Here is a 288,358-nt window from a genome sequence, read left to right as displayed (position 1 = left end):
TAATCAACAGCTATTAATCGACAATCGCTATGAGAAACTAAGCCGGCCAGGTTGGCCGAGCGCTTCTAGGCGCTTCAGTCTGGAACCGCGCGTCCGCTACGGTCGCTGGTTCGAATCCAGCCTCGGGCATGGACGTGTGTGATGTCCTTAGGTTTGTAAGATTTAAGTAGTTCTAAGTTTTACGTGACTGATGACCTCGGCTGTTAAGTCCCATAGTGGTCAGAGCCATTTTTTGAGAAACTGAATTTGATACGAATCCCTGCTTGTCTCCTATAATAATGACGGCGGCATCCCATCAGAGATCGAATGCCTAAACAAAGGAAATGCTGTACACCTATACGTGTGCATGTTCCCTCAACAGAGATACTTTCACGTCACTACTCTCTCGAACTGTTTTAAATTGTTGCTCTTTGGTTTATTTATTTATTTTTTGATTATTGGCGTAACAACGCATATATGGAAAGAGTTATGTGAAATACTTTTAACAATGCTGTGCTTTGAATTTCTTTATCATCGTTACCTTTTTGCAAAATAAAATGTATCTATGGAAGTCTTATTGTTCTGTATCTGGCCTACAATTTAAAGAACGATTTTTCTTAACTGCAACTCATGCTAAGGATCAATATAACTTCCCTACTTCATAGTTATTAAAAGTTGAAATTACTTTTAATGAACACTGATGTTACAGTTCGTATGATCGTTCAAAAACACAAGTTCGCAGTGGATTTTATTTCTTGGTGAAATACTATTTCATACCACGACTAGCCCAAGAACATGAGACTCTCATAAAAAAAATTATGTTATCACTATAACATTTGCCAGATCAGAACGGAGCACAGCAAGATTACTATCAGATTTTGAAGGTACATTAAATTATTTGCACTGTAAATTATATCCTATCAGCAGCCCGCGTCAACCTGCAACACATCATAAAATCTGCTGATCTTCACTGCCAGCCTGGGAGCTAAAAGAAATAATATTATTTTACTATTATTTTACCGCTTCCTTGCGGTATGCTCGACTATATTGTAAGTCGTTTAAATACGCCGCGGCAGCGGCTCTTCGTTCTCCACGCAGCTCAGCACCACAGATAATATTTATATAACTGAAAAATGTCTCAACAGGATGGGATAATAGGCAAGCAAGCTTTAACAATTAATAATACAAGTTTTCATTTAAACAACTATATTAAAACATTTAAATATCTCATTGATTACAGACCTGTGTGAATTCACACGTAATGGCGTACATTTCACAGTCTCGACAAAAGAATGCTACATTCGCGTTCTCCACGACAACAACAGGAGATCTTACTCTCACAACTTCCAGATTAAGAAGACAAAGAATTTAATTTACATCACGCATTATATACTAGTTCCTTTTGTAATCTCTGTTCAACATTTATCTTCTGTGGCGGTTTTATTACTCGCCGACGCAGACGTTCTCAAAAATAAATAATAAAAAAAATACATAATTTTACACAATGACACAATATGATACATCTAATTTTCTAATTACTACATAATATGTTGTTTTTGTTTCTTACTAGACGTTACAATGCCCCCTGGCAGCAATTGACTAACGTTGAAAATGTTCAGCAATATGCTGCCACTAACGTCTGTTTGGTTATTGTCTGTTACCTTGGTTGGAACATTCACTTTACACTTCTTAGTTCTTTTACACTGTAGGTTTAATTACACTTTTTATACTGTTCTTACACTTTGCGAGGTGACCGTCAACCTAGTCCCAGGGTCATTACATTTATTTGGCTCCCCCATTCGGGCTACGTGCGATCAGAAAACCTGGGAAAACTGCGCCGGAGCCATGGTCATCTCACAAAAAGTTCAGACTCTATTCAATGTTCACATATAACAAAGGCTATTTGTGATAGTATGTTAAACTTTTAGTCTCTTTGTTATCAATATAATATTTGTGTTCTGGATTGTAATGAAAGTCACTTATTACACATTTTTACAATAGTATAATGAATCGTCCTTGCACTTACTCGCGACAGTTGGTTTAAAATGTCTAGCATTCGTGCGAGTATCCTTCATTAACATGACGAAAACATATTAGATCGATACATCACTAACCCATGAATACTTTGAGTTTGTGTTGGATAACTCAAAAAAAAAATGTTTGTCACGTCATTTCGTGTCCACTAAACCCTATTCATGTTAGTGCATTAGACACATAGTTGATAGTTCATTTGAATGACAACAATGTTGTACGGAGCTGGCGGCGCGAAGCAATTGTTGAGTAGCGTCGTCTGGAACGCCGCGTACCGACGGCCGCTGGGTTCGACGACCGGCTCTCAGTAACAGCGACGTCGTGCTGACGTGGCGCCCAAGCAGTCGCGAACCGCGGCGAACCATTCGCCGATGTCGGCGAGTGGCAGTGGTTTACCGCGACCGGCTGGCTGGCGGCACGGCACTCGTCTCTGCTTCTCCGCGTGGCTCCCCGTCGTAGCGCATGAAACAAACATTCCACAACGGTGTACTGTCTTTAAGGACACAGATTACTAGCTGTGGAAGAAGATGCAACTTGTTAAAAGCGTTTATTGTTCAGTAGCCGTCGCTTCACTGGTATGCACTGGTATGTTTTGGCGTGATAACAGGTTTCTTGTGGCATTGTGACACTGGTATTCAGGGTTCGTCACACGCACATTGTACTACACATTTTCACTCACTCCCACGGTTGATACACTGCCAGAGCGTCTTTCAACACGCGAAAATGTTTCGTTACACACATACTAAATGTCTCCGTCGAGCGATGTTTGTTTGAATCGACTTCGAACGGATCAATAACTACTGTTTTTATACACTGTCTATTGTTCGTTGAGCACTGCACTAGGACAGTCTATCACTCAACACTAGACTTATCGACGTATATATTGGTGCAGATACAACAGTCATTTTCTGTCCCTACTACACGCAATATTCCGTCCTTTCCTTAATTGTTTATGCACAGTAATGGCGTACATTTCACAGTCTCGACAAAAGAATGCTACATTCGCGTTCTCCACGACAACAACAGGAGATCTTACTCTCACAACTTCCAGATTAAGAAGACAAAGAATTTAATTTACATCACGCATTATATACTAGTTCCTTTTGTAATCTCTGTTCAACATTTATCTTCTGTGGCGGTTTTATTACTCGCCGACGCAGACGTTCTCAAAAATAAATAATAAAAAAAATACATAATTTTACACAATGACACAATATGATACATCTAATTTTCTAATTACTACATAATATGTTGTTTTTGTTTCTTACTAGACGTTACAATGCCCCCTGGCAGCAATTGACTAACGTTGAAAATGTTCAGCAATATGCTGCCACTAACGTCTGTTTGGTTATTGTCTGTTACCTTGGTTGGAACATTCACTTTACACTTCTTAGTTCTTTTACACTGTAGGTTTAATTACACTTTTTATACTGTTCTTACACTTTGCGAGGTGACCGTCAACCTAGTCCCAGGGTCATTACATTTATTTGGCTCCCCCATTCGGGCTACGTGCGATCAGAAAACCTGGGAAAACTGCGCCGGAGCCATGGTCATCTCACAAAAAGTTCAGACTCTATTCAATGTTCACATATAACAAAGGCTATTTGTGATAGTATGTTAAACTTTTAGTCTCTTTGTTATCAATATAATATTTGTGTTCTGGATTGTAATGAAAGTCACTTATTACACATTTTTACAATAGTATAATGAATCGTCCTTGCACTTACTCGCGACAGTTGGTTTAAAATGTCTAGCATTCGTGCGAGTATCCTTCATTAACATGACGAAAACATATTAGATCGATACATCACTAACCCATGAATACTTTGAGTTTGTGTTGGATAACTCAAAAAAAAAATGTTTGTCACGTCATTTCGTGTCCACTAAACCCTATTCATGTTAGTGCATTAGACACATAGTTGATAGTTCATTTGAATGACAACAATGTTGTACGGAGCTGGCGGCGCGAAGCAATTGTTGAGTAGCGTCGTCTGGAACGCCGCGTACCGACGGCCGCTGGGTTCGACGACCGGCTCTCAGTAACAGCGACGTCGTGCTGACGTGGCGCCCAAGCAGTCGCGAACCGCGGCGAACCATTCGCCGATGTCGGCGAGTGGCAGTGGTTTACCGCGACCGGCTGGCTGGCGGCACGGCACTCGTCTCTGCTTCTCCGCGTGGCTCCCCGTCGTAGCGCATGAAACAAACATTCCACAACGGTGTACTGTCTTTAAGGACACAGATTACTAGCTGTGGAAGAAGATGCAACTTGTTAAAAGCGTTTATTGTTCAGTAGCCGTCGCTTCACTGGTATGCACTGGTATGTTTTGGCGTGATAACAGGTTTCTTGTGGCATTGTGACACTGGTATTCAGGGTTCGTCACACGCACATTGTACTACACATTTTCACTCACTCCCACGGTTGATACACTGCCAGAGCGTCTTTCAACACGCGAAAATGTTTCGTTACACACATACTAAATGTCTCCGTCGAGCGATGTTTGTTTGAATCGACTTCGAACGGATCAATAACTACTGTTTTTATACACTGTCTATTGTTCGTTGAGCACTGCACTAGGACAGTCTATCACTCAACACTAGACTTATCGACGTATATATTGGTGCAGATACAACAGTCATTTTCTGTCCCTACTACACGCAATATTCCGTCCTTTCCTTAATTGTTTATGCACACAGTTTATTTTTTAATACCTTTTAACTGTTCTTCGCATAATTACTCTCATCTACATGGCGTCTATTTGTTTTTACCTTATCACAACACAGTTTTCATATTGTTACTAGGCGTATATAGCCCTTTTGTAAATTTTTTAAAGGTGTGTGATTTTTTTTTTTTTTTGTACATAGTTTTCCTTTCCTCCTTTCAGTGTAGCTTGCCTGGTTATCACCCATCTAGCAAACAGATTTTACCATGTGCATGACAGCTTGACTTGGGCATATTGCTCAATAAATACTTCATTTAGCACTAGCATTATTTTTAATGAATTTTCCTATATGACTCAGTGTAGGTTCCGCATTGGTTGACTTAATTCGCGTATCGCGTAATGAATATTCAAGGGCGTGTACCAAGTACACAGGCTTCAATTGAAGCATTGCTACATACAGAGCGGAGTTTCCACGGAACGGGCTTGTTTTTAATTAGCTTCTGCTCCAGTGTCGTTCTCAAATCACTACTGGCAGCAAACATCACATCACATAATTGTTGCATATTACAAAGTCAATGTTTGGCTAGTAAAGACTCTCTCTCTCAGGGTTCCTTATTCTAATACAATTACAGCAATTACCTTACTATATAAGATTGCATCATTAATTGCACTTATACACTACACATAGAAAATGGTTCAAGAAATTAATCCTTTATAAAATGATTCAAGAAATTAATCCTCACTTTATCAACAAGAAGATCGTTCGTTGCTTAATGAGCATATAATATTTTAATGACTAAGTGTCTGTAAACAAAATCTTTCCTGTGTAAGCTACTGCTCACTTTCTGATTCCACTTCCTCCAAGTTTAATTACACACAAATTTCTTTCTTAATACTAACATACTTATATTCTAAAACACAATTAAAATCTTCTTACAACTATTACTCTTTATATGTGATATGTCACTGAATAAATAACTTCACATCTTTACGTGGATATAATCCTTTGATCTTCCCCGTATGGGGATGTGCTAACAAATAGCTACATTCGTGTGGCACGCTTATTACTTCAAAGGGCCCTGAATATAGCAATTGCCACTTACTATTTTGTTTTAAGGTGGCTGAAGATTTAGGGTGGTTACGAATAAATACTAGGTCTCCTACATTATATTTCTGTTCGTTAGTTACACCTCGATCGTACCTCTTTTTTTCTTTGGCCACTACTTCTCTCCTCGACCAAGGGATGGAGTAAGTTGCGCGACAGTATGTTTTGTGGGGCATCACCTCTATGTGATAGTGGTACCCTTTTACTATTCCTGGTCGGTCGGTAAATACCATAGTATATTCCGATAGCAGCTGCGTCAACTGTTGCTTTTGTGTATCACTTAAACCTTCAGATTCCTGCACTTTGGTTTGAAATGCCTCAACATTTGTTTCAAAATTTCGCTCCTCTAAATTCGGGTAATAGAGGTCTGCTGCATGTGAAAAATCATCGAGGTGTAGTACCCAAGGGTTCCTACCTTTGATATTGATTCGATTTCAACACGGCACAAGTACCTCCTTCGATTTCATCATAGATAACTCAATCCTCCTACCCCTATTAATTATGCTTAATTTCCCCAAGGAGAGGTCGATCAATGCGTCCCTCTCACGGAGAAAATCTACTCCCAGAATGCAGGCCACCTTTAATCCTTTAACAACGAGGAACGAGCTCACTATGGCTTCGCCCTCCTTACAAATCTCCACCTGCACCTGGTACTTAACTGATTGGCTCTGTGCACTAATGGCTCCAGACACCATACAATTATTAACCGGGAAAGTCGGAATGCTATGTCCTTTTCCCAGTGCTTTAAATAACTCCATACTCATTACACTTACTGAGGCACCTGTGTCGATGATTATATTCACTGCAACATCATTGATTTTCGCTTCGATAATAGCTTGCACATTTTCGTTATTATCTTTCTTACATTCGTGCGGTTCGTTCAGTAGATCTTTATCCATACTGACACCGTCGTTGTATCGCAGCATACGTATCCCAGGTATATTATTATCACTCGTGTTGCTCTCACTCCATCCCTCGGCCATCGATGGAGAGCATATCGAGGCCGATTCTAGTTTGTTGGATTGCTTACTTGTGAGGTACTTGGACGGCTATTGTCCGCGACCTCCACTATATGTACATTCTGATTTGTAGGCCGCCACGGCTGCGCAATAGGCGCGTTTTGCGGTGGTGGTCTATTGTTGTCATACCGGTCATTACCCTGTCGCTCTGGGCTTCTTCGCTGATTCTGTTGCCAATTTCGATTACTATCACTATAATTGCTCTGCCACTGACCTCGCGCATTTTTCCAGCGGTTGGTCCCTGACATTCCGGATTCGTACCGGTCGTCAAATCGACGCTTTTTGTTATAAGTTGGTTGTCCATACCCGTTCTGGCTTCTACCATTACTACCATTTTGCTAATGTTCTTGTCGCTTGTTACCACCCCCACCATTTCCATGGTTGTGGTTTTGTGCACTACTATTTCTGTCATGTTTACATCCTGACCCATTATTCCACGAGTGATCGCACGCTGATTTTGCGTCTTCCTGTATCAAGTCTATTGAATCTAGAACAGACAGGAAGTTTTCCATGTCGCTTTCTGGTACGTGTATTAATTTCTCTTTGATATGAATGGGTAAATGTGATTTTAGCAGTCTTATTATGTCTCTTGGTGATATAGGCTCGTCCCAGTAGCGCGTTTTGTTTATATATTTTTCAAAATACCGCCTCAAATTCCCAAGACGGGGTGAGTACGGTTCGGGATTATATACTTCTTTTCTTAGCCGCTCTTGTATACAAGGCGACCAATATTTCGACAGAAATGCCCTTTCGAACTGTTCGTATGTCCTGCAGCTGTCTGCTACTTCTGTAGCCCACAAAGCTGCGTCACCTTGAATGTACGACATTACGTATTGAATTTTCTGTGTTTCGTTCCATACACTGGGCAAGATATTTTTAAAGCTTTTTATGAATACTACTGGGTGTACTGATTTCCGTTCAGTAGTAAACGTTTGAAATTGCCTATTTTTGATTAAACTTTCTTCAACTAATATTTTTGAACTACATGGGTTTGCTCCTGGGACATATGCTGTGTGCTCCGAACCGGAGCTACAGCTCTTCGCATTATCGACTACAGATTCCCCATTGTTGTATCGCGTATAAATTTGTGCGTTGCCACAACCATGGGCTGTTGGCGATATAGGTTCCTGTTCCAGATGTTTTCTGCTTTGTGCTAAACCCTTCTCCAGGTCGGATATCCGTTTGTTCATATTCACTTGCCACTGCGGAATATCCTCACTGAGTATTTGTTTGATGGTTTGCACGTCGTTCTGTACCTGACTATTTACTGCGGTACTGAACGATTCGGAATCTCTATTTGCTATGGCTGCTTGTACTTTAGAATTAATATTTGTGTCAATCTCACTCTCCTTCACTTCTAGCCATGAGTTGAATTCTGTTTCAATTTTAGTTGCTTGTTCGTTCCACTTCTGCTCTACAAGCTGTGTGGAATCTATTTCTAGCTTTTCTACCCGGTTGGCTAATACACCTATTTCGTCTACCATGTTAATGTTTGCTACTTGCAGGTTGTTGACCTGTTCCGTCAACTCCTGCACGGCCTTAGGTATCGACTCATAATTCTGTTTCATATCTGCAATCTCTTTTTTCATATTTTCTAACGATTGCACAAGTTGCTGGTCCCGCTCAGCTTGCCGGCGATCTCGCTCAGCTTGCTGGCGATCTCGCTCGGCTTGTTGGGCAAGTAAATTTTCTTCTAGCCTGCGATCTCGCTCAGCTTGCTGACGATCTCGCTCAGCTTGCTGTGCGAGAAAAATCTCAGTTTTCTCGTCCTTTTCAGCTTGTTGTTGCGCAAATTTTGCCTGGTAATCTAACACACGCTCTAAGATAGCCTGAAGCGAATACCCACCAGGCAGATTACCACTCTCTGGTTCCTGCTTTCCTGGTGGTGGTACAACTTCTTTATCTACATCTCCTTGATCACTAGTGGGCGGTGGCACCACTTCCTGTGCCCCTGCCCCCACATTTTCGCATGTTATATCCTCAAAGAGAGTACTAGTACTACTTGAGGTACCCGGTTCCACATTTCCTACGCTACCTAATTGCTGTTCCTCAGTATCCATATTGCTCGGACGTTGACTACGCAACTTAACCATATTCCTAAATTGCTTACTAAAACACAAACCTGACAGTTTTGTCACTTGCACACAAAATACGTTAATTTATCTACACTACACTGCACACTAAAAATTACTATCTACCATCAACTTTGTCCTGTCCCAAACACTAACGTCAAACTACGCACAATATGCACACCACCAGCGATATGAGATCACTTCACTGGAGCTCAACTTCTACAAACAGGACAACTACACTGTAGTCTTACCTTTAGTTTATCTTATCTCGGGGTTCGGCTGCCCCCGGATTACGTAGTCGTTAGAGCTTCTCAGTACTATCAGGATCGTCTTCTCAGACTCGCTTGCAGTAGTACGTTTTGTCATGAAAGAGTGTTTGCACATTCATTAATACATAGCATTGATCATGATATACATACATACATTTATCACTAAATACATATATATATATATATATATATATATATATATATATATATATATATATATATATACATAACAATCAACCCTGAAAGAAAAATACATAAAATTTTATAATTGTGGCCACTGCAAATTCGGGCCCCGCGTTTTTGGGCGCCAGTTTCACGTCACTACTCTCTCGAACTGTTTTAAATTGTTGCTCTTTGGTTTATTTATTTATTTTTTGATTATTGGCGTAACAACGCATATATGGAAAGAGTTACGTGAAATACTTTTAACAATGCTGTGCTTTGAATTTCTTTATCATCGTTACCTTTTTGCAAAATAAAATGTATCTATGGAAGTCTTATTGTTCTGTATCTGGCCTACAATTTAAAGAACGATTTTTCTTAACTGCAACTCATGCTAAGGATCAATATAACTTCCCTACTTCATAGTTATTAAAAGTTGAAATTACTTTTAATGAACACTGATGTTACAGTTCGTATGATCGTTCAAAAACACAAGTTCGCAGTGGATTTTATTTCTTGGTGAAATACTATTTCATACCACGACTAGCCCAAGAACATGAGACTCTCATAAAAAAAATTATGTTATCACTATAACATTTGCCAGATCAGAACGGAGCACAGCAAGATTACTATCAGATTTTGAAGGTACATTAAATTATTTGCACTGTAAATTATATCCTATCAGCAGCCCGCGTCAACCTGCAACACATCATAAAATCTGCTGATCTTCACTGCCAGCCTGGGAGCTAAAAGAAATAATATTATTTTACTATTATTTTACCGCTTCCTTGCGGTATGCTCGACTATATTGTAAGTCGTTTAAATACGCCGCGGCAGCGGCTCTTCGTTCTCCACGCAGCTCAGCACCACAGATAATATTTATATAACTGAAAAATGTCTCAACAGGATGGGATAATAGGCAAGCAAGCTTTAACAATTAATAATACAAGTTTTCATTTAAACAACTATATTAAAACATTTAAATATCTCATTGATTACAGACCTGTGTGAATTCACACGTAATGGCGTACATTTCACAGTCTCGACAAAAGAATGCTACATTCGCGTTCTCCACGACAACAACAGGAGATCTTACTCTCACAACTTCCAGATTAAGAAGACAAAGAATTTAATTTACATCACGCATTATATACTAGTTCCTTTTGTAATCTCTGTTCAACATTTATCTTCTGTGGCGGTTTTATTACTCGCCGACGCAGACGTTCTCAAAAATAAATAATAAAAAAATACATAATTTTACACAATGACACAATATGATACATCTAATTTTCTAATTACTACATAATATGTTGTTTTTGTTTCTTACTAGACGTTACAATACGAAACTCACAGAGATTACGCGGACAGGCGACGCACACTTGGCGTTCGACAGCACACCAAACGTGCCGAAATGCAATAGATGTCAGGTGGCTTAGAGGACTACTAGGTACCTTCTTGTTGGGGGGATCTTGACTGAGCCATTTCATCAAAACGCGGTAGCAACGATACAGTGTACCGTCTTGCAGAATACACATATCTGCAGCAGTAACGGCGCTGTGGTGATCGTCATTAACACAGCAGTTGTGTTTCCAGAGCACAGTCCTGTTGACAGTATGTATCTACAACAGTAATAACGTCATAGTGCACTTTATTGCTGAACAAACAGATCTAGTGCATTAGTTATCCAGCGAAGCACTGTCGCTTAAATAGCTACGGCTGCTGACAAGTTACAGAAACTGTGTGTTCCAGAATAATGGACTCCTTTCTCAATGAATGCAAGTGAATTTTTATGAAGGTTATTCTTAGTTTTAATAGTGATTCCATTGACATGGCTGCCGGTTTGAAAGAGATATATATTATTGACGAGATCTTTCATTAATGAGTCAATGTATTGGAAATCAGTAACTGGCAACCACAGTTCTCTGTATGACGTTCTTGAGTTCATACTAAGAATAATTCATATAACACGCTTTTGGTTTAGTGGTTTGCCCTTGATGAGATACGGCAAAAAACTGATCCAAGTTGACATTATGGTCTGAAAATAATCAAGTATGCTAGCTTTTTTTTATTTTTGTGTCACCTACGTCAGACAAAATCCACACTCCAAATAAAGATTTATTTAGGCGCTTCTGCAATTCTGTCGCAGGCTGTTCCGAACTGAATTTATTAAAATATTTCACGTATTCTTGTTTTAGACATGTTCTACATTCTTCAGGATCTCCTCACTATGGAATCAAAAGTACACCTAATTTAATCTCTGTCGCTGAAACGACCAGTACAAAGTGTCTGCAGACATTACTGTAATGTTTTAATACAGAATCATTCCGTATATTGAGAATATACGAGGGCGTTGTGAAAAGTAATGGCTCTGCCTTTTTTGTGCGAAAACTCTTTGAGTTTCTTAAGTAAAACAAACCTTATTATCTACATCCTTATGCTTCACATCCGCATATTTATTTCTCAGCATAGCCATCCTGGCGACGAACAAATTTCTCCTATCAATGTAGACTTCGTTGGCGGAGCCACGACCTCACTTCCGTTTGCCCAACTTCATCACTATCAAAGAGAATTTCTCGAAGTTGTTATTGAAGTTTTGGAAACAGATGAAAACGGGATGGGCCAAGTCGGGACTGTGAGGAGGATGATCGATAACAGTGAAGCCAAGGCGTCGGATTGTTGAGGACGTCGCAGCGCTCGTGTATAATCTGACATTGTCATGCTGAACGAGAGGGCGCTTCATGTATGCAGGAACTCTCTGAATCTGGCTTTAGGCGTGAATTCCAGATGCGTCACACTTTGAACATCCCAGAACACTGTGAGCATGACTTTGCCTGCTGTTTGCAGATCTTGAACTCTTTTGGCGTCGGTGATCCTTTTTAGCGGAACTCCATTGATGCCCTCTTCTTTTCGGGGTCAAACAGGTGCCCCCGCTTTCATCACCTGTTGCGATGTTGATAGTGAACCAATCACTCTCATGCTTAAAACACAACGTTTCCTGCGGTTAGACAGTCGATAATAGAAAACATAGTTGCATTACACAGAACCATGTTACACGCTACAATTCGAAGGCTTCTAGTGGCATAGGGTTGCAAATAGCGTCAGCGAAGACGGAAAGACGACCGAGTACTATGCATGATACACAATACCACAACCAATACTGAGAACAGAATAAAAAGTTCGGAGACTTTATTTTTCAGCGCGCCTTCGTGTATCTGTCAGCTATTCACGAGTGTAATAATCGCTTAAAGCGATTTGACTCTCTCTCAGCATCATTTATTATAAATTTAGCGATTCTTGTCGACTGACGACGTTCCGATATTGCTAGGAAATCATGATTAAGATACGACATTAATTTCACAGCTCGCAAATAAACATAAAATATTACGAGTGTTTCAGATTAATCTAAGCACAGTATTATCACAAAACTAGTATTCTATCAAATGAATACGAATCGTATAAAGAGACTCGTAGAATGCACTCAAATTATTGTTGGAAGTTTTCAGTAATGTTGCATTCCACGGTGATTTACAGAGAACAAATTTCCTCGTAAGTAATTGTCTGGAACAGTGTTAAGCGAAGATGTGTGCTAAAGCTATAAACTTATTAGTGATTTTTATTTGACTGTTCTTTACATCGACAAGAAATCGAGTGACACATGTGAGAGGTACAAAACGTTGTTGTGATGAAGAAACGAAGTCTATCGGTAATTTATTGTAATTCACTACTCAGCATCCGTTACGACTGTAGTTTAGTGCAGAAATACATCTTATTGCGCATAGACTGACGATACCAGGCACCTGCAGTGATTAATGAGAAATAGAATATCGAATCAACTAGTTTACAGAAAAGGAGGCGACAAAGGTAGACAGATGAAGAGAAGAGCGAAGGGAGAAAGGGAAGTCAGAGGGGGAGGGACAGTGGGGGCCCTTCTGTTTGTTGGTGATCGCTTCCGTGGTCTTGAATGTCCTTTTATGCGGAAAGTTCCTAAGCTGGAAAAATTCTCTGCCCCTTAGCTGTCAGTAATTGAGCGGAGTTTTGGTTCCTTTAATTACGGGTGTAGTTAACGACATCCACGTTCATTAGGAGTATCGTTTCCTGAAGAGGTGGAAATGCATTTACAAGCTGTGATTAATTATACACAAGCTGTTGATTACGTACGCAAAGTGTCTTTTATTTAGCTGTTAGTATAATATGATATGGCACGATTTATTGAGAAAGTGCAGTGGAATGTGTGCTTAAATCTTTTCTAATTCTGCAATGACGCATACAGCAAAAATACATTAATTTTCTTCTCAAATTCTGGCGCAGTTGGTTCTGGAGCTTTGTGTTTAGAGACTTCATGTTAATCTCTTGACGCCTGAGATAAAAAAAAAAGAGGCAGGAAATTTTTCTTTTCATATTTTCCAGCAAAGTGATAGACGAGTATGACGTAAATGGAAATGAAATATTTTTTTGGTGATTCACTAACGCATAAATGGAGGTTCACGCTTGTGGACCACCAGCGTCACTTACCGTGAGAACATCCTAATCTTGGTTTTGTGTTTTATTTCCCCTTTTTTTAATATAAACATTTTGTTCAGTGATATATAATTTTATTTTGGAATAGTGAACTGTATATGCTAATGCACGCAAAAAAGGATTATAAATATTTATATTTTTTCGAATATATGATGCCCAATACAGGTTTTTGTTGCCACTCTAAAAAACCTTAATAAATGCAAGAAAATAGTAGTTATACAATACTTTCTGGCAAATAATAATTTGCTACGGCCAGTAAATAAATATTTGTGGTACGTTTTATGATAAGCATCAAAACAATTATGTTTCGCAATACATAAATAGATTCCATTTTTCAAGCTCATGTCTTACCTTGGAATTTCAGTCAGGTTTTCCCCTTTTGGGGCATTCCTTGCCTCAACAAATTTTGGTAGTTGGTCAAGATTTTAAAACTTAACTTCTGAAACTGGTTGCAACACAGCTCTTCTAGAATTTTTATTAACTTTTTCTACATCATTCACATCTTCGCTGTCAGAGGAATACACTGTACGGGGACGTTCTCTTCTAGCTACTAGCAAGACACCGTAACGTTCTTACTGTTCACCAACATAATTCACCACCATAATTCCACGTTGCTATCATTCAGAAGAGCTTCTAATAGCTCACTAGTTAATATTTCATCCATTCTGCAGAATGTAAAAATAACTGTTATTTAAGAATTCCATTATCCAACGCCAAATTGAAATTATCAAATACGCATTATGACATGAGGTACACGTGCGAGGACCTTCAGAAAATGGGTAATTTCATAATAACAAACAAAATTTAAGCGAGTCTCAACTAATTCTCAACATATAGAATAGTTAATGAATGTTAGGTAAAAAAAACAGGTTCTCAGTCTAATATTTAGGAATAATAATTATTTACATGCCTCTACGATTCGTAGAAGTAAACATTTTCTGCGTGCAACCAACTGCAAAAGAACGCACCAATCGTTCCTTGCAAGATACTGCGTTCTGGTTTTAAAATTAAGAACTAGAAGGCCCACTCGTATGGATCTTCGGTCTATAAGCGGAAAAATACATCTGCTTACAGAGAAAACAGATGAACGAAGGTCCACATGTGTGGACCAAGGGGATGAAGAGGTTAAGGGGATGATAAACTCTGACTTTCTTACTATTTTCGTCTATGATGGAAAAGGAGGAATGTTAGGTTTTAATTCCCCGCCAACGAAGAGATAATTAGAAACTGAAATGAAGTTCGGATTAGCGTAGTATGGGGAAGAAATGGACCATGCCCATTTCAGTGAAACCAAACCAGAAGTCGCCTCGATCTATGTAGAGGAACACCCAAACATGAATCTGGACGGTTGGAGAGATTTTATCTCACCCATCCAGAATATGAGTCCAGTGTCTTAACCAATGCTCCATTTCACTTGTAAGTAGGCTGTTTATGTTTTCTTATTGGCAACGTTACGTAGCGCTGTGTGTGAGAATCACTGGCTGTGCTGTGTGCGGTCTGTGGCTGGTTTGCATTGTTGTCTGCCATTGTGGTGTTGGGCAGCTGGATGTGAGCGGCGCGTGGCGTTGTGCAGTTGGAGGTGAGCCGCCAGCAGTGGTGGATGTAGGGAGAGAGATGGCGGAGTTTTGAAATTTGTAAGACTGGATGTCATGAACTGCTATATATATTATGACTGTTAGGGTAAATACATTGTTTGTTCTCTATTAAAATCTTTCATTTGCTAACTATGCTTATCAGTAGTTAGTGCCTTCCGTAGTTTGAATCTTTTATTTAGCTGGCAGTAGTGGCGCTCGCTGTTTTGCAGTAGTTCGAGTAACGAAGATTTTTGGTGAGGTAAGTGAATTGTGAAAGGTATAGGTTAATGTTAGTCAGGGCCATTCTTTTGTAGGGATTTTTGAAAGTCAGACTGCGTTGCGCTAAAAATATTGTGTGTCAGTTTAAGCACAGTCATGTATAATTGTTCTAAGGGGACGTTTCATAAGTTGAATGACGAAACAACCGAAGCAATTTGTATATGACTATCACAGAGACAATCAGAGAAACAGACAATATGGGAACCAAAATAAATATTATCAAGGGAGACAGAATAACTTTAGACGCAAGGGACCAGCGCAGTTACGATTCAGGAAGAAATTCTCCACCACATGACCGACAAGAAAGAAATTATGGACTCTACCGACATGACGACAGACGAGATAATCATAACGACAGACCTGAATTTCATCAGAACTGGCGGGATTCAAACAGAGCAGGGCACTTTCGACAACGTGAATTTGTAGAAGTTAGGTGTCCTAATCCCAATAACGATGTGCGCCAACAAAGGGACAGACAATGACCCGCACCACAGGCAGCCACGTGCGCCAGCTGGCTCAGAGAAAAATAACATACAAGTTAACCTCGACAAAAATTTTAGCATTCCTTACCGACGTATACAACACAATAATTGCTTTGAAGTTGAAACTCTGCGTACTAGGAAGAGTAAAGGATTGCACAACATTTCACATGTAAAACAGCTTCTTGAGAGATAATTTGCTTTTTAACTTAGTCTATGCCATAAAATTTTTCACTTCACATTTCTAGTATGCTTTGTCAGACTTAAGAAACTGTTAACATGCAACAATGTTTTGAAGTTAACTATCCAGTCTAGAACCTAGGGAACATTTTTAAACAGAAATTACAAATGCATTGTTATAGTGAACAGACGACACAGTGTTGTTATTTGTACATTCTTGCTTGTTAGTTGCACGATTACGTAACGACTATCAGGCTTACATACATATACTGGTACTGCTAATGAGATTTTAATGCAACATTTTGGTTTACTTGAGAATACATTCTGGATTTAAAGTACTTTCTGTGGGATTAAAGATGACTTAGCAATTGGTTTCTTTGACAACTACACGATTATATCACGACGCTACTAATGTGTGACACAATTTACATTGTTGCTTTTGTGCTGTATCTGCTTTATATCTGCATATTTTTTCTGAATTCTTCTGGAAAGTAAAACATGTTTTAGTAGTAAATTTTGTGGTATAGCTACAATGAGATAGCCTTTTCCGTAGCACAACAATACGTTACATTATAGTACTTTCTTGATCACGGTAAGGTACATAATAACTAAGATATCTATACGCAAAGCATTTCACTTTTGTTTATGATGAGGCAAGTACATTGACTTCTGCAGAACTTAGCTTTCGGAGGACGATAACTATGACACTTCCACAGAGATTATCTTACAACAAGACGCACAGTTTAGCGCTGCAGTACACGTATTTGAGTGATTAATTTTGTACTTAAAACATTTGTTTTTAAAGATATTTGAAGTACAATGATACAAAGTTTTTCCGTGATACATTTCATTCCATTGCAGTAATCTGTAACACCTGAGGGTATAATTACATTAATCCTCAGGGGGGTACACGCTTACTTTGTGTACCATGTGTGTGGCAAGCACAAGGAGCCCTAGCTAATATGGTATTTGCTTATACAACTTTACACATCGGTACCATATTTCTCCAACACAAAATACACAGGTACCTGATTATTTAACAAAGAAACAAACACTTTTTTTTCTACGTCAGTGACAGATGTTTACGCAATTACACAGGTGGATAACTTCACACTTATGAAATTGTATTTTGTCTGTACTGTGTGAACCCTTCATATTTTTCAGAACCATTGTGATACTATGGGGGCTTTGAATGATGTATTTGGTATGAGATCATGATTTTTAAAGTACATTTGAGGTAGATGACACTATTGAAATGAGCAGAGAATTTTTTTTTAGGTTTTGAAATTATTGCAGAAAGCTACGACGTTTTTGAGATTTGGCTGAGGTGTTACGGTGTTATTATTACGATGACGATGTGTATTCTGCTTTTGAGGTATGTTTATGATCAATAAGCTGAAACTATATGAGGAATTTGATTATGCTACGTATTTATTATGATGAAATATTGAAGAAGTGTCTACGAATATGTATATGTGTAATAAAGCAAGGAATAATGAGTAGTAGTTAGGGACTCTGATTTGTGGAAAATGATGTTGGAAACCAAGAATCGTACTTTAAGAATTATGAAATGTGTGTACATGCGTGAATGTATTACAATGTTGTCAAAAATTTTTTGGACACTGTTATATTTATAGGATTTTATTTTCTACACATTTGTAACGCAAATTCTCAACCTGTGAAAATATTTTTATATGAGACTGTCACTGTAGCGGAAACTGATGTAAATATTTCGGTAAGGAAGGTATGCCATTATCCTCGCTATTGACATTCCTTTGTAGAAAGCATCACAAATACGACACGCTCAAACTTGAAAACATATGAGAACACTGTGGAGCTCTTAATTTATGATATTTACTGAAATGCCTAATGAAATGACGAGAAATATTTTTATGTCTATACACCTGATTATGACTACTGTCTTTCTAGTTGAGAGATTTTTTTTTACTACCTTATGAAATGCCATATGGCTAATGAATGATGTTTCATGCCTTCCTTTGTACATATTTGCTCATTTTCTTTAATATCTAGTTTCTAGCTGCACTGCAGCAGTGGTTATTATAAAATTTAATAGATGTACTAATATTACTATTTTCTGTCTACAGACCCAGTAAAGAATACGTTTATGATATACTTTCTTAGAAAAGAGAGCACAAATAGACATTTCCCTTCACATGAATTGCATAAATAATTTTTTTAATGACTTGGTAACTTTCTTGCAGAGTAAGTTTTTGTGATGCATCACTCTAGTGTTAAGATGTGATATAGGTATTAGACATGGCCATTTTTAGTGTAACATTTTTTCTGCTTGAGCTTTGTCATGTTTAGGTATAAGTTATTTCATTTGCTGCTGCTGTTTACCAGGCATAGTGTTACTGAATTTGACTTTGTGTGACTCTGTTAAGCCAGTTTTACTACTGATTTATTTTTCTTGTTTGCTGCTCATTGCCTTATATTAGTTGTAATATTGCTGCTTGCTTTGCCAATTTGGATTTTTTTGTCACTGCTGTTTGTGTTAATTGTTTTGTGCTGCTGCATTGCCTCGTCCCTTAGTTTAGCATCTGAGCTCAGTAGATTTAAGTTAGATTAAGATGGGATAGGCCATATAAGAGAACAAGTTGTGATGAATTGGAAGAAATGCATTGAGAAGCTATAAGAAAATGGTTTGGCCAAAAAAGTATTTTGAAAGAGGATATGAACAAAAAAAGTAGGGTTTAGGGACAACAGGTTTAGGTAGGATTTTCTTGGAAATAAATGATGAGGTAAGATAATGGAAAATAAATAATGAGGTAAGAAATGTGTGAACATATAAATACAGAAAGCATGCTTGGATAGAATATTTCTGGTGGAAACAAATGTTGAAATAAGAGGAAAGATATATGGAATGAAGTTTTGGGGTGGAATGCAGTACCAAATGTCACACTGAAAACAAACCTGTCCTGTATTTTTATGTTATTACACTATGTGAATTTGTGTTTTTCCCGTCTTAATGTGTTTAGTTAATAAGAGTTATGTTGTAGAATTTTTCTGATAATATGTTATTTTCTTTGTAAAGATGTTTAGACATTATTTATTCTGTTCTGATTTAATGCTCATGTGTGAAGTTGATGTTTCGAAAGTTATTTTGATCTTTTATGTATGTACTTATGTCATAATTTTTGTAACACTGATGTGCATGTTTATTTCTATTCTTTTGTAAGCCTGTGTTACTACCAATGTTATCTGTATTGTTATGTTCTTTAATGATGTATTTTGCACATTTGTTATTGTATTCTTATGTGATAAAATTGTAATTGACACCAGTTCATCAAATTAAGTAACTTGTAAGTTACATTTCACTGCACACATTTCTGTTGGTCATAGTATATGGACAATATGTGAGAAGTAGGGACTGTTACTGTTTGCACGTGTGTTGATAATTCAGCAGGGGACTGGATAACAGCATTGCTGGTTCTAAGGACATTCCAAAAAGTATTGTGAGTACACAAGTGGTGGTTTATGGACTTGCTATATTGTCCGCAAGACTCTTCGATGGTGATTGTGCACCTGCACAGTCGCAACAGATGGTTGCTGGCCGTCTCTACAAGGACTACAGTGGGTCTACACCTTTGATGACTCACCAACACCATTATTTCTACAAGGACTGCAGTGGGTCCGCACCTCTGGTGGCCCACCAATACCGTAATCTCTACCAGGACTACAGTGGGTCTACTCCGTGATGACCTGCCTACCAATATTCTTCAAAACTTCGAATGACTCTGCTGTGGGTTTGCTCTGTTGTTACCCATTACTTGTCTGCATGTCAAGAGTCAGCACTGTCTTTCCATTGGAAGGACAACACTACTTCTTCAAGACTGCATGGAAATTCACTACATCCGTGTGCATTTCCTTTTACTGCTCAGACTTTCAGAAAAACACTGCAATTTTACTGTCATGAATGATCAGGACTGTCTTTATGGACTGTGAGAAAATTTTAGCTTTTGACCAACATTGTATCAATAAGTGTGTGCATTTGATATTTTTGTTATTGTAATTATGAAAAATTTTATCAAATCATTATTGGCCACTGCCCAAAACAATTTGTAAAATTTTTAGTGGGGAACATGGGGGCTATGTGAGTAGGCTGTTTATGTTTCTTTATTGGCAACGTTATGTAGCACTCTGTGTGAGAATCACTGGCTGTGCTGTGTGCGGTCTTTGGCTGGTTTGCATTGTTGTCTGACATTGTGGTGTTGGGCAGCTGGATGTGAGCGGCGCGTGGCATTGTGCAGTTGGAGGTGAGCCACCAGCAGTGGTGGATGTGGGGAGAGAGATGGCGGAGTTTTGAAATTTGTAAGACTGGATGTCATGAACTGCTATATATATTATGACTATTAAGGTAAATACATTGTTTGTTCTCTATTAAAATCTTTCATTTGCTAACTATGGTTCGATTCCCGGCGGGGTCAGGGATTTTCTCTGCCTCGTGATGGCTGGGTGTTGTGTGCTGTCCTTACGTTAGTTAGGTTTAAGTAGTTCTAAGTTCTAGGGGACTTATGACCACAGCAGTTGAGTCCCATAGTGCTCAGAGCCATTTTAACCATTTTGCTAACTATGCCTATCAGTAGTTAGTGCCTTCCGTAGTTTGAATCTTTTATTTAGCTGGCAGTAGTGGCGCTCGCTGTTTTGCAGTAGTTTGAGTAACGAATATTTTTGTGAGGTAAGTGATTTGCGAAACGTATAGGTTAATGTTAGTCAGGGCCATTCTTTTGTAGGGATTACTGAAAGTCAGATTGCGTTGCGCCAAAAATATTGCGTGTCCGTTTAAACAAGGTCTTGTACAATTTTTCTAAGGGGACGTTTCACACTGAGTTCCAAAATTTGCTTTCCTGTGAAGTAACCAGTGAAAATATAAATTTGTGTGAACGAATCGAAGATTTTAAACACACTGGATTCATTTAACCAGTTCGATTTCTAAAACTGAAACCAAATGCTGAAAGCTTTTTACTGATACTTAAATCTGTCGCTTTTCTTATCTTTTTTAAGTCGATAATAAAAGTCTGTCACCCCATTCAGTATAGCACAGCTACTGCACAAATCCAGCTGGTGGATTTCCTCAATGTAATGTGATGGATTTGATGGCTGCTGCCCATTCCACGTCTTAGGAACGAAAGTTCAGTTTTGTAGTCACGCCTCATAAGTATTTGCAATGTAGATATTGATACGTCGAAACACGTCTTCATTGTTTAAATTCATTTTGACAAACAGTTATCAGAAGTCGCTCATGACTAATATTGGACTTGACTTTACATTGCTGCCAGTGACATCTGGTTGACATTCACAAAAATTAAAAATATGGCCTAGCACTTCATCAGTTCACTCTCAAGTGACAGTTGGCGCCCACACAAAAGGAATTGAAAGAAACCCTCTCCCCAGAAGTTTTCAGATTGTGATATTACAAAACAAAGCATTTAATTGTATTACTGAGCCGCGAGAAGGCTATTATGTCTATAATCGTAGAAAAACAAAATGAGTGAAATTTTTATGAAATGTAAAACGACAGAGAATTAACGTATAATATGTCCCATCGTAAAGTCATGGATGTCTTAATGTTCTGATTAATATATTATTAATACATGGTCTTTTGTCGTCTACAATCTACTGAATAAAAGTTGCTTCTCAGAATAGTCTTTTAATTGAGTCTGAATATTACACAACATATTCCTTTTTTGTAAGTGATACAATTTTGGGACTAGCCAAATCATTAGGCCCATCCTGAAACCTGTTATCCTATTCTGGTCTTTAGGTGCTCTAGATCCTTAATTCCTGATATTAAAATATGGGATAACGTATTAAAATGGCTACAACATTCGGAATATAATTCCTTACATGAATCCTGACGTACAATGAATTGTGCCTGTTGTTAGTTCTGTTGTTGGTATACATTTTCATTCATCGCTTCAGTCTGCATATATACGCCATGGATGTTGAGACTTGAAAAGTTCTCTTGGACTATATAGTTCATTTGATTTAATACTTTCTGATTAATATAAAGTAGAACTGCACTTTTCCAATTTCAGAATACATTAATGATACTGTATGGATGTAAGAATTAAGAAAAGGTATAGATAACAAAAAGAAATATATACTTACATTGATAGATTTTTTGAAGTCCCGCACCTGTCGGTGTTTTGAGCATTCGACGTCAGCATAAAGCGCAGCACGTTCTTAGTTTTCATTTTTCAACTCACAGCATTGATGACGGCAGGTCTGTGCTTCAGAGGGAAACATAGTGGTTCATATGCTCGTCGTAAATGTACATTTATGTATTTATTGCTGCTAACGGATTGAACTTGCAGTCTCTTTACCTAATGCAGTTTGTATAAAACAAATATTGTACAAATATTAAAGCATACGTTCATACAAGCATTATTTGATGTTAAGTAAATTGGACATAGTTAGACTAAAGTATCTTAAGAACCTATCACCTATCCCCTCAAAACTATGTATTAGTATTGTGTCACTTTGATTAGCTGTGTCATATGCGTATATATGAATTAGGACCTGGTATTCCTGGAGCAAAAAGCCCTCCAGCGCTCAGAATCTACTCTTAAACATTCAAAGAAATTAAATATAACTGCTCTCGATAACTACACATATTACTAGAATCAGAGTACTCCTAAATTATTCTGTTCTTTCTTTTCCTTAGCGTCTATCCTGGATACTGTGGATTTAGCTTCTTCAGGATTTGGCAAATTTTATTTCATTATTTAAGTTTATGGATCAGTTCCCTTCCTGATGCCATATTCTTCAAGTAATCCAAGCGAACGAAGACGTCATCTGTTTGTGAAAGAAGCTAGCCTGGGAAACCGCTTAGAAACCACTCACTCTGGTCGGTATACGCGGCCACAGCCGTAAATCCTCCCTGTCTCACGAGCTAGCACTTTGCACGTTACGCTGAACGACCAGGTGTTAATAAATTATTTTGTACAATGTTAAATTATGGATTCCACTAGATATCTTTCTGACACGAAATTGTTTCTTTCTCTGAGAGTGGAATGGCTGCCGTGTCATCAGGAAAGTTTCCCTGGTGTCACATCGGTGGCTCTATACCCTCACAGTGGGACTATGCCAACATCCATCCCAGTTTACATTTAAGAAATTGATCACATTCAAAAAATACATTCACAGTTGCATGTGTGTGTCCTAATCTTGTTAATTCTACGTAAATACACGGGATATGAGCCATGTCCTTTAAAAATCATGGATGCTTGGGAAAGAACCTGTGCACCCGCCGTGCTGTAGGGGGTTAACACCCTTTTTGGGCGTGATAGTTCGCAGAGAGGGATTTCTGCAAATCCAGGGGTTGTCGATGGGATAAACGACTTTCCACAGGTAGCATGCAGGCATATGGCCCTCCATACGTGGGTGGACAGGTCAGCCAACTCGTCTGCCTAGTGGGTCTGCCCAAACACGCTCGCCTGTGTGTGGGCGATGGGACCTTGGGTCGGGACCGTGGTCCGTGTGCGTCAGTTTAACCGGCGAACCCCCCCCCCTCCCCCCCCCCCCCCCCCCCCGTCACACAGGCAGACAGGGTCGGCCAAGCAGTCGCTGGTGTCCACACGTAGTCCGACAGGTTGGCGAGCGGATCGGTGGGCGGACAGCGGGCCAATCGGGCTGTGAGTGGGCGCATTTGGACTCCACTGAATTGTCAACGCATTCCACTTCCCTACAAGTGCCACTCCACATGATTGTCACAAACTTGTGCAGTACTTTACATGTTCCAGTGACACTGTCATTCGGCAAGCATCCATTCCTGTACTTGGGTACTGGCAGTGATGTACTGGCAGTAATGTCTTGTACTCTTATTAGAAGATAACCCCTGCACATCCAGTGACAAATCATAGATATCGCACTTTAATATCTATGGGACAAATTTGTAAGTAGACGAAGAGTGCTTTGGCAGGTGGTTGTACTAAAACCGCCTGTCAACGTGAGCAATATTCGTCTCTGTATGCGACGCAATTTGTATGCAACACGCTCACTTCGTACTTGCGAGCCCCATACACTAGTGGGGGCGAAGCTAATTATTGCTATCAAAATGGCATCGTAATATACCACGCGGATATTCGTATAGGTCATGCAGGATGAAATGGGCGATGCGCAGTGTCCAGTTTTCGTCCAAAGAGCTTGGCGAGTACATTCGTTTGTTCTGAAGGGGACGTCGACAAGCGTCTGCCACCTTTTGACCGGTCGGCGATGTCAGAATCGACGCGCACGCCCTACAATCTTTCTCAAACAATTTTACAGAAGCTATTAGGTACAAAATTTCATTTTCGCATTATTTGTGTCTTTGCGTGGCAGGTTCATTGTGATGTGCCCATCATTTCGTTAATGGTCATAGTAATCGTGATATTTACAGGAAGTAAGACACAGAGCGAAATTTGAAAAAGTTTGCAATGAAAAATAGGGGTCGCTAAGATTTTGCGTCCGGTTTATATTACATAGTATGTTGCTGCGTATGAAATGTTGCTGCGTATGAAATGTTGAAGGTCTCGTCACCAATCCTGAAAAAACTGATCTGACGTAGCGCACTCATTTGCGATCGTGCCGCGCCAACGATATAGCCAGAGTGAAATATCCACAACATTCCCCATATTTCATAAACTGTTTGAGATAACAAAATGGGATTTTGGCAAATGGTAGCACACAAAGAAGGAAGTATTTTGCCATGTGGTTATCGAGCAAAACTTCATTATCTACTGTTCACTGCACTAACTACAGATTTTTCCGATGAAAGAATGTAATTTTTAAGGGCCATCGACGGTTGGTGAAACGAGAAATGCTATGAGTTTTGGAACAATGTAAATGAAGTCATTGCACGTTTATTTTGTACCGAGGATGTGCTTTTTCATAAAATGCTGACCTTACTTTTTTCAGTTCCTCACTTATTTAACTTAATAAACCACTGTTCCAAAATCCTCTCGCGATTGCGACTGTGTAAAATCCGCTGAGTTTTGGAACAAGAAGCAAATTTTAACATGGCAACAAGAGAAATGTGTAGGTTTTACTCAAAATACCCCACTCGTGACTGAAAGCTACAAATGGTTAACAAACCAGGCGAAAATAAATCGCTGCATTTTCGACGGAATTTTTTTTAGATACTAACCAAAGAAGAGGTGACAGATCTTTTTGAAAGGTCACCATGCAATTGTGGGCGTGGAGGAGCCACGTTTAATATTGACCAAAAATGGGAGTGTAGGCTTCAGTTTAGAACGGCATTTCCCCTATAGCTTCGGAGCGACCTCCCACCACAGGTGCTCTCCCGTGCTTCTCCAGCCAACTGCGCATCTAGCGGCCACGACATTTTGCGCGCACTATAACCGGTGTTCCTCTGTAAATAGAGTCACAATCTTCTGCATAGGTTCCGTAGTTCTCTAATATTGGTAGTATGAAATACTTTAAGAATGACACTCAAATATCTGCATGTTTCACTTCATCGAACGAAGACACCGCCAGTCTTAAAATGGAATTTCTCACCTGTAAATAAATGTGCGATAGAAGGTAAATGTACAGTAAAATAGAAAATGCATCATCGTGTACAGGGTATAAGTGGCCGTTTCGTAGAAGGAATACATATTAAATACGGAGGGAGAATCTGTGATTCACGTTCTTTCAAAATGCAGTGCTTTCCTTCTAAGCGCAAACTTCCCGTAGTCAGGAACACCCCTGGAGGCGTCGAAAGCTCGTATGCTTAACAGACTGTTTTTGGAAGGGGCGCGCCTTGAACAAAAAATATTTTTTTTCTTTTCTTGTTTAGCTCAAGTTTCAGTATCGTCTGTGCCCCTTTATTTTCTATTTGGAAATACCTGTCAGCGCGTTGAAACCATCACCTCGCGGTTGAAGCTTTTGTGTCCGTGTTTGCTTGCAAATAAATTGGGCTAACAGAAGTTTCAAAAAGGAAATAAAAGCCCACCGATCCTGCTGAAACTTCAGCGAAACGTGTCTGGGTTATCGAAAAAAAAAAAACTGTGTTTTGCAAAAAATTGTGTTTTACTCAATATTTATAAAGCTAACACCGACAGAAGAGCTTCAAACGCAACAGTATTCGATAGTTTTCTGTATCATTTATCAACATATTTGCAACAAAGAAGCTTTCTACTGACATGACGGGATTGTTAAAGTGATGACGCGTCTCTCTGCCAATTGTTGCACACGAAACGACTTCTCCTGTCGTGTCGCTATCCATCCTCCTTGCCGCCATATTAGTGGAACAGGAACAGCTGTAAGCAAACGGCAGCGCTACCTCGCGGCTGTTTTACGAACTTGTAGGTAGTCTAAGACAGGAAGGAGGGATTGTTATGTTTTAACGTATCGAGTGTTCAAGTGTGTGTGAAATCTTACGGGACTTAACTGCTAAGGTCATCAGTCCCTAAGCTTACACACTACTTAACCTAAATTATCCTAAGGACAAACACACGCACCCATGCCCGAGGGACGACTCGAACCTCCGCCGGGACCAGCCGCACAGTCCATGACTGCAGCACCCAAGACCGCTCGGCTAATCCCGCGCGGCTTTTAACGTCTCGTCGAGGTTGTTAGAGACCTAGCAGTGTACTGTAGTCTGATAGAACTTTGGTATGTTCATTGTCTAATGGTGCGATTAGCAGGTTCGTACATGATAATTTTATTAATTTTATTGTCATGGAGTGTCTTCTCTTTTCAAAACGAAGCATCGATAAAATGTGCGTCTTCTGCTAAAGGAAAATGACGACCGTTCATAGGCCAGAGGTAAAATCACCCTGCCGCTAATGGAAGCCACTTAATTTTCTCAAGGCTGTGAGTCACTGATTTTTGTGAACGAGGAAAATATCGTGTTTGGAGTGACTCCGCTCCTTATGTAACGTAAGGTCTTGATAATAGCTACTGTCTTCAATATAGCTCTACCACCTCCCTTCGAAATGCTGAGTGCACTAATGCCCGTCATGATAGCATCAAATAAGCTGTGAAGTACCGTACTACGTTTGATACGTCTGTGGGATACAATTGTGTACAGGCAACATAGGAGAGGGGCTCGACCAAAACGGTACAGAAGTCGCCTGATTTATTTCGTTCTACCTGTCCAGGTTCGTTTACAGCGCAGAGAATTCTGTCAACAGTAAAAGAAATTCAGCAGGAGGATGCAGCATTGCGGCTTAAGCCTCTGTTAATGAGTGTAGAAGTATTTTTTCACTGTCACGCAGACGTAAAAAAAAGGAAAAAATGCTTACAGAAAATGTCGGTGATTGCTGTGACTTCGTTGACTGAATACTCACCTGCTTGCAGTTCTGCAGCTCATTACTAACAGATACATCCACAGATACGACTGTGGCCTAGGTACCAAAAGAAAACGATGTCCTTCTCTGGATAAATGTCGTATGTAAAAAAAAAGAAGAAACAATGTCGCAGTATCTTCTTCATAATACGTATTTACTTCCACTCGAGATACTGTAGAGTGAAAGTAGCTTAATATAATTAACTAAGAAGCTTCTAACGTTATTAATTTGCAAAAGACAAGAACGAACCGAACTTCACACTACTACAACAACCACAGAGCTATACACCATGTAATGTATAGATATTTTCTGACAGCGAGTAAACATTTAATATCTGGCGTCAAAAACTTACTTGAACCGAAGACCGAAATTTATGTTTCACACACTACAAACTGCTATTCCTGCTCAATTGTTAATGAACAGAAGACCATCTATACACTACAGATCGACGCAACGCCTCAAGGTTTGATGTGGGTGTTACACATCCAAGAAACTCCATGTTTCGTTTGCACTATTAATTCGTCCATCGCAAAATTTTGAATTCATTCAAGCAGCAGTTCTGTAAATAATTTACAAAAAACATTTCTATTCCTTGTTTATTCTGGTGGTGGTTTTTGGTGACTTCGCCTTTACAGGCGAACGCATTCTGGCACACTACCTCAATGCTGGTATCCACTATCGGCATTCTTAGTGCATGGATTAGGTAATGAACCACTTATCAATTTTAGTTGCTCAAGTTGACATGCACATTTTCTGGAAAAACTTATTTTACTTAACATTTCGACCGATGTGGGCTGTTCCTTTGCCAAATCGTGCTCCACAGTAACTACTCTCCCCATAGTGAACCACCCATAAATAAATATCCCTTAAAGGGGGAAAATAAAATTAATTCCACCCCTTTAAGGAAAAAGCTAGACTGATTCCATTTAGATGGCTCATGGATAAATCTATCAAGGCGCATCTTAATGTCGAAATATGTGCAGAGATACATATACATACAGTTCATTGAGTATAACGAAATGAATGCAACAGACAATGTCTGCCCAAAGTCCTCCTGAAAACAGTGCTGACACACAGTAACAGAAAAGTAATAACAATGAAGACTCGCAAAATCTATGTTAAACATAAATTTAATACTACAGAACAGTCATCTTCTGACGTCAACGCCTGTATTATCACATTCTAGAAGGCTGTTCCTTTTTGTCCACCTTTTAACTTTAACTCACTGTCTCTCCATTATATTCACTTCTCTCTGAAATCATAGTTTTTCAGTTCACACATAGATAAACTGTCGTCTGTGTCATTTGTTTATTCATCGTACCCACGCCATGTTTTAAAAAAAAACTTGGGAAGTACAGTATCCGATCAAGAGTACCCGTAAGCCGCTATGTAATGCGAAATTGACCATTAGATGTCACGAGAGGTGGATACGCCAGTATAAAAATAGGCCGAGAGTACTGCGTTATGAGTGGAGAAGTAGTAACAAGAAATCGGTCGACCAGGAGAGCTCCGGAACTTTAACGTCGACTAGTCGTTGGATGAGACCTGAGTAAAACATTCATCAAGGCCATTTAAACCCTTCTAATAATGCTACCCATTTGACCGTTGGTAACGTGACTGTGAAGTGGAAACACGAAGGAACAACCTCAGATGAACCAAGACCAGGCAGACATCATGTACTGACGTTCAGCGACCGTCGGGTATTGCTGAGTATGGTTACAAAAATCGCGTGAAATTGGCGGAGCAAATCACTCTTAACTTCGAAAATGCGTCCAAAACTCCAGCTAGAACAATGATTATGAGCAGGGACTTAAAAAGAACTGCGTATAATTGTCGAGAAGTTCCTCATAAGCCACTCATTTTTGTAGTCAATGCTAGGCGATGCTCAAGATGGTGTAAAGAGCGACGCCAGTGGACAGACTGGAAGCGAGTCACTTGGAGTGATGAATCGTTCTACATCCAGTGGAACCCGATGAAATGGTTTGAATTTGGTGAATGTCTGAATAAATTTACCTCTTCGAACCATGGGACGAATTAAACTAATGTATACTCTGAACTGTCAAAAACAAGCCGTAGTATAACATTTCCAGGGTAGAGACGAATGTAGATGCACGTTCCGAAAGCCAGTCAATAAATAATGTTGCCGCCTTCAAGTGTAATGCCAACAGTGAAATACGGAGCAGGCGGTGTTAAGATTTCTGGGAGTTCCTCGTGGTTAGGGAGTGGACCCCTTTATTGCGCTTAAGAAATATGAACAAATTTTGTAGTATTGTATACTCCTAGTACACCACTTCATACTATATGATTTGCTAATACAGATTTCAACAAGATGATTTGCTGTTTGACTGGACAAATGTACGTACTGTGGAGCTATTATTGTTGTGGTCTTCTGCCTGAAGACCGGTTTGATGCAGCTCTCCATGCCTCTCTATCCTGTGCGAGCCTCTTCATCCCCAAATAACTACTGCAACCTACATCTTTCTGGATCTACTTACTGTATTCATCTCTTGGTCTCCTTCTACGACTTTTACCCCCCGCACTTTCCTCCAATAGGGGTGAATTGGTGATCCCTTGATGTCTCAGAATGTGTCCTGTCAACCGATCCTCCTTTTGGTCAAGTTGTGTCACAGATTTCTTGTCTCCCCAATTCTATTCAGTACTTGCTCATTAGTTAAGTGATCGGCCCATCTAATCTTTAGCATTCTTCTGTGGTACCACATTTCGAGAGCTTCTATTCTCTTTGTATCTAAACTGTTTGTCGTCCATGTTTCACTTCCATACATGACTACACACCAGACAAATACCTTAAGAAAAGACATCCTAACATTTAAATCTGTATTAAATACTAACATATTTCTCTTCTTCGTAAATGCTTTTATTGCCTTTCTCAGTCCACATTTTGTATCTTCTCTACTTCGACCATCATCAGTTATTTTGCTGCCAAAATAGCAGAACTCATCTACCACTTTAAGTGTCTCATTTCCTAATCTAATTCCCTCAGCATCACCCGATTTAATTCGACTGTATTCCATTATCCTTGTTTCGCTTTGTTGATGTTCATCTTATATCCTCCTTTGAAGACACTGTTCACTACGCTCAGCTGCTCTGTCTCTGACAGAATTTAAATGTCATCAGCAAACCTAAAACCTTTTACTTCTTCACTTCTTCTCCCTGAACTTTAGTTCCTATTCCAAATTTTTCTTTGGTTTCCTTTACAGCTTGTTCAACATGCATACTGAATAACATAGGGGATAGGCAACAACGCTGCCACACTCCCATTTCAACCACTGCCACCCTTTCATGCCACTCGACTGCTCCCTGTATTTTACCCCTGCTACCTTCAAAATTTCAGACTATTCTAGTCAACATTGTCGAAAGCATTCTCTAAGTTTACAAATGCTTTAAATGTAGGTTTGCTTTTCCTTAGCCTGTCTTTTAAGATAAGTCGTACGGTCAGTACTGCCTCGCATGTTCCTACATTTGTCCGTAATCGAAGCTAATCTTCCCCGAGGTCCATTTTCATTCTTCTGTAAAGTACTCGAGTTCGTATTTTGCAACCATGACTTATTAAACTGATAGCTCGGTAATTTTCACACCTGCTAGCAACTTATTTTTTTGGAATTGGAATTACTACATCCTTCTTGAAGTCTGGGGGTATTTCCCCTGTTTCATACTTCCAGCACACCAGATGGAAAAGTGTTGTCATGACTGGCTCTCCCAAAATTGGTTCTGAACATTATGGGACTTAACTTCTAAGGTCATCAGTCCCCTAGAAATTAGAACTACTTAAACCTAACTAATCTAAGGACATCACACACATCCATGCCCGAGGCAGGATTCGAATCTGCGACGTAGCGGTCACTCGGTTCCAGACTGTAGCGCCTACAACCGCTCGGTCACCCCGGCCGGCTTGTCTCTCCCAAGGCTATCAGTACTTCTGACGGAATGTCGTCTACACCAGGGGCCTTATTTCGAATTATATCTTTCAGTGCCTTGTCAAATTCTTCTCACAGTATCAAATCTCTCATCTCATCTTCATCTACGTCCACTTCCCTTTCTATAATATTGTTTTAATCTCCCTTCTATCGGCACTCTATACACTCTTTCCACCGTTCAGCTTTCCGTTCTTTCCTTATGATTAGTTTACCATCTGAGCTATTGATATTCATACATCTGCTTCTGCTTCATCTTTCCACAAAGGCCTCTTTAATTTTCCTGTAGGCGGTGTTTACCTCTCGCCTAGTGAAATATGCTTCTAAATTCTTACATTTGTCCTCTACCCATTCCTGCTTAGCAATTCTGCACCTCCTGACAGACACATTTTTAAACGTTTGTATTCCCTTTCGCCTGCTTCATTTGTAGCATTTTTAAATTTCCTCCTTTCATCAATTAAATTCATCATCTCTTGTGTTATCCAAGGGTTTCCACCCGCAACCCCCTTCATGCATGATGTCTTCCCGTCGGTGATGTCATCTTTCAGCAGTATAACTGTCCGTGTCTTAGAGCCAGACCCGTGTGCTGCAGTGGTTTGAGAAACATTACCGGGTCTTGTCTGTCTACCTATTTGATACTCTGCTGCCTTCACTGTTTCATCTCTTACAGCTAACCATTCGTCTTCTACTGTATTCCTTTCCCCGTTCTAGTCAAGCATTGCCTATCGCTCCCTCTGGAAGTCTCAACAACCTCTGGTTCTTTCAACTTATCCATGTCCCATCTCCTTTTTTCGTTCCTTTTTCCAATTTCTTCAGTTTTAATCTAGAGTTCATAACCAATAAAGTGTGGTCAGAGTCCACATCTGCTTCTGCCTACAATTTAAAATCTGCTTCGTAAATCTCTGTCTAGCCATTATATAATCAATCTGAAACCTTATGATGTCTCCAGATCTCTTCCACGTATACAACCTTCTTTCACACTCTTAAACCAAGTGTTAGCGGCGATAAAATTATGTTCTGTGCAAAATTCTATCAGGCGACTTCCACTTTCATTCCTTTCCTCCCACTCCACATTCATCTACTACTTTTCCTTCTCTTCCTTTTGCTACTATAGAATTCCAGTCCCCCATCACAATTAAATTTCGTCTCCCTTAACTATTTCCATAATTTTTTTTAGCGCATCATCAATCTTGTCATCATCAGCGGTGGTAGTTGGCATGTAAACTTGTACTACTGTGGTGCGTGTGGGGCTTTGTGTTTGTCGTGTTACGATAATGCGTTCACTATGCTGTTCATAGTAGCGTACCTGCATTCCTATTTCGTTATTCATTATCAAAACCTACTCCTGCATTACCCTTATATGACCATGTTCTTATAACCCTGTATTCACTTGACCAGAAGTCTCCCAGCCACTCAACTCCACTAATTCCCATTATATCTAACTTCAACCTATCCATTTCCCCTTTTAAATTTTCTAACGCACTTGTCCGATTAAGGGCTCTAACATCCAACGCCCCGATCCGTGGAATGCCAGTCTTGGCACTATGTCCTTCAGCAGGACAGTCAGCGATTCTATCAATCAATGCCTAGCCGAATAATAGCTTGCATAAGGGCCAGAAGTGGACCAGCGAGTTATCGACTTGTTCAGTTTGTGAAGCTCTTTCTCTTGAATAAACCACCCACTTTTACTGAAATTGTAATCAGCTGTTTATCTATACATGTACATCATATCTATCAATTTCTATCCCATAATGATAATTCCTTCGTGGTGCACCTTTTTTTTCTCTTAGAATGTATTATGAAATCTATATAGTTTTATTTACGAAATTCTACTGGCATATGATGTTATGAGCCCCATTTTTCCTGAATTCAGATTGTTCAGCCTTAGAACTGAAGGAACACATACATAATGTACCTGGAACGCAGGAAAATGCTGAGAAAGTCTTTGCTTTCAAAATGAGACATAACCTATTAGGAAATATACACATGAAAGGTAAACTGCATCTTCGATGTGTCTGCAAAGGAATCTTGCTGGTAAATTTTAAATTAATGGTTACTACTTTGTGTCTGCAGGGTGACACCTTGGAAAATCCCAAACTCCATATTGACCTTAATGTTAGTATGGCACTGTTTCACACTTTCTAAAAGCTCTATAGTCGTCTAGTGAAATCATTCGATGCATAAAAAGCACCAATATATTGCGTACTTTGCCAGTGATTTACGTTTACAAAATTAAGTCTCTAATTTGTCCATAAACATTTCTGATACGAAGAGAGATAAGGCTGAGTTCGTTGTCAGGTCACCTGATTGCTTGTGAAAGTTCCCTTGAACAAAGAAATAATATTAATTGAAGGAACATCCTACTTTATTGTGATCCACTGTCCTTCTGAGTTTATGTTATGTATTTGCAATGGTCTTGGCAAAATATCTATACAATCTTTCACAGGAATGACTGAGAATATGGTGTGCATAACAGAAGAGACTAATTTGGCATTTTTGCAACTTTATAACAAATGTTAACTTGTTTATTAATCTGTTAATTTGTTGATTAAACTTAATTTGTTCTTAACGTATGTTACGTTGGAAGTTCAGTTTTTTCTTCATGATAGTGTTGATCCTACTGGTAGTATTACACGCTGTTGCCTGTACTGCAAATACCACTGGTCGGGTTGGAAATTGCAGTTTGTGACATATGGGTAAGCCATAGAGTAGTGGAGCCTAAGGATTCATCTGTAGAATACTCTTAACATCATATACATAAAATTTATTCGACCACTTATTTTCTACCTGAATAGCTTGATCGTGGTATTTAAGTATTCGATCTCTTTGCAATTTTAGTAGCTGGACTGAATAGAAAAATTGTCCCACTTTCTTTGTATAATCTGCAGCACTCCAGTCCATCCATTTTCTACTTTAGTACTAATCTCGTTACTGCTTACTGTCCTAGTTTTAAGTTTCTTCATGACTAAGAACTTCCTGTTCCTCCTTTATTGCAGAAGTTGTTATAGCTGCACCTGCTTAATTTCCTCTGTACACTGTACTTTTGTAGCTATATCTTTTTCGGTGGTTAGTTATAAATTTACTCTTAGATGGTCTGATACCTGGGAACTCAGTATCATATCTGAAGCTTATTTGTGACCTCTTGGTAGTAACTTCCCTTCTTATAATGAAAGAGTTAATTTCAGTAAGTGCAGAATTATATTTGCAAACTGGAGTGGCATTTTTGGGTTAGAATTCCCTTCTTAACCAACAGTGACTGTTCTGAATTCTTATTTTGGTAGGTAAAGTTAATATGAATGATGTATGAAATAGTCCCCAACTACATGTTGGTCCCTGGAGGAACGGCTAGTATTCAGCAATACTACAGGAGCAAGAATTCAGTGTGTTTCACGGTAGTGCAGATGAACAAGTGCTCATTGTTCTTAAGGTGTGCATTTTAGAACCCATGTATACTAGATATTTTTTGCTTCGAATCATGGTTCCTGTTACATCCCTGAATTTTAACAATTCCTCGTGGGGCACCTTGTATGTTGTCCATTCATATAAATTCAACACAGATGTAGCTTATGGGTAAGCTGCATACGTACGAATTTCATGTGCATACCCACTTTATCATGTATACGACACCGTTTTGAGAGTTGTTCTTTGTACCTTAGACAAAATTACCTACAAATTGTTTACTTATTTTTGATTACGTAAGTTCACGACGAGCTTGATTCGGCATATGCGCCGTTATCAAGTGTTCCTGTTGATATTACATTTATATAGGGTGTCCAGAAATTTCCGTTGCTAACTTCTAGGATTTGTGAAGGGGAGTGAGTACACAATATTTTGAATAGCTACCCGTGTTCGGAAACGTACCGTTCCCGTCCTACAGTCGTTTGAAATCATGTTTGCTAGGTAGCTTTGTAACAGGATAGGCATGGTTGGGGGTACTTACGTCGGATTGACTGATGTCATTCGAAGTCTAACCTATCTCTGTGATGTGGTTTGAGCCTCATTCATGTGTCTGGTAGTGTTAGAGCAACATGGTTGAGTATACGTTCGCAGAATACACCGACATGATCCTCCTGTATGGGGAAGCTCACAGTAATGGAAGAGCTGCTCGTCGCCTTTATCAAAATCGTTATTCACGACGTCCGGCCCCATCGCGTACCGTTTTCGCCACAATTACGCAACGGCTTCGAGAAAGGGGTACCTTCACCGTCAGCAGGCGTGACCGTGGTGCTCCAAAAGACGCAGCACACCCGAACTGGAAGAGGGCGTACCGTAACCTGTTGAAGAGAACCCCTCAAAGAATACACGAGCAGTTACGCGTGCAATGTATGTTGCTCCCAGCACAGTCTGGTATGTTGTGGATGACCAACAACTACGTTCATACGACCTCCAAGATTCCATACCACCTCTAACACTCACAGACACGTGAGTGAGGCTCGATCCAGGTGAGAGAGGTAGTTTTGCAAAACTAAAGACAAACATGTTTTCTAACGACTGTAGCATGGAAACGGAGCATTTCCAGACATGGCTTTCTGTTCAAAATATTATGTACACACTCCCCCCTACAAGTCCTAAAAATCTGTAACGGGAATTTCCGAACAACCTGTATTATCATTTTGTTCCAAGTTAATGTAACAGTGCCAAGAGATTGTTCTCATCTCGGAACGTAAATTCTGTAATGTACTATGATGTTGACATAGGTCACGTATTTACATTCTGTAGAAGAACAGCAGCTGTAAGTAGGCTGTTTAGGTTTTTATGTTGGTAACGCCATGTAGCGCTCTGTATGAAAATCACTGACTGTGCTGTGTGCAGTTTGTGGTTGGTTTGCATTGTTGGAATTTGCTATTGTAGTGTTGGGCAGTTGGCTGTTAACAGCGCGTAGCGTTGCGCAGTTGGAGGTGAGCCGCCAGCAGTGGTGGATGTGGGGAGAGAGATGGCAGAATTTTAAGAGCGGACGATCTGGACGTGTGTCCACCAGAAAGAGTAAATATATATATATATATATATATATATATATATATATATATATATATATCAGTTCATGACATCCAGTCTAAAAAATTTACTCTTTCTGGTGGACACATGTCCAGATCGTCCGCTCTTATATATATATATATATGCCTATCAGTAGTTAGTGCCTTCAGTAGTTAGAATCTTTTATTTAGCTGGCAGTAGTGGCGCTCGCTATATTGCAGTAGTTCGAGTAACGAAGACTAAATTCAAGAGACAAAATAGCCAAAGCATCTCTTGGAACTGTTCAAGAGTGTTCAAGGGTTACTCTTCAATTACTTCGTACCAGTAAATGAATATAAAAAATAAACATTTTAATAAAAAAATTAGGAACTTGCATAATACCTAAGATATATTTTGTGAAGCAATTTTCAAAACTGATCTGCGGAAAATTTGTAGTTCTTCATTAGTTCTGTCAGAATGAAGCTCGCAGATGCGTCAACTTCTGTTGTGCAGAGATAGAACTCAGTGTTTTGAATCTCACTAATGTTTGTGACAGTTACCTGATAGTCTTCTATTGCTGGAACGGGGACATCTAACTGAAGCGTAAGTTGAAGACGGTTATATAGTAGCGAGGCTTAACGTAAGTCCTCAGCAATGAAACGAAAGTGGAGCATCACTGAAAAATAAACGAAGTTAATATTTCAAAATATTTTTTTATAAGAAGATCACAGCGAATGCCAACAGCCTTGCCGCAGTGGTAACACAGCTTCCCGTCAGATTACCGAAGTTAATCGCTGTCGGGCTGGGCTAGCACTTGGATGGGTGACCATCCAGTCTGCCTAGCGCTGTTAGCAAGCGGGGTGCACTCAGCCCTTGTGAGGCAAACTGAGGAGCTACTTGATTGACAAGCAGCGGATGCGGTCTCGTAAACTGACATACGGGCGGGAGAGCGGTGTGCTGACCACATGCCCCTCCATATCCGCATCCTGTGACGCCTGTGGGCTGAGGACGACACGGCGGCTGATCGGTACCGTTGGGCCTCCATGGCCTGTTCGGCCGGAGTTTAGTTTAGTTTTGATCACAGTGAATAGAAAAATACGAATGTTCGTGCTTGCATTTGTATTTTAACAACGTACACCTGGACTAATCAATACGGCACACGACAAGTATATTTGTAACTTGCTTAATGCCATTATCTAAAAGTTTTTTAGCCTACTGGAAGTAAACCCTATGTCCCATACTATTCTGTAGAACAATGGTTATCTGTGGAAAGTTAGCGATAGGTTGCGAAAATGAAGAGTACCTGGTTACAATTTCTTTGAGAATAAAAAGTAATTATGAAGAAAGGAAAGCTACTAATATGTTATTAGTTTCGGTAACGTACGACCGCAGTACCTTTCTCCGATGTCTAATGCTACTGGTTCCCTTCATTTTCCGCTTCAAGTGGCGGGAGTTCAAATAGTTCAAATGGCTCTGAGCACTATGGGACTTAACTTCTAAGGTCATCAGTCCCCTAGAACTTAGAACTACTTAAACCTAACTAACCCAAGGACATCACACACATCCATGCCCGAGGCAGGATTCGAACCTGCGATCGTAGCGGTCGCACAGTTTCAGACGGTAGCGCATAGAACCGCTCGGCCACCCCGGCCGGCGTGGCGGGAGTGATGAGCACAGAAATCACTGTGTCATTGTGAATTTCTTAGAGCGCAGCATGGCTTAAGGGTTTGAGACTGATCGCCAGTTGCCTCCTGCCCCTTTGATGCCCCATTGTTGAGAGAACCAATCCTAAAGTTCAAGACGTGCAAACAACTCGTAAATGCAGGATCGATAGAAAAGATAATTCAAAACTGTGCGCCCTCAGCTTCATATATGGGGATCGCAAAAAAATATTTTCAGAGAAGCTGAGAAAAGGAATTTTCTCGACTGTCACTTAGCCATAAAGTTAATGCACTTTAACGAAATCGGCGCTGGCCAAGCAACTAAGGTTCTCGGCTGAGGGGAAGAAGACCAAGAGTGCGATACTTTCACGCATTGGGCAGAGTTTTCTTTTTCCTAAGTATTTTACACCGCATCGAAATGGTGAGTAAAGAATTAAATCAGGTAAATAAATCAATGTGCAATATAGCAAGGTAAGTAAATAAATTACTTAAACAACATGGGTTAGTTAAGGAATAAAATTTTAATCATTGTTGTATGAAAGCATGTCCAAGAAACATTGCTTGGAATTCGTCACGGGCAACTCACCACGTGACGTTTTGTGTATACCAAAACTTGTGACAGAATGCAAGCAGGTATATTATTTTTCATCTGAAAGTTTTGAATACTGAGGTGCGAAGGTTTCCACTAGAAACAGTATATGTGGCAATCGAAAGGAGTTACCACCACCATTAACCTACTGAGAAACTCGAGTGCGCTACAGTGAATTATTGTCGTATATTCGCAGAATGAAATACTTTTTGTAGAATAATACAGGGATCCTCCGTGAGTAATATACATTGAGGTGATAAAAGTCGTGAGATACCTTCTAAATCGTTTCAGACCTCCTTTTTTCCAGCTTAGTGGAGCAGCTCCATGTGGCATAGATTCGACAAACTGAAAGCCCCGTGGAGAAATATGGAGCCATGCTGCCTCTATAGCCGCCCATAATTGCGAAAGTGTTGCCGGCGCATCATTTTCTGCATGAACTGACCTCTTGATTATCTCCAATAAATTTTCGACAGAATTCATATTCGGCAATATGAGTGGCCAAATCATTCGCTCAAATTGTCCGTAAAGTTCTTCAAACCAATCGCGAACAATTGCATCGCGGTGACACGGCGCAATGTAAACCACAAAAATTCCATCGTTGGATGACCGAAAACGATCTCCAAGTAGCCGAGCATAAACATTTCCAATCAATGATCGGTTCAGTTGTATCAAAAGGCCCAGCCTATTCCACGTAAATACAGTCACACCATCATGGAGCCACCACCAGCTTGCACGGTGCCTTACTGACAACTTAGGTCCATTGCTTAGTGGGGTCTGCGCCCACTCAAACCCTACCATCATCTCTTACCAAGTGAAATCGGGAGTCATCTGACCAGGCCACGGTCTTCCGGTGTTTAGGGTCCAAGCTATACGGTCACGAACACAGGAGAGGCGTTGCAGGCGATGTCGCGCTGTCAGCAAAGGCACCAGCGTCGGCTGTATGCTGACATAGCCCATTAACGCCAAATTACGCCGCGCAGTCCTAAAGGATACGTTCGTCGTACGTCCCACATTGATTTCTGCGGTTATTTCACGCAGTCAACTCTACGCAAATGCCGCTGCTCTCGCTCGTTAAGTGAAGGCCGTTTGATATTCTCGGCACACTCTTGACACTATTGATCTCGGAATAATGAATTCCCTAACAGTTTACGAAAAGGAGTCTACCTCCAACTACCATTCCGCGTCCAAAGTGTGTTAATTTCCACCGTGCGACCATAATCACGTCGGAAACCTTTTCACATGAGTCACCTGAGCACAAATTACTGCCCCCGCCAATGCACTGCCCTTTTACCTTGAAGACGCGATCCTACCGCCCATCTGTATATGTGCATATCGTCATCCCTTGACTTTTTGTCACCTAGCGAATGCCTTGTGCAGTATGCAATCAGTAGTAAGTAATGTTATTTATGATGTAGAGTCAAGCTGTGTTACTATGACACGTTCGCTTGGGCAGCGACGGTTTCGTAGAAAGGCGTTAACCTTATGCATACAAAAGCGGGAGTCATGTAAGTTTCTTTTCTCGATTTCTCAGAAATATGCGTTTGCAGGCCCTATGTATAATGATGAAAAATGCTGATTTCCGTTATCTATCAATCTCGTCAATCTGAAGTCAACTAAGCGCCATGAACTTTAGGAGTGGTTTGCACAGAAAAGGGGGAGGCATAGCGAATCAGAATATCTTACAGTCCTTGATTTTAGGTGGTAGGCCGGCGAACTGCAAAACATGAGACGAATCTGTCGGTCGTGTCCGAGGCCTGTCCCTTATAAGCCGGGAGCCACACAAGTAAACAATTAGATAATTAATAAATAAAATGGCCGTAATTGAAATTAATATGTTAAGAGATTTTTAACCTGCAAACGAGATAAATGCGTGAACAAAAGCCTGCATTAATTCTGTTGCAGAGCTGCGAATGGTAACTTTAAATTTACACTGTTTGCTTATTCTAGATAACAAGCAGAAGATAAAATTCTGAAACGCATGTTGTTTGTATACTTACTTATAGTTTCCCTACTACAACTGTTACAGAACGCGTCAAAAGTTTGTCGGATGTGTTTAGCACAATGATGTGACAGATGAAGGTAATTAATGGTGCATCCGGTGAGAGGCAGGGGAGTCTGTCTGCTTGCCCTGTTTCCCTTCATCCTCAGAAAAACAAAACCATCACAAATTGTTATCTCATCCTGTCTACCAAACAGACAGACGTATCCATTGAGTATCAGTATCAGAAAGCGAGAACATGTGATGGATATGGACCAGTAGCAAGTGTGAGCAGAATAGTGAAATCTCGAAGCCGTTTCGTCATTCACCCCCAGGCTAACATGAGCTGCCAACCCCTTCCCTGCGGTTGAGATCCTGGACACATTTTTAAGGTAATTGCTGCTAACGAAATGCCGATAGTTAGAAACAAGTCCAGAGTGTATTCAGTGTATTTGACTGTCCTGTCCTTTTCTTTCAATTTTGAAGAAAACAGGAGAATGAACAATGAGTGACAACAGCCTTCAGTTTTGGGAATGTTATGAATGGTTTCGATCTGTTCTGCAGGTCATCTGAATACAATGTGTCTGACTCATTAAGATTTAGCAAACTTCCTACATTGCATGATATCGAGCTATGATTCCTCGGAACTAACAGCATCTGAAGGCTAAGGATAACTTCCATTATTTCGAATGTCCTTCAAAAGTAACTCAGTCCTATTCAGCACTAGTGTGTCCTAATGTTTGCTGAAAAAGCAAGTGCAAACTTAATTTCTTTAACCATCTTCGTTGAACCTTTTCCGTGTAGTACTTTATCTAACTCTCCTTCTGTAAACAAAACCTGAAACCGGAGAGGCATGGAGGAATGACCTCAATGGTGGGTGGCGGATCTGGGTCGTCAGCGGTCAGGAAGCCAATAGTTCACCACTCAGGACGGGGTGCGGTGGAGCGTCGGGTGTATGCCTGCTTGTTGACCGATGTAATGACATGAAATGAGCATTATAATCATTTTATTGCACAGCAACTGTATTGGTGCTGTGAGGTACCAACACCCCCATGTCGCAAGCAGTGCCCGTTCGATGAACTGGTGCAGCCATTAGCAAGTAGCCTGTTGTCACTGACAGCTGATGGCATCGCTAGGCCGATGAAATGATAACGATATAGCTATTCGGCAAAGGCGCTATCGCAAGTAGCGGGCAGCAGCTGCTGAGGGCAGCCACACAGAGGCAGCCACGAAGCTTGGAGGAGGAGGAGCCGGGGCGCGCAGAATCACACCGTCAACACAGGGTCAGTGTGGAGGAGCCGGCCCTCACACAAGCGGAAGTGGGCAGCAGCGGAGTCTGCTCACACAGGCATAACAACTGAGCAGCTTGTACGCTCCCTATTCTCGACCGGAAGACCGCCAGGGCAGGAGGATGCTAGCGACTAGAAGTCGCTGGTAGCTCACCGGCTGGAGGTCGCTAGGTCAGCAGCAACAGACTTACTACAGATGGCCGGCCCAGGGCTACAAGAGGCAGAGCCTGATGGGGCAGCTTGTTGACTCGTGTCGACTCTAAGACCAGTGTAAACCTCCCCTCGAAGTCGGTGCCTGTAAAACTGCATCCATCTGCCATAAATGAGGAGTATTTGTACGTGTTTGGCTCATCACTGTTTTGCCAAGGCATCGATTCCTGTTATGTAATTCACAACAGAATCGCAGCTCGGTCGTGTAGCAACCGGATCACCAATGCCTTAGCAACTTTACCTTTCCGTTGTTTACAACAGCAGTCGTCCTGTGGACACTGTGGAGACAGTCTGTTGTATCAGCAGGTCGCTCCTGAAGTAAGATTACGGCCGGCGTGGTCTGACCCCTTTCCGTCAGTCTCTTGCGTTAACCATGGCAGAGTCTTTATTTTATTCAGCCAAATAAAATAGTTGCGACGGAACAAAACTAAGCAAACTCGAACACAGAGACAAACCCCTCGTAGATCATTTTTATGGCACCCTGTAACACATCGAGCCTTCCTCAGGCTTGCCACGTCACGAGACACGCGAGTGGCCAGTTGCACAAAGCCGAACAAAGAAAGTGATACATTCGTATCGATATGTAATGGGCAAGCTGGCGGGCTCTTTGACACGCCGCCAGAGCGCCTGCTGCTATCGATCGGTGGGGGGAAGACAAGCAAGCAAAGCGCGAAAGAGGAGGGCTTGGACAGTATAGAGAGACAAGTCTACCAGCAGCCAGAAATACATGTAGGTGGCCACCGACAGTGGGGAGTGTTGATTTTAGAAGGTGGCTGCTTCTCCTGTTTGGAGGTGGCCATGTCATGGGTAGCCACTTGTAAAGTCGTCGCTCCTTTGTGGGCCATCTCCATGGCTGTTAAGGAACATTCGAATGGAACATTCGATGTGGTGGAGCCAGGTTTCAATTTTCCCGCATAGGTTCTGATGTGTTGGCAGAAGAGCCAACACCGCGTTGCTAGAGGAGGCCGAAATGCACGCGTTTAAGCTCACGCAGACTGGCGTGAGGTCTGGAACAATTAAAGGAGTTGAGTCTAATAAATAAAGTACGAAGCTCTTGGAATACTTAACTTTAATCCATAATTGGAGAACATCGCTGTTGTTGATACATTAATTACAATCTCAATATAAACTGGTAATGGCGCCTTGCTAGGTCGTAGCAAATGACGTAGCTGAAGGCTATGCTAACTATCGTCTCGGCAAATGAGAGCGTATTTGTCAGTGATCCATCTCTGGCAAAGTCTGCTGTACAACTGGGACGAGTGCTAGGACGTCTCTCTAGACCTGCCGTGTGGCGGCGCTCGGTCTGCAATCACTGACAGTGGCGACACGCGGGTCCGACGTATACTACCGGACCGCGGCCGATTTAAAGGCTACCACCTAGCAAGTGTGGTGTCTGGCGGTGACACCACAGGTTCTTCACCGAGGATTACGTATTGCGAGGCTGTATGGGAGTTATCACTTTAATATAACAGAAGATAATGACGAGCTCCCGTCTGTCGTATTTCTCCTTAGTGGCGGAATTAAGTGAATGAAGTTAATGGCGAGATTCAATGTTGACAGTACTCACGGGAGTTCATCTGCATCACCACTGAGTGACCTTGAAACTTCCTGACAGACTGAAACTGTGTGTCGGACTGAGATTCGAACTCGGCACGTTTGCCTTCTGCGGGCAATTGCTCTATCGAATGAACTACCCAAGCGCGACTCACAATTCGTCCTCACAGCTTTACTTACGCCAGTTCCTCGTGTCCTACCTTCAGACTTACAGAACCTCTCCTCCGAAACTTGTAAGATTAGCACTCCTGGATCTGGTAACTTTAACTACTCACTATCTGGATGGAATCCTAAATTAGACTGTATTGTGCTTAATACTCTCTCCTGCTACTCACGTTATTTGATAAATTCATATGCGTTCTTAAATGATAAATGGAAAGGGCGGCGGGAGTGAGCCGAATTGGTACCTATTTTAAATTATATTTATTTATTTAAGATGCTGTGATACCCCTAAAATCTAATTGTATTCTACCCATGTAAATTGGTGGGGACGGCCCCTGGCTCCCAATGCCAAATGTAAATACCGATTTCTGATCAAGTTTTGAGGCCGAGCCTTCGCGTTCTTCATCGGTAAATCCTATCTGTTTTGGGGTCATCGCTACTTACTGACGTCTCTGAACTGTCTTGTATTACTCATGGTTTAAAATAATTATGACAAGTGTTCTAATCTGTTGAATGCGTTTAAATAATTGATTATACTGTTCCTGATTGGCACCTTTGTAATATTTGGGTTTTCCGGGCGTTAGAGCGCAGTAATTGTATTTCTTAATAAAGACGGCCACGTTACCATTGTGTGCTTGACGTTTTATAGTACTGAAGGAAAATTTCTCTTTTTCTTTTGAGTTTGGACCCAGTAATTCTCCACTCCTGGACCTCCGAATCGTACATCGTTTCAGAAAGGGTCGAGCAGGAATTAAAGAGCAATCAAAGTGGTAATAGATTCAGTAACCTTTGGTAACCAACAACCCGTAGATGTATATACGATTTCCTTATTACTTTTACTTCAAGTTACATGAAAATTTAAATGCTATTTAAACCATCAACGAAATTTCCGACAGATAAGAAAACGATAAACAATCTCAACATACTGAGGAATCGAAATCCGGGAACAGATTTCGGCTGCCATCATATCGAGAGGAATGCTGATTCACTCACAGTCTGCATCTAAATAGGAGGGGAAAGAAAATATTATCTGAGCACCTTGCAGAAAGTGTAAGGGCGGCCAAAAGCACACAAGAGAAAATTCCTGTGATTACTGGAATCGAAGGGGTACATTTTTTACGTTAGAGTGAGGTTGCAGACAGAGAGCACTGAAAAAAATTTGAGCAGTACAAGACATAATACATAACACAAGACATAATACATGTAACAGTTTCCAGAAAAATAAAATTAATTTGTTTTATCAGAACATTAGAGGATTGAAAAACAAAGTAGAAGAGCTTATTCTGTTCCTAGAAGAAGTGGAAAATTCTGAAGGGATAGAAGCCGGTAGTCTGTCTGAACACCATGTAACCACAGGGATGGAAAAGTAGCTATTATAGACTTGCATCATTCTCTCGTAGGGTTAACATGGAAAAAGGAGGAGTTGCAACATAAGAAAAAACTGGACAGAATGTCAAAAATATTGAAATAATTAGTTTTTGTGTTGATCAGAAGCTAGAAGCATGTGTTTGTGAGTTGTTAGTGCAGAATAATTCTCTGATCATTGTTAACAGTCTACAAATCCACTCTAGGAAACTTTCAGCTATTTATGAGAAATCTATAGCAGTATTGAATTACTTATCAGATAAGAAGGAACAGTTAGTAGTTTATGGAGATATCAACGTAGATTTCTTAAAAGATACAGAGAGGAAAAATGAACTAGAGTTGTTATTTAGGTGTTGCAATGTGATTTCAATAGTCAGTTTTCCAACTCTTGTGTAGCAAAATAGTAGGAATCTGACTGATAACATTTTTATAGACAGTGCTCAGGCTGAAACAATTAATGTGTACCCAACTGCTAATGGAGTACCTGATCACAATTAATGGAAATAAACATTATGACACCTTACAATCCGGGGGCAGGTTCGTACAGAGAAGTGATGCTTGTTAATGAGAAAGGATACAATGTTTTAAGAATAAGCTAAAAGGGATGGTATGGGATGAGGTATATCTAAAAAGAGCTGCTAATGCCAAATCAAATTTATTCCATAATAAACTGGTGTCAATACCCGAAAGCTGCTTTCGTAAAAAAATTATCCAGAAGATTCATAAAAAAGTAAGCCTTCAATAACTAAGGAAATTAAAATCTCATGCAAGAGGAAGAGGGAAATTTATATAAAGTGTAGAGTAATTCAACATTTCAAAGTAATTCCATACGATAAAAAGAATAGTAGCCATTAAAATGTCCAAAATATGCATGTCCTGACAGAAATAAATATTGTAGATAAGGTTAATATGATATGGACGTTGTTAAACGGGAGACGGGACAGCCAGTCAGTGTGCAAGATTCCATAACAATTATGACAATGTTGTGACTGATAATTCACAAGTTGCAAGTACTTTTAACAATCACTTTCTAAATGTGGAAGAAAATATAGGATTAAATGGTTCAGTTGAAGAAGCAAGAGAGTATATTAAAAATGTCATTCACAAAACTTTAAGCAGCACCGACATCCTTTACTCAAATTAATATCATTATAAAAACTCTAAGAAACAAAAGCTCATGTTGGTTGATGGAACTCCGAACAAAGTTTGAAAAGTTGTTCCAACTTAATAAGTAATGTCCTTAAAGATATATGCAACGCGTCACTGACATAGGGAATTTTTCCAGATAGGTTAAAGTATGCAATTATTGAACCACTTCGTAAGAATGTGACAAGACATACTTCAACAATTATCGTCCAATTTACAAAATATTTGAGAAAGTAGTGTACTAAAGACTAGTCACACACTTCAATCGAAAAAAATTACTTAGAGTATTGCAGTTTGGTTTCTAGAAGGTTGCTCGACCGATAATGCGATTTATACATTCACTCATAAAATAGCACAAGACTTAAATAATAAAATATTGCCTGTTCGTATTTTTTGTGATCTGTGCAAGGTCTTTGATTGTGTAGATGATAAGGCACTCTTAGAAAAACTCAAGTTTTATGGAACTTATGGCTTTACACAGAGCTGGTTTGAAATCATACTTGATAAACAGAATGTAAAAGGTTATGCTGAATAATTCAGACAATGTCGGAAAGGAAAAAAAAATCAGTGACTGGGGTAACAACAAAAAAAATCACAAAGGCAGTCTCACAGAGTTTCATTTAGGGTCCACTCCTATTCCTAATATATTTGAATGACCTTCCACTAGCATTCAACAAGTAAAATTGTCACTTTTTGCAGACGATACTGGTTTTATAACAAATCTCATTACAGAGAAAGCAACAGAAGAGTTAGTAAATGGTATTTTCCAAAAAATTATTAAGTAGTTCTATGAAAATGGAATCTCCTTAAATTTAGAAAAAAAAACGCACTACATTCAGTTCTACACAACAAATAGAGGCATACCGACAATTGATGTAGCACATGAACAGAAATCAATAACTAGGGTAGAACGCTCCAATTTTTGAAAACTTCAATTGAAAGAAGCATACTACTGAGCTTCTCAAACTATGAAGTTCAGACACTTTGGCTCTTCGTATAATTGCTAATCTAGCAAACAGACGTATCAGCTTCCTGACACATTTTCCATATTTCCACTCGATAATGTCTTACGGAACAATTTTCTGGGGTAACTCATCACTTAGAAAGTATTGATTGCACAAAAGCGAGCAGTAAGAATAATATGTGGTATTCTACCGCGGACGTTATGTAGGCACCTCTTCAAGGAGTTAGGCATTTTCACTGCGCCGCCACAATACATATTTTCGCTAATGAACCTCGTCATAAATAATCCTTCGCAATTTGAAAAGAACAGTGATGCCCTACACACAACACCAGAGGGGAAAATGGCCTTTATTACGCATATTTCAAGCTGTCAGTTGCTCAGAGAGGAATTCACTAAGCAGCAATAAAAATTTTTGAGGTAGCGAAGTAAGTTTTAAATCTAATTTAAAACCATTTCTCCCGGACAATTCCTTCTTTTCCGTTGACAAATGTTTACTTAAAAACTGGTAGCCAGTAAAAAAAATCCCAGACTTTTTTTTAAGTGCAGCTACATGAGTGGGGATAAAATTATTACGCAGGCTCTGGTCCTTGGCCTCCTACGCAGTTGGCGAGGGGTCTATTTTTTATTTTTATTTTTCGTATTTTTTGTTTCAGATTTGGAAAACTACGAGAGTGCAGCAGCAGCAAGGCCATAGAAGGCCTGCCCGTAGCAGTTTACATATTCGTTACCATTAACAGACCACACCATTGTCTGTCGAGTTCTCTGGCCGTTTTGTTCAGACGGCGAGTGCAAGCATCTCGCGCTACGGCCGCAAACCAACGGCGCCACACATGTGGTAAGATTCACCAATGATTAATAGGAGAAGCGTAAGTAGTAGCGCGTTTTGTTAAAGTTCAATAGAAAGGTCATTTGGACGGGTAAAACTGTATTATGTATGAAGGTTTATTACGGAGCACGTTCTGTTGTGTTTCTGTTTGCATGAGGTACTCCATACGGACTTGGTGTGGTGACGATAATTGTAGCGCTACACTAGATGTCATCGCAAGTGCGGCAGGCTGCTGCGCCGTACGCGGCTCTAAGGAATACAACGACGAGAACATAATATGTAGCAACAATGTCAATATACCGGGTGATCAAAAATTCAGTATAAATTTGGAAACTTAATAAACCACGGAATAATGTAGATAGAGAGGTAAAAATTGACACACATGCTTGGAATGACATGGGGTTTTATTAGAACCACCCGTGCGTCGTTTGGTGATGATCGTGTGCTTAGCCGCTACTTTCGTCATGCTTGGCCTCCCAGGTCCCCAGATTTCAGTCCATGCGATTATTGGCTTTGGGGTTACCGGAAGTCGCAAGTGTATCGTGATCGACTGACATCTCTAGGGATGCTAAAAGACAACATCCGAAGCCAATGCCTCACCATAACTCCGGACATGCTTTACAGTGCTCTTCACATTATTCCTCGACTACAGCTACTGTTGAGGAATGATGGTGGACATATTGAGCATTTCCTGTAAAGAACATCATCTTTGCTTTGTCTTTCTTTGTTATACTAATTATTGCTATTCTGATCAGATGAAGCGCCACCTGTCGGACATTTTTTGAACTTTTGTATTTTTTTTTGGTTCTAATAAAACCTCATGTCATTCCAAGCATGTGTGTCAATTTGTACCTCTCTATCTACATTATTCCGTGATTTATTCAGTTTTCAAATTTATACTGACTTTTTGATCACCCAGTATATTGAATTTTTTTGTAATAACGTTTTGTTTCATACTGAAGCGCCAAAGAAACTAGTATAGGCATGCATATTCAAATATAGAGAAATGTAAAGACGCACAATTATAGGGACTGATGACCTCAGATGTAAAGTCCAATAGTGCTCAGACCCATATGAGCATTAGTATAACTGTCTGACGCAGTTGTTAGATCGGTTACTGCTGCTACACGGCACGTTATCAAGATTTAAGTGAGTTTGATCGTGGTGTTATAGTCGAAGCACGAGCGATGGGACACAGCGTCTCCGAGGTAGCGCTGAAGTGGGGATTTTCCAGTACGACCATTTCACTAGTGTACCGTGAATATCAGGAATCTGGCGAAACATCAAATCTCCGACATCGCTGAGGCCGGAGAACGGGACCAACGAGGACTGAAGAGAGTTGTTCAGCGTGCCAGAAGTACAACCCTTCCGTACACTGCTGCAGATTTCAGTGCTGGGCCATCAATAGGTGTCGGAAGGCGACCCATTCATCGAAACATCATCGATATGAGCTTTCGGAGCAGAAGACGTACTGTTGTACCCTTGATGATTGTATGACACCTTTACACCTCGCCTGGGCCCTTCAACACCGACACTGGACTATTGATGACTTGAAACATGTTGCCCGGTCGGACTAGTCTTGTTTCAAATTGTATCTAACGGATGAACGTGTACGGGTATGGAGACAGCCATGAATCCTTGGACCCTGTTTGTCAGCAGGGGACTTTTCAAGATGGTGGACGCTCTGTAATGGTGTGTACAGTTGGGATGATATGGGATCCCTGATACATCTAGATACGACTCAGACAGGTTACACGTACGTAAGCATCCTGCCTATCACCTGCATCTACTCATGTTCATTGCGCATTCCGACGGACTTGGGCAATTCCAGCAGGACAATGCGACTCACCACACGTCCAGAATTGCTACAGAGTGGCTCCAGGAACGCTCTTCTGAGTTTAAACACTATCGCTGGCCACCAAACTGCCCAGACATGAACATTATTGAGCATACTTGGGATGCCTTGCAACATGCTGTTCAGAAGACATCTCCATCCCCTTGTACTCTTACAGGTTGATGGACATCCCTGCATGATTCATGGTGTCAGTTCCCTCCAACACTACTTCAGACATTAGCCGAGTCCATGCCAAGTCGTGTTGCGGCACTTCTGCGTGCTCGCGGGCGCCCTACACGATATTAGGCATGTGTACCAGTTTCTTTGGCTCTTCGGCGTAATAGGTTGAATGTTACTTTTTGAACTGGGTGCTAGTCAAACGTAAAGACATATGCTAATCTCTTGTCAGATGGATAGTAAAAGGATAATAAAGTCCGATTGTAGCTCCAACTTGTCGGAATACTGATTTAGCAGACGCTGACGCTGCATCAAGATGTAAGAAGTTTACATCTAGTCTTGAGTTCGACGACTGTTACAGGGCAGACATTTAGTAACATACATATTGACCGAACTCCCGCGCGTTACCATCACCCAACACTATCGGATACTGGGTAGGATATCGATTTAAAATCCCGGAGGCCAGTTAATATGTATGACTGTCGCAGCAAGCCTCCTTTCATTTTCGCCGCCTGGAATTCCAAGAGCTGTGGAAGAGAGCAGGGTGAGTTAGCACAAACCTTTCCTACGATACCGAAGCACGATGCGCTATTGATTTCACTGAACTGAGCCAAATTTGCCTTATGAGGAGATGTTCAAGATCTATTTGATTGCCTAGTCAGCTTGTGATTTTCGGACGGTCATTCGACTTGGATGACTGACTGCTTAGGTTCTAACGGTAAGTTTCTCAGCCGCAATCTGCTCTTAAAAAGTAAAAGTAAACTTTAGGGACGTCGTTCGCTGGGAGACTGTCAAGTGTTGGTTCTGCAGCACAGCCGGAAGGGTTTTCTTCCTTCGCGAAGTGTTAGAGATTTTTCTTATACGTAAGGGCAGATGACTGTAGTCGAGGAGGGATTAGAGTAATGTTGTTTGTCTTGTACAACGATGATAGTGATGATGTTGAAGGAATGGGGGAGGGTGGAATTTGGCGTCAGCGTATAACCTTCTCTTCTCGATTGCCAGCAAAAGGGCCGCCGAACTTTACGATCCAATATGCCAGAATAGCAACCATGAAAGTTTCTTCCATCATCAGCATTCGAATGGGCCACCTCTAAGCCGAGCGCTACCCTGTCGAAACCTCAACTGCAGAGGGTGGGGGGGTTAGTGTAATCTGTTCCTAATAAACGCGAAATTTGGGCGCGACGTGCTAATGAGAACCCAATAGTTATGCCCCTAACTTCCATTTCTGTAGGTTTCAGGAGAATGCTAGTGTATTTTCATTAATATCTAAGGTTTAAAGCCGGCCGGAGTGGCCGTGCGGTTCTAGGCGCTACAGTCTGGAGCCGAGCCACCGCTACGTCGCAGGTTCGAATCCTGCCTCGGGCATGGATGTGTGTGATGTCCTTAGGTTAGTTAGGTTTAATTAGTTCTAAGTTCTAGGCGACTGATGACCTCAGAAGTTAAGTCGCATAGTGCTCAGAGCCATTTTTAAGGGTTAAAGATCCTGCAGACAATTTTTGACGTGTTTCCAGTTGGTATATTGCATATACGATATGGTGATTTGTGATGGTAGCGTCTCGTTACTGCTCCAATAGTTTTATCGCCTCATATGATTCATCTGTAAAAATAAACATGTAGTAGTTCTTATAGCTGCTTAAAATGTAACGTTAGAGGATTTTGGGAATAGTTTCAGTATAAAACTGTATTACCCTTGCTTACCAGGCATACTGCAGCCATAATTATTGCCCAAAGATAGGACATACAATATTTGAACATACGTATTTCATACAAAGTACTGCTATTTACAGATGTTTGCTATATCTAGATCAAAATAACAAAATGATTGACTGTTAGGCACGAAAAGAGGTAATGTTGGCATTTGGTTGCTATCTACGTCCCTAGTGTCGTTGCAGCAGTACAGTACTACATTCTTTCACACGTGTTCTATTAATCAACTTTCTATCATTTTGTCATTTTCATCCACGTATATGAACTTAACATGTAAACATTTTATTTCAGTGCAAATGCTGATAAACTGAAGTTTTAAAACTCATTCTTTTCGGAAAATATTCTGACTTGCAGATCTATAAATCGCACCTCGACAAGAACAGCAACACAGTTAAAAAATTTAGTACTAGACTTACAAAATTAATTATATAAAACTTATATTGAAATAGTATAAGCATTCTCCAAATTTCAGGTAAATATTGTTGGCAGTAAATTCCATTACATTTTTCGCGTACGTTGTGGCACTTCACACACATTTTTCTGTGACGTGAGCTAAAGGTGCCATTTTTCGACTTGTTATTTTTTTTGCTAGTTTGCCACACGATTCCATACCGCCAGAAAATAATAAACGTATTTAACTATAAAAAATTCATAAATCCTGAGCTGTATTAAAATCACAACGGAATAACACATATTTGCACCGCAGCTGCATTAAGTGTTATAAGCCATATCGGTATCTTCTACTATGACTATTAAGGATATTTACTCCTGAAAATAACCTTCTGTTGAAGGGACATGTTTGTTGCTGTTGGAAGTTATCACTCCGTAAGTTGCTGTTGGAAGTTATCACTCCGTAACGAAATACACCAGATATATTCTGTTTAATAAGCGTCGATGCACTTCTTGGAAGGAAAATCAGTATTACTTTTTACTATCACATCCACTCTTTATTTATAACGCAGATTACTTGCATCTGCCACGGCAGCGTACTGCAAGCAGTCTGATAAATATAGATAAAGAAAGCGGTATCGCGGACATAATACTGTTCTTCGTCGTCTGTAACTCGAGCGGCACACGTGTGGGAGTAACAGCCTACTTGTGTGGTGACATAAACCGCCAACAACAAGGATTTGTACTGTCGCTGTGACCGTAGCCGATTCAAGTGTGAGCACGACAGGCATGTCGTTGCGGACGAGCCGCCTTTTCTTGATGTCAAATGCTGAGTGCTGAGTGTCCCGGTGACCCCTACTCTGGTAGCAGCACGTCTTCCGGGAAGCTGCCGAGAACCTGGTTAGCCACGTCTCGGAACAGTTGACTGAAGATGCGCGTCGTGCGAGGCTTCAGCTGGTTGAAGATCTCGTGCGAGTTTTCGTTCAGGAACATGTTCATGGCGGTACCTGTGGGCAGAGCAAGAGCAAGGCAAATTTAGAAACGTAGCTGCGAGCCTGTCCAGCATGGTGGCACAGCAGTGCAAAGGAGCACACGCTTGAAACACTCAAGCGGAGAGAACACATTGCTGGGACAGCGCTGGAATAGTCAACACCTTTGCAGGTCTTACTAAGATTTCCAAGAGTAAAGTAATTTCAGCATACCACACACAATGAAGCAATGTTAACGCACAACTACGCGTTTCGAACCATGCGCGCTCATCATCTGGCTGTCCACGAGTAAATTATCATTCAGAAGTGCTTGAGTATGTAAATTAGCCGCCATAACTTACACAAAAAGCCCTTCTCTTACTTTAAAATGTCTTTCCGTTCATTTCCAACTAAGTGAAGATACTACTTTAGTTCTATGTATCTTTATCCATTTTCTCATGTAAGAGATTACAATAGTACCGGTTTTGTGTTTCTACGTTCTGTGGCTGCTATCTATGGAATTGCTGTTTTTCATTTTCTGCCGTTGTGTTGTTAAACATTTCTACTTGAACAAAATTGTATATTAATTTGAAATCGTAATTAATGCAATATGCTAAATGGAGCCGAGTTTTGGAATGTAATCGATAGGTCACTATGTGTAGTGGCTACAAAGGAATCTGGAGATACGTGCAGAATCTGAATATCGCCATGAGTAAGCACGACGGTCCGTAGCAACAGCTGTAATCTATGTTTACCGTGCATTGCGCGGTCTGTTTTCGATGCAAATCGCGGATTGTAAAGTCAAAATATACGCGTATTGAAGTTGTTCCTGTCGTCGACTATCATATCATAAAGTAACTTTAAAATTATGAAATGCAAACAGTGCAGTAACGTGTTTGCTGAGTGGACTGTCATCTGCAGTCCGCCATTTATTCAACAGATCACGACAAATCAGGAAAGAGTAAGTAGATTTTCATTGGTGAGGCTTTTAGATTGCGTGAAAGCTTTAAATCTGACAAATGCGTGTTGGCTGGCATTTGTTTACATTTCTGAACGTGTTATGTCATTCTAGATCTATTGTGGATGAATTTTGAGAACATTCAAATTTTTATGTTTTTAATTATTCTGAGATAACGTACTAGAGATCTTATACTCAATTCATGAGAAACATATCATTTTCCCCCCAATTAAAAATTTTTTGGTTTTACTTCACTTTGAAACATAATCGATTTTTGTTGTTCAATTTTATATGAACACTGTCATGTTGGGTAGGAGTAATATTAGGGACATTCCTATTTTGTTATAGCTCACTAACGCTCATTCACCAGTGTGTCAGCTCTTCAAAAACGTGTCCAGCCCTGTCCTCTTGTTGTTCCATCGGTTGACTTCCAGTACAATGGCTAGTCCTGAATAATAAGTACACGGTTAACAACTGTTACCTCTCATTCCAAAGATAACATCATTTGGTTGTGCCACCGTCTAACACATATATCTTACACTGCGACCTTACTGTATCGTATTTTTACATTAGATATGTATGAATATTTTTTTGTGTGTTGTGTTCATACTAATATCACCTTGAAGAAAAGAATTATTGATACGTAACCAACACGGATACAGAAAATATCGTTCTTGTGCAACACAGCTAGCTCTTTATTCCCATGAAGTAACGAGTGCTGTCGACAAGGGAGCTCAGATCGATTCCATATTCCTAGATTTCCAGAAGGCTTTTGATACCGTTCCTCACAAGCCACCATTAATCAAATTGCGTGCTTATGGAGTATCGTCTCAGTTGTGTGACTGGATTCGTGATTTCCTCTCAGAGAGGTCACAGTTCGTAGTGATGGACGGTAAATGATCGAGTAGAACAGAAATGATATCTGGCGTTCCGCAAGGTAGTGTCATAGGCCATCTGCTGTTCCTGATTTGCATAAATGATCTAGGTGATAATCTGAGCAGCCCCCTTAGATTTTTTGCAGATGACGCTGTAATTTACCGTCTAGTAAAATCAACAGACGATCAATTCCAACTACAAAATGATCTAGTGAGAATTTCTGTATGGTGCGGAAAGTGGCAATTGGCACTAAACAAAGAAAAGTGGGAGGTCATCCACATGCGTACTAAAAGAAATCCGAAAAATTTTGGGTATACGATAAATCGCACAAAGCTAAGGGCTGTCAATTCGACTAAATACCTAGGAATTACAATTACGAGCAACTTAAATTGGAAACACCACATAGATATTATTGTGGGGAAGGCGAAACAAAGCCTTCGCTTTGTTGGCAGGGCACTTAGAAGATGCGACAAACCCACTAAAGAGAGAGCCTACATTGCACTTGTCCGTCCTCTGGTGGAATATTGCTGCGTGGTATGGGGTCCTTACCATGTAGGATTGACGGAGGACATCAAAAAAGTGCAAAAAAGGGCAGCTCGTTTCGTGTTATCGCCCAACAGGGGTGAGAGTGTCACTGATATGATACTCGAGTTGGGGTGGCAATCACTGAAACAAAGGCGATTTTCTTTGCGGCGAGATCTAATTACGAAATTTCGATCACCAACTTTCTCTTCCGAATGCGAAAATATTTTGTTGACACCCACCTACGTAGGGAGAAATGATCATCATAATAAAATAATACATATCAGAGCTCGAACGAAAAAATTTAGGTGTTCCTTTTTCCCGCGCGCCATTCGAGTGTGGAATGGTAGAGAAGTAGTATGAAAATGGTTCGATGAACCCTCTGTTAGGCACTTAAGTGTGAATTGCGGAGTAACCATGTGAATGGATGTGGATGGATGGAAAGATCCATAAAACCATTAAGGAATTCTTTATACCTCCAGTTTGAATGTTAAAAACATTATCAAATAGCGGGTGTTTCATAATGAATATCGACGTTTTAAGTCTTTGTTACGTTTATTACATTCATCTTATAATTATATATAATACGTCAAATGAAAGAACAATTCAAACAGTTTCTATTACAGGTGTACAATATGAGCACCGTTCCTCAGACGCCACACATGGAGTCGATACGAAAGTTCTTCCCTAACCGCAATCAGTGTGTCTTTAGCAATTGTTGCAACGAGTCTCGTTGCATCTGTAACATCTTGTGGGGATTTGCTAACCCCAAGATATCTACACTGTGTGTTCACATTTCCACTTATCCGAAATGTCTATTAATCACTCAAGACGACGCGATCCAGAAAATATTCGTCAATCTGCAATGTTTCGTTTGCGAAGTTGGCACGTAAACTGCGGTCTGTAGACTTGTAGATTCTGCTAACGGTAAGGACGTCGTCGTAAACGTCTCCTTAAAAGTCTCCATAGAGACGTCACTGGAATTGCTTCCGAACTGATTTCTTGGGGCTATGCGTGAAAGACTCTCTGACGTTCAAGGGAGGAGGTGGAGATTAGAGTTTAGCGTCCCGTCGACAGCGAGGTCATTAGAGACGGCGCAGAAGCTCGGATTACGGAAGGATGGGGAAGGAAATCGGCGATGCCCTTTCAAAGAAACCATTTAGTTAGAGCTATCTAGGGCAATCACGGAAAATCTAAATCTGTATGACATGACGGGGATTTGAACAGTCGTCCTTTCGAATGCGAGAACATTGCGCTAATCACTGAGTCACCTCGCTCAGTTCATGCTTTCAATACGTTCTTCAGTCACCCTTAGTCGTCCCTCACTCTTTCATTTGAAAAGACAGCCGGTGTTAGGTATCCAAACAAAACTGTTTGATTTGTTATTTTATTTGATGGCACATTGCCGCCCTTTGTAAGCTGAATCTAATAAATGATACAAAGCCTTAAAATTTCGATATTCATATTGAAACACCAGCTATGTCCTGGTGAATTCTTATTTCGAGTTCTTCACGTAGGTCAAGATTCTATTTCTTGTTCTCTGTATGCAATACTTTAAACCCTCTTCATTTTAGTACGTGGCCTGCCTGATAAACATGCTGGACTATTACCGCTTTTCCATAAACGCGCAGTCTAAAGACAACATTGTGTTATTTATATATCGTCGAGGATATTTTCTCTGTCTGTCCGATATACTTCGTGTCGCGTGTTTTAAGTTATATTTGACTAAGTTCTTCACTGCGAATGCCTAACTTTACATTGTATGGTTTAAGAGTATTCGTCGATGTCTCTATTATTTTTCTGTAACATCCCCTTCCATCCTTAGCTCGTCCCGCTTTATCTTTCATCCTTTCCGAGTGTATAATCCAATTACTCAAATTTATATAGTAACAGTTGTTCCCTGCTACCTGCTTAGTAATGTTTATCTCGTTCAGTCTCTTTTCTACTACAACTGGTACATTCGCCGCCCTTTGCATTAAACTTCTAATGCGGCTTCTTTACAGGTTCTTGTAGGGCACGATTAGTTTGTAATCACAACAGTTGTTGCAGTAATGTTTCTAAAGAGTTTAAAAACATGTAAATCGCCATGGCTGATTACATCTGGGTCTAAAATTTGAAAACGGCTGTTATTTTAGAGCTCACCAGTGGAGCTAATTTCATCATCGAACCCATTAAATATACTGACAATTTTATCAACGCCATCTTCATTTCCACCACGAGCAACAACCTATCAACATAATGTTTATAATAAATTATTATACTTACCAACGAGCTGTCAGACCTTAAAACTTTCTCTACCAAGTTATTGCGGAAAATACCTATCCTTGTGCCCAGAATGTTACTAAACCATTCTTGTGGATGTAAAATTTATTGTTAAATGAGAGCAAAACTTCGACACCAGCTGCAGCAATACGACAAACACTACCGTTTCCTGGTTCGAGCCATATTTTTCTAATCGAGGAAATTTTTTTAGGTAATGTCAATCGTCTCATCTATCGAAACATTAGCATAGAAGTTCCGAATGGCCACGCTGACCAGTCGGGAGAAGTTCGTAGTTGTTTTATCTTTTATTTACTTGATGAAAGCCTAACTGCAACGAGCAGATGATGAGAGCATGACCCTTGAAACGCGTAGCTGTGCCTTAGGACTGCGTTATAGTGTGCAGCCTGCTGAATAAATGTAACGATATTTAAAAAATTCTTTCTGGAAAAGCTCCAGTTTCATCACCTTAAGAAGTGCAAATCTAATGTAATGGCAGCTGTTTCTATTACTACAGTCATACACAAATTACTCCTAAATAAAGAAATAACACCATATTTTTACAGAGCTAAACCTATTTGTCGTACTGTGAAGCAGTACATTTTCATTTATAATAGTGCGCGTTTTACTGTCTCATGTTGCCTTACGTGAATACGGAAATGGTAGTAACGTATCACTCGAATACATTAATCCTGCCCCCCCCCCCTTCAAAAACAACTGTTTGTGTGTGTGTGTAAATAGAGTGAGGCAGGGTAGTGGGGGGCGGGGGGGGGGGGTGAGAGGCAGGTAAAGTGTAGTAGGACAGATGAAACTGAAGCTCTGTAGCAGTTTTTCGTTTCGTCGATGCAAGATTAGCTGATTGCTGGTGAGAAGGCGAACTCACCTAGTTCATTGTCGCCATCAAGCTGCTCGCCGAATTTGTAGCTCACATCCGAAGGGATGACGTCCAGCCCAAACTCGTCCAAGGCAATGTAGCTCTTGCCGTCCTGCCGCGCTTCTGTGTGGTAGAACAGGATCCACACGGCCGTCACGTCGGCTGCGGACAACAACATTACGTCTCGCCTTCACTCTGCACACACTCTTTTATGATTGATCAGAATATTTGTTATTTTTTTTATTCAGCACTGTGTCTCCATTGGTAGTCTGTTTCTAGAAACTGTAGCGGGTTATGAACAGCTAATTTACAGCAAAAACTTCACCTGTCTTTCTTCACTGCAGTTGTTAAAATTGGAATTAAGATGAACATTTTTGTGTTGTTTCTAAGCTTATTTACTGTTCATACGGTTAATTTTAACCTTACAACTGGTCTATATAAATAAAAATATAAATGTTTATTTATTCAAAAACGTTTATCTCCGAAAGTTCTTGACCAATAGCTTTGAAATTTTGACACAACGTTGAATTCAAATGCGGGCGTGTTATTAGGTACATATTCCTTTAATATATGTATATTTTAATACATATAAAATAAAGAGACATATGTAATATAATAAAGTAGAACATTGTTACGAAAAATCTCGGAATATACTTTTGTGATTTACTTCAAATTTTTACACATTACTGTAATAAACGTTTAAACACGTATAGACTATATACTTTTTAATATATAGATATATGTGTAAAATATACAACAGTGAAACGTTGTTAGCAAACAAGAAAGTTTTATTCGTGGCTTATTGGTTTATGGTTAGGATACTGCTACAGAATCTGAATTTGCAATAACAAAAACTAGGCTCTAGGTGAGAGAGAGATGGGAAGAGGAGATGGACGGAGGTGTGTGAGGAAATGGACACAAAAAACGGAAAGGAGGAGATGGACAGAGTCAGGGGCCAGGAGGAGATTGAGGGAAAGGGGGGAGGAAAAACTGGACAGACAGAGGGGGGAGGAGGTGACGCACAGAGAGGTAGAGAGAGGGGACAGGAGAAGATGGAAAGAGAGAGAGGAGAAGAGAAGATGGACAGAAGGAGGGGAAGGAGTAGGAGATGGATAGGTCGACAGAGACACGCAGAGAAGGAGATTAGGACGTATATTCAGTTTCCATACGTATTAGAAACGCGTGATTTTTATTTCCTTTCCATCAAAGCAGACTTAGTCGCAGCGAAGCGTGGCCGAATACATCTACTACTAAATAAAAACCTACAATAAGATTTAAGCTATTTTCGTCTCCCCTCTTTTGTTCATATGTGAGGTTACGCTACATACTGTTATCTACTGGTACTGATCCTTCGCTGTTTTCCATCTTAAACTAGTACTGTATTAAAACTATATACTCACATCTTATTCGGTTACATGAAAAAAAGTATAACCGGCACTTCTTTCGTCACCGACATTGTTAGTTGTTTGGTTTGATGGTAACTTTGGTTTCCCCACGCCTGGGTAATCTATTTGGGAAACTCTTGCATATGGCACATTTTTGCCTGGTAATTACTCACACTCTTTAATGTATCCCATTAAGTGCTCCATGCTTTTTGATCCCTAGATCAATTAGATATAAGAAACCAAAATGAGAAGTGATCCCACTTGTATACTTCACAAGTTGACGTGAGCCTGAGTTGTATTCCACATTCTACTGTGGTCAAAACTGCAACTGCTCATACCTTCCCTGCTTCTGTATCCAAGAGGTAGTCTGGAACGAGACTAAGGCGAGAATGATCTGATGCATGTTATGCACTTAATACTCCACGAAAAATATGAACGGTGATGCTGCTGCAGTCTCACTCATAATTTTAGTTATCAGTTCATGCACATTGTTCACGAGAGTTCCTCCTCTACGTGCATGACTAATGTGGTGTGTGGATCTGGTATCACCTTAGACCAAATTCGTTTGATGACTGGTAAAAGACGTTATTTAGGATGAAGTCCATCGTGATATTTGATCCTTGAGAAGGGTATCCTTAACGGAGGAAAGTAGTTCAGTGAATGGGGAATATAGAAGGTACAGTGACGACGGACTACATATAGTCCTTGACCCTGATATCATTTATACCTCACTGTTTACATAGGTTAAACACTAAGCTCTTCCGTAGATCGATATATCTTACCTTATTAGTATGCAATGAAAGTTTTACAGGGAAGAGTGGGGTCAAAATGATCTGGAAAATACATTTGAAGGATGTGCAAGAATGTTTACTTTTCAAGGAAAAAGCTTTTCATCATAGCCCTTCACAGATCTATCAGTCTAGACTCTGTATTTCACATTATGAACAGTTCAGGGTTAAGAAAACGTATATTAATTTTGTGAAGTGCTATATTTTTGATTCATTCTGCAGGGAAAAGAATATGAATGTAACTGTTACCTACAAACTGATAGTCAGTAGTTTGCTCCTGAGGAAAACGATGGTGACAGCTGTCGAAACACCGACTACATTACCAGAGCTGACGCTGCTTGAAACTGAGTAAATTTTACTGATATTCAATTTATGGGCATAAAGCCGTGATCCAAGGAATAATTTTCTGCCTTGGACTATGACATTATGCCCATAAATCAAATATAAGCTATTTCGCAAACACCGGCCATGAAAAGTGTACCATGTATGAGTAAGTTTTGTTAGATTACATTAGATTAATACTTGTTCTATAGATCATGAACACGACACTTCCTAATGATGGGGAACGTGTCAGTTTAACAAAAGGTTCCTTTACGGATGACGTAATTCAGTTTTTTTAAATAACTGCAAAATTGCAAATTTGTGTCTAAAAATTCCATTGAGTTGAAGGAGTTTTCATTATGAAATTGTTTTAATTTGTTTTCAAATGCTGGTTGGCTATCTGTCAGACTTTTGAAACTATCTGGTAAGTGACAAAAGACTTCTGTGGCAGCATAATTTACGCATTTCTATGCCAGTTAGATTTAACCTAAGATAGTGAAGATCAGCCTTTCTCCTAGTGCTGTACCTATGCACACTGCCATTGCTTTTGAATTGGAATTGATTATTAATAGTATATTTCATAAGTGAATATATGTATATATATATCGTGAAGCTGCCATGAATATCCCTATTTCTTTAAATAAATGTCTGCAAGATGTTCTTGGGTGGGCTCCAGCTATTATTCTGATTACATGCTTTTGTGCAATAAATACGTTTTTCCTTGTTGATAAACTATCCAAAAATATGATTCCACGCGAAAGCTGTGAACGAAAACAGGAATATAAAACTAATTTACTCATACGCTTAACGCCAAAATTAGCAATAGCCCGAATAGCCTAAGTAGCTGAACTCAAACGTTTCAGCAGATCATCAATGAGTTTCTTCCAATTCAGTCTCTCCTCATTGCACACACCCAAAATCTGGAATATTCTGCCTTAGCTACAGACTTCTGTTCAAAGTCTGTATTTATTAATTGTGTTAAGCCATTTACTGTACAGAACTGTACATACTGTGTTTAAGCCATTTACTTTACAGAACTGTACATACTGCGTTTTTATCAAAATACAGGGTGGCCCAAAAAGGATGGTCACATTTTAAATAACTATAACTCCATCAGTTTTACAAATTAATTTTATTCAATTACGTAACTAAATGCTCCCAGGCACCCAATTACAAGAACTAACCACAAAAAATCATGTACGGAAAATGACTTCCGGAAGATGGTGTCCTTCCTCGGTGATGCATTCCACAAGTCTTTCCTCGAAATTTTCCATCACTTTCACTATTGTTTCTTCTTGAATTGCCATAATTTCCGCACTGATTGCCTCCTTCAGATCAATTAAGTTTCGGGGCTTCTGTACGTAGACTTTTGACTTTAGGTATCCCCAAAGAAAAAAATCACAGGCTGAGAGGTCAGGTGATCTCGCGGGCCAGTGGACATCTCCAAAACGCGAGATGATGTGGTGGGGGAACATCCGCCTTAAAACACACATGGAGTCATTGGCTGTGTGGGCCGTGGCCCCGTCGTGTTGAAACCAAATTCGATCTCGATTTACATGTAACTCTCGCAGTTTCGGCACCAAAAAGCTACGTAGCATGTTAACGTAACGTTTCGAGGTCACTGTGACTGTAGCGTTGTTCTCCTCAAAAAAATAAGGACCAGCAATCCCCAATCTTGAAATTCCACACCAGACTGTTACCTTAGCACTATGAAGAGGCTTTTGGTGCAATTCTCTGGGATTATCTGCTGCCCAGTACCTGCAGTTTTGTTTATTGACATAGCCGTCTAAATGGAAATGGGCTTCATCTGACATAAGAAGCACAACATCATTATTAGAGTACAAGATGTCAAGCATTGATTCACAAAATCGTCTTCGCTGCTCAAAATCACGATCATACAGCTTTTGCGTGATCATAATTTTGTATGGGTGAAACTGTAACTCACGGCTTAAAATACGCTGCAACGAACTACGGCTGAGGCCTAAAGTTTGAGCACGACGCCTAGTGGAACGACGCGGGCTTTGCAGCACTGACGCTCTAACATCATCAATGTTCTGTGGAGTAACTGCCGTACGTGTACGCCCTATAGATTTACCACTTTTGACAGACCCTGTTGTCCGGAATGCAGTCACCCAACGTGATATGGATCTGCGATCTGGAATGGGTCCATCACGCGCTACACCAAAACGTTGTCGAAACAATCGTTGCACAGTAATAAACGATTAATCATTTCTGAAAAACTGTTCCACAGCAAAAACACGATGCTCGACCGTCCACTGCGCCATCTCGTGGCAAACTGGGTGTAATGGCCGACTTGCAGACGGCCGGCAGTGGTCCCCCCTCCTCACCTTTCAATGGTACTACGCAGTTCAAATCCGACCATCCTTTTTGGGCCACCCAGTATAATGAATTCTACTTGCAGACAACTTAATAATTTTCTGAATGACGTTGTTTACAGTTTAATCTGCTAACTCCGGTTTGATGGGTGTTATTACCATAATTTTAGAATAAGCAAAAAGAACTAGCTTTCCAACTGGTTGAATACAGAGTGGCAAGTCATTAGTACATATTAAGAACAGTAAGGGACCCAAGATCGTTTTTAATGACATTCTCGACGGGACGGGGCTTTATTCCTACTCTTTCTTCCTTATTCCTCGAAGTCTCTACGAAATCATATCATCATTTCGAAGGAAGCAGGACAGAATAATAGTAACAGCCTTATTAACGAGTATCATATGGGGGTTAAAGCTGTTTACTATTATATTTAAATACATTTGATCAATAACATAGTTGAAAAGTTTTAGTCTTTATCCTACCTCCTAAAGTATAACCGTATTATTGTATTCCGTTCAACAGGATTCTTACACGATACATTTGTAACAGAAATGGTAGCGAAAATCCCAGGGTGATGTGGACAGAACGACGGTTTGTGAGGTGCCCGGCTTGACTGTGACTGGAGACAGCAGCACGTCGCCTTGAGGTGTGTAACGCGTCATGCTTCAACATCCGCTGTGCCCGACAGCCTAGATTCAATGTAACGTAATGAGATGGTGGTGGTGGTTAGTGTTTAACGTCCCGTCGACAACAAGGTCATTAGAGACGGAGCGCAAGCTCGGGTTAGGGAAGGATTGGGAAGGAAATCGGCCGTGCCCTTTCAAAGGAACCATCCCGGCATTTGCCTGAAACGATTTAGGGAAATCACGGAAAACCTAAATCAGGATGGCTGGAGACGGGATTGAACCGCCGTCCTCCCGAATGCGAGTCCAGTGTGCTAACCACTGCGCCACCTCGCTCGGTACGTAATGAGAAACTGGTGCTGAAGCGACTAGTGTTGTGTCCTGCTTTGTACTCAACAGTGACCTGTTACCACAGGAAATGAAAACTGATCTCACAGAGTCGGAGGTAAAGAAATGTTTGTCTTTGTTTGAATTTAACTTCATAGACCAAATTCTGGAACGAACTGCTGAACAAGACGACAGATTATTCTCTTCACGATTTTTGACGAAGCTATTTGTACGTCTCACATGACCAAACAGTGCATTCTGTGAATGGAATTTCTACACAGTGAACTCCAATACCTCTAAAAAAAAAAAAAAACTGATCAGATATATAAGAATGTGTAGAAAATGTAGTGCCAGCTGGAGAAATCAGATCGTGACTCTCCAATTTCAGGAAGACCTTCGGAGTTTTATGAAAATAGTTTAAATGCATTAATCCACAATGATGCACGCGGTGTACACGAGAACTGGCAAACGTGACGAATTGTAATCATTCCACCACGGTGCAACATTTTCATGCATTGGAGAAGGTTCAGAAACTGGGTGTGTGGATACAGCATGCTCCAAGCCAAAATCACAAAATTCAGCGGGTGGCCAAATGTCCATGTCCGCTTGCCCGTCATCAATTGGCTCATAAACATCATAGACCGTTCGTATCCTATATCGTCATTTGTGACGAGAAATGGTGTCTTTATGTTGACATAAGGAAAATAAAGAAATGGTTGAGACCCCCCCCCCCCAAAAAAAAAGCAACAGCTCCCCGTACACAGTCCAGCAGTCCAGCACAAATTCACAAAAGATAACATTATGCGTCTGGTGGATCAGAGAAGGTGTGGTGTACTACGAAATGCTTCCCCTACGTGTAACCATCACTGATGACATTTATTGCAACAACAGAGATGTCTTGCAGATGTAATCGAAGAACAACCTCCAGGAAGACCGTGGTTCAACAACAAAGTTAGGAAACTACTGCGAAAGCAAAGAGAGCTTCACTGCAAGTTTAAACGCAGCCAAAACCTCTCAAACAGAAGCTAAACGATGTCAAAGTTTGCGTAAGGAGGCCTATGCGTGAAGCGTTCAATGAATTCGAAAGTAAAATTCTATGTACCGACTTGACAGAAAATCCTCGGAAGTTATGGTCTTACGTTAAATCAGTAAGTGGCTCGAAACAGCATATCCAGACACTCTGGGATGATGATGGCATTGAAACAGAGGATGACACGCGTAAAGCTGAAATACTAAACACCTTTTTCCAAAGCTGTTTCACGGAGGAAGACCGCACTGCAGCTCCTTCTCTAAATCCTCGCACGAACGAAAAGATGGCTGACATCGAAATAAATGTCAAAGGAATAGAAAAGCAACTGCAATCACTCAACAGAGGAAAGTCCACTGGACCTGACGGGTGACCAATCCGATTCTACACAGATTACGCGAAAGAACTTGCTGCCCTTCTAACAGACGTGAACCGCAAGTCTCTAGCGGAACGGAAGGTTCCAAATGATTGGAAATGAGCACAGGTAGTCCCAGTCTTTAAGAAGGGTCGTCGAGCAGATGCGCAAAACTATAGACCTATATCTCTGACATCGATCTGTTTTAGAATTTTAGAACATGTTTTTTGCTCGCGTATCATGTCATTTCTCGAAACCCAGAAACTACTCTATAGGAATCAACATGGATTCCGGAAACAGCGATCGTGTGAGACCCAACTCGCTTTATTTGTTCATGAGACCCGGAAACAGGCTCCCAGGTAGATGCCATTTTCCTTGACTTCCGGAAGGCGTTCGATACAGTTCCGCACTGTCGCCTGATAAACAAAGTAAGAGCCTACGGAATACCAGACCAGCTGTGTGGCTGGACTGAAGAGCTTTTAGCAAACAGAATACAGAATGTTGATCTCAATGGAGAGACGTCTACAGACGTTAAAGTAACCTCTGGCTTGACACAGGGGAGTTATGAGACCATTGCTTTTCACAATATATATATAAATGACCTAGTAGATAGTGTCGGAAGTTCCATGCGGCTTTTCGCGGATGATGCTGTAGTATACAGAGAAGTTGAAACATTAGAAAATGGCCGCGAAATGCAGGAAGATCTGCAGCGGATAGGCACTTGGTGCAGGGAGTGGCAACTGACCCTTAACATAGACAAATGTAATGTATTGCGAATACGTAGAAAGAAGGATCCTTTATTGTATGATTATATGATAGCGGAACAACACTGGTATCAGTTACTTCTGTAAAATATCTGGGAGTAAGCGTGCGGAACGATTTGAAGTGGAATGATCATATAAAATTAACTGTTGGTAAGGCGGGTGCCAGGTTGAGATTCATTGGGAGAGTCCTTAGAAAATGTAGTCCATCAACAAAGGAGGTGGCTTACAAAACACTCGTTCGACCTATACTTGAGTGTTGCTCATCAGTGTGGGATCCGTACCAGGTCGGGTTGACAGAGGAGATAGAGAAGATTCAAAGAAGAGCGGCGCGTTTCGTCACAGGGTTATTTGGTAAGCATGATAGCGTTACGGAGATGTTTAGCAAACTCAAATGGCAGCCTCAGCAAGAGAGGCGCTCTGCATCGCGGTGTAGCTTGCTGTCCAGGTTTCTAGAGAGTGCGTTTCTGGATGAGGTATCGAATATATTGCTTCCCCTTACTTATACCTCCCGAGGAGATCACGAATGTAAAATTAGAGATTCGAGAGCTCGGATGCTTTCCGGCAGTCGTTCTTCCCGCGAACCATACGCGACTGGAACAGGAAAGGGAGGTAATGACAGTGGCACGTAAAGTGCACTCCGCCACACACCGTTGGGTGGCTTGCGGAGTATAGATGTAGATGAAGACTGCGTGAAACTTTTAGCATGAGTTATATAAATGTAGATACCTTAGATGTTGCTAAACAACTCAAACTATTTAAGTAAGTCAAGTCTTCCGGTCCAGATGGTATACCAATCAGGTTCCTCTCAGAGTATGAGGACACAATAGCGCCTTTCTTAGCAATCATATACAACCGCTCACTTGACGAAAGGTTTGTTCGTAAAGACTGGAAAGTAGCACAGGTCACACCAATATTCTAGAAGGGGAATAGGAGTAACCCAATGAATTACGGACCCATATCACTGTCCTCAATTTGCAGTAGGATTTTGGAACATATACTGTACTCTAACATTATGAATCACCTTGAAGAAAAGTGACGTATTGATACATAAGCAACACGGATTCACAAAATATCGTTCTTGTGCAACACAGCTAACTCTTTATTCTTGTGAAGTAATGAGTGCTGTCGACAAGGGATCTCAGATCGATTCCATATTCCTAGATTTCCAGAAGGCTTTTGATACCGTTCCTCACAAACCACTATTAATCAAATTGCGTGCATATGGAGTGACGTCTCAGTTGTATGACTGGATTCGTGATTTCCTCTCAGAGAGGTCACAGTTCGTAGTGATAGACGGTAAATGATCGAGTAGAACAGAAGTGATATCTGGCGTTCCGCAAGGTAGTGTCATAGGCCATCTGCTGTTCCTGATTTACATAAATGATCTAGGTGATAATCTGAGCAGCCTCCTTAGATTGTTGCAGATGACGCTGTAATTTACAGCCTAGTAAATTCATCAGACGATCAATTCCAATTAGAAAATGATCTAGAGAGAATTTCTGTATGGTGCGAAAAGTGGCAATTGGCACTAAACAAAGAAAAGTGGGAGGTCATCCACATGGGTACTAAAAGAAATCCAATAAATTTTGGGTATACGGTAAATCGCACAAATCTAAGGGCTGTCAATTCGACTAAATACCTAGGAATTACAATTATGAGCAACTTAAATTGGAAAGACCACATAAATAATATTGTGGGGAAGGCGAAACAAAGACTCCGCTTTGTTGGCAGAACACTTAGAAGATGTGACAAACCCACTAAAGAGACAGCCTACATTACACTTGACCGTCCTCTTCTGGAATGTTGCTGCGTGGTATGGGATCCTTATCATGTAGGATTGGCGGAGGAGATCAAAAAAGTGCAAAGAAGGGCAGCTCGTTTCGTGTTATCGCGCAATAGAGGTGAGAATATCATTGATATGATACACGAGTTGGGGTGGCAGTCACTGAAACAAAGGCGGTTTTCTTTGAGGCGAAATCTGTTTACGAAATTTCAATCATCAACTTTCTCATCCGAATGCGTAAATATTTTGTTGACACCTACGTAGGGAGATGGTTCAAATGGCTCTGAGCACTATGGGACTCAACTGCCGTGGTCATTAGTCCCCTAGAACTTAGAACTAGTTAAACCTAACTAACCTAAGGACAACACAAACATCCATGCCCGAGGCAGGATTCGAACCTGCGACCGTAGCGGTCTTGCGGTTCCAGACTGCAGCGCCTTTAACCGCACGGCCACTTCGGCCGGCTACGTAGGGAGAAATGATCATCATAACAAAATAAGAAATCAGATCTCGAACGAAAAGATTTAGGTGTTCCTTTTTCTTACGCGCCATTCGAGAGTGGAATGGTAGAGAAGTAGTATGAAAATGGTTCGATGACCCGTCTGCCAGGCACTTAAGTGCGAATTGCAGAGTAACCATGTAGATGTAGATGTACATGTGAAGCGGTGGTTCAAATGTGTGTGTAGTCCTAAGGGACCAAGATGCTGTGGTTATCGGTCCCTATACTGACACACTACTTAAAGTAACTTATGCTAAGAACAACACACACACCCAATGCCGAGGGAGGACTCTATCCTCCGGCGGGAGTGGCCGTCCAATCCGTGACATGGCGCCTCAAACCCCACGACCACTCCGCGCGGAAAAACGACGGTACTCCGCGATAACGCCCACCTGCATTATACTAGAATGGCGAAATACATTCATCTTTTCCGCTCTCTATGAAACAACCTTCAAGATACTTCCTTTCTGGATGAAAATGTGCTCGAGACATGGCTCGACGAGTTCTTCGCCTCAAGACCACGTGATTTCTATGCTCGCGTAATCGAGAAGTTACTGCAGCGTTGGCAGACTATTGTAAACAGTGAAGGAGAATATATTATTGATCGCTAAAGTTTCTGTTATGCGTCTGTGTTGTGTTTCTTAGGCTTATGAAAAAACGCTATGAACTTAGGCACCAGCCTAATAAAATGACGTTGAGCAGGAATCGGCAGTGTTCTTTCTTTAAAGCAAGTTTGAATGAAAAATTCATAGTTAACCCGATGTGCTCAGAAAAGCCAAAGACAACCTAAACCAGGATCGTTGTATGGGGATTTGAGTCCTTCTCCACAGAAAGAAGAATAATAGAACAGAAGTCCTGTAGACGTGGACACCACTTTTAGTGATCGTATGACGGGGAATCAGTCGGCCGCGACCTTATGGAATAAACCATTCAGAAACCTGCCTGTTGTGGTTTACGAATACCGTTACAAATCTGGATATCGTAAGCCGGACGGTAAAGAAGTCCGTTCTCCAAGGTAATCGACTTAAGGCTTGCAGCATATGAATGTACTGTTGTTGTCTTCATTTTCCCGGCAATAGGCTTCTTTCTATAAGCTTCGGCGCGGCAGGCGTGGACGTTCAGAGGTGTGGAACAGTGCGGACAGAAAGTGGAAACGAACGTTACTGCCATTTCACTCACAAGGAATTCCTTGAGTGCGAAACCACAAGTTCAGTCTTTAGTAAGGCTCATTTGAAAGTCCGGGAGGTGCAGAGCTTACTCATCTATGGGATGTATGTATCACACTTCACAAAACTGACATAGTCCAAATTGAAAAAACTTTCAAAACAAACCATTAACTTGCACCACATACAATGAATGAAAAACGACGCGCCACAGTGATCACAAAGATTCGCACCATCAAGATCAAAGGCGAACTCCTTGGGTAGTCAGAAACCGTGCAGGACGTTCAGCTAGATATCCACTCTTAAATAATGTATATAGAATGATGTTGGTGTAACGGGGTGATAATTGATGGAATGTGATGACATGCAACCGAATACGAAACAGTCTGTCGTGAAGGATATCGTGAAACTGGTTCCTTCATCAAGTAGCTACAGATAGCACGATAATGTATTTTATACGTACGGATAAAATAAACATCCAGCGGCTGAATTTGTCTAGTGTTTCGAGCTGGTATGAACTGCAGTGTCACACACTTTTCAGATCGAATAATCTAAAGGAGTAAGATTTTTGTACGAAGACCATTAATGAAACAAAAGCAAGTTATTTTGGCCAGCTATTGGCCAAAAACAGTGCTCATACCATAGCCTGTAGTTCTTTTATGCCCATTTTTCCATACTTGCTTGCTGTGACATCAATATTTCCTACTGCCCGTGCAAGATCACCTACGAGAAAAAATCGTAGGAGGCAGAGCACCTCCAGCTTCTTGCAGCACAATAAATGAAGTTCCAGCCAATTTACCATCCAGATTAACAGTTGGCACAAATGTGTACGAATGCATTAAGGCATCGATGTTAGTTGAGCTTGATACGACTCTTTTGGTACTTCTCATATCCAGGGTTCCTTTCATATGCATTTCCTCTTCAAATCCCGATTGGTCGGAGTTGAAAACAAATTCGTTACTGAACGATGGGATAAGTATGTTTATCCCATCTACAAATGTTCGCGCGATTCCGCAGTTCGCTGTGCATCTGAACTTGACGCTTTGTTTGAAATTTCGTTATCTTACGCCTTTCAAGTCTGCAGCACTGTTTGAAGTTATGCTACCATCCACTGCTTCCCTTCAAATTACTATAATTTATGTCAGGCGCAATTTGATGTGCATAAACTAGTAGGTCACATTATACACACCCTCTAAATTGTATCGAAGATCCTTGAAACGCGCAAACACCGTTTTTGTAGCAAGTGCGCCTTGTCTTCCCTTGAATATCCTTTGTTTTTTTCTTTTGCGCTGCAGAATCATACTGCTGCGGACTTACTCGAAATCTGTTCATAATCTTTTTTTTATTACTACACCGCGGACAATCTTTCATGTAATAATTATGTTTAGTACCCGTTCCTTGGACAACGAGTGTCCTTTACAACTCTTCACTGGAGACGGAATTTGCAGCTCCCTGTCCGATAAGGACGGTGAACTACATGGTTCGACTTCTGTTTCAGTACCACTTTCACTTAGTAACCACACATCGTGGCGTGCACATGGGGTTTTTTTAGGCTAGGCAGTAGTGCGAGGTGTCCTGATGAACACTCACCAGTCGACGAGCAGGCAGGGAAATCAGGATGCGCTCAGTGTAAAGACACTTCAGCTATCAAGATATCAGCAGTAAATTTTCAGAGTGTTCGGAATAAAGTTCCTGGATTTACTGCCCTCCAGGAAGCGTGCTGCGCGCAAATTATTCTCGGGACTGACACCTGGCTGAACCCTGAGGTAGGAAGTTCTGAAATATTTAGTGAGGGTTGAAACGTGTATCGGAAAGTCAGGTTAGACACCGTAGGAGGTGGTGTCTTCATTGCAGTTGACAAAAATATTGTGTCTACTGAGGTCGGAGTAGAGTGTGATTGTGAAGTTATCTGGACACGTTTAACAGGGCTAGGGGAAATAAAGTTAATTGTGGGGTGTTATTACCGGCCACCAGGTTCCACCGTGACAGTTCTAGAATCATTCAAAGGAAGTCTACATTCTGTATCGCAGAAGTACCCGGTTCATGCTATATTAGTCGGAGGCGACTTCAACCTACCTAGTATAGACTGGGATGTCTATGGATTCATTACAGGTGGTACAGGCAAGCCGTCGTGTGAATTACTTTTGAACACATTATCCGAAAACTGTCTTGAGCAGCTAAATCGACAGCCAACGCGGAATGGAAATATTTTAGATCTGGTAGCCACGAACAGACCAGACCTCATCGACGTTGTCAGTGTTGAGACAGGGATTAGTGATCATGATGTTGTCATTACGACTATAGTTACGAAAGTTAAAAAGTCGGTCAAGAAGGCTAGGAGAGTATTCTTACTAGAAAGGGCAGATAAGCAGTTGTTAGCATCCCACTTAGTAAATGAATCGACTTCATTTACTTCCGGTACGACGGACGTGGAAGAATTATGGGCAAATTTTAAACACATTGTGAATCACGCATTGGACGAGTATGTGCCAAAAAAGTGGGTTACGGACGGAAAAGACCAACCGTGGTTTAACAGCGCAATTCGGAGAATGCTCAGGAACCAAAAGCAGTTGCACTCGCGGTACAAGAAAGATCGGGAGAATGAGGACAGGCCAACGTTAGGAGAGATTCGTGCTGCTGTAAAAAGAGCGATGCGCGAAGCATTAAACCGCTACAACCGTCATACCTTAGCAAAAGATCTTGCTGAAAACACAAGGAAATTCTGGTCTTACGTAAAATCGGTAAGCGGGTTGAAGGCTTCCATCCAGTCACTCACTGATCAGGCTGGCCTGGCAACGGAAGACAGCAAAACGAAAGCTGAAATTTTAAATTTAGCATTTGAGAAATTTTTCGCGCAGGAGGATCGTATAAACATACCGCCGTTTGAGTCTCGTACAGATTCACGTATGGAGGACATAGTGATAGACATCCCTGGGGTTTTGAAGCAGCTGAATGGGTTGAAAATAAATAAATCGCCAGGTCCTGATGGGATTCCAATTCGGTTTTACAGAGAGTACTGTACTGCATTGGCTCATTACTTAGCTAGCATTTATCGCGAATCTCCTGCCCAACGTAAAGTCCCGAGCGACTGGAAAAAGCGCAGGTCACGCCTGTATATAAGAAGGGTAGAAGGACGACCCCTCAAAATTACAGACCAATATCCTTAACATCGGTTTGTTGCAGGATTCTCGAACATATTCTCAGTTCGAATATAATGAATTTCCTTGAGACAGAGAAGTTGCTGTCCATGCATCAGCACGGCTTTAGAATGCATCGCTCCTGCGAAACGCAACTCGCCCTTTTTTCACATGATATCTTGCGAACCATGGATGAAGGGTATCAGACGGATGACATATTCCTTGACTTCCGGAAAGCGTTTGACTCGGTGCCCCACTGCAGACTCCTAACTACGGTACGATCATATGGGATTGGTTCCCAAGTACGTGAGTGGCTCGAAGACTTCTTAAGTAATAGAACCCAGTACGTTGTCCTCGATGGTGAGTGTTCATCGGAGGTGAGGGTATCATCTGGAGTGGTCCAGGGAAGTGTGGTAGGTCCGCTGTTGTTTTCTATCTACATAAATGATCTTTTGGATAGGGTGGATAGCAATGTGCGGCTGTTTGCTGATGATGCTGTGGTGTACGGGAATGTGTCGTCGTTGAGTGACTGTAGGAGAATACAAGATGACTTGGACAGGATTTGTGATTGGTGTAAAGAATGGCAGCTAACTCTAAATATAGATAAATGTAAATTAATGCAGATGAATAGGAAAAAGAATCCTGTAATGTTTGAATACTCCATTTGTAGTGTAGCGCTTGACACAGTCACGTCGATGAAATATTTGGGCGTAACATTACAGAGCGATATGAAGTGGCACAATCATGTAATGACAGTTGTGGGGAAGGCTGATAGTCGTCTTCGGTTCATTGGTAGAATTTTGGGAAGATGTGGTTCATCTGAAAAGGAGACCGCTTATAAAACACTAATACGACCTATTCTTGAGTACTGCTCGAGCGTTTGGGATCCCTATCAGGTCGGATTGAAGGAGGACATAGAAGCAATTCAGAGGCGGGCTGCTAGATTTGTTACTGGCAGGTTTGATCATCACGCGAGTTTACGGAAATGCTTCAGGAACTCGGGTGGGAATCTCTGGAGGAAAGGAGGCGTTCATTTCGTGTATCGCTACTGAGGAAATTTAGAGAACCAGCATTTGAGGCTGACTGCAGTACAATTTTGCTGCCGCCGACTTACATTTCGCGGAAAGACCAAAAAGATAGGAGAGATCAGGGCTCGTACAGAGGCATATAGGCAGTCATTTTTCCCTCATTCTGTTTGGGAGGCGAACAGGGAGAGAAGATGCTAGTTGTGGTACGAGGTACCCTCCGCCACGCACCGTATGGTGGATTGCGGAGTATGTATGTAGATGTAGATCATTGTATTTCTCATGTACACAGTCGAGTGTATACGACACCACACATTCCCCAGATTCATCTTGCAATAACGCTAATATTTCATTTGCCACTTCTTCACACACTGCGAAATTCCCTGGGTTCCTTTGTGACGAAATTTTTTTGTAGATGTATTGTAATGTTTACTTTGTTTATCGTTGCATTGCTCTGATTTAGATCAACAGCACTAGCACTGTAACACTGTTGTGAGTTACTCGTCGATTAAGCACTTACGCTCCGTAGCGTCATGCTGTGCTCATCATTGGATACCTGCAGTCCCACCCTCTGCTGCCATTAGCAGCCAATATTGCGGTTGCAAGGTAGACAATATGTGGGACATCGAATGCCGTAAAAATCGTTGGCCTTTTGTGACCTCGCACTTAAGGAGTTCCTAGTCAATTACCAATACAAATCCATGCATTAATAGCACGCTACCTCCCTCTGTGACATAAGCATTTTACTGAGAGAGGTGGGTTAGGAATGTACAATGTTGATGAAGATGAGAACAACAAATTTCCTGAGTTGGATGAGTCACTTACTCATGTTGATCCAGAAGAGGCCATTGGCGACTAGCGGAAAGGTGAGAAGGGCTCCACGTCCTTCGAAGGCACCGTGGACGGTGAAGCTCGGTGTCTTGCTGATCACCTCGAACTTGCTGTCCAGCAGATTCGCCCTGCAAGAGACCACACGAAGCAACAATAACTACAACTCGTATAGTAAGGCGACTATTGGAGGTAAAGCACTGTAAAACTGTCGTAGTTCTCGACAGGCTAAAGCCTTGTCTCTATTAGTAACGCATCCACATAACTGGACATTGACCTACATCACCACAAAAAGAAGGGGAAATATGTCAAGTGTTTAAAGTATTCTCCAGCACATGTTACTTGGAAAATTCTGAAAAGTACTTTAAAGTCATTTGGAGAACATCACTGAGCATTATTAACTGACATTTTTGTATGTGGACGTATCTGTTATGTTACGATATTTAATTAATAATAAAAGATCTGCAATCACTAGTTTACGGTATATTGATTTTACGACGTCCGAAGCATTTTGGAGCTACAAGTCCGGTTTTGAAAAACCATTCAGTTTTTGCAGTTGCCTGCCTATTGTGCTTTAGGACTACACGAAAAATCTAAATATGATAGCCGTCCCATCATCTGAACTCCATTCCGCAGGGTAATCGATTTAAGGCTTGCAGTATATGAATAAACTGTTTTCATCTTACTGTTTCCGGTAGTACGCTTCTAAAAGCTTCGGAGCTACAAGTCCGCTTTTGAAGAATTTCACTTAGTTGTTAATTTTGCGACAGTATCGTGCCACATGTTTTTTTGATGTGGAAAAACTGTAAATATTGATTTAAGATCACAATCATCATTCTGACGTTGAATAAATACCCCCTGAATCAGTGTAAAACTTGTGCTTTACACTCCCACTTCACATAAGCTGACTTTTTCTGACTTTTTGCACGTCTCAAAACGCCTCTTTCTTACACGAAGATAATTTGTACTTTCGGAAGCCGTCTGTTAGAAAATGTCTTTTGCATTATTTATCACTACGCGAATTGTAAGCCGCTGACGAGGTGCAAAGACATTCCGTGCACTCTTATCGTCTGCTAGGAAAGTCACGTCTTTGGCTGCACATTAAAAGCGCCTTTGAGGTAAAATAAGGGGAATTGTCATGACGTCACGAACTTGGAGCCGACGTCCGCCATGGTAGTTGACTCAAATAATTTCTGGTGAAAATATTTTGCTCAAAAATGCCCTTTTGTGTCTTTTATGGATGTTCTAATGAATTTGATTGTATTCTAAAGAGTGAAAGGATCACATTTCATTAGTAAATGGACTAATTGAAGCGCTATTTTCTTCCACACGAATGAGTTTTGCTAGTGCGCTTTAAGTTCCATGTAGTGTATTTATTTCTGTTAATTTGACTTTAGATTTCCCACAAATCCGACTCTAAAAGCCCTCTAGGTGAACGCTGTGAGGAGGAAAGATTGGGAACCGAGCAAACATAGCAATATATGTTCTCAGCATTTTTGGGAAGAGGACACAGACCGACCAACAGGTTTTTCCAGCCTGTATTAAAGAAAATGCTGGATTACGAAAGCAGACTTTTCACATCGTTTACTTCTCTATTTGGTTATTCAAAACGTATATGGAAAACAAAGTTACATGAAGGAGCAAAATTCGTCGTATTATTGGATCAGATATGCAACTGAGAGCAGAAAATCGTCTCTCTGATGTTATTTCCGAAAGCACTGTAGCATTTTCTATTTAAAACAACTGTTGCGTGGTCATGACAGAAATTGAGAGCAAGAAGCATCTGCAAACAGTAGTTTGCTAATGTTTTGGGGGATCCAATATGGCAGTCTGTAGCGCCATCTCCCGTTATAACTCGTATACCTCGATGGAGAGGACGTCTGTACAATGAATTTCGAGGTAGTCATTCTGACTGACCAGGTGATTGGGTGGTTAAGATCTGAGTTACTTGGTCATGCGGGCGATCGACGAAGCTCTACTCTTTTTCTACTGACTGCTGGCCCTACTTGCATGCTTCTCTGTGTGGACACGGCCTGCTTCTCTAAAGGTTCTGTTTGTTAAGATCAGACGCCTTTATCTTGTGTTTTACTGTGACGGCAATTTCTGAACTGCAACATACGGGAATTCATGGCGAGACTGTTGCCTGCTAGTTCTGCTCTTTGCCGTATTATTTTATTTACACGACTTTCAGCTCTACAGACGTGCTTTCTTTGTGACCAAGGCTAAATCTGTTGTTTCGTTCGAGGTTTTGTTCCATGTACTAGGATCAACATTGGATTTTCATTAAGTCATCCGTGAATGTAGATTAGGTTCACCTTACATTCCTATTTAGTCAATAATGCTGCGGGGATTAGAACTTATATAGGGCTGCTTCTGTTCTATTTTTGATGATTTACAGTGTTGTATTTTAAGTGGTCCCATGAAGGACTTACGTAATTTAATTACTAAATTTTCGTGTTTATTTACTGAATAATATTGGCTGCCTTCGTAACCGAACGGTAGGCGTGGCTACCTTCGGTGCGCAAGGACCCAGGTTCGATTTCTTGCAACTTCTCTGTTGTTTTTCTGCGGTAGGGAGGTCTGGTAAAGGATCCACTCAGCCCTTGTGAGGACAGATAAGGAGCTACTTGAATAAAGAAACAGCGTCATCGGCAGGATTCATCTGCTGGCAATAACGGCTGGACGGATTGGCGATATACTAATGAAATACCTCATGATCATAGATCGCTCCTCGTACTGCCTGAAGGGCAGCAGTCGGCCAGTCGAACAGGCCTAAGGCCTAATCCGTGAGTGATGTTAATCTATATTTTATGATTAAATGACAATTTGTCAATGCTGACTGCTTCCGTAAGTAATGACGCTGTCTGACAGCATGCCGTACAGTGACATATCAATACAATTGTACCTTCTTCAAAATCACTATAATATTTTCTGCACTCGGTGTGGACTGATACAATGTTCTATCTCTCCGAAACCTTTCGTAGATGTTACTGTGTTCCGTTACACGCCTTGATCAAGAAGTAAAGTGCTTATGCTGATCAATGAGCAAGAAATATATGTTAATGGGTGCATCAAGACCAACTTAAAGCTGGTAATACACAAGTAAAAAATGATAAACTTAAGTCTCTTAAGATGTGCGGTAGATACATGTTTCCACGGGGAAGAGGTAGGGGACAGTAAAAACAATGTTTCAGTGTGTTGGGTTGTTGACAGAGGGGGACCTTTTAGTATAGTAAGAGATGTTCAGACATCATAGCACGGCTGCATCTCGCTACCACGGAGGCCGCTTCAGCAGGGATGTCACGTGGACCTGTCCGTAAATATCGTCCCCCTCCACCACTTTTCCAACAGTTCTTGTTATTCTCTGAAGCCTTCGATATGCGCTAGTGATAGTAGAGTGACTCATCTTGTATTGTTTATTTTCTTCGATTCGGACCACCCACTGGACTGTTTACACACACTTCGACGACTTCTGTGAGGATCTTTTGGGGAAGTAAGAGCTGTGACTACATAACAACGGTGGCAAGTGAATGAGGGTTCTTCCCCTCACCCGACCAAGGCCAAGCCGCCGTGCTTTTAGTGTGCACGAGCGTGTAGGCGAAGCACTGTGCAACAATATAAAGCTAGTGCTTCGCCAGATGTTGCATATTTTGAGTTTCAGCAAGATCTCCTGGTCAGGTCCCACAAAAATCCACTTTTTACGAAATTTCAAAACCGCGAAATGACTAGCTTAGCGCTCTCTGCTTCGCTCTCGTAGAGCATATGGTCAGCAGGGTTTTCTTCTTTTGTTTTTCTTTCATCGAATTTTTATGTTGTTCACAAATTGCAACACCTAAACTTTTCACGCTAATTAAGGCCACAGAAGGATGGACTTTGCGGAAAGTACTTCTGACGAATAAGCGATTTTGATAGCTGAAGCCCATAGTTTTTGTTAATAATGCTTTTTGCTTTCTTGTAGTGATATATCCGTAAATACTTTTTTATCCCTAACATACATTTCTTTATATCCAACAGAAAAGTGAAATACCAGTTTTCATAGATTTAACTGCAAACATTTTTAAAATAACGAAATATGTTGTTTTATTTCTAACCAAGATGACAAATAAAAAATTTTCATAGATTTAGCTTTGAAAATGCTTTCACAATGAAATATTTTCATAAAACTTCTCATTGCCTACTTCACTCCCTTAGGGGGTGAATGTCCAAAACACCGAAATGCTTTTTTTTTTGTTTCTAACAGGGAAGCCTAATTCAAACTTTAATAGATTTAACTTTAAAAATGCTTTCATAATGAAATATTTTCATAAAACATTTGATCCTCTATTTAACCCCCTTATGGATTGAATTTGCAAAAACTCTGAAAGATATGTTTTATTTATTTGCACCGGGATATCAAATATCAATTTTCATAGATATAGCTTTAAAAATACTTTACTAGTACTTTAATAACGACTTATTTAAAAGAGATTTCACTCACTATTTCAGTCTCATAGGGGTTAAATTTCCAAAAATGCTGTAACACATCGTTCCTTTTCTTCTCACCGAGAAACCAAATACTAATTTTTGTAGGTCTAGCTTCATGAACCATGAACCATGAACCATGAACCATGAACCATGAACCATGAACCATGAACCATGGACCTTGCCGTTGGTGGGGAGGCTTGCGTGCCTCAGCGATACAGATAGCCGTACCGTAGGTACAACCACAACGGAGGGGTATCTGTTGAGAGGCCAGACAAACGTGTGGTTCCTGAAGAGGGGCAGCAGCCTTTTCAGTAGTTGCAAGGGCAACAGTCTGGATGATTGACTGATCTGGCCTTGTAACAATAACCAAAACGGCCTTGCTGTGCTGGTACTGCGAACGGCTGAAAGCAAGGGGAAACTACGGCCGTAATTTTTCCCGAGGGCATGCAGCTTTACTGTATGATTAAATGATGATGGCGTCCTCTTGGGTAAAATATTCCGGAGGTAAAATAGTCCCCCATTCGGATCTCCGGGCGGGGACTACCCAAGAGGATGTCGTTATCAGGAGAAAGAAAACTGGCGTTCTACGGATCGGAGCGTGGAATGTCAGGTCCCTTAATCGGGCAGGTAGGTTAGAAAATTTGAAAAGGGAAATGGATAGGTTAAAGTTAGATATAGTGGGAATTAGTGAAGTTCGGTGGAAGGAGGAACAAGACTTCTGGTCAGGTGACTACAGGGTTATAAACACAAAGTCAAATAGGGGTAATGCAGGAGTAGGTTTAATAATGAATAGGAAAATAGGAACGCGGGTAAGCTACTACAAACAGCTTAGTGAACGCATTATTGTGGCCAAGATAGATACGAAGCCCACACCTACTACAGTAGTACAAGTTTATATGCCAACTAGCTCTGCAGATGACGAAGAAATTGAAGAAATGTATGATGAAATAAAAGAAATTATTCAGATAGTGAAGGGAGACGAAAATTTAATAGTCATGGGTGACTGGAATTCGAGTGTAGGGAAAGGGAGAGAAGGAAACATAGTAGGTGAATATGGATTGGGGCTAAGAAATGAAAGAGGAAGCCGCCTGGTAGAATTTTGCACAGAGCACAACTTAATCATAGCTAATACTTGGTTTAAGAATCATGATAGAAGGTTGTATACATGGAAGAACCCTGGAGATACTAAAAGGTATCAGATAGATTATATAATGGTAAGACAGAGATTTAGGAACCAGGTTTTAAATTGCAAGACATTTCCAGGGGCAGATGTGGACTCTGACCACAATCTATTGGTTATGACCTGTAGATTAAAACTGAAGAAACTGCAAAAAGGTGGGAATTTAAGGAGATGGGACCTGGATAAACTGAAAGAACCAGAGGTTGTACAGAGTTTCAGGGAGAGCATAAGGGAACAATTGACGGGAATGGGGGAAAGAAATACAGTAGAAGAAGAATGGGTAGCTTTGAGGGATGAAGTAGTGAAGGCAGCAGAGGATCAAGTAGGTAAAAAGACGAGGGCTAGTAGAAATCCTTGGGTAACAGAAGAAATATTGAATTTAATTGATGAAAGGAGAAAATATAAAAATGCAGTAAATGAAGCAGGCAAAAAGGAATACAAACGTCTCAAAAATGAGATCGACAGGAAGTGCAAAATGGCTAAGCAGGGATGGCTAGAGGACAAATGTAAGGATGTAGAGGCTTATCTCACTAGGGGTAAGATAGATACTGCCTACAGGAAAATTAAAGAGACCTTTGGAGATAAGAGAACCACTTGTATGAACATCAAGAGCTCAGATGGAAACCCAGTTCTAAGCAAAGAAGGGAAAGCAGAAAGGTGGAAGGAGTATATAGAGGGTCTATACAAGGGCGATGTACTTGAGGACAATATTATGGAAATGGAAGAGGATGTAGATGAAGATGAAATGGGAGATACGATACTGCGTGAAGAATTTGACAGAGCACTGAAAGACCTGAGTCGAAACAAGGCCCCCGGAGTAGACAACATTCCATTGGAACTACTGACGGCTTTGGGAGAGCCAGCCCTGACGAAACTCTACCATCTGGTAAGCAAGATGTATGAGACAGGCGAAATACCCTCAGACTTCAAGAAGAATATAATAATTCCAATTCCAAAGAAAGCAGGTGTTGACAGATGTGAGAATTACCGGACAATCAGTTTAATAAGCCACAGCTGCAAAATACTAACACGAATTCTTTACAGACGAATGGAAAAACTAGTAGAAGCCGACCTCGGGGAAGATCAGTTTGGATTCCGTAGAAATACTGGAACACGTGAGGCAATACTGACCTTACGACTTATCTTAGAAGAAAGATTAAGGAAAGGCAAACCTACGTTTCTAGCATTTGTAGACTTAGAGAAAGCTTTTGACAATGTTGACTGGAATACTCTCTTTCAAATTCTAAAGGTGGCAGGTGTAAAATACAGGGAGCGAAAGGCTATTTACAATTTGTACAGAAACCAGATGGCAGTTATAAGAGTCGAGGGGCATGAAAGGGAAGCAGTGGTTGGGAAGGGAGTAAGACAGGGTTGTAGCCTCTCCCCGATGTTATTCAATCTGTATATTGAGCAAGCAGTAAAGGAAACAAAAGAAAAATTCGGAGTAGGTATTAAAATCCATGGAGAAGAAATAAAAACTTTGAGGTTCGCCGATGACATTGTAATTCTATCAGAGACAGCAAAGGACTTGGAAGAGCAGTTGAACGGAATGGACAGTGTCTTGAAAGGAGGGTATAAGATGAACATCAACAAAAGCAAAACGAGGATAATGGAATGTAGTCGAATTAAGTCGGGTGATGTTGAAGGTATTAGATTAGGAAATGAGACACTTAAAGTAGTAAAGGAGTTTTGCTATTTGGGGAGCAAAATAACTGATGATGGTCGAAGTAGAGAGGATATAAAATGTAGACTGGCAATGGCAAGGAAAGCGTTTCTGAATAAGAGAAATTTGTTAACATCGAGTATAGATTTAAGTGTCAGGAAGTCTTTTCTGAAAGTATTTGTATGGAGTGTAGCCATGTATGGAAGTGAAACATGGACGATAAATAGTTTGGACAAGAAGAGAATAGAAGCTTTCGAAATGTGGTGCTACAGAAGAATGCTGAAGATTAGATGGGTAGATCACATAACTAATGAGGAGGTACTGAATAGGATTGGGGAGAAGAGGAGTTTGTGGCACAACTTGACCAGAAGAAGGGATCGGTTGGTAGGACATGTTCTGAGGCATCAAGGGATCACCAATTTAGTATTGGAGGGCAGCGTGGAAGGTAAAAATCGTAGGGGGAGACCAAGAGATGCATATACTAAGCAGATTCAGAAGGATGTAGGTTGCAGTAGGTACTGGGAGATGAAGAAGCTTGCACAGGATAGAGTAGCATGGAGAGCTGCATCAAACCAGTCTCAGGACTGAAGACCACAACAACAACAACAGCTTCAGTATTGCCTTAATAGCGACATTTTTCACAAAGCCTTTCATCCCCTGTTTATCCGAAATGGGGGTGGGATTTCGAAAAATGCCTTCTTAAACGACGCCTACACTATAAGATCAACCCCCTCTCCAATTTTAAAGTTTCAGTCCTGAGCAGTTTGGGCGGTGCGATGGTTATTCAGTCAGAACGCTGCCTTATACATAAGCTGTAATTTTACTTTTCGGTTCCGTTTTGTATAAAGACATAGCGAAGAGGTTTTTGTGAAGTTACTTCTTTTTTTTTATAAGTTATTGAGTAAAAACTGATTTTTGTATTAAATAAGAGAAATCGTGGTAGATTAACTACCGTTTAGAAATAAGTCACAATGGTAAAATTATTAAAAGTAATGATGCAGCTGTACCAAAAGATACTTCTGTAACTTTATGGAGGTACAGATGATAGAATAGAGAAAATTGAGAGGTCGCTGTTTATCCTCGGTTCCGTTAGAAAAATTCTAGATGTCGGAATTTAAGAGTTATCTAACTAATATTTTTAGAATACAGATAAAAATATTGCTCATAGAAAAGTTGGGAAAGCTGTTAATCTTCAACTAAAAACAGTATCTAAGATCTTGTAGCTAGAAAGAGTGCTTTTTGAGATCTGTTGCAGTTACTTAACACACTGCAACTATAGGTGTTCTGTTTGGTGTCCAGTGCGAAGCCTCACCGACAGTATAAAAGAACCACCATGGTGCTATATGGGGACCATTCGATTACAGTCAGTCACACGTGATGTATCTCGCTAGGCTTCAGAAGGTGCCGTACTTCTGTCCACGGCCGCGCACACTAAGCCTCGGACGGCAGTGAAGACGACTGACTTGAGTGTTAGTCGATTGAATTAGCATCGCGCATTTTTGTGCAAATGTGTAGAGGTTAGCTTTTGTGGACTAAAAATTTACGGGAAACCCTGTTCAATATTTTTATTTTGTGTGCCGACCGTTGTGTTGTAGGAAAACGCGTGGCAAATGTCGTAGTTTCCTCACCACTGTTAACGGGAGCAGTGAACCGTACGGTATTTAATTTACAGACGGAGGGATAGTTAACAATATTTTAAACTTCGAGTAGCGGTCCCATCTGAAATGTATCGAGTGCTGCTAACGATAGGAAAACATTAATGAATTCAAAAAATATTAATTTATGCATGTCAATTTTCCTTGATTATAATGACTTGTTAAAACAGTAAACTTTCATTTATCGCCGTAGCTCCCGACTCCTTATGATTGTAAATAGAGAGGTAGAACATTTTACACCAGTCTGGCCAGCTAGAATTGGGACTGGTGGCCAGTAGGGGCAGCAGGTTTCTTGATTACTTTATGGCTGTCCACACAAATACCTTTCAGACTCTTGTAAACGGCAGCGGAATTTGAAATCACACAGACGCATACTGAATGTACCAAAAACTAACAGTATCTCATGAAGTTATAACGAAAGTTTTAACCCACAGCCCTACATATGGTGCAGATCAGTCCGGGATTGGAAAAGATGAGACTTAAATGTCTCGGGGAAAATTAATTGCAAGAGCTAACAGTCCGGGATTATAGAGAGTGAAAGTGACCGGTGTAAAAACTGAACTCGGTAGACAAAAATAAAATACCAAAACGGAACAGTGGCAGGACCTAGTGAAAGAAACAGCGGCTACAGTGCTATGATTTGTTCGTGAGTGTGAAGCCTAGACACGGCAATCTCGTATGTGATGAGAGGGAAGCAGACGACATCGTGTTGTGGCCACCGCCGGCACTGAGTGCAGACGGAGATGGTCCATCATCGCATTGCTGCGTGGGCCTGTAGGCTGCTGTGTGCACTCTCCGATTTCATGGCCCCTCCCTCCCGCCGCTACTGCAGTAAGTGATACCTACCACCACCAGCTGCTCCTGCTGCCTACATTAGACTGCGGCGCGTTCCATCACGACTGCTGGTAGGCTGCGCTCATCGATTTCAAGCAGGTAAGTTAAGAGTTCTTACTGCATTAATTAACTGCTTCTAACTAATTATCAAACATGGAGTCTACTGTAAATGATGAAGTGAAAATTAATATAGAACCAGTCTCTGACGGTTATGGAGTAAAAATGAAACTTGAAGATAAAGATTATTTGAAGTTAGGGATAGAACCAAAGGAAGTGCCAATAGCGACACTGAATTTGACGATTTAAGATTTCAAATGAGTTACATAATGCAAAGTCCAGTAATAATGAATTGCAAAATCAAATGGAATGCAGTAATAGGGAATTTAAAAAAAATGTTTAAAGCGTGACTTGGCATCCAGTAATAAAGAAATAAAGGAGGAAATGATTTTAAAACTAAGTAGTTAAATTATAAAACTGAATCCGGTCGTTGTAATTTGGAAATTAAAAGTAAGACAATAATGATCGAAACTGGAGAAAATTTTCGAAACCGGGATTGGTGAGGATCGTAGTGAATACAAAAAAGAGAATGAAGTTTTAGACACGAGGTTAACAGAAAGAACAGGCAAGGAATCCAAAACCAGCTCTAAACAGGTTGCAGAAATAAATACTACTGTGAACATCTGTAAAACAGAAATAATCGGTAGGAACTGATGGTGACAAAATATGTGAACAACTCGACAAAAATATTTCTGACAAAGTAAAATCAGTGAAATTCCAAGTAGTGGATGTAAACAGTAGCATTGATAACACAGAAAGCAGAGTAAGCTCTTATAGTTTTGGGTAACACTAGTGTGCAACAGGTTGTTTCTGTTGACGCTACTTTCGTCGGATGTTGGAAATTTTTACGTTTTGATTCAGACAAGCAGACACACCCGTTCGAGTTCAGGAATGATTTTGAAGAACGGGTGGTGTATGTGTGATCTGTGCGAGAAAAAATTTCTTTCATTAGAAGTCATTTGTCAGGGGATGCTTTGCGCTGGCTAGCTGATGTCATGCTACGTTGTCCAATGCTTTCCGAATTCAAACCAACTTTCCTTGGTTATTACTGGTCCCATAATAAATAGACTGCTATATTAAGGGAATTTCGGAGCAGTAAAAAGTGTATTCCTAGTGCTGAATCTATCACAGAATTTTGTAGGAAGTAGGTTTCTCGTCTGTCGAATTTGACAGAAAAAAATGATACCGCAAGCGATACTAATGGGATAAGAAGGCAAACTGCCGTGGTACTGATTCTTGAAATTTCCCGGTATAAGGAGTATTTCACGAAATATTTGGGTTCTAGCCGGATGACGTCAAATTCTTGCCGAGATATTTCGGTTGACAACAAATCAGCCATCTTCAGGTCAGTGATTCGCACTGGAGATTGCTAGTTCACATTACTAATTTTATGTCAAAAAGTGGGGCACAGATGCATGCGCAAAGGCAGCCGCTACACGAGCAACCTCTGTCGGGTTTCGTGCTCTCTTCAAATACTGCTCGATCTATGGCGCGCAGGCGCATGCGTAATGGTGATACCACATGCGCGCTCTGTTGAAATGTGGGCTCCCGGAGTTAAGATGCAGATGTCAAATTAATAAAATTTGCTGTCGCTAGCCGTGTCATTGATCAGAAATTGTTTTCTTCGTTAAGATATAATAGAAATCATCAGGTCCCACGCCTTATCAAGCGGAGAGCCACCGTCACGATTAACAATATCTTGCGCCAAACTCGTGATTCTGTAAAACTTAAACAAAAAAAAAAAAAAAAAACATCTTCACGCGATATGTAGATGATACTTTTGTAGTGTTGCCATATGTTGAAGAAGAACTGCCACTCTGAGTTCAAATTTATGACGGAAGTGGAGAAGGGCGGCAGTCTGCTTTTTCTGGACGTCTTGGTCAACCGTAAAGCGGATGGATCATTAGGCTATTCCATTTACCGCAAGGCCACACGTACAGACCTGTATTTGCAGGCGTCTAGCTGCCGCCATCCATCGCAGACTACGACCGTCCTTCGAACATTGGTGCACTGGGCACATGTTGTGTCTGATGAAGTCAGCCTTGCAAAGGAACTGGATTACCTAGAATCTGTGTTCAGAGACAATGGATATTCTCCACATCAGCTTTAGGGAAGAAGAAACGTGACCGCTAACAAGATAAAGAGGTGCAGTTTAAGGCCAGGCGGTCCTCCCATACGTCGGTAATACTTCGTCATCATTAGGCAGAATCTTAAGGAAACATGTTAAAGCAATCTTCCGCCCTCTTACAAAGACTTGTGCCATCCTCGGTTCGGAAAAGGTCGATCTGGTATTGCAGAGGGCTGGAATGTACAGAATACCTTGCCAGTATGGCAAAGCCTACATCGGTCAGACAGCGTGCTCAGTGCGTGACTGGTGAGATGAACATGATCGCCACAGTCGCCGTTCGCAACCAGTAAGTCAGCCGTAACCGAGCGTTGTATCTCCATAGGACATGCAATGGATTATTCTGCCACAGAAAACTTAGCCTTGATGAAATCCTTGCAGAACGCAGTTATTCAAATGGTTGAAATGGCTCTGAGCACTATGGGACTCAACTGCTGAGGTCATTAGTCCCCTAGAACTTAGAACTAGTTAAACCTAACTAACCTAAGGAAATCACACACATCCATGCCCGAGGCAGGATTCGAACCTGCGACCGTAGCGGTCTCGCGGTTCCAGACTGCAGCGCCAGAACCGCGCGGCCACTTCGGCCGGCACGCAGTTATTAAGAGATCGGTGAAAATACGTTTGGCGAAAGTTCTTATTCATCGTGATGGCAGCTTTCAACTGAATATGGCGTGGGACCTGGTGAACTCTGTAACATCTTCAGAAAGAAAACATTTTCTGAGTAATGGCACGTCTAGTGATAGCTACTTTTATTAATTTGACATCTGAATTTTAACTCTGCGAGCTCACATTTCAACAGAGAGCACACAAGTAGTATCACCATTACGCATTTTCCTTGTGAGGTAACGGGCGAGTTGTGGAGCCCTGAAAATATTATAAGTTGGAAGATGGCGTGGCCGCGCGGAGGCCTCTTGGTGGGCAGCGGCTCGTCGGCGTCAGCATGGTGCCGAACGTTAGGCGGGGCAGGAGGGGTATCCCCAGTGCGTGGTCCAGGCCGACCGCGCGGCTGGGAATTCCATGTTGACGCTGTGACGTGGACTGAGCTTTGTGTCGATGAAGGAGATCTGTATACCGGGAGTGCCAAAGATGGCAGTCTTTGTGAAACCATAATGGCAGACATTTCACAGCTCATGTAGAAATTAATAATAGCCAGAAGAATCATTATATCTTAAAAAGAAACATGTACATTACCATTATTTGCATGACTATTCTGATGGTGTAATCAGATTTTCAATATCTTTATTAGTTTAAAGTTTAGTATCTGCCTGTAAATTACAGAAGTAACACCCAGCAACGAATTTCCAAAATCAGGCCATAAGTACTCCACACATGAAAAAATGATAGCAGCATGCTTATGAATATATTTATTCGTATATGTCTTTGTTTATATCCGATATACACTATTCATGAAGAAATTGGTCAAACATTTACTGTGTTTTAGAAAGCACAGAGACATTAGGGTACTGGCCTATTTTTGTTTTAGCCCTTGATATATGTTTATTTAATTTGTTTATATATTTAATAAAGTGTGTTAGAGCGTGTTTATGGTCCAGCCACAGGAATATTTATTTAATTTCAAGTTATTTAAATGTAAATCCAGTATTTTGTATGTGTTTCAATATGTCTGTGAGTGTGCGTTGGCTTGGAGAATGGCGGGAGCGCTGTAGCCAATCATAGTGCTCGTTAATGGGGAAACTGGATGGAAGTGGGAGAGGAGTGCTGAACAGAACAGGGACTGCTGTACGGGAAGGCGCGACGGGCGGTCGCAGGAAAGACGTGGAGCGTGTTGAGCAGTTTGCACGTGGTCGCGGGGAGATAGAAATATTTCGTAGTGCCGACTTGTGCCCTTGTGAGATTTCCGTGGCTTCTGCATTGAAGATGTAGTATGTATTTGGAAGTGATTATTTCGCGAGCTACGCTGTTGTTCATAACTAATTACGTGAAGTAGGAATCTATTGTTTCCCTGTTATTCAACTTATATTTTATTTAATTGCTGGACCATCGTTAACAATAAGTGTTTTGCAGTAATAAACAGCATTCTTAAAGGTACTTCTGCTATCGTACTTGTCATTTAAAGTCGTTAAAAATAGTACCTGAAGGTTTTATTTAATTGAAATCTTTCATTTATAAATTTCTATGCCACATTCAAAATTCGCAATTGCCAAGTGATAGGAACCTTCGACCATTCGATTCATGTGTATATTCATATTGTATTCTGTAGACTCAGCAGTATTTGGCTTTTAATGCGGCAACTACGTATCCCAGCCCCTAGACAACGAAACCAGCCAAAACTTTTAATATTTCAACTCTGAGGGTACGTAGTTGAGGGCCACCACACCACATCATTTTTTTTTTTTTTTTTTTTTTGTGAAAGCCCACATCCTGCACACCATAATGGAGAAGTAGTCGAAGAGGACGTGAAACTCGATATCGTGGCAAGAAGTCGACGTTATCCATCTGTAATTCCGAAACTTCGTGGAATACCTAAGTGTTGGCGGAAAAGAATCATTTCCATACCTTGGGACAACGTGGACTGATTTGTTGAAGATTTGGAATACTGGAATACGAGGTTGAGAGAGTGGCTGCTCATGAAGAACAAATGCATAGTAATAGTAGGCTGTCTGATAGAAATGTAAATTCGAGCTAAGAACTCTACTTATCGTGGCAGAGGTAGCAGAAGAGGAGATCGACAACCACAACGTTTTCAAAAATTTCCAAAAGAAAGACTTGTAGAGAATGCTCTTTTTAGACAGAACGGAAAGCAGAATGCGATGTGATCTGAATCCGTCATTAGCGAGGATAGCAGGCCACATGAGAGAAACTAATTCCCATCCGAGGAAACTGGCGTTCACAAGGTGGAGTCAATAATACGTCCAGTGATTGACAAACAGACCAAAATAGTAAATCACCACACTACAAATATGGGATAAGCTAGCTAAAAAAACATCTAATAAAAGGGAAGAGCCAAATAGCGTACCCGTAGCAGGTTGTAACAAAGATGCAGTAAATACTTACGTCTACGACAGCGATGGCAACCTGCAGGCTATGTAATCCGTCTGGAGGAAACAGGTTCAGTATTGCAAAATTTTGAGGAGGAGGCGTTAATAGACGAAGGGGCAACAAGTATCATAAGGTTGAGGAAACTATGAGCTGTGCTAGCTCGTCAAAGAAAGTAGACGCAGATGGCGATTTTTATACCAATTATTCAAAACAACACTATTGCTCAAAGATAAATAGTAGCTTAGCTGATAAGCATCAAACGAAGACAGAAGGAGTCGTCAAATGCTTTCATGTGAAATTGGTGGCCAGGCTAGAAAAGACAGGTGCACATGTAAATACTGGTAACTGTGTGGATGTAAGTGTAAATATAATTGCAACTGAAAGAGACCATTCTAGCTGGAGACAGATTGCGAAAGATTTGTTTGACAAATTCCAAGGGGCGCCTGTACAAAGTAAGCCAAGGCACACTATCAGATAAATATTTCAGACAAATAGTGCGGTGTATTCTTGATAGTAGCTGTAAGCAAGTGTGTCGTTTGAAGCATTCTTTGATTCTATTCCTAAAAGGAATAAGTTAATTGCAATGCGAGTAACTGCTTTAAGAATAGAAGGCGTTACTGGAAAAATATCTAGATTAGTAAAGCAAAAACTTTTGATACAATGGGTATAGGAGACGTAATTACAGATCATCCTCATTTAAATATACCAGGCTTAAGCGTGGATATGTTAATTACAACGGATTTGTCATCAAAGTACCAAGGAAAGACTGACTTTGATTGGAACCAAGTAGTGTTAACTTAATCAAATTCTAATGTAATTACTGTACCTTTCATTGGAATGTATATTGCTAAAAATAATGAAACACCGGAGCTGCCTATTACAGTGATGAGAAATTGGAGGTACCTGGAGGAAGATACCGAATTCAGTAGATATACTTGGGACGCTGACGAGGAAGAGATCGATAATAGCAGTTATGAGTCTGTAGTGAATCTGCCATACTTTGGTGCACACACAGTTTTGCAGACTGTGAAGTCCCAGCTCAGTGAAACTTATTTCAACTTCCAGGTTTCATTTCTTCTTCTTATCTCTCCAATGAATGGGCCCTTTAAGAATTCTGTCATTTATTGGCAGATGTACAGTTTTGTGTACTGTCCCAGATGAGTGAGGTCTCATTCCTTCTTCTTTTCCATCCATAGTTAATAAGATTTAGATGTCTTCATGTGCGTATATAGGCTGATGCTGTGTAAGATTTTAGTTGTGTAAGAATTATTTACCAATTTAGTCGTATCTGATTTGTCGTATAGCAACGATGAGAGGAGGGTTTACATTAGTGGATTAAAATTTAAAATTTTCATTTAAATTTTGTAACTTCTGGAGAAGCGTAGAAATGACAATAGTAAATATGAGTTGTAAAATATTAAATTAGAATTACTGGGAAAATATGTAAGTACTTTGCTACACACACACACACACACACACACATATATATATATATATATATATATATATATATATATATATATATATATATATATATATATATATATATATATATTGAGAGAAAAATCGCAACCCCGAAAAAAATTAATGTAGAGTAATAAAATTTTGGGAATACCTTTGTCTAGATAATATACTGATATTAACATTGCAAGACCACACGTTAATGTAAGCGTGAGATAAGCCGTTGCAAATGTGACATGCTGGTACATTAATAACTGGTGTAACAGCCAATACGTCGAATGCAAACATGCATGCATTGTGTTGCACAAGTCAGTTTGTGGGATGGAGTTCCATGTCTGTTGCACTTGGTCGGTCAATACGTTACTGAGTACACCATCTTGAGTCAAGATGGTGTACTCATTAATGAAACAAAGAAGTAGGCTCTGCCAGAAAAGTCGACTCTTAAACAATGTGTCTAATAGTGTATTTTAATACGACAGTATGCCATCTTACGCAATTTATAACACTTAAAACACTTGATAATGGCACTTTGAAGCCGAAATCATGATTGTGTAAGTTTACATGTAACACTGTAAATAAACAACAGTCTAATGGCAGTACTGACTTTAAAGAAATATGACTGTGGCCCCGCATTATGAAAAAATTAGAAATATTTAAGTTCAGGAGTCTGACGATAAAATGGAGAAAGGAAAGAATAAGCTATGTGTTAGAAAGAGAAATGGAAAATGGAGCAATATATGGAAATAAAAAGGAGATTATGACAGGAGGTTTATGTTTATATTTATTTCCCTCGCGTCTCAAGAAAGTGCTTTAAAAACGTGCAAACTTACTGTAAGGCAAAATGTCAATTAAGATGTATGAACTGACAAATACGGACAATAATATGGACACATAAAATGGTTTAAGAAATCCAGATTTTTGAGGAATGAAAATACAACAACACAGCTTTTGATAAAGGTTATCGCAATACAAAGTAGCTTTCGTAGTAAACTAATCTGTATTCCAACTGAGCTACGCAAAGATATAAGCTCTCTAGGGTTACCAGCTTTATGAGATAAGAAAACAACTGAGGTAATAATAAAATACAAAAAGAAAAGAAAAGAAAAGATCGTGTGGGATTGATGGCTGGGAGTTCGCACCTGGGGAAGTTCGGCTGCCGAGTTGCAAGTCTTTTCAACTGACCCCCTGTGATTTGCTTGTCGATGACGACGAAACGATGATGGGGGCAACACAACACCCAGTCCCCGAGCGGTGAAAATCTTCCACGTCGTCGGGAATCGCAACCGCACCCGCTGTATAGCAGTCAGGCACGCTGCCCACTCAACTAAGGGGAGGACAATACGCACACTAGCCATTATACGTCCTAGTAAAATACTGGAAAGAACATTTTAGAATAGAAGTACAACTTTTTATTAAGAGCCTAGTTCGTGATTCAGACCCTGTAACAAAATAAGAATTAAGCTGACAATAAACAGAATCGTGCATTTTGTGAAGTGATGTTGTTGTTGTTGTTGTCTTCAGTCCTGAGACTGGTTTGATGCAGCTCTCCATGCTACTCTATCCTGTGCAAGCTTCTTCATCTCCCAGTACCTACTGCAACCTACATCCTTCTGAATCTGCTTAGTGTATTGATCTCTTGGTCTCCCCCTACGATTTTTACCCTCCACGCTGCCCTCCAATGCTAAATTTGTGATCCCTTGATGCCTCAAAACATGTCCTACCAACCGATCCCTTCTTCTAGTCAAGTTGTGCCACAAACTTCTCTTCTCCCCAATCCTATTCAATACCTCCTCATTAGTTACGTGATCTACCCACCTTATCTTCAGCATTCTTCTGTAGCACCACATTTCGAAAGCTTCTATTCTCTTCTTGTCCAAACTGGTTATCGTCCATGTTTCACTTCCATACATGGCTACACTCCATACAAATACTTTCAGAAACGACTTCCTGACACTTAAATCTATACTCGATGTTAACAAATTTCTCTTCTTCAGAAACGATTTCCTTGCCATTGCCAGTCTACATTTTATATCCTCTCTACTTCGACCATCATCAGTTATTTTACTCCCTAAATAGCAAAACTCCTTTACTACTTTAAGTGTCTCATTTCCTAATCTAATTCCCTCAGCATCACCCGATTTAATTTGACTACATTCCATTATCCTCGTTTTGCTTTTGTTGATTTTCATCTTATATCCTCCTTTCAAGACACTGTCCATTCCGTTCAACTGCTCTTCCAAGTCCTTTGCTGTCTCTGATAGAATTACAATGTCATCGGCGAACCTCAAAGTTTTTACTTCTTCTCCATGAATTTTAATACCTACTCCGAATTTTTCTTTTGTTTCCTTTACTGCTTGCTCAATATACAGATTGAATAACATCGGGGAGAGGCTACAACCCTGTCTCACTCCTTTCCCAACCACTGCTTCCCTTTCATGCCCCTCGACTCTTATAACTGCCATCTGGTTTCTGTACAAATTGTAAATAGCCTTTCGCTCCCTGTATTTTACCCCTGCCACCTTCAGAATTTGAAAGAGAGTATTCCAGTTAACGTTGTCAAAAGCTTTCTCTAAGTCTACAAATGCTAGAAACGTAGGTTTGCCTTTTCTTAATCTTTCTTCTAAGATAAGTCGTAAGGTTAGTATTGCCTCACGTGTTCCAACATTTCTACGGAATCCAAACTGATCTTCCCCGAGGTCCGCTTCTACCAGTTTTTCCATTCGTCTGTAAAGAATTCGCGTTAGTATTTTGCAGCTGTGACTTATTAAACTGATAGTTCGGTAATTTTCACATCTGTCAACACCTGCTTTCTTTGGTATTGGAATTATTATATTCTTCTTGAAGTCTGTGGGTATTTCGCCTGTCTCATACATCTTGCTCACCAGATGGTAGAGTTTTGTCATGACTGGCTCTCCCAAAGCCATCAGTAGTTCCAATGGAATGTTGTCTACTCCCGGGGCCTTGTTTCGCCTCAGGTCTTTCAGTGCTCTGTCAAACTCTTCACGCAGTATCTTATCTCCCATTTCATCTTCATCTACATCCTCTTCCATTTCCATAATACTGTCCTCAAGTACATCGCCCTTGTATAAATCCTCTATATACTCCTTCCACCTTTCTGCCTTCCCTTCTTTGCTTAGAACTGGGTTGCCATCTGAGCTCTTGATATTCATACAAGTGGTTCTCTTCTCTCCAAAGGTCTCTTTAATTTTCCTGTAGGCAGTATCTATCTTACCCCTAGTGAGACAAGCCTCTACATCCTTACATTTGTCCTCTAGCCATCCCTGCTTAGCCATTTTGCACTTTCTGTCGATCTCATTTTTGAGACGTTTGTATTCCTTTTTGCCTGCTTCATTTACTGCATTTTTATATTTTCTCCTTTCATCAATTAAATTCAATATTTCTTCTGTTACCCAAGGATTTCTATTAGCCCTCGTCCTTTTACCTACTTGATCCTCTGCTGCCTTCACTACTTCATTCCTCAGAGCTACCCATTCTTCTTCTACTGTGTCCCTTTCCCCCATTCCTGTCAATTGTTCCCTTATGCTCTCCCTGAAACTCTCTACAACCTAGTGAGTACTAGTGATGTACTGTCAATAATAGTCTTGAGAAAAAAGATAGTAATATTTAAACAGAAACGTTCCTGCTACTAACAGTTATGACAATTATGTAAATATAAAGAAAGAGAAAGCAGATTTTTAAGTTTTATGTCCTTCATTAGAATAGTGTGAGAACTGAAGTTGAGGCTGTATTATCTGTTTTTCAGGGGCATTGAGGTATCATGTATCTGGAGATTGCGAGTTGTGTAGAGAATAGTGGCGATAAGGACATCAGCCAAAGTGGCTCCTTCCCTTTCTCCTGTAATATAACAGAGCAACGAGAAGGGCGCTCACCAAAGTGACTTCACCCCCCCTCCTCCCCCCCCACTACACAAAGTGAGTGGCGAGTGAGTGATCGTTAAGACACTCTCCAAAGTGCCTACGTTCGGTAAATAAATGAGTGAGTACCAAAATGTTTACGCGTAAAGTATTTGTTATTTTCTGTCAGGTATATTTTCTGAAATAAAATAAATAAAAAAGAAAGACATTGTAAATAAAGAGTGATTTCATCTGAATGTAAAAAGACTTTTAAATGGAAATCATACTGCCTGAACAGGAAATCAATTTTTTCAAATTTATGTGATATGTGATCAAAAACTAAAGGGAATATTCTAATTTTATGGACTTGATACATTCGATTTTTAAAACTTTTTTATCTTGTTAGTACACATGTTTCTGGTGTATGTTTGTATTCCCAATTGTTTTAAATATTTAGTTTATTGTTGACAATGGAGAAGGTTACAGGGATTTTCGAGTGCTCGGCGACTTATTACTTACGAAAAAGATGAATCAAAGAATTTGCATTAAATTTTTCTTGTCAAATGGAATTAAATGCAGCACTGCATTCGAGATGTTGACTGTGGAGTTTAGCGAATCTACTATGAGTAAGACATGAGTTTACGAGTGGTATCAACGTTTCAAAGAGGGTCAAGAAGACGCTGAAGTCGGTGACAGCCCTGGACGCCGTAGTACATCAATTACTGACGACAGTGTGGAAGAACCAAAGAAAATGGTTCTGGAAAATCGCCAGGTCACCAGCAGACAGTTTGCTGATGATGTCGGAGTAACATTTAGATCGTGCCAAGCAATTTTTTCTGATATTTCGGGCGTGGAACGTGTAGCAGCAAAGTTAATTCCGAAATTGTTGAATTTCGAGGAAAAGCGACTTTACGTAGCTATCGCTCATGAATTCCTGAATGAGGTCGACAGCGACCAGAAAATTTAAAGAAAGTTATAACAGTGACGAAACGTGGGTTTACAGGCATCACATCTAATTAAAGGCTCAATCGTTCTAATGGAAATTGAATGAAGAGCCAAGACTGAAAAGAAATTCGACAAGTTCGATCACATGTTGTGAGTTAACGAGCATTTCTCCCTCATTTAAGTATACGACCGAAAGAGTCAGCCTTCAGGAATTGTGAGACGAATCCTGCCGTCCAGGACCGTGTGCCATAAAGAGCGCAGATTCGCCACGAGATGGGGAAATTCACAGGTGTCTATTGTGCTGAATGAGGCCTAAGTGCTGTAGCGTGCGAGTGAGACAGACGAGAACCTACGTCATAGGGAAATCCCGTAGAAGCAGTTTGTGGCCAGGGAGACGTAGCAGTGTTAAATATGGCGGACCCAAGATTGGCCATGAATGGAAACATTTATGAAAACTATTTAATTCTACATCTACATCTACATCTACATCCATACTCCGCAAGCCACCTGACGGTGTGTGGCGGAGGGTACCCTGAGTACCTCTATCGGTTCTCCCTTCTATTCGAGTCTCGTATTGTTCGTGGAAAGAAGGATTGTCTGTATGCTTCTGTGTGGGCTCTAATCTCTCTGATTTTATCCTCATGGTCTCTTCGCGAGATATACGTAGGAATGAGCAATATACTGCTTGACTCTTCGGTGAAGGTATGTTCTCGAAACTTTAAGAAAATCCCGTACCGAGCTACTGAGCGTCTCTCCTGCAGAGTCTTCCACTGGAGTTTATTTATCATCTCCGTAACGCTTTCACGATTACTAAATGATCCTGTAACGAAGCGCGCTGCTCTCCGTTGGATCTTCTCTATCTCTTCTATCAACCCTATCTGGTACGGATCCCACACCGCTAAGCAGTATTCAAGCAGTGGGCGAACAAGCGTACTGTAACCTACTTCCTTTGTTTTCGGATTGCATTTCCTTGGGATTCTTCCAATGAATCTCAGTCTGGCATCTGCTTTACCGACGATCAACTTTATATGATCATTCCATTTTAAATCACTCCTAATGCCTACTCCCAGATAATTTATGGAATTAACTGCTTCCAGTTGCTGACCTGCTATTTTGTAGCTAAATGATAAGGGATCTATCTTTCTATGTATTCGCAGCACACTACACTTGTCTACATTGAGATTCAATTGCCATTCCCTGCACCATGCGTCAATTCGCTGCAGATCCTCCTGCATTTCAGTACAATTTTCCATTGTTACAACCTCTCGGTACACCACAGCATCATCTGCAAAAAGCCTCAGTGAACTTCCGATGTCATCCACCAGGTCATTTATGTATATTGTGAACAGCAACGGTCCCATGACACTCCCCTGTGGCACACCTGAAATCACTCTTACTTCGGAAGACTTCTTTCCATTGAGAATGACATGCTGCGTTCTGTTATCTAGGAACTCCTCAATCCAATCACACAATTGGTCTGATAGTCCATATGCTCTTACTTTGTTCATTAAACGACTGTGGGGAACTGTATCGAACGCCTTGCGGAAGTCAAGAAACACGGCATCTACCTGGGAACCCGTGTCTGTGGCCCTCTGAGTCTCGTGGACGAATAGCGTGAGCTGGGTTTCACACGATCGTCTTTTTCGAAACCCATGCTGATTCCTACAGAGTAGATTTCTAGTCTCCAGAAAAGTCATTATACTCGAACATAATACGTGTTGCAAAATCCTACAGCTGATCGACGTTAGAGGTATAGGTCTATAGTTCTGCACATCTGTTCGACGTCCCTTCTTGAAAACGGGGATGACCTGTGCCTTTTTCCAATCCTTTGGAACGCTACGCTCTTCTAGAGACCTACGGTAGACCGCTGCAAGAAGGGGGGTAAGTTCCTTCGCGTACTCTGTGTAAAATCGAACTGGTATCCCATCAGGTCCAGCGGCCTTTCCTCTTTTGAGCGATTTTAATTGTTTCTCTATCCCTCTGTCATCCATTTCGATATCTACTATTTTGTCATCTGTGCGACAATCTAGAGAAGGAACTACAGTGCAGTCTTCCTCTGTGAAACAGCTTTGGAGAAAGACATTTAGTATTTCGGCCGTTAGTCTGTCATCCTCTGTTTCAGTACCATTTTGGTCACAGAGTGTCTGGACATTTTGTTTTGATCCACCAACCGCTTTGACATAAGACCAGAATTTCTTAGGATTTTCTGCCAAGTCAGTACATAGAACTTTACTTTCGAATTCATTGAACGCCTCTCGCATAGCCCTCCTCACACTACATTTCGCTTCGCGTAATTTTTGTTTGTCTGCAAGGCTTTGGCTATGTTTATGTTTGCTGTGAAGTTCCCATTGCTTCCGTAGCAGTTTTCTAACTCGGTTGTTGTACCACGGTGGCTCTTTTCCATCTCTTACGATCTTGCTTAGCACATACTCATCTAACGCATATTGTACGATGGTTTTGAACTTTGTCCACTGATCCTCAACACAATCTTTACTTGAGACAAAACTTTTGTGTTGTGCCGTCAGGTACTCTGAAATCTGCTTTTTGTCACTTTTGCTAAACAGAAAAATCTTCCTACCTTTTTTAATATTTCTATTTACGGCTGAAATCATCGATGCCGTAACCGCTTTATGATCGCTGATTCCCTGTTCTGAGTTAACTGTTTCAAATAGTTCGGGTCTGTTTGTCACCAGAAGGTCTAATATGTTATCGGCACGAGTCGGTTCTCTGTTTAACTGCTCAAGGTAGTTTTCAGATAAAGCACTTAAAAAAATTTCACTGGATTCTTTGTCCCTGCCACCCGTTATGAACGTTTGAGTCTCCCAGTCTATATCCGGCAAATTAAAATCTCCACCCCGAACTATAACATGGTGGGGAAATCTACTCGAAATATTTTCCAAATTATCCTTCAGGTGCTCAGCCACAACAGCTGCTGAGCCAGGGGGCCTATAAAGACATCCAATTACCATGCCTGAGCCTGCTTTAACCGTGACCTTCACCCAAATCATTTCACATTTCCGATCTCCGTCAATTTCCTTCGATACTATTGCACTTCTTATCGCTATAAACACGCCTCCCCCTTCACTGTCCAGCCTGTCTCTGCGGTATACATTCCAATCTGAGTTTAGAATTTCATTACTGTTTACGTCTGGTTTCAGCCAACTTCCTGTCCCTAGTACTATATGGGCGTTGTGACCGTTTATTAATGAGAGCAGTTCTGGGACCTTTCTATAGACGCTCCTACAGTTACTATTAGCACATTAATATTGTTATTCCCTGTTGCATTTTGCCTATCCTACCTTGCCGCGTCTCTGTAGTAATTAAGAGAATGAAGCCATAGTAATTTTAATCTACCATCCCTCATAAATTTTCATGGTGATCCCAATAAAACTCGAATATTGATCATATCTATAATAGATTATAATTTACTTTTAAAGTGAAATTAACAAGTTTTGTAACAAAGACCTGAATGCTAAAATCTGAATGCTTTGGTCGACATTTCATATAGAAGCGCATCATTGAACTGACAAATGTTGTAAATATCAACTCTGTAACTATATTTGTTTAAAAGATATAGTAAATTTAAATTATCGGTGTTTTCAGTTAAGCATCAGATCATCATTTCCTCCACACGAAACACAATGAACGATGACAGCATGACACCTTATTGAAACATTAGGTAATAGAATATTTGTTTTAAAGTTTAGTGCTTAATAGTTATTATTGTTCTTTATTTATTCATCAGAAAGCACATTGGTGCAAGGCTATTGGCCGTGGCATTCAGAGCTAAGTAGGAAATTGTATTGGTTTTATGTAAAAGAATTTGAAGTTTATTATGTAATGTATATTGTCATTACTTTATTTAGAATGCGAAAGTGGTCAAACCCTATCCCCACCATGTTAAATTTAGTGACTTGGCTTCCCTGTATTTCAGGAACCACTGTAGCCATTGACATGAAACTTTTACAGGAGATTAAACTACATGTTCTGAGTCTACTGAACTACAATCATTGCATTTCAGCCACTGTTTTCGGAAATACAATTTTTTAATTACACGGTTAAAATTTTGTGTACTTTTTTGTACGTTCTACATCTACATCTATACTCCGCGAGCCACCTTACGGTGTGTGGCGGAGGGTACTTATTGTACCACTATCTGATCCCCCCTTCCCTGTTCCATTCACGAATTGTGCGTGGGAAGAACGACTGCTTGTAAGTCTCCGTATTTGCTCTAATTTCTCGGATCTTTTCGTTGTGATCATTACGCGAGATATATGTGGGCGGTAGTAATATGTTGCCCATCTCTTCCCGGAATGTGCTCTCTCGTAATTTCGATAATAAACCTCTCCGTATTGCGTAACGCAAATAATTATAATTATACATAACACTATGTTCTTCTTTTAGCTCAGTAGACTCAGGATATGTATGATATTAATCCCTGAAAATTTGAATACACTACTCCAAGTGGTTTCTGAGATTTATGGAAAAATGCAATAGAAAATGTAAATTTTCAGGAATGGCTTCTAAAGTTTCAAATGGCTGTAACTCACTTAATGTATGCTCAATTTGTTATTTTTAGTCACTCAGAAGCACCATGCACCATACTGTATGTCACCAACTTAGTCTTTTTCCAAGTTTTTTCTTCTTTTCTTCTTTCTGGACTCATTAGTGGCCAACTGTGCTGCATACTGTGCTTTATCAATGGAACCTTGTCCATCCGTCCAAGTTCTCTGATGCACTTTGCTCCACGTTTAATTCCCATATGCTGTAGCACTTTTCATCATTAAAAGCACTAACAGCATCACTGACCCCCCACTTCAGTGTCTTCATTCAAAACAAATTTTTTGTTTGTTAATTGTGTTATTGAACGACTCCTTGAGATTTTGAGTCTGACCATGCAGACACTTCTTCAGTAATTCTGGATTTGTTTTATGATGTCCATGACTGCTTCTGGGATGGAATGTTTATGGCTGTATGAACTGGTTGAGTACTGGGCATTGCGGTAATTGCATCATGAATCAGGTCCAGGGGGCAAAGGTGGTGTACTGGTTTTTCATCAATTGACAGTCTGTGGAAGAAGGTAGCCCATACTGCCTGCTTCATTTTCAACAAATCCTCAGTATTATTTCTAATGGCCTTCCCATAGTACTACTGTAGATTATCAATTATATTGTCTGTCAGCCTGCCTCTTAGGGTTTTACCATCAGAAAGTTTCTTGTCTCTCAAACTTTGTTTCAACTCCCTCAACCTGGTGCCCATCATCTTCTGGACATGACCTTTACAACACAGCAATCTACAGTCTTCTATATGAAAAATTACCGATTTTATTAGATCTTGAAGTAATGCAGGTAAAAATTTTAACATTTTCAACCGGTGTAGATTATATTTAAAAACAATAAAATAAAATACTTCCCATGTGAGTTTATAAGTGATATATATATATATATATATATATCATTTTATTCGGAAAATTGCAAATTTTATAATGAGATAAAAATCCGAAAATGTGAAATATTTTTTTCCGTTCTAACTTCCCTTAAATATGTTAAAATGTAAAATAATGTAGAATAAGCAATAGCCAATCAAATGGACGGTTTCAGGAAAGGTAACTGTCCTAGTCGGTTGAGCGAGGATATTCAGCGCGCGGGAAACGCGGCTGGGAACAGGCAGAGGGGCACTGCTTGTGGAGACGCGAAAGCGGGTAGTCGGTATTTAGGTAGCTAGGAAGTGAAACGACTTTGAAAATTTCGCATTGTGTGGTATCGCGGGACTTGGTATCTGAGCGGTGAGCAGCCGTGTGCCTGGTGTGAACTCTAACTTTTCGCGTAGTTAACGAGGTGGAGTATTGTACTGGTAATTCGCGATGAGATTGTGAATGATCGAACTGTCTCAAATGGATATGCGCTCGAGCACAATAGTAATTCTTAATACGACCACTTTCACTATTAGTTTTCTTTCTGAATAAACATTATTCTAACCAAATCGCAACTGTGTGGCCTACATCATTTATGGGCCGTTAATTTAGCTCCCGATATTATTATAACTGTTGTTATATGTTATATTAACGTTGTTTGTTTCATACAATTTCACAGACTTTCCATCAGGCAGACAATTTAACCAAAGGGTCACAAGTGTCTAATTTAGGGCGTGTAATGCGACAAATGCGGTTCAACCCCTAGACGAGTTTGAGCTAAGACATTTCGACGAAGGGGAACCGCATGCGAGCCCGAACATCTCTGGAATGTTAGCTCGCAATGTTAAGTGTCTTCTCACTGTTTTCTTCAATTACGTTGGATAGCGAATCGCCGGCCGGAGTGGCCGAGCGGTTCTAGGCGCTACAGTCTGGAACCGCGCGACCGCTACGGTCGCAGGTTCGAATCCTGGTTCGGGCATGGATGTGTGTGGTGTCCTTAGGTTAGTTAGGTTTAAGTAGTTCTAAGTTCTAGGGGACTGATGACCATAGATGTTAAGTCCCATAGTGCTCAGAGCCATTTGAACCATTTTTTGGGTAGCGAATCATAACTTCCTGTCTTGTGGTCGCACGGCCAATGAGGAATACTACCTGGAAGATATACGGCGTTTGCGTGACGCAGTCCGAAGAAAACAACGAGAAGGTGTGGCAAAACCACTCGTGGAAATTGCATCACAATAATGCTCCCTCTTACATCTCAATGTTTGTTTGTGATTTTTTGGCGAAAAACAAAACCATTATGTTGCCTCAGCCACCATATTCGTCTTCCTTCTATTCCCAAGGGTGAAGAGAGCCATGATAGGTCGTCGTTTTGCCACCATTGATGAGACAAAAACAGTATCGCTGAAGTATCTGAACATCATAAGCAAATGTGAGCTCCAGTAGTGCTTCCAAAATTGGAAAAAAACGCTGGCACGAGTGTCTTATATCTGAGGGGGTTTACTTTGAAGGGGACAAAGTTGATGTTAAAATTCCTCGCAGATTTAAGTTGTGTGCCGGACCTAGACTTGAATTGGAGGCCTTTGCCTTTTGTGAGCAAGTGATCTACACATTGAGCTACCCAAACACGGCTCCCGACCCTGCCTCTCAGTGTTATTTCCGCCAATACCTCATTCCCTACCTTCCAAACTTCACGGATGCCCTCCTGCGTAATTTGCATTCCTGGAAAAAGGGATATTGCAGCGATGGTTTAGCCACAGCCTAGGGGATGTTTCCAGCATGAAATTTTGATTCTGCAGCGGAGTGTGCGCTGATATGGAACTTCCTGGCAGATTGAAATTGTGTGTCGCATCGAGAGTCGAACTCGGAACCTTTGCCTTTCGCGGGGAAGTGGTCTATTTACTGAGCTACCCAAAGACGACTTAAAACCGCCCACACAGTCTTACTCCTGTGAACAACTATCTTATCTCCTACCTTCCAAACTCCACAGAAGCTGTCCTGCGAAACTTGCAAAAAATGGTTCAAATGGCCCTGAGCACTATGGGACTTAACATCTATGGTCATCAGTCCCCTAGAACTTAGAACTACTTAAACCTAACTAACCTAAGGACATCACACACATCCATGCCCGAGGCAGGATTCGAACCTGCGATGGTAGCGGTCACGCGGTTCCAGACTGAAGCGCCTAGAACCGCACGGCCACAACCGGCCCGAAACTTGCAATACTAACACTTCTGGAAAAGAAGATATTGAAATTTTTGAAGATAGGAGGTGAGATAATGGTGGAAGTAAGGTCGTGAGGTGGGATTATGTGTCGTGCTTGGGCAGTTCAGTCTGTAGAGCACTTTCCCGCGAATGGTAACAAAGGTCCCAAGTTCAAGTCTCGTTCCCGCACACAGTTTTAATCTGCCGGGAACTTTCATATCAGCGCGCACTCCGTGGCAGAGCGAAATTTTCATTCTGGATAGTTGACGCTGATGAATAATAAAGATACTTGCAGGAAACAAAAATTCCAGTTACTTTTTGATTGCACCTATTTATGTGTACTAATATGTGGATATGAATTTCTTGGTCTATAAAAATAATAACGTTTTTTGTGAGTGTAGTAGTAAGTGAGAGAACATGCTAATTATGCTAATAATAGGCATTTACTAGAAGTACCTACAGTTATATATCAGTTATTCTAATATTGAATTTTATGTTAAAGTTTCGATCACAAAATTAAATAGGATGCGGTGTGTGGAAGCAAGCACTGTAGACAACGTAGCAACGGCGGCGAGCGAATGAGATCGATGGCCAAGCGAGCCGCCCTTAACGTGTTCACTAGCATTCAGGCAAAGCATTGCACGACATTCTAGGATAAATTTAAGTATTTAAATAGTGTCATAGTCCTTTCAAAGATGAGGTAAGACAGTATGACTTACATATAAGAGGTAATCAAAAGAAAAGGTAGGAAACAACACTATGGGTATTATTGAAGTCTCTATTCAAAAGTAATCACCAAAGACCTAAGCACAACCATCCCACGGTTTCACGGACCGAAGGATTCCCTGTTCACAGAAATCCTTCAGTTCATCATCCAAGTTGAAGCACTTCCCTTTGAGACGTTTTTTAACGGACCAAACACGTACTTGGCCGTTACACTTTGTCTTAACGCATGTGCACAGTCACACGGGGACTACATTCACGTCCCAATATGTTTCACTTCGTTACCCCAAAGCGGGATATACAAATTTCAACTGGTTTGGTATTTAGGACATTTATTAGCTATTAATTTGAACACTCCTTATATTTTGAGTTTCAGCATGATCCGCTGATTAGTTTTCACAAAAATCCACATTTTACAAAATTTCAAAAGCGCGAAATAAAAATGTTCAAATGTGTGTGAAATCTTATGGGACTTAACTGCTAAGGTCATCAGACCCTAAGCTTACACACTACTTAACCTAAATTATCCTTAAGACAAACACACACACCCATGCCCGAGGGAGGACTCGAACCTCCGCCGGGATCAGCCGCACAGGGTGCGAAATATTTAAGATAGAAAGCTGTAATTTTGGATTTAGGTTTTTTTTCATGTAAAAACGTACTGTGACTGTCGAGGTTTTCATGAAGTTACCTCTTTTATTTTTCAAGTTATTAAATAAAAACTAACTTTTATACTAAAGTTTGTGAAATCACGATAAATGAACTATCCTTTGGAAGTAAGTTAAAAGATAACATTAGAGCACTATGTTCATTAGAAGTAATCGTGGAACTGTGCCCAGCTGCAAGATAATTATGTAACTTTAAAGAGGTGCGAAGGGTAGAACAGAGACAGCTCAGAGATCACAATCTACCCTCGGTCCCGTTAGAAAAATTGTAGAAGTCAGAATTTAAGAGTTATCTAACTGGTATTATTATAGAACACACATAGACTATAGTATTGCTTAGAGAAAGATTGGGAAGGCTATTAGTCTTCAACTAACAGCGATATGTAACATCTTGTAGTCAGAAAGGATGCCATTTGAGCACTGCTGTAGGAGCCTGAGACATTCTGTTTACCGTCGACTGCGTTACCGCACCGACGGTATAGAATGACCACCGCGGCGTTATATGAGATGAATTCGATCGTCGTAGTCGTCCTTTATGTACCTCGCTACGCCTCAGGATGTGCCTTACTTCTGTCCACGACCGCGTACGCTAAGCCTCAGATGACCCTGACGACGAATGACTTGAGTGGTTATCGATCGAATTTGTTACCGCGCATTTTTGTGCAGATGCATAGAGATGAACTTTCATGGATCGATAATTTACTGGAAAGCCTATGTCTTGATTTCAATATTTTTATTTCGTGTGCCGCCAGTACTTTGTCGAAAACCACGTGGGAAGTGGCGTAACTTATTCATCACTTTTAACGCAAGCTATTAACCGTACTTAATTAATTGATGGAACAATAATTAGTAGAGTAGAGGTAGTCTCCGAACTTATAACGGTATAAAGTGTTGATTTCGATAGGAAAACTTGAATGAATCTCAAAAATATTAATTAGTGCCTGTGAACTATTCTAGAATTTACTGGTTTGCAAAAAAAGTAAACTTCCATTAATCGCCGTAATTCCCGACTCCTCCTGATTATGAATAGGGAGACAGAACATTTTATATCAGTCTGGCAAGAAATGAATTGTGGTGCTCTGGACTGGAAATTATGGTCAGCAGATTTCTCTGGCTGTCGCAAAAAACAATTTTCAGCCATTTGTAAATAGCAGTGGTATTTAAAATCGCACAAATGCGTACTAACTGCGCCAGAAACAAACACTATACCATGAAGCAATAGCAAAACTTTTAACTCGCCTGCAAACACTCTGGACTTTACTAGTAGCTAGCTATTCACTTCGAGAACTCCGACTTCATCGACTTCAAGAAACACCCGTTTATTCCACTGGTGGCAGTGCGAGGGAACATAAACTATGTCCTACCTATGCCGGGTAGAACAGAAACGGACTAACACAGGGAGTATGAAAATGCTGAAACTGTGACAGCTGAATTTACCTTACTGCGTTAGTAAACGATGTAGACATGCCAAGAAACGCATTTCATGCAATTAACTGAGTTTCACTGCGGTCGTATTACAGACACACAGAAAGCTGAATGGTTGTTTCGAGGACCACGTTGTACGTAAAATGACAGGTGTATAGGCCGAATCAGTAGCAGTGACGGTCATTAGGGACGTACACATGCCACTCCAGGTATCGGACAACAGCTACACGCCGATCTGCAGCTGGACCACAGCATCAGACAATAGAACATTACTGATTGCACGAGTATGACAAAACCAATTAGTAACAAGTAATTGTGTCATCTAGGGCCATCAAGAGACTTTTTCTGTACGCTGGGAAAGGTCACAATTCGTAGTAATTAACGGAGAATCATCGAATAAAACGGAAGCAACATCTGCTGTTCCCCAAGGAAGTGTTAAAGGTCCTCTGCTGTTAGTGATCTATGTTAATGATTTAGGAGGCAATCTGAGCAGCCCACTTAAATTGTTTGCAGATGATGCTGTCATTTACGGTTTTATAAATTCATTAGATGATCAAAACAAATTGCAAAACGATTTTGACAAGATATCTATATGGTGCGAAAAGTTGCAGTTGACCCTAAATAATGAAATGTATGAAGTTATGCTCATGAGCAATAAAAAGAATACATTAAAGTTCGGTTACAGGATAAAACACACAAATCTAAAGGCCGTGAGTTCAACTTAACACTTAGGGATTATAATTACGAATAACTAAAATTGGAGCGATCCAGTAGATAGTGTTGTGGGAAAAAGAAATCAAAGAATACTATTTATTGGCAGAACACTTGGAAAATGTAACAGGTCTGCTAAAGAGATGACATTACGCTTGTCCGTCCTCTTCTGGGGTGCTGTTGTGGGGTGTCGGATCCACATCAGATAGGACTGACGGAGGACATCGAAAAAGTTCAAAGAAGGGCAGCTCGTTTTGCATTATTACGAAATAGCGGAGAGAGTGCCACTGATATGAATCGTGAATTGAAATGGCAATCGTTAAAACAAATCCTTGTGGCAGGATCTTTTCATGAAATTTCCATCATGAACTTTGTCCTCAGAGAGTGATAATATTTTGCTGGTGGCGACTTACGTAGAGAGGAATGATGTTTCTTTCCTTCTTTCTTCTTTCTCTGGTGCCATGTCCCGCGCTGACGCAGGGTCGGCATTGTTGGGAACGGTTTTGGCAAGGTTAGTGGAAAGGGGTGGCTGGATGCCCTTCCTTCCGCCACCCCGTACCCCCCGGGACGGAATTAGTGTACCCCTGCTGTCGGTATCTAGTGTAAGTCATGGAATAGTGCGAACGTGTTCAGATGTCTGCGAGTCGTGTAACTGAGGCGGAAAGTGGGGACCAGCCCGGTATTCACCTAGCGGGATGTGGAAAACCGCCTAAAAGCCACATCCAGACTGGCTGGCACACTGGCCCTCGTCGTTAATCCACTTGTCGGATTCGATCCGGGGCTGGCGCTCCTACCCGAGTCCAGGAAGCAGAGCGTTAGTGCGCTCGACTAGCCAGGCGGGTGTAGGGAGGAATGATCGTCGTCATAAGAGAAATCAGGGCTCGCACGCAAAGATTTAAGTGTTCGTTTTTCCCGCAAGCTGTTCGATAGTGAAACAGCAGAGAATAGCTTGGAGGTAGTTGGTTGGACCCTGTGCCAGACACTTAATTGTGAATCGCAGAGCAATCATGTAGGCGTACATGTAAAAGGTGTAAATGTAGTGGATTGGGTCGCTCTTATATGGTACTTTTCAAACTTTTTCACAATTTCTCGTGGTCTAACCTCCAGTTTTTTTTCTATTCCGAGTAAAAATGAGACGTATGAAATAGGTTTTCAGTAGGGCAAGGAGAACGAATGGCCCTAGAACTTCAAAACTGAAAAGTCATTATCACAGTGCCAGGCTTCCTCTCACACCTGGTCATCATGCAGTGCGCCGCCGACTGTGGGGGAGACGCGCAACGGGAGAGATGAATGGCGCGAATAAGGCTATGATAACGAGCTACTCCTTGACGTCAGCGATGGTTGTGGGAGGGTGCAGCGTCGACCAGGAAAGCTGCAATTGCCAGAGTGCATCCGGCAGCAGCAATCCCGAACATCAGTGTACAGAACCATAGTCTATTAATAACTGTATACCTGATCGGCTATGGGGGCCACACCACATAAAGCAGTTATACAGACGTTGTTAATGGGACAAAGCCGACAGTAGACCATGTTGATTGCAGAGAATCAGTTAGACAGTGCTGGGAAAACATTTACAGGACAGATGGGAATTAAAACAACAGACATTGAGTAAAGCGCACGTGGATTTAACTTGGGAATTGTCATAAAACGAAAGAGCTCCTGAACTAATGAAGAATAGTTACAAACAAACCCGAGGCAACACGATGTTTAAGTTACAATGAAATGAATAATCTTAGCTGCATACAGGCATTGATGTAAGTCAAGAGGGACTCGAACAGGGTACCTCCAGCTTACAGCGCAGGCGCTCTATCCATCTTTTCTTTTTTTTTTCTCTTTTTTTAAATCTCATTTTGTTCGATTTCGTTCGTTGTATCTGCTCAGGGCGGACGTCGAAAGACACCCGTTTCAGTTCGTTGTTGATCCATTAGCTCAGTTTTTTTATTACAGAGGGCAGCTAGCCCGCTGACCAAACATGCTGTTACCGTACCGGCACGAGGACACAGAGGATAATACGACTGCAGGGACTTATCTCTGGCACGCCTCCCGTGAGACCCGCATTCGCAACTTATTGTCCCGCACTATATTCATAGTGCCCCTGCCCATCATACTCATTACTCACGGCTTTACTGCTGATTTCCGTAAGAGTTCGGGCACTGTTGATGCATCCGCACAGAAGAAGATGGTCAAATGGCCGATGAGCCTTATATATATATATACGACGTTTAAGGTTCGTGAACTGTAGTAACGTCAATTTGAGGGCAATTTAAGATGGGCTGTCGCAAGTTTTAGACCTTCCTGTGTACATAGTAAAATACTATATGATCAGTACGATTCATTATTGTCATTGTGTTATGGTTAGTTTCAGGAGATCTTATCAGGTTTGTGAAAGTGTATTGTGAACATGTTCGATTTATGGTGCTTGTTGAACCATGTTAGAAGGTTCGAGATTTCTGCTGGGATCGATTGACTGGTTTGTCTTCATAGAATCTCTTTGGGGTGTGGATGAGGCGTGAGAGGCCAGCGAGAGACGAGAGCGCTCATTGGCAAGGATGGCAAGTTGCTCTGCGCGCAAGGGTAGAGTTTGCGAGCGTGAAGACTAGCGAGTGGAGGTGCTTTGGTGAGGCTGGCGGAAGCAGAGGAGCGTGCGTATGTGAAGGAAGACACATGCACAGAGTTTCGCTGGTTCGGAGGAAGAGGACGACACGCCATGGTAGTCATCTTGTGTAAAATGATGGTATGTCGTTTCTGGAAGTTTGGAAACTTTCGCTTATTAAAAACGAAGGGCCTGGTTTCAGTTTCACCTGATGAAGTGATCTTGTTCTAGAACCTCGTAGAACTGATGAAGTGATCTTGTCCTAGAACCTCGTAGAACTGTGTAGTGAAGCTGATCCCCTAAGAGTAGAAGAAATATGGACAGTGCCGGTAACAAATAAGTTGATTTAGTTTGGAGGAAATTAGGCACGAACTATAACCTACTTTATTGGTCGACAAGGACCTGTTGTTCTGGTAGTCAGCCCTGAGAAATACGGTAGAGTATACAAAGGCACTACCGGTCCAAGGGGTCGGTAGATGTTAGGTAATTTTAAGTAAGGTCAGTATATACGTGGTACTTTGATACAAAGTTGTCTTTTCTGTTATTGTAAGATCCCACTGCGTACGGTTATACAGGGTGGTCCATTGATAGTGACCGGGCCAAATATCTCACGAAATAAGCATCAAACGAAAAAACTACAAAGAACGAAACTCGTCTAGCTTGATGGGGGAAACCAGATGGCGCTATGGTTGGCCTGCTCGATGGCGATGCCATAGGAGGAGGAGGAGGAGATTAGTGTTTAACGTCCCGTCGACAACGAGATCATTAGAGACGGAGCGCAAGCTCGGGTGAGAGAAGGATGAGGAAGGAAATCGGCCGTGCCCTTTCAAAGGAACCATCCCGGCATTTGCCTGAAGCGATTTAGGGAAATCACGGAAAACCTAAATCAGGATGGCCGGAGACGGGATTGAACCGTCGTCCTCCCGAATGCGAGTCCAGTGTGCTAACTACTGGGCCACCTCGCTCGGTCGGCGCTGCCATAGGTGAAACGGATATCAACTGCGTTTTTTTTTTTTAATAGGAACCCCCATTTTCATTACATATTCGTGTAGTGCGTAAAGAAATATGAATGTTTTAGTTGGATCACTTTATTCGTTTTGTGATAGATGGCGCTGTAATAGTCACAAACGTATAAGTACGTGGTATCACGTAACATTCCGCCAGTGCGGACGGTATTTGCTTCGCGATACATTACCCGTGTTAAAATAAACAGTTTACCAATTGCGGAAAAGGTCGATATCGTGTTGATTTATGGCTATTGTGATCAAAATGCCCAACGGGCGTGTGTTATGTATGCTGCTCGGTATCCTGGACGACATAATCCAAGAGTCCGGACCGTTCGCCGGATAGTTACGTTATTTAAGGAAACAGCAAGTGTTCAGCCACATGTGAAACGTCAACCACGACCGGCAACAAATGATGTTGTCCAAGTAGGTGTTTTAGCTGTTGTCGCGGCTAATCCGCACATCAGTACCAGACAAATTTCGCGGGAATCTCAAAAACGTCGGTGTTGAGAACGCTACATCAACATCGGTTGCACCCGTACCATATGTCTATGCACCAGGAATTGCACGGCGACGACTTTGAACGTCGTGTACGGTTCTGTCACTCGGCACAAGAGAAATTACGGGACAATGACAAATTTTTTGCACGCATTCTATTTAGCGACGAAGCGGCATTCACCAACAGCGGTAACGTAAACCGGCATAATATGCACTACTGGGCAACGGAAAATCCACGATGGCTGCGACAAGTGGAACATCAGCGACCTTGGCGGGTTAATGTATGGTGCGGCATTATAGGAGGAAGGATAATTGGCCCCCATTTTATCGATGGCAATCTAAATGGTGCAATGTATGTTGATTTCAAAAATGGTTCAAATGGCTCTGAGCACTATGGGACTCAACATCTTAGGTCATAAGTCCCCTAGAACTTAGAACTACTTAAACCTAACTAACCTAAGGACATATCACACACCCATGCCCGAGGCAGGATTCGAACCTGCGACCGTAGCAGTCCCGCGGTTCCGGACTGCAGCGCCAGAACCGCTAGACCACCGCGGCCGGCTATGCTGGTTTCCTACGTAATGTTCTACCGATGTTACTACAAGATGTTTCACTGCATGACAGAATGGCGATGTACTTCCAACATGATGGATGTCCGGCACATAGCTCGCGTGCGGTTGAAGCGGTATTGAATAGCATATTCCATGACAGGTGGATTGGTCGTCGAAGCACCATACCATAGCCCGCACGTTCACCGGATCTGACGTCCCCGGATTTCTTTCTGTGGGGAAAGTTGAAGCATATTTTTGCTATCGTGATCTACCAACATATTGTCAATGCATGTGCGAACATTACGGAAGGCGAACTACTCGCTGTTAAGAGGAATGTCGTTACAGGTGTTGCCAAATGCATTGAGGTTGACGGACATCATTTTAAGCATTTATTGCATTAATGTGGTATTTACAGGTAAACACGCTGTAACAGCATGCCTTCTCAGAAATGATAAGTTCACAAAGGTACATGTATCACATTGGAACAACCGAAATAAAATGTTCAAACGTACCTAAGGTCTGTATTTTAATTTTAAAAACCTACCTGTTACCAACTGTTACTCTAAAATTGTGAGCCATATGTTAGTTACTATTACAGAGCCATCTATCACAAAGCGAAAAAAGTGGTCCAACTAAAACATTCACATTTCTTTCCGTACTACACGAATATGTAATAAAAAAAATGGGGGTTCCTATTTTAAAAAACGCAGTTGATATCCGTTTGACCTATGGCAGCGCCATCTAGCGGGCCAACCATACCGCCATCTGGTTTCCCCTTCAAGCTAGACAAGTTTCGTTCTTTGTAGGTTTTTCGTTTGACGCTTATTTCGTGAGATATTTGGTCCGGTCACGATCAATGGAACACCGTGTATAGTACACCGGAATTTTTCTTGTTTGAAGACTGTGTGTACTGGCAAAGTTTAGAGGCTGCCGGAAATAGTAGAGAGCTCTTAGGTTAATACGTTGGTAACTGTTCTTGGTAAACTGAATTTTATAAATTGCATCTCCTTTGGTTAACTAACTGTAAATAGTCACATGAGAACTTAAGCTGTTCATCTTCTGCCTGAGCTTTGGTTAAATTGTTATCAAGCGCTCTCATAAGCACTTCTGATAGACTGATTTAACTTGTGGAAAATTAATGTCAAGTGTCCTCTGGAATTGTTAGTTTATAGTGTTAATGAACTGTTTTCATTAAAGTAGCCGACGCGCTAAAACTTTAGGGAATAACTGATAGTTATGTGATCTGATTCTTAATAGCCAGTAGTGGTTAAGTGCGCTCCGCACACTGAGTTGTTTGCTTCTGGTGTTGTCAGTGTTTTTTAATTCCAGATTGAAGAATTGAAATGCAACTTTGTTCAGTGGAGGTTCTTTTAGAAAATTGTTTTAATACTGTTCAGTTTTTTGGATATTGCCTTTACATAAGTAAGTGAATGTGGGAAAACAAAACTAAAGGATTTCAGTGTAAGATGAGACTGATTAACTAATGATTGTTGGATTTTAAATAAGGGAAGAGACGAACACTTGCCTTTAACAAAATAAATGAAATGGTAGGGCACGGCATTAATTGTTCAGCTAATGTATAAAAAGATTGTTGGGCAACTGAAAATTAATAAACTTTTGTTGCTAATGAAATCACAAGACATGCCGAAGTGTCAAACATTCTTGATAGCAGAACTGAACCACAACCATATTCTTGTCTTCATTTCATTGTTTCTTTCAAAGATTCAGCGACGTGCTATTTCTCTATGCAATGGGACGACGAGATACGAGATGATTTATAGAAGACATCAGGTTAGTGCTGACCCTCCGGTACCTGTTGAGAGTTCCAGTTGTGGTTACGCAAATGGTTGGTGTGTGGTGAAAACTGACGCCTGCTGCAGGCTACATCGAAGAACCACCTGCCTGTACCACTGCAGTTACTACCGTTGTGGTGCTTCTTGAGATGACTCTGAACTGTGCAAAATGCATCCCAAAAATCATTTAACCCATTCTGCTGTACACACAACAACGTCAGGCAATCTCTATGTATATAGTTTTCTTATTACCCAACACACTCTTCTAGACAGAAGTTCAATAACTCCCATTGCAGCACAATACACGGATCACACTTACACATATTAATATGCGAGAAACATCGATGATGTCTCTGCGTGCCATTGTAGGACTGCACTGAAGCTGAAGGAGGCTATGTACAATACTGGTAAAGTAACATTGCTCGAGCCAGGAACGTGGAGCAGAGACAAAGAATGAGTGTGATCCAATCATCACCTTAGAAGACCTCCTGAGGAATGGTCACTGTTTTTATATATAGCACCTAGACTTGTTTACTAAAGTCTCTTGCGAAGTTACGGTTAATTTCCATTGCGCAACGTATCGCTATGTTACACGCAGGAAGTTTCCATAGTTGCTGCCAGACAGGAATTGGCTCAGTTTATACGGGTGAGCATTAGCTCAGTAGGATCCTGCCGGACAGCCAAGTGGACGATTTACCGGAGCACTCAAGGAGAACGAGTAGCGTAACAATAAAATTTTACTGCAGAGAAACAAGTTGCTCGCCTGCGCTGGATATATGTACTCATTTCTTGTGACAAAAGAACAATACCCAACTGGGAACGGAAAATGGTGTCATAGAAAAGTCCATATTGAATATTGTGTAGGTAGTCAACAAAATTTCAAAGGGATTGTTATAGCTCTGTATATCGTACTTTCACTGTCGTAAATCCACATTAAGATCTAGCGCAATACAAAATGATACTAAATTGAAACTTACGAAACAATTGTGAACTTGGAAATGAAATGGTCATTGTGTTGCTCTCTAGGAACTGAGCTATAATGAACAATAAACTCAATAAATAAATGCCTTATGTTTCAGCTGCCTTATTAGTCTCTAGCAGTTTCGGTGATGACAGTATTACCACAGTCATAAGTGGATGGGGAAGGATGTGATACCTCTTATGAAACTCGATGTTCTCACGAACCCAGTATAGATTCTACGTTTCCCACCTGATTTATACTGACGCTTACAGTACTTCAATAACTCGATTTGTAACTAGGACTAAACAGTAGTGTGTCTCTCTAAGCCCTCTCCACAGTAATATGCTATAGGATCAAATATATGCTATAGGACCAAAGATATCAACAGCTTCGCTGGCGTTATTCCTATTTTCTGAAAGCCCATGAAGAAAAATCATCTCACTCAATCTAACATTCCTCAAATAAGACACTGGTCTGTTCTAAATTTGACTTGGAAGTAAAAATAAGTATTATCATAAGACGACTACAAAATCAAGATGGCATTATCAATCAGTTTATCCAGGCGGGCGCTATAGTTGCTAGTCCTACACTCCCATGCGTTTGTTTGATGTGGGTGTGGTCCCCCGCGTTTGGCCAGACAGACACATATTTACATTCCTATAATTATTTGGTGGCACCTGAAGATTAAACTTTAAGCTTCCGAACCGGTCGTGGAATAAATTAAGAGAATTACTGGCAACTGAAGCGGATTTTTATTCTATATTCTCTTTAACACGAAAATAGCAAGAGCGAAGTATCAAGAACACGACAAACCCAAGAATGTAATTTTGTTTACTGAAGTTGTTATGCAGTATACGCAAATGAGATTCCATAATTTTCGACTTCTAAGCAGAACGCAGACGACCTGACAGGTTGGAGGCTGCAGTGTTCTTCCACTCGTACTGGTTTCTCGAGCTGTTCGGGTTCTGGTTTATACTGTTTGGGTCGAACTGTTACTGTTTGTCTACTTCCACGTATAATGTAACCGGCTGAAGGCATCTGGAGTAGTAGACAGGTCCAGTTTCCGCACGACTATACTGCTCTTTATCTCTTACGGTCTCCTTTGCTCTCCGTTTTGGGGTAGTTATCGTGAGTTCCTGAACCGTAATTAGGTGGTTCGTAGGCTGTTCACTGAAACTGTTTGTCACAGGGGACAACAGGTACAGCTGGTCTTGCGGCAAGATTAATTTGTTGCTATTGGAATAATGAATATGCTTTACATATTTATATTTCTGTACTGGTTTAAGAAGGTTTTTCCCTTTTGTTTCATGCACGAAAGGATTTTGAGCTAATAGTGATCAAGCCTTACCTCCGTTCATAGTGGATATTACTAGACTCATTGCAGTATTTGCTGTTCGCGCATAGCACAGTCTATCAATAACTACTTGATACGCCCTGCTAAACTCGCAGAACAGGACAGGTAGTTGGAATTGTGGAAAGGGGCCAAAATGAGTGGCTGTCAGTTACACTCGAACACATAACTTTATTTCTTTGACCAAACATTACATTACAAATTCTTGAACTTAGTTATCGGCGGAATACGCCACACTGTCTTATGCCTTAAGGGCACAACCACTTTAATTAAAAAAGACGGCTAAAAGTCATTAACTCAAAATTCAGATGCCAAGAAGAATATTTAGAAAGCAGAAGGGTAAGTTCTATAATTTGGCTGAAGGACCAAAAATCTAACACTTGAAAAGCAACAACCTTAATTTAAAGACCGCTGAAGGCCGATCGTTTAAGAGTCAAGGTAAAATTAAATAAAAAAACACAAGGCGGAAGGCCTTATCTTGAATTAGGCTGAAGGCCCCAAAGAGTCTGATGCTCGAAAGGCAAAGATCCTTAATTTAAAAATGGCTGAAGGCCCCATGACTTAAAACTCAAGGTAAAATAAACTTATACAACAAAGCCTTATCTTAAATTAGGCTAATGGCCCCAAACAATCTAACACTTGACAAGCAAGGAACTTTAATTTTAAAACGGCTGAAGACTTAAAACACAACTAAAATAATTTTTATTAGGCAGAAGCCCCAAGGTTTTATCTTTAAACAATATATTAATCAAGCTGAAGGCCCAAACAATCTAACACCTGACAAGCAGAAACTTTTAATTTTAAAACGGCTGAGGGCCCATGACTCAAAACACAACTAAAACAATTTTTAGTAGGCAGAAGGCCCAAGGCTTTATCTTTAAAAAGATATTTTAATCAGACTGAAGGCCTAAAAAATCTAATACTTGAAAAGCAAGGAACTTTAATTTTAAAGTAGCTGAAGGCCCATGACTTAAAACACCACTAAAAACAATTCAACTTTAATTCAAAACCATCGGCTACGAGACATACAAATACACACAACAGAAAATAAGAAAAGGCAGTGCAGCTAACGGCCCTCAGAAGTTTCGGGGGTCGGCCAGCACTTGAAATACTAACATTCACTTAAGTGAGACAGGCAGTCGGCCCAACCATTCTCGATCCGACAACAACCCAACCGACAGGCAGTCAACGGACCCACCGACAAGGTAACTCGGGTTCCACTCGACCAGGACACAACCGGGAGTTCAATGCAAACGTAAAAGGCATGGACGCCCACAACCAAGCATACATAAAGCTGTCGAACTACACACCGTGCTGGACAGCGACAACACGGTGAGGAAGGGACACTGTCTTAATTTACGTCAACGGCCAGGGCAGGTAACCGGAACGTTAACGGTCACAAGGCAGAAAATTCCGCTGGTGCAATTCAATTGCAAATAACCAAATACAGTTAGACTCCACCGGATGGTGGCTAAACCTTCGCCAACTCAAACACACACGTTGTTGCTCACGGGAATGTTCCAACAGCCAACAACGAGAACCAAATGGCACCATGTGAACAGTCTTGACTTGCTGGTAAATTAAATCCAAATTCAACTTCCGTGTCCAGGGTCAGTGAGCCACGGACCTCGTAGCAATGGGAACAGCCCCACACACCCCGACACTGTGTAGAGACCGCCAACGGGCCCGGCCATACCACGCCCCGCAGAGTTATCCTCGCTGCTCGACGCCAACCGACCGACTGTCACACATCAGCACGGAGACAGCACTAAAATAACTGAGCAGTCGACATCACAAGCTACACACAGTTTCACGAACACTTGCACGAAGGACTAGACAATACTAATGGCAGCGACTGTGCAATAAAAAGGACGAATAACGAGTCGGCACATGCAGGCAACCCATAAGCGATCGCAGCCAACATACACGTCGTCCGACAAGACGACCGACCGACGACCAACCAACGTTGTCTGCACTTAAATGATATGTATCGGCAACTGTCGGGTGAGTCATGGCTGTCCGCCGGCCGCGGTGGTCTAGCGATTCTAGGCGCTGCAGTTCGGAACCGCGGGACTGCTACGGTCGCAGGTTCGAATCCGGCCTCGGGCATGGATGTGTGTGATGTCCTTAGGTTAGTTAGGTTTAAGTAGTTCTAAGTTCTAGGGGACTGATGACCTAAGATGTTAAGTCCCATAGTGCTCAGAGCCAGCCATTCATGGCTGTCCGGACCTCACTGCAGATGCACCCCAACTGAACTTCTGCCGCATCCTAAATCAAACACTGCCAGGTCCGAACTGCACTGCTAGTGCCTCCCATCTTACTGGCAGATCCGAAGGAACTCCGAACACACGACAACCGGGAAGTAATAGCAGTCAGCAAAGATAATACGCAGAACAGGGAATCAGCGATCATAAAGCGGTTGCTGCATCGATGATTTCAGCTATAAATAGAAATATTAAAGAAGTTAGAAAGATTTTTCTGTTTAGCAAAAGTGACAAAAACAGATTTCAGGGCACTTGACGGCTCAACACAAAAGTTTTGTCTCAAGTACAGATTGTGTTGAGGATCAGTGGACAAAGTTCAAAACCATCGTACAATATGCATTAGATGAGTATGTGCTAAGCAAGATCGTAGGAGATGGAAAGGAGCCACCGTGGTACAACAACCGAGTTAGAAAACTGCTACGGAAGCAAAGGGAACTTCACAGCAAACATAAACATAGCCAAAGCCTTGCAGACAAACAAAAATTACGCGAAGTGAAATGCAGCGTGAGGAGGGCTATGCGAGAGGCGTTCAATGAATTCGAAAGTAAAGTTCTATGTACTGACTTGGCAGAAAATCCTAAGAAATTTTGGTCTTATGTCAAAGCGGTTGGTGGATCAAAACAAAATGTCCAGACACTCTGTGACCAAAATGGTACTGAAACAGAGGATGACAGACTAAAGGCCGAAATACTAAATGCCTTTTTCCAAAGCTGTTTCACAGAGGAAGACTGCACTGTAGTTCCTTCTCTAGATTGCCGCACAGATGACAAAATGGTAGATATCGAAATAGATGACAGAGGGATAGAAAAAAAATTAAAATCGCTCAAAAGAGGAAAGGCCCCTGGACCTGATGGGATACCAGTTCGATTTTACACAGAGTACGCGAAGGAACTTGCCCCCTTCTTGCAGCGGTGTACCGTAGGTCTCTAGAAGAGCGTAGCGTTCCAAAGGATTGGAAAAGAGCACAGGTCATCCCCGTTTTCAAGAAGGGACATCGAACAGATGTGCAGGACTATAGACCTATACCTCTAACGTCGATCAGCTGTAGGATTTTGCAACACGTATTATGTTCGAGTATAATGACTTTTCTGGAGACTAGAAATCTACTCTGTAGGAATCAGCATGGGTTTCGAAAAAGACAATCGTCTGAAACCCAGCTCACGCTATTCGTCCACGAGACTCAGAGGGCCATAGACACGGGTTCCCAGGTAGATGCCGTGTTTCTTGACTTCAGCAAGGCGTTCGATACAGTTCCCCACAGTCGTTTAATGAAGAAAGTAAGAGCATATGGACTATCAGACCAATTGTGTGATTGGATTGAAGAGTTCCTAGATAACAGAACGCAGCATGTCATTCTCAATGGAGAGAAGTCTTCCGAAGTAAGAGCGACTTCAGGTGTGCCGCAGGGGAGTGTCGTAGGACCGTTGCTATTCACATTATATATAAATGACCTTGTGGATAACATTGGAAGTTCACTGAGGCTTTTTGCGGATGATGTAGTATATCGAGAGGTTGTAACAATGGAAAATTGTACTGAAATGCAGGAGGATCTGCAACGAATTGACGCATGGTGCAGGGAATGGCAATTGAATCTCAATGTAGACAAGTGTAATGTCCTGCGAATACATAGAAAGAAAGATCATTTATCATTTAGCTAAAGTATAGCAGGTCATCAATTGGAAGCACTTAATTCCATAAATTATCTGGGAGTAGAAATTAGGAGTGATTTAAAATGGAATGACCATATAAAGTTGATCGTCGGTAAAGCAGATGCCAGACTGTGATTCATTGGAAGAATCCTAAGGAAATGCAATCCGAAAACGAAGGAAGTAGGTGACAGTACACTTGTTCGCCCACTGCTTGAATACTGTTCACCAGTGTGGAATCCGTACCACATAGGGTTGATAGAAGAGATAGAGAAGATCCAACGGAGAGCAGCGCGCTTCGTTACAGGATCATTTAGTAATTGCGAAAGCGTTACGGAGATGAAAGATAAACTCCAGTGGAAGACTCTGCAAGAGAGACGGTCAGTAGCTCGGTACGGGATTTTTTTGACGTTTCGAGAACATACCTTCACCGAGGAGTCAAGAAGTATATTCCTCCCTCCTACGTATATCTCGCGAAGAGACCATGAGGATAAAATCAGGTAGAGTAGAGCCCACACAGAGGCATGCCGACAATCTTTCTTTCCATGAACAATACGAGACTAGAATAGAAGGGAGAACCGATAGAGGTACTCAAAGTACCCTCTGCCACACACCGTCAGGTGGCTTGCGGAGAATGGATGTAGATGTAGATGTAGATGTAGATGTAGATAAGCGCCGCTGCTGCCGCTCACTGGCAGGAAAGATGGCAACTCAGTGACACCAGTAATTGGAATTAACATCAGGAGGTGGTAATACAGTAAAAACAGGATGTCGAATGAGATACGGCATGAGCGCGAGCCACGCACGGCTCACTACTAACCGCCTGCATTAATAGAATTGTGGACTGCCCCATTCAACTGCTGTCCGCTGTAGTGTACAGTGAGACATCATGACCTCACGTTGCCTAATCACTAGAGCCCTAGTCTATTTGCAACCCATTATATAATAATAGTGTATACGAAACGATGAGACGAACTTCGAGGGACTGTAAACGGTGTGTTGAGTACATATGGAACATAGGATGCCTTGTCCAGACGTGACAGTACGCTGACGGATCCTAGGCGGAACGTTTTCAATGTTATTTGCTATTCAGTGATAGTGACTGATTGCCTCGATCGCCAGTGGAGAAGATGGCGCTAACTGCTGTGTAGAAAGATCTTGTCTCGTATGTTTGCTATGCGCTGTTGCCTTGGTGTATGACGGTATAGGACACGGGTTTCTGTCCGCAGGTTTTTTTTCTCCTGAAAGCCCCTGAAATCGCCACTGTTTTTCGATACAGGAGAAAAATAAAATTCAGATGGGGACCCTTATCTGAAATCGTCATCCACCATAAAATCCGTATTAATAGGAGAATAGGCCTGTCTAATCAGAAGCTAGCTCCATGTTTTCCAGTGGTGATTGTGGGAATCAGTCGCGATCACTGAATAACAAACAACGATGCGAGACGTACCGCCTACGGTCTGTCAGCGTGCAGAGTCACGTTTGCTGCCGAAGAGTTGGCTTAGCGGCAGTTGCGGACACTTATCACTCCTATGTTCTGTAGCGCCGTTAAATGATGTTTACGCTCACGGGTTCCTGTTCTCGTCTTGTTTCTCAAGAACCCTCTACAGCCCCTCGAACTTCGTCGCACCATTTCGACAACTTGTACATTAGCTGGAAATTTTTTAGTGTGCGAGGCGTACTCTCATTCTAATGCGCATTATTTATTTTTTCGTTCCATCCGTATATGCAGCGCAGGGAAACGATTTCTTGAATGTTTTCGTACGCTCTATTATGTAATTTTTTCTTCGGGATCTCATCGGGAGCGATATGTTAAGGTCTGCAGTATATTCCCAGATTCCTCACTCCATACTCAGTGGTTCTTGAGTTTTTGCAGGCAAGCTGCTGCCGAATAGTAGACGTCTTTCTTCAAGCGTCATCCATTTCAGACTTTTCAACTTTTCCGCAAGTCAAACAGGTCTCAACATTCGTGCTGCCATTCTTTGTGTACGTTCAATATCCTCTCTTACTCTTGTTCGATATGAGTATTATACACTTCAGCAAAACCTAGGATGGATAACCCCTGATAGCTAACGCCCCCGCTTCATGGATTAACGACGCGGGCTGATCATGCGGTCTGCCTGGAAGTGGTTTAAGGCAGTGTCCCGCGTTATCTGGGCAAATACTGGACTGGTGCCCACCGTCCAGCCTCAGATACTCACTACGAAAACACTTAGAGAACGTTATCACCCTTGACCATGTGGGTGTAGACCAGATGCCGACAGGTGGAGCATACAGATTCATTCCCGCGATGAAATGATGCAAGCATTGCTGGCGTCAGGAAGAGAATCCGGCCACCAAATGCCACAAACACTGTCACAGCCTACATATAAAGGTGCAGACCACTAAGAGAAACGGGAAATGCAAGAAGAGAAAGGAGGAACATCGTGGGAGAGTTTTGTAAACGAACTTTCTTTGTAGGCTGCATTTTTCCAGTATACTACCAATGAATCGAAGTCTGTCGCAGGTTTTATCTGCAACTTAGCCTATGTAATCATTCTATTTCATATCACAAAAATTTTTACACCTAGATATTTATATCAGTTGGGTGGCTCCAATTCTAATTCACGGTCCAGTCACATTATGTGAGCACAGCTTACGTTCGACATCAACGTGCAATAATCACTCACAGACAGCAGGTGGCAGCAATAGTAGTGGAGGGCATATAAAGCGTGCTGGGGTGACGCTGGAAACAGTGCAGTCGTTGTCGTATCACGGAAATTGAGCAATTCCACAAAGACATAATCATTTGTTTTCAAGCAAAGGGTGGAAGTTTACGAAACGGCAAAGTTTGCAAATTGTTCGTGTGCCGCTGTGGTAGAAATAAACCTTTAATGGAAAAATGGTGCTATCAAAAACTGCGCCGAGGCATCTATGATGCACCACGGTCCATAGATGACGGGGGGAACGACGGCTGCGGAGATGTGTACGGGCGAATAGACGTACAGCTTTTGATCAACCAGTCGCCCAGAAGAACCAAGAGGCTGCCAACAGCGTCTCCTCAGCGGTCGTTGAGCGAACGTTGCTGCATAAGGGCCTCCACAGCAGCCGCCTTGTTCATCCACCCACCGCGCTGACTGCTGTTCACTGGCGAAGAACCCTGGAATTTGCACGCCAGTACCGTAACGGGACGACGACTGAGTGGCGACAGGTGGCCTTTTCATATGAATACTGTTTGATGCTCCATCGGACTGAAAGTAAACACCTTGCAACAATCGTCGGAAGGGTTCAGGAAAAAGGAGGGAGCATTAGAGTCTGGGGAATGTTTTTGTGGCATTCACTGGATGATATTGTCATTCTGGATGGCCCAACGGATCAACACACGTATGCATCTATCCTTGGGAATCATGTGCACCCCTACATGCAGTTTGTTTTTTCTCGCCATCTACCAGCAGGACAGTGCAACGTGTCGCACAGCTCGCAGTGTACGTGCTTGGTTCGAAGAGCACCAGGGTGAGTTTTCCGTACTCCACTCGCCACCAAACTCCCCGGATTTAAAACCAATCAAGAATCTGCGACATCATTCCGATCAGGCTATTCTCGACATGGCTCTTCAACCGAGAATTCTAGCGCAGCTGGCCACGATACTACTATCATCATGGCTCGCCAACTCTGTCATTACCTTCCAAAACCTCATTGACTCTCTTCTTGCACATCTCGCAGCAGTAGTTATTCAGGCTTTTCAAAGGTGACTAGAAAGTGTCATAGTGGTATGATTCTAAATTCTTGCCCGTTATGAAGTGCAAAATTTTTCATTTCTGAACGTTCAATGGAAGTTGCCAATATTTGCACCACTTAAGCCATAACTGCATTCGTGGGGTAATTTATACCACAAGCGCCATTCTTGTTCCGATTGCAATGTTTCAAATCCGCTTCTACCTTAGTACCGGCTGTGCTCTTGCATTGTGCAGGCACATGTTACCCAGCGACCACTATTTCCGTAGGTACTAACCAGATTGGGTCGAAATCTACCTCACGAAGCTATGAACGTCACTACTCTTATCTGTCATCACAAATTGTTTTTCGTTGTTTTAGACAGGATGGAGCGGCGTTTGAACGATGAACAGATTTTAGAGTTACTGTTAGCTAGTGAAGACTGCTGACTCATTGGATAAACCTGATTCCTTTCAAAATGCAACCGAGTTTGGTGTTGATGAAACAAAAATTTTTCCGAAGAAAACCAAAAAAATAGTAAGACAGTTCACCTATTTTTATGGAAAAACAGTTATAAATAAGAATAACAAAATAATACATTGTATTTTTATAAGATAACTTGACGTGGTATTGATCAAAGCAAATATCAAAGAGGGTCAAATCAATTACAGAACTTTTTCTAGGATCCTGTAGACTGCAAAAAGTTTGAAAATGATAGCAGAGTCAACTAATCTGTAGTGCAAGTCCAAAGCAGGACTCAGTCAGCCAAAAAAAGTCATAGGCGGCGTGATGCTACATATGTCCATGCCTTAAAGACACAAACGCTACCAAAACATGTTCTTAGTGTCAAAAACACGTGTGTAAAATGCATTCCATTGACAAAATGGTACGTCTTGACTGTGATGAATGAAAATAGATGCTTAGTTGATTCGTTCATGTACCTATTGTCTTTTTTATTGAAAGTCACTGCTAATTTTTTTCTCTATATTTTACTTCATTTATCGTTATTTGATCTCAAAACATATTTCTGAACGTCGTTGAAGAAGATTTGTTTGTTTTCTAAGCTGATTCGAAAAACTCTGTTTAAGAGGCCAATGTTAATGAAAGAGCCTTATTTGTTGGTAAAAACATGTTTTTTGTTTTAATAAATGTTTAATTTTTCATAAACAGAAGCTTTTCTTTTACTGATTCTTTAACAACAGTTCAGAGAAACGTAGAAGTAAATAAGTTTCAAAAAATTTTAGTTTTTGCCGTCGAAAACTACCCCATGAGATTACTAAAGTCAGTCTAAACAGCGAGATTTTTTCCTGGTCCTTATCCCGTATCTTCGCGGGGTCGGCATGTTAATATGGATTTGGTGGCTTTAGTGGTATAGGTAGCCCGATGTCCTTCTGTCCCCACCTCTCTAGAAAGGAAATTCTCTATCCCGTCTGTTTGCGTTTAGTGTTATCCATGTCAAAGTTTTAAAAAACTTTGTGAATCGTGTAAGTCAGGCGGGTCGAGGCTACCATCCCTGTATTGACCTGGTGGGATGTGGGAAACCGCCTAAAAACCGTACAGACCCTCGTGGTTTATCCACGGGGCGGATTCGATACTGGGCCGGCACGCCTACCCGGGTCGCGGTAACGATGTGCTAATGTGCACTGCTGTCCTGGTGAATCTAAAACCTTCTGAAGATCTAATTAAATATTTATGTAGCGTCTTTTTTAAACTGCTTCATTGTGGGTAATCGAGTCATCTGCAAAAAAAAATCTAAGGTTTGTCTTAGCTTAGTATTACCTGCCAGCTCATGACTACCGTCAAGAGATGCTAATAAAATTTCTTTAATTACCAATCAGTTTCGGCCAGCGGATTTTCATAATCACGTTCAAAAACATTTACAGCACCATACTAGGCGATATAAAATCATTGATGTCAAATAAATTCGTCACGGTTGCCACACAGTAATATAAATTGTTACTTTAACATGAACAGCAAGAGTCCCCACAATTCTCTGGGGTGCAGTTGAAGTTACTTTCACATCTACCTATTACTGCATCTAAGATAACATGCTGCGTCCTCCCTATCAAGTGAACCTTAAAATAGACAGAAATTTAAGTTTGGTACCCCAAACGTCGTTGGTATGGTGCTGATTCGACACCATTAGTCGAGGAAACTGAAGAGAAGTTGGAAACTGGAGAGGCATACGATTACGGCGGTGTACTCACTTGACGGAGACGACGTTGGTGTCGCTGAGCCCTGCGATGTTGATGTCGGAGAGCGACATACGCAGAGACACGTTGCCGCCGCCCTCGTCCACCTCTACGAAGTCCACGTGTAGAGGGTCCGTCTCCTGCACCCCCAGCGACGGCGAGCCTAAACACAAGCAGAATAACTAGCTTAGAAACGTCAACTGGTTGTGAATTATGACGACTCAGTTGCGGGGAGAATCTATCCAGGACTCTCCTAATCGGCAACATGGGGGAGCAACAGGCAGGCAAGGAAAAATCGATACTGATAGGAAGAATCAATCACAGGGAGCAAATTGAGTGTCGACACGTTGTAAGTGCGCCGAAGGAAAGGTACGACTGTGTAAACTTACTATATCTGATGTTGACATTCGCTGTTTGTAACCGCCAAGACTGACGTGCTGCGCACTATTGTGAACGACTTTCTTCCAGTAAGAAGCTCCGATGTGTATGCAGAAGCATCGCAATTACCTTATTCGTATCTACCGTTAAAACCCAAAAGAAGCGAATCGGTCTCTCAGCGCGATTGGCCGTCTAACTGCATGGCGTTGTCTGCCTTCACGTGACACTTGTAGTCTGCGTCCAACTACCAATGTAAGTTTTTACATGTAGTGTGTGTCGGAATTGAGAAGTGTGAATTTTGGGAAAAACTACGTGCATATCTAAAGGATAGGGTAATAGTAAATGGAGTTGGTGTATTCGTCGCAATAGACAATGAACTTGAATTCACCAAGAAGGAAATTGAAGCTGCGTGCGAAGTTTTCTGGTAAGACTCAGTATCAAAAGTGGGCATAAGTTTATTATCAGGTCCTTTCATCGACGACCACTCACCTCCAGATGTAAGAGAAAACTTTATGGATAACCTTGTAAGTAGGCTGTTTAGGTTTTTATGTTGGTAACGCCACATAGCGCTCTGTATGAAAATCACTCACTGTGCTGTGCGGCCTGAGCTGGCGAGGCGAGCGCATCGCTGCCGTTGCGCGCTACGCTTACTCGGCCGTTGAGAGCTCGTGAAGACGTTTCTGTGCTGTGGGCGCCGCGGAGAGCAAATTGTCGTGCGTTGTTTTCACGCGCCTCGCAGCATGGGAAAGAAGGGTGCGCAGAGGAAACCTGCCGCTACGAAGGGTCCTTCGGTTGTGCAACTCACTGAGTCTGCCGACCGTGCAAGGAACTCCCGAGAAGACGAGTCGCGGCCTGTCCCCCCTTTGTACGTCAAGTGCAAAGGCGGGTGGACAGCGCTGTTCGACACCATGACGAATTGCGCTCGGAACGAGGTGGTCTACGAGTCTGTCGATACAGACTCGCTGATCTGCGTTCGAGCTGCAAACGTGGCCGACCACAGGGCGATCAAGGTCGCAGTGGCCGACCACATCGTCGACGCGCCACCGGCGCGTGAGAAGGCACCTTCCGTAGGAAGGATGAAGACGACCAAGGCACTTCTCAGGGGGTTACCTTGGTGCTGTGACGAGGCAGCGGTCCGGGAAGGGCTGCCGCGAGCCGGGTTTGGTGGTGCAACCGCAAGGTTGCCCAACCGGACCAATAGGAAGAGGGCGCCGCTCTATGCCGTGATCGTGCGGAAGTTGCTGGGCTTCCCGGTTACGACGGAGGCTCTCTCCACCGCCATGGACCCTCAGCCCCAGTGCTTCAGGTACCAGGGCGAGGACCATGTTGCGAAGTATTGCCGCAACGCGGCGCGGTGCGTCAAGTGCTCAGGCGAGCACGACAGCCGCGCCTGCGACCGCGGCAGCAACGTTCTGCCGACTTGTGTTCGGTGTGGCGGCCCTCACGTCGCCATTTGGCGCGGTTGTGCGGCTTTCTCAAGCCGCAGCCGTGCCGGGGGCGGCGAGGCGGCCGCTGCCGCACCGACGCAGCGGCAGAAGCGAAGACGACGCCGGAAACGGCGTAGGGCGCAGAACAGCCCGGCGCAGCTGAGGGACGGCGCAGTAGCAGATCCACCTGCCAGGGGCAGGGACGACCGCTCGGAAACGGGCAGCCAGGACGCAGCTCGCTCTCCCGTGAAGAAATGTGAGCTCGAGCTCGGCACCGCCGTGAAGGAGGCCACAGCAGCCCTCAAAGCCGTCATGGCGGCGGAGAGGGCTGCCTTCGCAGCCGCCGTGGCTGCGGAGAAGGAAGAGGCCTCGAGGCAACTGCGAGCAGTCTTCGCCCAAGGCCTCAGCGCAGTCGTACCTGCGAACACTCCTGCGACCTCGCAGAAAGACGTTCGCGCGCCTATCCCAGCGATTGCCCCAGCAGCACCGCAGGTGAAAGGTGCAAACAAGAAAACCGCCGCCCCAGCGGAACCGGTGGCGATGCCGACCGCTGCGGGAGCGGCCCCTCCGAGGGACCGAGAAGACAAAAAGGCAGCCATCATCGCGACAGCGAGAGCGAACGGCGTGCATTTCTCCGATGCTGAAGCGGCGCAGCTCACTGAACAAGCAGAGCTGCTCGAAGCTTCAGTGCAGAAGGCCTGCGCCGTGCAGCAGAGGAGGACGCTGAGCGGTAGCCGATCGCCGCCGTTCTGCACCAGCCTGAAGAAGCTGCACCAAGTCACTGACGACAAGGCGCAGCGTTGCCGCGCCGAACTCTATGTTACAGGGAGCAAGCCACTGCGGCCGGCCCAGGAGACTACAAGCGAGCCCAGCCGCAGCACCCGGACTGACCCAGCTAACGAACACGCAGTACATACAGAGTGTTTCAAAAATGACCGGTATATTTGAAACGGCAATAAAAACTAAACGAGCAGCGATAGAAATACACCGTTTGTTGCAATATGCTTGGGACAACAGTACATTTTCAGGCGGACAAACTTTCGAAATTACAGTAGTTACAATTTTCAACAACAGATGGTGCTGCAAGTGATGTGAACGATATAGAAGACAACGCAGTCTGTGGGTGCGCCATTCTGTACGTCGTCTTTCTGCTGTAAGCGTGTGCTGTTCACAACGTGCAAGTGTGCTGTAGACAACATGGTTTATTCCTTAGAACAGAGGATTTTTCTGGTGTTGGAATTCCACCGCCTAGAACACAGTGTTGTTGCAACAAGACGAAGTTTTCAACGGAGGTTTAATGTAACCAAAGGACCGAAAAGCGATACAATAAAGGATCTGTTTGAAAAATTTCAACGGACTGGGAACGTGACGGATGAACGTGCTGGAAAGGTAGGGCGATCGCGTACGGCAACCACAGAGGGCAACGCGCAGCTAGTGCAGCAGGTGATCCAACAGCGGCCTCGGGTTTCCGTTCGCCGTGTTGCAGCTGCGGTCCAAATGACGCCAACGTCCACGTATCGTCTCATGCGCCAGAGTTTACACCTCTATCCATACAAAATTCAAACGCGGCAACCCCTCAGCGCCGCTACCATTGCTGCACGAGAGACATTCGCTAACGATATAGTGCACAGGATTGATGACGGCGATATGCATGTGGGCAGCATTTGGTTTACTGACGAAGCTTATTTTTACCTGGACGGCTTCGTCAATAAACAGAACTGGCGCATATGGGGAACCGAAAAGCCCCATGTTGCAGTCTCATCGTCCCTGCCGCCTCAAAAAGTACTGGTCTGGGCCGCCATTTCTTCCAAAGGAATCATTGGCCCATTTTTCAGATCCGAAACGATTACTGCATCACGCTATCTGGACATTCGTCGCGAATTTGTGGCGGTACAAACTGCCTTAGACGACACTGCGAACACGTCGTGGTTTATGCAAGATGGTGCCGGGCCACATCGCACGGCCGACGTCTTTAATTTCCTGAATGAATATTTCGATGATCGTGTGATTGGCCTCCCTATTCGCCAGACATGAACCCCTGTGACTTCTTTCTGTGGGGACACTTGAACGACCAGGTGTACCGCCAGAATCCAGAAACAACTGAACAGCTGAAGCAGTACATCTCATCTGCATGTGAAGCCATTCCGCCAGACACGTTGTCAAAGGTTTCGGGTAATTTCATTCAGAGACTACGCCATATTATTGCTACGCATGGTGGATATGTGGAAAATATCGTACTATAGAGTTTCCCAGACCGCAGCGCCATCTGTTGTTGAAAATTGTAACTACTGTAATTTCGAAAGTTTGTCTGCCTGAAAATGTACTGTTGTCCCAAGCATATTGCAACAAACGGTGTATTTCTATCGCTGCTCGTTTAGTTTTTATTGCCGTTTCAAATATACCGGTCATTTTTGAAACACCCTGTAGGTAACGATGCACGATACCTCACGCTAACCTCACCTCACCTTGCATCCTCTGTCGCAGCTAGCAAGCCGCTACTGCCCTTACTACCCGTCCTACTGTCGCAGAGGTTTTTTTTCCCTTGGCGCTGGCCTTGGCACTTTTTTTCCTCTGCCCTTACAACCGCTACCCTTCAATCGTTTTCGACCACTTCTATCTCCTGATGGACCATGTTAATCAGTAATCTTACCCAGACGCATGGATAACATCACAGCCCACATCCTGTGACGCCTGATTAAAAAACGAACATGTTTACGGAGGTGACAGTAGAACTTTTGGTTTGGTCACCACGTTGGTGTGGGCGTGGAGGGGCCCCATCCTTTATGGTCTGTGGCTGGTTGGCATTGTTGCAATATTCGCTATTGTAGTGGTGGGCAGTTGGATGTGAACAGCGCGTAGCGTTGTGCAGTTGGAGATGAGCCGCCAGCAGTGGTGGATGTGGGAAGAGAGATGGCAGGGTTTTGAGAGCGGATGATCTGGACATGTGTCCTTCAGAAGGAGTAAATTTGTAAGAATGGATGTCATGAACTGATATATATTATGATTTTTGAACACTATTAAGGTAAATACATTGTTTGTTCTCTATTAAAATCTTTCATTTGCTAAGTATGCCTATCAGTAGTTAGTGCCTTCAGTAGTTAGAATCTTTCATTTAGCTGGCAGTATTGGCGCTCACTGTATTGCAGTAGTTCGAGTAATGAAGATTTTTGTGAGGTAAGTGATTTGTGAAAGGTATAGATTATTGATAGTCAGGGCCATTCTTTTGTAGGGAATATTGAAAGTCAGATTGCGTTGCGCTAAAAATATTGTGTGTCAGTTTACTGTTGATCAGAATAAGTAAAGAGAGAAATGTCTGAGTACGTTCAGTTCTGCTCAGCTGTTTGAAAATCAAATAATGTAAGAGGTTTATCAGCACAGTAATTCATTAATTTTTCTAAGGGGAGGTTTCAACCTATTTCCGCTTGTCCCTAAGTTCCACAGTCATGGTGTCATCATCGGAGGTGACTTCAATCATCTGACAGTCAATTGGGAAAATATAGTTTTGTATGTGGTGGACCTGACAAGAGGTCCTGTGAAACATTACTGATAACTTCATAGAACAGGTTGTTTGGAAACCCACTCTTAATGGACGTATGTTATTCTAATAGCAACAAACAGACCCGACCTCTTAGAGGATGTCCACAGTAAAACTAGTATCAGTGACATGAGGAAGCTGTAACAATAGTGACTGCAAAAGTAAAAAGGATTTGTATGTTCAGCAAACTAGATACAGAGGCACTAGTGTCCGGTTTCAATAAGGAACTCGGAACGTTTAGCACCGAAGAACAGCTTCTAGAGGAAGGTTGACTCAGTTTTAGTAGAATAGTTGACGATGCACTGGATAGATACGTTCCTAATAGAAGAGTTCATGATTTCGGGGATCCTCCATGATATACAGTCACTGTAAAGAAACTTCTAACATACAGGACTACAACATTATAGGTGTAAAACAAAGCATAGGACTGTAGATAAGCTGAATGAAAAACTGTGTAGAGGGCAGTGTCAGAAGTATTCAACGACTACTGTAGCAGAATGTTATAAAGAATCTCTCACAAACGTCAAGGAATTTCTACTAATATGTGAAAGCTGTAGCGGTACCAAAGTTAGTGTCGAGAGGCTATGGACGAGACAGGAACTGAAATTGAGGAGCAGAAATGCATAACTTCATTTTCAAATTTTTCTGTACTGAGAAAAATACAGGGGTATTGCCCAAATTTCATTCTCGCACCACAAAAAAGATTCGTGATACAGATATTTGTGTCAGCGGTGTTGAGAAACAGCTTAAATCTTTAAAGTAGAAGCCGGCGAATGTGCCCGAGAGGTTCTAGGTGCTTCAGTCCGGAACCGGGCTGCTGTTACGGTCGCAGGTTCGAATCCTGTCTCGGGGATGGATGTGTGTGATGTCCTTAGGTTAGTTAGGTTTAACTAGTTCTAATTCTAGGGGACTGATGACCTCAGAAGTTAAGACTCATAGTGCTTAGAGTCATTTGAACCATTTGAGCTTGAAATAGTCGAAACGTTCTCCAGGAATCTCGGCAAGGAGTATTAGAACGAAGCTCCTGGGCCAGATGGAATCACTGTCAGACCCTATACAGAGTTAGAGGCTGAGTTAGTTCCTCACTGGCTGGAAGATACCACAGATCGCACTTGACCACAAGAAGGGTAGCGGAGTGATCAGTTAAGCTACTGTCAAATATCCTTTACATGTATGTGTTGTAGAATCTTAGGATATATTCTGAGCTCAAACGTAACGAGGTATCTCGAACAAAATGATCTCCTAAATGGCACCAAACGTGGATTCCATCAACATTGATTATGTGTAACCCATCTCGAACTTTCCTCAGATGCGGCATATATTGATTCCCGAAAAGCGTTTGACTCAGAACCACAACTACGCTTATTATCGAAAGGCAGATAAGATGAGGTATCAAGAGAAATTTGCGAATGTTTTGAGAATTTCTTGATAGGCAGAAAGCAAGTTTCCTTCGGTGGAGAGTCATCGACAGATGTAAAAGTAACATCAAGTCTTCTTCAGGAACGTATAATGGGCCCTTGCTGTTCACGTTGTACATTATTAACTTCGCAGACGATAGTAATAGCGAAACTTCCTAGGAGATTAAAACTGTGTGCCGGACTGGGACTCGAACCCGGTACGTTTGCCTTTCGCCAACAAGTGCTCTACCAACTGACCTACCCGAGCATGGTTCACGACCCGTCCTCCCAGTTTTGCTTCCATTTGTGTCTCATTTCCTAACTTCCAAACGCACATTCAACTGCGGAGTGAAAATTTCATTCTGGAATATTAGTAGTAACCTCACAAATTTCACAGATGATGCAGTTATCAATAATGAAGTCCACCCGAAAACATTTGCACAAGTATTCAGTCGGATTGTGATAAGATTTCAGAGTGGTGCAGCAGTGTATGTGCAGCAGGATAAAGAAAACGTATGATGGCACTACAATAAAAAACCCATGGATAACAATGCATTTCAAAATTTGTAATACAGAAAGGAATGCATACTGAGTTAAAAAATCACACATTAACTGCGTATCATATAACATTCTGTTTTCATATAACGTATACATCAGTCCGATGGATAGATATCATGAAGATGGTGGATGAAGATCGAAATTATCCATAATAAAAGATAATCATACAGCTTTGTGTTCAATATAATTTTCTACAAAATCCCACTTTATATTTGTAACGACATGCCAAATGAAAACTCTGCGTTGGACTGGGATTTTGCAGCCGAGTACATCTACATCTACATTACTACCTTGCAGTTAGTACTTGTCATCACACGGCTTTAATCTATGAACAATTATGAAATCCTAACTCCATCATTAGCTGTGCATTGCCAAGAAGGACGAGTTGCTGACTGGTGACACCAGCAATTAGAAAGGGACCAGTTTTAATCTGTCACCAAGTTTCATAAGAACGTGCCGTCTGCAGTAGAGTGTAAGATTCATCATAGCTATGTAAGACGGCGTGACATTTCAACATGGCCGCGAAAAGATGACGACGACAAGTTTAATTGCCGAAAGATGTTCACCTTGGCACTCAGCAGGTAGTGACAAAGACCTACTTGTCATGGTTCACATGGCTTCTACGTGACTGGTTTTTCGTTGTGAATTCCGCGTTCACTTAGCGTCTATTAGTGGAACAGGTAGCTGGTGTGTGGGAGAATTTTTTTGTTATAACACACAGACAAGAGAGCGATCTCTGATTTACCTCTCACAGGCGCAGTTTTATTTCAGAAATGCCAGAATGGCATAGAAGTGACAGTGTTAAAATTATTCTCAGTCTTCAATAATATTTGAGAACTGGCTGTTCCTTTCTCCATCACAACGCACAGAACCTTGTAGACTTACAGTCGCAACAGTTCTGTTAATAGTGGCATGTGAAAGAGTAGTTGAAAGCACACACACAACCAGGATAACGTCTAGCTGTCGAAAAATGCACAGCGTGGAAGAAACAGTAGTGAGCTGTTCGTTGTCATTACTTTCTTCGGCATTTCATAAAGAGCAAAAATTTCAAATCAGAAACGCCTTCAGCCTTGCATATTTCCAATTTTATTTTAGTTTTGCTACAAGTTTCGGTATTACACTACGCCATCTTGAGGCCCTCTGAAAGACGTATAGGAAGAACCCCATCTGTAGTACAATGGAACTAGGGAGAAGCATACGCTCAAACAGGTAAAAAAAAATCTTTGATCGCTCTGGTTTCAATGTTTGTCTAACAGTCTGCAGTTGATGAACGAAGGGATCCGCGTATGCCGGTCCCTATTTCGGTTGTACTAGAGGTGGGATTCTTCCTAAAGGTCGATCGGAGGGCCTCAGGATAGCGCAGTGCAATACCGGAAATAGGAGCAAAAATAAAATAAAACTGGAAATACAGACGGCTGAAGGTGTTTTTGATTTGACACTTTACATTGAATAGTCGAGGTCCCGCAACCATTCTGTGCAAAAATGAACTTACAGAGACATAAAAAGTAAAGTTCAAAATATGGATAATATTCGTTACCTGTTTTTATATTCCGTATGAGGGTGTTTATGGAGTCCTTGATGCATGTATTCAAGACTGGATCACTGCGGTGACATATCTTCAGGTAAGGCGGAGCTGAAACATTAAAACATACACCTAAACAATCACTACCTACAAACAAAATGCACATAAATTTTCACAGTGTACAAACATAATTTCCTGAGAAAAGACGAGACATTCACATCAAAGCTACCAGGAAGGCAGTGATTGATTTAAAATCTGCTGTTCATATAATTATATCAGAAAATTTCGTTTCTAAGGCTCATATAAAATTCGAAAACTTGTGAACTGACAATTACGAAAACTGACATGTCAAGAAGGATATGTATGACTTACATGAAATTTATGCCATACATTAGATACGCAGAAGATCAGATACTGTATTTTATTCCTGACTAGCTGTTCAATTTGATGTGAAGCCGCCACGGGTTAGTGTCGCAACTTGTGAGCGCTTGGGTATGGTATCAAAAAGGAACTGGATGTATTCACGGGGAATTTCCTTCGACGCTGTTTCTGTATGATCCACAAAGCACCTACAGTTGTTTCTTGAGGTCTGCGACGACATGTTGTGTGGCACTTAGCCATCATATTGCAGATATGCTCAATGGGCCAAACGTCACGCAGAAGTGCAGGCCAGGAGAGCAATGGTGTCCGTCCTTCTTCGAAGCTGTGTTGCTATTTTCTCGCCACAGATGGGCAGGATTTATTTTGCTGAAGTATATGGCTGGAAATGGAAAGTGTTACACCATCAAAAATGTGACTGAACGCTACCAAACTAATACTCCAGTATTTCCATGTAAGTTGGATACCTTGATTAAAATTTCATCCTCATACGAGATTATTTTCAGTACAGAAAGAAAATCATTCCTATATATGATGAATGGTGTGAGTACACCATGGCTATTTGTTCAACGTTCCTGGTCAACCTAGCATGCCGACAGTACGCATACTTGCAGCTAATAGCTCTTTCGTGCTTTGAGGAAGCTCGAATGACTCCCACACCCACACCCACAGATCACACTGTAGTGGAATGACTCCAGAACGAGTGGTGACGATTTAGGTTCAGAAAGTGGGACAAGGAGAAAAGTCATAGATTCTTGCAGAAGGACTGCACTACGAGAAGGTCGAAGGATTGTTCGACTGGCTCTGACGAACTGAGGCATGACAGACAACAGCTGATATTCGGGCAGAGGTTACAGGCAGAGGGCTACCACGAAACTCATTACTGGAAGCTGGGTTCAGATCTCAAGTTTCAGTGGGTCGTTAACCGCTGACATCATGCCGCACACTGTAGAGCCAGAGTCACTTGGGACGTCAAGTGGCATTCTGTGGTGTTCAGTGATGACTCTCGTCTCTGTTTGTAGCGGGCAGAACGATGCCTACGTCTCCATAGACGACCTGGCGGAAGCAACGATTCTTGAGACTCACACGTATTCAACTCTTGGAATCATGATATGGGTACTGGTTTGGTAGTTGTAGAATGGAGGTTGAGTTCTCGCCAGCATCTGGCAGGAATGGTGGAGTCTGTTGTCATATCCTTCACGACCAAGGCACCTAATGGCATAGTCCATTGGAACAATGCAAGACCCTACATTGCAGTTCGCATCTCAAGTGCCTTGATGAATCTATAGATTACTGACTGGCCTCCCTGATTTGCGACCCATACATCACCCCTCCGATGCGATGGAAAGACGTGTACTTGCCTAGCAATCTTCATCCAGCAGTGTCATGAATTGACACGCCGTATGTGAATGAGAAGAAATTCCTCAAGATGACATTCTGAGGTTGTTTACTTCCCTGCCACAACGACAGGAATGTATTCGTGTCATGGGGATCATGCCTCTTACTAATGCTGCTCAAGTATATCAGTTCAGAATCGACCCAAGGTTAACCATTCAGTACTCGTGACGTGATCAACCGCTCCACAAAGTATGATAAATATCGGAATGCTGATTCATTGTCTACAATTTTCGGTAGTGTATGTCATGTGGAATTCCATAAAGAAGAGACAGTATTTCCGGTTCAAAAATCTACGCGTTGCTGTAATCGCTTTCAGTTTTTCCTTAGGATAAAGGTGTCTCGGTTGCATGTTTTACTCAATGGCGTGCAAACGGTCACACTTGGCATTTGTCCACCAACCCGCTCGATAATGCGAGAAGCTAGATCTTCACAACGATAGCATCTAACACGTATGCGACCACAACCACAGATCATGTCGAAGTAAGAATTGCAGTATGTTGATAAATATTACTTTCGGAATGTCTAATCAAAACTGAATAAAACACAATTTTTATGGGATGTGCGTTTTGTTTTTATTTTCTGCGAGGCATCCGCAATGGCAGATTTCATGGTGTTGATCTCCACGCTGTGTTCTAGTTGCTTTGTTGCAGATGTTCTTCTCCTGATAGCTGCCATTTGAAATTTCGTTTTCACACTTCGCAGCGATATTAACTGAACATACGTCTTGACGTTATTTTTAACAGAAGATAACATCAGAACCTGCCTTCAATTCCTAGAGTTGTGAAGTGTGAAAACGAAATTTCAAATAGCGGTTATCAGAAGAAGAACAGCTGTGACAAAGGAACTAAAACACAACATGCAGGTCAATATCCACGAAATCTGCCACTGAAGATGCTTTGCAAAGAATAATGTGAAATGCGAATGGAATACAAATTGTTTTATTCAGTTGTGATTAAACAGTCCCAAAGTAATAATTACCAACATACAGTAATATAATACACAGCTGAGGTCGACAGGACTAAAAAACATTGAGGTTGACATCCGAAAACAGTGCTGTTTCCAGCAAGTTTAAAGAACGTGGCGCATAACCATAAGTTAAAGCGTTAACACAGGCTAGTGCAACGGTGTTCTTATCCTGACAGTGGATGAAATTATCATTGCCAGAATTCAGTCGTTAAGGGGAACAGAGGTGGTAACATAAAGTCCCTGATCACCTATGTGAATTCCATACCTCTCTCTGTTGCTGGTGATCCATCCGTCGCACGGAGATGTTTTTCAACGATGCCCTTGGTTACCTTCGAAACGAGTACACTTTGCCTTGGCACATGGTTTCGCCCTCTTCTTTTCCTTCATTTCCATAATCATCCAAAAAACTCAAAGACTAAACTGCACATGTACATCATAGCCATTTACGGGGTATATTACCGAAGAGTTTACTCATTACAAAAACATCCTTACAAAGGGATCGTTAAGGAACAAACGAATGAAAAGGCAGTAGCCATGCTTTTTAAAACGTACTTTCACATTTTTACGAAAAACAGCTCCATCCAAAATGCCACAGAGTTGAAATTCTGCGTTACTGGCAATACAGTACACAGTAAATTTAAATGCCATACTAAGAATGTCTTCAGTTATCATACGGTGCTCTGGAATGGGAAATCCAATAAACAGAATGAATTCCGTGGACAATACCGAATCCTGTTGTTGTCGGGTGTATCGTGGAAGTAATTAACCATTCGCATCCTTTGGTGATGTCTTAGGCTTTACTGAAGACCATAGCTAGTGTAGATTAATATATTGTTACAGGCAACTGTTGGGAGACTACAGGAAAGGGGTGAAATCTGCTAACGACATATTTGTTATTATTTTCGAAAAGCAACAATGTTTCCTTTTCAGGGTGAGTGTCTTCTATCACTCAAAGACGTACGGCGGAGAAGTTTAAAGCTAAGCTTTTGACACCCGTACTGAAATTGTGTTTACTTGTTTAAGTGTGTTGGAACGACTTGACAGACTGTACTGCTTAAAATATTTTCCGTCTAAATTTATTTTGAAATGGAAGAGTATGTTGGTAATATCGACGGTAATGTATTAATTACCTAAAGATTTCAGCGACATGGAAGCCATATTAAGTTTCAAAACTTCTACCATCATACCAACGAGAAACATTATCACAAACCTCTATCAAAACTTCTACCATCATACCAACGAGAAACATTATCACACAGGGAAACGATAGACCGTAGACAGAAAGCCGTTTAAATCTTTGACGTCAATACACTTACTGCTTTCGAACAAAATACTTTCATTCCTGGGGCCAAGTAATACATCCTTCACACCTATGAACTTCGACGGTGTGTTAAACCGTAAGTGGTAACTATTTTGAACAAACTTTTGAGAAAGTGTTTTCCTAATTTTTGATATTAGCCTGCAGCAGTTCTGCTTAGTGTGTCAGTAGCTTATCATCAGGGGATTTGCGTAGTTTATGGTCAAACATTTTGGGCGTTCCCGTCTACTGAAAGGTACAGGTCCAGCTGCAATTGCTACGTGGTGTTACACATGTATTTCAGCTCTTCATTTATGCCTAACCTTTCACAGAAATAAATGCGGGAAAAGCAACGGTTTAGTATGGCTTGTACTAAAATAACAGTATCACGAAATCTATCATTGGTGCTTTAGTCTCATATGCAGCATACTTGCTTTTCAAACCCAGACAATTTATAAATAGGTTAATAAGTCAACTGTGGTGTTAAAAAATAAAGATACCCACGCAAAAACTGACTGTTCGTTTATTTTGTATATTACTACAGTAACCACCCCTCTGGATATAAACTGCGGCTGATCGTGAATTGCTTGCTAGTATCAAATAAGAACTTAAATCTGTAACTGTTATAATCTGGAGGAAACTACAGGTTATATTGGGTAAATTTATGATACAAATTACCATGCCATAATTCACCAGAAACAAAAAAAGAGAAACAAATACGAAAAAAGTATAAGACCAGTGACATCGTAGTTTCAAGTGATCGTGGTGAACAAACTTTCCCTCTCTTCGGGAAGTCGCAGTTATACAATGACTGTACCGAAGTCTCTTTCTACGTAAATTTACTATCCACATTTTATACCGTTTTACGTTTGGGCTGTTGCTGTTATTAGTTACAACTCACTAGAGTTAGTACAACCACGTTATATTGCACTACATGAGCTACTTAGATCTTCGAATGAGTGGAACCCAGGAGAATTTCCATGTGTTGCCTCTAGACAGAGGCGATGTGGTGGTAGAGATGTCTTACAGGATCCCTTGCGAAGCGATGATTTTTAAAGTCACTGTTATTAAGGACAGCACAGTACCACCTCTCTCCCCCCCCCCTCCTTATTTGCGAAATTTCAGTATTAATTTCTTTTTGCCACTAGAATTTATACCTCCCTATGACTTCGTCGAGCGCCACTGCCAGCGCATCGTAGCGGTATTTCTTAAATGCCTTTCCAAAAACCGTCGTGTGGAATTAGTTGTTTACGTGTTCCGTAAGTCACCTGCACGACATATCGTAATGATACGAAAGACGTCTCTTTACAGTTGGTTAACTTAATACGCATTTAAATACTAATGCTTGCTGAGCGTTTACACCTTAAGAGGAAACAAGTTTTATTTTAATAACAAAAGTTAATTCGTGAAACTTTTGCAGTAAATAAGCTACAGAACGAGTTGCGCAGAAGAACCTTTTGTTTGTTGAAGCTTGCATACAAATTCGGCATTGCTGTCTATCAGGCATTTATCATCATTGAGTAGTGGACCAGTGATTTTTATAGCAAAAAATGGTTCAAATGGCTCTGAGCACTATGGGACTCAACTGCTGAGGTCATTAGTCCCCTAGAACTTAGAACTAGTTAAACCTAACTAACCTAAGGACATCACACACATCCATGCCCGAGGCAGGATTCGAACCTGCGACCGTAGCGGTCTCGCGGTTCCAGACTGCAGCGCCAGAACCGCGCGGCCACTTCGGCCGGCTTTTTATAGCAATATTATTCTCCACTTTCCCATGAAAAGTCTGTTTTAATGAAGGCAATTTTATTGCTAGCTGTGATTATGGGTGTCATTAGGCATTCCATCTTCTAATTCATTATTTACAAGAAATGTTAATGAGAGAAAACATATACTGTGATTCTTCAGTCGAAATACCCTACTGTTTAAACTGTTGTCTACAAAGCGATCATGGGTGAACACCATATATTATTGTCATCGTACACTTTTCCATTAGAAAGAATCTTTGGTAACATGAGTTGCGCGGAATATATATTCACGTGACGTTGTCGAATAGAAGTAAACAAAATATGTTAATGTACAGATTTGTGTTTCTCTCCAAGGCTTGCAGTGACAACAAGTGCAAAAGGGGGATAGGCTGCTGTTCAGGAAACACTAAAAGGAATTTATTCTTGAACTGAAACTCTCAACAGTATGTGAAATAATTTTTTATATCCTCTTTTGCTTCGTAACTATTTGTCATGCACTACTTATAATTTTATGATTGGGACTGTACCCTTTGATGTGCAGTATTGAATGTGCTACTTCAAAAAAATAGGGAATTATGTAGACAGTGGGAAGGAGAGAGAAAGAGAGAGCGAAGAGAGAGAGAGAGAGAGAGAGAGAGAGAGAGAGAGAGAGAGAGAGAGAGAAATTTCGGAAAAATCAGTCAATACTTCTTTCAAGCACATGAACTACAATTTCCTCTTTAGCTACACACTGCACACCTATCTGAATTGATTGTAATAATTGTATCATCTGTGAAAAGTACTCCATGATATGTATTTAACGAAGGACCGTTATAAGAATGAGAAGCAACTGTGAATGTAATATTTAACTTTTTGGAAGTCTGATTCCACTGTCAGAAAAAAAGGAATTACGTAGTGTTACTGAATTACGCGGCACAACTTTCTGCATCCGTTTTTCCTTTTTTTTTTTTGGAAATTTGAGCCATTTGTTAGCTATACCATTAATTCCATAAAATCTCTTTTCTTCTAACAAAATATTCTAAGTTATACAGTCAAATACCTTGGATGCGCATGAATTTGGTTGAGAAATAGATAACCGCAGTTTCATCTATGTATGTGTAAATGTTTTTTCATCTAGTTTGCCTTATGATCACAATCGAATACAGAAAGCAACCTAGATAAAGGTCGCCTAACAATTGAGTTGTATGGGACATCAGTGTCCCAGGCATAGCACTGGCTTACAGGATACAAAACGTTTCCCACTGCAAGCTGGTCACGCAAGGTTGTTGACAGACGAGTTGCCTACTTCAAGGCTTCCGTTCACGGTTGGTCCGCTCAATTTACAGACAAGGCCAGTCGCATAAATTACCAAAATCTTTTCCGCCAGCCACGTGGCTGCAAAAAAGTCGCCGACAAAGAGTTACAATTGTCGTAGTTTCCATTGCGTTTCCGGGATGAGTGGACGGTTCTTTGAACAGCAGTTCTGTAATGAAACACAGCTAAGAGCTTCGGTGCACACATCGACCTATATTTTCTGCTGAAACGGTAATTGCAAACAAATTTTAAGAAGTTTAATACCGTACCGGAATACGTCTCGTACGATGTAGGTAATTATGAAATGAATAGCCTTTCTTGTCATGTTTATATGGTGAAGTAAGAAATCCCGCACTGTGTTCTCTATGCAAATGAACGTAATATAAGAGAGAGAAATGGTTCTTCTTTCTATTTGATATGTTACGGTAAAGTCTGGTACAGTTATCTTCAAAATAATGGAGAACTTATTTTAGTGGACAGCGTTTCAAGACCTTATGTAGTAGGCATGACAGCAAACGTCAGTCGAATGTGGCGCTCTCATTAATATTTTAAGAGTTCGGGGTAACACAGTAGAAAAGTGTAACAAAGATTTTCCAGAGAATATAAAGGAAATCTTTGAAAGGATGGCGACGTAGTTCTCCAAAAAATCTGTTGGGTAAATTTGGAAATGCTCTATTCGAGGAAGACTGTTCGACCTTTCAGATAGTTCCAGAATATATCTTGCGTAGCGACCATAAGAATACGAGAGGAAGGTGCATACTGTGGCCTATACACTACCTCATCAGAAGTATACGGACACTAATTTGCGGACACTCATATGGGGTGTGTCCTCCCTTCACTTTATGACGGCTTCAACTCCATTGGGGATTCAAGGGGATGTCTGAATGTCTGTTGAGGAATGGCAGCCTATTCTTCCTCAAGAGCCGAAACCAGAGAAGTTAGTGATGCTGGACGATGAGGTCTGGAGCAAAGTCGACGTTCCCGAAGGTGCTCCATTGGATTCAGATCTAGACTCTGGGCAGGCCAGTCCATCTGTCCACAAACTAGTGCATTGTCCTGCTGATACAAACAGTAATCGTGTCCGAACTGTTCCTGCACTGTAAGCAGTCCACAATACTGTAAGTACGTTCATATTGTTCTGTCTGTACCGTTTTTTTAAGAGCAATACAGAACCACACTCCGTTCGCGACGCGGCTCACCCCGTCGGAGGTTCGAGTCCTTCCTCGGGCATGGGTGAGTGTGTTGTCCTTACGTAAGTTTGGTCCCATAACACCTTACCACAAATTTCCAATTTTCTGTCCGCGAAAAACACTCCCATACATTAACACCACGTCTTCTATAATTTAATTTTACGGCTACCCATGATGTCTGTTGAGACTGAAAATTCGCAATTTTTCACAAACACAACTTTTATTTATGTAAGTTTACAAGGTTGATGATTCAACAACAAAAGAAGTTAACAATAACGATGCCAGTAAAAGTCTCCTAATTGAGGCAAACAAAAGTTCACTTATAATTTTCCACAAAGGTTCATGGTAACACACACACACACACACACACACTTGTAAAAGTCCAATTCAGAGACGAAGACATAATCCTCAGCGGTCGAAGTTCACAAGGTCGGCCTCCAGAGTGAACTGAACTTCGGGGCTGGTTCTAGCCCCTAAATAGCTGTCTTCAGCCAATCAGGTTTTAGCATTGATTGATTGATTGTTTTTAACAGGGGAGCTAAAACAGCTTAGGTCTGACCCGCCACTGCCCGCACCGAAACTAGGTTTATTGTGCGGTATCGCTCCCTGTATATCTAGTAAAGCCAACCAGTGCCCTTAAATAGGGCAAGGAGTCCGTCTACCAGTTTTTTGTTAGACACAATTGCTTCAGGTCTAGTTGTCCCGAAGATTCTGTATCTTTTACTCTCCAATGCCATCCATTCGAAGATTAGGTGTGATGCATTTTCTTCATCCGCATCACAGATCCTACGTTTAGGGTTCTCTTCCGTTATACCCATTGCGTGTAGGTGTTTTTTGAAATTCCCATGGCCGGTCATTAGTCCTGTCATGAGTTTGATCTCTTTCCTGTTCAATCCCAGGATTACAGAGCTTCTTTTAAAACATGGTTTGGGCATCATTGCCGTACCATGTTATTGTATATGGACCTTGGCCCAATATCCTACGTGCTGTTTCCTGAGCCAGTTCCGTAGTTCTAATTTGATCATAGCCTTGGTGATTGTCAGGACAGTTTCTGGTCCAATAAATGGAGTTGTTGCCCCCATCCTAGCCAAGCTATCGGCTCGTTCATTGCCACAGATCCCTGAGTGGCCAGGGAGGTTTTGACATAGTGATACTTCCTGCAGGCCGTGGCTCGAGCTCCCCCTGCAGGAAGTAGTGATCGGAAGATCTGTTTCCATTATCTTGTATGTAAATAGCCGGTGTTTACCATGGTGCTTTTGGTACGCCTTGGACATAGACAACCCCGTCCTCTGTGGTGTAGTATCGGTTGCCAGCCCTCAGGAGCTAACTTGGCTCCGGCATAACAATGGCAAGTAGCCTACTCAAAGTATTCGCCAAACCCTAACCCTTCCATCGGACTGCCACAGGTCACGGCGTGACTGATCACTCCAAATCGCTCATTTTCATTCATCCATGGTTCAGTGGCGTACTGTCTTACATCACCTCAAACATCGCTTAGCACTGACTACGCTAAATTGTGGCTTATGAGGTGCTGCTCGACCATTGTACGCCATTATTTTTAATTCCCTACGCACAGTCATTGTGCTGGAAAACTGCTGCTAGCAATTTAGAATTCACGAGTTATTCCTGCCCGCCGATGTCATACGATTTTTTATATCCACCATGCGTAGCGGTCAATGGTTCCAGTCCGTCATTATATGAGTACTACCTGGTCATGGTTTAGCAGTTCTTTCTTTGCATTTTCAATTCACAATCACATCACTATGGGTGCCTTTAGAAGGACTGAAATGTCTTAATGGATTTGTTACTTAAGTGAGACCCAGGACTAGTCCACCTTCAAAGTCACTGACCTCTCCTCAATGATGCATTCTGCCGTTACTGCTTCTCTACTAACAACAAAGTACAGTCGCCGGCTTTCATATTGGCGACTCTGCCTCTCTTGATTCGTATTTGTCAATCCCGCATTACTTGTGGATGCCTGTACACTTTTGATCAGATAGTGTACAATCCATTTTCCTTCGATCAATACGCGAATGGAATGGAAACAAAATTAATATTAGTTGGAAGTCATCCCCGCCATGTACTATTCAGTGACGTGCAGTGTGTACAGGGTCTATTATAATTAATGGCGTAGGCCAATACAGTTGAAATTACACGATAGTAGATGCAAAAAAGTCCCAGTAAACGTAGGTGTGCAAATGAAATGCTTGCAACATTATTGCGATTTCGTCGTTATCAGCCACTGCTGACGTGATTCCGTATACCGGTCCATGGAGTGATCTATATTTACATCTACGACACGTGGCGTTGTAAACAGAATGGAAAAGCCATTACAGTATACAGTCTTAAGCCTACCTTACACGACGACACTAGTTTGCAGGCAACTGCGCTACCGGCCACTGCGCATGCGCACCTCGCGTTTGCGGAACTCGTCGGTGAAACTAAACACTTTCGGCGTGTTCCAACTTTGGCGACAGTAGTTGCATGAGTTTTGAGGTTGTGTGTGTTCGTAGAGTGTAGACAAACTGAAATATGCAGTGAGGCACGGAGAATAATTGACCGCTTTTAGGATATCTATGCTTTGCATAGGTGTTTGTGGGATTTCAGTGATGCTGATTACAAAAATATGCAATACATAGCTGCTGCTGAGACCTTCACATGTGATCAGAACACAGACAGTTTGACAGTATCTGAGCTGCAGGGCAAAATGTATTGAATTAGGAGCACATATACAACTGAATTAAGGAAAATACACGCAAATGTAAGTCTAGCTGTGAAAATGCTCTCGTCTACAAGACTAAAATCCCATGGTTCGAGTTGGCCGACATTTTTTTTAAGGAATTTTGTTGACAGGAGGGAAGGCTACACAAATCATGAAGCTGCATACTTTATACAATATTCATCTATTTGAAACGTCGCCGCAGTGCTGCCCATTCACATGTTTGAATTTTGAAATTAATGCGGCCTGCTTCTAATAATTATTGCTGTTAATGTTAATAATTATTACTGTTAATGTAAATAATTATTGGTGTTAATGAAAAAGTGTCATCACCAACTAAAACCGCATCATATAGCATGCCGAGTGTTCTCGATTGTAATGTACGCAATGTGATCTGTAATTTGAGTTCTGGCGACAATGCTTCATGCATTACAGTATCTTTATTCCTTATCGCATAATGAACTCTATTTAGAAGAAACGTGAACAGTTCTGGTGACATTCTAAGATAATTAAAATAACATCTTGGGTCTTCCATTACAAATTATTTCAGCAAGGATGCTGAGCAACCAACACGTTTCCTATTTTTTTCTTATGCAGCGATTCCACGCTACAAGCTTTAACTCCATCATGACTCGTGCGACGTGCAGCTCCCAAAACTTCCGTTTCAGACACGACTAAGGTACCCACAAAACGACGAAACTGAAGTGTATACTGGTTTCCCCGTGTCTACAGTCAAATATGAAACCATTTGCGTGCAACTCATTCCACGCAACGAGTGGCGCAACCCAATGTCGTTGTCTAAACTAGGCTTTAGTACCACTCATGTCAGTTGTTTACGGAGCGTCAGGTGTGTTGTACGAATGTTGGTGCTAACATGGAACATTGTAGTTATGATAAGTATGCCGATATGCATATCATGTATGTTAAGGCTAGCGACAATGCACGGGAGACTGCACGTTTGTACCAAGGAGCAAGTAGTTTTTGGAGAACAATACATCGCAGTGAAATATACCCGTATTACGTCCAATGAGGTCAGTGTCTTATTGAGACGTACTCTGGTCCTATACTAAAGCTCTGCCAGTGGCTGCTATAACAAGCTGCAAGCAACCCTACGTTTGACAATAACATTTTATTTACAAATGAAGCAGGGTTCACTCGTGCTGTTGTGTTTAATTATCACAATTCTCTTGGAGTCATTTAGGCTCCAACCCTGATGCTGTGTGTGAGTCTCCACGTCGGCAATGTTTTTTTTTATTATTGAATGTGTGGTTAGTGGTACTAAGGTAATCGTCTCATTGGACCATAAATGTTACGAAACAAACTCAATGGACGGAATTAACTTCGGTTTCTATGGCATCATCTTGCAGGCTTGCTTGAGGGTAATCCGTTAGCGCAACAGCAGAGGATGTGGTAAATGCTTGACAGAGTTCCAGAACATTTTGCTGCTGTGGTGAGACGTCGTCTAATGCGCCAATATCGCCAAAGATGGATTAGGCGAGGAGGACCTTTACGGTGGGCTCCAAGATCACCTGACTTGAAACCCACGGATTACTGCGTTTGGGGCCACCTTAAAAGTGTAGTGTATGCCACCCCGGTTAACACGGTTGAAAAAATGGAGTATAGACTTGTCAGTGCTAGTCAAGAACTTCGAAATGGTCCAGGAGTGTTTGAAAGTATTCGAAACTCATTATGGCGACAGACACAGGCTTGCAACAGGGTACAAGGATGACACTTTGAAAACCACCTTTAACTACGAGTACATTCTTGTAACTGTTGTCATGTTCATTCAGAACACTTCCATTTGCAGCAAAGTATCTCTAATAACGTTTCTTAATATTGTACAGTATTGTTACCTTTTTCTAGTTAGGATGACGTTTACACAGAATAAAGTCAGTGGTAACCACAAAGTCACAATTACGTCGCAGACGATTTGTTTGCGGGCCTATGTTTACTGAGACGTTTTCGCTTCTAGTATCGTGTGCTTTCAACTGTATGCGTTTTTGCGACTAATTATTATACACCATGGATGTGCACATATAGATCCAGTCTGCATTATCGCACAAAAGCCCCATTAAGACAGCTGAAATAATATTTATGCTTTATTTTTCTTGACTGCATTAGTTTACTACATACTATTGCCATCGAGAAGGGGGAAAGGAAACAAACAGTTTTGTGTGAGAAAGAAATAAGTGAATGATAGCAATTTATTTCATAGTGATGACATTCATTTCTTTACCGATGACCCAGTTTCCTCACGAATACTGGTGCGGCAACGAAACATGTTGATTTGAATGGTGCATCATGGAGAGAGTACAGCGACAGTAAGTAGTTCTTTACGTCATAAGCTTATGTATTATGTTAATGGTCTAATTTGAAGTGATAGGTCGAGAAATCTATTTCCTATCTGCCTCAGTAGCAAAAATGCATTGTCTGAAGAAGAATCGCACGTGTGTTGTGTAGAGATCTCCGGTCAGCGGTCATTGTACATCATTTATTTCATGTACACCTCAGTATTGCCACCTGACGTCTTGCTCCTGGCCGGCAGTCAACTGTTTCACGAGTGAACACATTTAGGGCAAATGGAAATGTACAACGAAGAAAAATGGGTTACCACGGCTTGTAAGATCACTACAAAACATTTTCGTCTGTCTGGGTGCATGAATAAACCAAACATGCAACCCAGAGGACTTTATGAGTGGCCTATTTCAGAAAAGTGTCAGCGTGCGAATCATTCAACGAAACATCATCGATACGGGCTTTCGGAGACGAAGGCCCACTCGTGTACTCTTGAAGTCTGCACGACACAAAGCTTTACGCCTCGGCTGGGCCCATTAACACCGACATTTGACTGTTGATGACTGGAAACATGTTGCCTGGTCGGAAGAGTCTCTTTTCAAATTGTATCGAGCGGACTGATGTACGCGGGTGTGGAGGCAACCTCATGAATCCGGCATGTCAGCAGGTGGAGGCTCTGTAATGGAGTGGGGTGTGTGCATTTGGAGTGATATGGGACCCCTGATACGTCTAGATACGACTCTGACATGTGACACGTACGTAAGCGCCCTGACTGATCGCTTGCATCCTTTAATTTCAACAGGACAATGCGACACCTTACACGTCCAGAATTGCACAGAGTGGCTCCAGGAACACTCTTCTGAGTTTAAACACTTCCGCTGGCCACCAAGCTCGCCAGACATGAACATTATTGAGCATGTCTGGGATGCCTTGCAACTTGCTCTTCAGAAGAGATCTCCACCTCCCAGAACTCTTACGGACTTATGGACATTCCTGAAGTTTTCATGGTGTCAGTTCCCTCCAGCACTACTTCAGACGTTAATCGAGTCTATGCCTCGTCGTGTTGCGGCACTTCTGCGTGTCCATGGAGAGCCTACACGATATTAGGCAGATGTACCATTTTCTTTTACTATTCAGTGTATTTTAACATTTGAAGCATACTTTATGTGAATGAGTCCTAAAAACAGACTCTTTAAGGTACATTTTAAAAGAGAAAATACTTTAAGCTGTACAAATAATTCTGCCCTGATGGGTGTTTATCTGATATTAGGGAAGCTCCGAAACTACAGACAAGAAGGAACATTTCAAATATCAGCAAGCTTCGTTTCTGCACTCACTAGAGTATAACAGTTGACCGAACAGCAGAGATGCGAGCGGTTAGCGTGTTGCTCCTGACTGACCAGTGCCTATAACACTGTTCGACATGGGTTCTATTTCTGATATTAAAGTTTGTGCTTCTAGACCATTTTACCATGGGAAATTCAAATATGTAAACAAAATATCGTTGTCAGGGATACTTTTTATGTATATATATGTATATTCACAATTTAAGGCATACACAGAGACGTTGTAGAGAAATACGGGTGATAGAACGTGATAATTTCTTGTGCAACAGCAGGTGGGAAGAATCAGACATCATTAGGTTATCCCCCGCCACACATATGTCATTAATACCACCTGAAACATCTCATTAACTCGAACGGCGACAGCCGGTCGCTGCCTCGGCAGTAAAGCTTCACGCCTCCTAGGGGCAGGTGCATCGAGTTTACAACAGTGGTGTTAACCGCAATTTGTGTCAGTCTTAACGAGTGGCTGTTTTGGCTGACAAGTAGCTGTGTGTCATATTTCCAAGCACTGTTGAATCTTTTAGTTCCTGTGTGTAAACTGATTGAGCCTGGTGCTGAAGGTAAAACGGCTGCTTGTTTTTACACATCAGCGTTCCTCTAGTTCCCTACTATTAATTTAATACAGGTGTATTACCAGAGTGGTATTTTTAAATTTGCACAAATGCCACGTCGTCGTGGATGTTGATATAAGCCGGACTACTTCTGCTACATCTGTGGGAAGTTCACTTTTGCCAGAAATAGGAAGAAAATTTCTTCAATCATAAAGAAAGCATACAAACATTACTTTGGAGTAGAGGTAGGAGACCAAGATAAAGAATGGGCACCACATTTCTGTTGTGCTACATGTTACTGCAAACTAATTCAGTGGTGGAAAGGTAAAGAGAATGTGGCGTTGTTTGCTGTTCCCAAGGTGTGGAGGGAGCCTAAGGACCATGTTACTGATTGTTATTTCTGTCTAACAAAAATTCAGGGTTTTACAAACAAAAAGTCGAAGAGGCACATTGTTTACCCAGATCTGCCTTCAGCGAGAATGCCAGTGCAGCATTCCGACAACCTTCCAGTACCTTCAACAGCCCGAGGTCAAATTCCGAGTGACAGTGAAATAAGTAGTACTGAAGAAATCACAGATGATGATTCTTTATATCACTGCACAAGTGAGTCATCGCCACATTTGTTAACACAGGCAGATTTAAATGATTTAGTACGTGATCTAGGACTAAGTAAACAAAAGGCGCAGCTGCTTGGTTCAAGATTACAAGAGTATAATCTACTGCACTAAAGTACCAAAATCAGTGTGTTCAGGCACAGAGAACATGCCTTTATTTCTTATTTTTCAACTGACGAAGCACTGACATTTTGCAAAGACGTTGCTAGCCTGATGAAAGTGCTGAACTTCACTTATATTTCACAGGAGTGGAGACTTTTCATAGATGCACCGAAAACAAGTCTGAAGGGTGTTTTGCTCCACAACGGAAATAAAATACCCTCTGTTCCAGTAGCTTACGCTAGTTTGACAAAAGAGAATTACGAATTCGTACAAAGGAGCTAAATTCATTAAAATACAATGAACACAAATGGAAAATATGTGCAGATTTCAAGGTAATTGCTATGGTACTGGGAATGCAACAAGGCTACACAAAGTATGCCTGTTTTCTTTGCGAGTGAGATAGTCGAGACCGAAATTCTGACTACGTGAAAATGAAATGGCCTAGGCGAAGATGGAAAGTTGGCGAAAAGAATGTACAACGTGAAAGTCTGGTAGCTCCTGAATATATACTACTTCCACCACTTCACATCAAACTTCGCCTGATGAAACAATACGTGAAGGCCATGGATCCAACAGGCTTTGGGTTTGCATATCTAGCTACCAAATTCCCCCATCTTTCAGCTGCAAAAATAAAGGAAGATGTATGTGTGGGCCCACAAATCAGGGAGCTGCAGAAAGATGCAAATTTTGAAGCAGTTTAACTGATAAAGAAAACACCGTATGGGACTGTTTCAAGATGGTGTCGGAAAACTTCCTTGGAAGAAGAAGAGCTACTAACTACAAAGCAATGGTGAAGGATATGATCAAAGCATATCAGGATTTGGGGTGCAATATGTCTTTGAAGGTACATATGATGGACTCTCATCTGGACTACTTCACAGAGAGTTGTAGTGACGTATCGGATGAACATGGGGAAAGATTCCGTAAAGACATTTCTACCATAGAAAGGCGCTATGAAGGGAAGTGGGTACCTTCTATGTTAGCAGATTATTGCTGGAATATCATTCGAGAGAAGAAAGATTCACAATACAAGAGAAAAAAGTGATGTGCATTACAATGCAGTGGCTCATTGTTTGTCAATTTTCTGTAATTTCTCATGTCAAATAAATGCTTTAATGTGTATACACAAAGGTTACTGTGTTATATGTTAGATCCCACCCTCCATTAATGTGATGAACTTATAACATCATAAAGATGTGCATTTGTTTGTCGAATTTCACCTCACGTTTGCTGCACTATATCAGGAACTGAAAAGAGAAATAAAATTGCGATTACTCATAAACTATCCCTGACAGAAAAAAACCAAAAACAGTTTTCAATTCAGCACTCAAAATACAACTAGGATCACAATATTTTTTATCAGAAATAGAAAAAAAGGTTTTTTTTGTAGAACAGTGTAGCCGTATCAGCTGCCGCTTTACATCTATCGACATACGGACAGCCACACAATTTCCGAGGTGTGCAAAGCTTGGGCGGCGACTGTGCGCCCAGACGAGGCCGTCCTGCGGTCTCAGGAGGCGGCACGTGCTTGGGGCAACAGCCACTCAGCAGCGGCGGCCAGGGACTCGGGGACTGCTCCGCAACCGTAAAACATGACGGCAATGAAAGCTTTCGAAATCGCAGTTTGCGACATAGCAGTTCCATTGCACAAACTGTTTTGATTCTAGTAAGCTGAAATACAGACTCTAATGAGATATCTTTTTGTCGGTCTATTTCTGTCTATTCTCTGTTCATGCAACTGCCGGTATGTCGTGCACCTTGCCTAAGACTAGCAGACGATAATCACCACGTGTCCGTGTTCTGCGGCGAACCATGGATGTGGATTTTCATCTCTTCGTTTTTCGTTGACTAGCTGACCTCCGATACATTCTGGCGGGAACTATGAGTAGTGGCGATTAAATCACCATAGAGATCTGCCGAGTTGTCAGTGCGTAGTAATGATTTCCGAGAAACGGAAGTTGTAGATAATACGGATTAAATGAAAATACAAATTGTCGCTACTAATATGTACATTTTAATACTTTCTCTTTAAACTTTATATATAGCTATACTTCTTAGAGAAGACAGGGCTTGAAAGAACGAAAGCCAAAAAAGACTCACAGTCCTGAAAATTATATTATACTGCTGTAATTGCTGTTTCTTTTTACACATTCTTCACGAGTTGCACAAAATATGCTACGTAATGCAGAACAATTTGCGTAATACTGAACAGAAAGCTTAACAGCTGACTGTAAATATTTACTGCTAAAAGATAACGTGCATGAAAATAAAAAAAACTGCAGCTGGAACAACGGATAAATTAATGTTAGCACTAAGGTTTTCCTCACAGAATAAGAGGAATCATGTGTGACATTCCGTAGATAACAGACACTAGTATTTCTCGTCTTGTTAGTTAGATCCCCCTAAGTTATGTGGGTAAAATACCGAGGTGAGACTGTCACAGTTTTGTATAGAAATGAAATGCTTTTCTTTCAAAGAAACGGGAAATCTGTTTCATACAGCAAGAATAGGCGTAACTAGCGAGTGTCCCCTCAGTAAGTTGTATATCTGGTGGTGCAACGCTTTCGTAGTACGTGGCACACTGCACAGCTCCGTTTCGACCATCAATACTGGGTGGTATGAAGCCACCTAAAGTAACAGAGGGTGTATACTTCAGTCGTAATTCCTAAGGAATTCAACTTTTAATAGGTAAATTGCGTTTTTTCCTCTTAAATTTTAACTATCGTTATGGATACACAGATGATCTCAGCTGTGCTCCAATAATTTTTTTTTTAAAGTCGATAGAAGTTCCTCCCCTGAACTAAAGAGTGTCTTATGACTCTCTCTCGAGAGTAGAAGTCAATTTTAGTATCCGGCTTTGCAAGCGGTACTGTTATAGGTGGGTATGTCACGACTGATGTTAATTAGGTTAGACAGTAAATTGTTCCATAGGTGATACGATAAACGTTATAACATAGAACTTGCTGCATGCTAACCGCTTATATGTTTTTTCTATAAAAATGAGTTTTTCTATTTAAGAATTCCTCTATCTTGTAGAAGAAGCCGTTAGGGAGAAACTACTTTAATCTACATGTGAAAACATTTCTGCTTTCTGTCCACTGGTTGACAACTCGCGTCTTGACTGTAACACACCGAAGAGAACAGATCAGCTCCATTCAGAAAGAAATCTCTATTTTTTATCATTTAATGTTACTCATTTAAGCCGGTCGCGGTGGCCATGCGGTTCTAGGCGCTTCAGTCTGGAACCGCGGGACAGCTACGGTCGCAGGTTCGAATCCTGCCTCGGGCGTGGATTTGTGCGATGTCCTTAGGTTAGTTAGGTTTAAGCAGTTCTAAGTTCTAGGGGACTGATGACCTAAGATGTTAAGTCCCATAGTGCTCAGAACCATTTGAACTCATTTAAACCGGGTGTTGCTGAGGGAATTAGATTAGGAAATGAGGCACTTAAAGTAGTAAAGGAGTTTTGCTATTTGGGGAGCAAAATAACTGATGATGGTCGAAGTAGAGAGGATATAAAATGTAGAATGGTAATGGCAAGGAAAGCGTTTCTGAAGAAGAAAAATTTGTTAACATCGAGTATAGATTTGAATGTCAGGAAGTCGTTTCTGAAAGTATTTGTGTGGAGTGTAGCCATGTATGGAAGTGAAACATGGACGATAAAAAGTTTAGACAAGAAGAGAATATAAGCTTTCGAGATGTGGTGCTACAGAAGAATGCTGAAGATTAGATGGGTAGATCACATAAGTAATGAGGAGGTATTGAATAGAATTGGGGAGAAGAGGAGTTTGTGGCACAACTTGAAGAAGGGATCGGTTGGTAGGACATTTCTGAGGCATCGAGGGATCACCAATTTAGTATTTGAGGGCAGCGCTCACGGTAAAAATCGTAAAGGGAGACCAAGAGATGAATACACTAAGCAGATTCAGAAGGATGTAGGCTGCAGTAGGTACTGGGAGATGAAGAAGCTTGCACAAGATAGAGTAGCATGGAGAGCTGCATCAAACCAGTCTCAGGACTGAAGACCACAACAACAACAACAACAACAGTGTTACTCATACAGGGTGTTTCAAAAATGACCGGTATATTTGAAACGGCAATAAAAACTAAACGAGCAGCGATAGACATACACCGTTTGTTGCAATATGCTTGGGACAACAGTACATTTTCAGGCGGACAAACTTTCAAAATTACAGTAGTTACAATTTTCAACAACAGATGGCGCTGCAAGTGATGTGAAAGATATAGAAGACAACGCAGTCTGTGGGTGCGCCATTCTGTACGTCGTCTTTCTGCTGTAAGCGTGTGCTGTTCACAACGTGCAAGTGTGCTGTAGACAACATGGTTTATTCCTTAGAACAGAGGATATTTCTGGTGTTGGAATTCCACCGCCTAGAACACAGTGTTGTTGCAACAAGACGAAGTTTTCAACGGAGGTTTAATGTAACCAAAGGACCGAAAAGCGATACAATAAAGGATCTGTTTGAAAAATTTCAACGGACTGGGAACGTGACGGATGAACGTGCTGGAAAGGTAGGGCGACCGCGTACGGCAACCACAGAGGGCAACGCGCAGCTAGTGCAGCAGGTGATCCAACAGCGGCCTCGGGTTTCCGTTCGCCGTGTTGCAGCTGCGGTCCAAATGACGCCAACGTCCACGTATCGTCTCATGCGCCAGAGTTTACACCTCTATCCATACAAAATTCAAACGCGGCAACCCCTCAGCGCCGCTACCATTGCTGCACGAGAGACATTCGCTAACGATATAGTGCACAGGATTGATGACGGCGATATGCATGTGGCGATATGGTGCATGCATGGTTTACTAACGAAGCTTATTTTTACCTGGACGGCTTCGTCAATAAACAGAACTGGCGCATATGGGGAACCGAAAAGCCCCATGTTGCAGTCCCATCGTCCCTGCATCCTCAAAAAGTACTGGTCTGGGCCGCCATTTCTTCCAAAGGAATCATTGGCCCATTTTTCAGATCCGAAACGATTACTGCATCACGCTATCTGGACATTCTTCGTGAATTTGTGGCGGTACAAACTGCCTTAGACGACACTGCGAACACCTCGTGGTTTATGCAAGATGGTGCCCGGCCACATCGCACGGCCGACGTCTTTAATTTCCTGAATGAATATTTCGATGATCGTGTGATTGCTTTGGGCTATCCGAAACATACAGGAGGCGGCGTGGATTGGCCTCCCTATTCGCCAGACATGAACCCCTGTGACTTCTTTCTGTGGGGACACTTGAAAGACCAGGTGTACCGCCAGAATCCAGAAACAATTGAACAGCTGAAGCAGTACATCTCATCTGCATGTGAAGCCATTCCGCCAGACACGTTGTCAAAGGTTTCGGGTAATTTCATTCAGAGACTACGCCATATTATTGCTACGCATGGTGGATATGTGGAAAATATCGTACTATAGAGTTTCCCAGACCGCAGCGCCATCTGTTGTTGGAAATTGTAACTACTGTAATTTCGAAAGTTTGTCTGCCTGAAAATGTACTGTTGTCCCAAGCATATTGCAACAAACGGTGTATTTCTATCGCTGCTCGTTTAGTTTTTATTGCCGTTTCAAATATACCGGTCATTTTTGAAACACCCTGTATTTATAAAAAGATCATATCAGCAGTTATTTAACTGCTTGTTATTCCAAAATAATGAATTTTTTTGCACATTTATATAAAAACAAAATGCTCGGACGATAGTCTCGAAGAATAATGAAAAACTAAAGCTAGTAGTGTTAATACGGGGGCTATTCGGATAGCAAGGTCCGATCAGTCAGAATGTTTTATTTGAAACAGTTAGCTACAGCTTCCAGCTACTTCTCTACACAGTCGCCGTTCCGAATGAGACATTTATCATAGCATTCTACCAGCTATCCAAAATCCTCGCCACTGAAAGCAGCCGCCTGTGCTTTCTGCCAATTATCTACACTGATTTGCAGCTTCTCGTCTGTGTCAAAATGTTGTCTTCATAACCAACGTTTCATGCGAGCAGAGATGAAAATCAGAGGGAGCTGTATGGTGGGTGATCAAACACTTCCCATCGAAAACGCTGTAGGAGCGTCCTCATTGCCCCTGCAGTATGCGACCGAGAATTGTCATGAAGAAGGAAATTCATTTGTGTTATGTGGACTGCATGAAACCAGGCGAAATCTCTTAAGAGGCACTCATACATGGGCGAGAGACATTATTTTCTAGGCATTACGTGGTCACTGTGCGCTCATAACTGAAAAGTGGGACATGACGCGATCGACAGGCATCCTATAGACACTGTCCAACACGTCTAGTCTATGCAAAGCTTCATGGGATTTTCACTGTGATATCCCTTTCGAGATCGATCGGTCCTTACTTTCCGAATAGCACTAGTAAGAGAGTTATGCTACAGTTATGCATTAAGAGCGATTTTCGATAAGGACGGAAGAGCTAAAGTTGACGAAGTCGGTTGTAGCTAAGTAAAGTGACCCAGCAAAAAATATGGTATTGCAGTACTCTTTGAGGTTGGAAAATGTGCCTTCTAGAACCCACAGGAGAATAGGAGATTTTGTCTATGTTAATTATGTACGATACATGCTTATGCAATTGAAACATAGGTGTAACCAGAAGATTGGGAATAGAGATGAGATATAGTGTAGTTGCACAGTAGATGGAATATGCTACAGAGCAGTGCTGTTTCCCAAGTTCTAGACGATTCTGATGGTGACTGTTCAGTCTTAACAGATAGGGAAAGAGAAGACAATGGGGAGAGGGAGGGGGGCAGCTGTTAAAGTCCCCCTAATTTAACAGCTTAGTCTAAATTGTGAGTTGAGGAGGGAAGGGGAAAAGTGTTTCTTAAGATTTGTAAGATGTGAAAAATTTGGATAGTAAGCGAGAGATTTGGTTGATTGTCATAGATCAGATGTCTGAGTATGCAGTGTAGTGATATTAATTTGCTTCGCGTTTTGTAGTTGTTGGTAATATTTTACTTGCCCGCCCGGTTAGCCGAGCGGTCTAACGCACGGCTTTCCGAAGAGGTAAGGAGCGCCTGGTCCCCGGCACGAATCCGCCCGGTGGACCTGTGTCGAGGTCCTGTGAGCCGGCCAGTCTCTGGATGGTTTTTAGCCGGTTTTCCATCTGCCTCGGCGAATGCGGGCTGGTTCCCCTTATAGTCCGCAGCTCGTGGTCGTGCGGTAGTGTTCTCGCTTCCCACGCCCGAGTTCCCGGGTTCGATTCCCGGCGGGGTCAGGGATTTTCTCTGCCTCGTGATGACTGGGTGTTGTGTGATGTCCTTAGGTTAGTTAGGTTTAAGTAGTTCTAAGTTCTAGGGGACTGATGACCATAGATGTTAAGTCCCATCGTGCTCAGAGCCATTTGGTTCCCCTTATTCCGCCTCAGTTACACTATGTCGGCGGTTGCTGCGCAAACAAGTTCTCCACGTACTCGTACACCACCATTATTCTATCACTCAAACATAAGAGTTACACTCGTCTGGTGTGAGACGTTTCCTGGGGTGTCCACCGGGGGCCGAACCGCACAATAACCCTGGGTTCGGTGTGAGGCGGCTGAGGGGTGAAGTGGACTGCGGTAGTCGTCGTGGGGTTGTGGACCACTGCGGCTGCGGCGGGGACGGAGCCTCTCCGTCGTTTCTAGGTCCCCGGTTAACATACAACATACATACAATATCTTACTTAACTCAAGGTGGTTGAAGTATTAACGGTCATGGCGGCGGGGCGTGAATGGGGTTGCCGCCAGTTTCATTGGAGTGTTAACACATGCTACCCTCTGCATAGCTGCCCACCGCTTTCGCCCCGTCCCATGCCGCTCAGAAGCAAAATACGTTATCGATCTTAACATTTCCATGACACAGCCGGGTATCCGTTCCGACTTACGAACGTGTCCACTGCTCTCGAGATTTGTGGAACAGTAGCCGATCACCTCTGACAGCTCAAATTTCAAACTTTACGTGGACGATATTATGATTGGTCACTAGAGAACACTTCCCAGTGCTGGTAAGGATTTTTTGAATACAGGAAGGGTGCGACATTGTACGGAGTGCAAACTGTTCAGTCTTTTAATATAATTAACAGTAAGAATGGTCATGGAAAACCTGTATTTTTACTTTCGTTTTGTAAGTAGGCTGTTTAGGTTTTTTTATTGGTAACGCCACGTAGCGCTCTGTATGAAAATCACTGGCTGTGCTGTGTGCAGTCTTTGGCTAGTTTGCATTGTTGTCTGCCATTGTAGTGTTGGGCAGCTGGATGTTAACAGCGCGTAGCGTTGCGCAGTTGGAGGTGAGCCGCCAGCAGTGGTGGATGTGGGGGGAGAAATGGCGGAGTTTTGAAATATGTAAGACTGGATGTCATGAACTGCTATGTATATTATGATTTTTCAACACTATTAAGGTAAATACATTGTTTGTTCTCTATTAAAATCTTTCATTTGCTAACTATGCCTATCAGTAGCCCGCATCTCGTGGTCGTGCGGTAGCGTTCTCGCTTCCCACGCCCGGGTTCCCGGGTTCGATTCCCGGCGGGGTCAAGGATTTTCTCTGCCTCGTGATGGCTGGGTGTTGTGTACTGTCCTTAGGTTAGTTAGGTTTAAGTAGTTCTAAGTTCTAGGGGACTTATGACCACAGCAGTTGAGTCCCATAGTGCTCAGAGCCATTTGAACCATTGCCTATCAGTAGTTACGCCAACAAAGAGACACACAATGACTCGCACCGCAGGCAGCCACGTGCGCCGGCTGGCTCAGGGAAAAATAACATAGACGCTAACTTTGAGAAAAATTTTAGCATTCCTTACCGACGTATACAACATGATAATTGCTTTGAAATTGAAACTCTGCATACTAGGAAGAGTAAAGGTTTACACCACATTTCACATGTAAAACCGTTTATTGAAAGATAATTTGCTTTTTAACTTTTTGAATTACAATGATACAAAGGTTTTCCGTGATACATTTCATTCCATTGCTGTAATTTGTAACACCTGAGGGTATAATTTCATTAATCCTCAGGGGGGTACACGCCTACTTTGTGTACCATGTGTTTGGTAAGCACAAGGAGCCCTAGCTAATATGGTATTTGCTTATACAACTTTACACATCGGTACCATATTTCTATAACACATAAATTACACAGCTAGCTGATCATTTGACTGAGATAGACAAAAATTTTTTTTTACTAGGTCAGTGACAGATGTTTACGCAATTACACAGCTGGATAGCTTCACACGTATGAAACTGTATATTGTCTGTACTGTGTGAACCCTTCGTATTTTTCGGAACCATTGTGATACTATGAGAGCTTTGAATGATGTATTTGGTATGGGATCATGATTTTTAAAGTATGTTTGAGGTAGATGACACTATTGAAATGAGCAGAGAATTTTTTTTAGGTTTTGAAATTATTGGAGGAAGCTACGACGATTTTGAGAATTGACTGAGATGTTATTGTTGTGGCGTAACAAGCTAGCTATGCCACACTGAGAAGTAGCCGAAAGGGCACGCGTCAACTCACGCCGTCTTGCGTTAAGTCTGAAACAGGATACGTTATGAATGCTATAAAGAAAAGAACGGAGCTTCTTGTATACTTAACTTTTATTCACTTCTGCGGTACATCGCTCTTGATAATACAAGTGAGACTCTCTCCAGATAGGGTTAATGGCGCCTTGCTAGTCGTAGCCATGGACTTAGGCTATTCTAACTGTCGGCAAATGAGAGAAAGGCTTCGTACGTGTAGTCGCTAGCAATGTCGTCTGTACAACTGGGGCGAGTGCTAGTCCGTCTCTCTAGACCTGCCGTGTGGTGGCGCTCGGTCTCCGATCACACAGTGGCGACACGCGGGTCCGACATGTACTAATGGACCGCGGCCGATTTAAGCTACCACCTATCAAGTGTGGTGTCTGGTGGTGACACCACAGTTATGATATTATTACGATGACGTTGTGTATTATGCTGTTGAGGAATGTTTATTATAACATGTATTTATTATGATGAAATATTGAAGAAGTGTCGACGAATATGTATATGTGTAATAAGGTAAAGGAATAATGAGTAGTGGTTAGGGACTCTGACTTGTGAAAAAGGATGTTGGAAACCAAGAATCGTACTTTAAGAGTTATGAAATGTGTGTAAATGCGTGAATGTATCACAATGCCAACGAAAACTTTTTGAACACTGTTATGTTCATAGGATTTTGTTTCTACACATTTGTAACGCAAATTCTCGACCTGTGAAATTTCTATATGAGACTGTCACTGCTGTCGTAAATATTTTGGTAAGAAAGTTAAGTGACCTTCACGTAATGCGTCGTGGACGCCCAGCTGTACCACCTGCCTGGAAAAAAGCCATTAGTGTGTACCTGTCAGAGGCACAGGTGGAGAAAAAAGGAGGCCATTATCCTCGCTATTGACATTTCTTTGTAGAAAGCATCGCAAATACGACACGCTCAAACTTGAAAACATGATTACACTGTGGAGCTCGTAATTTATGATGTTTACTAAAATGCCCAATGAAATGATGAGAAACATTTCACATCTATTGCCTTGCTAGTTGAAAGATTGTTTACTGCATTATGAAATGCCATATGGCTAGTGAATGACGTTTCACGCCTTGCTTTGCCTACTTTGTTTAATATCTAGTTTCTAGCTGCACTGCAGCAATGGTTAAAATAAAATTTAATAGATGTACTAATATAGATATTTTATGCCTACAGATCCAGTAAATAACCATTTTATAATCTACTTCAAAAAATACGAGGGAGCACAAAAAGACATTTTCCTTCACAGGAATTGCATACATAATTTTTGTCAAAGACTGGGTACCTTTTTTAGTAGTGCAAGTTAAGGTGATGCATCACCCTAGTGTTAAGATGTGATATAGGTATTAAACATGGCCATTTTTACTATAATATTTTTTCTGCTTGAGCTTTGTCATGTTTAGATATAAGTTATTGCATTTGCTGTTGCTGTTTGCCAGGCATAGTGCTACTGAATTTTAATTTGTGTTACTCTGCTAGGCCAGATGTATTCTTCTTGTTTGCTGCACATTGCCTTATATTAGTTGTAATATTGCAATTGCTTTGCTAATTTCTATAATGCTGCTTCCTTTGCAAATCTGCATTTTTTGTCATTGCTGTTTGTGTTAATTGTTTTGTGCTGCTGCATTGCCTCGTCCCTTAGTTTAGCATCTGAGCTCAGTAGATTTAAGTTAGCTTAAGACGGGGTAGACTATATAAGAGACTAACTATGATGGATTGGAAGAAATGCATTGAGAAGCTATAAGAAAATGGTTTGGCCAAAAAAAAAGTAGTGTACAGTGGATAAAAACTATTTTTGGAAAAGGATGTGAACAGAATACAGAAAGCATGCGTGGATAGGATTTTTATTTGGCTGGAGCAAATGTCTAAATAAGAGGAACGATCTATGGAATGAAGTTTTGGGTTGGACTGCAGTACCAAATGTTACACTGAAAACAAACCCTGTCCTTTCCTTTTGTATTATTCCGCTATGTGTTTATGTACCCTTGTGTATTTGTCTTTTTCCTGTCTTTACGTGTTTAGCTAATAAGATTTATGTTGTAGAATTTTTCAAATACTATGTTATTTTCTTTGTAAAGATGTTTAGACATTATTTATTCTGTTCTGTTTTAATGCTCATGTGTGAAGTTGATGTTTCAAAAGTTATTCTGATCTTTTATATATTTACTTATGTCATAATTCCTGTAACTCTGGTGTACTTGTTTACTTCTATTCTTTTGTAAAGCCTGCATTACCACAAATGTTATCTGTATTGTTATGTTCTTTAATGATGTATTTTGTACCTTTTTTATTGTATTCTTATGTTATCAAATTGTAATTGACACCAGTTCATCAAATTAAGTAACTTGTAAGTTACATTTCACTGCACACGTTTCTGTTGGTCATAGTATATGGACAATATGTGAGAAGTAGGGACCAATAGTGTTTGCACGTGTGTTAATAATTCAGCAAGGGACTGGATAACAGCATTGCTGGTTCTAAGGACAATTAAAAAAAAAGAAACTTTGTGAGTGCACAAGTGGTGGTTTATGGACTTGCTGTATACACTCCTGGAAATTGAAATAAGAACACCGTGAATTCATTGTCCCAGGAAGGGGAAACTTTATTGACACATTCCTGGGGTCAGATACATCACATGATCACACTGACAGAACCACAGGCACATAGACACAGGCAACAGAGCATGCACAATGTCGGCACTAGTACAGTGAATATCCACCTTTCGCAGCAATGCAGGCTGCTATTCTCCCATGGAGACGATCGTAGAGATGCTGGATGTAGTCCTGTGGAACGGCTTGCCATGCCATTTCCACCTGGCGCCTCAGTTGGACCAGCGTTCGTGCTGGACGTGCAGACCGCGTGAGACGACGCTTCATCCAGTCCCAAACATGCTCAATGGGGGACAGATCCGGAGATCTTGCTGGCCACGGTAGTTGACTTACACCATCTAGAGCACGTTGGGTGGCACGGGATACATGCGGACGTGCATTGTCCTGTTGGAACAGCAAGTTCCCTTGCCGGTCTAGGAATGGTAGAACGATGGGTTCGATGACGATTTGGATGTACCGTGCACTATTCAGTGTCCCCTCGACGATCACCAGTGGTGTACGGCCAGTGTAGGAGATCGCTCCCCACACCATGATGCCTGGTGTTGGCCCTGTGTGCCTCGGTCGTATGCAGTCCTGATTGTGGCGCTCACCTGCACGGCGCCAAACACGCATACGACCATCATTGGCACCAAGGTAGAAGCGACTCTCATCGCTGAAGACGACACGTCTCCATTCGTCCCTCCATTCACGCCTGTCGCGACACCACTGGAGGCGGGCTGCACGATGTTGGGGCGTGAGCGGAAGACGGCCTAACGGTGTGCGGGACCGTAGCCCAGCTACATGGAGACGGTTGCGAATGGTCCTCGCCGATACCCCAGGAGCAACAGTGTCCCTAATTTGCTGGGAAGTGGCGGTGCGGTCCCCTACGGCACTGCGTAGGATCCTACGGTCTTGGCGTGCATCCGTGCGTCGCTGCGGTCCGGTCCCAGGTCGACGGGCACGTGCACCTTCCGCCGACCACTGGCGACAACATCGATGTACTGTGGAGACCTCACGCCCCACGTGTTGAGCAATTCGGCGGTACGTCCACCCGGCCTCCCGTATACCCACTATACGCCCTCGCTCAAAGTCCGTCAACTGCACATACGGTTCACGTCCACGCTGTCGCGGCATGCTACCAGTGTTAAAGACTGCGATGGAGCTCCGTATGCCACGGCAAACTGGCTGACACTGACGGCGGCGGTGCACAAATGCTGCGCAGCTAGCGCCATTCGATGGCCAACACCGCGGTTCCTGGTGTGTCCGCTGTGCCGTGCGTGTGATCATTGCTTGTACAGCCCTCTCGCAGTGTCCGGAGCAAGTATGGTGGGTCTGACACACCGGTGTCAATGTGTTCTTTTTTCCATTTCCAGGAGTGTAGTACAAGACTCTTCAATGGTGACTGTGCACCTGCACAGTCAAACAGATGGCTGCTGGCCATCTCTACCAGGACTACAGTGGGTCTGCTCTGTGATGACCTACCTACCAATATTCTTCAAAACGTCGAATGACTCTGCTGTGGGTTTGCTCTGTTGTGGCCCATTACCTGCCTGCATGTCAAGAGTCAGCACTGTCTTTCCGTTAGAAGGACAACACTACTTCTTCAAGACTGCATGGAAATCCACTACTTCCGTGTGCATTTACTTTTACTGCTCAGACTTTGAGAGAAAAAAAAAACTGCAATTTTACTGTGATGAATGATCAGGACTGACTTTAGGGACTGTGAGAAAATTTTAGCTTTTGACCAACATTGTATCAATAAGTGTGTGCATTTGATTTCTTTGTTATTGTAATTATGAAAAATTTTTTCAAATCTGCATGGGCCACTGCTCAAAACAATTTGTAAAATTTTTTGTGGGGAGCATGGGGGCTATGTAAGTAGGCTGTTTAGGTTTTTTTTTATTGGTAACGCCACGTAGCGCTCTGTATGAAAATCACTGGCTGTGCTGTGTGCAGTCTGTGGCTAGTTTGCATTGTTGTCTGCCATTGTAGTGTTGGGCAGCTGGATGTTAGCAGCGCGTAGCGTTGCGCAGTTGGAGGTGAGCCACCAGCAGTGGTGGATTTGGGGAGAGAAATGGCGGAGTTTTGAAATTTGTAAGACTGGATGTCATGAACTGCTATGTATATTATGATTTTTCAACACTATTAAGGTAAATACATTGTTTGTTCTCTATTAAAATCTTTCATTTGCTAACTATGCCTATCAGTAGTTAGTGCCTTCCGTAGTTTGAATCTTTTATTTAGCTGGCAGTAGTGGCGCTCGCTGTATTGCAGTAGTTCGAGTAACGAAGATTTTTGTGAGGTAAGTGATTTGTAAAAGGTATAGGTTAATGTTAGTCAGGGCCATTCTGTTGTAGGGATTATTGAAAGTCAGATTGCGCTGCGCTAAAAAAATATTGTGTGTCAGTTTAAGCACAGTCTAGTATAATTTTTCAAAGGGGACGTTTCAGTTTTTCGCGCCTTATGTACCAAGAACTTTACGTTAATGGATGAAAACTGTAATGCCAATTGTATTTATTGGTTTTACTGAGATTACATCAGCCACTAATACAATGGCGGACGTCTACGTCCATGTCTACCTCTGCATCTAGATCTATAATTACATCTGCATACCGCAAGCCACCGAATAGTGCGTGACGGAAGATAGCTTGTTCCACTACTAGACATTTCCTTTCCTTTCCTGTTACGTGTTCATTCCATTTTGTATCGCTTTGAAACGTTATTGTTGTTATCTTATTAATGTGGTCTTCAGTCCAGAGACTGGTTTGATGCAGCTCTTCATGCAACTCTATTTTGTACAAGCCTGTTCGTTTCCGAGTAACTACTGCAACCTACATCCTTCTGTATCTGCTTAGTGTATTCATCTCTTGGTCTCCCTCTACGATTTTTACATTGGTGATCCCTCGACGCCTCAGAATGTGTTCTAGCAACCGAACCCTTCTCCTAGTCAGGTTGTGCCACAAATTTCTCTTATTTCCAAATCTATTCAGTATCTCCTCATTAGTTACGTGATCTGTCCACCTAATCTTCAGCATCCTTCTGTAGCTCCACGTTTCAAAAGTTTCTATTCTCTTCTTGTCTAAACTGTCTATCATCCATGTTCCACTTCCATACATGGCTACACTCCGTAAAAATACTTTCAGAAATGATTTCCTGACACTTCAATCTATGCTCGATATTAACAAATTTCTCTTCTTCAGAAACGCTTTCCTTGCCATAGCCAGTATTCATTTTATATTCTCTCTACTTCAAACATTATTAGGTATTTTGCTCCCCAAATAACAAAACTCATCTACTACTTTAAGTGTCTCACTTCCTAATCTAATTCCCTCAGCATCGCCTGATTTAATTCGATTACATTTCATTATCCTCGTTTTGCTTTTGTTGATGTTCATCTTATATCCTCCTTTCAAAACACTGTCCATTCCGTTCCACTGCTCTTCCAAGTCCTTTCCTGTCTCTGACAGAATTACAATGTCATCGGGAAACCTCTAAGTTTTTACTTCTTCTCCCTGCACTTAAAGTCATACTCTAAAATTTTCTTTTGTTTCCTTTACTGTTTGCTCAGTTGTTGAATAACATCGGGGATAACCTACAATATTGTCTCACTCCATTCTCAAGCACCGCTTCCCTATCGTGCCCCCCGACTCTTGTAACTGACATCTGATTTCTATACAAATCGTAAGTAGCCTTCCGCTACCTGTATTTTAACTCTGCCACCTTTAGAATTTGAAATAGAGTATACCAGTCAACATTGTCAAAAGCTTTCTCTAATGCTAGAAACTTAGGTTTACCTTTCCTTAATCTATCTTCTATGAAAAGTCGTAGGGTCAGTATATCCCCTCGTGTTCCTACATTTCTCCGGTATTCAAACTTACTCCACAATATTTCATCGACATGACTGTGTCAAGCACATTAGTACTAATTCCATATTCGTCCCTAACAGGATTAATTTTCAAACTCATCTGCATTACCTGACATTTTCTTTCATTTAGAGCAAGCTGTCTTTCGTCACACCAACTGACAGATCGGTCCAAGTCACTTAACGACGACAACTTTCCGTAGACCACAGCGTCATCACGTACAAACAGACGCAAACGGCTGCTCGCTCTATCCGTCGCATCGTTTATGTATATAGAGAACAAGAGCAATGGTATCACACTTCCCGGGGGCACTCTTGGCAATACCTTTGCCCCTGATGCTCTGATGAACAATCGCCGCCGAGGACAATGTATTGGGTTCTGTTACTTCACAAATATCCGAGCCACTCATATGTCTGTGAACCTAGTCTGTATGCTCGTACCTCCGCTATCAGTCTGGAGTGGGGCTGTTGCTACACCGGACTGGTCGACGAGTGACTAGACAGAAGCCTTCGACCTGCTTACCGACGTAGTACCAGAATTTCCTCGGACTCTCGGCAGGATTTTTCGCCATGGTATAGCGGTAATATAGAACACATTATGCGTATCTCACACCAGAAGATAACATCAGCCATCGTTAAATCAAAGTATGTACTGATTAAAATCTTAGCTAGCGTACAATACGGGACACAAACTTACGACACATCAGTTACTGTCGATTCTTCTCAGCGAGAGCGACTAGCCAGGACAGGGTATAATCGCGAAGAAGTTACTGATGTCAACAAGTGATCCATTTGCTCAATGGGAAAGAAGTGACGCAAAGGAACACGTGCCGATGTGGCTTCTCATTGCTGGACAGCAGGAGGAGACGGCGCCTGACCTTCACTGGTGCCTGGCAGCGGAGATCACTTCGCACGCGCTGGCTGCAGGAACTTTGTGCAGGATAAATTTTCACAACTGATAAAGTATGCCGAGCCATTACGCCGTGGTTGAATGAATCTCTTGCAGAAACCCAATATTTCCGCATCATATGCAGAAGACATCCTCAAGGGGGCTGTAGATTCTATGACTCACAAGGGAACCTCCCCATCGCACCCCCTCAGATTTAGTTATAAGTTGGCACAGTGGATAGGCCTTGAAAAACTGAACACAGATCAATTAAGAAAACAGGAATAAGTTGTGTGGAACTGTGAAAAAATAAGCAAAATATACAAACTGAGTAGTTCATGGGAAGATATGCAACATCAAGGACACTGGGAACGCAGGAGCGATGTGGTCTCGTGGTAACGTGAGCAGCTGCGGAACGAAAGGTCCTTGGTGAAAAGTTTAATTTTTTATTTTCAGTTTATGTGACAAACTCTTATGTTTCTTCACTTTTTTGGGAGTGATTATCACATCCACAAGAAAACCTAAATCGGGCAAGGTAGAAGAATCTTTTTACCCATTCGCCAAGTGTACAAGTTAGGTGGGTCGACAACATATTCCTGTCATGTGACGCACATGCCGTCACCAGTGTCGTATAGAATATATCAGACATGTTTTCCTGTGGAGGAATCGGTTGACCTATGACCTTGCGATCAAATGTTTTCGGTTCCCATTGGAGAGGCACGTCCTTTCGTCTACTAATCGCACGGTTTTGCGATGCGGTCGCAAAACAAAGACACTAAACTTATTACAGTGAACAGAGACGTCAGTGAACGAACGGACAGATAATAACTATGCAAAAATAAAGAAAGTAAAATTTTCACTCGAGGGAAGACTTGAACCAAGGACCTCTCGTTCTGCAGCTGCTCACGCTACCAGGGGACCACGGCGCTCCTGAGCTCACGTTGTCATGATGTTACCTATGTGGCCCCTGGACTACTCAGTTTGTATATTTTGCTTATTTTGTCACAGTTCCACACAACTTCTTCCTGTTTTCTCAATTGATCTGCGTTCAGTTTATCAAGGCCTATCCACTGTGCCAACTTATAACTAAATGTGAGGGGGGTGCGATGGGGAGGTTCCCTTGTCAGTAGCTTGCCAGAGTGTGAATTGGATATTCGTAGAAGCTATAACCACCCAGATGTCCTAGGCAGATGGGGACGAAATGTTCGATCACGGCGTAATAGTACTTGACAGGTATTACTGTCAGAGTACCAGCGAATTTAAACGTCTCTGAAAATGTTTGTGAGATGACGATATGTCAAGAGAACAACAGTTAAGGTTATTGTGTCCACATCACAGTATGTTGTTCTCAATGGAGAGACGTCTACAGACGTTAAAGTAACCTCTGGCGTGCCACAGGGGAGTGTTATGGGACCATTGCTTTTCACAATATATATTCCATGCGGCTTTTCGCGGATGATGCTGTAGTATACAGAGAAGTTGCAGCATTAGAAAATTGTAGCGAAATGCAGGAAGATCTGCAGCGGATAGGCACTTGGTGCAGGGAGTGGCAATTGACCCTTAACATAGACAAATGTAATGTATTGCGAATACATAGAAAGAAGGATCCTTTATTGTATGATTACATGATAGCGGAACAAACACTGGTAGCAGTTACTCCTGTACAATTTCTGGGAGTATGCGTGCGGAACGATTTGAAGTGGAATGATCATATAAAATTAATTGTTGGTAATGTGGGTACCAGGTTGAGATTCATTGGGAGAGTGCTTAGAAAATGTAGTCCATCAACAAAGGAGCTGGCTTACAAAACACTCGTACGACCTATACTTGAGTATTCCTCATCAGTGTGGGATCCGTACCAGATCGGGTTAACGGAGGAGATAGAGAAGATCCAAAGAAGAGCGGCGCGTTTCGTCACAGGGTTATTTGGTAAGCGTGATAGCGTTACGGAGATGTTTAGCAAACTCCAGTGGCAGACTCTGCAAGAGAGGCGCTCTGCATCGCGGTGTAGCTTGCTGTCCAGGTTTCGAGAGGGTGCGTTTCTGGATGAGGTATCGAATATATTGCTTCCCCCTACTTATACCTCCCGAGGAGATCACGAATGTAAAATTAGAAAGATTCGAGCGCGCACGGAGGCTTTCCGGCAGTCGTTCTTCACGCGAACCATACGCGACTGGAACAGGAAAGGGAGGTAATGACAGTGGCACGTAAAGTGCCCTCCGCCACACACCGTTGGGTGGCTTGCGGAGTATAAATGTAGATGTAGATGTGTAGATGAAATTAATGTTCAGAAATAAACTGACACATGTTGCTGTGTCAGTTATTAGACGGAATTCATCCCTATGGAAACTTGTATGGAACGGGAATATTATGGGACAATAATTCAGAAGTTTATATGTACCGAACGAGAGGGGACGACGTTTGTACATTCGATTCTATTTTGGTAGGAGTTGGTTTCAAATTGCTCCCTGAACAACATGACTGACAGTAATAATGAAACATGTAATTCTTATCCGCTAAAATTTACTGCACAACGACTTCTATTTCTGCTTGGTCCTATTATATACAGCAACAAAGCACTATGCCCCATCGAAAGGCTCACCTCCGATGTTTTGCTACTGCACGACTGCTCAGTTCCGTGAACGGAGATCACGCATCGGTAATACACAAGACCCGTATTTGGGAGATGGCGGCACAGTCCTATTAACGATGGCAGCCTCCTATCATCACTGTACAATCGTGTAGTCGATCCGCCTCCATTAGTAGACCACCAATCTGACGTAAGGACGGGCTAGCTGGGACGTGTCTGCAATAAGTGGTGAATAGCAAGTTGCGCAAAATACTCTTTGCAAATGAACACAGTTTCCCTGTTCGGTTTACAAGGACACCGTCGTGGACGAAGAGGTCCATTACAAAGTTAGTACGTCGTTTTTTTGGGTAGCCTGAGACTGAAAAAGTTGGTGTAGTTCTAATTTTTGAATCTATCAGTTAATGTTCTTTTAGTTTCGCTGTTACATCTACGTTTACATATACAGGGTGAAAAGAATTTAAACCGACGAACTCTGGAAGGTTGTAGGGGACATCAAAACAAATATTTTTCCCTAATGTCATTTTTTTCCTATGGGGATTATTTAAACCGGGGGAGGCCGTATTACACTCTTCAGTTGTTAGAGGCCGTATTACGATCTTCAGTTGTTAGAGGGCGTATTACGCTCCTCACTTGTAGGCAATTGCTGTCCACCAGTGTAATAGTGCATTGTCTCTGTTTACTAATGGAGCGATACACCTAGAGTGAGTGCACTGATATGGTTGGTGCATACTACGTAGCGCACAACAACGGACGAGCTGCACAGTGGGTTTATCAACAACAATATCCTGACCGCCGTATCCCGCATCATACGACCTTCGCTGCTGTGTACCAACGTCTGCGTGAGACCGGGTCATTTAGCAGATTAGCTGGACAGGGACGCCTTCGCACTGTAAGAACGCTGCAATTTGAGGGAGCTGTCTTGCAGGTTGTGGAGCTGGATCCTTCAATCAGCACTCGTGCAATTGCAAGTAACATGGGGACGAATCAGACGAATGTAAGAACAGTCCTTCGAGAGTAATTGTTACGTCCATTTCACTTACAGCGTGTCCACAACCTGGAACCAGTTGATTATCCACCCAGAGCACAGTTTTCGCAGTGGTGCCTGGAACAGTGTGAAATGCATCCTACATTTTCATCCTCTGTGTTGTTTACCGATGAAGCAACGTTCGGGCGTGATGGAGTCTTCAACATGCACAATTCGCATGTTTGGAGTGAGGATAACCCATATGCCACAGTTACTAGCGCTCATCAAGTGCGGTTCTTCGTTAATGTGTGGGTCGGTGTTGTTGGGGTCTGTTTAATTGGGCCGTATCTGCTACCTAGGCCATTAAATGTCAGACACTATAACAATCATCTCGCCAGAGCATTGCCAGAACTGCTGGAAGACGTCCCGCTCCCTCTCCTCTCCGAGGAGAGAAACAGATTTGTACTAACTTGTGGTGTTCAAATGCAATCTGAAGTGTACCTTTGCTGCCGCGCACTTGAGTCGACCAGCTACTCTCGGCATATGTGCAAGTAGCTTGAGTATTGACTAGTGACGGACTTCGCAATTGAACACTTACGTACAGGAGTTTACGGGCGCAAACCACGTCTACGTTGGAGATTAAAGCCAAGCTCGCTCACGGGAAAGACGGCATCACGACGTAGGCTGGGCCGACCGTCGTAATCATCACGGAGAATTACGGTGATATTAGCAATCATCAGCCAAAGGAGGGCACTGTAATTCTAAATGAGTTCACGTTCCGCTAGCTCTTTGACTGGCGCTCTCTGAGCCTGTGTCCGTTCAGGCAGAACTGCGGGTTCACTGTTGTCTTAAGTAGTTAGGAAAAGAGAATGCATTGTGCCAATGAATGGCTAGTTAGGTTAGTGAGTGTATTGTATTGTCATGTTAGGCTAGAAATATTGCTCATCCTGTTTTCTGAATAAATCTTAATTTGGTGTCATATGCTAATCACCGCATTATTGTTTTCGTAGCTAGCAATCACCATATTTTTGTTTAATAATTAGAGTGTAATGGTAATTTCGATGCAACCGCGTGTTTAAACAGAGCCAATTTAAGTCAGATAGCAACTCATAGTCGACTAAGACTACCAATAGATATTTTTCAATATATCGATAATTTTACAATAAACTCCCCGTATGTTGCATCCTGAACGACGTGTAGGAGGATTACAATCTCGGTTCCCATCAAATTAGGGCCAGCATTCAAAGACTAGTATATGTATAAAAAATCCATAGATACCAGTCGTTGAAAGCTGGCCCCTGTTTTTATCGGAACCGAAATTGGAATCTACCTATACGTTAGTCAGGGGCCTGAAGACGGTGTAATATAGCGCCGAAACTGGTAGCTCAATAAAAATAACAATTTGAAAATTTAGATGTTAGAAAGGAGTTTGATTTGACATTCTGTACTGAACAGCGGAGGTCCCGCAACCACCTCTGAGAAGATGGACATGCAGAGCGTCGCCGTATGAGCGCACGTACAAGTTTCATCGAGTTTTGTTACTTGGAAGCTCTACATTATGCGAAAGTTACTGTCGTCCTTACGTTTTGAGCACAAATGGGTTTTCACATTCAGAGGTGTAAGTTGCTGATTGAAATTTCGTGAAAAGATATTGCCCCAGCGAGAAATGCCTTTGTTTTAACCACTGTCACCACCAACTCGCGTGTCATGTCCGTGATGCTCTCTGCCCTTTCACGCAATAATACAAAACGATCTGCCCTTCTTTAAACTTTTCCGATTTCCTCCCTCAATCCTATCAGATAAGGATCCAATAGCGTGCAGGAATACTCCAGAAGAGGACAGACAAGCGCAATGTAGGCAGACTCTTTAGCAAATTTTTTGCACCTTCTACCTGCCAATAAAACGCATTCTTTGATTCACCATCCTCACGACTTTTTCTGTGTGATCATTCCAATTTAAGTGTCTCGTAATTTTAATCCTTCGGTATTTAGTTGAATTAATAAATTTGTGTGATTTATGGTGTAATCGTAATATAGCGGATTCCGTTTAGTACTTAAGTTGAACACCTCACTTTTTATTGTTTGGAGTCAATTACCATTTTCGCATCACACAGATATCTAAACTACATCATTAGATAATTGATTTTGCTGTTCTGATAACTTAACTAGATAGTAAACGTCAACATCATCTACAAACAGTGTGAAAGAGCTACTCAGATTGTCTCTTAAACCGTTCCTATAGTTTACAAAAATTACAATTACTACGAACTATAATCTGCAACATAAAGCACCAGCAGCAGCAGAGCAGCATTCCAACTGGGGTCTGATTTCGAGGTGTGCATAAAACAGTGCTATGTCATTGCTTTCCTCACTGCTGAAGACTCACCTGTATTACGCCGATTAAAATCCTATAGGCACTTTCCAATGGTATACGGAGACTGTACAGTACACGTCAGTAATGAGGGGCGTTGGGTACTGCGTTCCTGAAGTGGTGAAAAAGATGTGCACGACAAGCCATGACCCGGTTGACCTTAGTCAGTCATATTAAACCGTCTCAATCATCTCGGTAAATTACGAACAAGGAGTTTTGTGCACAGCTGAATGTCGACTGTAATGGCTTATATAAGATATTATGCAACCTTGGGTATCGCGAAGTGTATGCGAGATGTGTCCCATAGATGCTACACTGAGCTGTTCTTCTAAAAATTATTGCTATTAGGCGAGAAAAGAAAATCATGTAGGAAACCTTTCGTGACGAAAATCGGTCATAAACAATACTTATACGCCATGTATGAAGATGAAGGTAGATGAGAGAGATTGACATTCTCCTGCCACGCCCTACTCAAAGAAATCCTTTAAGTATTCGCATAAACTTGTTTAGGGAAAAGACGGCAACTCTCAGTCACGTTGTTCAGGGAGCAATTTGAAACAAACTCCTTCCAAAACAGAATCGAATGAATAAACGTCGTTATGTTCATCGAACCTACATGGTACAACGGCAATATTCCGAGTAGAGAAATAAATTTAGGTTGATTTGCACTTTGGATAATAGTGATTTAAACGCTTTCATTTATGTCATTAGGATCTACGTGATTAATGTTATCGCTCTTAATTTGTAAAAAGTAGTTTCAATGTGGGAAATCTAGGAAACAAATACAGTGTTTTCGACTCTCTGCATGTACCAGATATCTGGCTAACACATATCTGAATGGGCGCCTCAGGCTGTGATGCTATCTGTCAGTGGTCTGTTACTACGATCCTCTAGCTTTTGCTTCCAGTATTGTAAGTAATCGTTCTCTCTGACACGTTTTAAATGACTGAAAGACGTAATTGTTCCCACATCTACTAAAAGACATTGTCGTATATGAAAATGGGGATATTTTCTGCAGGCTATGAGCTTGTCTGACAGTTACTACCAAGTACTGTCGACAATTTCAAAGCAGACCAACAGTGGGTGGTCGTCGCACGTCAACCAACAGCATCCAGACACGCATCATCCAATACTCACGTCGAACAAGTACAAGGACTAGCTGAAAACATATCTGTCACAGCTGGCCACAGCGAACTGGGCGTAGTTAGAGAAGCATCACGGAAATTATCTGTCCTTTTCTACTCATAAAATCTCGCCGAACTTAGTTTCTATGCTAACGGAAATGGACACGAGTAACACTTGAATCTCAATTTTTTGTTTCCTACAATTCTTACCCACTTGCCTAAAATAAGGCTACTTCCACCAAAAGTTTATATAGGAGTCCCCATAATTGTTTTTCGTGAATAGTGGAGAGACTGGCTATCCATCTTTGGTGTGATCAGAAACTTAAAAGATTAAGAGACTGTATGTACTCCCGGAATTGGAATCCAAGGCAGAAATCATGCAAAAGAGTGCTTTAAAAAGTCCATTCCACATTATACTTTCAAGGCCTCTTTCGTCAATGACTGGGTGAGAAACACATGTGAGACGTCGACACATAGACACAATGGGACGACCCTCAATAATATTGTTTGTGTAGTGCATTAAAATGAAATAAAAATGTGCAAAACGAAAGTAGGTGAGTAGTTAAGATCTGTAAGTTGATATTTTTGACGAAAAAGCGTTACTGAGGATATAAACAGCAGGTCCTGGAGAAGCTCAACATAGGGAGCGATGCCGGTTACAACTGAAACTGCTCCCGGCGAGTTCCTAATCGTACGTGTCATAGGGAGTCGATATCTATCATGCAAATGACCATTTAAATATTGAAATAACAAGGGTTTCTACGGCGATATGTTCTTCTTGAGATCACCCATCTCAGTTAATGGCAAGTGTTTTCTCGAACTGCCTCATCTCGACTCCTCTTGTGTTTAGATTCTCATCTCTCGTCATTGGAAACTTCGTACACAGCAGATAGAAAAAGATAGGGCTATCGAAGAGAGTTATCTGTCTGCTTGTCTCATAAAATGAGCAAGTTTTAGTTATTTACTAACGAAATATAAAGACATAAAATAAAAGCGCTAGACCACGAACACCTTTGTATACGCCACAGGCATAGAAATACTGGAGCATCAGTTTGATATATCCAGTATTTCCATGCCTGTGGCGTATATCAATTAAAACTTCACCCTTATGCGTGGTTACCTTCAATAGAGGAAAAAAACCATTCCTACCGGTGAAGAATGTTGTGAGTACATGACGATCGTTATGTGTGTTAATGTTACTGGAACTTTTTCAGCTGAAGGTCGCAACACAGCATCCTTAGAGGACGTGGACAACTTATCACCATCGTTATGACTCTAAGAAAAGCCGAACCATAGTGATGAATGATATGCAAGCATCACACTGACGGATCGCACAGACCTCTGCCAGTAGAGAAATGGGCGTGGATGAGGTGGACTCAGGCTATAATCGATAGATGACAAAAGCATTGTTTTCACAGTGGCAGTGAACTTGATTGCGTCGTAGGTCAGGCAATTAGTACGAAATATTTTTAAATTACATACAAGAACCTCCCACATGAATCACTCTACCTGTTACTGAAAACCAGATCAAAATCCCTACAGTAGTTCCGAGATTTTTGAGAGATTAAGAATGTAATGTAAGCTTGCACTGACAAGAAAGTATAATTATGTGATGAACTACAATTTACTAATTTTCAGATTATTTCCTTTACTTGTACAGCGAAACCTTCCTTCTTGCTCTATTTCATGATTCTAGGTTAATGGGAAGTACCCTATAGGACTTGCTGAGGGAGCTAGCGAATATCAAAATATCTGGCAGAAATGGCCGTACCTTTGATATTATTGACGTAGAAGCTTAAATTTTTTAGACCGGCATGGGACCATAGATCTTAGCATTTGCCATAAATTTTAATTTGGTATGTCTACACGTTTCTGACAAAAAGGGATCGTAGCAGTCGGACAGACAGATAGACGTACAAAAAACCAAAAAGTGATTCTACAAAGATTCTGTTTTTATTAGCTAAGGAATTTGTGACAGTAAATTGTACTTACAGGGGCAGTAGATTCGTAAAAGGTCTGCATATTGCTACTTCTTCTATGCCCTCTGCACTGTACTATGTCTTCCTAATTTACAGATAATCGTCCTCTACGGACACAAACATACATGCTTCCCCCTGCCGCCCCTACAAGCACAAACTAGCAGCATACCGGTCAATGATTCATAGAACTCTAAAATTCGGAATGATGAGAACCTCCAGATTGAAGTAAGAATAGTTGCAGCTAATGGGAGGAAACCCATACTAATAGACACTTTATAAAAAAAAAAGTAAGAAGGAAAATGAACAAGATAACCATTAAGAACCAGAACTAACTTGAATCCCTTTCTCAGTAATATCTCCCAAATAATTGCCAATGTTTTCAAAGGACACAAAATAAGAACTGAATTCCAAACAAACAATAAAATTTGCCACAGACTACCTGATAACCATAAAAAGCAATTAAGATAAATTTTCATTCTCTGACATACATAAAATCATATGTAGTAAACGCCCAGCTCAGCACATGGGAGAAACAGGCTATAACTTCCACACCAGATCAAAGAACACATCAACGTCTGACGATACAACATGACACACAAATCTGCAATAGTCTCCATATAAAAGATACAGGACATCCATTTGACGGTGTACAAAGCAACCGTAAGGTACTACACATACTGAACAAAGGACACAGGGCGTCTCTGTGTGAAGAACTAGGAATCTGTATCCACTGAGAGAAGCGTGAGGAAAATCTATTCAACGACAATAATGAAGTAGGCTCAACCAACTTTTTCCAAAACTTTGAAAAAATTCTTAAAACATTCTCACAATTTACAATTTTAGCGGACAGAAATTTATTTAACCACTCCCATTTATATCACAATAAATTCCACATACAATGTATATTTACGGACTGTTGTAATCTTTTTTATATTGAACGTTTAGATAATAATTGAACTGTGCACGTGTCCACACTCTTTTGCAGCCTATTCATACTTTTAAAATGAAAGGAAAACATTCTTATGTATGTAACTATTTAGTATAATAAATGAAATGTGAAGTACACTAACGGAGCAATCAAGCTCCTGTTATTGGACCTTTGAATTATCTTTGTACCAAATGTAAGCAAGCATATCTGTAACATGTACATCTTTGAGGTGACAGTGTAAACATAATGTACAGTGGAATGGACGTACAAGAGGTAGCAGTATTCAGACTTTTTGCGACTCTTCTTCCCGTATAATTATAATTTACTGTTACAAATTCATGTTTTGTTACTTTAAAAGGGCCTTTTCTAAAAATCAGTTTTTGTAATCAGCAAAAGACGCAATATATCCTACATTGCTCTTGATCTGGTGCTGAAAAAAGGCGCCTGTGCTCTTCACTAACACCAACTGTGTAACTAACCAATTCTCCATCTAAAGATGGCGGTGTGATCCATCAAAACGCATAGTGGTAAAATAAATAATACACTGACGTTGATGGCGGACGTCACTTTAGTATCGAATTAAAGTATATGAATTTTATATCCGTTATATGATGAATTTTTCGACAAAGTTTAATAAATGTCGTCTGGTGTTTCAATGCAATATACCACTCTCCGTTTCCGTCAGTGTATTTATTAAGACCTATGTATTCTGTAATCGATTTACAGCACATTTAACTAGATGTGGAATGATGTGTTCTGCTGGGCAATCGGAATATTCTATCACAGCAAAATTCTCTAAGTTAGTATTTTTGGCGAAATATTTTGTTAGCCGAAGCGCGTGTAGTTGGGACGGGTGTTTTAAGTTGGTAACGAAACTGCTGGGATCTGATGTAATTGCTGTATGGTTTCCATTCAAAACATTCGCATCGCCTGCAGGGAGCTAATGAGCGCATTGTTGGCTAGTATTTCCGGTTGTTTTGGCGACTCTGGAGGGTTGTTGTTAGTTTCACACACTTCTTTGCTGTGGGGAGGCAGCTTCGTTGCAGGGAACGATTTAGGGTACGTGTGAGTGGGACAAGCAACTTCCTGGGCAAAGTTTTCAGCTACAGGCACGAGGTTTGGTGTAGTGCTTGCGCCCCCTCCCCCCTTTTCGTTTCCGACTCTCTGTTTCGTGTTGTGTGATTTTATTATTGGTGCTACGTTTCTGCGTGCTTCGAGTTCTGCCAGCTCCAGCAAGTGAATGTTACTGGAAGCTAAGATCGTAGTCCGTATTTCCATTAGATAAGATTGGAACTGTGCAGAAAACACGTTTATTTTGCTTACGCTGATGGTGTTCGCACATGCTTGATTTCCAGATTCAAGTCTGAACTGACCTTACTCGGGAGCGGGGTCATTGATGCCGGTCGGTTTGAGAGAAGTAGACGGCCTTGATGCCGTTCAAGGAAAGACTGGAATTGGCCCCGAGCTGCTTATGCCAGACCCAACAAAGAGGTATAGGCGCAACTGAAATTAAATTGTCTCTTCAGTTTTTTAACACGCTGCACGCTGCTCTTTGAATGACGAAGAGATACACATGCGCCATGAATGAAGTAAGGACTGTGGATAGTTCACATAGCCAGTGCGCTGTTGCTTCCTCCTGCGGTCTAAATCAGGAATACTGGCAGAGATAGAACCTGTCACTAAAGTGGCGCATAACTGACACTAAAAGCTGCTGAATATGTGTTCGTAAGACATGACACGAACATATGGTCAGCATCTGCAATACTCGTAAATACGTATTGTAATGGTTCAAATGGCTCTGAGCACTATGGTACTTAACTTCTGAGGTCATCTGTCCCCTAGAACTTAGAACTACTTAAACCTAACTAACCTAAGGACATCACACACATCCATGCCCGAGGCAGGATTCGAACCTGCAACCGTAGCGGTCGCGCGGTTCCAGACTGTAGCGCCTAGAACCGCTCGGCCACTCCGGCCGGCCCGTATTGTAATGTTTAGTAAACAATCCAAGAGGTGGAAAGGCACTCAGAGAATTGAAATATTATAAGGCATGCGGAGAAGACCAAGTTTTTGCAGAAATGTGGAAATAGGCCAGTGATAGTTCGAACATCCTTACACATAGCCCTAACAAAAATCTGGATAACAGAAAAGTTCCTCGAACATTGGACCACAGCCATAATCCACCCACTCCACAAAAAAAGAGATAAAAGCAACCCAGATAATTACACAGGTATCTCTCTCTTAGACAGCACATGCAAGATTTTCTCCAAAATCCTATACAAGAGGAACAAAGAGCAACTAGAGGAAGAATTAGGTAAACACCAAGGAGGCTTCAGGCATTGGAGAAGTTGTACAGAACAGATCATTACTTTAAAATTAGCCATAGCGTATTACAAGAAACGAAATAAATCTTTTGTAATAACCTTCGTGGACTTTACGAAAGCATATGACTGTACCTGTAGACCTTCAATGTTAAAAATCTTAAGAAATTTCGGGCTCCATACAAAATTAATCAAATTGATAGAACTCACCTTAAACAACACTGTATCAAAAATCAAATTCAGGAGGAACTCGCTGAGCCATTCATCATAAAAACAGTTTTAAGACAAGGAGATTGCTTGGCACCCCTGCTGTTCAACTGTGCTTTAGAATACATAGTGAGGGAATGGTATAAGACTAAAGCAAAGAACATCCAAATTGCAATACCCAAAGACGACGTAAGTTTAAATCGTCTAGGATTTTCTGATGACCTTGCTCTCTTGACCAACAGTATTCAGGAAACCAAACAACAAGTTATCTCACTACAGGAAATAGCACAGAAAATTGGTCTTGGAATATCCTTTGAAAAAACTGACCCACCACTCATAAAAAAATTGCCATAGGAAACCAAGAAATCAAAATTGTAGATAAATTTAAATATCTGGGAGAAATCATAACATATAACCTCAATGAAAAGCCAAATGGCATAACAGAATAAACAAATTGACCAGAGCACGATATATCAGCAAGAACGCCTACAACAAAAAGAGCCTGTCAATAGATACAAAATTAAAACACTACAAAACAGCCACTCAACCAGAAATAGCATACGCAAGTAAAACCATCTTCAAAACAACTAACACTGCACCAACAGACTAAATACTCAAAATACAGAGAAGAATAATCAGAACGTGCATCAACAAATCATACCAGAAAGATGGACACTGGACAGAAGCTACAAATGAAACGGTCTACAAGGAAGTAGGACCGTTAATGAGTACAATCGGGAAGAAACGCATTTCAGTTTTCTTACATCTAATCAGAACACCAGAGAGCAGGATCATCAGGAGAGTAATAGAAAAATTGTGGAATAGTAAGTGCAACATTAAGTGAATTACAGAAATGAAGGAAGATATGGATGAGCTACAGATTACACTGGAAGACTTAGGAAACAAAACTGACAAAATCAGGAAACTCGCAGACAAACCAACCAGAATGCAAACGAGAATCAACAAACAGACAATAGGAAGGGTGATTTTCGATGACGAAAGAAGGATGAGATCCGACAGAATGAAGAGGTACTGGGCTGACAGGAAACTGAAAAATTCTTTGTATAAAGTTGGCTAGAGTGGTCCAATGAAGGCCATAGAATGTAAATAATAATAAAGATAATAAACCGTTTGAAATGATTTTGCGATCTAACACTGAGGTGCAAAAATTATGGGGTGCCTCCTAATATCGTGTTGGACCTCCTTTTTCCCGGCGAAGTTCAGCATCTCGACATGGCGTAGGCTGAACAACTCGCTGGAAGTCCCCTGCAGAAATATTGAACAGTGGTGCCCCTATAGCCGCCCATATTGCGAAAGTGTTGCCGGTAGACGATTTTGTGCACGAACTGACCTCTTGAATATGTCCCATAAATGTTCGATGGGATTCATGTCGGGCGATTGAGGTGGCCAAATCATTCTTTCAAATTGTAGAGCGTTCCTCAAACAAGTCGAGAATAATTGTGGCCTGGTGAAATACAAGGTATTACAAAAAGGTACGGCCAAACTTTCAGGAAACATTCCTCACACACAAAGAAAGAAAATAAGTTATGTGGAGATGTGTCCAGAAACGCTTACTTTCCATGTTAGAACTCATTTTATTACTTCTCTTCAAATCACATTAATCATGGAATGGAAACACACAGCAACAGAACGTACCAGCGTGACTTCAAACACTTTGTTACAGGAAATGTTCAAAATGTCCTCCGTTAGCGAGGATACATGCATCCACCCTCCGTCGCATGGAATACTTGATGCGCTGATGCAGCCCTGGAGAATGGCGTATTGTATCACAGCCGTCCACAATACGAGCACGAAGAGTCTCTACATTTGGTACCGGGGTTGCGTAGACAAGAGCTTTCAAATGCCCCCATAAATGAAAGTCGAGAGGGTTGAGGTCAGGAGAGCGTGGAGGCCATGGAATTGGTCCACCTCTACCAATCCATCGGTCACCGAATCTGTTGTTGAGAAGCGTACGAACACTTCGACTGAAATGTGCAGGAGCTCCATCGTGCATGAACCACATGTTGTGTCGCACTTGTAAAGGCACATGTTGTAGCAGCACAGGTAGAGTACGAACACTTCGACTGAAATGTGCAGGAGCTCCATCGTGCATGAACCACATGTTGTGTCGTACTTGTAAAGGCACATGTTCTAGCAGCACAGGTAGAGTATCCCGTATGAAATCATGATAACGTGCTCCATTGAGCGTAGGTGGAAGAACATGGGGCCCAATCAAGACATCACCAACAATGCCTGCCCAAACGTTCACAGAAAATCTGTGTTGGTGACGTGATTTCACAATTGCGTGCGGATTCTCGTCAGCCCACACATGTTGATTGTGAAAATTTACAATTTGGTCACGTTGGAATGAAGCCTCATCCGTAAAGAGAACATATGCACTGAAATGAGGATTGACACATTGTTGGATGAACCATTCGCAGAAGTGTACCCGTGGAGGCCAATCAGCTGGTGATAGTGCCTGCACACGCTGTACATGGTACGGAAACAACCGGTTCTCCCGTAGCACTCTCCGTACAGTGACGTGGTCAACGTTACCTTTTACAGCAGCAACTTCTCTGACGCTGACATTAGGGTTATCGTCAACTGCACGAAGAATTGCCTTGTCCATTGCAGGTGTCCTAGTCGTTCTAGGTCTTCCCCAGTCGCGAGTCATAGGCTGGAATGTTCCGTGCTCCATAAGACGCCGACCAATTGCTTCGAAGGTCTCCCTGTCGGGACACCTTCGTTCTGGAAATCTGTCTCGATACAAACGTACCGCGCCACGGCTACTGCCCCGTGCTAATCGATACATGAAATGGGCATCTGCCAACTCCGCATTTGTAAACGTTGCACTGACTCCAAAACCACGTTCGTGATGAACACTAACCTGTTGATGCTACGTACTGATGTGCTTGATGCTAGTACTGTAGAGCAATGAGTCGCATCTCAACACAAGCACCGAAGTCAACATTACCTACCTTCAATTGGGCCAACTGGCCGGCTCTGAGCACTATGGGACTCAACTGCTGAGGTTATAAGTCCCCTAGAACTTAGAACTACTTAAACCTAACTAACCTAAGGACCACACACACATCCATGCCCGAGGCAGGATTCGAACCTGCGACCGTAGCCGGCCAACTGGAGGTGAACCGAGGAAGTACAGTACATACTGACGAAACTAAATTGAGCTCTAACATGGAAATTAAGCGTTTCCGGACACATGTCCACCTAACATCTTTTCTTTATTTGTGTGTGAGGAATGTTTCCCGAAAGTTTGGCCGTACCTTTTTGTTATACCCTGTATATGGAAACATGAAGTCCATGAATGGCTGCAAATGGTCTCCAAGTAGCCGAGCATAGTCATTACCAGTCAATTGTCGGTTCAGTTGGGCCATGTAACAACAGCCCACACCATTACGTAGCCATAACCAGCTTGTACAGTGACTTGTTGACGACCTATGTCCGTGGCTTAGTGGGGTTTGCGCCACGCTACAACCATACCACCAGCTCTTACAAACTGATACTGGGACTCATCTGAGCCGGCCACGATTTCTATTCCTCTAGGATCCAACCAGTATGGTCACACGCTCAGGAGAGGCGCTACAGGCGATGTGCTGTTAGCAAACACACTCGCGTCGGTCGTTTGTTGCCATAGTCCATTAACGCCAAATTTCGCCTCAGGAATCGGACGTCCCACATTGTTTCCTGCTGTTACTTTACGTAACGTTGCTAGTCTGTTAGCACTGACAACAATACGCAAACGTCCCTGCTCTCGGTCGTTAAATGAATGTCGTCGGCCACTGGGTTGTCCGCGGTTAGCGATAATGCCTGAAACATGGTATTCTCTGCACACTCTTGACACTATGGATCTTCGAATATTGAATTCCCTAACGATTTCCGGAATGGAACGTCTCATGCGTCTAGCTTACTATTACCATTCCGTATTCAAAGTCTATTAATACCCGTCGTGCCGCCATAATCACGTTGGACACCTTTTCACATGAAGCACTTGAGTACAAATGACAGCTCCGCCAATGCACTGATCCTTTAAACCTTATGTTTGTGACACTACCGCTATCTGTGTATATGCAGATCTCTATCTCAGGACTTTTGTTACCATACCGTATTTGATAATTTATATTAATTTAAAATACTTAAATCAATTATATCAAGCGCTTGGGCTCTCTGAAATCGGTTTTATACCAAAAAAAAACACGAAAGAAAATGTGTAAATGACCACAAAAGGCGGCACACGATGCGTAAGCACTCTCCTGCAGCAATTATATAGCCTAATTCTCTCGAAAAACAATGAAATGCTCGTCACGTTAAGTAGCGCTTTTCTACATCATCGCGAACCGTGTCTTCTGTCCTCTGTTTTAAATAAAAATCTACTGAGAGCTTTAGAATTTAGCAAGGCACAGAGCCGGCTGTTTGGTGCCCGTATGCCACCGGATCTCGTCTCGTTCCTGCCAGATTCCCGTGACGTAAAACGTTCGAAAAATGAGAAGCGTTTATAAAATACAAACCACCAAAACAAGGACGCATCTCAAACACTGAAAAATACGCATCCATTTTGTCCTGAAAGGTCAAAGTTCAAATGGTTCAAATAGCTCTGAGCACTATGGGATTTAACATCTGAGGTCATCACTCCTCTATAACTTAGAACTACTTAAACCTAACTAACCTAAGGATATCACACACATTCATGCCCGAGACAGGATTCGAACCTGCGACCGTAGCGATCGCGGTGTTGCAGACTGAAGTGCCTAGAACCGCTCGGTCACAAAGGGGGGCGCTAAAAGTTCCTTATCTCATAAGACCGTCTTTATTTTATCCAATGTGGATAGAGAACACCGCAGCTGTTTTCGTAAATTATACTGTAGGAAGTACTGCAAGCAGCCACAAATTTTTTAAATGATTTTATTTTTCCGTTACTAGTTTCCGGCCTAAGCCCATTGTCAGAAGGTAGCGTTGACTTCTTTGCAGGTTTTACATTTGTTTCTGCATAAAATGCCCTTCTTTAAATATTACAAGACAGGTGTTTGATTTTCTTTTACGATACGTGCTGATCAACGATCAGACTAAAGACAATTATGTTGTTTAGTTCTGTTCATTGATCAGCATGTATTGTAAAAGAAAATCGAACCCCTGTCTTCGAATACGTAAAGGAGGGCATTGCATCCGGACAGAAATGTATAATTTGCAGAGAAGCTAAAAATTTAAATGTTAAAATGTGTGTGAAATCTTGTGGGACTTAACTGCTAAGGTCATCAGTCCCTAAGCTTACAAGCTGCTTAACCTAAATTATCCTAAGGACAAACACACACACCCATGCCCGAGGGAGGACTCGAACCTCCGCCGGGACCAGCCGCACAGTACATGACTGCAGCACCCAAGACCGCTCGGCTCATCCCGCGCGGCTGCACAGAAGCCCACGCCACTTTCTGACAATGGGCTCAGGCCGGAAACTAATAGCGATACAATGCAATCACTTCAAAAAAACTTGTAGTTCGTCGCAGTATTTCCTACTGCATAAGATCATCTTGTTCTTAGTCAAGTTCATGTTCAGCATGCTCCATATAATTGATGCAGACCCCATGCTGTAGTGCGTAAAGAAAAACCATTCCTCCAGATCAAAATAATGTAAAATTTGTGCAATAAATTCTCACTCACTCTGACGATGGGCTCAGGTCCAAAACTAGTACGGTGAAATAAATAATTCATCAAAAAGTGTGGTCGGTTGCCGTTTTATTCTTTCAGTGATATAAACGTATAGTTTTCAGCGTTTTATCTTCAAAACTATGTAAATATTAGATGCGGTACATCACTGTAAATGCTTTCTTTTTTCAAAATGTGTTCAAATGGTCACTGCACAATTCCTGTTGCTAGCGAATCCTCCACCTAGCGGAGATTGTTCCTCGATCTAACATTCTGGCAGCGTCAGACTCTCTTCTGGAATTGGCGCTTTGGTAACTGCGAGATATCATGGACGAGGAATAATTACCGTGAAGAGACGGCATTACGAGCCATATTTCACTCTCGCGCGCGCGTCCGTCTCCTTGCGGGCGTAGTTACCTGCGGAGCGCGGCCGCGCGCCGCGTCCCTGAGGAGGCGGCGAGGTCGCCAGGGTGAAGTGCCGCTTACGCCACGCTAATTCGCTTCCTGGCCGTCAGGTGTTACAAACAAGTGTCACCTTGCGTTCCTGGGTCACCGAGGAGAATGACAGATCAGGCAATTCCCTTCCCACTTCTTGTTCTCAACTTATTTCAGTTAGGACTATCCACCGGCTTGTATCAAGGTCACTATTGACAAATGAAGCGGCGAAGCGACTTGTCTCTTTTCAGGTCAGGTCGAAACGTTTTCAGCCTTTGCAAGAAAATGTCACTGATATAAATAAAAATTAGCTTTTGTTATGTTGGTATGCCAACGGCCTTGCCGGAGTGGTAGCACTGGGTTTGGCTAGCATTTGGGTGGATGATTGTCCGGCCTACCGAGCGCTGCTGGCAAGCTCGATGCACTCAGTCCTTGTGAGGCAAACTGCGGAGCGACATGACTGAGAAGTAGCGGCCCCCGTCACGAAAGCTGAAAACGGCAGATAGAGCGGTGTGTTAACCACAGGCCGTCCATATTCGCAGCCAGTGACAACTATAGGTCGAGGATTACACGAGTGACGGTCAGTACCGGTGGGTCTTCCGAAACCTGTTCGGACAGAGAGTTTTCTTTATTTTTGCATACGTTGTGAAATGACGTAAATCAAATGTCAACTTAATATGCGGAGACGCTATATTTATAAGTCTTTATTAAGTGGACGTAGTGCCTAACAGTGAAGAAACTGAAGTACTGTAACTTCATAATATTTATACTTTGATCATATATCGTCAACGGATGTTCGTTGGAGATTGTTGAAAGTTCGTAAATACTTTAGTCCTTCATTTTCATCAGTTGCTGAATTCAACGTGGCGGTATTTCTTTTAAAGACGAATCACCTGAAGGTCGTACCAAAACTACAATTACATGTGAAAATTCTGACGAAGTGCACAGTGTGTTCTGCGATTCAAACTGATCCAAATCGTTTACACTGCAAAAGGTATGAACGCAAGTGGATGAAGGAGAACATCAGGACAACACTTGACGAAAAAAAGATGAATATGAAGTAGGAATCATTGGAATACTCACTTATTCTCACGTAAAAAGAAACTGGATTCTGGGAAACGTTTGATCCCAACGAAACAGCTACGGCAATTGAACATGAGTATTTTCCAGATCTTCTGTAGCTGCACTTCAGTTAATACAGAATTCATTTACTTTTCCCTCGTGGTAAATTTGTTAACAAGTGAGTCAAGTGAATGTTTGCAGCGACGGAACTGTGATCAGAACTGGCTTCGACACATCTGCACTATTCTGTGTATATGGAGATTACCTTCTTTGGTCTCTAGGTACAAATGTGATCATATGAAATGAAATGAAATGAATTGAAAGATGGTGTGTGTGGCCCTCAATTACGCACTCACAGACTCAGAGTTGCAATATTAAAAGTTCTGGCTGGTTTCGTTGTCTAGGGGTGGGATACGTAGTTGCCTCATTGCAGGCCAAACACTGCTGAGACTACAGTATACGATAAGAATACACGCATGAATCGAATGGTTAAATGTTTATATCACTCGGCAACTGCGAATTATGTGAGTAACATATAAATTTATAAATGAAAGATTGCAATTAAATAAAATCTGCAGGTACTATCTTAACGACTTTAAATGATGAGCACGATAGTTGAAGTACTATTAAGAATGCGGTATATATCTGCAAAACACTTATTGGTGTCGATGGTCCAGCAATTAAATAAAATGTAAGTTGAATAACAAGGAAACAATAGATTCCTCCTGCATGTAATTGATTATGAACAACAACATAGCTCGCGAGATATTCACTTCTGAACGCATACTACGACTTCACTGCAGAAGCCACGGAAATCACACAAGAGCACAGGTTTGGACGACGAAATATTTATATCTGCCGCGACTACGTGCAGACTGCTCCATACTCTCCAAGTCCCTCTCCCTGGACTGTGCGTCCGTCGCGCCGTCACGTCCAGCACCTCCCGTGTCCTGTCCCGTACCGTCCCTGTGTCGTGTGCCGTCCTAGCCACCACTCTTCTCCCGCTTCCATCCAATCTCCCCATTCTCGAGCGCTGTGACTGGTTAGAGCGCTCGAGCCATGTCTTCAAGCCAACCCACCCACACAAACATAATGAAACACATTCAAAATACTGGATTTACATTTAAATAACTTGAAATTAAATAAATACTCCTACGGCTGGACCACAAACACGCTCCAACACACATTATCAGATACATAAACAAATTAAATAAGCATATATGAAAGGAATAGAACAGAAGATAGGCCAGTAGCCTAATGTATCTGTGCTTTCTAAAACACAGTAAATATTTAATCAATTTTTTTCTTGAATAGTATATATCAGATATAAACAAAGACATAGATGAATATATTTATAAGCATGCTGCTTCCGTTTTTTCGTGTAACTATGGAGTACTTATGGCCTGAGGCGATCGATAGTAATCGGCCGCTTTGACCTCCAATAACTCATGTACTATTCAAGCTACATGCCTGCAATTCATATCAGTTTAGGTTTACACTGATAGCTTTCTAAAGAAGCGGCGAACGACAAAATCGGATGAAGCGTTTAAATTTTGAAAATTCGTTGCTGGGTGTTACTTGTATAATTTACCGTCAGATACTAAACTTTAAAATAATAAAGATATTGAAAATCTGATTACGCCATCAGAATCGTCGTGCAAATAATAGTAATGTACATGTTTCTTTTTGAGGTATTACGATTCATCTGGCTACTATTAATTTCTATACGAACTGTGAAATGTCTGCCATTAGGGTTTCACGACGTTCGCCATCTTTGGCACCCCCGGCGTGTCTCCTTCATCAACACAGCGTCACGATGGAATTCCCAGCCACGCGTCTGGACCGGCCGCTGTGCGCCATCACGCGGTTGCTGAGCTAACGTTCGGCACCACGTGGTTGCTGCCGGGCCGCGGCTTTGACTAGCGTCCTGTGCGGCCGCCCCAACTCCGAACATATAAAACTTCCAGGGAGCCGCAACTCGCCCGTTACCTCACAAATGAACTTTCTGTTGTTCCTGCGGCCGTCGATCACAAAGATTCAGACAGAGCGGACTGGTGCAGTGGTTAGCATGATGAACATGCACTCGGGAAGATGACGCTTCAAATCCGCGTGCGGCCATTCAGATTTTCCTTAATCGTTCCAGGCAAATGCTGGGATGGTTCCTGTGATAGAACACGGCTTGGAACATGCCGCGTTCCCGCTTCATCCCTAATGGCCTCGACGTCGACGAGACATTAAACCGTAATCTTCCTACAATCAAAGTTCCAGATGCTTATCGCACATGGTAATAGGTGCCCTTTGGAGGAGACCACACCAGCGAAATACTTGTCTGAAAGAGTTGTGTGGGGGCACATAGGCAGGTGAGCGATGCGTGCTACGCAGAGGGAGACTGTCCATGCATTGCAGGTTTGTCAGCAACAGGAGCGACGTGTGGTCTTCCCCTCTCATGAGGGCCTATTCGTTACGCAATGATTCTAGGTAAATGTGATAAGTGAGGAAAGCCTCAGTGAGAATGCCAACGTTTGGATCGAGAGCAACGCGGGGAGTTATTCGAGAAACATGACTACTGAAGTAGTCCCCCAACGATGAAATTGTCTTTCAAAACAACTGTATTAATCATCAGACTAGAAGAAGGAGATTCCATAGCATTAATGAGACGGTGCGAAAATGTGAGCATAAGGAACAAGATCAGGACAGTGGAAAAAATGGCTATGGGTCACACGTCAGAATCATATAAACCATGTTAAAAATGGGAAAAGTGGAAGTGAGAGTTCATGCTGAGCAGACCAGACAATAAAAAGCTTCAGTGGTTTGGACACGTTAAAAAAGCGTACAATGTCAGGTGGCCCAAGAAGGTGTTAATATGGGCTCATGAGAAGAACTAAAGGGGCCGCCCACCTTTGTCATGGGAACTCTATCTTGATCGAGAAGTGGTTGACAAGAATTTCACACTTACAACTCATTTTATGATTCTATTTGCGAACGCCATGTACATTAATTAAATAGTACGGCAGTCATTTAGGAGTCTGCTTTATCATACACCTTTAAAGATTATGTATGGTCACTCCCTACGAAATCTACAACCAACTCAAAATCTTGAAATGAAATACTAGTGAAGGGATCTATGTAACAAATCGTCTTCTGCATCGTATCAAAAATGGCAGTATTGGTTTCAGGCTTCAGCATTCGTAGAACTTAACTGTTGCATTAATTTTCTCGAAAACTGAACCAATAGCTAAATATGGTAATAATGTTCAGGAAACACACACTTAGGTGACGAAAGTCATGAGACACCTCCTAATATCGTGTCGGACCTTCTTTTGGTCGGCGTAGAGCAGAATTTCGACGTGGTATGGACTCAAGAAGTCGTTGTAAGTCCCCTGCAGAAATATTGAGCCTTGCTGCCTCTATAACAGTCCATAATTGCGAAAGTGTTGCCGGTGCAGGATTTTGTGCATGAACAGACATCTCGATTATGACCCGTAAATGTTCGATGGGAAAAATGTCGGGCGATCTGGATGGTCAAATCATTCGCTCATATTATCCTGAATGTTTTTCAAACGAATTGCGAACAACTGCACCAGGTGACAGCGCGTTGTAGTCCGTAATAATAGGCGGCCGTTGTGGCCGAGCGGTTCTAGGCGCTTCAGTCTGGAACCGCCCTGCTGCTACGGTCGCAGGTTCGAATCCTGCCTCGGGCATGGATGTGTGTGATGTCCTTACGTTAGTTAGGTTTAAGTAGTTCGAAGACTAGAGGACTGATGACCTCAGATGTTAAGTCCCATAGTGCTCAGAGCCATTCGAACCTTTTGAACCGTAATAATACCATCATCATTTGGATTCAAATGGCTCTAAGCACTATGGGTCTTAAGATCTGAGGTCATCAGTCCCCTAGACTTAGAACTACTTAAACCTAACTAACCTAAGGACATCACACACATCCATGCCCGAGGCAGAATTCGAACCTGCGACCGTAGCAGCAGCGCGGTTCCGAACTGAAGCGCCTAGAACCGCTCGGCCACAACGGCCGGCCGTCGTTTGGGAACATGCTGTTCATCAATGGCTGTGAATGGTCTCCATGTAGCCGAACACAACATAGGACCCTGTCCATCCCATGCAAACAGAGCCCACACGATTACCAAGGGACCACCAACTTGCACAGTGCCTTGTTGACAACTTGGTTCTTCGGCGTTTTGGGGTCTGCGCCACACTCGAAACCTACCATAAGCTCTTATCTATTGAAAACGGGACTCATGTGACCAGGATACGGTTTTCCAGTCGTCTCGGGTCCAACCGGTATGGGCACGAGCCCAGGCGATGTCGTGCTGTCAGCGAAGGCACTAGCGTCGGCCGTCTGTTGCCATAGCCCATTAACGCCAAATTTCGTCCCACTGTCGTAATGTGTAGGTTCGTCGTACGTCCCAAACTGACTTCTGCGGTTATTTCATGCAGTGTTGCATGTGTGTTAGTACTGACGACTCTACGCAAACACAACTCTCAGTAGTTAACTGCACTGCGTTGTCCGTGATGAGAGATAATGCCTGAAATCTGGTGTTCTCGGCACACCCTTCACACTGTGGATTTCAGAATATTGAATTCCCTAACAATTTCCGAATCCGAATGTCCCACGCGTGTACCTCTAATTACCATTCCGCGATAAAATCTTGTTAATTCCCAACATGCGGTTACAATCACGTCGGATACCATTACACACGAATCATCCGAGTATAAATGACAGCTCCACCAATGCATTGTCCTTTTGTACCTTGTGTACGCGATACTATACGTGCATATAGCTAACGCACCTCAGTGTATTGCGTCCTTCTAGTCGAGTTCGGAAGAACGTATCTGTTGACTTTGGAAGAGGGAGAGAAAAAGGCGGTAAGCCATACCTCTGAGCCCTTGAGAGAGTCCGCCATACATTTTTATTATCTCAGGTGTTTGCTAAGCTGCTGTTTACGGTTCCTGCCGAGACTATGCCAAGAAGTTTGTGTTTGAACCATTATTTAACACGTCTTCATGGCCGTAGCATTCAGAGACAGCCTTTCAATGTTGTGAACCTTATCGTTTCAACAATCGGCCGAGTCGTTTCGAAGGTAACGCGACTGAACAATAACAAGGGGAGTTCTCTCATCATGTACTAGATGTTTCCTTGTTGCATTACCTGAGTCTGTGTACTGTACGGACTGGATTTTGCAAGTTTTTGTATCCCGCCTGGAGGGCGGCACGTGGGTCTGCCCCTGTAAACTAATGGGTAGGCCGAATGTAGGGAGCGAGTAGGAGCAGGTGAGGCAAAAATCTCGGTACTGCTTTTAACGTTAAAGTACATATACGTAACTTTTGGTATAGATGAGCACGTAGGTGCGAAGCCGGATGTTTCAAAGCTATCACAGGCAAAATCTGTAGTGGCTCGCCCACTATGAAATTGAAACCATGTTGGTTGGTCGTCAGCTCGCGAACAAGTGGGGTTAATCTGGAGCGGCGCTCCTAGAGCTGCACACCGCCGGCTAGAGATCGCTGTCCTTGGTGTCGGTGTCTTACAAGGGAACCTCCCCATCGCACCCCCTCAGATTTAGTTATAAGTTGGCACAGGGATAGGCCATGAAAAACTGAACACAGATCAATCGAGAAAACAGGAAGAAGTTGTATGGAACTATGAAAAAAATAAGCAAAATATACAAACTGAGTAGTCCGTGTGCAAGATATGTCACATTAAGGTACCCGTTCACTGAGGAGCACCATGGTCCCGTGGTTACCGTGAGCAGCTACGGAACGGAAGGTCCTTGGTTCAACCCTCCCTCGAGTGAAAAGTTTTAATTTTTTTATTTTCAGACAATTATCAAAGTTCATGCACTCAGACATGATCAACTTTGCTCTCCAAAATTCCAGGACATGTTCAGATTTGCTTCGACACATGCAGGGTTTGACGGTCTACACACGGAAAAACTTGAAAACGTTAAAAACGTTTGTTTTGACAGAGCACAGGGAAAACTGTGCGACTGTGAAACTGTTGCATTCATTTGTTGCCGTTTATGCGACAAACTCAATGTTTTCATCACTTTTTTGGGAGTGATTATCACATCCACAAGAAAACCTAAATCGGGCAAGGTAGAAGAATCTTTTTACCCATTCGCCAAGTGTGCAAGTTAGGTGGGTCGACAACATATTCCTGTAATGTGACGCACATGCCGTCACCAGTGTCGTATAGAATATTTCAGACGTGTTTTCCTGTGGAGGAATCGGTTGACCTATGAATTTGCGATCAAATGTTTTCGGTTCCTATTGGAGAGGCACGTCCTTTCGTCTACTAATCGCACGGTTTTGTGGTGCGGTCGCAAAACACAGACACTAAACTTATTACAGTGAACAGAGACGTCAATGAATGAACGGTCAGATCGTAACTTTGCGAAAATAAAGTAAGTAAAACTTATGCTCGAGGGAGGACTCGAACCAAGAACCTCTCGTTTCGCAGTTGCTCACTCTAACCACGGGACCACGGCGCTCTTCATGTTACATAGTCCTAGATGTTGGATATGTTACACTTGGACTACTCAGTTTGTATATTTTGTTTATTTTTTCATAGTTCCACACAACTTCTTCCTGTTTTCTCGATTGATCTGTGTTCAGTTTTTCAAGGCCTATCCACTGTGTCAATTTATAACTAAATCTGAGGGGGGTGCGATGGGGAGGTTCCCTTGTTAGTACCAACCTAAGAACTTCTACCTACGCCGTGGCATCGTAGCTATCGATACCACAGCAAGGATAACACGGCTAGTTCCTGATAAGTTTTATGTTAAATTTGATCAAGTGTTCAGTCCACTGGTTGTTTGACTCTTTACTTTCGCCACCCGCCTCCTGAAAGAAGTAATTTTTATAATTTTAAGCACAGTCTGCAGCGAATATAACACTCCACGCGTGCGTTGCTTGTTTGAAGTGCCACTATGTGGGAGTGAATAACGAACTGCTGTAAACCGAAAAAGAATAGAGTGGAAGCATTTGAAATATGGTTTTTGAGAAGGATGTCGAAAATTAAGTGTAACGTAAAGAACTGTGGAGGTGATCTGCGGAATCTGAAAGGAACGAAGTACGTGGAAAACACTGGCTTGGAGAAGTTAGAATTATGTAACGTGCAGTCTTTCTTCTCTGCTGTGCTCGGGTTAAAAACAAGAGCAAAGAAGGGGCGCATTCTTTCTGCCCAACCGTTCAGTCTGCATAAAGAAGAAGCAATGAAACAAATAAAAGACATATTCAGAAGCAATATTTCAGTTCTGGGTGAAAGAATATCAATGATAAGATTCACCTATAACATTAGTATCCTCTTTGAAAGCGATGAAGGAATACAGGAACTGCTGCATGAAATGATGGGTCTAATAAGCATAAAATATGGATTCACCGTAAATCAAATAAAAATGACAGTATCGAGGAGCAGCAGAAATTAAAGTAGCGACAAATAACGCAAAGGTCGGAACCATGTTGTAGACGAAGTAAAAGAGTGCTGCTGTCTTGGGAGCGAAGCAAAGGGTGACGAACGGACCAGTGAAGTTACAAGCAGACTAGAACAAGTCGAGAGAATATTTCGCATCAAAAAAATTCTACTGGTATCAAACATAAGCATACACAATGTGTATGGAAGTGTATCATGGATTGTTTAGAAAAACGCAAAAAAAAAAGATAACTGAATGGTTTGGGTCGTGGTGTTACAGAAGACACTGTGGGAAAACTAGAAGAAGGGACGGGATGATAGGTATGTTAAGACACAAGAAGCAAAAAACATAGTGGAAGACAAGGGTTGGAATATATATAACAAATAACTAACGACGTCGGACGCTAGTGCTACTTTGATATGAAAAGTGTAGCACAGGTAGAAAAGCTAGTCGGACGGCAGCGGACACCATTAAGAGGACATGCAGCTTTACTGTATGATTAAATGATGATGGTGTCCTCTTGGGTAAAATATTCCGGAGGAAAAATAATCCCCCATTCGGATCTCCGGGCGGGGACTACTCAAGGGGACGTCATTATCAGGAGAAAGAAAACTGGCGTTCTACGGATCGGAGCATGGAATGTCAGATCCCTTAATCGGGCAGGTAGGTTAGAAAATTTAAAAAGGGAAATGGATAGGTTAAAGTTAGATATAGTGGGGATTAGTGAAGTTCGGTGGCAGGAGGAACAAGACTTTTGGTCAGGTGATTACAGGGTTATAAATACAAAATCAAATAGGGGTAATGCAGGAGTAGGTTTAATTATGAATAAAAAAAAATAGGAGTGCGGGTTAGCTACTACAAACAGCATAGTGAACGCATTATTGTGGCCAAGATAGACACAAAGCCCATGCCTACTACAGTAGTACAAGTTTATATGCCAACTAGCTCTGCAGATGATGAAGAAATTGAAGAAATGTATGACGAGATAAAAGAAATTATTCAGGTAGTGAAGGGAGACGAAAATTTAATACTCATGGGTGACTGGAATTCGTCAGTAGGAAAAGGGAGAGTAGGAAACATAGTAGGTGAATATGGATTGGGGGGAAGAAATGAAAGAGGAAGCCGCCTTGTAGAATTTTGCATAGAGCATAACTTAATTATAGCTAACACTTGGTTCAAGAATCATAAAAGGAGGTTGTATACCTGGAAGAATCCTGGAGATACTAAAAGGTATCAGATAGATTATATAATGGTAAGACAGAGATTTAGGAACCAGGTTTTAAATTGTAAGACATTTCCAGGGGCAGATGTGGATTCTGACCACAATCTGTTGGTTATGAACTGCAGATTGAAACTGAAGAAACTGCAAAAAGGTGGGAATTTAAGGAGATGGGACCTGGATAAACTGAAAAAACCAGAAGTTGTAGAGAGTTTCAGGGAGAGCATAAGGGAACAATTGACAGGAATGGGGGAAAGAAATATAGTAGAAGACGAATGGGTAGCTCTGAGGGATGAAGTAGTAAAGGCAGCAGAGGATCAAGTAGGTAAAAAGGCGAGGGCTAATAGAAATCCTGGGGTAGCCAAAGAAATATTGAATTTAATTGATGAAAGGAGAAAATATAAAAATGCAGTGAATGAAGCAGGCAAAAAGGAATACAAACCTCTCAAAAATGAGATCGACAGGATGTGCAAAATGGCTAAGCAGGGATGGCTAGAGGACAAATGTAAGGATATAGAGGCTTGTCTCACTAGGGGTAAGATAGATACTGCCTACAGGAAAATTAAAGAGACCTTTGGAGAGAAGAGAACCACTTGTATGAATATCAAGAGCTCAGATGGCAACCCAGTTCTAAGCAAAGAAGGGAAGGCAGAAAGGTGGAAGGAGTATATAGAGGGTTTATACAAGGGCGATGTACTTGAGGACAATATTATGGAAATGGAAGATGATGTAGACGAAGACGAAATGGGACATAAGATACTGCGTGACGAGTTTGACAGAGCACTGAAAGACCTGAGTCGAAACAAGGTCCCGGGAGTAGACAACATTCCATTAGAACTACTGATGGCCTTGGGAGAGCCAGTCATGACAAAACTCTACCATCTGGTGAGCAAGATGTATGAGACAGGCGAAATACCCTCAGACTTCAAGAAGAATATAATAATTCCAATCCCAAAGAAAGCAGGTGTTGACAGATGTGAAAATTACCGAACTATCAGTTTAATAAGTCACAGCTGCAAAATACTAACGCGAATTCTTTCAGTCTGGAACCGCGCGCCTGCTACGGTCGCGGTTCGAATCCTGCCTCGAGCATGGATGTGTGTAATGTCCTTAGGTTAGGTTAAGTAGTTTCTATGTCTAGGGGACTGATGACCTTAGATGTTGAGTCCCATAGTGCTTAGAGCCAACTGAAATACGTAGTCGTTGTAGAAAACGAGACTTAGTTTTGTATTAAGTATCCTCTTTGATACCAGTTCATCATTATCATCATCTATTCAACATCCACTTCTAGATGAATGCTTCCTGCAGGTTTTTCCTTACATTACGGCCTTAAGCCATTCACGCCCAAGCTGCTCTCGCGAGTTGTCTCATGTCACCCACCCTCCTCTGATTACGTCATCGTCTCTGTTTTCCTTAATCCTGCAAATGCTTCATTGGCACAGTGTCAATCTAGATGTTACGTCCACTTCCATTTGATTTTCACTCCAGTCATAATTACGCTTTCCTCTTCAGGCTGTACCCTGAGTCAGTTGTTTCTTTCCTTTCTCTTTTACTTACTCTAAACACCTATCTCTCCATAGGTAAGTGAACGGTGTTTGCGTAAAAAGTCCACAAGTACAAACTGATTTTAGCTTTCCTCTTTAGACACATGGGAAACTTGAATTGGTGAACCAGGTTCGGCTCGCAAAAATCATTAAGGCCATTTTTGTTTTTTGTTTTTTATTTTCTTTTGTTCTCCCAGTAATTGTCTTCAACTATCCTAAATACGAGTACCTCATAACTGGATCTCTGATTTCACTGTTAACTTTTGGTCAAACTTTTGATCGGAGATACAAAAAAGGATTAACTAGAAATTACAGGATGGACTTTGTACGAATTTTCGTAGCTGGAAGGAGAAGTGGACAAATTGGGCATAAAACCGACCAGCGTGAGGTATAGTTTAGCGAAGAAAGATTTGATTTCTTGAAAGTAATCAGGATAACTAAGAAAAACTTCATTTATTTTAGGGAAAAGTGAAAGATTCCATGGACAGTTGCTGCTAGCTACGTAAATGAAGTGGTAAAAAAATATCAAATCACAGCGTAAACTGAAACTTCTCTGCTTTCTCTTTATCTATATATTCTTAACAATAATAGAATGCCGATCCATATTTAAATATATTTCATGGTTTCTGAACAAAACTTGAACATAAAAAAATTGAAAAAGAAATGGTCAACTGCATTGTGAAATGATTTATCTAAAAGTAAGATATATAGTAGATCAGAGAAACATTTGACATATCTTTGAACGATGGTATAAATCATGTATAGCAAATGAGGTGCGGACTGAGAATTAAAAATTCAATGTTTAACTTAGAATCTTAAAATTGTAAAGACTACTAGAGGATATTTGTATTTTGGAATTACACTCGGTGGTATCCTTACGTCACTAATGTAGGAGCATCTCAGCTGCTGAACACGACTTCCAACATCATTCAAAGGCGCATCAAATGTTTCCTTAATCGATTTTATTTCTTACTTTCGGCCAAATCATTTCACAAAATATTTGACCATTTTTCCTTAATTTTTTATTGGTGTGTTGATATATATTGTTTTAGTCATATTATAATTAATTTCAAGGTCAACTTTCAAATTTGTTTCTTTTTTATTGGAAGTTTCATCTCTACCGAAGACAGTTACGTGACATTAGCTTCTCCAACGCGCCCTTTTGTGTTCAGTTTTTGAGTAACAAGGACTCCATGAACAAAATTTTTTCTGAAGGAAGAAAACATTGAACTTTACTATATATTGGATACATGTAGGTTATATAGCACCTTCACTTTGCCGGTATAATTTGGAATCAAGGAACTTATTAAAAGAAACACATCTAGAGTGATATGCCGAACCGACATAATCCTCCTTTCTTCCGTTTTCTTTCAGTATGGACCGTACTTCGGAAGAGCAAGTTTCGAATACATGTCCACTCAAACAGATTTAGGTTTTCCATGGGTTCTTTAAATCATTTCAAGTGAATTCCTCGAACAAGGCCACAGTCGATATCCTTCCCCATGTTTTCTTCTACACCTATTATTAGCATTACGTCACATCGCACTTGGACAAGTTCCAGGCCTCTTTTGTCGAAACAGCTATCTTGTCTTCAGTCTTTTATCATTCGCGGATATCTGCTGATGGTAATGAGGAGAAAACAAAAACACTTCAGTAAGTGCCGCTGAGAAAATAACAAAGTTCAAATTGAAGGTTGCAGTAATAGGCTCCGTTGCACAATGCAATCATTGCGAAGGCCATGAACTTGTCAAAACGTTTAGTGAAAAATTATAGCTTTCGAATCCGACGAGACTGCAAACTACGAACAAAGACAAGAAGTATTATTGTTGTGTGGATGGCTGGATATGTGGTAAATTCATTGAACATATGCAACAGCTATGCCTCATCCCTTACTGAACCAAAACTTTTTATACTCATTAAGGGGCGTTGGTTTCTTTTCTGTACCTACATGTATTTGATGTTTTGGCAGAGGTATGACAATAAGTTGTCAGTTATCCATTATGATTATTATTGATTTAATGGACTAGATTAATTCATCAGCTACTATCTCAGTTACTAAAATTCCATTTTGTGCTCATAATTAATTTAACTTACACGGACGTATCTAATTGTTGATAGACAAAATTCGGTGAAAGATTTTGTATTGTCTAATTTTTATTTTTAAGAACTGTGCAGATCTCTATTATGACGTTATGACCACGCTATCGTCTGTCTCGTATTCCATAAATGATAAAAGTTTGAATTATGTTTGATGTTAATTGGAAGACCGCAGCGATCACTTTCTGAGTCGTATATCCGTATATGAGGTTTATTTCCAATGAAATCGCAAACAATAAGTTTAAAAAACCATTTTCGCACTTGTCAGGATATACATAAATATTTACCGTAGTTGTTGAAGAAGTAAAAGCTATCAGTAAAACCTATTTTCGCAGTTTATTTGCCCACTTACCTTTTAGAATTGTATTTCTTATGCTTCTAATTTCTTTATCTAGCATCTTCCATACCGTACCGTATTCGAAATGTTCATCTGAGAAATTGCTTCCTCAGCTCTGGACTATACTTTGATAGGAATGGATTTGGTCTCGCGAAGAAAAATCTGTTTGCCTTCGCTTCATAATTGCTTCCTCCCTTTAGCCGTATTGAGAGATCTTAGTTCTTAGACAGGGTGATTTGAGAACTACTGTTTAAAAATTTTTGTGCTAGACAAGTAGTTTAAAGGCGCTTTGCTGTTCATCACTTTGGCTTTGTGTTATTTGTACTCAGTATGAATTACGCTGTAATTGACCCGAATATATTGTTTAACAATTATTCTTTGTCCTACTTTCGTGTAGAAACAAAACACTAAGTCCTTTGATAAGGTTAAAACTAGTATGTCTTAGTTCATTTTTCTCGTTTATGTCAGTTCTCTCTTCGAAAGAAATGTTCAGTAGTAGTGATAACTGCGAATTTCTCTTAGAATATTTTCAACACGAGAATATCTGTTGCTTGATTTTTTCCCTTTCCCACGACATCTTGACTTTTTTCTTTCAGATTCTATAGTAAACGCTGGTTTTTTATTTCATTCTTATTCTGGTCAGGATTTTGAATATCGTCTTGTATTTGCGCGACTGTTTCTAAACACTAATACCGTGAAAGCATGCCAGTCTCACTTGGACTGACTGACAAAAAAGTGAAGCGTCCGTAATACACGGTCGGATGTCACTGTAACTTCGAACACGTACACAGTATCGACGGTTGTATAGGTTGTTACAGGTGCAGGTACAACAGCCACCTGAGTAGTGCATCGTGTTATTAGTGTTTAACATTGTTACCAGGCCTGGTATGGTATATAAGGGTCGTGAAAAGCGTCAGATATTCAGTGATCACTGAAGGACGCGGAGATGTCGCGTACTCGTGTGACAGATCGTTATCAGCATCTGACAGAGTTTGAAAGAGGCCTCGTTGTGGGTCTCCATTTGGTCGACTGGTCCAGTCACGCGATATCCAGATTTACGGGGCATTCGGATTACACAGTTGCCCGATGTAGGACTGCATGCTAACGTGAGGATAGGCAACTCGTCTTCAAGGTTCCGGTCGACTTCGTCTGCCCGCCACAAGGGAGGGTCGCCGTATTGTGCACCAACTCTACATCTACATCTACATGGATACTCTGCAAATCACATTTAAGTGCCTGGCAGAGGGTTCGTCGAACCACCTTCACAATTCTCTATTATTCCAATCCAGTACAGCGCGCGGAAAGAATGAACACCTATATCTTTCTGTACGAGCCCTGATTTCCCTTATTTTAGGGTGGTGATCGTTCCTCCCTATGTAGGTCGGTGTCACTAAAATATTTTCGCATTCGGAGGAGAAAGTTGGTGATTGGAATTTCGTGAGAAGTTTCCGTCGCAACGAAAAACGCCTTTCTTTTACTGATATACAACCCAAATCCTGTATCATTTCTGTGACACACTCTTCCATATTTCGCGATAATACAAAACGTGCTGCCTTTCTTTGAACTTTTTTCGATGTACTCCGTCAGTCCTATCTGGTAAGGATCCCACACCGCGCAGCAGTACTCTAAAAGAGGACGGACAAGCGTAGTGTAAGCAGTCTTCTTAGTAGGTCTGTTATATTTTGTAAGTGTCCTGCCAATAAAACGCAGTCTTTGGTTAGCGTTCCTCACAACATTTTCCATGTGTTCCTTCCAATTTAAGTTGTTCGTAATTGTAATACCCAGGTATTTAGTCGAATTTCCGGCTTTTAGATTAGACTGATTTATCGTGTAACCGAAGTTTAACAAGTTCCTTTTAGCACTCATATGGATGACCTCACACTTTTTGTTATTTAGGGTCAACTGCCACGTTTCGCTCCATTCGGATATCTTTTCTAAATCGTTTTGCAATTTGTTTTGATTTTCTGATGACTTTATTAGTCAATAAATGACAGCGTCATCTGCAAACAACCGAAGACGGCTGCTCAGATTGTCTCCCAAATCGTTTATATAGATAAGGAACAGCAAAGGGCCTATAACACAACCTTGGGGGACGGCAGAAATCAATTCTGTTTTACTCGATGACTTTCGGTCAATTACTACGAACTGTGATCTCTCTGATAGGAAATCGCAATCCAGACACATAACTGAGACGATATTCCATAAGCACGCAATTTCACTACGAGCCGCTTGTGTGGTACAGTGTCAAAAGCCTTCCGGAAATCCAGAAAAACGGAATCGATCTGAAATCCCTTGTCAGTAACACTTCAAGCGAGTAAAGAGCTAGTTGTGTTTCACAAGAACGATGATTTCTAAACCCATGTTGACTGTGTGTCAGTAGACTGTATTCTTAGAGGTAATTCATAATGTTCGAACACAATATATGTTCTAAAATCGTGCTGCATATCGACGTTGACGATATGGGCCCGTAATTTAGTGGATTACTCCTCCTATCTTTGTTGAATATTGGTGTGACCTGTGCAAGTTTCCAGTCTTTGGGTACGGATCTTTCGTCGAGCGAACGGTTGTATATTATTGTTAAGTATGGAGCTAATGCATCAGCAAGGAACATAATTGGTCCGAAAGGAAACTCTATCTAAACCCTTCACATTTGCACCCGCCATCCAAGTACGAGTAATGGGCTCCCTGCGACATTTTGTGGGATTCCGCACCACTGATCAGAGACTACAGCAGCCGGACCAGGAAATTACCGTCCCTTGCGCAGACTGCCGTTAACACCGCAACATAAACAGTTGCGTTTGGAGTGGAGCAGTGACCGAGAAGCATGGACTGCTTATGATTGGCGTCGCACTGTGTACAGTGATGAGTAGCTGCTTTGCACTACCTCTCATGACCGTCATGGGCGAGCATGGTGGTGACCTGGGGTGAGGTCCTATTCTTCCACTGTTCTGGAGTGGCACAGCGGTGTTATTCCTGGCGTCATGGTGTGGAAAGTTATGGAGTGTGATTCAAATCACGGCTTGTAATGATTGAAGGAACTCTGATGGGACAACGGTAACTCAGGGGCATCGTGCATCCTCACACGTCACCTCTCAGATGACAGTCTTGTAGTGACATTTTTCAACAGGACAATGCTCGTCCACGTATGCCACGTCGCTTCATGAACCGTCTGCGTGATGTCGAGGTGCTCCTGAGGCCAGCAAGATTCTCAGATCGGTCGTTCATGGAGCATGTGTTGGACCAGCTCGGATGTCAACTCACCCCAGCGCCAGTACCCAGGATGTCAAGAGCTAGTTGCAACAGTTTAGGGCCAGCTTGCCTCAGGAGGAGACAGCCTCCCCAACTCAATCACTGCTCGCGTCAAAGCCCGAGGGAGTACAACGTCATACTGAAAAATGATCTCGTACTGCAAAGTTCTTCATAAATTTTACTCGATTTTGTAATCAGTTAAATAAAATCATTTGTCGCCCAGACCGTTCGCTCTCCTCCTCCGCGTGCTTCACTTTTTTGTGAAGCAGTATATTTTTCTCTCATTGCTAATACCAACGTATCTATACTTTTCCTAGAAAGCTGACTTTCTTATCCAGATTTGCTTCAGCATTTCTTTCTGTTCTTGTGTATATAATTTCAGTTAAGAATTCAGTACACGCAATGTCAAACTCACAGTATCTGATCGTGTCTTCTTGGACTGCGAATGAATAGTGCGTATAAGGAAAACCGAAACGTTTTGAACATTATCCTACAGTTTCAATTGATATTAGTCAGCTTCTGATGACATCCTTGTTGTCAAAACCTTCAATTGTCAGTGAAAGAGTCCTGTATGCGATTTCCCACTTTTTCATTCAATTTAAATTTGTAACAATCTATTCCCTGACTTTCACAACGTAAGCGTTATCCATTCTTCCCCTTATAACCCATACCAACTACATGCCTTTTTGGAAATAATTTTACTCTGTAGGATTTTCCAGGGTTGCTGCGTAAACGAAAAATAGTTCAAATGAATGCTAGACGATTTCTTCAAGGCTACAGATGATCCGTAATCCTGTTCTTGCACGATAGATAGCCTACCGCTTGTAATGACGTTGACACTGAGTTGAACCATGAACATTACCAAACAAAAGTTTATTACACGATCATTTTAGATCTGCGATGGATCAGAGCTGATAGTGTTTATTGGCAGGTGATTGTCTATAAAGTGCAATCTTCTGTGCTTAACTATCAGAAAATCAAACTTCAAACTCCAGTGGCTAATTGAAATATTGCTATGAGAACAACATGTAAGAAACCAAATGAAGAAAATATTTGAAAGTGTCTTGTTTGGAACCACAGAACTCCGTGACTATAGTTAATCCCTCTAGATTGCTCTTACAACCATATAAAAATTTATGCCATGGACAAAACTACGCAACAATAGTGAAATTAGGAATAACCTACACGTGTTTTAATAGGATCACATCGGCTGATCCAAGCGTTGTATGGTTTCTGCGAATTCCTTTACATTAGTATGAAGCGCTAAAAGTTTGCAAATGCGAACGATCGTCTTCCCTCGGGTCAACAATATTTTCTGAACGGAAACATATTTGCGTTATTCGTGTGTAGCTGCAGGAAAATGCGGACAAATTATATCACCGAGGAAATGATGTGGGTATTTGAGAGCGCCTTGAAACATTGATATAACATCATTTTAATTGAATCAACTGTGGGTTCTTGGTGAAACATTGTAAATTAATTAAATAAACCCTGTTTTTTAGCCTTGTTTCACAATTTATTATTAATGTTATTGCTCAACCTAGGTTTCGGGTTATAAGCCCATTTTCAAGTACATTACTGATTCCCAAATATGACAATGCCAGGAAAAATAGGTCAGTAATGTACTTGAAAATGGGTTTATAAGCCAAAACCAAGATTGCGCTATAACATTAATAATAAATTGCGAAACAAGGCTAAAAACAGTGTTTGTTTATGTAATTGCCATAAGACATAGTAGTTTTACGAATGACAGCTCATAGCGCAACACTAGATCAAAGGAGTAAGAGGACGTCGAGAGACTTGTAAGTTGACAGTGCTATGACTAAACATGCGCGACTCGGGAACATTTACAGGTTCTATAATAACAATTTATGTTTGCCAAGGAGGGCTTCAGTTTTCACCGTAAGTTCCGTTCCACTAAATTTGTTTGTGGTATGTGAGATACAAGGTACAGCATATAACTTGTAACTAAAATGGAGGCATAGTATAAGGCTAGACAAAATCGTCTCCTATCCAATACAAGTTCACTTCACACTACTTCACACAAAAATGCACAACATTTCTAGGCTACACCTGCAGTATATAAAAAAATTCGGCGTTTGCTTTGCAAATACGAGGAATTTCGTACGACAAAATAATTTTTGTAAGGTGCTTACTCCAGTAGTTGGCACCATCGAATAATTTCCAGGTCAAAACGGCATCTATGGGTTGAAGTGCTCGTTATACAGAGACAGGGCGTCAGAGTTTTATAAGGTCAATAAACGGCGATTGAAAACATTTCGGTGACCTCAGAACCCTTATGATGATTCCAGAACCTTTGCCGTGTGTTCACTCCGTTAGTTGAAACTATATTTGAGCCTCAGACCGGATTTTACGTGCATATTTTACATGCATACCTACAGTGATTTTGAACCTCTAAATCTCTTTAACGGGAGATGATCACTCACTCACTCACTGGTCATACCGGAGTCGAGAGTCCATTACCGCAGCAACGTATTTTCGCCATCTGTCCCTGTCTTGGGCTATTTCCTTCCATTCACCTTAAATACGTAGGCTCCTCAAATCAGCCTTCACATTGTCCTCCCATCTACGCCTCGGTCTCCCCACGGGACGTTTTCGCTCTAAGTGCCCTACCAGTACTCTGCGCGCTGCCCTGCCCTCATCCATTCGAGCTACGTGACCCGCCCATCGCAGCCTACGTGATTTAATAATCCTGATTATGCCAGGGCTTGAATAGAGTTCGTGAACCTCTTAGTTATGCAGTTTTCGCCACTCTCCGCTAATGTCATCCCTTTTTGCTCCGAAAATTTTCCTCAGAATTTTGTTTTCGAATACTCGAAACGGCTTTTCATTTTGCACAGTGAGAGACCAAGTCTCACACCCATACAGCGTAACTGGTAGAATAATAGTTTTTTATATTCTAATCTTTAAATTCCTAGACAACATCCGCGATGAAAGTAATCTATTCAGTGAGAAGTAGCACGCATTTCCCGCCCGTAATCTCTTCTTCAGTTCTGATTCAATCTCATTTCTCGAAGTGATGTCCACGCCTAGATACTTAAATGTGTTCACTTTTTCAAACTGCATGTCTCCACCTCTTAACATTTCCTGATCTACTGCTGTTGGCATTCTAGTAGTAACCAGGTATTTAGTATTGTCTACACTTATCCTTAGACCTACATCTTCACTAGCCTTGATTAACCCATTCGTATTCGCTGTTACAAATTCTTTCCTATCGCTAATGATGTTTAGATCATCTGCATACCCTAATATCGTAATATTTCCATTTAACTCCACGCCCTCTGAATTATCTGCTGCCATTCGTACAACATATTCTAGGACTAAATTAAAAAGTAGCGGAGACAGGGCATCTCCCTGCTTAAGTCCGTTCTTTATTACAAATTCTTCTGATTCCAATTTCCCCACGCGTGCTCTAGCTTTTGTGTTTTTCAAACTCGCTTCTATAAGTCTAACATACTTCTTTGGTATTCCAACTTCCAAAAGAATTCTGTACAATTTTGATTGCAATACTGAATCGTATGCTTTTGTAAAATCTATGAAAAGATTATGAACTGGTTTATTGTATTCCCATTTCTTTTCCAAAATTTGACGCAGGGTGAATATTTGGTCTATAGTTGATCTGTTCCTCCGAAAGCCAGCTTCGTAATCCCCCACAATTTCATCTGCATATGGTGTAAGCCTGCTTAGCAGAATATTCGAGAAAATTTTGGAACATACTGGTAATAGCGATATCCCTCTATAATTACTACAATCCATTTTGTCGCCCTTCTAAAAAATTGGGATCAGAATCGACTCCTGCCACTCTTCAGGTATCATCTCTGAGTTCCATACTTTAGTTATCACTTTGTGAACTACTAACACCAATTTCTGTCCCCCATTTTTAACTAGTTCTGCAGTTATGCAATCTGATCCTGGTGCTTTATGGTTTTTCAATTTGTTAATTGCATCTCCTTTAACGTTGGATCAGGTATCTGGGGTTCTGCTGTATGTATTTCGTACGCCTGTTAATTTCCTGCTTCCTGGTGTACATTTAATAGATGCTCAAAATACGCCCTCCATTTACTTAATATAGCACTGGGGTCTGTCAGTATTCCCCCGGCATCCCCTCGAAGTGCATTTGTCCTAGCCTTGAACCCCTTCCTATACCCATTTATGTCTAGGTTAAGTTCTCTAATGTTTTTTGTTTTACTGTTTGCTTTCATTTTTTAATTTGATTGTTCAAATAATCCCTCTTCTTTGCCCGTAGCCTACGACCAACTTCCCTTCTCATGTTCAAGAACTCCTCTCGTTTTCTGTCTCCCATTCTATCCCAATCTAATCGCGCTTTTCTCCTTTCCTCTACCAATTTCTTGCATTCCTCATCAAACCACGGTTTCCTCCCGTTCTTCTTAATTGTACCTATTGTGACCTTCGCTGCCTCTTTGATATTATTCCTCACAGTGATCCACTGTTTGTTTACATCCTCGTCTTTATCTTCGTGTGTCCTGAGAGCATCAGACCTATTTGAAATTTCTATCATGTACCTTCTTCTAAAGTTTTCATCATTTAGCTTGTCAGTGTCGAACCTAACAAGTTCTGCATTGTGACACCTTGATGTTGCTGTAGATAGCCGTTGGTGAACTTTGGCCACTACAAGAAAATGATCAGAATCGCAGTCTGCTCCCCTGAAAGCCCTAACATTTTCTATACTAGTGTGCCATCTCCGATCTATAAGAACATGATCAATTTGATTTCGGGTGTGTCCATCCTGAGAGACCCAAATTGCTTTTGAAATATGCGCTCTCAACAATCATGTCTTTTGAAACAGCAAAATTAACCACCCTTGTGCCATTAACATTCGAAATGTTATGCAAACTTTCTTTCCAAATTGTAGGCCGGAATGCTTCCTCCTTCCCTATCTTCGCATTAAAATCACCTATGATTAATTTTGTATCGTACGAGGAGAACTCATCCCACAGTTAATCTAGTTCTTCATAAAAGCCATCTTTAACAACCTCTTCAGTGTCCTCAGTTGGTGCGTGTACATTAATTACTACTAGTCTATTCCACCTGCCGGACAACACTATAACTGATAGTCGGTTACTAATGAACCTTATATCTCTGATTGCGTGAAGCACTTTTCTCTGTACTGCGAAACCTGTTCCGAAACTGTGAGCTTCCGCACTTCTGTAGAGAAATGTATAGTTACCCCTCTTTATGCTACCCTCTCCCTGCCGCCGAGTTTCTTGAATAGCTGTAATGTTTACATCGTATCTATCTAATTCTTCTAATACTGTCTGGAACGTTCCTGGCCTGTTCAAACTTTTAACGTTCCATTTTCCCAACCTAAAAGTTCTTCGAAGTAGGTTCCGCCCGGAGATCCGAATGGGAACCTAGTTTAACTCCGGAATATTTTACTTCAAAGGGACCCATGGCCATTAATGTTGCTGATTCTTGATGAATAGATTTGATAGTAAGAGAAGAAGAAACAGGGATGGTTCATCACGCCATCGCCTGCTCCCCACCGGCTGTCCACGACTGATTATTTTTTGTATTCGCAGCTACCCTTCATATCTGGAGGCCGTATCCCCTATCCGCAACCTGGGGACGCGCTGTGCCGTGGTGGTAGGGGCCCACGAGACAGAACGGGAGATGACACGAAAAAATTTTCAAAGTTTCCAGAGAACATCATCCTAAGAACATAAGTTATAAAAAACGAAGATTTCTCATGAGTAGAAATTATAGACGTGGTTATCCCACAATTTGTGCTTTTGATTCCCAAAAATATTGGTTCTTCGGATGTATCTTGATAACAGATAAAGATGTTCGAAAACGGGAAATTACGTCTCTATATAAATGTCTAAAGAATATACAGTTAAAATCTGAAACTTTTCTATGGTTAGATATTTAGATAATTGCAGTCCACGCTGCAAAAACGTTGAAAACAGTTTTCGCGGTTTCCTATTTAAGTGTGGTAACTTCCAACCTCTGGATCTGGGTTGCGGCTCGAAAAAAATTTTGAAGTTCCCAGAGAATAGCATTTTAAGAACAAATGTTAGAAACTTCTGCGATTTTAAATGAACGGAAATTATAGAAGAGGCTATACCCACAAATGGTACTCTTGGTAGCCAAAACTCATACTTTTTGGGGTTCCCTCAGGAACCTACCATGAACGTTTGGTGCCCTTGTAAACCGCCTAAGTTCCATCCTAGACCACTTCTACTGAAAAAGAGGCAACCGATTTGCTCAATTTTCTTGGACTGGAAGGAGTATGTAATTTTTAAATTTTGACCCTGCGCTGTAAGACAGTTAAAGGGTGCCCTTTCTTCCTATAGGGATAAAAATTGTCGCTAGTCCAAGGGCTATCCAAAACATTGGACCGCTTGTCTCTGTTATCAACAGAACCTGACAAATGGCCGCCTGAAAAATCGCATATTCGCACTCGTTTTTTTGGAATATTGGTCTATTGGTGCCGTGCACTATCGTGCGCCGGCCCATTGTACTTTGTCACCTGTCATGTAGGTGCCGTAGTGGTGAAGGCACCGCATTAACACTTGGGAGGATCAGGGTTCAGTTTCCACCATGCGGACTTTCAAACAATATGAATGAAATTATGGTGTAGCCCTCAACTATGCACCCACAGACTCAAAACTGAAGTATTAAAACTTTTGGCTGTTTTCGTTTCTAGGGGCCGGGATACGTAGTTGCCGCATTACAGGCCAAATACTGCGGAGTCTACAGTATACGATAGGAGTACACACATGAATCGAATGGTCGAAGCTTTCTATCACTCGGCAATTGCGAATTATGAATGTGACATATAAATTTATAAATGAAAGATTGCAATTGAATAAAATCTGCAGGTACTATCTTAACGACTTTAAATGATGAATACGATAGTAGAAGTACTTTTGAAAATGCGGTATATTTCTGTCAAACACTTATTGGTGTCGATGGTCCAGCAATTGAATAAAATATAAGTTAAATAACAGCGAAACAATAGATTCCTTCTTCACGTAATTAGTTATGAACAGTAACATAGCTCTGAGATATTCACTTACAAACGCGTACTACGCCTTCACTGTAGAAACCATGGAAATCTCACAACTTCGCAAGGCGGCACTCCGAAGTATTTCTTCTATCTGTCGCGAACACGCGCAAACCGCTCCATTCTCCAAGTCTTTGCGCCGACTCCACGTCCGTGCAGCACTTCCCGTGTCGTGAGCCGTCCTCCCCCGAAACTGCCGCACTGCTCATAACTACCTCGTGTCCTCCCCGGAGACGATCGCTGTGATTATCTAGAGCGCTCCCGTCCTGTCTTCAAGCCAACGCTCACTCACAAACATAATGAAACATACCAAATACTGGATTTACATTTAAATAACTTGAAATTAAATAAACATTCCTACGGCTGGACCATAAACACGCTCTAACACACATTATTAGATACATAAACAAATTAAATAAACATATATCAAAGGAATAGAACAAAGGTAGGCCAGTAGCCTAATGTCTCTGTGCTTTCTAAAACACAGTAAATATTTAACCAATTTCTTCATGAGTAGTATATATCGGATATAAACAAAGACATAGATGAATAAGTATTTTTATAAGCATGCTGCTACCGTTTTTTCGTGTAACTGTGGAGTACTTATGGTCCGACGCGATCGATAGTATTCGGCCACTTTGACCTCCAATAACTCATGTACTACAAAATTGTTGAGGCTTTCGTGGCCACTTGTTGACAAACTGCCTATTGGCTTCTGTCTCGGGTTCTTCGGCCGACGTTCATCTAATGATTTTTCTGACGTTTCGCCAGCACGAGTGGCTGGCATTGTCAAAGTTTCACCCTCCATTGCCGACTCGGCTCCAGTTCACCACCGGCAATGGAGGGTGAAACTTTGACAATGCCAGCCACTCGTGCTGGCGAAACGTCAGAAAAATCATTAGATGAACGTCGGCCGAAGAACCCGAGACAGAAGCCAATAGGCAGTTTGTCAACTCATGTAATGTTTAAGTTACATGCCTGAAATTCATACCAATTTAAGTTTACACTAATAGCTTTCTAAAGACACGGTGATAGACAAAATCGCATGAAGCGTTTATATTTTGGAAATTCGTTAGTGGGTGGTGCTTGTATAATTTACCGCCAGATACCAAAATTTAAATTACTAAAGATATTGAAAATCTGATTACACCATCAGAATCGTCGTGCAAATAATAGTAATATACTTGTTTCTTTTTGAGGTATCATGGTTCATCTGGCTACTATTAATTTCCATGCAAACTGTGAAATGTCTGCCATTAAGGCTTCACAAAGCCCGCCATCTTTGGCACTCCCGGCATAGACGTGTCCTTCATCGACACAAAGCACCGTGCTCGTCACAGCGGAATTCCCAGCCACGCGGCTGCGGCTACCCCTCTCGTCCGGCTAACGTTCGGCACCACGTGGTCCAGCTACTGTGCGGCATCACGCAGTTGCTAACGAGCCGCGACTTTGTCGAGCGCCCTGTGCGGCCGCCTCAACTCCGTACATAGAATATTTCCAGGGCGCCACTACTCGCCCGTTACCTCACAACCATCCAGATTTAGGTTTTCTATCGTTTCCCTAAACTGATTAAGGTGAGTGACCGGACGGTTCCTTTTGAACGGATACCGCCGATTTCCTTCCCCTAATTTGCGCAATCTGAGCTTGTAACCCGTCTGTAATACCCTTCCTTTTCCTTTCTTCGTATACAGGGCGGTATCGAGCTGCCTTCATTTTGAATCAATTCCTGGAAATGAGTACACATCCTTTGCCTCCACTATGATTTATGGTATTTTCCATCTAAACAACGAAGCTCAATATATGCCAAACTAGTTCCTCTGTTTGATGTCCGGTTGACATCACTGTTTTTAGGACAGGTGGGAACAGCTTCGTCGCCGCGTTGGGTACGTGGATCTGCGGCCATCCTGCGTCACCAGTATCTGTGGACTGATTGGCACCGGATAACTACAATAACTCAGCAGGACCTTACCCCCTGCCTTTTATACCATTACTATTAACTGTTGTTACCAGTCGTGTGACGTCATTGTCCATACGCTCATTAGATGTACATGCACATGAAAAATGACCATTTGGATTTTGAGATATTCCCAGAAAGCAAAGTTTGGGTGAGAAACCGTGACTTTTTGTTAACATTCGAATTTTTGTGTTCCTGAAGGAACACTGTACATTACATATTATAATTATATTCTAGCTTCCTCACTTTTAACATCTATATTTACCAATGCATGGGAGTAACTAACGAAGAGATAGTGAGTCGAATTAGAGGCAGAAAAATCTTATGGAACATCATGACTAAAAGAAGAAATTCATACGACACATGTTGTGGGATCGACACGTAATCAATTTTGTAATGGAGAGAAGTGTGGGAGGGAGGGTAATCATTGAAGAGGGGACCCAAGGCTTGATAACAGTAAGATGGTTACGATGGATGTTGGTTGCCGCAGTTACGAAGAGCTGAAGAGGTTTACACAGGATGGACAGGCAAACCGGCTTTCGGGCCACACTCATCATTCAGTTATAATTTTAAAACGAGTAGGAGATACTAGATATTCTATGCGCATTAAATGGGAATATTAACTGAGCAATCTGAGTTTGAGTTTCGTCTACTGATTACTTATCGCGATGACTGGGTGTTGTGTGATGACCTTAGGTTAGTTAGGTTTAAGTAGTTCTAAGTTCTAGGGGACTGATGACCATAGATGTTAAGTCCCATAGTGCTCAGAGCCATTTGAACCATCTGATTACTTATGTTACGGGTCGCACACTGCCTTACCCGGAACAGTCTCTGTCTCCATTCGATGATGTTAATAGAATTTCGCAATCTAGAACGTGGGACTTGCAGATGGAAATACAGGACGAGATATTGAAAGCAGGCCTTTAAAGTAAATGACACTGGTCACTAGTCAAAGGGGAACTTCCCTTGCACTGTGATTAAATAACTAAAAAATTTTCTCGCATGGTGCTACATAGTACGACAACTGGTTAAAGTTTTACACAGGATTACCATCGCAATGTTGCTTAGCACTAAGTTTATGAGGAAGCTGTTACGAGAAGTAAGTACAAGCAGTAAAGGAATGAAAGCGAGAAAGAAACTAAAACATGAGATTTCTACATAGAAATAGCGACCACTTGTTGGGCAATGTGTTAACTTTGCCTTTGCACATGAAAAATTACTTTATTCCTGATTTTGGATACGCATTGGGCGTCATAATGCGTCTTTATAGTCTGGTTTCTACGTCACAACACCATACGGTAGCCACAGGTCTAACGGGACTTCTTCGGAGGAAATTTTCTTGGTCATTTCCTTTACCTCCCCTTGAACTTAGTCCTACGTCTGAAGACTTCTCTCCGTCAGAACGACATGCTGTGTTCTGTTTACTAGAAATTCTTCAACCCAGTCAAAAAGTCTGATATTCCATACGCTCGAACTTTGTTCATTAGGCTGCAGTGCAGAACTGTATTGAACCCCTTTATGAAGTCAATGAACACGGCATCTACCTGGACGCCTGTACCTACTCCTTACTGGACCAAGTGCTACACAGGAGATTTTTGGCCCCTAGAAATGTGATAGTACGTGAGCAAAAAAAGACGTTCCAAAATTCAGCTTCACTCCCTCAGTGATCTACGGTACACTACTGCTAAAAGAGTATCAAATTCCTATGGTTACTCTACATAGAATCGTATTGGTATCCCATAAAGTTCAGTGACCTTACGTCTGTTAAGCGATTTCTTGACTTTCTATCCCATGGTCACCTATTTCGATATTTATCGTTTTGACGTACCTGCGACAATTTAAGAGAGTTGAAACACTTTGGAAAGAGGTGTTTGGTGTTTCGCCCTTCCATCATCCGCCATTTTGATGCCGTTATGGTCAGTGAGTGGACTGATTCCTTTGATCCATTTACTGATTTAACATAAGACCAAAATTTCTGTTGGATCGGTAGAATAAATTTCGCTTTAGAATTACCTGAACGCGACATACATATCTCTTCTTACGCTGATTTTGTATTCGTTCAGTTTTTGTTTGCCTGTGAACGTTCGGCTACGTCCAAATTCGCAGTGAAGCTGCTTTTGCTTTCGCAGGGCTTTCTAATGTGGCTGTCGAACAACGGTGGTTTTTCCTCATCCGTCATAACTTTGCTAGGCAGTAGCTGCCTAAGGTGTAGTGAATGTTTCATGTTAACCGCTCAAATAAGCCGAAATCCCTTTTTCGTCCCACTTGCTATGAAGTAATACTTTTTTCCGTTCCTTTAGATTCTTATTTACAGCCTTATTCAACGACACTCTATCGGCCTTATGATCGTTGGTTCCTTGTTAACTGAGTCGAAAAGTTGGTGACCAGGAGAGCTAAGCTATTTTCATGAGCTGCGCGGGGTGGCGGAATTCACACACGTTTGAGCATATTTTCTTGAGTCGGTTCTCTAATTGACTGCCAAAATCAGTTTTAGGATAAGATATATGTAACAACTTCACATGATTATCTGTCCCCACAACCCGCTCTAATCACCTGACTCTCTCAGTCCATAGTTGGTAAGTTGAAACCTTCAAAATGGTTCAAATGGCTCTGATTACTATGGGACTTAACATCTGAGGTCATCAGTCCCCTAGAACTTAGAACTACTTAAACCTAACCAACATAAGGACATCTCACACATCCATGCCCGAGGCAGGATTCGAACCTGCGACCGTAGCAGTCGCGCGGTTCCGGACTGAAGTGGTTGAAACCTTCCCCATAATGGGGGGATATTAGAACCTGTAGCATGATGACCATTCAAACGCTATGACTCATTTTGTTGTTTTTGAGATGATTAATTGCGACTGTCAATATATATATAGAATGTGCTGGTAGGAACACTATTAATTCTGAAATCATTAGATAGCTTCCTCCCCAAAACGTAGTCAACTGAACTAGAACTGTTTGTCTGGTCGATCGCCACAGATATGCGTTCAGTAACAAATGTTTACATCATATTCCTAGAAGTTGTAAGTCTCAATTTTCAGCTTATTTACTGCTTACTACAATTGTGACATAATGTGATTAACCCCGTTAAATAAGAAGTAAGCATATATTTCCTTGACTTGGGACATGCCTCCATGGCAAGGCCAAATTGTGCTTCTGTTTCCTGGTTGGGACTGGAGTCAACTCATTACTTCAGGCCACTTACCGATGCTTGCAAAACCTAATATTTTTTCTGGGCGTAGCAGCAAGAAAACGTCGTGTTGGAGAACGGAACGCGTTGCGTACTTTTATCCCGGACGTGGAAGATGAGTCAAGTTTTTAAATCCGAACGTTGGAAGTTCATTAGAAGGCACGTCGCTCAGGCTGGGTGTGTTTCAGTGATTTTTTCCACACATGTCGACGAGTGCCACTGTAGGTGTCAGTTCCTATCTCCAGTAAGCAAAGTAGTTGACGTTAAACATATTGCGTGTAAAAACAAAAAAAATTAGTGTTTGTGGTTGTCTCATCCCCCGTCCCAGATACAGCTAGGTGCGGTGTCCAGTATTCCGGCATATGACGAGCTCCGTGCCGCTTCCAGAGTGCCCCTAGGGCGGCGTTTTATCAGAACAAATGGAGATGGCACACCAGTACGCAGTTGTGTCGAATTGGGAATCATCTGGGCTCGAGTTTCGGTAAGCCCCCCCGATGAAATAGTGTTGTTTTTCATAGATTCTACACCTACATCTACCAGCGCAGATAGCCGTGCTCATCAAAGCGTCCTCTTCCGGGATGGCGAGATGAACCGGTTCTGGTTCGAATCCACTTAGTGGACTAATGACGAGGGCCGGTCTGGTAGTATGCCTGGATGTAGTTTTTAGGCCGTTTCCCAAATCCCACTAGGTAAATATCGGGCTGGTATCCACATACCGCCTCAGACACACGCCACAGAAACATTTATAAAGCATTCTCATACTTGCTCATAGAAGGTAAACGCGCCGATTTGGTTCACAGAGTCTATCCTAGGGTGCGAATAGAATGATGACCTTAGACGTTTAGTCGTACCTATAACCAGCAGACCCATACAGCTATATCCATATGATTATTCCGCAGTTCACATCCCAGTCTTGGCGGAGGGTTCAGGGAACTACTTTCAGACTATTTCTCAGCCGTTCCACTCTCGAATGGCACGTGAGAAAAACGACTTCTCTTATCTTTCCATGCGAGCTCTGATTTTATTACGGTGGTCATTTCTCCCCATGCACGTGGGAGACATCAGAATATTTCCGAATTCGGAGGAGGAAGTTGCTGACTGAAATTTAGTGAAAAAAATTTCCCCAAAATGAAAAAGTATTTGTTTCAATGATTCCCGCACTTACTTGCTCATCATATCTGTGACAGTCTTTCCTATATTTTAATGTAATATAAAACGAGCTGCTCTTCTTTCAACTGTTTCGATGTCCTCCGTAAGTCCGGTCTGATAAGGATCCCATAGCACGTAGCAACGCTCAACAAGAGAATGGGCAAGCGTAGCGTAAACTGTGTCTTTAGTAAATTGGTTGCACCTTCTAAGAATTCAGCCAACAAGACACAGTCTTTTGATCTTCTACCCCACAACATTTTCTGTCGGATGGTTCTAATTTAAGTTGTTCGTAACTGTAATCCCCGGTAATTTTGTTGAACCTTTAAATTTGTATCATTTATCATGTAACCGAAATTGAACGGAATTTTTTTAGTATTCATCTAGAGTCTCTCACACTTATTATTTTGTCATTTTATCCATTTTCGATCTTGTGACCTATGCGGTCGTTAATTATTGTTGGTGAATAAAGCAACCAGGAAGACATGCTTTTAATTTGCCATTATTCCATTGCCATAACCGGTTTCGAGTTACCATGTCCATCTTCAGATGGCTAACATTTCCTACGCCATTGATGTTTTGCTCAACAACAGGCGACGTGCTGGAACAGAACATCAATGTAATTAGAAATTTCACCCATCTGAAAATGGGCGTGGTAACTAGAAACCGTTTATGGCAATGAAATAAAGCATTTCTAAAGCATTTGCGATGTTCACCAACAAATACTTATTATTGTTCACGGTCAATTGTTCCTTTTCGCGCCATACATATCTATTGCTAAGTCATTTTGTAATTCATATTGACCTTTGATGACTTTACTGGATTATAAAAGACAGCATCATTTGCAAACAATTTAAGAGAGCTGCTCAGACTGTCTCCCAAAGGTTTAAGCAGGTAAGAACTAGTAGAGAGCCTGTAACGCTACCTTGGGGAACGCCAGATATCACTTCTGTTTCACTCGACAACTTAGCATCGGTTACCGAGAAATGTTAGGTTTCTGACCAGAACTCAAGGATATAGTCGCGCAACTGAGGCGATACTCCACGGGCTGGCACGCAGCCATCTTGAATTATGTTTGTGCTGTTTCCTTACATCACTGCAAATCAGTGACAGGGTGTTTCATTCAACAAGTCATAGCTGATTCCTTTCCTTAATCTATCACAATTGTGCTCGTGGTGCTTCTCTATCAAATGCTGTGCCAAGAGGACTGTATACTTCCTCGTCACGATGAGGCCGCGCTGACCGCTGTTTCTTCGGTTTCACTACATCTAAGTGAAGAATCAAAAAATACGGTACACCAGGAGTCACACCATCATTCTATTTTTGTCCGAAAGGGTAGGAAACCTAAATGTTGGTGGTCAGATGTACCCTCTCAGACTTTGCATGGAGATGTGAACTGTCTTCCTCCCGAAACCGTTCGGGTTGCACATCAACAGAAGAAGATAGCGCAATTGTTTTCTCAAGCAAGAGGTAATGAAATGTAGGCACCAACTTTTAACAACACTGCGATGATGTATTGTATACAACATACTTGTCAACATCTTGTTAAAAAAGAGAAAAAAGAATTCCAAACCCATTGCGAATGCCATCTCAGTTTGTTTCTGAAACTAATCTTTGCAGTTGTTACGTGGAGAACCACATTTGCTTGTAACACAATCTTAGCATCATCCGTTGAATATACTGTGGAATTTGGCTCAGTTTATGTACCATGCTCACTGACAGTCAGTCGTGCAACGAACAGTAATAAGTGAGTGGGAAAGAATGGAGTTCCTCCTCTGTACAAAAAGAGGACAGAATGAATTACAGACTAATATCCCTAGCCTGTCTATTCATAGTAATATATATTTTATACGTAAAAGTCATGGAATACCTCCTAATATAGTGTCGGACCACCTTTTGCACGGCATAATTCAGCAGCTCGACGTGACATGGGCACAAGAAGCAATTGGAAGTCATGTGCAGAAGAGTTGATCCATGCTGTCTCTATAGCCGTCCATAATTGCGAAAGTGCTGCTGGTACAGGATACCGTTCCTCACAAGCGACTATTAATCAAATTGCGCGGATATGGAGTATCGTCTCAGTTGTGTGACTGGATTCGTGATTTCCTCTCAGAGAGGTCACAGTTCGTAGTGATAGATGGTAAATCATTGAGTAGAACAGAAGTGATATCTAGCGTTCCGAAAGGCAGTGTCATAGGCCCTCTGCTGTTTCTGATTTACATAAATGATCTAGGTGATAATCTGAGCAGCCCCCTTAGAGTGTTTGCAGATGACGCTGTAATTTACCGTCTAGTAAAATCATCAGACGATCAATTCCAATTACAAAATGATCTACAGAGAATATCTGTATGGTGCGAAAAGTGGCAATTGGCACTAAACAAAGAAAAGTGCGAGGTTATCCACATGGGTACTAAAAGAAATCGGAAAAATTTTGGGTATACGATAAATCGCACAAATTTAAGGGCTGTCAATTAGACTAAATACCTAGGAATTACAATTAAGAGCAACAACAATTGAAAAGACCACATAGATAATATTGTGGGGAACGCGAAACAAAGACTGCGCTATGCTGGCAGAACACATAAAAGGTTAGACAAACCTACTAAAGAGACAGCCTACATTACATTTGTCCGTCCTCTGCTGGAATACTGCTGCGCGGTATGGGATCCTCACCAGGTAGGATTGACGGAGGACATCGAAAAAGTGCAAAGAAGGGCAGCTCGTTTCGTGTTATAGCGCAATAGGGGTGAGAGTGTCACTGATATGATACGCGAGTTGGGGTGGCAGTCACTGAAACAAAGGCTGTTTTCTTTGCGGCGAGATCTATTTGCGAAATTTCAATCACCAACTTTCTCTTCCGAATGCGAAAATATTTTGTTGACACCCACCTACGTAGGGAGAAGTGATCATCATAATAAAATAAGAGAACTCAGAGCTCGAACGGAAAGATTTAGGTGTTCCTTTTTCCCATGCGCCATTCGAGAGTGGAATGGTAGAGAAGTAGTATGAAAATGGTTCGATGAACCTTCTGCCAGGCACTTAAGTGTGAATTGCAGAGTAGCCATGTAGATGTATATTTTGTGCACGTGTCTCGTAAATTGTCAATAGGATTCATGTCGGACAGTTTGGATGGCCAAATAATTCTCTCGAACTGTCCAGAATGTTCTTCAAACCAGTCGCGGACAATTGTGGCCCATAGATGTAGCGCTTTTTCGGTCATAAAAATTCCACAGTTGTTAGGGGACATGGTGTTCATGAATGACTGCAAATGGTCTCCAAGTACCCGATCATAACCAGGACGCAGTTCATTCCGTATAAACAGAACCTGCACCACTATCGAGCCACCACCCGCGTACACGGTGCCGTATTGACGACTTGGGTCCATGACTGCTTGTGGTCTTCGCCACACTCGAACCACACCAACAGCAATTACCAACTAAAATCGGGGCTCATCTGACCAGGCTACAGTTTTCCAGCCGTCTAGGGTCCAAATGATGTGGTCACGAGCTCAGGAGAGGCACTGCAGGCGATGTCGTGGTGTTAGCAAAGGCACTCGCGTCGGTCGTCTGCCCATTAACGCTAAATTTCGCCGCACTGCTCGAACAGATACGTTCGTCGTACGTCCCCACATTGATTTCTGCGTTATTTCACGCAGTGTTGCTTGTTTATCACCGACAACTCCAAGCAAACGCCACTGCTCTCTCTCGTTAAACGAAGGCCGTCGGCCACTGCGTTGTCCCTGTCAATAGCTAATCATACAATGAAGGCTTTCACGACCAGATGTTTCAGCTGCCGAGAATTCTTCCAGGTTGTATAGCCGTGGTCCATGGAACTCTTCTATCCCTGACGTTTCGGTCAAAGCGATGTTGGACATCTTCGGAGGTGCTCCTGGTTGTGCTGAGTCTTTGGACGAAACGTCAGGGATAGAAGAGTTCCATGGACCACGGCCATACAACCCGGAAGAATTCTCAGCAGCTCAGTAGCTAATGCCTAAAATTTGGTATTCAGGGCACGCTCTTGTCGCATTGGATCTCGGAATACTGAATTCTCTGACGATTCGATTTCCGAAATTGAGTACCCCATACATCTAGCTCCAACTACCATTCAGCGTTGAAAGTCTGTCAGTTCACGTCATGAGGCCATAGCCACGTCGGAAACATTTTCACATGACTCACTAGAGTACAAATGACAGCTCCGCCACAGGAACGCCCTTTTATGCGTTATGTACATAATACTACCGTCGCTTGTTCAAATGGCTCTGAGCATGGGACTTAACATCTGAGGTCATCAGTCCCCTACTTAAACCTAACTAACCTAAGGACATCACACACACCATGCCCGAGGCAGGATTCGAACCTGCGACCGCAGTGGTCGCGCGGTTCCAGACTGAAGCGCCTGGAACCGCTCGGCCACACCGGCCGGCACCGTCACCTGTATATGTGTATATCGCTACCCCATGTTTTGTCACCTCAGAGTAAACCCTCTGCCGAAAAAATTAGTTTGATTTTTTGTGAATGTCTCCCAGTTAGTAAATGTAGGTGAACAGGTGCAATCTCTCTTCCTACAGTTGCAAAAAGCGATTTAAATCCTACCTTGTTGTCGACTTGCATCTGAGCTATGGACTAATAGAATAACACGTGACTGACTTGAAAAGTTTTCGAATAGTTGGACCCTGTAGGTGGTAATAGTCGGTGAAAGTGAAACAGAAACAAAATGCATGAAATGATAAATCTTGTACGATTGTTGCAGGTGCTCGAAGGAAAGTAAATGAACGTAACAGCGGCTGTACCACAAGGAAGCGTGGTATGAGCTCAATGTTCTCAAGAAACATAAACTATTTGCCAGATTTTGCCAACAGCACTCTCAGTATGTTCGCTGACAGTGTTGATGTCTTCAGGAAACTGTCGTCGCTGGACGACGGCAAGGAAACGTGGACTTACTTGGATAAATTTTGCACTCGGCGGATTGGTTGATAGCTCTCTTGAAATGTGGAAAAATGGCAGAAAAGGTACGTAACAATGAGCAAGTATACAACAGTATTCGATTACAAGAATGTAAATCAACATCTGGAGCGCGTTGTATCGTTTACATACATAAGAGTAACACTAAGAATCTACGTGAAATAAAGCAGACATTTAAAATCTACAGTGGGAATTTTTTGCAAGGATTTTGGGAATGTGTAGTGAATTTGTAGTGCAAACAGCATGCAATACTCTTATGCAGTTGCTAGAGCATTTGGAGTCATTGTTAAGCGAGTATGAAAGCATATACGGAAAAATTCAGAGACGCACTGTAGGAAAAGTATCTTTGGAAGTAAGGAACTGCTATTCACTCTTAAACCTGTTAGATAATTTCGGAGATCAGGTAGCTGAGACGCGTACCATAGGATGATAATCGTAGTCCTCTCGCTCGACACACAGATGAAATAAGACAGAAACTCACCAACACTGGCATCAGTTATCCTCTGGAAAGCACTTCAAGGTGGTTTCCGAATTGTGTATGTCGATGCAGTTGCAGACTTATAGAACTAACTGGAATCTAAAGACGGATATCTTCTGCCGAGTTACTCTCTTTACATACGGTGGCACAAGAAATATAGCACTAAAAATTTTATGTAACTGCTGTGCCTTTAGCTACTAGGTGTGAAGGGATGAAAGGAGTAACTGAATTGATATACACTTTACAGCGTGAATAACTGTACAAGAATCATACTGTTTTGATAAGCAAGCTCTGTTCCTCTGACCAGCTTTCCAAGGCCACTGTAGGAAATTTAAACTCCACACTGGTTCTTATTCAAGTGTCCAAAGTCTTGCCAGAAATTATATTAAAGTACAGAATGTGATTCGCCAAGTGGTATTTCGTAATTCTGGTGCTTCCAGAAATGGAACTTAGTATGATAGCCATCGTCGTTCAAGTCGACTTGAAATACGCTTGGATTCAGTCAGAGTTGGAAGGATACCTACAAAAGTTTTTTGCTAACAAGGTAAAAGCGCCAGTCGATAAATTTTGGTTGATTGTGTTAGTTGGTTGATTTGGAGGGTGGGGACCAAACAGCTGCGTCATCGGTCCCATCGGATTAGGGAAGGAAGTCTGCAGTGCCCTTTCAAAGGAACCATCCCGGCATTGGTCAGAAGCGATTTAGAGAAATCACGGAAAACCTTAATCATGATGGCCGGACGCGGGTTTGAACCGTCGTCCTTTCGAATACGAGTCCAGTGTGCTAACCACTGCGCCACCTCGCTCGGTCGATAAATTTTATGCGACATAATATTCCGTCTATCAAATATTGATGGAAGGTACTAGGGTACAATATTTAGCTTTAGAAGTAATACCGCAGCTCTCTGTGTCAGAACACAGCCCGGACGCGCGTAAATCTGTTATTAAAATGTTGAATAGGTATTTGAATGACCATTCCTTTACTCTATAACGTTCTGTGTGTAGTGAGGAGAGCAGTACACATTGTCAGAAGGAAGGGAGGTTCAGATATCGGTCCAACCAACCTGATTTGCTTTCCTGTAATTTCACTACACATGGCTGCCGAGGTTATTTGTTCGGCTAGGATGTGAGTGATTCATCTTCACAGCCTTCCGCAGCTGAGAAAGTGCACCGTCCTTAAACATTGATATCAGGAAACTCTTACGTCAGCGAAGACTTCGTAGTTTACGAAACATGAAAGTTAAGCGTCATTTTCGTCTCGCTCAACAACTTCATGTTGTTTACTACGTTATATCTAATTATTTTATTTATGTGACTGAATTCAGTAGCGATATCCTTTATCCTGTACTCAAGCCCTGCATTTATCTACAGGGTGGCGCACGAAATGTGTTACCAATTGTTTCTTTCACAATTTACGACGCACATTAGATATCCCGCTGGGATCTGGTCCAAATGGCTCTGAGCACTATGGGACTTAACATCTATGGTCATCAGTCCCCTAGAACTTAGAACTACTTAAACCTAACTAACCTAAGGACATCACACAACACCCAGCCATCACGAGGCAGAGAAAATCCCTGACCCCGCCGGGAATCGAACCCGGGAACCCGGGCGTGGGAAGCGAGAGCGCTACCGCACGACCACGAGATCCCGCTGGGATCTCTACAGCAGTACCAGGAAAGCTTGGAAAAACAAATGAGTTAGGAAATGACGTGTAATTCACGATACTGTCGGTAGGAGACTAGTAAGCAGCAATGGCTGACAATGGAAGACCGACGACACAGCAACGATCGGCAATTATGTTACTTTTTCATGAAACGAAAAGCCTTGTTGTGACTCAGAGGCGTTTTCGACAAGAGTTTAACACGCTATGGGTCCCTTGCAAGAAGACCATCCACAGGTTGTACGATAAATTTGTACAGGAAGGAACAGTAGTGGAAGCGAAGCGACCTCGGCCTAAGCCTGTTAGTTCGCCGGAGAATACTGAAGCGGTACGAGTTGCTGTTCAGAGAAGTCCTGGGAAATCGTGTAGAAAGGCAGCAGTGCAACTGGGAATATCCGGACCCTCCGTTCAACGCATTCTTAAAAGTGACCTCCATATGTACCCATACAAGATGACCTGTGCACAGAAGCTGACTGAAGAACACAAGCAGCAGACTACTGTTTGCTCAGTGGCAGAGGATAGGGAAGAAACTCCCAACAACGTTTGGCTTACAGACGAGGCGCATTTTCATTTAGACGGTGTGGTTAACAAACAAAATGTACGCTTTTGGTCCACTAAAAACCCACAAGTGCTTCATGAACGACAAAATTATGCACCGAGTATTACAGCGTGGGCAGCAATTCCCAGTCACGGACTTATTGGACCCTTTTCCTTTGAAGAAACTGTAAACAGCGAACGTTATTTGAGGATGCTTCGCAATAGCTTCATTCCACAGCTTCTTGCTACTGCCTTGCCCTTCAACACGCAGTGGCTCATGCAAGATGGAGCAAGGCCACATACTGCAAACATTGTGGTGGAGTTTTTACACGAGCATTTCGACATGCGGATCATTCTCTCAGGTTTCCAGGTCGCTTCAATGACGGACAAAATTGGCCCCCCAATAGTCCAGACCTCAATCCATGTGACTTTTTTCTTTGGGGGTAACTAAAGGAAAAAATTTTCCAGAAACGTCCACGTGATTTAATGGAGCTCAGAAGACTTATTCTTCAAGCTTGTAGTGAATTTACGGAAGACATGTGCCGTAGGGTAATCACTAACTACAGTGTTCGTTTGAAGGAAGTTGGGAAACGAAATGGTGGACATATTGAACATGTGCTGAGTTAGAACAAATCTCCATGGACGGCTCTTCATTGTAGCATATGTTCCTTTCATATTGTATTGACAATAAAGTTTACATTCAAAAACAAAATGGTAACACATTTAGTGCGCCACCCTGTACAAGCCAGACCCCATTCTTCCACAAAGTGGAAATTTTGCCTGTGTCGTTCGCAACTTGTGTAGGATTACTAAATGCTGATACTGTAGTGAAGACGTCGGCAGTGTCAGTAAATTGTCTGGGAATCTGCTAGCTTTAGGAGCCTGTGTCACTCATAACCAAAAATTTTTGAGTTATATAACAATGTTATTTATCTTTACTGATCGACGTTTCAGTAGCATTGCTGATATCTTCCTCAGTGAGCAATGTCTTTACGCTGGCTGTGAGCCCTGTTCACCATCCTGAGAATGGTTCCTTTCATATGGACGGCCTGCTAATGAGATGAAATTTTGATAAGTTTGTTTTTGGATAGGTTTCGCTTTGAGTAAACAAGTTTTTCTTCTTTTTCTCCAGAAATGTTTCGTTGAAGTTACATCATCTTCCGCGATATTTTTTTATTTTCTTTGAGTTAAATAGCAGAAAAATGGATTTGAGTGTAATTATGTAATTTCAGTTTTTAAATAAACTATTCACAATTTCGACAAGAGACAAAATATGTTGTACACACCTTGTTAGCACTTGCTGTGGGTTTTATGGCCTTCTGCATTTTGTGTTATAGCTGTTTTTCGTTCACTTTTTGTCATCTGCTACCATAGAGAAATTACTGTAGGAAAACTATTTACATAACAACACTGTAAGATTCGCAGTGATAAATTTTCTGAGTAAATAACTTTTGTACATTAATTTGTATATGCTTGCAGGTGACAGACTGTGAAAGAAAAACAGCTATAAATCAAAATACAAAAAGCCATTACACCCACTGCAGCTTCTAACAGGGTACATACAAAATATTTTTTCTGTTTTCGAAACTGAATACTTTTCTTAAAAACTGAAATTATGTATTTACAGACAGCAAAGAGCAATTTTCCTGTAATTTAAATGAAAGCAAACGAAGAAACCCATTGATGCTGGTGTAACTTCAACAAAACATGTCGGGAAAAGAGGAAGAAAAAATGTATACTCAAGGAGGGTCCCTTCCAAAAACAAATTGATTTGTAAGGAAACGCGGGTCCAAAGAGTGGGCTTCAACCTCAAGATTGAATGTTGATAGGTGAAAAGGACGATGAACAGATGCAACTACAGATTGGTTATAATTAAAAAGTAGCTACTCGCGGAAGTCCAGTGTTGGTTCTAAATATCGTATGACAGTACAACTTGATAGACAAGCTAATACGTTAATGTGGGACCCTTCACGATGGAAAAGAATTAGCTTCAATTTTGGCCGCTAGGTGCAAATCTGGCGCTATACAACATCTCACTGACATCTCTGGTGCTCATATTGAACATATTGTGTAAGCGCCAGTTAAATATAAAATCAAAATTATGCATTTATCACCTGTGAGAACTTTTCTGCCCATACCCCTTTGCTAATCCATCACGAATGGAAACATTTACTATGTTTTTTCTTGGACTCACAGCATCAGATTTGCACCTGGTGGACAAAATTGGAACTAAAATTTTTCCTGTATAAATCGGTTTCACACTAACGCATCAGAATACCTACCACGTCCCGTGCCGTGCGATAATTACAGCCCACCCTGGGTTTCTGTGAGTAGCTACACTTTAATTATAATTGCCTGGTACTTGGTATGTGATACTCAGGAGTGATTGATTAATGGTTTGAAACTTCTTGGCAGATTAAAACTCTGTGCCGGGCCGAGACTCGAACTCGGCTGTGAGTACGGGGCGTGAGTCGTGCTTGGGTAGCTCAGTTGGTAGGGCACTTCCCCGCGAAAGGCAAAGGTCCCGAGTTCGAGTCTCGGCCCGGCACACAGTTTTAATCTGCCAGGAAGTTTCATATCAGGGCACACTCCGCTGCAGAGCGAAAATCTCATTCTGGATTAATGGTTTTCTTCCGGGTGTTCAGCTGACCAGTTGTTTCATATTTCTGCACGATATTTAGACGGCCAGCCCGTCATCTTCTTCAGGTTGGAGTCTACGTACTCAGTACACATAATACAAAACTTGCAGCACCTGGGTCGGTCGTCAAAATATCGCGCAGAAAGATAGAAGCAACAAGCCGAAAGCATACCAGTAAACAGCTTGGAAGATTTAATGTGATACTAGAGCAGCAGGGTGGTACTCACGGTTGCTACCAGGCAAGGGAGAGCCTGTGGTAGGGCAGACGCAGGCCAGCCCCAGGCAGGCGAGCAGCAGCAGCAGCAGGTGTTCCGCCGCCCACCAGGATGGGCCGGCGCCGCCACGTCCTCTGGCGGCCATCGCGTGCGTGGCGGTCCTGGAGGCCGACGCGCCGCACGCCCTTCTTGAGCAGCTTCTCCGCCACCACCCAGAGCTTGAGGAGGCCGCAGGCCGCGCCTCCGCACATGCGGCTCCCGACGTATCGCCTCCGCGTTCCGTGGCTGCCGGCAGCGCTGGCATCCGTGCTGCGAGTGCCGCGCGCGACCTGCGGCGCGGCAGCGGTCCGCGCGCCGTGACGTCACCGGCGCCCTTGGCCACCAGCGGTCGTCGCGGAAGACGCCGCGCTTGCCGAAACTCCAGGCGGCGCGTGCGGTTTTCTTGCCCCCTCTACAACCCTACAGGTCCTTCACTCTTGCTTTTTGTCTTTCTAACGTCAGAGCTGTCTTCTGAGAAGTGGCACAGCGCAAACATCACGGCTTCAATTTATTTCTTTCGCAGTTGTTGGTTGTGTGACATTAACGACCTCACGCACGGTGTTGTCTTAGGTGTAACAAACAAACGACTAGTGAAATAACAACTTCATGTTGGGTTGGGCACAGGTCATGTGACACTCCTCAAGCTCCGTGCAGTGAGGGAACTGCACGTACGACAGTCTGGTTTAAAAGGACACTATAGATGAAATATTTTCCATGCGTTTATACTGAGCAATGCACCGTGAGGTCATCTCACTTAAAAGCATGCATATATCCAGCGTCTCGCCTATGCCACTCTTCTTCCTCACTATTGTAGCACACTGTGGTCAATAAATTGTAACAGCATGAAGTCGGGATGCAACAATCAGCAACTTTGGATAAGTGTGTTACATGCTTCGTTATGCCAATCAATAGCATAGAATAGGTAGGATTTAGGCCATCCACGTTCAGGGCCGGTTCGAGACCTTTTTTCCAGACGAGTGACTTATTTCGATCTCGCCCTCAAATTTCTCTCCTCCCCTCCAGCCCCTCCACATCCCCTCATGCCACCCCCCCAGCCCCCCCCCCCCCGCCTTCGCACACTTTCACCTGTGTAGTTTTCACTACTAGGAGGGGAGTTCAATAAGTAAAGCAGCACTGTTTTACTTGGTTTTACTCAGGATTCCAATACACTACATACGAAGGTTGCCCAAAAAGTAATGCACCACATTTTTTTTCTCAGCCGAAAACAACTCTACGAATGTGAAACGTTACGTATGTATTATTTGATGGTCTCCTAAGTGAGCGCGCCAAGTTTCCGTCACTTCCGGCAGATAGTGTAGCTGCAGGACAGTTTCAAACTGGCGTCTGTAGGTGATGTATTTTACAAGCGACGTGTCGTCATTGGATTTCTCACCACAGAGAAAGAAACTGTCGAGAATACTCACAAACGCTTGTGCAAAGTTTATGGAGCATCTGCTGTCGACAGAAGTACAGTTAGTCGCTGGGCACGGAGGATGAGGTCATCAGAAGGCGGTTCGGTGGAGCTCCACGATTTTCAGCGGTCGTGGAGACTAACCACGGGTGTCACACCTGAAACCCTGACCTAGCGCCCTTGGACTTCCGCTTGTGTGGGTGGTTAAAGGATGCCACTCGTGGAAGACATTTTGAGGACGATGAGGTGGTGATTCACACAGTCAAGCACTGGCTCCGCCACCAGAACAAGGATCGGTACCGACAGGGCATACACGCCATTATTTCGCGCTGGAGGATGTCCATAGAATGGGACAGAGACTACGCGGAAAAATAAGGTGTGCAGATAAAACACCATTCTTTTGTGTGTGTAATTCTCATTCTGTTCAATAAAGGATAGTTGAAGAAAAAAATGCGGTGCATTACTTTCTGGATAACCCTCGTATTTCCCGTTCTTTTGGCTACAAAATTCTACTTTTGAACATAATCTTCATTCAGAGCGGCGGCCTTAGGCCAACTTTCTGGGAGGGCCTGTTCTTGCCCCATCAATAACCTCCCCATCATCCACGTTCTGCTTCCCGTGGAGTGCGTCCTCGTTGGCCCAAACTCGATGCTCTTTCTGGTCTTCTATTAGGCAGCGAGGAACCCAGTGGAAACACACATGGTCTCCAACTGTTGGACGAGAGTTTCACCACTATCAACCGAGTCGTCCATTTAAGCAGCGAGGTGTTTGATTGTGATCTGTCCATCACCGGCACGCAGGAGATCGGACAGATTCGTGCGACTTTCCTGCGATGATGACAGATGGCTCGCCCAACGACTCACCGTGCTTTTGTCTCCGTAGACGTTCTGCAAGCGCCTACGAATACCTGCGATGCTCTGGTTTTCTGCCAAAAGAAACTCAATGACATCCATCTACTTGGAACGCACCTCGGTTACAGACACCATTTTGAAAGCTCCTTATAGTGCCGCCACCTATCGGAACTTCATGAAATTATAAGGGCTGGAGCGGAAATATTCCACGATGTGCCACGACAACGTCTGTATTTTTGCAACCGACAATGGCTGAGAAAAAAATGATGCCTTACTTATTGTAAGCCCTTCGTAACTACGATATGCACTATGAGCACCTCTTGCACCTGTACTCTGCTCTCAGCTTTGCACCCCAAGCTGCCTCTGCTGATTGTGATACATCCTGTACAGAAATCTTACAGCTGTCGCGCCTCTAGCTCCCCTTTCAGCTTCGCGCCCCAGCCGGCGGCTTGTGTCGCTTGAACCAAAAACCGGCACTGTCTTACATACTGTATATAAGTATAGATTACGCAACAACTCCCTCATCAATAAATCACATTTGAATGTTTCTTTTTTGTTTTTTTTGTTTTTGGGAAGGTACGAGTGATATTCGCAACGACGACACGTACTCAAGAGTGGCAGATTGACATATACGTTTGTGGACGCTCCAAGGATGAGAAATGTTGACAGACTGCATTCGTCATCGTCATTCGAGCCCACCTGGCGTAGTGGTATGCGGTACACACTGCGATCACCTCTGGTCCGTGGCCAATAATTTGGACAGCAGCCGTTATATTTCTGACATGTTAAGGCCGGTGGCTGTGTCCTTTCATCGACGTATCAACAATATAACACTATTGAATTTTGTCGGTGCTGACTTGACACCCCTCAACACAGAGTTCGACTGTTGCTCTGGTAAGCACTTTCTCCAGATCTCTCAACTCAATGAAAACATAGAATCAAGGAATGCCGGGAGATTGACACACAACCACTCGCTAGCCTATACGACGTATGAACTCTGGCATAGCATTAAAGTTGCATGGACTCCTCCTTCTACTTCTTTTTCCTAGCCTTATCACGTTTCTTAACGTGGTTGACATGTTAATCTGGATTTGGCTGTGAAAGTTATAAACGGTGGCCACTCGCCATCTTTGTCGGAACTTTTCTACCCATTATCTGGCTGTGTCAGGTCTTATCTCATGTGAAAGCGTAACAACGTTTACGAAATGTTCACAGATCGTATAACTGAGGACACACGTGAGAAGCAGTCCGGTATTCATCTAGTCGTATTTGGGAAACTGCCGAAAAAACACATCCAGGCTGGCCGGCACACCCGCCCTCATCGTTAATGCGCGGAAGGATTCGGTCCGGGGCCGACGCGTCTCCCCGAATGCCGAAAGAAGCGTGCTAACGCGCGCAACTATCCGGGGGGATTTGAAGCTGCTTGGAATGATGTACGTATATCCAACATCCACGCTCAGATCGAACTGATGCCCAGTCGGTTAGCCAGTACAATGTTACACTGCTCGGGCTCCTTTGAAGTTTAAGGAAAAGTGTGATTTGAAATCCAGTCCACAGCCAGGTCACTGGAAACGAACGACAAGCTCGGACTGGATGATGATGATGATGTTTGGTTTGTGGGGCGCTCAACTGCGCGGTCATCAGCGCCCGTACAAAGTTCCAAGCTTTACACAGTCCAATTTTTTCACACTCCAATCTAGCCACTGTCACGAATGATAATGATGAAATGGTAAGGAAAACACAAACACCCAGTCCCCGGGCAGAGAAAATCTCCAACTCGGCCGGGAATCGAACCCGGAACCCCGCGATCCAGAGGCAACAACGCCAGCCACTAGACCACGAGCTGCGGACTCGGACTGGCTGAGAATGAGGGAAGAAATCGGCCATATCCTATTCAAAGGAAGCATTCTCGTTACCGATTAAGGAAGGCAAGGGGAACCTAAATCTGGCTCGAATTTGAATTTTGTTCTGCTCGATAGTGACTCCTATGTGCAAACCATTGCACCACTTCCCTCAGTTTTCAAGTAGGACGTTGGAGACGTGCGAAACAGGAAGATGCAGGAAATGATACCTTCATGGCATTTTTATGCTTCTGACATAGACAGCAGGCAGAGGGGAGGGGGGGTGGATGGAGGGGAGAGAGAGAGAGAGAGAGAGAGAGAGAGAGAGAGAGAGAGATAAATATACTTTTATCCAGCATCATGAGTTAGCATAATTTCAAGATGTTTTCGTTTACAGGAGTCTGCACCCCAACTCACAGCATTCTCTGAGAAGCCTACCGCTGTCTTCAGGTATCCATTATGACTGCTGCAGAGGTGTTTGCAGGAGGATTAAATGCGTTGTGGCCTGTGGCAGAGTTACGCACCGTTACAGGCAATAATACAACGCGGTGATGATATACGATAACTATACATAGTGGTCAACAACCATAATGATTTGTAGGCAGTCATCAAGTTGGCTATTCATAATCTGCTATGTAAACCTCGACAACGGAGGTGGTGGTATGGCATGTTATTTAGGAGCTTTCTGCAGAGTCGTGCCCTGTCGTGTTCGCATTTTGGAGCATGACAGCGCATCCGCAGCACCCAAGACTATTTGCGAGTTACAAATACAATTTTTGGTCTGCAAATTGCTGGACATGTCGGGTCAGCAACTGGCCCAAGCCTTCGACTGTCTACAGGTTTTTGCAATTGTCGGTATCGGGCCAAGTACAGTCAACCTTTAGGAACAGACTTAGTTCAATGAGTATGGGGAGGATTTTCTGATACATTCCATTCTGTACTACCATTTATTATTGCAGCTTTGTACAGACTCAGCTATAGCAAACCAAAGACTTCAGCAACGTGGATATAGACTCCTATTGAAACAAAATTCATATCGCACTCGCGTAAGTACTTAGGCATGGCAGCGATAGCTGTGAGCAGGACCCTGTAATTTCAGCAAGACAGGTGGTACCCCGTCGCATTTCAGATTGGTACACGAGGGACAACTTCGAGAAACATTGAATATGTCGAGCTTCTTTTAATGCCGTTTCCCTATAACATTTCTGGATGAGTGTGATGTGCAGTATGCCTCTTGGCACTGAAGCTGATTAGAATGCCCGAACCCATTAAATGTTTCACAGCACGAAACAGAATTCTGCTGTGGTCGAAAGAGCTGAACAGTCATTACTATGGATATATACTTTGCAACACAATTAAGGGATCACTTTGTCGAAAACTCGCAACCGTCTCTCTTTGCGACATGGAAGTTTGAAATATGGCTTATAGGTGCCTAAAATCTTCCTGTGTAATGGTGAGAGAGCGTGGCGCCCTGCAACGCCACCATCGGACTCGGTGATCAACATCTACATCTACATCTACGTGATTACTCTGCTATTCACACTAAAGTGCCTGGCAGAGGGTTCAATGAACCACCTTGAAACTCTCTCTCTACCGTTCCACTCTCGAACGGCACGCGGGAAAAACGAGCACTTCAATTTTTCTGTGTTAGCCCTTATTTCTCTTATTTTATTGTGATGATCATTTCTCCCTACGTAGGTGGGTGCCAACAGAATGTTTTCGCAATCGGAGGAAAAACTGGTGATTGAAATTTCATGAGAAGATCCCGTCGCAACAAAAAACGCCTTTGTTTTAACGATTGCCACTCCACGTATCATGTCTGTGACACTATCTCCCCTGTTTCGCAATAATACAAAACGAGCTGCCCTTCTTTGTACTTTTTCGATGTCATCCGTCAGTCCCACCAGATGCGGGTCCCACAACACACAGCAATACTCCCGGATAAAGCGTAGAAGCGTGGGTTAGCAGTGTCTTTAGTAGACCTGTTGCACCTTCTAAGTGTTCTGCCAATGAATCGCAGTCTTTGGTTTGCTCTACCCACAATATTATCTATGTGATCGTTCAAATTGCTTGGAACAAGTTGTCGACGCATGTGACAGAAAAGGTCACAGCTCAGAAGTTCGTGTGAGATGAACAGTGGGTGAAATAAGTCACACTGGCACCAGATTTCACCAAAATTCTGTCCAGCACCACCACGGACGTGCCACACGATGGGAAGGTCGTCACACGCCCTCTTAACCACATCTCACCCCATCTCTTGATGCCACTGCGATGGCCGGAACCACGACGTTCAGCTGAAATTACGCAGTTTTCTTATGTGTGGCCGAGGTAAAGATTTCAGACACATCTTCGCCCAGAATCGGCACGAGAAGGCCTCAGGAGGTGGCACAAAGGGCGCCAGTGGAACCACCCATTCTCTTAGCGCGTTCATTTACACACATTTCGCAGTCGAAAACGACTTTGCACAGAACAACGTTTTGGACAATCTTTGACGCTACCGAACACCCGCCCCCTCCTCACCCGATCCACACAATTCAACCCCTCTCTAGGGAAGTCGTGGGCATGGAACCCAACCGAATGCGATCGAACCGCTTTTGAGTGTAGTGCAACCGCAATTTCTTCTCTGGCGTACTACTGGTGACCGTTCAAAACCATTCGACGAAATCTGAACCTGATCCAAAGTAGCAAACGGAGATAAGCTTTTTCATCCTTACCTTTTCGCTCCCTCCTGTGGGGTGATCACGGGGGATGAAGGGCATGGAGGGAGGGGTGCAGGGGGTGTGTGCAACGTGAGTAAATTGGCGAAGGATCCGTCTAAAATTCCCAGCCCGGCAACACCCTCAATACCTCCCGCGCACCTTTGTTCGGTTCTATAGAACTGTCCCTGTACAGGAAAGCTATTCACTGATTCCTATGCGCTGGTCTGACAGGCAGCCGTTTCGACACACCTCGGCTGAGTGGCACTACGTCACTAAAAATTGGTTCAAATGGCTCTGAACACTATGGGACTTAAATTCCGAGGTCATCAGTCCCCTAAAACTTAGAACTACTTAAACGAAACTAACCTAAGGACATCACACACATCCATGCCCGAGGCAGGATTCGAACCTGCGACCGTAGAGATCGCGATTCCAGACTGTAGCGCCTAGAACCGCTCGGCCATTCTGGCCGGCTACGTCACTAAACTAGCGTCTGCTGGCCGCATGCGACATCTAAGGGGTGTCGAAAGGGATGACTGACGTGCCGGTGCTTGAACGGCTTTCTGTATACAGCAACAAGAAACGCGTACTGATGGTACTGAGGAAGCTGCCATGCTGTCAGTGTTAGAGGGACCCATTCCCGTTTTATTCCCGTGCATGTCAATGTCGCCCCCCCCCCCCCCCCCCCCATGACATCAAACCACATGAGGACGCGGAACAGGATGGCCCCAAAAGTCTAAACAACTTTTACTGCTTCGGCTCGCATTCAGATTTTGCCGAATGGTTTTTAACGGTCCGCAGTGGTTCCATCCTGTACAGCAGGGCAAAAATTGCGGTCGTGATACGCACCTAAAGGGGTGTGATCAGTGGTGTTGTGGGCCCACTATGAACTTAAGAAAGGTCTTCGTCGTCCGGGGGTGGGAGTGTCAGCAGTGTCAGGGCGTTGTTAAGAACGTCGGCCTGCTGCTCATGGCACTGCAAACTGTCGCTTTTTGACTGCAAAATGTGTGGGAATCAACGCCCCAGGGAAAGAGGTGATTTGATTGACACCCTTTACGGCACCCGCTGATTCTAAGAGGCAGTGTATTTGAAATGTTTTCTTCGGCCTTCCACAAGAAAACGGCGTGATGCCACCGCTGGGCGTCGCGGTTCCGACCACCATTTCAGAGGCGTCGAAAGAAGGGTTGAAATGTGGGTAAGAGGGGGCACGATGTTCTTCCCACCCTGTGACACGTCCACTTTGGCGTTGGGCAGAATTGTGGTGAAATGAAGTGCCACCGTGACATCGTTAACTCACCGTACACCTCACGTGAATTGCTGAGCTGCGACGTTTTTTCCGCATTCGTCGACACCTTGCATTTTTAAGCGTCGCCAAGCCTTAGGGTGGTGTAGCTGGGCTCCACGATTTTGCACCATTACGGGGGAAAGACTGCAGGCATCTAGTGACCCCTTAATTGTGCTGCGCAGTATAGAAGCCTACCTCGAGGAGGATCGTGGATCGTTTGGGTTCTGGAGAAATGTAGGAGCACGCGATGCCATACTGACCCCACGACTTATCAATATTACCTGAAGAACGGCAAACCTGTGTGTATAGTATTAGAATAATTAGAGAGTGTTGAATGTAATACACTCCTTGAAATTCTGAAGGGAGCAGGGGTAAAATACGGGGACCGAAAAGTTACCTGCAACTTGTACAGAAAATAGACTTCAGTTACAAGAATCGAACGGCACGAAAGGGAAGCAGTGGTTGAAAAAGGAATGAAACAGTTGTGTAGCCTGGCCCTCAAGTTGTTCAGCAGTAAAGCAAACGAACGATAAATTTGGCAAGGGAATTAATGTACAGGGAGAAGAAATAAAACCTTTGTGGATTGCCGATGATACTGTAATTCTACTGGAGACGGAATAGGACTTGCAAGGACACTTGAATGGAGTGGATAGTGTCTTGAAACGAGGTTATAAGATGAACACGAACAAAAGCAAAACAAAGGTTTTTTTTTTTTTTTTTATCATCAGTCTACTGACTGGTTTGATGCGGCCCGCCACGAGTTCCTTTCCTGTGCTAACCTCTTCATCTCAGGGTAGCACTTGCAACCTACGTCCTCAATTATTTGCTTGACGTATTCCAATCTCTGTCTTCCTCTACAGTTTTTGCCCTCTACAGCTCCCTCTAGTACCATGGAAGTCATCCCCTCATGTCTTAGCAGATGTCCTATCATCCTGTCCCTTCTCCTTATCAGTGTTTTCCACATATTCCTTTCCTCTCCGATTCTGCGTAGAACCTCCTCATTCCTTACCTTATCAGTCCACCTAATTTTCAACATTCGTCTATAGCACCACATCTCAAATGCGTCGATTCTCTTCTGTTCCGGTTTTCCCACAGTCCATGTTTCGCTACCATACAATGCTGTACTCCAGACGTACATCCTCAGAACAAAGGTAGCCGGATCAAATCAGATAATACAGTTAGCATTAGATTAAGAAGTGAGACAAAGTAGTAGACGAGGTTCGCTGTTTGGGCAGCATAATAACTGATGATGGCCGAATTCGAGAGCACATAAAATGCAGACTGGTAACACCAAGAAAAGCATTTCCAAGAAACAGGAAGTTGTTAATATCTAATACAAATTTAAGTGTAGCAAGTCCTTTCTGAGCGTATTTGTTTTGAGTGTAGCCATGTACAGATGTGACCCGTGGACGATAAGCAGTTCAGACCAGAAGAGAATAGAATGTTTTAAAAAGTTGTGCTACAGAAGAATGTTGAAAGTTGGATGGGTAAAGCGATTACCTAATGAGAAGGTAATGAATCGAACTGGGGAAAAGAGAAATATGTGGCATAACTTGACTAAAAGAATGAACCAGTTGACAGGACATATCTTGATGCATCAGGTACCCGTCTGTTTGGTAATGGTAGGAATTAGGGAGGGAGAGGGGAAGGGGATAAAATGGTGGGAGACCAATAAAATAAGCAGGATGAAATGGATGTAGGTTACAGTAGCTACACAGAGATAATGAGACTAGCACGGTGTGGGCTAGCATCTTCGCAGTGAAGACTATATCAGCAACAATGGGATTTAAAAAAAAGTTTTTGTGTATTGTTGAGTTTATTCTTTCTCAAAACTCATAAATTACGGATATAAAGAATGTGTTTCTTTACAGAAAACGATACACTGCGTGTGACATACTTTCTCGAAGTTTGCCAATGCGTTTCTGAAACTTCCAGCATAACGAACGACATGTAATAGAAGAGGTTTATTAGGACACACGGGGAACAGCCTTTTGACAAAGTCTTTGAAAACCTGAAGGTAGGGGGTATAAAACACAGCGAGTGAAACAAAACTGTAGTTATGAGAGTCAAAACACATGAAAGGGTGGCATTGGTTGAGGAGGAACTGAGAAAGGGTTGCAGACTACTCCACGTCATTTAATTCGAACATTGAGCAGGTAGTAAAGGAAACTGAGGAAAAATTTAGAAGGTATATAAAGAGATTAAAACTTCATTGTTCGACAGTCCATTATAATTCTACTAGGGGCTGCAGAGGACTTGGAAGCTTAGTGGAATGAAGTGGATGAAGAGAGGCTATAAGATGAACATCTGTAATTGTAAAATAAGTGTAATGGAGTGTAGTCAGATTACTTTATATGGTTCTGAGTGAATTAGATTGCTAAAGGAGAAGACAAGTTTAACGATTTCGGAAGCAAAAGACTGACAACTGAAGAGGTAAAGAGGTTATAAAATGCATACTGGCACTATCAAGAAGAGCTTTTCTGAAGAATATGGGAACTACGAACACAACTGTACGCTGTATACCGACACTATTATGATGGTTATTAAATATTAGGTTAATGAATAAGTTCGTAGCGTTTGTGTTTGGCATTTTGGTGTTTCTGTTGCTATGGGTTTATTTATCGATTGTACCTTTTCATTTGCAGTTCACTGTTGTTTGCGTTTGCATATTGTCATTTTGTCATTTGGAGATAATGAGTGGAGCTGTAGACGCTAGAAAACTGAGCGCCAAGTGGAGAAATCGGAACATTTCCAACATGTTCTTGTGATTCAGTTCAATAGAGGGCTGACAGCAACGGCGGTAGCCAGAAACATTTGCGCCATGTCCTAGGATAATTCCATTGGCCACAGTACGGCAACAATTTAGGGAGGATCGTTTTGACATTAGTGACTCTCCACGTTGAGGAAGACCTCCAGGACTTGATGAATGTCATTTAAAGCATTAATCCACAATCACCAGAGTCAGTGTATTCGAGAACTGCCAAATGTGATGAAATGTTATCATTCCACCATCTTGCGACAGTTGCATGCGATGGGCAAACTTCAAAAATTGGGTGAATGGGTACCGCATGCTCTCAGCAAAAATCACAAAAACCAGCGGGTGGCCCTGTGTGCATCTTTGTTTGCTCGTCATCAATTAGCTCGTATCGCCGGCCGCTTTAGTTTGGAACAACGCGACCGCTACGGTCGCAAGTTCGAATCCTGCCTCGGGCATGTGTGTGTGTGATGTCCTTAGGTTAGTTAGGTTTAAGTAGTTCTAAGTTCTAGGGGACTGATGACCTCAGATATTAAGTCCCATAGTGCTCAGAGCCATTTGAACCATTAGGTCGTATACCGAGCGAGGTGAGGCCGTGGTTAGCACACTGGCCTCGCATTAGGGAGGACGACGCCTCAGACCCGCGTCCGGCCATCCAGATGTAGGTTTTTCGTGATTTTCCTAAATCGTTTCAGGCAAATGCCGGGATGGTTGCTTTGAAAAGGCACGGCCGACTTCCTTCCCCATCCTTCCCTAATCCGATGGGACCGATGACTTCGCTGTTTGGTCTCCTTCCCAAAAATCAACCAACCAACCAATCAGCTCGTGAACAATGCTACTATTCCTAACTTGTATTTTAACTGGCGTCGAGAAATGGTGACTTTATGCTAATATAAGGAAAAGAAAATGCTGGTAGAGTTCAAACAAGGTAGCAACTCCCCTTACAAAGATCGGCTCGCAGTCACAAAACATAATGTACAACGAATTGCTTCACGAGATGTAACCATCACTGCTGAGACGTCTTGCAGACGCAAACCGAGAACAATGACCAGCAAGAGTGCTTGAAGTGATGCTACTCCAGATAACACCCGCCCGCATTCTGCTCGACTGACAAAATACCGTATGCTTTAGTTAGGTTGGGAAGTCATCTCGCATCTACCTTATTCACGTGATCTTGCACCCTCAGGTTTACATCTTTTCCACTCTCTATCGAACACCCTTCAAGGAACTTCCTTTTTCGTGAAAATGAGCTACGAACATGGCTGCACGAGTTCTTCGCCTCAAAATCAAGTGGCTTCTGTAGTCGCGAAGTCGCCCGGCGGATTAGTGTCGAGGTCCGGTTTGCTGGCGAGTCTGTGGATGGTTTTTAAGGCGGTTTTCCATTTGCCTCGGCGAATGCGGGCTGGTTCCGCCTCAGTTACGCTATGTCGGTGACTGCTGCGCAAACACTGTCTCCAAGTACGCGTACACCATAATTACTCTACCACGCAAACATTTGGGGTTACACTTGTCAGGTATGAGATGTTCCCTGGAGAATCGACTGGGGGCTGAACTGCACAATAACTCTGGGTTCGGTGTGGGGCGGCGGTGGGGTGGGTGGCCTGCTGTGGCCTGTTGTGGGTTTGTGAACCACTGAGGGCTACGGAGGGACGAAGCCTCTCCGTCGTTTCTAGGTCCCCGGTTCAATACACAATACACAAATAGTGAAGGGGAAGATACGGGGCATATAAAAAAGAATCATCTGATTAAAAAAAATCGTAACTATTATGTTATTTGAGATATGTGCTTGAACAACATACTGTTGGAAGGACCAAACTCTAGAGTTTTACATGGTTCCCTCCAGTTAGCAGCAGTGTGCGCCCACTTCAGTTCTAGTAAAAATGGTGTCGGGACAACAGAGAGCGCTTTGTGTTCTACTTTTTGCGCAGTACGGGTCAGTAATAACTGTTCAGCGTGACTTTCGTACTAGGTGTGGTGTAGATTCTCCTACAGCTCAGAGCATTAGACGATGGCATACTCAATCCTGAGAAACATCTTGTTTGTGTAAAGGTAAATCGCCGGGCCGTCCCCGAGTGTCTGACACAGATGTCGAACGCATCCGCCTCTGTTACAGGAAGCACATATCTCGATAAGCATGAGCACTTTGTTTTCCCACAGTTGGAGACTAACTCGAACGACTTCACTTACCAACAGTATGGGGCACCGCCACCCTGGCATCTGGACCAAATGATTCAGCCTTGCATCATTGGCCCAGAATGTCACCGGGCCTGACAGTATGTGATTTTTCATATGGGGCTCTATAAAACACTCTGTTTATGTGCCTCCGTTACCAACAACAATGAATGAACTGAGACACCGCATAACAGCAGCTGTGGAAGCTGTAATTCAAGACGTGCTCGCTATTGTGTGGGAACAATTTGAATATCGCACTGACATAAGACGTGCTTCTCAATGGGGTCATATTGAACACCTATGAAAAAAAACCTTTTTGAGTTTCCCATTCATCAAAAAACAAAATTCATTGTATGTGCTTATTAGTTTCAGAAATATAGACGTGTCAAATCGGATGATTCTTTTTGATACAACCTGCATTATCGATGACTAAGGACTGTGTTACGTGTATCTGTTGTGTTTATAAATTATGGAAAAACGCTAGGAACTTATGCACCAAGGCAATAAAACCTGTAGCTGTAATAAAGGACGTATAGAGAACTGCGGTCATTCATTTCATGAAATACCTTAGCAGTGACTTTAAAAATGTTTAAGAAATGTGAAAAAATGTTTTCTGAAAGTATATGCAAGCGGTGAAATCTTACATGATCTTAAATGATAAATAGCATACACAAGACACTACAGAAGAATCTTAAAGATCAGATGGGCAGTTCTTTTAACTAACGAATGGTACTGAACTGAATCGGGAGAAAGAGTTTTAGAGCATAACTGGACAAAAAGAAGTGAAAGAGCGGAAAGTTTGTCGACTAAAAATTATGGACAGAGTTGGCGACTTGACTGTCTAAGCTGTTCAAGTGGATGTAAGGCTCGATAGTTACGCAGAAATGAAGAAACAAAAATGAAGACACTTGCCCAAGATATACAAGTGTCAGAGCTGCAACAAATTAATCTTCGGATAACAAACTAAGTGGATGGAGCAGGGTTCATGGAAGTGAGAACTTTACTCGGCAGACTCTGAGGATAATGACTATACTGCCATCATTAATAGACAAGTGACATACAAACTGAAACGTAAATTTGAGAACAGGCAAGGAATTCCAAGTATCTACGACGAATCCAAACATAATTAATGATACAGGGGCATACATTTAACTGTGTGAAAATTACAATCATACTAGTAACTTACCAACAACCGCTGTTATATTTTTATTTCCAGCATAATTCTTTTAGATAGTGTAATAAAACTAAAATTGATATGCAAATAAGGTTTAAGTGAAAACAAAAGATTAATGAATTTGAAACATGGAAACACTTAAGTTTTTTTACATCGTCACTAAAAATATAAATCTCATGGTTAGCTTGACATACAATAATGGGGCAAGTAAGGAGGGAATGAAAGTTTCAAATCACCACATGACAGGGTCAGTTCGCATGAAAGTGTATATTGAAGATGCGAGGACGGCGCAACGCGCCAATCACTCTTCGTTTTGTGTGTGTGTGTGTGTGTGTGTGTGTGTGTGTGTGTGGTTTGTGCTGACAGACAATAGCTTTCATATTCTGTGTTCTATGGCTTTGGGGCGACACCTCTGGCTGACTTAATCCCTCAGGTACAGCACGACCTCGGCGTCCGACGCACTATTCTCGTGCTTGCGCTCTCAGCGACTATTGTCTGGGGTGATTACCTCGCAGAGGTGGCGTTACTGCAGTATTTGGAAGCTGGTGTCAGACAAAGAATTGCAGTTGGATGCTGAAAGATATGAGTATCGACCCTCAGGGGATGTCTGTGCAAGATGGTGCGGTAATGAGTGTATGACAAAGTGACGGTAGACACTGAAATGAATGCTGGAATCTGACTCAGTCTGCAGACTGAATCAATAATAAGTTGGCATGCCGCCAGAAGACAAACACTGTCTGTCTGCTCCTGATTGATTCCTCTCTCTCTGCATTTCCAAACCACTGATTGATTGCTCACGATCCAGTCTGATTCCTCTGACTATCTGCTAACCATCCATCTGGCTGACTATGCCTTGACTGTTCCCGCTTGGCAGTTTTGTTACGGGTCTCTTTTAATCTACCCTCCAGGATCCTGAATTTCCCATCGAATTGTCCTTTTGTGGGTTCAGTTAGCGTCCCACAGAATGAACGATCCACACTGTGCAGCCATACCTTCTAGTCTTCGTACAGAGTGACAATTTCCGATTTTCAGTGACTGACATGTAACCTGGTGACTCCCATCTCATTCTTATGCTATTCTTCATTGTGGTACTCACACTTCAAGCTGTAGTTTCCTACGGTATCATTCCAAGTGTTTGTCTACTTTCCTGAGCTGACAAGAAAGCAGCCACCTAGGAACTTATTTGTGACGGGAATGCCTGAACTTTGATCAACTGTCCCTACATGCTCGTGTGTCAGTGGGATCCCTCTTGCTGTCCCTCAGAAATTAAATGCGGCAACCTTTCCTGAGCAAGGCACACATTCTCTTTAAGCCACCTCTTGTCTGAATTTTGGAAGTGTCCTACATTCCAGTTGCAGTTTGTGTCCCCTCTTCCACTGAGCATCTGGAAGTGAAGTATTACGGTAGATTTAGATAGATGGGTCTATGATCCGTTTTAATGCTGTTATTGTTTATATATCTGCAAGTATTTGGCTGACATTTCAGGTACACAACCGCAGATTTCATAAACATGTACTTATAATTGAAAGTGAGATTAAGTGTTATCGGGATTTACTACACAGGATTTCCCAAACAAAACTGGGCCAGAAAGTATTTCATGCACCTTAAGAAAGGCAACTCAACATACATCATTTCCTCCAGTTTCAGATGATATAAACAGGTTTGTCTATCTTAACGCGTGTGAAATATTTTCTATGCTAGTTTTATTTTACTCATCCTTGATTTCAAGATAACACAGTAAAATGTTGTCGGTGTTTGATTACTGAGTAATTTTCTGGCTTAACTAATTACTTAGAAAGTACCGAGTGTACAAAAGGGGGCAATAAGAAGAATGTGGTGGTCGCCCACAGTCATCTTGCTGGTACCTTTACAAGGAGTTAGGGATTTTAACTGCACCTTCATAATATGTATTTTCGATGATAAAATTCTTCATGTATGCTCCATCACAACTTCAAAAGAATGGTGATGCCAATACCTGCAGCACTGATAGAAAAAATGAACTTCTGTACTCATTATTAAGGCTGTCATGGATTCAGAAGTGAGCTCAATATGGATCAGCAATTTTTTTTATCATTTTCTCGATAACATAATACGTCTGACAGAAACCAAGTTTTGAATCTACACGAAAATAATTTCTTCTGGACAACTCCTTCAATTCCATAGCTGAATTTTTATGTAAAACCTGATTGCTTATAAGAGAACTATGTACTGGCATACGTAGGACTGAAAAGTACTGTATGTATGTTGATTTCTGTTAACACTGTTACAGTAGGAGACCATAAAAGTATATACCTAGTCGATTTTTTGGTAATACCTTGGACTAGATAATATACGTCAAATTCATAATAGGTTTACAGAGGCATCGAATATAAAGCCATATTTAAGACTTGCGGGAATTTTAAATCAAACTCTGGACTTTTTATATTAACTGAGGAAACCTATACATCTGGCAACATTGGATTCAACTGGCAGCAGCAGTGCACCGATGCGACGAACATGAGTTGCGGGGATTCACAAGCTCGCTAACACTGTCTCCCTCCCGCTCCGCGAGCACAAACCCAGAACACTGTGTAGCCTATGATGCGTCATTGCAACCTACGTGCCAGTGCAGTTGAATTGAAAGTGATTTGTGTTATCAGTAACAGTATAATACTTTATTTGGTAGCTAGTTTCGTAACGGGAAAAAACAAAACGTATTCAGATGATGCGGGCTGTAAATTGAAAGTAATAGCATGTGCAGAAGAACATGGAAACAGAGCAGCTGAGCGGCATTTCGGCCCTCCAGCAACAGAAAAAACACCATACGCGATTGGCGGGCTAGTAAAGAAGAAGTGAAAAAAATGAGGAAGACTAAATATTCAAATAGAGCACTGGATGCAAAATGACCAAAACTGTAAGATGACGTATTGAAATGGATTCAAGGACACTGTCAAAATGGCACTGGAATTAATACAAAAATGATTCAAACATACGCTCGTAAGCTAGCGCTACAGTGATACTTAACGGACTTTAAGGGTGGAGCTGGTGGGTTTATAAAGCGTCATGAACTTAGCATGCGAACCAAAACCAAAACATATCAGAAAATGCCACAAGAATATGAAGAGAAAATATTATCTTTCTATCTCTTTATTATTTAACACCGGAAGAAAACTAGTGTAGAACTAAGCGAATATAGACGAAACTCCTCTGACATTTGATGCTAAAACAGTAACTACAGAAACAAGTGGACATCAAACAATGCACTACACTGTTATCCCTTCATGAAGTATTACGGTACTAACCTTAATCCAATGATCATCTTCAAGCTCAAAACAATGCCAAAACCTTCTGAAATACCGCCAGGTGCTGTTGTTGACGCACATGGATGGACAAGGCTGGTATGAAATTATGGATTAACGGAATGTGGAAGAGAAGGAAAGGTGGTTTATTGAAGAATAGTTCTCTTCTTGTGCGAAATCAATTTCGTTGTCATTTGAAAAATTCTTTGAAAGAAAAATGGAGACAAGGAAATACAGAGTTTACTTCACAACTGAAACCTTTTGATGTCTCAATAAATAAACCATGTATATGAGGGAGGAATGGAACAAACATGTTGAATGAAACACAATGTGAATTCACGTCGAAGGGAGCTTTAAAACGACAAACAATCAAAGAAGACAGTGGATAAAACAGTCGTGGTCTGGAATGAAAGAAGACATTATTGTTAATATTTCAAGAAGTGCGGCATAAGTAACGCTCTTGATGGCAGTGAAGACCATCTTATGAATGAAGAAGAAGAACAAGGAAGTTCAGATGACAATTTTCAGGGACTTTAGAGGTCAGTTCGCTTCTATAAACTAATAATTTTTTTAGCCCGACTTTGCAGTCTAATAGCGGAAATTGTAAAAAATGTTATTTTTTAAAAAAACTGCTTAAAAATTAAGGTGCGTCTTATAGTCTGTAGTGTCTTATCGTCTGTAAAATACGGTATTAATCGTTCAGTTACGAAGACATGGAAACATAACCTATCATTAAGCACCATTTTACATACGTTACAAATCTAACTAGATGTGATCTAAGTGGCAGAAATAATTGACTCTTTCAGCTGCTGTTTACGTACACTCGACCTTCAGCAAAGATGATCGACTTCCAACTGTTCCTGCCAACACAATGACGTTAAACACGGCCTTGTTCGATGCAGCCAGACTGTGTGTGTTGCCAGACGGCGGCATCATACATATGCGAGTGGTTTCTTTAACATTATATTTAAATTTACGGTTTGTTGACAAATCACAACACCATGAGATAGAGGCTTAAAACTATATGCTGTAAAGCGACTCGTTTCCCAACATTAAAAAAAAAAAAAAATTGCTCAAATGATCTACAGAAAATATAACTAAATAATTCAGTGATTTGGCAGGGTGGCAAAGTATTTTATTTTGTGTCCTGCCATTGCTTTGAGACTTTTTGGCATTTTGTTTCTATGCAAGCAAAACAGTATTGCAGTTTGGAAACAGAATTGATAATACTCCAGAAATATTCACAAATCAAGTAACCTACACCAAGACATACATTTAGTCAGGAGGACGTAAATAACAGTTGAAGATGCCATATTTTGTGGTGCTTTAGGGCAAGAAATGTATAAACTGTAGCCAGAGTATAATTAGGCTAAAAGCACCAGTGCCAAACACAGGAATACCTGGGAAAAGTGATTGCTGAGGACAGTTCCCGATATAAGCTAAAATCACACGAAAATGTAAGCACTGGCGGTGTTTTAAACGAATAAAACTAAAGGCGTATGCTAAAATAACCCGGGTTCCCGGGTTCGATTCCCGGCGGGGTCAGGGATTTTCTCTGCCTCGTGATGACTGGGTGTTGTGTGCTGTCCTTAGGTTAGTTAGGTTTAAGTAGTTCTAAGTTCTAGGGGACTGATGACCATAGCTGTTAAGTCCCATAGTGATCAGAGCCATTTGAACCATTTTTTGCTAAAATAAATTACACTTTTTAGTAACTGTTAAGTCGAAGTGAACACGCGTTCCGTAATTATACTTATCTACAGATATACTGGCCACACAAAAGAAGAATTTTCTACGAATTGTGAGTGTGATTGCAATAACCTAGTCATAACTGGCTTGCATCCACGTAGCCAAGGATAAACATAGGCCTTGGCAACTTATTGATCTACATCTACTACATCTACATTTATACTCCGCAAGCCACCCAACGGTTTGTGGCGGAGGGCACTTTATGTGTCACTGTCATTACCTCTCTTTCCTGTTCCAGTCGCGAATGGTTCGCGGGAAGAACGACTGCCGGAAAGCCTCCGTGCGCGCTCTAATCTCTCTAATTTTACATTCGTGATCTCCTCGGGAGGTATAAGTAGGGGGAAGCAATATATTCGATACCTCATCCAGAAACGCCCCCTCTCGAAACCTGGACAGCAAGCTACACCGCGATGCAGAGCGCCTCTCTTGCAGAGTCTGCCACTTGAGTTTGCTAAACATCTCCGTAACGTTATCACGCTTACCAAATAACCCTGTGACGAAACGCGCCGCTCTTCTTTGGATCTTCTCTATCTCCTCCGTCAACCCGACATGGTACGGATCCCACACTGATGAGCAATACTCAAGTATAGGTCGAACGAGTGTTTTGTAAGCCACCTCCTTTGTTGATGGACTACATTTTCTAAGGACTCTCACAATGAATCTCAACCTGGTACCCGCCTTACCAACAATTAATTTTATATGATCATTCCACTTTAAAAAAAATGGTTTAAATGGCTCTGAGCACTATGCGACTTAACTGCTGCGGCCATCAGTCGCCTAGAACTTAGAACTAATTAAACCTAACTAACCTAAGGACATCACACACATCCATGCCCGAGGCAGGATTCGAACTTGCGACCGTAGCGGTCGCTCGGTTCCAGACTGCAGCGCCTAGAACCGGACGGCCACTCCGGCCGGCGATCATTCCACTTCAAATCGTTCCGCACGCACACTCCCAGATATTTTACAGAAGTAACTGCTACCAGTGTTTGTTCCGCTATCATATAATCATACAATAAAGGATCCTTTTTTCTATGTATTCGCAATACATCACATTTGTCTATGTTAAGGGTCAGTTGCCACTCCCTGCACCAAGTGCCTATCCGCTGCAGATCTTCCTGCATTTCGCTGCAATTTTCTAATGCTGCAACTTCTCTGTATACTACAGCATCATCTGCGAAAAGCCGCACGGAACTTGCGACACTATCTACTAGGTGATTTATATATACTGTGAAAAGCAATGGTCCCATGACACTCCCCTGTGGCACGCCAGAGATTACTTTAACGTCTGTAGACGTCTCTCCATTGAGAACAACATGCTGTGTTCTGTTTGCTAAAAACTCTTAAATCCAGAAACATAGCTGGTCTGATATTCCATAGGCTCTTACTTTGTTTATCAGGCGACAGTGCGTAACTGTATCGAACGCCTTCCGGAAGTCAAGGAAAATGGCATCTACCTGGGAGCCTGTATCTAATATTTTCTGGGTCTCATGAACAAATAAAGCGAGTTGGGTCTCACACGATCGCTGTTTCCGGAATCCATGTTGATTCCTACAGAGTAGATTCTGGGTTTCCAGAAACGACATGATACGCGAGAAAAACATGTGTGAGTTATTCAATGATCAATGACAATATAAACATAATATTATTTTTTCGATATGTATCTCTCACAGTTGTCATATGCCATATGTTTTTCTTATGACCTACTGGTATTGCGTAGAGCGTAAGTCTTAATAGCCAGCAATTGAGGAAATAAGACGCACATTTATAAGGAGTACCATACCGTGGAAGACAGTACGCGTGATGTAAAGTGTATCTGGTGCAATCTGACATCGGAGTAGCGCCTGCCCTACGTCACTCGCGTGGTCTGAGAAGACTTCCGTGAGCAGTGGGTACCGTTCCGTACTTGACCTCCGCTTTGGCGCGGTATGTCACGCAGCAGTGGAACCTGATTGCCCAGAAACTGGTCTGACAGATGCCGCCTACAGTGGACTCGCACGCGCAGAACCAGCCCTGGCGGCAGAGACGCAATGCGACGCTGCGTAGTATCTCCTTTGTTGAGCGCGTCTGCCTCAAACCAATGTATTCGTTTCAGAACAGTAGGCTAATATGACTTAGCAAATGAAATTTACTTCTTTATCATCAACATTACATTGAAGGCTTAAATGAGGGAGAGGTACTGTCCTGAGATGTGCTAGAAGAAGAACTAAGGGCATATGGGATTCAGTATTTACGTCAGCGTTTAACAGAGCTTTGGAAGGCTTGACATCAAATAAGATAGAAGCGAAAGTTAACATTCCTTCGTGAGTTTGAAAAGTGGCAACCAAAAGACTGTTGAAGCTGGTTTGTAGAATCCACTAGACTGAAGACATAACATCAGACTTGGAAAAATGTCATCCACAAAACCAAAAGGTCCTAAGGGCAGATAACTGCAGGAATTATCGCACAATAAGCTAAAGAGCTCATGTACACAGGTCGGTGACAAGGGTAATAGAAAGATGAGAGGAGAAGAAAATTGAGAATCGGTTAGATGGCGATAAGTTTTGGTTTCAGGAAAGGTAAAGGCACCAGCCAAGCAGTTCTGATGTTGCATTTGATAATAGACGTCCGCAATAGAAGTACGCCAAGGTGCACACAACCACAAGGCACTTCCCACACAGGCTGGTTGTTGATTCGCCATACAATGTACGATATCGGCACTAAGATACAGCATAAATGCATTCCATACGTGCAGCAGACGTTTCCCATCTACAAAATGTCAACCTGTTAGTTCATGCCAACCCCATGTGAATTTCTATTTTAGACAGAACATTCCTTCCAACTGTCTCAAAAAAATGGCTCTGAGCACTATGGGACTCAACTGCTGAGGTCATTAGTCCCCTAGAACTTAGAACTAGTTAAACCTAACTAACCTAAGGACATCACAAACATCCATGCCCGAGGCAGGATTCGAACCTGCGACCGTAGCGGTCTTGTGGTTCCAGACTGCAGCGCCTTTAACCGCACGGCCACTTCGGCCGGCCAACTGTCTCCTATGTAATATTCATGCCTCTCCTATAATATGTAAATAAGACATTATACTGTGCTCCTGCTAGTGCCCCGTCCAATAATTGATCAGTGGCACAGTGACATTTGCAAAAACACCCCCGATCTATAAACTCAGAAATTTCTGTTACCCTTGAATTTTTGTTTTGATTTATTGTGTATTTTTGTATTTCTGCCAATCCATTATTTAAGCATGAGCAGGAAGTCCTGTATAAACACTTTCTGTGTGTACGTTTGCTAATTTTTTCCTTAATTTATGCATTTGTTGTTGAGTACGTACTACTTGTAAAAATGTTTCGTACAATGTTAGGTTCTATCTTATTTTTTAATATTTCATTATCTAACACGCTATGTTTTCTACTGTATTTTATTATTCTTAGATGTTTATTTATTTATTTATTTTTAATATCGTTCATAGGTATGTTTTCATGTGTGTTTGTGTGTGTGTGTGTGTGTGTGTGTGTGTGTGTGTGTTTGTAATCTATGACGAATATGCGGGAAGGTCTCCTGTTATTATTTTGAACGGGACCCATCCCAGGAATTTTCTATCGGTACGGCGGGTGGCAACGAAAGATCCCTGAAATATGAAAATGACTCACTAACAGTGTAAGTTACATTATTCTGTGATTTTAGTATTCATATCTATTTCAAATTCAAGTCACATGTATAGCAGGTATTCACGAGCAGAGAGAGAGCTTTCCACCCATCATAAACAGTTATTCGTTTCATACCCTCACTCTGCGATACCGAGCGAGGTGGCGCGGTGACTAGAACACTGGGCTCACATACGGGAGGACGACGGTTCAAACCTGCGTCCGGCCATCCAGGTATCCGTGATTTCCCTAAAACGTTCAGGAAAATGCCGGGGTGGTTCCTTTGAAAGGGCACGCCGCCTTCCTTCCCCATACTACCCTAATCCGATGAGACTGATGACATCGCAGTTTGCTCCCACGCTCAGACTCAACCAACCAACTAACCAAAGATGCGATGTTCGGTAAGATAAATGGCTGTCGAGCTGAGCACAGTCTGATCAAGCGGGATTCTTAAGATCAGGAGGTAGCAGAAACGGGTGAAAAAATGCCCGCTGTTTTAGCCTCGTGGAGATACTGGCGGGACCACTTGAGTTATAGACGCTGCCTGTGGTGAACCATGCCGCCATTGCTGTTGGAATATGTGCGTAGTCTGTTGGTTCCGTCAGAGTGTGAGAACTAACTTTATATTAGTTTTTGCTATTACATCTCTTGGGTTAATTGTTGGAATCTGTTCCATAACTTAGTTCATGAAATTGTTAGTTATTAATCTCTTGATTGATGCTTCTACAAAGCCAAAGTGGCCCTCCGTCACTAGTCAAAAAATGGCTCTGAGCACTATGGGACTTAACTTCTAAGGTCATCAGTCCCCTAGAACTTAGAACTACTTAAACCTAACTATCACACACATCCATGCCGAGGCAGGATTGGAACCTGCGACCGTAGCGGTCGCGTGGTTCCAGACTGTAGCGACTAGAACCACTCCCCGGCGTCACTAGTCAGTTTTAATATTATCTTTCCCATTTATTTAACAGATTTTTACCTTTCAGTGTTTTTATGTGGTCCAGCAAATGCACTATTTGGGAAATTAGCGAGCCAAGATGTTCGTTGGAGATTATTGCCACGTTAATTTGTGTGAATTCATATGCTGTTATTATGGTCGCTTCTTGGCCTCGTATTTTGCGACTATTCGGGAATCTGTTACGCTAAAATGTGTCGTGTGTTAGCAACTCCCTGGAAAGGTATTTCATCATAAATTCGAGATTTTGCGTACGACGCAGTAACTAGATTTCTGCTAAGCTATTTGCATTGTCAGGTAGTGTTCGGACCAGTACCCGCAAGGCGTTTACGAAATAAGAATGCTCTTTCGTATGATATAGGAAGTAATGGTTATTTGAATCAGGTTCGAGGAGTTTTGATTTTCAAGAGCAAAATTTAGTCGTCAGCTGCAAACGTTTTTATTTTGTCTGTATATTATGTATCGTATAATTTTAAGCCGTTTTTATTATATCGCTTTCCTGTCTTTTTGGTACAAATATTGCAACTGATTTTAAACTAACTCCCTATGAGCTAGAGACTTGATACTTTCAACTTACAATGGGAAGGCCTCAGTCAAGGCCAACCGGTTCGACTCAGATTTGACAGATGGTTTGCGTGCAACCTAAAATGAAGGACATTAAGATATTCTGGTTCGACTCTATCCTGTCTTTGAGAAAGGCACGAGTAATCTTCAATTCGCGCAATCGACTCAAAATTCACGGAATCGGCAAGTAAATGAAAACTGAGTATTTTTCATCAAATGTGGGGTCCGCAAACGCATATTTTCCTAGACATCGGGAAAAGAAACTGTTAAGATTGCCCCCTTACATAATCATGAGGTACAAGCTAGTGAACGAAAGTGCCTCCGAGGTAGCGACCAAGGTATTTGGTAGAGCAGCTGAAAACTTGTGTTCTTTCTTATTATTTTTTTCTCATATCGAATTTGGTAGGAACAAAAGAGTCAACAAGGCAAGTAAAACAATAGCGAATAATAATAAGTTAGGTAAATAAATATCTCAAACGACTATCATTAGAAAAGAATTAAAATTTTAATCCTGGTCGCCTTACGACGTCACTTTCACTCATTCTGTTACGTGTCCTAACTTTCCTTCGAACAACTACGTGGATCGTACTTGGCCTATAAACGTTCGAACTAAATGGAGTGTGAGGTGCGACAACAAAGTAATGAGACTGATGTGAAAAAAATGTTGCTTATCGTTTTAGTCAAGTTTAGTGTTATCTCCTTCAAAGTAGTTCCCTTATGATTGCACACACTTTTTCCAGCGCTTCTGCCATTGATAGTAACATTTCTGGAACTCATCTTCTGTAATATCCTCCAAGACCCTCGTCACAGCTTTTTGGACATCTTGTGTTGTTTGAAAATGGTGTCCCTTGATCGCCATTTTGACTCTTGGAAATAGAAAAAAGTCGCACGGGGCGATATCTGGTGAACAAGGTGGCTGTGGTAGTGCTGAAATTTATTTTGAGGTTAAAATTTGCTTTACTGACAGAGCAGTATGGGATGGATCATTATCGTGATGCAGAATCCAATTATCAGCAATGTTGGCCTGGACACGAAGAACTCTTTTATGAAGTCTTTCTAAAATTTCTTTGTAGTAATATTGGTTAACTGTTTGTTCAGGAGGCTCCCACTCTTTATGAACAATTCCCTTGGAGTTAAAGAAGCACACGGGCATGCATTTCAGTTTTGACTTTGACATGTGAGCTTTTTTTGGTCTGGGTGATCTCTTTGAGCATCATTGCGAACTTTGGTGTTTTGTCTCTGGATCATACTGAAAAAACCAACTTTCATCACCAGTGATAACATTCTGGATTGATTTCCGTTTGCTCTAACAGATTGGCTGCCACATTTTGCCGTGTTTCTCGCTGTTGTGGTGTGAGATTTTTGGGGATCATTTTTGCACAAATCTTTCTCATAGCAAGATCTTCAGTTATTATTAGATGAACCGTTTCTCGATTGATGTTCAGTTCTTCTGCAATCATTTTCACGGATAATCTTCGACCAGATCGTACGAGGTCACGCACCCTGGCCAAGTTGACAACAGTCTGTGAGGTTGATGGTCGTCCGCTGCGGTCTTCATCTTCAACATTCGTTCTGCCTTCACTGAACATTTTATGCCTACGAAAAACTCTCCAAAAGCCTTCTGAAACTTACCCTAAGTTGTCGTCGCGTTTTCACTCAATTTAATGCAAAAAGAAATGGCATTCCATTGTGCAATATTATGTGGTTCCATTTCCATGACGAGAGACACAAACATGTTTTAACTTATGACAGCACAACTCACAACTGAGCAGTTGCATCGATCTGCCACTTGGACTAGAAGCAGCTTATAGACCAAGGTCAAAGATATTGTGCCTACGCAAGCCTGCAGGGTTGCCACATCTTGCAAAGAAAATCAGCCTCATTATTTTATGGTCGCACCTCGTATACTCGCGGCTCAAGTACATCTAATAAATACAATCTTTGTGCAACTATATTGTTTCTTCTGAAGACTCAGCTAGAAACAGACTTGGTTTACATTTAGAATATTTGCTTTTCGTGAATTAATTTTTATGTTTAACAGACATATGATAACAATAACTGAAAAATCGGTGCTGACAGTTCATCATGAGGATGCAATGAATCGTTATCACATCCTTGTGGGTGGACAGTTCCCTCTGGGTTTCCAGAAAAACATCACAATTTCGCTGCCTCAAAAAGTAGAATTCTGTCCTGCACCTGACTTAAGAAACATCGTGCAGTTGTCTGTTTGTGGCCCCTTGTGCCAAGTTCGCAGTAGTGTTACTCCGAATTGTTCCCATACAAACCGGCTTAAAATTTTGATTCTTTGCTAATGCAAGTCGTCTGAGAAATTTATTTGCCTACCATGTTATTAGCGCCTATTGATTTACTTAACTTATTCACGCTCCTATTCCTTGCAGTTTCCATATGCAAAAAAGTACAAATGAAAAAGGCTGTAGAATTCGCTTGGGAATCGAACGCGGGTCCTCCAGTCCCCAACCAAACACTTTGGTAGATACTACAGCGGCACGTACCTTGTAAGGGCAATTGTAACAGTTTCTTCCCTCTATTTCTAGGGAAAACATGCATTCGCGGATCCCATATACACTCCTGGAAACGGAAAAAAGAACACACTGACACCGGTGTGTCAGACCCACCATACTTGCTCCGGGCACTGCGAGAGGGCTGTACAAGCAATGATCACACGCACGGCACAGCGGACACACCAGGAACCGCGGTGTTGGCCGTCGAATGGCGCTAGCTGCGCAGCATTTGTGCACCGCCGCCGTCAGTGTCAGCCAGTTTGCCGTGGCATACGGAGCTCCATCGCAGTCTTTAACACTGGTAGCATGCCGCGACAGCGTGGACGTGAACCGTATGTGCAGTTGACGGACTTTGAGCGAGGGCGTATAGTGGGCATGCGGGAGGCCGGGTGGACGTACCGCCGAATTGCTCAACACGTGGGGCGTGAGGTCTCCACAGTACATCGATGTTGTCGCCAGTGGTCGGCGGAAGGTGCACGTGCCCGTCGACCTGGGACCGGACCGCAGCGACGCACGGATGCACGCCAAGACCGTAGGATCCTACGCAGTGCCGTAGGGGACCGCACCGCCACTTCCCAGCAAATTAGGGACACTGTTGCTCCTGGGGTATCGGCGAGGACCATTCGCAACCGTCTCCATGAAGCTGGACTACGGTCCCGCACACCGTTAGGCCGTCTTCCGCTCACGCCCCAACATCGTGCAGCCCGCCTCCAGTGGTGTCGCGACAGGCGTGAATGGAGGGACGAATGGAGACGTGTCGTCTTCAGCGATGAGAGTCGCTTCTGCCTTGGTGCCAATGATGGTCGTATGCGTGTTTGGCGCCGTGCAGGTGAGCACCACAATCAGGACTGCATACGACCGAGGCACACAGGGCCAACACCCGGCATCATGGTGTGGGGAGTGATCTCCTACACTGGCCGTACACCACTGGTGATCGTCGAGGGGACACTGAATGGTGCACGGTACATCCAAACCGTCATCGAACCCATCGTTCTACCATTCCTAGACCGGCAAGGGAACTTGCTGTTCCAACAGGACAATGCACGTCCGCATGTATCCCGTGCCACCCAACGTGCTCTAGAAGGTGTAAGTCAACTACCCTGGCCAGCAAGATCTCCGGATCGGTCCCCCATTGAGCATGTTGTTTGGGACTGGATGAAGCGTCGTCTCACGCGGTCTGCACGTCCAGCACGAACGCTGGTCCAACTGAGGCGCCAGGTAGAAATGGCATGGCAAGCCGTTCCACAGGACTACATCCAGCATCTCTACGATCGTCTCCATGGGAGAATAGCAGCCTCCATTGCTGCGAAAGGTGGATATACACTGTACTAGAGCCGACATTGTGCATGCTCTGTTGCCTGTGTCTATGTGCCTGTGGTTCTGTCAGTGTGATCATGTGATGTATCTGACCCCAGGAATGTGTCAATAAAGTTTCCCCTTCCTGGGACAATGAATTCACGGTGTTCTTATTTCAATTTCCAGGAGTGTACAATGATGAAATATGATTAATTTTCAGTTACCTATCGATCTCGTCAGTTCTGAGACGATGCGTGTCATGAAATTTAGGAGTGGTTTTTGTTGAGCCAAAATATCTTAGTCTTCCATTTAAGGTTGTACACAAGCGACCTGTCTAATATGAGTCAGATCAGTTCGCCGTGTCTCAGGCCTTCTTCTTGTTAGCTCAGAACTGGTTGACTTTGCAGTATTAACTTGCTTTCTTGTCTGGTATGTGGCGGGAGGTTCTTTGTACACCACTGCTATTTCCCCCTTTTCCTATTCCAGTCGCGAATATTTCGCGATAAGAGCGATTTTTGATAGGCCCCCAAATGAGCTCTCGAATGAGCTCTTACCTCTCTAACTTTTTAGCTTCACGATCTTTTCGCGACGTTTATGTAGTAGTAATACAAAGTGAAATAAACCTGAAATTTACCACTTGTGTCTGTTGTAATTTCATCAAAATTGATTCATAACTTTCATACATAGCATTAAAAAGAAATAAATAATTATTTAGAAACATTTTTAATGGAAAACGTTTTTGTGATGAAGTATGAAATAATTTTTCTTAGCCACATAAAGATTGCTAAACCCACACAGTTAGTCGTGAAAACTTATGGTTGTGAATTTTTAATAGTTACCACAATTTAAAACGAAACATGGGGTACATGGATTAGATAACAGTAAGGAATGTCGTTAAAAAAGTTACACATTTGCAGTGCAATAGAACTGTTAGTGACTTAAATGAACTAGTCATGCTTAAATTTTCTGTCGTTTGTGCCCCAAATTTTTCGTTTTAAATTTTACGAGTTCTGTTGTCGCTATTAAACACAGTCATAGATTTTCAAGACTATCTGTACGGTGTTTGTAATCTGCATGGGGCTAGGAGAAATTATTTTACATTTTTTAGTCCGTTTGAAAAAGCGTTACATTGAAAAGATATTTTATTTAAATAATTATTTGTCGTTAATTAAATTTTTTGAATGTACAACTTAAGTGATGATAGACTTGATGAGTTTTGGTTAGTGTGATCACTGGTTCCTGAGTGCTTGCCCTAGGGCAGACAATCCTGAGACGTGATGAACATCTGTGCTTTTATTTTAAAGCAATTTGAATATAAATTTCGCTGCTTGCGATTAGTGCAGTCGTAATTTCCTCCTCTTGTGTTTTACTAACCTCTATTGTAGATTTGTTTCGAACTTGTTTATCAAATATCGCCTACGTCTGTAGTTTCTATTCTTTTAAAATAGAGCTTCCGTTTTAATATTAAGCTCTTATGTCCTTAGAGTTGGTACAAGATATTTTTCACTAAGAGATGCTAATGTTTTGATAACCGTGTGATCAGGACCAAGTTAAGTTCTCTGCACGATTGGTGGTTTTGAGACAGAGTACAGCATCACCTTCTTTCAGTTTTATGTACCAGTCTGAAGATATAAAGTATGCTCCTATCAATATCACAGATAAGTGGCGATTGTACGCTGATTCCAGGGGGTTGCTAGAATGTTCAGAGTTTGTTGGATAAAGAACAATAAAGTATGTAGTAAGGTGGCCTTACGGAGCCAGGAGCGTCATCTGTGTGAGCATTTTTGTTGAAACGATAGTAAATTAATTACACTGCGTTTAAATATTGACTACAGTCAAGGTATATACAGTATAGTCAGATCCATAGTTTGCGAGGTGCCGAGGCTAACAGTGTATTTAACACTAAATTCTTCTAGAATCTTCATATATAAAGGATGCCCTAAGCCCCCCCCTATTCTAACTCCGAATTTTTGCTGTTGCACATGGATTAAAAAGAAACGCGAACTGACTGTAATCGACCCTGCAAGTGGAGTAGAAAAGAGTTTGGCACCTGCAATAATTTAATTTGATAAATAAGTTAAATAAAGGAAAGTTTCATTAATGTAGTGAGAAATGATAGGGTTGATCTACCGATTAACAGAATGAAAGTTCTGTCCAAAATAACAATATGATTTACTATAACTCAAAATAATAAACAAAAACACATGAAACATTTACAATACATCAAATTGGCTCAAACTGGATACTCAAATAAATGCTGTGAAGGTGAAGTTGTCCCTAAACTAGATTGTGACATTTACGACGAAGTGGTATGTGGAGCCAATTCCTTGCAACTCAAGTCTTAAGAGAGACACACAGCCAACCCAGCATTAATTGCTGCTACATTAGTGAGAACTCAGACAATGAACACCCAAGACAGATCAAAGTTAGAAAAGACAAACAGGCGCGCTCTGCTGAGCTCGGATTATCACCTAGCAAAATTGCCTGCTTTGCTGGTGCTGCAGACGTACATTACCAAGCTGTCTTCTTAACTGCACGGACACGATCTGGCATACTGGAAGCGATGGCTGGTAGCTTCGACGTCCCGTCGTGGTGATGATAATGTCGCGAGTATAGCCCAAAACAAATTATCCTCGCCTGGTTGTTCCACACTAAAGACTTCCTAGCAATACAAATGCGCCTCTCATGGAGATGAAGAAGGCTCGCCACACAATCACTGACGGTACAGTGGTTGATTTTAATTTCGAAGTCACACAGTAACTCCGATACAGTCAACTTTAGCCAAAACTGCTCAAGACAGACAACATAGACCTCTTGTACGCAGAACGCTCAATTGCCAACTGTACTCGGGAAGTTACGTTGAAGTCGAAACTTCAGCAACTTCGTCAAACAGTTACAATTAAATAAAAGTATATTAGACAGCCAACGGAAGGCAGGCTGTCCAGAGCAGCGAGAGCTCAGTCTTGTAACCTACTCCGACCGAAAGGCGAGAGCCGACTCCTACAAGAGCACCCGTACAAACCGAACACAGAACATTCCCGCCCTCACGACAGTGGCCGTGGTTAAACGTTCCAATCAGCAACTCGAAAACCGGCGGAAAATTCCACTCTATTGCCGGAGCACTACCATTCCACCAATGGAGATTCTTGGCGCCAATTTCAGCGCCGATTTTGCTACGTCACGGAACTATGCCCTGAGCAAGCCAATCACAGTTACTATACGGCAGAAAACGTGGGAATTTGCGCGCTAAGGCTGCTTGGGAACACAAGTCATTCCCATGCCTCGCTGGTAGCCCACCAGAAAGTGTTTTCGCTAAGTTTCTGCGAAGTAACGGAACCTCTAGCCCAGCCGCTACTTCAGGCCCCTCCGGGCGTGTCTTTTGACAATGTCGGCGTCTGGAAAGCATTCAGTCGACTCCCTCACACCCGTCGGCTTACACTTTCAAGATCAGCATAGCCTGCCTGTCACCGGACCACCTGGGTGACGAGAGACGCTGCGTGGGAAGTCCGCGTGTGAAGGAATAGCAACTTTTCACCGCATGCAATTAGAGAGAAATATGAGAGGAGGCTCATGCCACCTCTCAAGTTGTGTATTAAATGGCAGTTTCAGTTTCGCTTCAGTTATGTTTTTCTTTAACTCACAAAACTAGCCTTGCCAATCTGTAATCGATATCGATATGTAGTGGAGACTGTTTGAGTTATGCCCCTTTGAGACACTGCTGTGGTAGCGTGTGTACCTCTTGTAAGTTACGCACAGTGCAAGCCAACCGGATCAGCGGACTATTTGTATGGGCCATGCTGGAGAGAAAGTCTAAAATCACCTTTTATTCCGGGTCGTCAAGGTAAGAGGCTGTAGCAGTTCTCAGGTGATAGCTGAGTTTGGAGAGACTGTTTCAGTTATTTGTAGTGGCTGTTAATAGGCAACGTTTTCTCTCATTTTCATTGTGTGATCTTCGTATTTGCACATTCATTTTGCAATCCTCTCGTGTGCTGAACTTGTGATAAATTATGATTGTGATCTAGTATTTAGGCGAGAAATATTACAGATCCTCAGGGATCGTCAGTTCTTGCCAAGCTGGAAGCTGATTTCAGAATCATGTTCAATCTGAAGTACTATGCAATCCTGCACTTTATGTTATTCAAGGCTATGCAGGAAGTCATGAATAAGAGACCTAAATTTCTGTGATTGCTAGAAATTTCCCCGTTTCACGTGTATTTTTAATCCCATCTGGCTTATGTCTGAAGTCAGTATAGAATTGCACTTCAAATATGTTGTTCCTCACTTGCCAAATCATTTATTGAATTGTTCGTACGTAACTCTGATGAACTCTTTGTGTGCCGCCGTTTTGAGCAGTCTGAGTTATGCGAATGGATTCGTGATTTCTTGTCAGAGATGTCACAGCTCATTTTAACTGACGGAAAGTCCCCAAGATAGCGTTTTAGGCCCTCGGCTGTTCCTTATCTACGTAAACGATTTAGGAGACAATCTGAGCAGTCATCTTAGGTTGTTTGCAGATGATGCTTTTATCGTCTAGAAAAGTCATCATAAGATCAAAACAAACTGCAAAACGATTTAGAAAAGATATCTGTATTGGCAATTAACCCTAAATAATGAAAAATGTGAGGTCACCTACATGAATGCTAAAAGGTATTATATGATAAGTCAATCAAATCTAAAGGCGATAAATTCAACTAAATACCTAGAAATTACAATGAAGGACAACTTAAATTGGTAAGGACAAATAGAAAATGTGTGGGAAGGCGAACCAAAGACTGGGTTTTGCTGGCTGAACACTTAGAAGACGCAATAGATCTACTAAAGAGACTGCCTACACTACGCGTGTCAGTCCTCTTTTGGAGTACTGGTGCGTGGTGTGGGATCCTTACCGGACAGGATTAACGGAGTACATCGAGGAAGTTCAAAGAAGAGCAGCGTTTTCTGTATTATTGAGAAATATGGGAGAGAGCGTCATACACATGATACAGGTATTTGGGGTGGACATAATTGAAACAACGGCGGTATCTTCTCACAAAATTTCAATCACCAACTTTCTCCTCCGAATGCGAAAATATTTTGTTGACGCCGACCTACAGAGGGAGAAACGATCATCGTAATAAAATAAGGGAAATCAGAGCTAGCACGGAAAGATATAGGTGTTCGTTTTCACCGCGCGCTGTTCAAGGGTGTAACAATAGAGAATTATAGTGAAGGTGGTTCCATGAAACCTCTGCCGGGCACTTAAGTGTGATTCGCAGAGTATCCATGTAGATGTAAATGAAGATGTAGATCTGCTGTGAGCAGGCTCTTTTGTCTAGTCAATGGTTGTCTAGGGCACAGGCAATTAACTAGCTCAGTTCTTACAGAGTTCTCCCACGCTGATAATGATAAATATCCCATTCTCTCACATACATAATTTTGTGAAACAGAGGTTTTGTCACTGGTTCCAGAACTGCAGTACTTCTGTTGCAGATTTCCTACAGTGCATGTGTGCTTATGCCACCACGAAATAACTTGCACAGAATATGATATCAATGGCATCAGCAGCCCTTAGTAGCACACGTAGAGTTTATCTTTCGAACCACATCTTTATGCGATTGATTTTCTGAGATATTAACAATAACTAACCATTTTCAGACTGAAGTGTCGTGTTACTACCCAGAGGAACCATCCCATTGCAGTGTGTTGGCTATAATCGGACCACTTCTACACATTGTAAATTCTGCAATATATACCATAGATATCCTGCATCAATGAGCTATACGCATTTCACTTAAGTATTCTGAATTCTATACTCGAAAAATCCTGTTCTTGTTACATAGTGTCAGACGTTAAAACATAATTTTATAAATAAAATGTCTGTCACCAGCACTAAGACGAGCACGGAAACTGAAATTCTGACAAATAATACATCCACCAAAACCGTTGGTAGTGAATACAGAAAACATGATAAATGTCTGGAAACTGTGGAAACAACAATTGGAATTCTACACTATGGCGATGTAAATAGATACCAAACCAGGAAATATGGAACTGGCGGTATTTACGTTCGTGATTGGTAGTGGTACCTTGGTTACATACAATAAGTTTGAATTTGGTGCTAGTGAAGAACGAAACCACCACACGGTACTAAAAAAGTTCGACGATTACTTCATTCCAAAAGTAAACATAAGATTTGAAAGGTACGTATTCAGCTCCTTACAACAAAAGATGGTCAAATGTTTGATGAATTTTGCACTACTATTGTTAAAAAAAGTAAATCTTAAGAATATGACAACTTATTGCGAACATTTTTGACAAACAAAATTGACATTAGTATTCACAGTGAAGAAATTAGAAAAAGACAGTTAACCTAGACAGATCTCACATTAGATAAGGCAACTGGCATTTGTAAAACTAATGAGTCACCCTCAAAGTAGATGACTATTATTAGCTCGGAAATGGAACATAAATATAAATTGGGAAACCAGATACTGGATGAACTTTAGAAAATGGTTGAAACGGGAGTAATGAAGCTTGTAGAAGGAGCTGCACAGGTCGTTTGACCTGTGGTAGTCCTACACAATAAAGGGATGCTTCGTATTTGCGTAGATCCAATTTAAATTAATAAAAACGTTCTTCGACATCGCTATGCAATGAATACACTGGAAGAAATTCATACAATAGCGAGAGGAGCAAAATATTTTACAATTTTGGACGATACGAAAGGATTGTAGAAGATCAGAGTATCAGAAAGCAATTTAATATTTAACGTTTTGTACACCATGGGGATATTCAGTTGCGCAAGATTACAGTTTGGCTCAATTTCAGCACCGGAAATTTTTCAAGAAGTCATATCTTAATGCAATCTACGATATAGAATGTCTTGTAGAAGAATTAAATGAAGCAATGGAGATGTGAAACGTGGGCATCAAACTTAATAAAGACGAATGCAAATTTGGTGTGAAGGAAATAAAATTCTTATGTGATATTGATCTTGTTGAAATAAGTGTCATTAATAACCTCTCAAAATAAAAAGCAACTCCAATTCACAGGGTGATTTTTTCCACCGTGCGTAAACTCTGTGGATTGATCGATGAGAGGATATGGAAGAAAAAAGGTCTAATGAAGTCCAGAAGTGCATGGTTTCCACATCAGAGACCATCTATTCAGTCGTACATTGTTACAGAGACTGCGATCTAATATGTGCTGTACCATGCAACCGCAGCTACAGTATGTGTTGAAAATGGTTTCCGTGTGCCTCAACGCATGCGTGTACGTGTCGTAGCAAGTTCTGACTAACACGTTCACATTGGCCAGGCTGCATCTGAACAGTGTCAAAGGGAGCATAATACGCTGTTCCAGAGTCCCCATACCTGTGATGGGCTCTGCATACACTATTCATCTGAGATGACCCCATAATCAGAAATCGCACGGGTTGGGATCCGTTAAACGAGCAGGCCATGCAACTGGAACAGCTCATCCGATCCATCGACCAAGGAAGACTCGATTGAGATGCATCCGGGCATTAACGGCGAAGTGGGATGGAGGACCGTCATGTAGCAGCCACATAATCCTTCGAATCGTCAATGGCACTCTTTCCAGCAGGGGTGGCAAAGTCACCTACAAGAAATCTCGACAGTTCCGGCTTGTTAGGCGACGTGGGAGGAAGACTGGTCCCAAAATACGATCGTCAATTGTACCGGCCCTCACGTTCCGGCTGCACCGATACTGATGATTCGCTGTCACCATACTATGGGGGTTCTGCGTACTATCGCACAGGTGACTGTTATGAAAGTTGAAAATCTACTCCATGTAAAGGTGGCCTCATCTATGAATAGGATTTATGACACAAATCCAGAAATCATGGTTTCCTGGTGAAGAATCCATTGACAAAACTGCTTCCGATGTGGAAAAGCTGTCACTAGTAAGCCCTGCACACGCTGTAACTGACAAGGGTAGTAACAATTGTTTTGGATAATGTTCCACACGGTCGTCTAGCTTACCCTGCACTGCTTGATACTGAGACGGCGGTCGCCTTCCACCGTGTTCATCACATTTTCCTCCAAGTGTGGCGTCTGAACATTTCGGCTATGTCCTTCATGATTTGCTGCTTCCTTAGTCGACCCTGTGTCAGGCAAGCGGCGAATCACTGGGGCAAACACTGAATGCCGTGGTTGTTGCCGTCGGGGATAGGTCTCCTGACACAACCTCGTTGCTCGCCGCCCGTTGCCATTTGCTTTTCCGTAAGTAAACACCATGTCGGCTAGCTCTCACTTCGAATACGGAACATTGTGCGCAACGCTGTATCACATCCGATACAAGGTTAGTCAGCAACAGAAGTTAATCGGTTACCAATTACTATGGCAGGAGACGGCGCTAGGGCATGACGTATGAGGAGCAATATCACCCTCTAGGAGGAAAGCATGTGTATTGTAACTGTGGCTCCATGGTACAGTGCGTATTAGACTGCAGTCTCTGCACAAAGTATGACTGAATAAATGGTCTTTAGCATGGAAAACACGTATTTCCGGACATAAGTTCATTATTCCTTTTTTGTTTCATACCCTCTCATCGATCAATCCCTAGACTTTGTAAACAGTGAAAAAAATCACCCTGTATATTGCGGGTAGTGAATTACTTACCTTGCCGGCCGAAGTGGCCGTGCGGTTAAAGGCGCTGCAGTCTGGAACCGCAAGACCGCTACGGTCGCAGGTTCGAATCCTGCCTCGGGCATGGATGTTTGTGATGTCCTTAGGTTAGTTAGGTTTAACTAGTTCTAAGTTCTAGGGGACTAATGACCACGGCAGTTGAGTCCCATAGTGCTCAGAGCCATTTGAACCATTTGAACCAATTACTTACCTAAGTACATACCAATCACATATAACTAATATTAACAAGACATACGGAGTCTCAACTTTATGTACGAAAGTGATGTAGTCCGAAGCAATGAATTAAATTTTGTAACAATGCTGGGATTCATATATGGGTCTGCTGCTTACTAAGCAGATGCGATTCTTCTGTGCCACACTGAACAAACAGCTGCTGCAATTCCTAAGGAAAGAAACTGAATGTAAATGGGATTTTACAAGACAGCAAGCACTTGCCAAAATAAAAGAATGTCTCACAATACCTCCAGTGCTTCGTTATTAAGATGTAGGTGAAGATGTAAAGCTTTCAATTGATGCCATCCAAAGAGCTACAGCAACTGGCCTATTGCAGGTTGAAAAACCTGCATATGCCAGAACGTCATTGTCACCAGCACAACTGTTATATCCACAAACTGAAAACGAGGCCATGGAAAATAAATTTGCAGTCAAGAAATTTAATGTATATGTTTACGTCAAGATGTTGACAACTGAATGTGATCACAAACCACTGGAAATAATTATTTTTTTAAAATCATTGGAAGGAACACCTGGTCGGGTAAAAGGCATAATTTTTTAAAATTTTGCATATTCTCCTAAATTTAGTTACACTAAAGGCTCAAATATACCAAGACCAGATGGTCTATAAAGAGGCTGCAGGGACCAAGAAGACAAGATACAAATGGAAGAGTTAGAGGTACTGATGGCTCAAATGGTTCAAATGGCTCTGAGCACTATGAGACTTAACATCTGAGGTCATCAGTCCCCTAGAACTTAGAACTACTTAAACCTAACCAGACTGAAGCGCCTAGAACCGCTCGGCCACATCGGCCGGTGGTAATGATGGTTTTACATTGAAATACAACAGGCTAGGATTAGCCTGCCGGCTTCATTCTCATTAAGAGCAATAGTTACTCAGTCGAGGGATTAAGAGATCCATTTGGTGTTTCTGTTAGTAAGTCCGGCTGTTGATACAGTAATGAATCTTACATGATGATTGCTGAGATTAATCTTCCATTCTAATACAATACTTCCCATTGATATCACAGCTTTCACTGTGCCCATGAGCAAAGAGGATGTTTCAGGAGCCGGCCGATGTGGTCGAGCGGTTCTAGGCGCTTCAGTCCGGAACCGCGCTGCTTCTACGGTCGCAGGTTCGAATCCTGCCGCGGGCATGGATGTGTGTGATGTCCTTAGGTTAGTTAGGTTTAAGTAGTTCTAAATTCTAGTGGACTGATGACCTCAGATGTTAGTTAGGTTTAAGTAGTTCTAAGTTCTAGGGGACTGATGACCTCAGAAGTTAAGTCCCATAGTGCGTACAGCCATTTGAAGCATTTGATGTTTCAGGGAATGTTAGGCAGCAGTTTGGACCATATATAAGACTGGGCACGGACTGAGGAATGTTATTTCGCAATAGATCTGCTCCTGAATGTCACTGCCACTTCCCCAACATTTACGTTTGGAGTTTATTGACCTGAACATTTGATGTGGGAAATAACACACTCGTTGATTGGGCAATGTCCTAAAATTTAGCCAGAGTGTGGAAACTGGCGTCGTCTCAGTTATGTGATCGGATTTGTGATTTCCTGTCAGAGAGGTCACAGTAATTGACGGAAAGTCATAGAGTAAAACAGAAGTGATTTCTGGCTTTCCCCAAGGTAGTGTTATAGGCCCTTTGCTGTTCCTCGTCTAGATAAACGATTTGGGAGACAATCTGAGCAGCCGTCTTCGGTTGTTTGCAGATGACGCTGTCGTTTATCGAGCAATAAAGTCATCAGAAGATCAAGACAAACTGAAAAACAATTTAGAAAAAATATCTGAATGGTGCGAAAAATGGCAGTTGACCCTAAATAACGAAAAGTGTGAGGTCATCCACATGAGTGCTAAAACGAATTCGTTAAACTTCGGTTTCACGATAAATCAGTCTAATCTAAAAGCCGTAAATTCAACTAAATACCTAGGTATTACAATTACGAACAACTTAAATTGGGAAGAACATTTAGGAAATGTTGTGGGGAAGGCTAACCAAAGACTGCGTTTTATTGGCAGGACACTTAGAAAATGTAACAGACCTACTAAGGAGACTGCCTACACTACGCTTGTCCGTCATCTTTTAGAATACTGCTGCGCGGTGTGGGATCCTTATCAGGTAGGACTGACGGAGTACATTGAAAAAGTTCAAAGAAAGATAGCACGTTTTGTATTATCGAGAAATATGGGAGAGAGTGTCACAGAAATGATATAGGATTTCGGCTGGACATCATTAAAAGAAAGGAGTTTTTCGTTGCGACGGAAGCTTCTCACGAAATTCCAATCACCAGGATTCTCCTCCGAATGCGAAAATATTTTGTTGACACTGAACCACATAGGGAGGAACCATCACCACGATAAAATAATGGAAATCAGAGCACGTACGGAAAGATATAGGTGTTTATTCTTTCCGCGCGCTATACCAAATTGGAATAATAGAGAATAGTGAAGGTGGCTCGATGAACCCTCTGCCAATCACTTGAATGTGACTTGCAGAGTATCCATGTAGATGTAGATGTAGATGTAGAAGAGGTGGTAACTCGAGATCTCTCAGATTGGTCTGAGCTGCCTCTGCTCCCCAGGGTGGGTGTCCAGCACAAAATTGTAAATTCGTTTAAACTAAAAAAAAATGAGACTTGATTAAGCAAGAGCAGACTTTTTGGAAGAGAGAAGGGATTGTTTACTACATGGCCTCTCATTGGCGGGGTTCCTAAACTTTCTGATTGGACAACCAGTAATTTTTGGCGGCCTTTCCACAGACAGTTCAGAAGACCATCGTTTTAACTTTACTCTCAGCCAGGATGTGAAGCTGTACTGACTCTTGGTCGAGATGCGAGGTGGTAAAGTACTCTTGGCCGGAATGCGGATCGGCGCCAAACCGGCTGGACAATAGTTGAGGCGAGAAATTCATCTTCTGCGCAGTTCGTGACAGCTTCTGCAGCACAGAAGGCATCTGCAGTTGTTGAAGCCTCTGCTCGCCTTTTCGCCTTTTTAAATCGATAAGTTCTGGTAGCAAATCGAGGCGAGATGTTAGTGGTGAGACCAGAATAGGCTCATTTTTAGCTAAAAGCACACGGGATATCGTTTCATAACACGCTCTGGCCGTGAACGGCCTAACGATAACTCAGTTATTTGTTTTTTTTGCATGTGTTTTCCTAAAAAAACCTGAGCGACACACTCATCATGACCTCGTGACCCGGATACCACACTACGTTACTCCCTTCCCCGTAGTCTTTGACGCTCAGTTTATGGCAGCCGTGTAATTATAGAGATTTTATGTTACGACTTTTGGTCTTCTCCCCCTGTGAGTTTGTCATGTAATGTGTTCCCTGTAGAATGATGTCGTGGTCTTCAGTCCGAAATCCGGTTTGGTCCAGCTCTCTCTGCTACTGTATCCTGTGCAAACCTATTCATCTCCAAATAACTACGTCCTTCTGAATCTGCTTACTGTTTTCATATCATGTTTTCGCTCAACGATTTTTGTCCCCTCACACTTCTCTCTAATACTAAACTGCTGATCCCTTGATGTCTCAGAATGTGTCTTACACCCAATTCTCCCAAATTCTCCCCAATTCTATTCAGTACATCCTCATTAGTTACACGATCTACCCATCTAATCTTCAGCATTCGTCTGTGGCAACACATTTCAAAAGCCTCTGAAATCTTCTTGTCTAAACTGTTTATCGTCGGTGTTTCACTTCCATACATGGTTACACTCCATACAAATACTTTCGGAAAAGACTTCCTGACACTTACATCTTTACTGTGCTATCAAAATAACAAAACTCCTCTACTACCTGAAGTGTCTCGTTCCTTAATCTAATCCTTATTATTTTATTCATCATTAATGCAACTGTCTAATCTGGTACATATTTTCACTCGTTGCCGCTGATTCCTCGTTAAGTCCCGACGCAGATGACATCAATAGTTTCTTCTCTTTCCTTCCCTTATTCCCCCTCCACCTTCAATTTACATAATATGTATCAAGACTGCGGATTCCGCTTGGTGTCTGTTCTTCCGGATACTACACATTAATACAGTCTCTCTCAGCACCACCTGATTTAATTCTACTTCATTCCGTTATCCTTTGCTTTTGTTGACGTTCATTTTATGTCCTTTAAAGACACTGTCCATTCCATAAACTTGTATCACTATGCTGTATGGCAGTTTGTGTGTCTCTTGGCTACAAAAATGCATACACTATGCTGTTCATCGAAGCTTACCCGCATTCGTATTTCCTTATTCGTTATTAAACCTTCTCCTATCCCTATTTGATTTTGTACTTATAACCTTGCATTCACCTGAGCAGATGTCCTATTCCTCCGGCCACCGAACGTCACTGCATCTAACTTTTGCCAGATTAAGGGATCTAAAATTCCACGCTCCGGTCCTTAGAACTCCAGTTTTGTTTCTCCTGTTGACGACATACTCGTGAGTAGTCCTCACCCGGAGAGCCGAATGGGGGACTATTTTACCTCCGGAACATTTTACCCAAGAAGATGCCATCATCATTTAACCATGCAAGAGAGCTGCTTCCTTTCGGGAAAATTTACGGCTACTGTTTTCTCTTGCTTTCAACTGTTCGCAGTACCAGCATGGAAAGTCCGTTTTGGTTAACCCCTTGATCCCACGTAGCACTATTAATTTTAACAAGTACCAATCCCTCGACACACTGTTTATGGCTACCTATTCTCTATCTGTATTCTTCGTGCACAGCTTATCAAACACATCTAAATCGTAGGTGGGTGATCTACATATAGAACGGGTTTGCTCCAGTCAGAGCAAAGGCACCGTTAATGTTTAGCAGTAGCCCGGTGGCGTCTAGCAACCTGTCAGTGAAGACTTCCTGACTCGACTGAAGGGAGCTACATTTAAGGATACAGAATTACTAGTAATTCTACCATATGTAATGAAAGGATTTCCAGATACAACTAAGGAAATGCCGCAAGAATTGTCATCTTTAAAAAATGATTAACGATCCTGAAGGATTTTCTTCAAAGGATAAAAGATACTTATACGAGAACAATTACTTGAAATGATCTGAAATCAATCCGTGAAGGACACCTTGACACACAAAGTTTTTGCAAGACAGCTAGAAAATTTATGTACTGGAAAAACATGACACATGACATCAAGAATTACATATCAAGACGTAATATACATCAACAGCAATCAAGGAATGAGGTACGTCAATCCATAATAGTGAACTCAATACAAAGTTATCCAGTACAAGTAATACAATAATTGTATTCGCAATATGGACTACCATCAGCTTTATAATGAAATGACGACAGCGAAAATTTTTGAGAGAACGGGACTCGAATCCGGATTTCCCGTTTATCACGATCGGTCGCCTTACCATTTGGGTATCCGAGCGCCACGCACGTCCAACCCAAACCCTCATATCTCGCCAACCACGTGTCGACAACCCGTACTCGTACATCCATTATGAATATTCTCGTACAGGGGAGAAATGTTACATGAAAGTCGCTTGCCCGTGTCGGTGGTTAAATACGATACTGCAGTGCCTGATTTATTCTGAATTACGAGGCAAAGTTCCTTTGGACATGCAGTTATTGTCCTGTTAATTGTTGTATACTTACAGTATGTTTAATTGTTTTGTCATGCTGAAACGTTTAGGTCCATAGGTGTGATGTTACTTTTAAACTTTTTATTCTGACGTTTACACAACTCTATGTTATTTACTTTGCCAACCTAGGACTTTCATATTATTGCTCTTTACACATTTTGCGTGGATTTTAAGTATGATTTTCTTCCACATATTGTATGTCTGTTCATGTTTTATTACCAGACGATCTTAATGCCGTAAGGAAATTTTTAATTAATGACTACGCATATTGCATTTTAATTATTGAATTTACGATAATGGTTACTTGTGCATCCTAGCATTACTGCCCTATACTGGCCTCAGTTATTTTTATAAATACAGGACGCACCCAGGACATTACCAGCACTCACTATGTACCTGGATACGTTGACTGACGTTGATACTTACATTAGAATCGTTTGATTAATGAATGTCTGGTATAGATGGCTCTTAACCATGTTAGTGTTTTTTTATTTTTATTAAGTATCACTAAACTTGTTGTACAAATTACTTGAATTAGTTCAACTTAGGCTGCTACAACACCGCTTTTTATTTGAAACAGATCTGAGGATGGCATTGGCCGCAATAATCAGCCAAAACATGATCGCGCACTCATTTACAGAATTTTTATCTTCATTTGATAAAATTAGGCAATTGGATCCTCTTGTTTGGAATACCTGAGGTACTGGAAACTAGTTATAGATAACCATTCAGTTCTAGTAAATTTAAGGATCAGATAATTTTATATACCATGCATCACAACAGTTCAAGACCTGGATTTCCTAGCAGCATTGGCCTTGCTGAACGTTATTTCCAAACAACCAAAAGTTTACTGTCAAAACAAACATACTGATAAAAGAGATATACATTTAGTACTCCTTATTTACCGAAAAACACCGCGAAACATAATTGGTATCACCTAATCAGGAAGCATTTCCAAGGGAAACAAGAACCCTGCTACCCACTGTGCTATAAGGTCTCAGTCCACAGGCTATAATTCACAGCAAGTTACCCAAGAATTGAAAAACTTAGAATACAACAGAAAAGCTGTATAGATGGAATACAAAACCTGTAAAACCTTCACAGGCTGGTGGCAAGGTTAGAATGCCGTTTGGTCATAAAAACTGTAAAGGAAGAGAAGTTCTGAGGTCCGAAAATGTTCAGATATCGTCAGTGGTTAAAACATATGATAGGAACCTATACAGACGTAATACTCGGCATTGTCGACCAAAGTGAGAAATGAGCCATGAGATCACTGCACATGGAAGATCGCGAAACAGTTACGTAAGAGAAGAGTGCGTCAATTGCTGATAATGAGGAAATATGTGATGATTGCGGAACGGTTTTACAATCTAGATATGGCAGAATTAATAAACGTCCAAATAAACTAAACCTTTAAGAATGAAGTAATTTTTTAAGTTTTAGCACTGTAACATGCAGCATTTAATTTTTTTGAAAATAAGGAGGATGTAATGTATAACGTAGATCTCAGATTATACTTATAAGCTGCACAAATGAGATACACATACTTTGTTCGAGCATTCTACATTCTTCACGAAACAAACCAGTTTTTGTCACAGTTTTGATAGGAATTAACGAGTGATTTTGAGACTGTTTGATATTCAGTTACGCAAGCTAAGCCTATCAATTGCCAGTTGACCGGCTTATTGTATTGTGTGTGTGTGTGTGTGCGTTTGTGTGTGTAGTGAGTGAAGTGATCTACTGTGATTATTTCTTTTCTTATTTTCGCAGTCAGGATGATATACAGAGTGGATTGGTAGTCAGGGGCTCGTACTGTTCACCAATAAAAAGACTGTAATGATTGAAAGTGTATATTTTGTGCAAAAATACACTTTTTTAAATGCAATAATGCCTATTGACATAAACAAACTAAAAGGACGGTAAATTGAAATGTCAGTGACGTTTGTTGCCTGATTCACTTACGTTCTATAGTACTTTGAAAAGTTTCCACAACGACACTTGTTAGTGCCATTCAGTCTGCGTGGTTGCTAGGTACAATGTTGTTCTTTTTGTTTACAACGTGCTTGTGTATTCCTTGAGTCCACTGCGCTTTGCTAGTCAGTTAGTGTGAGACAGATCATGCAGTAAAACTCAAAACAGCATTTTGTACCAAAGAATAAAACTGTACAATAAATTACCAAAAGAGATTAAAGAATTTGCAAAAATACGCTTATTTAAAAAGGCAGCTAAAAAGTAGGTGTTATGCAATACATTTTATACATTGAAGGTTTACTTAGCTAAAACAGAGTAGGGGTTTGATAAAAAATGCTATGCAAATAAATAATAATAATAATAATAATAATAATGATTATAAAATATCCAACATTCCACATAACGCCTTCACTTTATGTTTTTTTCCTTCTTTTTTCCTTTCTAGAAATACTTACCCCCAAGCTATGCGTAGCACAATACTAACACCTCTTCCTCTTTCTGAGCTCAACATCTCACTCATTGTGGAGGGATGCTGACTCAGTTTTTCAAGATAGTAAATGGGAAGTTGCGGTACAGAAAATGGCCCAGAGATCACCAGTGTGTGTGTGTGTGTGTGTGTGTGTGTGTGTGTGTGTGCGTTTGTGTGTGTAGTGAGTGAAGTGTTATGAAACAATGTGTGTATAATGTGTGCAGTGACTGATAGTGAGATAGGAGTGAACAGTGTGGTATTACATTATTTAATAAGTTATTTGTAAAAAAAAAGTGTTGTAGACCAGGAGTAAATCTAATGTTTGTCTCTAACTAGAAGTCTTCAAATGCATGTGTATGCGAATTAGCTTATTTTAAATAGCTCTAAACTTGTAAATACTTTGACATGTCCTATATCCTTGTAAAAAGAGATCTACGGATGAATAAAGCTACTACTACTACTAGCAGTAGTGGTAGGTCGTGAGTGAATGAAAAAGCCGGCAAGCTCATGGTGTATACAGGACGCGCGACTGCTACGGTCGCAGGTTCGAATCCTGCCTCGGGCATGGATGTGTGTGGTGTCCTTAGGTTAGTTAGGTTTAAGTAGTTCTAAGTTCTAGGGGACTGATGACCTCAGATGTTAAGTTCCATAGTACGCAGAGCCATTTGAACCATTTTATAAACTCCGAAAGTATGATAGTAACTGAAAAGTTTGTCCGACACGTGTTGTACGGGACAACGGGGGCCATAATTTGACGTTGGTTTTTTGTTGCTAGGTGGGGTCGCTTCAGAGATAAGAAGGTCGACTTCGTTTTTTTTTGTTTTTTTTTTTTTAACGGGATGCTATAGTTTGGTACTTATTTTCTAATAGCGGCTATCGAGAGGAATCCAATGATGTGTAACAATAAGGTCTTTGATGGTCAACGAAGGTAAAAAGGTGGCATAAACGTTCATTTCATTTCACTCAGGTGTCCGAAGTGATGACCATTGCTATCAATGCAGTGCTGTAATCTTCTTATCATGGACCGAGTGGTATTCCTTATCATTTCCGCACTTACCGAAGCACATGCTCTGACAATTCTCTTTCGTATATCGTACAAACAAATAGTAAATATTCGCCGAATACGGCGTATCCACCTAACGTGTCACTGACATTTAAACACCATTCGACGGTTTCGAAATACAACACTAATAGGCACGGCAAGACTAGTATCGTCGAATCAAGCGAATGTGAATGATGTATTACTCCGAAGAACAAGTCGATATGCTCCTCATTTACTGAGAATGCCTACGGAATTCAGTGAGAGCTAGAGGCTTATACGGTGAAACATACCCTCAACGTACTCATCCTACACGTCGTATATTTAAATATGTGTATGATAAATTGAGAACAACTGGTTCTTTAAAGCATTGGAAACATATCCGGCAAAGGAAATTTAGTAACGAGGAAACGGAAACTGGTATTCTTGTCACTGTGGTTCGAGGTCCTTGTGTCAGTTCGCGTCAACTCACAAGGGAATCTGGCATGAGCCAGAGTAGTGTTGTTCGTGTTCTGCATCGCCATAAATATCATCCTTACCATATCAGTCTCCACCAAGAATTAACTGGTACAGATTGTATGGTCGCATTGTATTCTGCCGATGGGCTCAACTTCAGTTTCAGAAGGGTTGGCACATTTATTAATTTGATTTTATTTACTGAGGCTACCTTCACCAAGCATGGAAATGTTAATCTGTATAACATGCATTATGGGGCAACTGAAAATCCATGTTGGCTGCGGCAAGTTGCACCCCAAAAACAGTCGTCCGCGAATGTATGGTGTGGGATTCTGGAGGACAGAATTCGGGCCCCTATTTCATCGAAGGAAATCTTAATGGTAGGAAGTACACCACATTTCTCCAAGAAATAAAAGGTCTGTTATTGGAAGAAATACCTTTAGGAACAAGGAAAGAATGTGGTATCAACACGATGTGTGTCCGGCACATTTTTCGCTGATGGCTAGAAATGAGTTGCAGAGACAATTCCCAAATCGTTGGATTGGACGCGGAGGAGATGTGTCGTATCCGGCTGGTTCGCCAGACTTGACGCCTCTGGATTTTTTCTTGTGGGGATTCGTAAAAGACATTGTTTGTAAATACGTTCCAACTACACCTAAAGATATGCGAGAGAGAATTGTCAGAACATGTGCTTCGATAAGTGCCGATGTGATAAGGAATACCACTCAGCCTACGATAAGAATATTGCAGCACTGCATTGATATCAATGGTCATCACTTCGAACATCTTCTGTGAATGGACGTTCATGCCACCTTTGTGACCTTCGTTGATCTTCAAACACTTTACTGTTACACATCATTCATCATTGGATTCGTCTCGGTAGCCGCTATCAGACAATAAGTACCAAACTATAGCATCCCATTTAAAATACAAAGTTGACCTTCATATCTCTGACGTGATCCCACATAGCAACAAATATCCAACGTCATATTATGGCCCCCGTTGTCCCATACAACATTTGTCCCAGAAACGTAGTTCCGGAGTTATTCTTGGTGGCAACAGTTAGTGACGCCCCCTCCAGAGAGGGAAGGAAGAATGCAGTTCGTTCTTGCATGTCGCACGATGTACCAAGCAAGTCGGTAATTATTTATGAGCCTCTTCAACCGGTTACTTGAAAGTGGTAGTGCAACGTAACAGAAGGAGACAAGTGACGACAGTCACGGGCGTTAAGACAGGATACTCCAGATCTATCATGTACCTTGTTTAGTGATGATGGCGCATTTACCAATCAGGGCCAGGTAAACCGCCGGAACATGTACTATTGGTCTTTTGACAATCCCTGTTGGATTTGTCAGGTGGAACGTCAGCGTCCATGGAGTGTAAACGTGTGGTGTTGGATAGTGAACTATCACCTCATAGACCCGTCTCTCAAAGACGGAACACTGAACTCCCACAAGTATCGCATCCTCAAAACAGTCCATCTTCCACGGATGCCAGAAGACGTTCCTCTGCAGATTAGGAGGGAACTGTGATATGAACATGATGGCTGTCCAGCACATAGTGCACGAAGTACTGCAGCATGACTTCACGAATTGTTTCCAAATCGTTGGACTGGACTCAGAGGGTTTGTACCTTGGCCGACCCGTTACCCGGATGTGGTGCAAGATGAAAGACGCTGTCTACAAGGATGTACCAACCGAACGATGATACGCAACGGCGTATTGCTGCAGGCTGCTCGAGCATCTCCGCTGAAATGCTAGCACATGTCCAGCAGTCGTTCGATACGAAACTGGATACGTGTATTGCAGCCACCGGCGGTCATTTTGAACAAAACCTGTGATTGTCAGTTGTCTCGTTACCGGTCAGAATCCACATAACTAGCGTATGCACTTGTGTTGTTCTTTAGTGTGTGCTACAACAGGTATTGTACAAGTGCTGGTGTGGGAACTTTTCAAAATACGATATCTCATAAACGACTCGCACCAGAATACTGCAACAAACGCCAATGACATTCAGATTTATCCTACTTTTAGTTTGTTAATGTCAGTAGGCATTGTCCATTTAAAAAGTATATGTTTGCACAAAAAAACACCTTCTAAGTATTATTACAATATCGTGAGTGGCTAGCAATACGAGCCTCCGACTACCGACCCATTCTGTGAAAACCACACATCAATAGCACTTTCCATTTCTGAAATAATGCGGTGCAAGTTTGAGGTGATTCACTCTGAATAGCGTCAGTAAATCAGGGCTTAGTCTAGCAACTTGTGTTATTAGACCAATTCTTAACACACTAGTTTACTTTCAAAATGTATATTCGTTGTAGTCAGATATACGTATAATCATTGTCATTCCGTTCTGATTATATATTCATCGTTAGTCGCATGTGCATATATATATAACATTAATCAGATTGTAAGAGGTCCATGATTAAGGAATTTGTTGCTAGCGCACTCGAGCCGATGTAATTTTGATGGACTGCTCGCGCGCTGCCTGCGAAAAAAAATCTCTTAATAATAATCTTTCTTATAAAAATTAACTCTTGACAATAATTCGTATCAATTTAAAGAATTTACTAATATCTCCAGTCCCTGGTCATCCGAATTACTGCAAAGAAAAATCAGTTCTTTCTTTTCATACATGACAAATCTATCGGCCAGCATTGCACTCGGTTGTGCCAGAAAATTTTCGTATAGGAGCAGATATATATGCGTTATCCGGCGACTTCATTGAGGTAAGATTTTTCAATTTATTCAGAATGAATTTTCAGGGCCATGACGCAACACTGCTGACGTCCTAATTTACCAGTTTAAAATCACAGTCAGTTATTGAAAGGTTAAAAGTGACCCACAGTTTTATTGAGAAGTTAGTCACGTTTTTATTGTGAGGTTACGGAATAATAAACTGTTGGTAGGTTACGAAATTTATCTGTTGGTAAGTTACGCTAAAATGTGAATTATATAATTATATTCTATCTGTTGGGAGCTTACACTAAATCTGAATGTTATATATATATATATATATATATATATATATATATATATATATATATATATATTTTGTGGGGAGGTTACAAGATGTGTGTATATAAAAAATTTAATCAAATTAATCAATTTAACTTTAAATAAATATGGTGAACAAGGTTTGCGAAGAAATAGTCCAATGAAAAATAAGTACAATAATAGTGCCATTAACTTCATGAAATTCCTTTCCTGAATGCGTTTCCAAGTAAAGCCAGAACGTTTATTCTACACCATGAAATTCTTTTGCCAGTACACATGAACCATTTGAAATCCACGGAAGCTTTATTTGAGCTAATGTGGAATTCTCGAGCAAATTATTGGTGAAAGAGATGGGAAGCTGCCTTGGAATAAATATACTTTGTGCAGGCCAGGAATCTGTGGGATGCCGGCGTCCCTGGTACAGCAGCGCTGAAGGACGCCGGAAGCGGTCCGCAGACTGGTATTTGTTGCCGTCAAAAATCAAGATTCTCGCGTACAGCAATGCGGTAAAATGTATTCGCAACCTTGGACCTTGTGAAAAATATTCGCTTCAATTTTTGGCGCGCAGTCAACGTGTGGCATCAAACGAGTTCTCCGACAAATTTCAAAGGGCCCGTAGACGACTTTCTTAAACTGTGGTAGTCCTCACTGACTGGAAGCTGGAATAAAGTAGTCTTCATACTTCACTGCGAGCACTCAGTGAAGCAGCTGTTACTGCTGCGAGTCTGAAAACACGGTGCCCGGAGGAGTGGTCACTATTCAGGAATATGACAGGTGCGATCATTCAAGTCAAAAACATGCGCTCTAAAGTGCGTACCTTAAGAGCTATTAGCACTTGTTCAGCAGAAGTGATGTGTTCTGCAGTAGGGAAGATGAACAAGTGATCACAGCTCTTTTCCATTTACAAAATTCTCCGTTACATTATACTACATGTAAGTGTTGTGTGTGTGTGTGTGTGTGTGTGTGTGTGTGTGTGTGTGTGCGTGGGTGTTTGGAGTGTTGTGTAACGTTTGTGCTGTATTATGATGATGATGATGATGATGACGAGAGAAGGGAGAGTGTGAAACCCGGTGCAGACACATAGCCCACCCCTCGCGAACAGCACCAAGGAGACTGCCGAACTTAACGTCCCCATCCGACGGACATATCACCATCCATCAACAGTCTCACATTCCCTCACTGCATGGGACACTGCAGAGACGTTCCACCGCCAAGATTCGAACCAGCTTACCCCCGGGTTGAGCGCCATCGCACAAACATTCAATAGCGACCTCGGCGACGGAGGTGGGTTTGATCACAGCTCTTAACGAATGAATTTTGGCTCCTATGTAACTAAAACATTTTTGCTTCGAATGATCGTTCCTGTCATATCGCTGAATACCCACCATTCCTCCTCGGACACACAGTAACATACTTACAGCTCAAGTGAACTTCTGAGTTGTGGCCTTTTTCTCGCACGTGTCGACACCTTGCTGTCTCAAGCGTCGCCGAGCCCGAGGGTTACGTCACAGAACGCCACGCTGTAAAGAAGATCGTAGGCACCTTTGAGCGCAATGGGAGGCAAATATGAGGTTTGGAAAAAGTGATTCTTTAATTATGTTGCACAATGTAGTTTTGTCTTCACATTCCGCACGGAATCTGAGATGTAGGGTGCTAGAGCTCTCACCTAGTATTTGTTCTTGTTCTTCATATTTTGTAAGTAGTCTTTCGCGGAATAATTTGCCTGTCTTCAACAGCCTACTAATTCAGGTTTTCCAGCATTTCTGTGAGACTCTCCCGTGAGTCAACAGAACCTATAAGCGTTCCTGCCATCCTTTGTGCAATGTACCTCCTGTGAGCAGTGTATGGTATGGGTCCCACTCATCAAGTATTATTCTAGATAGGACGCACAACTGACTTGTAAACAGTGTACGAATTTTTTCCAGTGTCCTGGCAACGAACTGAAGTCTACGATCTGCCTTACCTACTACTATATACTGTCACATTCAGATTTTGCATGAGTTGATGGATTATAATTGTGAGTGGGTTACGTTTTCTTCGTCCCGTGAAGTGCATAATTTTAGATCTCCAATCAAATGCACAAGTTGAAGTATGTAAATGAAAGAAATATGGAAGCGATTTCTAACAGATAATCGGGAGCAGTTCCTTCCCTTCATATGAATTTCAGCCAGGACGATTCTTGATGAATATATATTTCTACAATGCAATGTATTCCATCTACCTAATTAAAGACGTGTACTTCATTTGAGAGCGCTTTATGATGATGCAAACTGACAACTAAAATATCCCTTCGACAGAAATTAATTACCGGCCAAAGTTAGGTACCGTAAAATGGGACAACTTTTCCTCACACAGCAGCTATGTAACTTTTTGAGTAACATTATGTTTGCCGCCCTACCTGTTTCTTAATCATGCGATAGAGGCGCCAATGCTTTCACTGCACAGTGCAAAAATTGGACGACAGATTTGCCGCGTATTTCACGTATTAACCATTGTTTCCTTGTCTTTGTGAGTGCTTTTTTTGTCGGCTTGTGGAACACGCGTTGTCTGGAAGTCTACAAAAGTGTTTCGCCCTGCACACTCATTCTAACGTAAGTGAAACTATTTCTTTTGTTCAACGTAGTGTGTAATTAGGTTTTATAATCACTTTTACCAGCAAAATTGTGTGGTGCATTTAGTGTAATAATATAACTTGGAAATAACTTTATATTGGAACTCTTCCATTTGATCCGTGTTTGTTTAGAAAAACAACATCAGAAATTGAGTCCCCCTTGATGCAAAACACCTTGTTATTTGTTTATTTATTTATTTTCCAAAGCAATTTCGATGACAAATATCAGCATCATAAGATGGTTTTTTAAAATTTAAAACATACAGAAAATAGCATAGTTATACAACCACAATAACACATTATTACATTTTTACAGTTCGTTTTCTTAAATATACAGGGTGAAGCGAAATTCGCTCACTCGGGCTTCCCAGCGCAACTCCTCACATGCCAGCGATAAAAAAAAATGTCTGTCGCAAAATTTCGTCCGCCGAGTACATCCGGCTCAAAAAGGACGTTAAAGAGTGACAATCTGGCAACACTGTAAACACATGTATGGTAACTACCTCTGTCAGCACACAGTAGTGTGCTGTACAGTTGATGCAATGCCAGCACGGTAGCTCAGCGTGTTCGGTCAGAGGGTTATCTGTCCTCTGTAATAAGAAATAATGTCCACAGTCGGTTACTATTTGTATGTGTTATCACCATGGGCCCATGCCTTTCAACACTGAGTCTGGTAACTGCATGCTGTTAAGTACGTATCTCAATGCCTTACCATTATTATTATTCTATCGATGGGATTGTGGAAACAGCACGTATATTACCGTTAGGGACACAGTATAATTCGAAACCGAACATTTCACAATTAGCGATGTTGGTATGAATCATGGAGACCAATATCTGTCAGAGGGGTAATGCCCAGTACGTGGAACAAACGCAGGACTGATTCAAATGGTTTAAATGGCTGTGAGCACTATGCGACTTACTTATGAGGTCATTAGTCGCCTAGAACTTAGAACTAATTAAACCTAACTAACCTAAGGACATCACGCACATCAATGCCCGAGGCAGGATTCGAACCTGCGACCGTAGCGGTCTCTTGGTTCCAGACTGTAGCGCCTAGAACCGCACGGCCACTCCGACCGCCCCGCAGGACTGACGGCGTGTTTGTACTGTATGCGCCGTCCACCAAACAGGATCTAGTTGCGAGCGGAGAACCGTGCCCGTGAGAGACTCCAGTGTACAAGAGTTCAAGCATCGGACTTCCTCAATGTAAACCTCTAAACCCGTGTGGCAGACGTATGGCATACACAAACGATGAAAATGTGGATATGTTTCTGGTCCGTGGTGCACCTGATAACTGGGTTGCGTTGCCGCTCATGAATATGCTGCTAGATATTCTCATCGACGCCATTCAGATAAAAATGTGTCTCGTCGTCTGCAGCTCCGCCTTTGGGAGTCACATTCTCTCCTTCCACCATCACGTGACAGAGGTCATCCATGGACTCGTCGTACCCCAGCTACTGAGGCAGCTATTCTGGAGGTTACGCACCAAGAACCTAAGCGAAGTACACGTAGCACAGCAAGGCAGCTGCGTGTCTCACAACACACGGTCATTAACGTACTGCATGAGCATGGCTGCACCCGTATCATTATGCTTTCACGCAACAGCTGCATCCTGCAGATCGCCATCAGCGGATGCAGTTCTGTGAATGGTTCCAACAACAACAGGAAGCCAACGATGACTTCGTGAACATTGTAATATGGTCCGATGAAGCAGCATTCACTCGTGAGGGTGTGTTCAATATTCAAAATGCCCACCATTGGTGTGAGGTTAACTCGCACATCAACTGCGACCGTGGATATCAAGATCGCTTGGGTATCAACATCTGGGCTAGAACCTTGGGCGATAGGTATTTGGGCCCCTATATGTTGCCTGACTGCACAAAGGTATCATGAATTCCTTTCAAACTATCTGCCTGATGAGCTTGGCAGACGATATGGTTCCAACATGATGGTAAACCTGCACACTCTGGAATTAATGTGTTACAGTATTTGGACAGAACTTTTCCAGGGAAATAGCTCGGACATGGAGGTCCAGTTGTATGGCCACCCCATTCACCTGACCTAAAACCCCTGGATTTATTCCTGTGGGGACACCTGAATGAGCACGTGTACTCTACTCCGTCGACGAATGTGGAAGAATTGGTAGCACGTGTTGGTGCTGCTCTTGTTACTGTGGCTGCAGCTTTGCTGAGAAGGGTCCAGAGCTGTGTGATCTGGTGGGTTGAGCATTGTTGGACATACAGGGAGCTCGCTTTCAGCATGTCTTGTTCTGAGGACAACGTATTCTGTTGTAAAGGTCATGCGGTCATTAATATGGACATTATTACTGTCACTGGTTGCTAATGTGTGACATCTGAGCGCTCATATTACATGTAGTATAAATGACAAGTAGATGTTGTGTTATCTTTAGCATCTCGAAATTGATAGTGTTTTTGTAGTTATTCTGTGCTACGTCTGGTCATTTCTTTCAACTGCCTATTTCTTATTTGTCTAACCACGTATTTGTTATGTCCAAAGTTACAAAATGTTGTAAATTTAGGATACATGTGACCTAGGAAACAGGACGTTACAGCGTGAAATGTCAGAATGAAATTAGCAAATAAAATAAATGCGCTACAACCCAGGATCGGACCCACGACCTCCTGCAGGCTAGCCCTAAACTCTAGCCCCTGCACAAACTGTACAGCTCGGCTGCCCTCTCCTCACAAAGGTAGTTACCAAACATGTGGTTACAGTGTTGCCATATTGCCACTCTTTGACGTCCTTCTTCTGCTGGGTGCACTTGCCGGACGACACTTTGTGAGAGACATTTTTTTATCACTGGCATGTGAGGAGTAACGCTGCGAAGCCCGAGTGCGAGAATTTCGCTTCACCCTGTGGTTTTCTATGTATACTTTCATGCTACTTTATTTATTGTATATTATTGCATATTTTTAAGAATTATTCTCGCTGTTTGGGGCATATTTGCCATGATTTTTTCTGTTGCCGTTTCTTCTTAGCGTACATCGTGTCATCTGCAACTGGGTGACAGGCTGTTGGTAAACAAATTCTAAAAGGTGAACCTATTATGTCAGCAATATACACTTGGGGTTGCGGTAGTGTTGTGCAATCCAGTTTTGGTGCATACTGTGCTGTTAATTAGTTATTCGTGTACTCACGTTCGTTGGACGGCATGTGGCTGATTCTGCACACAGAGAAACAAAACTTTCGCACTTTGTTAATGATCAAGAACATTACGCCATCTCTCTGTTCGCGTGTGTCGCGAGAGGAGCATCGTATGTTGCGAGAAGGCTATGAAAACTATAGCTGCAATTACGACGACTTCTGTTCCTTATTTATGTCTGTGTGTGTGATGGGAAAGTGGCTGTTTTGCGTGTGTGTGCTTTCTGTTCTGTGTCCTTGGTCAGTTCTCTCGGAGCGGTAAAGAGTGTGTTGTTGCAAAGTGTTGTGTTTTGGTTTATTACATTTTTCCCTTCCACTATAGCCTTTTGTATGTAGTAATTTTCTTCTATTGTTAGTTGTCGGTATAGACTGTTGCTGTTTTTCAAAATGTGTAGATCGTTTACGATATTAGTGGGGTTATGGTTTTTGTTCATTAGATGTTCCGGGAAAGTTGAATGTGTGCTGTCACTCTTTAGAGCTCTCAAGTGCTCTGTGTACCTCATTCGGAAGTTTTTACTTGTTTGTCCGGTGTATTGGGGCTGACAGGAGTTGCATGTGAGTTGATACATTTCAGCGTTGCTGAATTTGTCTGAGGTTTTCTGACTGGTCTTAGCCTTCTCTGAACTGACACACTAAGTTCACCTTTTAGTATTTGATTACTAACAGCCGCTCACACAGTTGCAGATGACATGATATACGCTGAGCAAAAACGGCAACAGAAAAAAATCAAAGAAAATATGCCGCAAACAGCGAGAATAATTCTTAAAAACATGCAATAACATTCAATAAATAAGGTAGGATGAAAGTATCCATAGAAAACTATATTTCAAAAAACGAACTGTAGAAATGTAATAATGTGTTAGTGTGTTTGCATAACTATACTATTTTCTGCGTGTTTTAGATTTTTAAAAAACCACTGATGATATTTGTCGCCGAAACTGGTTTGGGAAAATAAATAAGCAAACAAATAACAAAGTATTTTGCATCAAGGCGGACTCAGTTTCTGATATCGTTGATAACTTGGCAATGTTACGCCTAGAAGCTTGGTGAAAAGGGACAACTTCGCTAGTCTTGAATTTTGCATTTTTTTTACCCTTTTCGCATTTATTTTTTAACAGAGCATTTTTAGGTCTCTGTACAGGGCATTAAAATGCCAAGGCTCATTAGAATCAAACTGGGAACAGGCAGATATCATAATTGTCAACCATTCGGGAATATGATGAAAGAAATGCCAGGATGGCAAAGGATCTTACATAACTAAAGATTGGAATGTTTGCTGTGGTAAAATCCATGACGACACGTATCATGCATTTTCTTGGTAAACTTATTCTATTCTACAGAGACGGCGAGTCGGAGGTGTCGTATCTTCAGAGAACACACAGGGAGCTATGTTTTTACTTCCTAGACATCCTAGACGGAGATTCCCTGAATGTGAAAGACACTGCGCACATAATTAACCCTCCTTACAATCAAAACCGAGGCAATTTTTTATTTTCTGATGAAAACGTTAAACTTTTCTTAACATTTAACTTAGAAGATTTGAACTTTTGTATGTACCTTTTTGTATAACCTTCTTCTTAACTATATTTGTACTGAGGCGTTTAATACTAATATGTAAGTTGTTTTCAATGCTTTAGACTTTTCCCACTAATTTTAATAGAGTTGGCAAAGTATTCCGGTTTGCCAGTTAACTTTTCCAAACGTCTTTTCATTTGTAATGTATAAATACGGAACGAAGTTGCCATGTGTCCACGTACACATATTACGAAACCAGAGATCAAGACTGATGTTATATGCATTGTTAGGTAACAAAACAGGCAGAAGAAAAGAAAATGTGGCAAAGTTGTTCCAGCTTCCAATATTTAATAGAGCCCTTCGAGCTGTCAGTGTAGAAACAATCCGAAGCAGCTGTTTAACACAGGAAAAAAATCGAAGAGGGAAGTGTCGGACAGGTATCCCTATGTTTTAAGCTGAGTAGCAGTAGACGGAAATGCATTGAAATAAGTCATTATAGTCTGCAACTGTTGAAGTATAACATAAAATATTTTAATTACATTTGGATCAAATTAAATAGTTTAAGAAATCCAGTTTTCAGAAAGTGGAAAAAGGGCCACTTTGCCCGAAATGGGTGGGTAAAGCGGCAGCTTCATTTAAAACTGAGAAATAAGGGATAAAACATTGTTTTAACAAATAACTAAAATTATTTTAGTGTAAAACGTAATGCGAATAATTTTTTTATACTTTTCGCAAATAAGTCAAACTGTATTCTTTAGGTACTGTTCAGGGTTCGTGGGCCCAGAGGGAGCACAATAGTCACCAAATCCACTGCTCTTCCGGCCCTAAATTTGGAAATTTATTCTTCGCCATACATGAATTCTCTGACATTATCGTTGTTGTCAAAAAGAGCCGTTCTGGGATTGGGTTTCCTCCTCTTCGCACTCTAATTTTTACTGTCTCTCTTCTCTTTGGCTGTTTTCCGTTTTTCCTTATTTTTACTTTTTTCTCTTTCTTTATTTATCGCTTCTCTGTCAGTATTATAAGGACTTGTGCAAGTATTGTCGTGGAGCCCTTTCGTCAATCGCTGCTGTTACATTTTCCTCCAATACAAAGTGACGAGAACCCACCGCAGAGATGGCCACTTTTCCTTCATCGACGCCATTACAGAAAGCTGCATACTCCGACGCTATCGCCTCTAATTTGAAGTAAGGCTTTCGCTATCAAATATAAATCGTAAAATTTGAAGTTATGCAAATCACATACTGAAAATTCTGTCTTCGGCGGCAACATCTAAGAAGAAACTATTTCTCTTTGATTTATCGTAATTAGTATGCATGACAGGCAAGTATAATTACCAATACTATCACTATCTTTCTTGAGATCTCTGAAAACAGCTACGGTCCACAGTTTTTTTGGAGAACGATTCTTTTGGTAGTTTTTTTGTTTAGCCACGAAGAGGGATAATGTTATCGCTTTCTACACTAGTATACGGTTTTTTATAGTACTTTAACTTTATTGACTTTGTATATTTTTTATCTCGGTAGTAGTTACAAAGTTCGTGCATTGCTGCATTACATAACTGCTTGTACAAATAAAATTACATATTGCTTCACTGAAGCATAATAGACATACTAGACCCTGTCACTTAATAAGCATTACTAGCGATACTGGGGTACGTTCTTTTAACTCTCGCTGACGCCACAATACCCTTTAATACCATGTCTGAACTTTCAGTAACTGAAGTAGGAGTATAGAGTCAAGATTTTACACTTTCAAAATAATTCCATCAAGAAGACGTAAGTCACATTCACTCTCCACAATAAATACACAAACCGTCCACTTACCTTAGATCAGCACAGCTAAAATCATAACTCTGAGGAGCGGGACAGCAAACATGTTGAAATTCATGGGATAATTGAGATCTCAAGAGAAAATAAGTTAAAGCATTTCCCGCACCATGCCAGCACCTTATAGCCCTTAGGGCCCCAGTGACCGTTTCGTCCGCCATGGGCACTTTGCGCGGCTCTCCGCATGTGATAGACATTTACAACAAGATAGAAACCAAAGCCCCCCCATGAGCCACGGATCTTGCCGTTGGTGGGGAGGCTTGCGTGCCTCAACGACACAGATAGCCGTACCGTAGGTGCAACCACAACGGAGGGGTATCTGTTGAGAGGCCAGACAAACGTGTGGTTCCTGAAGAGGGGCAGCAGCCTTTTCAGTAGTTCCAGGGGCAACAGTCTGGATGATTGACTGATCTGGTCTTGTAACATTAACCAAAACGGGCTTGCTGTTGTGGTACTGCGAACGGCTGAAAGAAAGGCGAAACTACTGCCGTAATTTTTCCCGAGGGCATGCAGCTTTACTGTATGATTAAATGATGATGGCGTCCTCTTTGGTAAAATATTCCGGAGGTAAAATAGTCCCCCATTCGGATCTCCGGGCGGGGACTACTCAAGAGGATGTCGTTATCAGCAGAAAGAAAACTGGCGTTCTACGGATCGGAGCGTGGAATGTCAGATCCCTTAATCGGGCAGGTAGGTTAGAAAATTTAAAAAGGGAAATGGATAGGTTAAAGTTAGATATAGTGGGAATTAGTGAAGTTCGGTGACAGGAGGAACAAGACTTTTGGTCAGCTGAATACAGGTTTATAAATACAAAATCAAATAGGGGTAATGCAGGAGTAGGTTTAACAATGAATAAAAAAATAGGAGTGCGGCTAAGCTACTACAAACAGCATAATGAACGCATTATTGTGGCCAAGATAGACACGAAGCCCACGCCTACTACAGTAGTACAAGTTTATATGCCGACTAGCTCTGCAGATGATGAAGAAATTGATGAAATGTATGATGAGATAAAATAAATTATTCAGGTAGTGAAGGGAGACGAAAATTTAATAGTCATGGGTGACTGGAATTCGACAGTAGGAAAAGGAAGAGAAGGAAACGTAGTAGGTGAATATGGATTAGGGCTAAGAAATGAAAGAGGAAGCCGCCTTGTAGAATTTTGCACAGAGCATAATTTAATCATAGCTAACACTTGGTTCAAGAATCATGAAAGAAGGTTGTATGCATGGAAGAACCCTGGAGATACTAGAAGGTTTCAGATAGATTATATAATGGTAAGACAGAGATTAAGGAACCAGGTTTTAAATTGTAAGACATTTCCAGGGGCAGATGTTCACTCTGACCACAATCTATTGGTTATGAACTGTAGATTAAAACTGAAGAAACTGCAAAAAGGTGGCAATTTAAGGAGATGGGACCTGGATAAACTGAAAGAACCAGACGTTGTACAGAGTTTCAGGGAGAGCATAAGGGACCAATTGACAGGAATAGGGGAAAGAAATACAGTAGAAGAAGAATGGGTAGCTTTGAGGAATGAAATAGTGAAGGCAGCAGATGATCAAGTAGGTAAAAAGACGAGGGCTAGTAGAAATCCTTGGGTAACAGAGTTACTGAATTAAATTGATGAAAGAAGAAAATACAAAAATGCAGTAAGTGAAGCAGGGAAAAAGAAATACAAACGTCTCAAGAATGAGATCGACAGGAAGTGCAAAATAGCTAAGCAGGGATGGCTAGAGGACAAATGTAAGGCTTATCTCACTAGGGGTAAGATAGATACTACCTACAGGAAAATTAAAGAGACCTTTGGAGAAAAGAGAACCACTTGTATGAATATCAAGAGCTCAGATGGAAACCCAGTTCTAAGCAAAGAAGGGAAAGCAGAAAGGTGGAAGGAGTATATAGAGGGTCTATACAAGGGCGATGTTCTTGAGGACAATATTATGGAAGTGGAAGAGGATGTAGATGAAGATGAAATGGCAGATATGATACTGCGTGAAGAGTATGACAGAGCACTGAAAGACCTAAGTCGAAACAAGGTCCCGGGAGTAGACAACATTCCATTAGAACTACCGACAGCCTTGGAGGAGCCAGTCCTGACAAAACTCTACCATCTGGTGAGCAAGATGTATGAGACATGCAAAATTCCCTCAGACTTCAAGAAGAATATAATAATTCCAATCCCAAAGAAACCAGGTGTTGACAGATGTGAAAATTACCGAACTATCAGTTTAATAAGTCACAGCTGCAAAATACTAACGCGAAATCTTTACAGACGAATGGAGAAACTGGTAGAAGCCGACCTCAGGGAAGATCAGTTTCGATTTCGTAGAAATGTTGGAACACGTGAGGCAATATTGACCCTGCGACTTACCTTAGAAGAAAGATTAACGAAAGGCAAACCTACGTTTCTAGCATTTGTAGACTTAGAGACAGCTTTTGACAATGTTGACTGGAATACTCTCTTTCAAATTCTGAAGGTGGTAGGGGTAAAATACCGGGAGCGAAAGGCTATTTACAAGGGAAGCAGTGGTTGGGAAGGGAGTGAGACAGAGTTGTAGATTCTCCCCGATGCTATTCAATCTGTATATT

At 41.9% G+C, this 288,358-nt stretch overlaps 1 protein-coding gene across 1 annotated transcript; it reads right to left on the bottom strand.

Annotated features, from left to right (window-relative positions):
- Nucleotides 1–51,945: 51,945 nt before the first annotated feature.
- On the bottom strand, nt 51,946–227,342 carry LOC126236683 (protein takeout-like). Its single transcript, XM_049946172.1, has 6 exons — nt 227,033–227,342; nt 134,936–135,031; nt 126,119–126,266; nt 75,172–75,305; nt 58,825–58,977; nt 51,946–53,365 (listed from the first exon to the last, which is right to left on the bottom strand). Exons 1-6 carry the CDS (start codon nt 227,322–227,324, stop codon nt 53,214–53,216), a joined length of 975 nt encoding a protein of 324 aa, XP_049802129.1. The 5' UTR covers nt 227,325–227,342; the 3' UTR covers nt 51,946–53,213.
- Nucleotides 227,343–288,358: the final 61,016 nt, after the last annotated feature.

The sequence above is a fragment of the Schistocerca nitens genome, chromosome 2 (assembly GCF_023898315.1).
Source record: "Schistocerca nitens isolate TAMUIC-IGC-003100 chromosome 2, iqSchNite1.1, whole genome shotgun sequence".
Lineage (NCBI taxonomy): Eukaryota > Metazoa > Arthropoda > Insecta > Orthoptera > Acrididae > Schistocerca > Schistocerca nitens.
This window is presented reverse-complemented; position numbering and strand designations above follow the sequence as displayed.

Bases quoted from the DNA above. Each gene is read 5' to 3' on its own strand.
- LOC126236683 (XM_049946172.1), bottom strand. From the start codon at position 227,324: ATGCCAGCGCTGCCGGCAGCCACGGAACGCGGAGGCGATACGTCGGGA. The intron at 135,032-227,032 runs GTGAGTACCACC...TTAATGTTTCAG, and splicing joins TCCCTTGCCTGGTAGCAACC to CTCCGCCTTACCTGAAGATA. The intron at 126,267-134,935 runs GTAACGAATATT...GCTTGTGTTTAG, and splicing joins CATACGGAATATAAAAACAG to GCTCGCCGTCGCTGGGGGTG.